The sequence below is a fragment of the Pyrus communis genome, chromosome 16, assembly GCF_963583255.1.
Source record: "Pyrus communis chromosome 16, drPyrComm1.1, whole genome shotgun sequence".
Lineage (NCBI taxonomy): Eukaryota > Viridiplantae > Streptophyta > Magnoliopsida > Rosales > Rosaceae > Pyrus > Pyrus communis.
In genome coordinates this window covers 1,853,765-2,097,557 of record NC_084818.1, presented here as the reverse complement: position 1 = coordinate 2,097,557, position 243,793 = coordinate 1,853,765, and the positions used below count along the sequence as shown (strand labels likewise).

Sequence of the window (243,793 nt, the reverse complement as noted above, 5' to 3'; positions counted from 1 at the left end):
TTGGGGACGGGATATCACATCCTCCCCACCTTACAGAAATTTCGCCCCTGAATTTTCCATAAGCCCAACTACAAGGACTACCACACCACTATTCGAACTCGTATTGACAACCACGTCATCAACATCGAATAAGGACCTTGCCCTTCTCTTCGACACCAAGAACTTAACCAACTTCACTTTCGATACTTCAAGAATCCAAAAATACGAATCCAAGAAGTATCCCCCCACTAGTGCTTTTGTCAATCAAATCCAACATGAGGATTTCAAGACAACCACTTCACCACGAAACTAAATTTCTACCTCATCGACTAACTCACTGAGGAAACTTTAGCCACCAGATTCAAAAGAACACAACATTCTCAGACAAAACACTTAGAATAAGAAGACAACGAAACTGATACGAATTGAATCACCACAATCAATGTAAATGATTCGAACGAACAGTCAACATAACTACCCAATTCATATCCCATAGGCTAGACGTACTAGTCTTTCCCTCCAAGGTTCACAAATCTAAGGAAACTCTAAATTTGACACCACTGATAGGGCAAGCATCAGCGTCTGCTGAAAATTCAAAGGTCCGAGTACCAAGGCTCTAATACCATAAAAGTCGTCACGTGTCGATCCTGGACGTATGTAGGGATCGGGGCTTAACACAAAAAATTCATGGGAAGAGAAATCCGAACTTAAGACTCTTCTAACACAAAAAAAAAAACAAAAAAAAAACAAAAAAAAACAAGAGATGGTTGCTACTTCATGAGTTTGTGTGATATAGTCGAAACTAAAACGGCTAACAACGTAGTTAAGTTCTAAAACTTCCATTTTTCGATTAATGACATGTGTAGTTATTATTATATTTGCAAAAATATCAATGAAATTCATTGAAAAAAAAAGTTTATATTTCATCATAAAATAATTAACTGATAATATGAAAAGTAACTCAATTACCTATAAACATATGTAAAATATTTTTTTTTTCTTGATGTGAGATTCATGATTTCAAAAAATCTCGAGTGCGGGATTACAAGAATTACTCGGTCACTAAAAGTCCACCATGAAAAAGCATAGTTGACCAACATCTTACCTCTTCCAAGCATGAGGGATCAGTTTTGTAATTTTCAATGTGTTCAAGATAGTTGGTGATTAGAGGTTGAAACTTAAAAGGGGTGGTGGCGTAGTGACTGGGATTAGTGGTCAAATACTTTTCGTTCTAATTAAGAAATTGAATTAAACATGACCAGACGAAAACAAGAATCAAGCTAAATATTTAATTAAAATTCGGATCAAATTGTATGATTATATTTTTAATGAAAAGATGCTCAAAATTTAAATTTAATTAGCTTTGTATTTAAGCCAAATGAACAAGTTTAGATAGGGATTCTTTTCTGACTTTTTTTTTTCTCTTTGTTTTTTTGTCTTCCGATTATGAGAATGAGACTCAGAGCGAAATGGATAAAGGAAAACCTAAGAAACATGGAAAGATACTCTAAGAAAATGTATAGAGTAACTAGAGGTAACGAAAGATTTGACACAAAACCGAGCGCAGCGGCGATATATGATTCATATACCGACTCCCACTTAATGAGATAAGGCGTTATTTTTGTTGGTTTTTTGTTTTTCATTCTCCTTTTTGGGTGGGGGGAATAATTGAAGACTTTAGCATTATTGTAAAACAAATGTAAGAAAAGGAAAAAAAATGTGGACCTTATTGATAATTTATCAGCATCCTATGTGAGGTAATAGGAGAAGTATTTTATACCATATTGGTAGAAATTAAAGTTGTATGTGTCAATTGATTTATCTTTAAAATAAATGAGTTCAGCAAGTTTTACGTGGGAGTCTTCAGTACTCCAGATTACTAGGTAATTTGGTTTTATCTCTACTAATTAATGAAATTATATTTGTTAACTAAAAAATGATGAAAAAATAATTTAGTCTTCTATTACACAAAAAAATGATAGGCAATAATATAATTTCACAGGTCTAAATTTTACTGTTTTTTATTGAAATCTCACATAGAAGTGATGTTAAAATATCTCTAATATTTTATAATAAAAAAATAAAAATAAAAACCAAAAACAAAAATCTCACACTCCTCGACGTTCTCTCTCTCTATCTCTCTCTCTCTCTCTCTCTCTCTCTCTCTCTCTCTCTCTCTCCCCTTCTCATTTTCTAAAAAAATGTGTTCATACACACAAAGTATGTATGCATATGCTAGTATCTATTAGATTAACAAGTAAGCAAACATAATATTTCTTTTTCTTTTTCAATTTAATCATTGATCGTTCATTTTTTCGTACTACTGACTACTGAGTAATATGGACTATTGAAGAAAAATTTTACATTTGTTGGAGCAAATATGTTTTTTGTTCTGCATTCAAGTTTATATCTTTTCTCTTGGCAATTTCGACAGCAGTCAATAATTAAATTAGAATATTTTTAAGGGAATTGTTATTAGCATTCCAAAAATCTCATTCTACACTTCAAACTTTTTATATTAGGAAAGAAAAATACAATTGTAAGGAGTGTAAAATGAGATTTTTAGAATGTCAATAACACTTCTCATTTTTAATTGTTATTTATATAGTCATAAATAGTTATTGTGGTAGGATTTTACTATATGTGGTGAGACCTTGAGTATGTTGCAACCACTGATGCTTTGATGGACGTATATTAAAATTGGGTACCAACAAATTTATGGTGAACGTCTCCCTCCTCTTTATTCACTAAAATCCACATTGTCAGTTATGCAATCAATATGTCTATGGACAATATGATGGAACCTATTACTAATTTTTATTCTTCATTTTTTCCAGATAATATTTGTTCATAATCGTTCATTATCTTTATTATCACCTAAAGATCATATTTACAAACAAATATTCATTTTAGAGATCGTTTAGTCATCCATACGTGTTAAACCTATGAACAGTTTTGATAACAAATAGCATCCTCATGATGAACCGTCCATTTATTTTATGCATATGAATGACTAAAAAATCTCCAAATTGAATAACTTTTTAGCATATATGATCTTTAAATAATGTTAAAGAGAATGAATTGAATTCAAAATAATAATCGTATTAGACTTCGGCTATTATTAAAGTAAATGCTTTAATTAACTGAGTTACAAACTCATCTCAAATGAACGATATTTATTCAAGAACTTTGAGAATACACTAACGAACGATGTTGATAAGACACGAATCTCGACATGACTGATAAACAACACAAAAAAGGCAAAACTAATAGGGAAAAAAAATACTCAAACAATTAAAAATGAACATTGGCAAAATTTGCATAATATGCATCCAAATCCATGCATCTCAAAATAACTAAACTCTAAACCTAATTCATATGTCTAAATCATGACCACAACCTTAAATTGAATCAGTGTCGCGATAATCTTATATTATAAAACACTGCATGATGTCCTTGTCCAAGGACATATCCTTTGAGAATATAATGCTTCATTTGTTTTTTTATTTTTATTTTTATTTTTTTAATATTTTATATTTTGCGAAAGAGTGGGTGGGTTTAGGAAAGCATGAAATGAAGATAGCAATCTTCATGTTAAAGAAATTAGATTTGCAGTATAGTAGCGCATATATATATATATATATATATATATATAATGGGATAGGATCCTCTCCAGATCGCATCCATTCACATCTTCCGAATCCTTCTTCATTAAAATCCAATTCGGTGTCGTGGCTTCGCCGGAGCTGGTTATCGGCAAAAGCGTCAACGTCTTCGAAGTCGGCAACGTCGTAGTAGTCGTTGACGCCGTACTTCAACTCGTTGTTTTGAAATTGTGCCATTTGTTACTGCAAAAAAACTCACAGATTAACTGAAAATCCACAGCAAACATTGAATCGAAACCCATGGTGAGAGAAAATAGCGAGGGAATTACCTAGAATTGGGGGAAGAATTCAGCTGGGCGGGTGAGATCCTGACGATCCAAATGGATTGGACCCGGGAAAAAACATTATCTCTCCTCTGTGAGAGCTTTCTCTCCGCCGTGAGAGTCTTCTCTCCGCCGTGAGAGTGTTCTCTCCGCTGTGAGAGCTTTCCTCAGTGAGCGTAATCTCTCCTCTTGGTGAGAGTCTGATCGAGAAACCCAAAAAATTTCTCCCCTGGTGCGACTGTCGAGAGTTCCTGCCTCTGTGCGTGGGGTTACAGGTTAGTTTTCGATCTGTGTTTTGTGCTTGTTAGGTCGAGCTCTGGGGCTTGGATCTACTGGGTGGTGGGCAAATGAATCTCTGAAGCAGGAAGGTTGGTGGAGATAGGGCCCAGGGTGACGGATCGGGATTGAGGCTCTGCAACCTAGGTCGATCTATCCCACGAGGGCTGCAGGGGATGCTGCGCTGATCTGTGTGGGGGGTGTGCTTCTGTCATCTTGGAGTTAAGGGGTCTGTGCGGTTTGGGGCTTCAGTTGGGGTGAATCGAACTGTGTTTTGCGATTGTTAGGTCGAGCTCTGGGGCTTGGATCTACTGGGCGATGGGGAAATGGGTCTCTGAAGCAGGAAGGTTGGTGGAGATAGGGCCAGGGTGACGGATCGAGATTGGGCTTTGCAACCTAGGCCGATCTACCCCACGAGGGCTGCAGGGGATGCTGCGCTGATCTGTGTGGGGGGTGTGCTTCTGTCAATTTGGAGTTAAGGGGTCTGTGCGGTTTGGGGCTTCAATTTGTGGTGAGTTGTAGATGTGGTGGTGGACTTCTATTGTTCTGGTAGAAAGTAGGGGGGTTGCTGCAAGGGCATAGGGTGACGGTAAGGGATGGGGCTTCTCAATTTTAGGGTGTTCCTCTATTAGAAGGGGACTGGGGTGGGTTGGGGTTTATCTAATCAGGACGATTCTCTCTTCGGGGGGGTGATGGGGTGGGCGCTGTGATTGGGTTGGGGGTTCTCAAGGCTGTCAGTCAGGGTCAAGGGGCTGGTCTGTGGGTGGAAAGGGGAGGGGTTTCACATTTTGACAATTTCTGTATCGAAGGTGGTGGGGATTGCTGGGGTGGTTATAGTGGGGGTAAGAAATCCGATCCACTTAGGTTGGGAGGGGGCTTTAGCGACCGGGAGGAATGGTGTACCAGCATTAAGCTTGGTCGAAAGGTTGTATTCATGAGGATAAACGATGAGTTGACTAATTGGCCGACTCGAAGAAAGGAATCAGTTGGTACACTGGGTGGCTCCTAAGTGTGGTATACGGGTGTTTACAGACAGTAAAGGCTCTCTACATTTCAGGCTGGGAGAGTGGGGCAGCGGTGCTACAGAGTGATGGCGACTAGTGGGGTGGATGAACTGGTAGTTCAACTGAACCAAACACTGGAGTTATCAAATATGGAGCAGGGAGTTAAATTGGTTGGGAAAGTATTTACGCAGAAACCAGTGAACAAATGGGGAGTCAGGAATATTCTTAGAGCGGCTTGGGAAGAGTTGGGTGAGGCGGAAATAAAATGGGTAAAGGAGAATGTTTTTATTATCTCAGTCAAAGATGAAAATGTGGCTTCAAAGATCATTGAGCAGGTCCCCTGGGCAGTGATGAAAAAGGTGTTCTCGGTCGTGAAATGGCCTCCGGAGTTCGCCTTAGAGGAGCTGGAGTTGAATGCTGTTCCATTTTGGACTCAAATAAGGGGAATTCCACTGGGCTTAGTCTCTGTTGAGAACGTACAGCGTGTAATCAAAGAGGCTGGGAAATTTATAGCCTTGGAGGATCCCGGACATGCTCGTGGATTTGTACGAGTAAGAATCTTAGTTGATACGGAGAAGCCATTATTTAAGGGATGCTGGATTCGAAGGGAGTCAAATAAGGAAACCTGGGTGGAATTTCGGTATGAACGGCTTCAAGATTTCTGCTACAGGTGTGGACGGATTGGGCATATCAATACAGAATGCTCTGTTGAGATGTCTGGAGAAGGGGAGGTGGCGTATGGAGAGTGGATTAAGGCGCCGCCGATAAGAGAGGTGGTGATACCAAAGAGAGGGGAGTGTGTGGGCAGGGGGGAACGACGGCAGGCCGGGGCGGTGCGCGGACCGGGATTCACGTCTGCACAGAATCAAGGCAGATTACGAATGTCAAACTTACAAAGAATGGAGCATAATCAAACCAGAGAGATTGGGGGAGCATCTAAGAGCCGTGGCACAGGTCAAAAAAAATGGCGTAGAAGAATGCGGGTGGAGGGAGATGATTCTTCCTCCTGCTCTGAAATGGAAAGCATCAAAACAGTGGGTGGAGGACAATCAGGCGATGTCCAGGGGGCAGTGATACTCTGTCTGCCCAGGGTGATGACCCACTATGGGGCCGCAAAAGAAGTGGGGAAGTACAGGATTTGGTGATAACTCAAGTTCCACAGAAGAAACTAAAGGGCCCAGTTATGGAGGAGAACTGCCAAGGTGGGGCGGCAGAGATAGGAAGGAGTTTAAATAGCAAGAATGGAGGGCAAATGTTGGAAAGCGCGAACCTATCGACGGAGGAGAATAAGGAAGAAATAAGTGAGAATACTGGAGGACAGGATGCAATGGAAGGGGGGTCGGACTTCGATAAAGGTAGGATGGTGACTCGGAAGGCGGGCAAGTGGGCTCGGGGCGGTGGCGGCTGGCCTTCAACAGCCGCAGGCCAGCCATGAGTTATTTCTTCTGGAACTGTCGTGGGCTAGGGTCGGACACGACAGTCAGGGCTCTCCATGGGCTTATTCGTAAAAAAAGACCCTCTATGATCTTTTTATCGGAGACTAAGATGAAAGATCATAGAATGTTAGGGGTGAGGAGGAGATTGGGTTATGTTCATGGCTTTGATGTTCCGCCAGTTGGATGTTCTGGAGGATTGAGCTTGTGGTGGGAGGACAATCTGGAGGTTAATATTATATTTTCGTCCAAGCATATTATTGATGCTGTGATGAGAATTAAAGGGCAAACACATTGGAGTCGGATTACGGGTGTGTACGGAACGCCGTATAGAGTTGAGAAAAATCTGTTTTGGGAGTGGATGGTTAACCACTTTACCCCTACGGACATTCCTTGGATTTGTGGCGGGGATTTCAACGAATTCCTGTGGGATCATGAGAAGTCTGGAGGAGTGGAGGTTCTGTACAACAGGCCAAGGTTCCTAGAAGAGTTTCTATCTTCCTCTCAGTTGATGGACTTGGGTTTTAATGGGCCGGCTTTTACGTGGAGAGGGATGAGAAAAGGGGATTGGGTGGAGGAAAGGTTAGACAGGGTTATAGCGAATGAAAAGTGGCAGCAACTCTGGCCGAACTCCCAAGTTATGCATGAAACGGTCTTAGCATCGGACCACTGCCCCGTTATTCTTAATTCTAATATTGAAGGGCAGAAAGGAATGAAGATGTTCAGGTTTGAGGCGTATTGGGTCTCGGAGGAAGAGTGTAAGAATTTGGTGGAGAAGTGCTGGGAGCGGCGGCATAATGGCAGCCCTGTCAATAGGTGGGTGAGTGCTTTAAACGATTGCCGTTATCGTTTAAGCAGGTGGAATCGCACTAAGTTTATGGGGCGAGGTAGCAGGATCCAGGATCTTCTTTCCCAGTTGGATTTGCTCCAGCGGGATTGGGGACCAAACTATGATGAGATAAGGGAGATTTCTAGGCGGATTGATGAGCTAAGACTTCAAGAGGAGAGTTATTGGTGCCAGCGATCGAGGGTAAAATGGTTGAGGGAGGGGGATGCTAACACTCAGTTTTTTCACTCTTCAACCCTTCAGAGGCGGAGGAGAAATAAGATAGTGAAGCTTAGGGATGAGAATGGGAACTGGGTGGAGAGTCCGTCTCAGGTGCGCCAATTGGTGGATAATCACTTCACTTCAGTTTTTAGCTCGGCAGGGGACCGCAATTGGGGGTCGTTGCTAGATTGCATTAATCCCTTGGTTTCGCCAGATATGAATGAGGCGCTAATTGCACCAATCACGGAAGAGGAGATAAAGGTGGCGGCTGGGAGTATGGGAGGGCTAAAGGCTCCTGGCCCCGATGGTTTCCAGGGGATCTTTTATCAGACATACTGGGAGATTGTGATGGAGGGTGTTTCTGCTTTAGTGAGAGATTTGATTCAGGATGAGGCGGGTTCGAGTTTGATAAATCAGACTCATGTGGTGCTGATTCCCAAAGTCCCGAATCCGGAAGTTGTGTCGCAATTCAGGCCGATTAGCCTGTGCAACTACTCGTACAAAATCCTGTCAAAGATTCTTGCTAACCGGTTGAAGGTATTATTACCAAAAATTATCTCTCCTTCTCAGAATGCTTTTGTGGCGGGTAGACAAATTCAGGATTGCATTGGCATAGCACATGAGATGTTTCATTATCTGAAGGGAAGGAAAGCTCGGAATAGATTGGAAATGGGGATTAAACTTGATATGCAGAAGGCGTATGATAGGGTTGAATGGGATTTTTTGAATGCGGTAATGGAAAGAATGGGTTTTTGCAGTAGCTGGAGATCTTTAATTAGTGGCTGTGTTTCGTCTGTGAAGTTCGCTGTTCTCCTAAATGGGCAGGCTGGCAAGTCCTTTGTGCCATCGCGGGGCCTACGTCAGGGGGATCCTCTTTCTCCTTACTTATTTATTTTGGTGGGGGAAGTTCTATCCAAAATGATTCAGGGTGCGGTTGACCAAGGTAGGTTGGATGGTGTTAAGATGGGTGGATCCGGACCCGTGATTTCTCACCTCTTCTTTGCGGATGATACCCTTTTGTTTTTGCGGGCTGATATGAAAAACTGCCGGAATTTGAGAAATCTGCTGGACAATTTTTGTGTGGCGTCGGGGCAGAAGGTAAATTTGGAGAAATCTAATGTATATTTTGGGGCTAACGTTCCGAAGGTGAATGCTGATCAGATGGGGAACGCCCTTGGTATGAAAGTTGTAATCAATCCGGGAACATATTTGGGGGTCCCTGCCATTTGGGGTCGGTCGAAAAAGCGTGGTCTTGCCTATGTGAAAGGAAGAGTAATGGAAAAGCTACAATGGTGGAAACAAAATACTCTTTCCCGGGCCGGTAAAGAGGTTTTAATTAAGGCCGTTATCCAAGCTATCCCGGCATACCCAATGTGCATTTTCAAATTCCCAGCCACTGTTTGTAAGGAATTGGATGCGTTGGTGGCTGGATTCTGGTGGGGATGTAAGGAGGGAGCCCACAAGATTCACTGGGTTTCAAATGAGGTTTTGGGTTTGCCCAAAGATATGGGTGGTTTAGGCTTCAGAAATTTTCAGGAATTTAATGATGCTCTGCTTGCTAAACAGTGCTGGCGGTTAATCACGGAACCGGATTCGTTGTGGGCAAAGGTGATTAAGGCTCGGTATTTTCCACATAGCTCGATCTGGGATGCGAAGAAGGGTGGACGGGCCTCTTGGGCGTGGAGCAGCCTCATCTGTGGCAGGGACGTGATTAGGGAAGGCTCCCATTGGCAGATCTTGGGTGGCCAGGAGGTGCGGGTGTGGCAGGATAGGTGGCTTCCATCCTTGCCCCTTGGACACCCGGTGCCGGTAAGCCAGGTTGCGGTTACTCCCAGTTTAAGGGTCAGTGCACTTATCTGTCCGGAGTCGGGGCGATGGAACATTAGCTTTTTACAGCCTTTCATATCGGGGGAGGCTATGCTGGCTATTAAGGAGACGCCTCTTGGAGATTTAAGTCGTAAAGATAGGCTTATATGGGATATGAGTAAAAATGGTTCTTATTCGGTCAAGTTGGGATACAGATGGTTGCAAGGAAGATCGCTAGCGAGAAGGGATTTGCGTCGGCCTTCTGTTCGTGGGGTTCCCAAAGCGTTCTGGAAGGGGATTTGGAAGCTGGAGGTACCCCCCAAGTTGCGGCATTTCTTGTGGCTTACTGTTCACAATTGTCTTCCTACTCGGTATGCACTGTTCCGACGAAGGTCCTCTCAAACCTCTACTTGTCCTATTTGCTGCTGCCACGATGAAACCATTGAGCACATTTTCCTTTTTTGCTCTTGGGTTGAGCCAATTTGGTTTGGAGGGGCATTGGGCTATAAAATGGATCGTCTTTCTCTCCCTTCTTGGTCGGAATGGATTCAGGGGGTTTTCTCTCCGAATTTATGCAACTCTGGAGATATAATGTGGAGACAATCTTATATTGTTTTTACCTGTTGGTGCATATGGAAAGCTCGCTGTGATTTTGTTTTTAAAGGGGTGCCCATTAACCCGGTAAAGGTCCTGGCTGCTGTCTCGGAGATGGTGAGATCTTCCTATGGTGCAAAGGCAAAGGCTGGGGATAGAGGAGGGGGCGACGGCAGGAGGAACTCGCAGGTTACGAGATGGTGTGCTCCGGCCTACCCTTATGTGAAGATTAATGTGGATGCTAGCTGGTCCAAGGCATCAAAGATGGGTTTTGTTGGAGTGATTGTAAGGGACATGGAGAGTAAGTTTGTGGCTGCTGCGCGGCATCCTATTACTGCTCCTTCTGCTGCAGCAGCGGAAGCTTCTGCGTTGTTGCACGGATGCAAGCTTGGTGCAGAGTTGGGTGTAAGGTATGTAATTCTGGAATCAGACTCCTTGGATGCGATTAAATGTCTTTCTATCTCTCTGTCTATGGGGTGTTGGGAGGCATACCCGGTGTTGGCTCGGGTTAAACAGTTGGGGGGGGGGGGGGATTTCACTGATTGCCGATGGTCTTGGGTGCCACGGTCTGCTAATGGCGTGGCTCACAAGATTGCATCGATTGGTTTTTCGGAGATGAGTGATGTTGTTTGGGTCGTTAGGCCCCCATCTTCGTTGGTCTATGTATTGAACAATGACGGATTACCGTGCCCTCATTAAAGGGGTTTTAGTGGTGCTGGGGATGACGCCTCTACTTGGTGGAGGGGTCGCTGTGGTTATCCCCTGACACTGCTTGGTATTGTTATTATGGTTGCCTCTCTGTAGGCTTATTTATGATATGTTTCTTGGCTTCAAAAAAAAAAAAAAAAAAATGGATTGGACCCAGAGAGGATCATATCCCCTACATATATATATGTATGTATGTATGTATTCTTAAATATGGCAGATTTCAAGTTAAAGCTCCTCTTCAAAGAGTGTATATAGTAGAATTGGAAGGGATAACATTAATAATCACCAATCTACCATGTCTCACTTTATAATTTTGTTCCCACGCAAATATCCATTTTTGGGGTCCCAGATAAATAATTGAGTAATATATGCTTGTGTTACCCAAAATAAAAGTTGGATTATGTAAGAAAATTTTGGATGATGTAATGATGAAGTATGAGTTGATTCTTACATCAATTAGGTAAAATGATATCTCATTCAACAAGCGACATATATTACTCAGGAAAAAAAATGAGAAAAATGTCTAAAATGACTTGTTCCAGAAAACGAATAAGAAAATATTTTGACATGAGCTTTATAATCTACTTATTCACTTGCATTTGAGAGTAAAAACCCAAATACCTTGGGTTGAAAAGAAGTGGTTAACATATATGTTTACATAGAAAACGGTTGAATCTTTATGGTTCGAGAATAGGCTAGAGAATTAGAGCTTATTTGAAAGTGATTTTAAAATGACTGAAAGCGCTTTTAGTAAAAATGTTGTTAGGTTCTAAAAGAACTTAAAATGTTTTTCCATGATTCACTTGAATTTTTACTAAAGATTTGTTTTAAAAATATTTTCACCAAAAAAACTTTCAGCTATTTTAAAAACACTTTTAAACGATTTTCTAAAATAGTTTAATTTTAAGTTCAACAAGCAATACATAAGTTTAGGACTTATCAAACAGGTTATTTATTTGTTTGTAACTCCCCAAAAATATTAATTACACGTACAACATTACTATGCGCTTAATTTGAACATAATTTGTGGCCACGCACATGCAATGGATATTCATGTACCTAATATATAAACTAAATTATTCTAGGTTCGGTTCACCATCATAAAGTTGGAACTACAAGAACTTGGCCAAACCCATCCATGATGGTGGGTCATGAAACCTCATTTCTTTAGCACACTATAATCTATTCGGAAAATTTATATAAGCATAAACCATCATTTCATCAGGTAACAAGTTGTGTGACAATTATAATGTAACAACCAAATTACTAAACTTTTAATTTTTTTAGTGATTTGGAGCAGGAAAATCCATAAAATCTACTATCAATTATGCATTAAGATGTTAAAATAAGTCTTGAATACTTACTAGGGGTACACCTTGGGCGGGTTAGATGGTCAACCCAACCATAACTCAACATTACTAATTCGGTTTGAGTTGGGTTTAGGTACATATTTAAATTGAGCTTGGACTTACTCGTGTTGGATTCGGATTTGCCCAACTTTATTAAGTTCAATCTTGTAAGGCATTATTTTGTAAGATAAATCTCAAATTTTGAACCAAATAACGTCAAAATTATTTAAAATTCAATTTTACATGTCACAATCATTCATATGCAAATGAAAATCAAACAATGAATTTCAAGTATAGCCCTCTTAAACTTGTATATAGCTTATGTATTATGAAGTGTGACACATAATATGTGCATGAACAATTCGAGTTAGAAATCAGGTTAAGTTTGGGTTAACATTGGCTAGTAAAACATCAACCCAATAATTAATCGGGTTGGGTTTGGACCCTTTTTTACTTGATTTTAACTCATCCAATCAAGTTTGAAATCAGATTAAACATGCACAAATTCAGGTTGAACGAACTCAAATTGCACCCTTAATGCTAATTGCATTATGCATACCTTAATTGACTCTTACTATTTAAAATTATTATTCATCTCATTCAAGTATTGTAGCCATATAATTGACATGCCAAAGCATTTAGATATAAGCGATAAAAGAAGAAGAATCGAACTCAAAACTTCAAATGCAAAGATCAAACCAACTCTTAATCACAACCCTTTGTGATTTTATGTTGAAGCTTAAAAGAGTTGGAGCGGCTGTATATTTTAGCAAGAAAGGATCTTTGCCAGATTCTCTCTGTGAGGATCTCGGGATCCTCCAATTACATTTGTTTATCGTGCATCATGAGACCAGTTTTCGTCAGGTACGGTTTATATTCAATTTTAAATAAAAAATTCGCAATGATTTCTTACCGTACTATGTACGATGAACGAATGTAATTTAAAAATCCTTAAAATACTCATAAAGAGAATCCGATCAGAATCTTCACTCTATGTTAGCAATATTTCGTTCTGTTTTTATTAATTAAAAAAGTCTAATTATGTCAGAGCCAAAAAATTCTAATGGTTGGGGGTTGGCGACGTAGACAAAATTCAGGTTAAATCACCACATTCATACGTAAACCCCTGTTCTACAGAAACCGACGCGTGTCCGTAAACCCACCAAGAGTCAACCGGGAATCGTCCGTCACGACAAACCAGCAACCAGAATTTCGAATCCGCGAGCTAGCACAGCGTGACTTCTCCAGTGACGGGGGCGGTCACATAACGCAGCCTCACAGCTCAACACCATTCGCCACACGTGGTCGGGGGGTCGCTTCCGTGGTGTTCTGGATTGCATTCGGGTCTCCGGTCGAAGGCCTTTTGGAATGCTTCGTAACTGTCGTGTCAAATGATCACTGCCGAATAAAGATCATCTTATTCACTCAAACGAAATACACAACCCCCACCTCGCCAGGCAGCGTGTGAGTGCACGCTCCTCAAATTCCTCCTTTACATTTTGGAATGTTTTGTCCATTTTTCATGAATCGAACGACCAGTTTGTGGTAATATCTACTCATAATTTAATGCATTTTTCTTAAAAAAATTGTTAAATTTCAATAAAGACCAAGTATAAAAGTATAAAATAACATTAAGGAAGGGTGACAAACAAATAATTTTAATGACAATAATATGACTTTATGGAATGAAAATTTGGTTAGAATATGAGTAAACATGTCGTCATCTGAGAAATTAGTCATTTACAATAGCCAAGACAGAAATTAGGTAGAAATCGACTGTGGATGACAAATTCGTGGAGGAAATAGAGGAACTACATATAAAATAAAATAAATGACAATAAGAACATAATTAAATATAGTGTGTTGGAGCAGAAATAAATGTAAGTTTATGGATCGTTTAATAACCATTTAATTTTTAGTTTTCATATTTTTGAAAACTGAAATCTTATTTGGTAGCCATTTTAGTTTTCAATTTAAAGAAATAGATATACTAAAAGCTAAAAAGTAAACTTAAGAAAGTAATTTAGAGTTTTTAGTTTTCAGTCTTCATATTTAAATAAAAATTTAAAAAATTACCAAATAAAATTTCAATTTTTGTTCAATTTTAAACAAGACTTCGATTTTCGTTCAGTTTTAAAAAATGAAAGTGAAAACAAAAGCTGAAAATTAAAAACAAAATAATTATCAAACAGCTATTTGACATTTTACATACTCATATGTTATGTTGGTACGTGCATCCACGCTCCCTTCAATCTAGTGCGGGTCCTCTGATTGTAAATTCAAAACGGAAAGTATGAGGTGCGCGTGGAAGAGTATATCTACGCGTAATGAACACCGTCCATCGTCACAGATCGAGCCCCAAAAGAAAATCCAACGGCCGGAATTGGATGGCGTACATACTCACGTGGATGCATTTCGGAATTTCAGATTTAAAAACGAAAAGGGCAGACAACTAAAAAACCAAAAACCAGGACGAAAAGCAACTCACTTTCTCTCTCTAGAGTTGGAATCTGCCCGAGTTGTAATCAATTTCATCGCAATTACAAATGAATTCAAGGCGATAGAGAGAGAGAGAGAGAGAGAGAGAGAGAGAAACCGAAACTGTCTCTTCTTCTCCTTCCATGCGTTTCTTCAAAACCCACCACTTTTAGCCTTTTTCCCTTCCTCGCTCTCAGAAACCCAGACAGGAAACAAAAATGCAATCGAGCGGTTACAACGGCGGAAGAGGCAGCGGCGTTCCTGACTTCTACCCAAACGGGCGATCCATCTCCATCGCCGCAGCCATGAACGGCCACAACCCATCTCAGAACAATCCCTTCCACCGATCCCAGCTCCCCGGCCTGTTCCTCGACCCCACCGCATCCCAGATCGCTCGCCAAACACAATTCCAACCCCAAACCCAAAACCCAGCAGCCGGTCTCATTGGAAAGCGGACGCTCGCGGAGTTCCAAGCCCAGCAGCAGAACCACTACAACCCCCACCAGAATCCGAGCCAAAATCTCTATCTCCGCTCCCTCAAGGCCAGAACTTTCCAGCACTCCTCTCCGATTTCGCCGTTATCTCCGATAGACTTCTCATCTGGGTCATCACTTTCAGGCTCCGAGTCTTCGTTTTCGTCCACCTCGATTTTGCCTCATCAGCGATTCGGGTTGCCTATGCTTCAGCAGCTCCGCCCTCAGCCCATTAACCAGCCAGCACCACAGGCGATGTCGTATGTTAACAATCTGGTTCCCAACAATCCGGTTCAGACCCGAGGTGTGGACTCCGAGAAGATGTTTAGCAACAGGCTGCAAGAGTTGGAGAAACAGCTTCTCGACGATAACGACGAGGACGACGAAGGCGACGCTGTTTCTGTCATTACCAAAACCAACAGCGAGTGGTCCGAGACGATACAGAATCTGATGGGTACGGCAGCTCCGAGTCAGAACCAAAAGCCCGTTTCGCCGTCGCCTACTTCGTCGTCGTCTTCCTCGTCCTCCGTGGCGTCTCCTGCTACCTCCACGTGTTCCAAGCAGTCACTCATGGAAGCCGCGACGGCTATTTCTGATGGGAAATCTGAGGCCGCTATGGAGATCCTCACCCGGATGAATTCGACCCAGGTCGCGAATCCTAGACCCAGTTCAGAACAAAGGCTTCTGGAGTTCATGGGTTTAGCTTTGAAGTCTCGGGTCAACCCGATTGATAACCCGGCTCCGATAGCGGAGCTTTTTAGGCAGGAGCATACCGGGTCGACTCAGTCGCTTTACGAGTTATCTCCGTGTTTCAGACTCGGATTTATGGCCGCTAACCTCGCAATCCTAGAAGAGACCATGACGGACCAATCAGCGACCAGTAAGGTTCATGTGATTGACTTCGACATAGGGCAGGGTGGTCAGTACGTGCTTCTTTTCCACGCGCTCGTCGCGCGTCAGAATGTCAGGCCCGCTGTCGTGAAGATCACCACCGTCGCTGATAATGGCGGGGAGGAGAGGCTGAGAATGGTCCATCAGAAACTGAGTCAAGACGCCCAGCGACTCGGGGTCCGTCTGGAATTCAACGTAGTGAGCCAGAAAATCGGCGACCTGAACCGGGAATCGCTGGGTTGCGAACCGGACGAGCCGATCGCCGTGAATTTCGCTTTCAAACTGTACAGCATGCCGGACGAGAGCGTGTCCATGGACAACCCCCGCGACGAGCTCCTGCGGCGCGTGAAGGGACTGGCGCCGCGTGTGGTGACGCTGGTCGAGCAGGAGCTCAACACCAACACCGCGCCCTTCATGGCGCGCGTAAACGAGTGCTGCGCGTACTACGGAGCCCTGCTGGAGTCGATCGAGGCGACGGTGCCGAGGGAGAACCCGGAGCGAGTCAAGGTGGAGGAGGCGCTGAGTCGGAAGGTAGCGAACTCGGTTGCTTGCGAAGGTAGGGATCGCGTGGAAAGGTGTGAAGTGTTTGGGAAGTGGCGGGCCCGCATGGGGATGGCGGGGTTCGAGTTGAGGCCCATGGGTCCAAACATGACCGAGTCGTTGAAGAATCGACTGGGGTCGGGAAACCGAGTCAACTCGGCGTTCACGGTTAAAGAAGAGAATGGAGGTGTTTGCTTTGGTTGGATAAGCCGCACTCTCACCGTCGCATCCGCTTGGCGTTAACTTCACTCATTTTTCTTTTATTTTTTTATTTTTGTTTTTATTTAATTTTAATTTCTGGCTAATTGTTATAAAAAATACTTTATTTTCTGATTATTATGTAGGCTTTCCTGAGAAAATGGAAAGGGGAAAAATGCTGCCAAAAGGAGAAAAAGGCCCCACCAAAACGAAAATCAAATAAAAATTTGAGGAGTGTTTGGATTCCATGAAAATTCTTGTGCCCACTGCATTTATGATTCTCGTTTTTTTATTTTTTTTCGTAAAAATGAAAAAGCTAATGGTCTCGTCGTCAAGGCAGCCTATTTTTACAAAAATATTTCAGCCTTTTTTTTACCATTGGTACGTGGTTCATCCTTATTAGGTATCGAACTTAGGATGTGCCGTGTATAATACGGGTTTGAAATTTGTTTCCAATCAACGAGCCATCGTATGGTTGTACATTTATGAGTCTCTTTTGGTTTTGGGCATGTGCGAGTTTCGAATTCTGGTGTGGTATATTGTAGTTAATAACTTACATGAAACGAGCATGTCAAGATAATGATATTACAAACTAATTATGCAATCTCAAAAAAGAAACTCAAAACATGAGGCGTCTGAGTTATTGAGGAATGAGTCTGGCCTTGCTACCAAGTACCAACCATGGTGGCTCCACTGGTGTATTTTTCCTTTTGTTTTTATTTTATTGGATATTATGAGTCGGTTTCCTATTGGATACTAGGAGAGCACAAATGTGGTATGGCAAAGAAGTGCTTGATGTGCGTTATTCACCTTGTAATCTAAGATTTTGCTATGCAATTGCTTACGTTGTAAACAATGTTACGTGTGTTTTGTTCATACTATAAAAATCTCTTGGAACTATGTGAATGGTTATTTACCAAACATTTCATTCTTGATTTGTTTAAAATATTTTTTGAACAAATTCTTAATTAAAATGTAAGTAAATCACGGAAAAGCTCTTAACTGTTTTTTTTTTTTTTTTTTTGCAGAAAGCACTTCTAAGTGTTTTTTAAACCAAAAAACATTTATCTTAATACACTTTTAGTCATTTTTACAATACTTCCAAATGAGCCTATATATATTGGTCAAAAATATGTCGCTTGTGAATTGGTTGGGGAGGATTTGAGGATCTTTTGGTATTAAATTAGAAGATGGCATGAAAAGGAGATCATGCATGATTTATAATTATTTATAGTCCAATACGAAATGGTTTAATTGATTTTTAATATCACATGATTTCTATTGTTATTAAAGAAAATAAAAAAATCACTTTTAGGGTATATTGTTTTAATAAAAGGAAAATTAATTAAAAGAGTTTGAAAATTTTGAGTTTTAACGAAAATAACAAAATAAATGGTAAAGTGAATAATACCAAGATTGACTTTTTAATGTAAAAATGTGATTTTTCGTTAAATTAAATATTACGAGGAGCTTTTCTTTAAAATTCTCTTTAATAAATTCATTAAATAAAGAATGGTTTCCAACGGTTATGTCAAATTAAGATTAATTAAGATGTGATTTGTGCGATTAAATGTATTTCGTTTGTGTGTGTATGCATGGGTGGAGCACGAGAAATTTTTGGGTGTTCCGGGTACACCAAAAAAATTTGGTGTACCCTCACTCATAATGGTGGACCCTACCCTCACTTTTTTTTCAATAAAATAATAAAATCAAATTTTTATGAGTGTGGGTACACCAAATTTTTTTGGTGTACCCGGAACACCTAAAAATTTTCCGTGGAGCACAATGCAATTGAGTCTAGTGGCGGAAGTACATTGGAACAAATATAGTTTCAGAATCACTCGGAATTTGAGAAATATACATTTAAAGGTCTTTTGAGAATTCTTCAAAGTCGATATATATTAACATGTGTGATTTGGTTGCCAGCAACAAACCTATTGCGTTTTAAAATGTTTATGGATTCAGTAAATAATATGTCTCTCGTGCCGATTGGGTAGTACCACATCACCTTTTTTATGGTCATGTCATATTTCATCATTCCCTCAAGACTATCTTTCTCAAACTTTTTCTTTAATTTATTTTTACTTCATATTTGAAGAATTTTGTTGCAACTTGCCAATATGTTTCTTCTGCCCCAAAACAATGAGATATTTTTCAGTATCGAGAATACAGTCTGATATACAAAATGTATTAGTATAATTGACTGAAAACTTGAAAAAAAAATTCAACTAATTATATTGTGACACTTATTATGTCGAACCGTGTTAGCATCGCGTGAGAAAAATTCTCCAAAACAAGTGTCTTTTTCATACAAGGTGCTCACTATACACACTTGTTTTTCAGTTGTTGGCAATCCATTTATCGTAAGCTAATATTATAATTATGGGATGTTGATAATTAAATACACATTTATAGTAAGGACGACGAATTGATAAGTTTGGCGATGTCATATATGTATTTGGCAAGCAATCACAAAAGCATTCAAGCAAAATACGGAGAGTGCATGATTTGCTGGCTACTTGCTAGATGATGCTGATGCTGCTACAGATAATTACTCATTTTAACCTAATTAATTTCGGAATGTCGGCAACTTCCTCACTCGAATATTTTTATCTTGTAATGTTGGTTGATTGCGGAGTTGTATAATATATAGGCCACTCTTTACCAACCTTTGCCAAAAAAAAAAAAAAAAAAAAACATTAATAATTGTGAAGAAAGTTGAGATTTTACTATAAAAAGTGACAATTTGGAAAGTAACTTAATTTCTTATAAGCCCTTCTAAGGTTTCTCATTTCACCAATGTGAGACTCTTTTATATTCACATCCTCACACACCATCATCTCACATGTGACGCATTTTTAAGCCTAACACGGGACATAAGGCCATCTCTAACTGAGGGCTGGCCTAGATGACTCGTTTTAGCCCTCTGGCCCTTCAAGATTCTCCAAGATATTAATATTTTAATGAACAGTACAGGGCCATATTTGCCTCCGTCTCCAACTGAGGGCCAGATGGCTTGTTTTAGCCCTACCACAAAAAATCGTATCCAACCAAGGGCCAAACATAATTTATTATTTAAAAACTACAACTTAAATTCAAATCCAACGGCTAAGTGACGTCAGCTAGCCGTTAGTAGCTAACATAGAAGTTGGTAGCCGTTATAGGAAAAAAAATATAATTTAAAAAAAAATATGAAACAAATTTTGTGAAATAGAAGTTATAGGATAAAAATAGAATTTAAAATAAAATAAAGCAATTTTGTGAAATAGAAGTTATAGAAAAAAAAAATGAAACAAATTTTGTAAAATAAAAGTTATAGGAAAAAAAATAGAATTAAAAAAATAATAATAAAACTATAAAAAAAAAATTGTAAATAAAAATAATAATAAAACTATATATAAAAAAAAAAATCAAATGCAACGGCTAGCTGACGTCAGCTAGCCGTTGCATTTGAAATTTTTTCTTAAGCGTTCCTGTCGGTTATAACCGACAGGAAAACTGAATTTTCTGGCCCTCTAGCCCTCTCCGATTCCTTGGTGCCCTCTCAGATTCCACAGCCCTCTGGCCTAGCCCTTGGTTGGAGAAGATTTTCGGCCCTCTGGCCCTCTAAACCCTTCGGTTGGAGATGGCCTAACACGGGGACAACACAAACCAAGTGAAGTGAAGTACATGTGCCCGTTGGGCTTCTCATAGGGGACAACCTCCTCTGATACTATAAAAAAGTTGGAGTTCTATCATAAAACCAATTGACAATTTGGAGAATAACTCAACCTCTTATAAGCCATTGTAAGATTTCTTCTTTCACCGATGTGAGATTCTTCTATCTTCATATTCTCACAAATCATTTAACCGTTTGATTAACATTGTTAAAATTTCAACATTCAAGTAATCAACATAGCTTGTTAATTTGTTTGATGACAGTTGGATTGCCTAAAGATTTCAAATTTAGCCGAGAAATTAAACAATTCAAATAATATACAACACTACAAGATAAGAATGGAACCTGAAAAAGTAAAATGAAAATGCCTCTGGTATTGTATTGTATGGGTAAAAGTAGAAAAAAGAAGAAGAAAATTAATAGCATTCATAAAGAAATAAATATAGGTGTTGGGGGGGGGGGGGGGGAATTGACTTAACATTTTAAATGAAGAAAATTAATGAAAAGTGTTTGAAAATTTTGAATTTTAACGACAAGGATAAAATAAAGGATAAATTGAATAATATAATGGTTAACTTTTTAGTATAAAAATATAATTTTTTGTTAAAATAAATAATATTAGAAATTTTTCGTTAAATTTTTTTTAAAAATGAGGAAGTGAAGAAAATAAAAAAGAGAAATTAGGCTATGTGCCTGCCCACAAAAAAAAGGTAATAATGATATGAGGAGTGTTGGATTTGATGGGTTGAATTATCGCTCACTTGTTGTGTCACCCAAAAGTGAGGTTGAATTAAGACCCTATTCACTGCTATCTCACTGCAAAAAGGAGCCCAGCAGCAGCAGCAGCTCCCCCGAAGTCAAAATATCTTTTTTGTTTGGCAAACATATTATAAATATAAATTCTTTTCCACAAAACATACTTTTCAGGCAATTATTGGACATCAGCCTTTTTTCTTACACAAGGGATAGAGGAAGGTGGGATAACGAGATAAAAGGCTCAAGGCTAAGAGCAAGTCCATTGTATGTGATGGGCCGGTGGACCGGCTGATTTTTTTTTATCCAATTGCTCTAGCTCCTTACTCCGGCTCATGCGGGTGATTGGACTGAGAGGGGTCCGAGTGAGAGGGGCCCCCTAGCTCCTTGCTCCAGCCCATCTGTACCTTGTCGTTGTCTGCTTCTATCAATGTTTGCGAAACAGTTGGGCCTGGAGATTTGAGCCACAACTTGGATGACTCGACGAAAATGTGAGGCTCTTTGGCTTCTTGCTTCATCATCCTTTTCCTCTTCCATCTCATTTTTGCCCACCTGGAAATTGAACATTTCTTCCCCTTGCTTAAACAATTCTTTCTCTTACTCATCGATTTTCCACAACATCCTTGAATAAGACATTGTAAGAATGAAGCAAAAACTATGAATAATGATAGAGATTTTGATTTTGGTGTGTAATTTCTTTGGATGGATAGTGGGTTGTATGGAGAAAAAAAAAAGATTAGGTTGTAGATAATGCCACGTGACATGCCGTCATTCGTTAAAAATCTGATCGAAATCTATCCTTAAAGATTGTAAACAGATTGTGACACGTGGCGCAATTTGATTGGTTAAAAATCTTATTAGAAATCTATCATCAACGATTCTGAAAATGTAAGGACACGTGGCACGACGACATTTGATAAAAATCTTATCGAAATCTATCACCAAAAATTATTTTTTCGGATAATGATATATGGCACAACGAGAAGAATTAAAAATGTTATCCGAAATTACAAATAAAAATATTTTTTATTATTTTATAAAATAAAAAATAATAATATTTTATTATCTATTGCCATGGCTATTCAGTTAGAAGTAGATATGCAAAAGGCAATTACTGTTTATTAAAGGCGAAGTTAGGGTTCATTAGAGGGGATTCAATAGGAAGTTGCCCTGATGGGCCCTTCATACGCTGGAGCTGCTCTAAAGGGATGGAGGAAGACGTGAAAATAATCTCTAAGAAAAAACTTTGAGTACTTAAATCTAATGGAAACCTATGCATAAAATTGAGCACAGTGCCATAGGACTAAAACTATTTTGTTGTTTGGATGGGAACTAGATCCATATTTATATTGGACTTCAACCTTTTGTCAAACAGAAGCTGCCAAGTTTTCTAAGGGGCTTCGGTTGGATGAGTTAGAAACAAGGCGCAATCGGCCTTAAACACAAACTCCTTGGACTTTGACCCTAACTACAAATTCAATAGTGTATCCTCTCGCATCCCATCTTAGACTTGGACCTTAAAAGTTTAAATTCTGAGTTTTTTTTGATAAATTTGGAATGCTGCAGTTTATACCTTACTCGTTTACAGAGAAAGAAGCTTAGCCATGTTGGAATTAGCACTTGTGACCATAGGAGGAGGAAGGAGCTCGAAGAGAAACGTGTCGTATGTATTTCCATCAGTAACTGTTGTTGTATTCTCGCATTATTTCTCGCATTATTTGTATTTGATTGCATATGTTATTGAGTACATATGATTTAAGGTGTTAGCTTTGATTATTGCACTTGTTGAGGCTCCGGCAGGTTTGAGCCACGAGTGAAACCATGGTCACATATTCACCCAGTGGATTCATAGTTACCATGATCTTCCCCTTATGGTAAACCAGGTACCTCACTTGTTTTGTCACGTTATTTGAAGTGCTTCAATTTTCTTTGGAGGAATTTTTTTGTATAAGCTTTGGTCTCGATGAAGTGAAGTCTAATTTTCTTCAGCACAAATGTCACGAGATGGGAGTTGCGAACGAAACCTTTCGTGAGGACTCTTGGGTTTCTATGGCAGGAGGGACATCACATAATCGAAACATATGCTGGTGCTGTTAGGACCTATACGAAAAGGATATGATGAATGACCGGAAGGCATTACAGCCTACAGGCCGGAACCAGCCATAATCTTGGGCAGAAATTTTCTTGTGCCTTCGAAACACAGGTACTTCCAGATGCTTCAACATATCAAAGCCTCATTTATACTGTTCTTTCTGAGGCACTGGAACATAAATTGACCAAAATTTATGCATGCAGTTTACTGATGAAAGTAGACAGAGGCAACATATGTGGCAAGCTTCATGGGCTGTCAGTAAATTGCACCGATACAGGTGAAGCTCTGAAGTTGGAGATCTTTATGCATTGTACAAAAATATGTAGACGTCGTTGTTTTCTTGCTTTGGCGTTTATTCCTCGTCTCCTCCTCGGAGTTTTATAAAACATCTCTATAGTTACCTTCATTACAAGAACTAGTAAGAAAGCCGGGTTAAACAGGGCCTTGCCTATGCTCTCGGTTAGATATGTGTTTTTTTATTGGAAAATTAGTAGAGGCATTGACAATAAGAATGTTTATTTGCAGCAATATTGTGAATGTGAATTCATATGAACTCAAAGTTGCAATCTCCCAGGGCAAATGGGCGAGAGATCCTTGGTCGGCTAGGTATGTGTACTTTGAAAGCTGCAAATGATTCGCACGACAACGAAGAAGAGTTAAAAGCAAAAGAAAAAACCGGGGCAACCATCAGATGCTTTCCTTTTGAGCTGCCGCACGCAAGGGATTAAAAGATGCTTGATGACTGGTAACCCTGCCGAGGAAGGGTTACAGTTGAGTAAATTGACCAAAATCGACACACTCGTTTTTATATTTCATACAACCCTCTTAATTTCCGACCGTCGAGTAAATTGGATTGAAAACGATCAGAGAATAAAGTTTACAGTTGAGTGTGTAAAATGTGAAAAGGGATAGCAGCACCCTTTCTTAAAATACTTGCAGATGTTCTTTCAAAGCAGGTTGCCCGATTCCGTTTTATTTTTTGTCACAAAGTGGAATACAAATACAAATATGGGCACAAACTTTTAAAGCACCAAATTTCAGGGGCTCAGAAGCAAAGTCAAAACTCTAGGAGGACTAGTTGCTTACACCGAAAGTGATCTTAGGGGCTCAGCAGCAAAAGTCAAAACTTTAGGAGGACTAGTTGCTTACGCCGAAAGCGATTTGATGCTTCACCAATGGGGTTGCATATTGTGGAGTTTGGTTTGTTGACTGTGGAGTCCGTCTTGGTGGAAACGATGTGACGCTTCACCAATGGGGTTGCATATTGTGGAGTTTGGTTTGTTTATTGTGGAGTCCGTCTTGGTGGAAGAATTCGTAGCGAGATGGCGAAATCATCATGTGATATTGTTATATGATCGGACGATATGGTAAAGTTGTAGAGTGTAACTGACGCTTGTGAACAGTCATAAGAACATCTTATTTAGGGTCATCATGCATTCCGATCATACCATTGTCTTTTGGTGCCATCCGATGAGCCTTGGCCAAACAATCACGTGATGAGTGTTCAAAACAAAGGACTCTTCGGACGAGTCACTTAGTACTACGGTCTAGTGATATTTCTTTTCACTTGTAAGTGCGAGATCGTATGTTCGATTCTCACTAACGACGAATTTGAATCACATTATTGCTAGTATATTGTGAGACTAAGCACATCCCCTCCCCATACTATCGTTTGTTCAAAGAATAGAAGAAAAAAAGGAACTCTTCGAATGATGAAGTTGATAGATTCAAGTATCGTAATCAGAGATGAAGCTAGAAATTTCTTTTAATGAGGGCAACGCGAAAATCAATTAAGAAAATCTTATTATAGTATGGCTTAGAACCAATATGAAAATAGGGATAATTTCAAATGATAATATATCACAAATTCACAATTCCAATGTTACAAAAATTTCAGTGTTGTAGTGGAAAGTAGCAAAATGATAAGAAAAATATTAATACATAATTACGCAAGAGTGAGATTTTTCAGTTTAAATGACAGAATAAGAGCACTTTTGCTCATATAATATTTGATATGGAGTATACGCAGTATGAAAGTATGTTGGATACTAGGTATATATATTTTTTTTTTAAAATAATGCGTGTGTATTATATAATTGTAGTTTACAACTTAACAAATGAATCACTTGAGTGGAGGCATATGGCCCTAGTGAGCCTTCATTGATCCCGTCCTTGATCGTAATATCATGTGACAGTCCGACACAATTTCTCTTATTTAGTGGGGGCCGCGGTTGGAAGATGCTAGTTGGCTGTTTCCTTTGGACGATAGTGGAAGGAGAATAATTTGTAGACCTTTCGGGGCGAGTGGGGCCCACTGGGCTTGTGCTTGCGGTTGTTGGGGTTCTTTCCGTGGAATAAAAGTTAAAAAATGCGTAGGAGATGTTTAGGAAATTTCCTTCCTCTTTCTAATTTTTATTTTCTCTTTTCTTTTTCTTTTTACCAAATTATACATTTTATTGTGGGATTTGGAGTGGAAAACATGGAGAGATTTAGATGGATTTCACTAGCCAATGAAATCCTTCCATTTGCAAAGGGATTGTGGAATTTAGTAACCAAATGCACATTTCCTCATATTTTAATTAAATGAGATTCTCACTAAGTTTGTTTTCTAAAACAAAGTACGATATTCATTATGTATTGCGTATGCTAATTTGTTTTTGTGTTTTTTTGTTTTTTAAAAGATCAACTTGTGGTTTTACAGTTGTAGTTTGTCTTTTTGGGATCGAGAAGATTTATAGAAGCATTTCAACATTTTATTACCACTATTATGTTATTCATAATAATCGAATCAGAATGTGCCGTATGAAGTTTAAGCCTAAAACTTGTTCCCAACTATTGAGTCATTCCGTGATAGTTGAGTATCGTATTTGTTTATTATTACTTGGAATACTTATAAATTTCAAGCCCTTCAACCGATACCTCAATTTTTACTCCAATTTATAAAAGAAATAATAATATAAAAGGTCACTTATACCTAACCTTTTTTGTAAGACAATTTCATGATACAATAACTAAAATGATGTGACAAACTTTCTTATATCTTAAATGATGTTGGGATTACATATATGGATAGGGAATAGGTCTTATTAGTTTAATTTCAATTCAAACATCTCGATTGTCACGTCAATTAAGTTAAAAAATTGCAATATTTGTGCTATATGATTTTCCTAATTTTTTAACAAATATGCCATCGATTAATTCTTAAAACGGGATTAAGATTCCTAACTTGTTGGTGAGAGTCATGAAATAAGAGAAGAAGTACGAAAATCATTGTAGAAAATGACATTCATCGACTCCTTACACAAAAAGATTTGTACACATTTTAAATGTGTGATTCAGCAATAAGAAAGAATTGCTTGTTTTTACATATAAAGAGCCAAATATTCTTTGGTCAAAAGTAAAAACAAACTTTATTTTTTCCAAGATGAAAAATCGATATAAATTATGGGTGGTTCTGTGCTCATTAAAGTATCGTTTTTCTTTCACTTTATTTTTTTATCTTTTTCTTTTTATAAAAAAGTTAACATACTTTAATTGTGAGTGTTCGAATAAAAAAATATTAAAAAAAAGAAGAAAAAATAATGAGAGACAAGATAATTCGGATCCCTACTCAAAAATCAAAATTCACAAATATCCAAAAGTCAAAATTGCCTTTCATTCCTAAAGAAATTGGAGAGAGGATCTCTTTGTGTCACATCCGTTCATCGTACATTGTACGACAAGTTTTTATCAAGTACCATTTATATTTAATTTTAAATTAAAAAATTTATAATAATTTATGACCGTATAATATATAATAAACGAATATGACAAAAAAAATCCGACGAGAATCCTTTTTTTTTTTAATAAAAAAATTAACATACCTTAATCGCAAGTATTTAAACAAAAAAAAACCAAAGAGTAGAAAAAATGAGAGATGAGAGAATTCGGATCCCTGCTCATAAATCAAAATTCACAAATATCCAAAAGTCAAAATTGCCTTCAATTCCTAGAGAAATTGGCCCCATTATTTGACTATTGACTTCGAGATTTGTGTTTCGATTTTGATTTTTCTTTATTCCCATTTTCTTTTGAAATTTCAAGAAATTCAAGGGTATTTTGGGAAACAAAAGGTAAGACGGAGGGCAGTCTCGGCATAAGAACCACCATAAATACGTGGTGTGAGAGTGCTCTCCCATCTGTGTTCTCCCATCCAAACAAGAAAGAAGAAGTAGGGCGAAATTTGATAAAAAAAAGAAAAGAAAGGGGAATTAATCGGCGGCGGCGAGGTGCAGCAACTGTTCTCCGAGGGACCGATAATCGGCGGCCCGTATTTAACGATCAAGATCGGGACTGAAACTGGTCTTCTCTGATTGAAATCTAGAAGAAGAAGAAATCGGATTCGAAAACCGTTTTTTGAATCGCTTTCCTTCGGCGAGGTTATGAAGGATTTGGATGTTGTGAAGTGACGGAATCTCTTCGTTGTTGGTCGATTGGATTCGTTTTGAGACCACCGCGGCGGCGGAGGCGGCGGCGGATTTGTTGAGAGTTTGAAGGAATCAGGTATTGAAAACCCTAAAAGCTTTTGATAATTTGCGTTTCGCCATTTTTTATGGTTAAATTTTATCTTTATCATCAATCAATCATCAATCATCATCTTCAAGGACTGCGAAGCGAAACGATGAGGAGGCTTCTGATCGGCTCTGGATTTGTGAAAATCGCCGATTTATTGGGCTCTGTAGTCACTGTATTTGATAAGGAACTAGTCCGATTACAGATCTTGAAGGACTGCAGATTTTTCTTCAAGTTGTCCTGCTGGACTGGACTGGATGTCATGGAGCTTGGTCCTGATGGGCTCTTAGGATTTTATAACCATAGGTAGAGGCATAGGGCCGAGATCTCTGAGTCTTCTGATGTCGATTTCGATCGACTGTGGCTGCCAAATCTTGGTATTTGGATTGAAAGTTTTCGCCGTCAGCAGTAGAGGAATAAACTAGTTGGGCTTTTCCCCGGGAGCCATGCTTTTGCTGTGGTTGATAAAATTGTTGATAGGGAATCTGAACAAAAGTATAGCCTTTAGTTTTATATGGCTGGATCTGTGATGGGTTATGGGTGATCTGCCTGTAGCAGAATCCCCCTGTCCTTAGAACTTCACCATTCCATTACTGATTCATCTTTTCTGTGCCAATCGGTATCGATCGAAGAAACCTTCACCGGATATGGAAGAACTTTGTTTCTACTATGCAAAAGTTTTGTGGGTCTGTCGTAAATCTTAGTTCTTTCGAGGCCCAGAGACTGCCTGCTCTTGTTGCTGGTGATAATGAGCAAGACAATTTGAATTTCTTGTTAGGAAAAAAAAACTTTTGTGCTGAATCTCTTTTTTGGGCACATTAAACTCAGTCTACTAGTTTGAATGATTGATGTTAGAAGAAATATTTTTGTTGTCCTAGTGCTTTATGGTTACAAAAAGAAGCCTGATTTCGAGTATTAGCGACTTGCTAATGTTCAATTCGACATTCTGAACCAACGGAGTTTTTGCAGTCCTCCAAAACTAGTTAACACGATCTGCCTCAAGGTAATGGCCTCTGGAGGTTGTGCTGGCAGTCTAGTTATCAGCTTTTGGCTCAATAACATTGTTATAGATTTTGAGACTTGATTTGTTTATCTGCTTTTGTTTCAATGATTATCGTTGTTTTTTGTTTATGGTCTATTTTCCATGCTGATCTTCGTCTTTGCTGATTTCAGGTTTGTTAGGCAGAAAACTCTTCAAAAACGTATTTCCTTTGGAGGGTTCTAAGAAAAAATCTTACAGAGTCCTCATCAGAAACCAAATCATTGTAAGAATCTAAGATTTCTGATGGTTTTTACTTTATAGTTTCTACAGTTTAGTTTGTATTTATATTGTCATAATCTAAGCTAATATTTGATTTTGATTGGCACGGTAATTTATTGAAACATCTCAGTTATTACATCCTGCACCTTCTTACCATGTATGGCGAAGCTTTTTGGCACTTATAGACCGAGTAGTTATATTTATGTCCTTTTCTGGTTTGCAGACTAATTTCTGTGCTTGCACTGGGGGTATACCCACCTCTTTGGTGCAAAGTGGAAAGAAAGTAAGGACTGCACCTTGCAGAACTTGTGGTGGCAGACACACAGTTGATGGGAGTACATCTCTCTGTCAAAGCATGATGAATACAGTACGTGTGGAACTTACAAAATCTATTAGTCCTGACTTGAACTGGAAGGTTTCAAAGGGTTATCGGAGTTCATCAAGGCGGTCAAGGAAACCTGTTGACAAAAACCAAAAATTGGGTGCAGAGCTAGCAGAGAAAAGTGCTAGAAGTGCATCAGAAGCAACAGTTTCTGAATCAGAGAAGGTTAATACTTCGTGATTTTTCCTTTGTTGTTTGTATGTCCCATTCTTTCTAATAAGAGTGCATATCTGATTAATACTTCATGATTTTTACTTTTGTTTGTACCAATCTTTCTAATAAGAGTGCTTATCTGAGAAGTCTTTTCATGTTGCTGATATAATTGTCTGTTTTGCAGGGTGTGGCTGTATGTGGAAGACGATTGGGTGACAAAATTGAGCATGTACCAATTAAGAAACGGAGACTTATGGTCCGGTCTCCATCACCCCCTCCACACCTTGAAGACAACAAACCACTATTGGATGGCCGTCATTCTTCAGGTCATAAGTCTTGTGCAAAATCAGTTGGCAAAAAGCATCCCACAAGGAGTGATACGTCTACCCTGACTAGGGTCAGCCATAATATAGCCGGTAGCGGTGTTATTGAGAATTTGAATGAGATGACAAATCAAAAGCCTGGTGACGTGGATGACTTCTCTGGTATTGAGATATTGGCAGCTGCTGCCTGCAACAACAGCATAAATGATGATATCAATCATGTTGTAAAGAATCAAGTGGGTGAAGATTCATCTCGGGATGCAAAAGATGCATCAACTTCTGCAAGGCCCTTGGAGCAAACCACCATTGCGTCAACTTCTTCAACAGTCATGAGAACTGCTTCAGAATTTTCAGAAGCAAGAGATGCATCAGTCTCTGCAATCTTGGAAGAAAGTAGTGCGTCATTGGAAACGGTACATTCACTCCCTAAAGATGTACGACGAGAAGATAAAGTAGGGAGCTCCTCTTTCGAGGCTGAGGGGATTAATACCACCAAAGCACACGACGAAGCAGAAGCAAGATCCAGTTCCTCAAAAGATGTTAGGTTCCACTGGGACCTAAATGTTGGTATGGATGCTTGGGAGGAACCTTCTGATATGGTGATTGCTGATCCTCAAACAACTGCTGCAGATGATATCTCCATGGATAATAAGCAGGGTGCAAATTTCCAGGCTTCAGAAGGTAATGAGATACCAAAGGAGGAAGATGCAAAGAATGACATTGCAAGCACAGTGAAGAAGCCCATGTCTGACAATGAGGAACAGGGATTGAAAGCGTGCCCTGAATTTGAGTTGAGTTATGGTAAATGTGTTTCTACTGATAATGCTTTGGGATCTTCAAAAGATTCTGGTAGCGGTGCAAAAGCTTCCCCTCAGGATGCCAGTGTGGATGCATGCATTGATCCTTCTCCTTGCCCTGAGTTTGAGTTGAGTTATGGTAAATGTGTTTCTACTGATAATGCTTTGGGATCTTCAAAAGATTCTGGTAGCGGTGCAAAAGCTTCCTCTGAGGATGCCAGTGTGGATGCATGCATTGATTGTTCTCCTTGTGACATCGCAGCCACATGCCCTGTGTCTGAGGAGACCGACAAAACACTGATTTCCAGCTTTCCTGTTAAGCATACGACAGGAGATACTGCTTCTGGTGAACTACTGGGTGAAACTGTCTGTTCAGAGAGTGTTAAGGTTGAAAACCCTGCTTTAGCTTGTGTGCCAGAGGGGGCACCTTGTGAGATTGAAAGCACTGTTCTGGATGAAGATGGCAAGTGCTCTGGTGCAACATCTAGCGCCCATGATGATCCAGAATCTCCAGAAGAGACGAAGGGTGAAGAAAGCTGTCACTCACTCTCACCCCTTCTCCTTGATGTCAAGCCTGTAGCTAAAGCAGAAGATGTGGCTATTCACCATTCCAAACTTGATGTCAAGCCTGTGGCTAAAACAGAGGATGTGGCTGTTCACCATTCCAAACTTGATGTCAAGCCTGTAGCTAAAACAGAGGATGTGGCTGTTCACCATTCCAAACTTGATGTCAAGCCTGTAGCTAAAACAGAGGATGTGGCTGTTCACCATTCCAAACTTGATGTCAAGCCTGTAGCTAAAACAGAGGATGTGGCTACTCACCATTCCAAACATGATTCTAATGATAAATCTGCATCTGTTGGAGAAGGCCGATCTCTGGTGGCTGTAATTGCAAAGGAGCCAGTAGAAGCTGCATCAGGTGCATCTGTTGGGGAAGGCCAATCTCTGGTGACTGTAATTGCAAAGGAGCCAGTAGAAGCAGCCTCTGACACTCATACCGTTGATTCTCTGCCAAATGATTGTTCTGCGGAAGTAGTGCATAAACCTTCGGGGGATCCCATGATGAATCCAGCAGCTGCTGCTGGGTCCTTTCTTGAGCAATGCGACTATGGTGAAGGTACCTCACGTAGCTTGGGTAGAGCCACTAACGATCCTTCCAGTGATGATTATGACTTGAATACTCGTCAAGATGATAATGATCACATGGTTGGCGAGGGAAACACTCTGGAACCTGCAGCTGGTTACGACTCTCAGTATGAAGATGGGGAGCTGAGGGAGTCATATGTACCATATTGGGAGGAGAATGAAATTGATGACGTAGAAGTTGAATGTGTTGACTACGGTTCTGATACATGTGACAGTGAAGCTGATGATGACTCTGTATCAGGGAAAGTTGGAATGGGACTTGAATGCAGAGAAACTGAATTATTTGGGGAGTCGAGGAAAATTAACAGTAACATGAAGCTTGTGAGAGGATTGAGTCCAGGATCTGATAATACGTGTGAGAAAAACGAACATGCTTTGAGACAATGTTCCGTTGGCTCGAAGACGAAAACTTCTGGATCTGATCAATTGCCTGGTGATTCTGAAGCTTCTTCAAACAGAACTGCGGAAGCAATTGAGGGGTGCACAGTAAGGAGACATGCTGTTAATAGCTTCGATTGTCATGATGCTAAACATTCTCCTGCCAACGTGGTTGGATCAATGGCATCTGACTCCTCAAATAAGATGGGTACTCAATGTGCAAGAAGGAGGAGGTAAACTCTATTGATTTTTTATTCTCTTGAATGCAACTTTGGTTTTTCTATCTTGGTTACTAATTATTCGTTTGCTTCAGGTTGGGCAACTTTGATTCTATTCGCTCCGAGGAAGCTGGTTCCGATCAATCCATGGGAAGGGAAAAGTCTGATTCACGTATGCAGGGTAAAAGTTTCGGAGATGTGGTTAAATCTTCAGGGAGTTATTGGGATTCCAAGGGCCGCGAATCACCCACTTATCGTGGTTCCTTTGGTTCTGGACGCTCTAGACCAAGAATTGTTGTTGAGAACCATGGTTATGAGATGGAATCAGACGACACATTTTCAGAAGCAGCAGGAGTTCACAACCGTGTTCGCAGGCCAGCTATAACTTTTTCATCAAATCGTTCGTATCATCCCGCGTTTAGAAGATCATCACCATCTGAAAGGAATAATGCACACAATATGCATAGGGGAATGATACCTATGAGAGATACAAGTCCTGATAGACGAAGGTTTAGACGATATCCACAAGGGGTTAACAGAGGCATCAGGGAGGAGTACCACAGGCCCATGCCCGATGATCCCAACGAATGCTCTTATAATGTGCCACGACGAATGCCCAGGAGAGAAGAAAGCACTTCACCCCCTGGCAGAGGACCTATATATTATAGTAGACCCTATCAGAAGCCCCAGTCTCGATGCAGAAGTCGCTCTCCTCTTGGATGGGGTTTACCGAGAGAACGGAATGATATTTCAAGACATCGTGGTAGCAGGTCTCCTGATTATAGGTTTGATTCTAATATGGAGCTGAGGGTGCCTTTCCAAAGGCAAAATTTCGGAGGCAAGTATGATGTAGGGTTCGTGTCCCCACCAAAGCGTCGGTTTTCCCCACAACAGAATTCCAGATGGTTTGATGATTCACATAGAAGTGTAGATCATAATATCAGGGGCGGGAGATTTGCTGGAAGACGGTTCCAGCCAGGACAGAGGTTTGACTCAGAGCGTTCATCTCGGAGATTGAATCCAGATGGTTACTCTGAGCCCGTGATGCGTCCTGCAAGATACTCTGAGTTGTCCAGTGGTGGTAGGGAGTGTAGATACGAAGGTAGTGATGATGATAGAAGGAAACCTGATGGAAGATATGAGATCGTTCATCGTGTGAGGCGTTTTGATTCAGATGGTGGTGTGCGTCAGTACCGTTATGATGAAGAAGATCGTTTTGCATCTCACAACACGCAGAACTACGATGAATCTGACAATAGGGCAGCCGAGAGACGGCCTCGAGAAGCTTACGTAGGAGTAGCAGCGAAGAGGAGAGTAAATTAAGGTTCCAATGCTGACTCCGTATTAGAACTCCGGCTTCTGGTGCAGCTCAACTCATTTAACCTGAAACATGCGTTATTCGCGAGGAGAAATCTTCCATCACCCTTGCCGGTATTTCATCAAATCGATGTGTTACTCTGGCGGATAGAGTTCTTCCGATTTTTTTTTATCCGGTGATAGTTAAGTCGAAATATTCGTGCTCTTCCCGGCGGCAGCTGGCGCTGCTTGTGGAAGCTACTCTTACCGTTCTGATTGCGCCTAGACAAAATTCTTTTTAGGTTAGGGCCTAATGTTACTTTCCTTCACCTTGAATTTATTTTCCTTTATTTTTCTTTTAGGCATATTTAAATGACTAGTGAAGAATCTCAAGCTTTTTTGTTTCAAGGCTTCTCTCGTTTCCTATTGCTGTTTGCTTTTCTCTCTTTACTTTCTCTTCAATAATAATTTTCCTTTGCCTTTTTCGAACCAATTAATTTTCGTATACATGCATTAATATTACTATGACGGTATTTCAAATTAATGTTTGGATGCAATGACGTACGCGCGTAGGTCAAGTCCTCAATCACCCATGACAACATTTTCCTTTTCTTGTATTTGAGGTTTACCTCGTGAAAGCTCATGGAATGGTAATGTTGGTTGTAGGCCAAGCCAGATGAACAGATTGCAGCCACTTCTTGCCTCATATTTCTTGGGCCACTAACAAGAACCCCAATACTTGAACCTTCACGCTCAAATCGTATCCCTACAAAAATAATCAAATGTTAAATCCCTAATCTTTCTCCGGTGAGGAAGGCTTTCGAGTTCTTGCTCAGCAACGGAAAACCGCCCACTTGGAGAAGCAGTCGTTGGAGTTGGTGTGTCCAGGAGTTGAATCTGCCCCATCTCCTTGAGGCTATGTTTCTTGTTCCATAAGAAAACTACTGTTGCAGATGCTATAGAAAAGGCATAAAAATAGCAAGGCAGATCTAGCTGAGTCGGAAAATATCATGTTTGGAGTCGGGGTCAATTGGGTTTATGCAACTATCATGTCGTGCCTGCACTGGCATGTCATTTTCACCATGTTAGTCAAGTTAGCGCACACATTTGGCATACTAAATATTGGGGAAATGGTTTACAATGTGAGCACTTTAGCATGTTGCTTGAGGCGGGTCCCAACAGTCCTTCGACTGAGACCTCTGGGCGGGTGGCGGGCAGAGAGGATGACAATTCCTGATACAATTTCTCAGACCAATTTCCTTCTCTTTTGATCACAACACTCAACTTGTTGGGATCAAATTTGGTACTAGAAGTAACACTAAAAGGATGCTATTGCAGCTTTGAAATGCCGGGCACATTTACAAACACCATGATTGTTGGAGAATAATTGAGTTCTGTGGGAAAGCTCGATGTAGTATTTATTTAGAGCTCATTTGGCGCCTAGGATTGATCATCTTTGTTTTCTCACCTGGACTCTTGGAGAAGTTCAACTCAACAGCCTCACACGGGCTGAAACCATGCGAATTCTACGCTGACATTGCAAGAACGCAAGAACCTATCAATCAGGAAGCGGTAAAAGCCCGGCAGCATTATGCAAGCGTAGGAGAAACCCACGTGAAACACGATGAAGACAAGGAAGACAATGTACAGATGATGAGTGTATAAGAAGAGCTCAAAGATCTTGCAAAACGCCTTTCTTGTTCCATTCAACATCTACACCAGCAATTGCTTCATAGTGAGAATGGCTCATTTCTAAATAGTGTTTTGAAGCTTCGGAAATTTAATTACCTCTGAAATTTGGTTTGTGCTCCCCCAATAGAAACATAAACCGTGCGCCGTAAAGAGCATCATGGCAAGATGCCCTAGACAGATATGGTACTTGAAGCTTGCCTCTGATGCGAGGACAATGATCCGCACAATGGAAGATCCTCTGCCCACAGGGAAAAAGAGAAAGGCTAGACAAATGCTCCCAACTATCCCTAGTGTTAATGCAACACTTCCCAACTTTGATTCCCACAGGCCAAAAAACAGTACATAAATAACAGTTACAAGGTTTGAGGGGTTCTCTGATATGTGAGTGAGTAGCTAGGTTGGTGCATGTAAATATATGAGTACTCCATTATTATATACCTCATTGTTTTTCTGCAAATGATCAAGTGCCATGGCTGATGGCTACATAGTAATTAACATTAATTGTACAATTAGAGCATATGTAGATTCCATATTATGATAAATCTAGTACTAATTTATTTCCACCCACCCAAAACAAAAAACATACAAATCCATAAACATTTTACATTTACACATCTTTAAAGACGACATGAGAGGTGCTGAAAGCAAATCTTTCAGCAAATCTCTTGAACGACAATTATTTGAGCGTTATAATACAAGCTGAATTATATTACACTACGGTAGCTCAGGCATGCATCACCAGTTGAAGCTAATGGACTCGAAGTGCAAATTATCTGCCGAACGAGATGAACAGATTTTGGCAACATCATGTCTCATCTTCCTTGGCCCACACACCAACACTCCAATATCAGATCCCTCGAACGCCAACAGAATTTCTGGGTTGCAAACAGAAACAGTAATTAATCACTTATCCAAAAATGTGTTACTACAAGAAATAAACGTGACAATGGTCGTTAATACTAGAGAGATAATTAATTAACGTACTCTTGAGATCAGGCCTTGTTCCATAATGCACCTGTGTGGCTTGAGAAATTAGGGTTTCAGGATGATATGGAAGGCCTTCAAGTTCTATTTCATGAGTTGGCGCTTCCCCATTTTGGATTTGCTTCCCTTCCAAGGCATTTAGTTGTCTCTTGCACCAAAGAACAGTTAAACTAGATACCAGCAAAATACAAGAACAGGCCAAAAACATGTACCAGAGACAGATAAAAGACTGGTGATAAATTTCACCAGTGTTGTGGTCAATCGGGTAAATGTAGAAACGAGTGGTAAGTCCCAAAGTAACGAGAAACAAGGCGAATGAGGACGAGATTGTTGCACCAAGCCACAGCCAACTGCTTGGACCTAAAACCCTAGAAATGGGTGAGTCCAACGGGTCGGCCTTAAACGACACTGTTTGGATGGGCTTCCAAGCCAATGCCGGCTGCTGTTCTGTCTCTCTGGTGACATAGGCTTCAATTTTCAAATCTACACGGGAAAAATCGAAAGGGGTTGAAGAAATAGGAAGCAAGAGTTGTAGCATGGACAGATCATCTGTGTTCTTGAAGGCACATAGGAGCCGTACACGTGGCAAATGGGAATCGGGTTTGGTGGTTTGGAAAATAATTTCACGGATTATGGAAATGAGAGAAGTGATTCCACTGCCTCCACTGAACATCACCAGAGCCTCGTGCCTTAGAAAATGAGATGAAATGGGGCCATAAGGTCCCTCGACAGAAGCTTGGATATGATCCACATTTGAAGACAGTTGCTTGTAGAGTTTTTGAGACCAACTTCCTTCACTCTTGATGACAACACTGAGATTGTGTGGCTCCATGTTAGGGTTTGAAGTCACTGTAAATGGGTGCCATTGCAACTTGGATATGCTTGGCACGTTTATAAACAAGATGCTAGTGGGATTATAATCCAATCCTGAAACAAACAAAAAAATAAAATAAAAACAAGGTTACTAATTCACGTTTTATAATATAAGTGTGGATGGACATTCATATTTTCAAACGTTAGGATATAGTATTAATAAACCAATACCTAACACATGACACTGATAAGTACAAGCGCGACATATTTAATGGTGGCTAAAGATAAATGCATAACTAATTCATATGGTATAATATGAGTGAGCGATATAGTTAATATTTTCTAAACCTAGCTAGGGGTATAAGAGTTGATATTTTCTAAACCTAGCGTATAAATGAATAAATAAATAAAAATACATTAGAAGTCTAAATGCGACATATTTAATGGGTGCGTAAAGTGAACCACATTACTAATCCACGCATTAGAATATGGATTAGCAACAAAGTTGATACTTTCCAACACGTGCATGAGCGCAACGTATTTAATGACGACTAGAGCAAAATTAGTTACCTTGGGTCTTGGCGAAGTTTAGCTCAATGGTATCACATGGTAAAATGCGAGCTGAGACTACCCCGGCTCGTTGGTACGACTGTAAAAATCTCAAGTATCGATCGACGATGAAGAGGAAGATGCCGGGGAGGATTGTGCAGAAGCAGGAAGCACCAACATGCAGTACGTAGAAGAAGATGTAGAGTGCGTAGAGATGGTGTGTGTAGAAAAAAAGTTCAAACATTTTACGCCTAACGCGAGGAATGCTTGTGATCCACATGGCCATTGCAAATACAATTGCAATCTCCCCGGCTACATTTGCCACGTAGATTTTGCTCCACTCAAGAAGCTGCAATTAATTCATGTCCAGCACATATTAAAGGGTTGACCACATCCTCATAATTAGGTAATTTTGTAGTAAATTAGTTGGATAGGGAGTGCTAGTATTGGAGAAATTTTTCAGTGTATCTAAACAGCAGTCTGGTACACTAAATGTAATAATACAAATGGTTATAAACATAAAAAAATAAATTTCCAACCAATTGTATTATGACATTACGAAAAAAATTTCCTTGTACTGGTAGTTGTTGTACTATACAAACTTAAGTGAGTGGCTGCAACGTACACTTTCCAGTATATGAGAAGTTAATCATGCTGATGATTATTTGAAGTTTTGACTACTTGAATATATATATATATATATATATAGCTGTGATCATAAAATTTATATGGTGAATTTATACATATATAAATATTATATTCGAAAGAAGCAAGATATATAAGTGCATTTTTTTCATAGGGAACACAAGTCATATGCAGTTCTACTAATTTAAGAAATTATATACATAACTAAAAAATAAATCATCATGCATGAAGTCATTTGGTTAGGATATATATATAATCATCATGAACTGAATAAGGGGGTGTAGAAATCACGTATGAAAAAAATTCAAACAGATATATATCTTCCCTAATTCCTTTCCCCCTTGTCTACATATATATTTTTTCATATGATGATTCCTGCCAATCAGCCTACGACACCAAGCTGTAGACATGTATCGAATCGAGTTTAGTTTGAACCACACACTTCTTTTTCTTCCCTTTTGAAATTAAGATATAAAAGAAGAAGAAACAAGACATTAAAAATTCTCATCTCACAACTAGAAAACAAGACATCATTTTCATGAATCGCATGGATAATACAACCAAATTACGCTAAGAGCTATTAGCTATATACAAGAGGTAATATTAGGACTGAATGAATTGATTAAATATATATAAAAACAAAAAAAAAGAAAAAGAAAAGATGATTAAGTTATTTAATTACCAGAACCATCTTATTAGTCATGGCCCAGTAGGTGACGAACCCTAGGGCATGTGCAGCAAAGAGGATCATCGAGAGATGGCCGAGCCAAATATGATACTTAATACTTGACTCAGATGTGAGCCCGAAGAGAGGTAAAATCGAAGATCCTCGAGTTACAGGGAAGAAGAGAAGTGCCCAGCAAATGTTCCCAATGTAACCCAATCTCCATGACACACTTCCAAACTTCGCTTCCCACCTGTCGTGAAATTAATCTTAATTAACATGAATTTAATTGACTAAAATCAAGAAAAAAAAAAAAATCAATTGATCGTAATTCTTTTAAAAAGCATTTAAGAAAGGATATATATATATATATATATATATATATGTATGTATGTATGTATGGATATGTATATATATGCTTACACTTTCTCGCCTGCTGGCACATGCATATGGAGGTAGCCGAAGCTGACATACAAGTAATTGGCAAGAGACCAGACCAAGAGAGCAACAAACATGAGTCCAAAAGCAAGCTCCATTGGAGTGACAATTCCCAGAGGAGCCTGCACAACCACCGGACGTCTCCAAAAGGCTAATCGATTTGTAATGATGCCGGTAGTGGTAGTACTGCACCAGTCAACGATGATCGATGAGCATATTAACGAAATTATAAAATGTTAATTTTTATAGAAGTTGTATTATAGCTAGTATTAAACCTTGTGGAGGATGATGAACTAGTTGATTTCTTTTCGAGATGGAGATAAACACAGCTCAAAGCTGCTATTAACATCATTGGGAATGAGAAAAGCAGAAGATTAACCCCTGTAAATTAGTATGACACAACACAAGGTTATATTATAAGCATAATATCAACCTTAATTAAATTGATTAAGCAAGCAAGTGTAATTAAGGAAGAAATTAACAAAACCTTGCTCTCCAAAATATGTAGATTTGAGCTTGCTTTGTAAGTTGGGTGTCCAGCCATTTTCGTAGGTTTTTGTAGGCAGCACAATCCACATCATAAGCCATCCAAGAAACACCACAAGAAAAATCAACCTTAAAATTAACACTACTATCTGACTGCTCATCCTTCCGTTTGAGAGGAGTGTCAGTGAGAAGCTTAGCTATTTGGAAAAATACAACCTTCTGCTGTGCAACTAAAGCAATTTATAGGCGAGAGTCGTACATAGGGGTTGAGGAGAGAGGCATTTGTCATGCCCATTTACAACTCCTTGGTAAACGTTACCTAACGATATTAGATGACATTACTCACATTCCAAAAAAGTCATCATACACTAGGTGTAGGTAAGTTTCGCTCACCTTGTGTTGTTATTGTAAACATTTTTGTTTCCCATGTGGAGCAATAAGCAGCCCATGGTTGCTGTAAATAGGATAGGGAATGTATAAATAAGTATGGTGCGGACCTACAAAACCAGAAAAATGCGGTAAGACTAAAATGTTTCATTTTTTTATAAGAGGATATTCTGAACCGTTGTAATTTATAGAAACTGGGGATTTTGAACTTAAGAAAAAGTTGTGTTGTTATTTTTTTTTATTTTTTATTCTGAAACCAAACAATCCTTCTTGGCCAAAATATGTGGAATCAGTTTTTGTTTTAATGAATGTGAGGGAACCAATGTAGATAGTAATAGCTCGTTTATTAATCCGTAATTAGATTTAGGGAATTGAATTGAGGGGAAACAAAATAATTAGATTCATGTTAAAATTATTTACTAAACTAGCTGGAATCGGAGTAAGAATGATATTGGTTTCATATAACTTGTTTACTAGTTCACATGAATCGGAATTAAAACTAGCTAGATTACTAAACTGTCCTTGTTAAAATAAATCATTCTTGTACTAATTAATAAAATTTAGGTTTATATAGATAAATATATATATAAACTTAAATTTATATATATATATATAATTTATTTGTATAAACATATTTATCCATATTTGTTCAAAAGAAATTTTTATATTTATCCATATAATAACAGTATCCAGATAAAATTCATCAATTATCTCTTCTTCCCGATCTCCTTCCAGCTACTCATCCCCTTTAATCTTTTCTTCCCCCAACCTGCACAGCCCTCCCACGCCTCCCCCTTTTTTTTTCACAGCCCTACCACGCCTTCCCTCTTTTCTTTCCCAGCTCTTCCCATCAGCTCCCATTTCACAGGTCCTCCACGCCTCCCCCTTTCCTCCATATCATCATCTTCTTCCCCAACCCCAACAACTTCCCTCCCACCGCCTCCCAAATTGATGGATTTGGAGAAGACGAATTGAGGGCAATTTTGGAACAGAAGTCTGATTACCGGAGGACATCAATGTTCCCAACTATCCCTAGTGTTAGTGCAACACTTCCCAACTTTGTTTCCCACCGGCCATAAATCAGTACATAAATAATAGTTACAAGGTTTTGAGGGATTCTGTGGTGTGTGCGAGAGTAGCTAGGTAGGTGCATGCAAATATATGAATATTCCATTATTATATAGCTCATTGTTTTTCTGCAAATGATCAAGTGTTATGGCTGACGGCTACATAGTAATTAACATTAATTATACGATTCGAGCATGCATATATATATATATATATATTATGATACATCAATTACTAATTTATTTACACCCACCTAAAAAAAAAAAAAAAAAAAAAAAAACTAATTATAAACATTTTACATTTACACATCTTTAAAGATGACATGAGAGGTGCTGAAAGTAAATCTCACGAACGACCATCATTGAGCGTTATAATACTGCAGGTTGAATTACATTACGTACACAACGGTGGTTCATGCTAAAACAAGCATGCATGCATCATCACCAGTTGAAGCCAATGGACTCGAAGTGCAAATTCATGCATGCATCATCACCAGTTGAAGCTAATGGACTCAAAGTGCAAATTATCTACCAAACTAGATGAACAGATTTTGGCAACATCATGTCTCATCTTCCTTGGCCCACACACGAACACTCCAATATCAGATCCCTCAGCCTCCAACAGAATTTCTGGGTTGCAAACAAAAACAATAATTAATCACTTGTCCAAAAATGTTTTACTACAAGAAAATAAACATGGAAATGGTCGTTAATACTAGAGAGGTAATTACTTAATTAACTTACTCTTAAGATCAGGCCTTGATCCGTAATGCACCTGTGTGGCTTGAGCAATTAGAGTTTCAGGATGATGTGGAAAGCCTTCAAGTTCTACGTCATGAGTTGGCACTTCCATATTTTGGAATTGCTTCCCTTCCAAGGCATTCTTTTGTCTCTTGCACCAAAGAAAAGTTACACTAGATACCAGGAGAATACAAGAACACACTAAAAACATGTACCAGAGACAGGTAAAAGAGTAGTGATAACTTTCACCAGTGTTGTGGTCAATCGGGTAAATGTAGAAACGAGTGGTAAGTCCCAAAGTAACGAGAAACACGACGAATGAGGACGAGACTATTGCACCAAGCCACAGCCAACTACTTGGCTCTAAAACCCTAGAAATGGGTGAGTCCAACGGGTCAGTCTTAAATGATACAGTTTGGATGGGCTTCCAAGCCAATCCCGGCGGCTGTTCTGTCTCTCCGGTGACATAGGCTTCAATTTTCAAATCTACGTGGGAAAAATCAAAAGGGGTTGAAGAAATAGGAAGCAAGAGTTGTAGCATGGAGAGATCATCTGTGTTCTTGAAGGCACATATGAGCCGTACACGTGGCAAATGGGAATCGGGTTTGGTGGTTTGGAAAATAATTTCACGGATTATGGAAATGAGAGGAGTGATTCCACTGCCTCCACTGAGCATCACCAAAGCCTCGTGCCTTGGAAAATGAGATGAAATGGGGCCATAAGGTCCTTCGACAGCAGCTTGGATATGATCCACATTTGAAGACAGTTGTTTGTAGAGTTTTTGAGACCAACTTCCTTCAATCTTAATGACAACGCTGAGATTGTGTGGCTCCATATTAGGGTTTGAAGTCACTGTAAATGGGTGCCATTGCAGCTTGGATATGCTTGGCACGTTTATAAACAAGATGCTAGTGGGATTATAATCCAATCCTGAACAACAAAATAAAAAATAAAAACAAGGTTACTAATTCACGTTTTATAATATAAGTGGATAGACATTCATATTTTCAAACATTAGGATATAGTATTAATAAACCAATACCTAACACATGATAGTGGCACGTACCAGTGCAACATATTTGATGGTTAGAGATAAATGCATTATTATATCATCCATTATAATATGAGTGAGCTGTATAGTTAATATTTTCCAAACCTAGCTGGGGTATAATAGCTGATATTTTCTAAACCTAGCGTATAATATAATCAGATAGATATATACACAATATGTGAGAAGTATAAATGCGACATATATATTTAATGGTGCTTAAAGCTAATCACGTTATTGATCCATGAGTTATAATATGGGTTAACAACAAATTTGATATTTTCCAACATGTGCCATGAGCTCAACGTATTTAATAATGACGACTAGAGCAAAATTAGTTACCTTGGGTCTTGGCGAAGTTGAGCTCAATGGTACCACATGGTAAAATGCGAGCTGAGACTAACCCAGCTCGTTGGTACGACTGTAAAAATCTCAAGTATCGATCCACGATGAAGAGGAAGATGCCGGGGAGGATCATGCAGAAGTAGGAAGCACCGACATGCAGTACGTAGAAGAAGATGTAGAGTGTGTAGAGATGGTGGGTGTAGAAGAAAAGTTCAAACATTTTACGCCTAACGCGAGGAATGCTTGTGATCCACATGGCCATTGCCAACACAATTGCAATCTCCCCAGCTACATTTGATACGTAGGTTTTGCTCCACTCAAGCAGCTGCAATTAATTAATGTCCAACACACTTTAAAGGGTTGACCACAACAGCTTAATTAGGTAATTTTGTAGTAAATTAGCTGGACAGAGAGTGCTAGTACTGGTAGTTCTTGTACTATACAAACGTATGTGAGTGGCTGCAATATATGTATGCTTGCCTGTATATTACATAGCAACCCTTCCATTTTCTAATCATTTCGATACCATGCGGATTGATCAACCCGCATTTGGTGATATTTCTCTTCCTTGTTAAGATGGGATCAATTAAATTAATAATGGTGTGTGGAAGAAAAAAAATGAGTGTGTAAATAGTACTACCCGTTTAGGGTGGTGCTATCCACATTATTGTCATGTTTATTGATGATGAAAACTAATTTTAGTATTACAGCCATTTGTATATGGAGTTAATCATGTTATTGAATCAATCTAGATGAAGTTGCATTCACATGTATATCCGATTGATTAGGTGAATATATAGCAGTATTCATAAAATTTATATGATGAATATACGTTAATCGAAAGAAGTGAGATGTATGCATTCCTTCATGTTGGTACACAAGTCAAAAGCAATGGCTAATTAACATATTGGGTTGTTAATGAGTATCCATTAAACCCTATTTAGTTTGATTTCACCTTACACCATCATCATCACTAGCAATCTCACTCATATATTATGGTGTATCAAATTAAACAGGTCTTAACGGATACTCATTAACAACACAATGAATTAATTTGCCACCTCTATGCAATACTACTTAAAGGAAAATATATACATAATAAAAAATAAATCATGATGCATGAAGTCATTTGGTTAGGAATATATCATCACCATGAACTGAATAAGGTTGTAGAAATCTCGCATGAGAAAAATGCCAAAAATATATATATCTTCCCTAATTCATGTCCTTGTTATCTATATATGTCCATATGATGATTCCTGCCAACCAGCCTACAATACCTAGATATCGACATGATGTCGAATTTAAGTTGAACCACTCAATTCTTTCAATTTCTTCCTTTTTGAAATTAAGATAGGAAACAATAAATATACAAAGATTTTTCAAGCTCTAGATATTCCACTGTATACTACAAAACAAGAAGAAATACATAAAGCAACATAATTCTACACATTCTCTTCTCACAACTAGAAAACAAGACAATCGTTTTCATGAATCGCATGCGTAATACAACCAAATTAAGCTAAAAGATATTAGCTATATACAAGATCAATTAAGACAATGAATTAATTAAAGATAAAAAAAGATGATTGAATTAGTTAATCACCAGAACCATCTGATTAGTCATGGCCCAGTAGATGACGAACCCTAGGGTATGTGCAGCAAAGAGGATCATCGAGAGATGGCCGAGCCAAATATGATACTTAATACTTGACTCAGATGTGAGCCCGAAGAGAGGTAAAATCGAAGATCCTCGAGTTACAGGGAAGAAGAGAAGTGCCCAGCAAATGTTCCCAATGTAACCTAATCTCAACGACACACTTCGAAACTTCGTTTCCCACCTGTCATATAATTAGTCTTAATTAACATGAATTCAATTGACTAAAATCAACAGAGAAAAAATTTAATTGATCATCATCATTCTTTTAAAAATCATGTAAGAAAGGATATATATGTATATGCTTACACTTTCTCGCCAGGAAAATGCATATGGAGGTGGCCGAAGCTGACATATAAGTAATTGGCAAGAGACCAGACCAAGAGTGCAACAAACATGAGTCCAAAAGCAAGATCCATTGCAGTGACAATTCCCAGAGGAGCCTTCACAATTACCGGACGTCTCCAAAAGGCTAATCGTTTTGTAATGACGCCGGTAGTGGTAGTACTGCACCAGTCAAGATCGATGAGCATATCAGGGATGATCGATGAGCATATTAACGAAATTATCAGTGGTTATAAATGTTAGATATTATATGCTTGAGGTAGTTAGTTAAGGTTGTTTAGAATATGTGTAGAGATTATGACAAGTGTCAAGATCTTGGGAGTATTGTAATAGCTTAGTACTTAAGCAATGTAACTAGATATATACAGAAAGATAACTGTATAGAAGTTTTAACAATTGATGAAATATACGAAGATGAAACTTTCTCTCTGTCCAAGACTTTTCTGCACTTCTTTCTGCACTTCTTCTGTTTACATGGTATCAGAGCCTGAGAAGCTTTGTGCTTGAAGGTTTTGATCTTGGTTCTTTTGCTTCCGCTCCTCTATCTCCATTGCTGATCATTTCTCTTCTTCTTGGGATCTTGATCGTTCTCTCCTTCCTCGACTGGGTGCATTTTCGTGTCTGCACACCAACTGTTTGTTCTAAGTTCTTAGAGAAACTTTCATCTGGGTTTTCTCTTGTTTTGTGCTACAATGGTGACTTCTGATCAGCTGAAGATTCTTCAGTCCCCTATCACGTCTCTTATATCAACAATTTCTTCTTCTGTTACTGTTAAACTTGATGATTCCAATTATCTCACTTGGAATTTTCAGATCGAATTGCTACTTGAAGGTCATGGTCTCATGGGTTTTGTGGATGGGTCGCATTCCTGTCCTGCTCGGTCTGTTGTAACTAGTTCTGCTGATTCCTCTATTTCTGCTGAAACTGATGCGTTCAAGATTTGGAAAATGCATGATCGGGCGCTGATGCAATTGATTACAGCGACCTTATCTCCGTCTGCTGTTTCGTGTGCAATCGGGAGTGCTAGTGCTTCTGACTTGTGGATTCGTCTCAAGGAACAGTTTTCGATTGTTACTCGGACTACTATTTTTCAGATGAAGTCAGAATTGCAAAACATTAAGAAGGGCACTGATTCGATCTCAATGTATTTGCAAAGGATTAAAGAAGCTCGTGATCATCTTGCTACTGCTGGGGTTCACTTCGATGATGATGATATTGTCATCTTAACCTTGAATGGTCTCTCCTCTGAGTATAATACCCTGCGATCCATTATTAGGGGTCGAGAGAATGTTATTTCCATGAAAGACCTGAGATCTCAGCTGCTTGCTGAGGAAGCAATGGTTGAAAATGTGCCTGTTACTCCTTTCCTGTCTGCGATGGTTGCTAGGAATAATAGCACTGACTCACGGTCTTGTGGTGAATCTTCCAAGGCTGAGACCTCCTTCCATGGTCATTCATATGGAGGCTCCTCTGGGTTTCGCTCTAACTACAACAAGACCAAAAACAAAGGGAAATTCCAATTTGGTTCTCAGAATCGGTTTGGGAACTCTAAGCCTAACTATGGGAACTATACTGTGAATCATGCTCCGGGTATTCTTGGTACATCTCCACCAAGACAACAGAGTTTTTCTGGTGTTTCTTGCCAGATATGTGGGAAGTTTGGCCACCTGGCTCCCAATTGCCGATTCCGGAATTCTGAAGCTGCCAATGCAAATGCTGAGGGGTGTCAAATCTGTGGGAAGAAGAATCACAGTGCTAAATATTGTCATTTTAGGAACTCCAATGTGTCATCTTCCACTCCTACAGCTATGCATGTTACCAATACTCAGTCTAGTGACCCGAATACTTCTCCTCAACAGTTCTGGCTCACTGATTCAGGAGCATCCTCACATATGACTACTGATATTAGTAACCTGTCCCTGGCTTCTCCATATCCCACTAATGAAACAATTCAGACTGCAAGTGGTGCAGGTTTATCAATATCTCATATTGGCTCTTCCACACTACACACTCCATTAAAACCATTGCAGCTTAATTCGATTCTATATGTTCCTAGCTTGTCTCAGAATCTATTATCTGTACATAGATTATGTCTGGACAATAATTGTTGGCTGATCTATGATGCGTTTTGTTTTTGGATCCAGGACAAGGCCACAGGGAGGATTCTCTTCCAAGGACGTTGCAGTAATGGATTGTATCCCATTCCTCTTCCGGCTAGGAGTAATGCTGTACCTCCAAAGTCTCATGTTGCATATCTTGGACGTCAAGTCTCTTCTAGCCTTTGGCATCATAGATTAGGTCATCCCTCCAATTCTGTAGTCTCGGTCATGTTAAAGAAATGTAATCTGTCTGTATTACCTGATTCTTTGTCTGTGCTTTGTCGTACATGTCTGGAAGGCAAGTTTTGCAAACTGCCCTTTGCTCATTCTGTGTCTAAGTCAATTCACCCCTTTCAAGTTGTTCATAGTGATGTATGGGGTCCATCTCCTTGTAAGTCTGTCGATGGCTTTAGGTATTATGTGACATTCATTGATGAATGCACAAGACACTGTTGGTTGTTTCCCATTCTCAATAAAAGTGAAGTTTTCTCCATCTTTGTTGGTTTTTATAACTATGTTTCGAATCATTTTGCCACTTCAATTAAAACTTTACAGAGTGATGGTGGGGGTGAATACCTTAGTAAATCTTTCCAACAATTTCTGGTGTCTAACGGAGTGCAACATCAATTGTCCTGTCCCTATACCCCTGAGCAAAATGGCTTAGCCGAGAGGAAACATAGACATATAATTGAAACAGCTCTTACCTTGTTACAAACAGCTGCCTTACCTCCACTTTTTTGGTCCTTTGCATGTCAAACTGCTGTATACCTTATCAATAGAATGCCATCACCTACTCTTCACAATCAGTCCCCTTTTGAGCTATTGTTTAATGCTGTTCCCGATATTCATCATCTCAGAATTTTTGGGTGTTCAGTTTTCCCATTGTTAAAACCATACAACAGTACCAAGTTACAACCCAAAACTATCAAATGTATTTTCTTAGGCTATGCTTCCAAATACAAGGGGTTTATTTGTTATGACTTTCTCCATGCTAAATTTTACATTTCCAGACATGTGATATTTGATGAGTCTGAGTTTCCATATTCCAGCTTCTCTTTGCACAGTCCTGTTCCTATCACTACTCCTTCTACACCGGTATGTGTCTCCTCATCTCCCTCTATATCCATTAATCAACAAAATCATGTAGTTCCCTTTCCAGTCTGTCATCCCACGTCTTTGTCTCGCTCAGATCATCATAGCAGCTCCCCTGATGCTTAGAATATGTGTAGAGATTATGACAAGTGTCAAGGCAGATATGGTCCATTCCAAACCCTGTTCCACACCTTGTTTACCATATAATCGGTTACTCAAGGATGATGGTCATCCTTTCACTAATCCTTCTTTATATCGCAGTATTGTAGGTGCTCTTCAGTACCTTACTTTCACTCGACCTGATATCGCTTTCTCCGTTCATCAGGTGTGTCAGTTTATGCACTGTCCTATGGATTCCCATTATGCTGCTGTGAAACGTATTCTCAGATATCTGAAATGTACTGCGGACCTTGGTATTCAGTTCACACACGGGGAGTTGGATCTACATGCATTTAGTGATGCTGACTGGGCTGGCGATCCCAATGACCGGCGATCCACAACTGGTTCAGTGGTGTATTTAGGGCCTAATCCTATTTCTTGGTCTTCGAAGAAACAAAATACAGTCTCTAGGTCCTCAACCGAAGCTGAATATCGGGCTCTTTCCAGCACTACTTCTGAAATTGATTGGATCCGACAGCTTCTTCATTTTATGAAGGTTGATGTCCCTTGTCCGACTACATTGTTTTGTGATAATATGTCTGCCATAGCGCTTGCTTATAATCCGGTTATGCATCAGCGGACAAAACATATTGAGATCGATGTCCACTTTGTGCGTGAAAGGGTTGCAAACAACCTTCTGCAGGTGCATTTTGTTTCTTCAAATGAGCAGTTTGCGGATGTCCTCACCAAGGGATTGTCTACTCCTTTATTTCAAACGCACTGTTACAATCTCAGACTTGGCAAGCCTCATCCTGAGATTGAGGGAGGATGTTAGATATTATATGCTTGAGGTAGTTAGTTAAGGTTGTTTAGAATATGTGTAGAGATTATGACAAGTGTCAAGATCTTGGGAGTATTGTAATAGCTTAGTACTTAAGCAATGTAACTAGATATATACAGAAAGATAACTGTATAGAAGTTTTAACAATTGATGAAATATACGAAGATGAAACTTTCTCTCTGTCCAAGACTTTTCTGCACTTCTTTCTGCACTTCTTCTGTTTACAATAAATTGTATAGAAGTTGTATTATAGTATTAAACCTTGTGGAGGAGGACGACCTAGTTGATTTCTTTTGGAGATGGAGATAAACATAGCTCAAAGCTGCTATTAACATCATTGGGAATGAGAAGAGCAGAAGATTAACCCCTGTAAATTATTACATGACACAACACAAGGTTATGTTATAAACTTATAAGCATAATATCAACCTTAATTAAATTGATTAAGCAAGCAAATGTAATTAAGGAAGAAAAAAAACCTTGCTCTCCAAAATATGTAGAATTGATCTTGCTTTGTAAGTTGGGTTTCCAGTCATTTTTGTAGGTTTTTGTAGGCAGCACAATCCAAATCATAAGCCATCCAAGAAACACCACAAGGAAAATCAACCTTAAAATTAACACCACTATCTGACTGCTCATCCTTCCGTTTGAGAGGAGTATCAGTGATAAGCTTAGCTATTCGGAAAAATACAACCTTCTGCTGTGCAACTAAAGCAATTTATAGGCGAGAGTCGTACATAGGGTTGAGGAGAGAGGCATTTTTCATTCCCATTTACAACTCATTAGTAAACGCCTTATGTAACGATATCAGGTAGCATTATTCACACTCTAAAAAAGTCATCATACGCTACTTTTAATTTGCCAATTCAATGTACAATGAACTAATGAGTGGACTTTGAAATACCTACAAATTAATTCAAGTGATATGTAAGTATATTAGGAATGCACATTGGGATTAACATGAGAAAAATTATCAGATAAATTCAAGTGAATCGTGAAGAGTGCATAATGACGTAATGAAATTTTATTACACGAGAGCAAGTATCAGTTAACTTCAAGTGTCTTATGAAGAACTCACATCAACTTTTAAAGTGAATAGCAGTCAGTTCCCACTCGAATCCAATAATTCAATAACTCTCCATATGAAATGATTTTAGACTCTAGCCTCGAAAAGGTCTGTCGTGAACATAATTATTTAATTTTTGGCAACCAATTTATTTCTCTTTACTTATAAATGAGAAGTCTTAGTTCTAATTTCCGGATACTCAAAATCAATTTGATAAATTGATTCGCATATTTAAATTTCAATTATACCTTGGTTGCTGTACTTGCATGACCATATGGAATGTGGCTAAATTAGCAAGAAGAGTAGACTTTTTAGGGCGTAATGAAAGAACAGTTGACCAATGGCTGAATTCGAGGAGTGTAGTAATAGTTGACATAAACAGAAGATCAGTACATTAATCATGTTTTGTATGTGATATTATAAATAGATAAAAGTATAATAACGTCACTAGATTGGTAATACTAAGCAGAAATGTGATTGTTGCATCGAATAATTATTGTTGTAATCCATGTTTAATTAATGGTCAGAATTCTTTATCCATGTTCTCCGTGCTTATTGCAAAAACTACTTTGATGGTCAACATTCATTATTAATTAATTAATTATTCCTAAGCTCAAAGATTTCCGTTTGGATACAACTACCAAGCCTTATCCTACTAAGTGAGGTCGGCTGCATAAATCTTAGAACATCATTGTGCTCGGTTGGAATATATTATCTTCATTTTCTACAAGTGTCTGAGGACTATCATTCCAAAACCAATGCCAAGAAATGTTGCAATGGCAACTCCAAAAATGCCTGCAAGGATTGCAGGAACAACCAAAGAATCCCATCCTTTGGTCCCGGCCATTCCGCCTGCTGTCGTTGGCCCTCCGATATTGGCGTTGGACGCCAAAAGTAACAGTTTTAAATCTAAGCGAAATAGTTTTCCCAATCCAAGCACCACGGCAAGATGGACGGTGACTTGAACTAGAGCAAAGAAAAAGATACTAGGCGCGGTGTTAATGACATTCCATATGCTCCCGCTAGCCCCCAACACTGCGAAGAATACCTGTTGCGAAGCACGCCCCATGTAAAAGCATATCGTATCAAAACGCATACCAGAACTGAATGTAGATCAACAGAGAAATGATTTAGCTAGGTAGTTTGATAGAAAGATAGAAAGAATTATTTGCAGTTACCTGCATCAAAAGCAAAGCAACGGTATCCCCAGCAGGTGCAAGGTAAGCGAAATGTGTCGGGAGAAGAGTTGCTAATATGACAACAGTGGCTGTTATCATTGGCAAGCTGCCTCCTGGAATTCCACACAATCCTGTAAGATATGTGGAAGCCTTGCATATCACAAACGATGTAGCAAGAGCAGTGGCAGTTTCTACAACTGGCAGCTTTCTGTCGTAATTGGATTCCGTTTGCATTGAAACATCTGCCAATTAGAAATATATGCAAAGATTATTTAAAGCTGGCATGCCTTTAGATAATAACTGGGAACGAAAAATTATCATCAGCCAAAGAAGTTCGACTAGATTATTTGCAGGATGAGAAATTCATACCATCAGTTGATGTTGAGGCCTCGGGAGGTATTTTAGAGGCCAAAGCAAACAACACCATGAAATACAGAGCACAAATAACATTGTCTACTGCTACTCCTGCAGCCACGACTGATGGAGAAACACCAAGAGCCTCTGAAATCGCAACATAATTAACAGCTACAGCAATAAACCAAAAAGAAGGGAAGAGAAAGAAAATGTTTTAGTCATAACTATATAAACTCATACGGTTAAACACACCGATTCAGAAGCACCAAAACTAAAGCTTCAAAAGACAAACGTAGAATCATGTGTTCAGTTGTAGGATGCATAACATGTTCGTTTAATGGACATGATAACATGGACAGAAAGGAAGGCTACTTTTTCTTGTGTATTGGTTATATAAAAGTTATAGCAACATGGCCACAATGTTAGCTCCAAGTATACCAAGATCCAAGAACCCTTGATTTCCTTTCCCTTAAAATGCCCATAAGCGAACATATGCAGCTTGAGTGTTCAAATTATAACGGGCCATACTGACGATGATGAGATTGCTACTTAGAGATCAAGAAACGTATTACAATCATACGATCTGTTTACTGAATATCCATAAACATAAGCTGACATCTCCAAAGACACTTACATCCACCAATATAGCTACCCATGAGAGCAGAAGCTATTTTCCAATTATCTGGACCAAGTGATCGCATGGGCACCATTTGAAATGCCACGAGAGTTCCAACCATAGTCGCAACTGTTACATACATGAAGTTACAAATAATCAGTATGAAGCTTCAATGCCACTAGCTCATACAAAAAAACTGGTCAAAACTCAAAATAAAGCCTATCAAACATATTGATCCCGTTTAGAATCACAAGCAAGAAAATATTACCTGATCCAAGCACGAAAGCTAAGAGCAAAGTCCCTGTGGACCGCATCACACTGCGCAAGTCAGCTCTATATAATAGCAATGGAATAGATAATGGTAGAAGGAACTCCAAGACAATGGAATATGCAGGCGCTTCAAAGGGAATTATGCCAAAATTACTTGCTGCAAGCCCAACCAAAGTGCTCACAAGGGCAGCACTCACCATTCCACCAATCTTCGTCTTCTCGGACCTTGAAATTCAATCCACAAATACACACTCACTCAATGTAAGCTCAAATCAAGTCATTCATTATTAGCAAAAATCTCATTCCCTAGCATCAACACAGAATAAAAATTTCTCTTTTCGAATCTCGGGTGTCCAATAAGAACATGGGCATGTTTGGTTTGACTGCAATTATGATTTCCAGACAGTGAATTAGCCAAAGCTCAAATCTTTTTCTTTCGATCGATGAAATTTTCCCCCAACCAAACGGACATAAGTAACTAGCAAGTGTGAATAGGCATCAAAATAAATTATAATGTATATTCTCTGGTGTCAAATAAGAACATGGGCATGTTTGGATTGATTAGAAGTATGAATTCCATGCAGTGAATTACCAAAAGCTCAAATCTTTTTCTCTTCGATCGATGACCTTCTTTTCTCGGCAACCAAACAGTAACTAAAATGAGAGAAAAAGACTGAAAGGGGTATTAGCATTACCAGAGGCCAAAAGCACCGGTGGCGAACAGGGCGGTCCATAAGCCCCAATGGTCATCGGTAGCGACGATAGGCTGCCTGAGCTGTGACGTAATTACCCTTGTCGCTTGGACGCATTTGCGGCTCCGAGGACGAGTCAACGGCAAGAGAAGCGTCCCATTAACGGCGTGAGACGGAAAGGGGTTGGGTTTGACTCGTTTGACTGGTGAGAGTGATGGAGTGGGAGTGGCGGGAAGGTGGAGTAATGGCCATGTGACGGGGAGAGAAGCCATTAACGTTTCGGGACGGAGGTTTCAGTGCGGGAGCTCTTCTGAGCCTCCGGTCTATTTGGTACTTTTTGCAATTAATGATGACGTGGCAGATTGTGAGCTGATGAACAATGCACGTGTGGATCACTTCTAATCATTATTGGTTGCCCACTGAATATTCAAGACCGCTTCTTTAAATGCAAGTGCTTTTGCTTCCTTAAAAACATCTACTAAAAATAAATTCAGCAATGCTTTAAATTTTCTTGTCAAACATGCGCTCGGTTTTATGTTAATTCTTTCGTTAGCTCTCAGTATTTTATTTCTTTTTTTAAAGTTTCCTTCTAAGTTTTCTTAAGTCTTCCGTTACACCTTTTATCCTTACCTCTGTCTTATATTCATATCTTCTAACTGAAACATTTGTATTCTTCTGTTCACATCTCCAAATCATCTTAACCAACTTTCTGTTATCTTATCTTCAATTAAGACCACTCCTACTTTACCTCGAACATCGTTATCTTTAATCCTATCATTTCTCATGAACCCGCACTTCCAACGAAACATTCTCATCTCCACTATACTTATTTTTTACACGTATTATTTTTTGACCGCCCAACATTCTGTGCCACAAAGCATTGTTGGTCTTATTGTCATCCTATAAAAAAGTCCATTGAGCTTTAGTGGCAGACTACGATCCCTCAACACACCATATATACAGTGACTAGGATTCCGTTGGTTTATTACATACATATATATTGCAGTACCAGACATGGTGGTGAGTTATCTACAAATCTTCCAACTTACCCCTATTGTCTGCCTTGTTCACATTGTTACAGATTTGAAACATTTCTGCTAATCATCAATGGAAAGTTTCACATTACATGTATTTTAGAACCGCAACCCCAAATCCAATGCCGATGAAAGTTGCGATCGCAATGCCAAAAATGCCGACAAGAATACCAGGAACAATCATAGACGGCCACTCTTTGGCCGTGGCCATTCCGCATGCTGTTGTAGGGCCTCCAACATTGGCATTTGACGCTATAAGCAACTGCTTTAGGTCAAACCCCAATAGCTTTCCCATTCCGAGGATCACAGCAAGATGAACAGCGACCTGGATTAAAGCAAATAAGAAGATACTAGGAGCGGTGTTAATCACACTCCATATGTTCCCGCTTGCTCCCACGACTGTAAAAAATACCTGTTTGCCAAAAAAGAGTCAGTTCGTATAAGACACCCGCCCGCTAGACCTACATTAGAGAAGACGAGAATGTTCCTTGCCTGCATTAGGATCATAGCCATAGCCTCACCAGTTGGTGCGAGATACGCAAACTGTCTGGGAAACACAGTCGCCAGAATAACAACAATGGCTGTCACAGCTGGAAGGATACCTCCTTGAATTCCATAATATTTCGTGACGTAATGTCCAGCCTTGCAGATGGCTAAGGACACGGCAAGGGACGTAGCAGTTTGTATGAGAGGAAGCTTGTTTGCAGGCTCAGAGTCTGCACCCTTTGCAATGCCTGCCAATTAGATTTCGAGTATCTGTTACTGGCCACAAGTTCAAATGCATCCATTCAAAATAAGAAAGCTTAACCAACAACAAATCCACCTTGATATCCACAATTATGCCATAACAAGGTAGAAATTTACATACCATCATCAGATACAGGAGGCTCAGGAGGTACTCTAGAAGCCAACGCAAACAATGTTGAAAAATATACAGCACAAATGACATTATCTGCAGCTAGGCCGGCCGCTAAAATTGACGGAGAGACCCCAAGAGCATCAGATATGGCAACATAATTGACAGCTACATAAAAAAAAATTGCAAATACTTAGTCAGCAAAACCAAATAGGCTCCAATTTGTTCGTGTGAGGGCGTAAATCTATAACGTTGTAAGTACATTACCTCCACCGATATGTCTGCCCATGAGTGCAGCTGCTATTTTCCAACTGTTTGAACCAAGAGATCGCATTGGCACCAATAGATACGCCACCACTGTTCCAACTGTTGTTGCAACTATGGTACACACAAAGGGGCAAGAAATCAAAACCAAGAGGAAGCAAAGACCAAAATCAAAAACCCACATCAAGTTGAGCACATATTCTTATGCCTGCATATATTCGTGTACTAACAACTTCTATGTCATGAAATAATTGTAGAATCGTTCATATTATCAATCGCTCTGTAAAGATCCTCACCAGAAAAAGTCAATTAAAAGTTTAAAACTAAGACTCCTTAGTCATAACTGCATAAAAACAGATGAACGAAATTGGTAAACACATTATGAACCGTCTATGTATTTGCTACAATAGAATGACTAAAAGATCTTAGTTTTAATTCATTTTTGTCGAGTAGCCAAGCATTGTTCTTTAGAATATAAGTAACTTCCTTTCTTAACTAATTAGTTCAATTTACAATTTCCACAATGCAAAGCATCAAAATTTAAAAAGGAAGAACCAAATAATTAAACAAGTACACAAGTATTAGAAAGGCCATGACTTTCCAAGTACCTGATCCAACCAAGAAGGCCAAGAGAAGTGCGCCGGTTGATTTGACCACGCGGCGCAAATCCGCCCTGTACAGAAGCAACGGAACAGCCAGCGGGAGCAGGAACTCCAACACAATCGAATACGCGGGCGAATTCGAAGAAATGATTCCCAAACTGCTGGCTGCAAGTCCGATCAATATGCTCATCAACGCCCCACTCAATGCGCTCCCAATCTTCGTGTTCTTCTCTGACCTTTAACAACAAAAATTACATAAAAGGACTCAAATTTTCGAGCTCAACTGAGCTGAAATTTCCCTTGCTTGGGAAGGACGAGAGAGAGAGAGGGTGTTGTGGGGATTACCAGATACCGAAAGCGCCGGTGGCGAAGAGAACCGTCCAGATGCCCCATTGGTCATGAGCAGAGATGAGAGGGGCGTTCACATTGAGCTGGAAACCGGCCTTGGCAGTCACAGATCGGTCCCAATTGGGAGGATTCGGAGGGGAGAGAAAGCTCTGATTTGTGCCGATGACGGTGGCGCCCGGGGAGGAGGCACGCACACTCAGGCTCAAGTTTTGGCGGGAAGGGAAATGTGACAGTTGGAGCGTCGGCAACGGCGGACGAGAGGCGGGCGAAACGGTGAGTTTCAATGCCATGGACATCGTCTCTCTCTCTCTCTCTCTCTCTCTCTCTCTCTCTCTCTCTCAGCTGAGAGAGATTCGTTCTTGTGGCTGAGATTCAAAAAGTTGTTGACATTGGGAGTGGACTCTGGGGGAGCGAGTCACTGAGTTAACTAGCATGATCATCTAAATTTAATAATATTAAGTAATAATTACCTTTTTCGGAAAAGAAAGAGAAAACATATCTATTTAGGAAAGAATTTTTTTTTTTTTTTTAAATAAGAATTTGTTGTGGGAGTCACTCTACATCGAAAGATACTAGCAGCATATTTTGTAAGTTCTAATTCATAGATTATTTTTGTAAAAATTCAATTCAATTTGAAACTATTTGCATATTTAATTATCACGATGAAATTCACTTATTCTTATAGAATAATGTGTTCGTCAATTTCTTTAAACTCCATTAAATGTCTCAAATATTTCTTATTTAACTAATATTTTGCAAGGATGATCTAAGAGGTGCAACTTGAAAAAATAGACGCTCGAATTGTTAAAGTTCGATGTGATGTGTGTTCCACAACTAATCCCTACTTTTATTTTAAAAAAAATGAAAATCTCCTCTTAATAACCTCCTCTATATATCGGATCCTTTTCCTAAAAATCCTGCAATCGTGTCCATTCATCGTACATCGTGCGATCAAAAATCATTTAAATTTTAAAATTCAAATATAAATAGTACCTAACGAAAACTTAGCGCATGATGTACGATAAACGAACATGATTGCGAAATTCCTAGAATCCCTGAGAAAATAATCCGACGAGAACCCTTTTCCACACACGTACTCAATACACACACATGAAAAGCCACATGATAAGCCGATGATCGTTGAAAGCTGTGATAGTACAATCATCGTGACTTATTCAGGTGTCCATACACATGTAACAAGGCATTTGTAGGTGTCCATACTTATTTACGTGTATGTACCCTAGAAACACCACAGATCGATAGCCTTTATAAAACGGCCTCAACAAAAAGCACTGCTGAATCAACAAAATAATTCCAGAAGCTGGATAGTTTTGTACCTGTTAATATTGTGTTATTACATCTCATGTTTCATAAATCCCGAAACAGAATCAACTGTGTTATCACTATTGTGTTCAACTGGACCAAGTTTAGGAAGATTACAACTTGAAATCGAGCAGATTTTAGCGTCCTAGTTTGTTACCTTCTGTTGATGGACGTGTCGGCTTCTTGCTTCTGCTTCTTGGCGCTGTAGCCCTCCTCCTCCAGAGCCTTCAATTTGTTCTTGATTGCTGCTATTTTGGAGCTCCTGCTTGTCAATCCTGAGCTAGTGCCAGAAACGCTTGTTTTGGTTGCCTCGCCCACTCCTTTGGAAGAATTGTCTGCTGGTTCTACCAAGTACTTGTCACTGGAAACACGGACAACCAGTGGACGTCCACATGCTAGTCTGCCATGCATCTTCTCCTTGGCCAATCTTGCTTCCTGCATGCTCACTTTAACGGTGGAGATCAGGAATTGCTTGAAAACATAACAGAGAGAAACAAGCGACTGACTTACCTCTTTGTTGCTATACTGAATGAAAGCAAAACCCCGTGGCTCTCCGCGCTTTCGGCCACGAGTGTGCCACAGAAAGTCCTCAGTTATAATCTTCCCAAACGGAGAAAACATCTTAATTAGAGCAGCCCTGGAAAATGCAAGAGTGGGATAAATAGTAAGTCTCACAGCCTCACAGATACTAGACTAGAGCAACAAAGATTCAACTCCAAAGGTTTACTTACTCCGTTATTCTCAGATCAAGGTTACCAATGTAGATTCTACTTTCACTCTTTTCATCGGAAGAACCATTAGGATCCTGCATTAGTTATCACCACCCAATTCAGTATTCCGTAACACTAGCTAACATCAAATATGAAACAGGTCACAAATTTAATCCAGCGGGTAGATCATATTGTATAGCATCTTTATACTAACGGTTTTCAATAGTGGAACAATAAGTAATCACTTTTTTCTCTTATTACTTTGGAAAGGAATCATGTTCAAGGAGACTCCAGTGAAAATGCTTTGTTGGGGCCATACAAAAGTGCCAAAGCGAGAACCTTCGTTACGCAGATATAGAAATCCTATCACCTTGGAAGCGGATGCGACTATAAGGTCTAATGGCCTATAATTCAGGTCCAATGTTCATACAGAAGACAACCAAATCAAGGGCCATTTTCGAAGTTACCAATCACCATAAGCAGCCCCAAGCAAGGACCACACAGAAACATGTCTCCCCCACCAACCCACATAAACATACACAATCAGCAAGACACGTCAAATAGCATGTACCGCGCGAAAATAAAAGCGTCAGATTGCATTTGATCATGCTTGCAAGAGTTTAAAGAAACAGTCTTTTTCAATTCATCAAATTACCCCCTTCTCTTTCCCTCCCTCCATCCCTCTCAACGTTCGATTTCCAACTCTAACACCTACCTATACTAAAGAACCCGGCAATGCGATAACCGAACGGCAGAAAAGCAATCATATGGTGCATATCTTAACATAAAAAGATTGGAAAATAAATTTACCATTACAGTGAAAGGGGATATGATGAAAGTCCAACTTCAAGTTCCAGGCTTCCAGCACACAACAAGCATATAAGAACCTTCCGAAATTAACAAGAGCAACTCTTTGTGCACCTGCAAGGCCGCAAGTAAATAAATTTCAAAAACAGTAAGAGCCCCCTTTAGTTGGATGCACTGACCTGAGGCGAAACCCTAAATAAGGGAAGCTAAATTATGCATTGATCTGAGACGAAACCCTAATTACAGCATCTGGAAATTGAAAAGATTGAAACTTTTAGAGAGAAATTGGTACCTGCGTGAATTATCCAAAGCAATCAAGCCGCCCGTCACAGAGAGAGTCGAAGGTTAGCGAGATAGGATGCGCAGCAGCCAGCAGGGAAACTTTGATGCTCCGGCTAATAGCAAAGGCAAAATATATTAAACGACATCGTTTATGGTTGTTTTTCATTTTGCTCCCTTTTGTTTCTTTTTGTTTTCTTTCTTTTTGCAAGTTCTTTTAACACAATTTTTATTAGAAGAGAATAAGAATTGGCAGTGGCTTGGTTAAGCGAACTCACCAGGGCCGTAGCAAAAGCGAGTTTTTATAGGGCAATTGTTACTGCTTATGGATTCGAATTTAGGTGATATATCCATGATCAAGATAAAGCTTGAGTGAAACTAAGTGAATGTTCAAATCGCCTGATGTTGAGTAATCAATGGATGAGTTGTGGTTAGGGGTGAAATGCCGCTCCAACCCATAGCTAGTTGGTTCTTCCCGAAATGCATTGAGGCGCAACAGTTGACTGGACCTTTAGGGGTATTTTGGTGCAAGCTATGAGAACGATATCAAATTGAGGCTAACTTTAAATACTATATATAATCTCAAAATAACAGGAGTCAAAGTTGGCAAGTATATTTCTAATGTAACAAGAAAAACTAGTTAGATGATGTGAAACTCTATTAAAACAGTCTCTACTGATGACTGACATCATCTAAGGAGCAATAATTGTATTGTTGTGATGATATATAATAATTAACAATATTAAGCAAGTTTCTTTCTCTATAAATTAGTGACAGTTTGTAAAGCAAGGCCAAATTTTAATGTTATATTTGAGAGAAGTGTCAGTTTATGAATTGCAAATTTGCAATGTCCATAAGAAAACGACATCCACCCACACATACCACCTCCATTCACCACCATTGAGCTGGCATGCATCAATGCTTTTCGGTGCTTGCCGCTTAAATTCAACGTTCTTATTAGCACTGAAAAGCGACAAAATCTACGGTGTGGTCGAGTGTATACACATTTCTTCTTATAATGCATATTTGTTAACTTTATGATTCACTTGATGAATGAGACAGGAAGATGAGTGTATACATTTGGAAACATTTTAAATTGCGTTACAAGCCAATTTTGTCCTCAAAAATAGCTTATACAGTGAAAACAATTTTAAAATAACCACAGGATGCCCTGGTAGTTGAGACAAATTTCAGCCTCATATTTTACACTGCAGTTCAATTCTTGATGCTGGTACCGAAATGCCTCAGTGGGTATTTTGACTCCCGAAACAATAAGCTAATCTTTGGTTTTTATTTTATTTTTTTTTATTTTTTAACATATATTTGAAGAAAGTACAGATTCATTGAATGCCTTTGAATGGCAAACAGTTAACAGGTACTTGGTACTGTCATGCGAATTGGGGGTTGGACGTTGGATAAATTTATTTTTTTGAGGGAAGTTGGATAATTGAATAAAAAAGATAAATGTGAGGGGCCGGCTGTTTTTTATGTTTAATATCACATTACTAGAAAGAATTCTTGGATTGTGCAAAATCTTGAGCGTAACCAGAACACATCAAACTCTTTATCGATAACATACAAATATATGCATATCACATGATAACATACAAATACATGCATATCACATCAAACTCTTTCTCTGCCCTCCTAGTTCTCATACACTCTTATCCTCTCATATTTTGTGCGGTTACGGTTAAGTCACGTTAATATTTTATATTAATTTTTTTTATAGAGATAATAAGACAAAAAACAATAGTGACATAAAATGTTGATGTGGCGTAACCGTAACTGCACAAATAGGAGGAGATGGGAGTGTATGAGAATTGGGAGGGTAGAGAAGCCAGGTCCCATCAGGATTCCCCCTAGATTCTGGAAGTCTATATAATTCATGTACCTACTTTGGCCAGTCAAAAGAAAAGAACATATCTTTGTGTCGAAAAGAGATCTTCTCCAGATCTTTTCCTCCAAATGCTAGGGATTAAAAGATCCAGACCTTTAAGATTTGATCAAACGATCAAAAATCATTATAGTTTTTAAAAGTTTTTACTAAATTCTTTGTTTTTAGCCGTTAAATCAAATTTTAAAGGTTCAAATCACTTGATTTCTGGGCTTTGGAGGGAAAGATCAGGAGATGATCTCTTTCCCCTTGTGTCCACCATATAAAAAAGAGAGAGAGGATTCGTCGGATCCTCTTTGTGAGGATTCTGGGAATCTTTCAAGCACATCCGTTCATCATATATCATGCGGTTAATTTTCGACAGGTACCCTTTATTTTCAATCTTAAATAAAAAAAGTTACAATAATTTTTGACCGCACGATATATAATAAATAAATATAATTTGAAGATTCCTCAGATCCCCACTCATAAAAAGGATCCAATAAAATCTTGAATAATATAAAAAAAATTCAAACAGAACACCCTCCATTAATTTCACACTTCCACTTAGTCAGAATCCACTGTGCCTCTGTTCCTCCAACTCCTCCTCACTCTCTCATGAGCTCCAACCACCTTCCATGGACACCATGAACTTCCATTTTCTCCCTCTAACCATCTTCTCTCTCCTCCACTTCTCAGCCTCCTTCACTCCCTTAGACAACTACCTTCTCAACTGCGGCTCCTCTACCAACGCCTCCGTCTTCAACCGGGTCTTCTCAGCGGACCCGTACAAACCCGGACCGGGCTCCATTTCGCTCGCCGACCAAAACCCACCTCCCAATTCACCCGTTCTCTACCGCACAGCCAGAGTTTTCACCAGGGCTTCGAGCTACACCTTCAGCATCAAGAAATCAGGGATCCACTTGGTACGTTTTCACTTCTCGCCGTTTGTAGCTCAGGGTTTTGATTTGAAAGCTGCAAACTTTAGCGTTTCCGTTAATGGGTTTTCTCTGTTGAGAGAATTACATGTTAGGGAATCTGTGATTAGAGAATTTGTTATAAAAATTGATGCAAATGTTGTTGAAATTGTGTTTGCGCCTGTGGGTAATTCTGGGTTTTGCTATGTAAATGCCATTGAAGTTTTTACAGCTCCTGAGGATCTTCTTGTTGATTACGGTGCTAAATTGGTTGGTGCGAATGTTGTCGAATACAAGAATCTGTCTTCGCAAGTTTTAGAGACCCTTTATAGGATTAATGTTGGAGGTTCGAAATTGACACCTTTTAATGATACTTTGTGGAGGGATTGGGTCCCTGATGTCGATTATCTTGTTCTGGAATCCGCTGCGAAGCGTGCTTCCACCACGGATACTCCGAATTATCAGAGGGGCGGTGCAACTCGAGAGATTGCGCCGGATAATGTATATATGACTGCCCAGGAGATGAATACGGATAAGGCAATTACGGGTGCAAGGTTTAATCTTACATGGAAATTTCCAGTGGATACGAATTCCGGGCATTTGGTTAGGTTGCACTTCTGTGACATTGTTAGTCCTGCACTTAACTTGTTGTACTTTAATGTGTATATCAACGGGTATGCTGCGTACAGAGATGTTGATCTGTCAGTGATGGCAGCCAATGTGCTTGCATCTCCTGTCTATATTGATTTTGTTGTGGATTCGGATGGTTCTGGGATTATAGAAATCAGCGTTGGTCCTTCTGATCTGAGTAGTTCCGTTAGGATTAATGCTATATTGAATGGGGCAGAGATCATGAGAATGGTGAATGTTTCCAATTTATGGGCTGGAACTGGGCGTAAGAAGAGGAGTATATGGATTTTGGTGGGCACAGTTGTTGGAGGCTTTGTTATTCTTTGTTTTGGAATTGGTGCATTTCTGCTTGCTTTGAAACGCAGAAAGAGGAAACTGAAACCCCGCCCTGCAGAAAGTACGGTTTGGACACCTTTACGCGTATATGGAGGTAGTTCACACAGTAGAATGTCAGAAAGGACTGCACTTGCATCTTCTGCCGCAAATGGATATCATTGCTTGAAAATTCCTTTTGCTGAATTACAATTGGCGACAAACAATTTCGATAAAAGTCTAATTGTAGGCTCTGGTGGTTTTGGCATGGTTTATAAAGGGGTCCTGAAGGACAACACAAAGGTTGCCGTGAAGAGAGGTGTGCCTGGATCTAGGCAGGGCCTTCCAGAATTCCAGACTGAAATAACGGTTTTGTCCCAAATTCGCCACCACCATCTTGTATCACTTGTCGGATATTGTGAAGAACAATCTGAAATGATACTAGTTTATGAATACATGGAAAAGGGGCCGTTAAAGAAACATTTGTATGGTTCGGGGATCCCACCTTTGTCCTGGAAGCAACGACTTGAAATTTGCATTGGATCAGCAAGAGGTCTTCACTACCTTCATACAGGTTTTGCTCACGGAATCATCCACCGTGACATTAAATCAACTAACATTTTGCTTGACGAGAATTATGTGCCTAAGGTGGCCGATTTTGGTCTCTCAAGATCAGGTCCGTGTCTCAGTGAAACTCATGTAAGTACCGCTGTTAAAGGTAGTTTTGGGTATCTTGATCCAGAGTATTTCCGGAGGCAGCAGCTTACTGATAAGTCAGATGTGTATTCATTTGGGGTTGTGCTCTTTGAGGTTCTTTGCGCTAGACCTGCTGTGGATCCCTCAGTTGACAGGGAGCAGGTGAATCTAGGTGAATGGGCATTGGAATGGCAGAAGAAGGGCATGCTTGAGAAAATTATTGACCGCCACCTTGTTGGGAAGATCAAACCAAGCTCTTTGAAAAAGTTTGGAGAAACGGCAGAGAAATGTTTGGCTGATTATGGTGCCGATAGGCCAACCATTGGTGATGTATTGTGGAATTTAGAATACGCGCTTCAGCTTCAGGAATCTCGACCGCGTGGAGAACAGCCTCAAGACTGCGACATCAATGAGCCTCCGACAACTAACATTGTTCCTGGAGATCCCTCAACCAATGTAAGAACAGAGGAAAATGGCGGTAATGGCAGTTCGGAGATTAACACAAGCTTAGTTTTCTCTCAATTGATGACCAACGATGGCAGATAGCTTTCGAGCTTGTGCCAATATACGATCAATATACCATACAAGAATTTTAAAGATCTCCACCTTAGAACTACCACTGTGACAAATCGTACAGGTATGTTTTTAAGGTTTTACGTGCTTCCACTCTATTTTTTTCTCTATTTTCTTACCACGATCATATATGCAACTCATTTTCCTAAACCCTAAACCCTAAACCGTTAATCCAATATTTTTGTTTCCATGTTATTGTTGTATCATGTTTGTAAGTGAAGGAATTATAGAAGCTGCTCATGTTTGGTGTATGAAATTTAAGAAATATTGTATTTGTTTGCTTTTTTGGTGTTTTTTCCAAGTACCAAACCTATGCATGGCAAACAGGTCGTGTTCATGTCATACCCGTTATATTAGCGAGTTGTGTCATGTGAAACTCGTTACCTTAACGGGGTTTTATCAGGTGATCCGATAACGACCTAATTCATTAACAAGTTGTGTTGTTTCGTTTCTGGTTAACAGGTCATGCAAAAAATTGTTATGTCTAATATCTAAATCATATCTTGTAGGATTCTTAAAGGGTCACCTGATAACAACCCGACTCATAAACATGTTCTTAATAGGTGATCTCATAACGACCCAAATCGCTAACGGGTTGATTCAAAACATATTATTTTCGTATCGATTCGTGTTAGTTAACGGGTCGGGCATTAAATTTACCTCACAAATCTTCGAAGTTTTGTTGATTGAATCTAATATTTACACCCAAAATACAGATCAAATCATAGGTGGCTAATTGCATATCTTCCAAAAAATAAAATTTCTAGTTGGCTATCTAGCTGTTATGCACTACAATGACTTCAATGATGCATGCATAGATTTGCTTAAGCAAGTACCAATTGCCAGTGTGATAGTGGGAGGAGGTTGTCTCTCCACTCAAAGTTATCCTACCTAAATCATTATTTTAGTCACCGACCTCAAGTTAACAAGGTTCCTCGCTTCGCGAAGGTCGGGAGGCACATCTATTGTATGACCTTACCCTTACAAAGAGACTGGTTCTACGACTTAAACCCGTGACCTCTTGGTTACAAAGAAGCAACCTTTTTGTTGCACAAAGATTCGCCCTCATCATTTTATTGTACATTTTATTGCGTGAAAATCAGGTCATACTCAACCAAGTATCGAACTTAGTTATCGGGTTGGCATCATTCATGTTGCGTATGTAAGCTCTTGTGACAATAAATGTCAAACGAATCACTCAACTAAGTATCGAACTTGATTATCATTTTGTAACATTCACATGAACTGGATATGATATCTCATTCAACAAAGCATATACAACTACTAAAAGCTATAGGGTTCGTTTGGATGCACTTTTAAAATGATTGGAAACGTTTTTGTTGAAAATATTTTTGAAACAAATTCTTAATAAAAATGCAAATAAATACTAAAAAAGTACTTAAAATACTTCCGAGAAGAATTGGTCGTGTAGAGAGTTTGATCAGTATTAGCATTGCCATCAGACTCTAATTCTGTACAAGAGGCATTTGGACAAAAAACACAAGGATATGGATGGTCCATGAGAATATTGATGACCCCAACTAAATTGGGATGGGCGAGCTGGGCGTTCGAGCCATGAAATAGATTTCAAATTGGACTTTGAAGTTGATAGGTCAAAGTCGTGCAACTATTTTGTATATAAAAATAGTTTGATATTATAATTATTTTTGTTTACGGCCCAATCACAATTGTCTGTAATGATTATAATTTTTTGATAAAATAATCAAGCTTGTTTGGAAGTCCATTTGAAATGATTAAAAAAAATTTTAGTAAAAAATTTTTAAACTAATTATTAGTAAAAATCCAAATGAATTCTAGAAAAAAAGCACATATATGATGCTTCTTAAAAAAAACAGTTAAAATACTTTTAGATCCCAAAATCAATTTCATCAAAAGCTGTTTCATTCATTTTTAAAACATTTTCAAACGAGCATAATGATTGAATCGAGATATCGTCACTGAATTAATCAAACTCAAATCCTAACTAGCTATTGACAAAGTCCCTAAAATACAAGAATAAGATCCATCAAACAAAGAACAATAAAAGACACAATGAGGAATTCTTACGAAACGACGTCGGATGCCCAATTGTGTCGCAAAGCCGAAAAGATCTCATATCACGGACGTGTGGCGGGCTTTTCTTGCGGCACGCGAACACTCGTTCGAACAAGACGAGGGCAGGTCGGTCATTTGACAAAAAGCGGTCGGTGTCATAACCTTTAATAGTTGCGTGGCGTGGCACGTGGGCCCACTTATCCACATCGCGCTAATCGTAACCGCAGTGGCGGACAGGACAGCTGTGCTAATGGGATGTCAGTTCCGTAATTTCGCTCGACTTCCGGGGTCTGTTCCGTGTCGGAATTTTACCCCTCGGCCCGCGAAAATTACATTACGAACCCGATTTCTGAGATTTTGTTAAACGTACCCACACAGACACAGACGCTGACTTTCTCTCTCTAAAGTTTGAAGAAATTGAACCAGTTTAGAGCGAGAAAGGAAGAGAAAAGAAAGAGGAAGAGAAAAGCAATTGAGCAATTCGTGACGAGAAAGTATTCATATTGTAATCGCCGAGGCAGCGAAAAGTGGTTGGCTTTTTGTTCGAATTGAAGCGGATTGTTTCATTTCTGAGAGGATTTGGATTAGGATTAGGGTTTGTGGTTTGAATTGGGAGGAGGAGGGAGGGGCGATTTTGGATTTGGGATTTGGGGTTTTTGGTGAAGAATTTGGGGGAAGATGGCGGAGGTGGTGCTGCATATATACGATGTGACGAATAGTGGATCGGACAAGACGAATAGCACCATTCTGCAGATCAACAAGATCTTCAAGGATGGTATCGGCCTCGGTGGCATCTTCCACAGCGCCGTTCAGGTTCCTCCTTCCTCCTCCTCGTCTCTCTCTCTGTGTCTTCCTCTTGTGTACTCGCGGTTGCATGTATAAGTATGTAATCTGAAAGTGGACGTGTAATTGGTAGTTGGAGTGATGTGAATTTGGGGGACATTTAGGGCTTTAATCTGAAAGTAGACATGTAATTGCTAGTTGAAGTTAATAATTTTCTTGATTGATTGTAAACCTTCGATTTGAGTTTGATCTGAATACTGAAAAGTTTCAATTTTCGCTATGTTAGTTCGGATTTTCGGTATATAAGTGCCGAGGTGTTGTTGAGTTTACCTTTATGATTTGCGTTTGCGGTTTATAATTTTCAGTAAACTGCTTTATGTTGCCTCAATAGATGTTTCACGATACGATGCCTTTATGTTGAATTTTCGTTGCCAGTCAAGAAACTCTGATGATTCTTATATGGAGAATGACTAGAGTTTGGCTCTCTGTTTTATTACGTAAAGACGGTTAAAAGTTGCAATGTAACGGCTTGTATTTCTGTTCGTAATTGTTTATGCTCTATTGGACAGGTTTATGGAGATGATGAATGGTCATTTGGGTTCTGTGAACAAGGATCTGGTGTGTTTAGTTGCCCTTCTGGGAAAAATCCAATGTACACATATCGTGAAAGCATCGTTCTTGGGACAACGCATTGTTCGATCTTCAAGGTTAACCAAATCTTGAGGGAACTCAGTAGAGAGTGGCCAGGGTATTCGTATGACCTGTTATCAAAAAATTGCAATCACTTTTGTGATGAGTTATGTGAAAGGCTTGGGGTGCCAAGGCTTCCAGGTAACTTTGTGAGATCGTAGGGTTTACCGGCTATACTAAAGATTTATTTTCTATGCAACTGGGCGTTTACTTGACCAACCATAAGTACAATGGCCAGTGATTTGTTCTTGTTTCGGTCAGTTCGCTGATATATGGTTGTGCATTTATGATCTTCGTGTTTAAGTTGTGCATTTATGATCTTCCGTGTTCTGTACTGTGCCTCTGAATTTGAAAATGTAGTCTTGTAAATAGATATATGGCATGTATTCTTATAGCTTCTTTTACAGGTTGGGTTAATCGTTTTGCCCATGCTGGTGATGCTGCTATGGAAGTCGCAGGAAACACGGCAGAACGGGTGAGTTATTTTATGCAGAACGTGCATAGAAACTAGAAAGGGAAAATTACAGCAAGTTTCACATTTACATATTTACATGGACATTTCATCTTTAATGGGAAAGGGAAAATGCATCAAATTAATCTTACACATATCCACTTTGAAGCTACCTGCCTGTTTCTTTGTTTTCTTCTTTGCCTTGGACTCGACTTTGATGATACTTTGCCCGGAGATGTGGCTAACCGTACATGCTCGGATTGAATTTTCCTGGAATCTAGTTTCGCCTCTGTACTTCTTCGTGTTTGACCTTCCACTCATTGTTGGTTTCCTTTAAAGTTATTTTCATTATTGCATGAAATGTTGCTTTTGGTTGCTTCGGTGCATACAAGTCTAATAGTTTTCTTGGGTCGTTGCAGTTTAGAGAAGCGAAGACACAGATTGTTTCAGCTAGCAAAGTAGCATATCGTTTCCTTGTGGGTGTTACAAGCAATGCCATAGCTTCTCCCGCATCTCCTGAAAATTCAGACAGAGGTACTCCTAGATTTCAGGCCGCATGGTTTAAGAATCTAATCACAACGGGAGCAAAGCCTTCTAGTAGTTCAGATTTCGAGAATAAGGAAGAGGATGTACTTCGGCAGAACCAGCAACCGGATGCAGAGCCGCCGCTGCAGCATAATTCTCGAACATGGCAAAGTACGTAATTTCCGAGCACACTTTGCCAATGTGTACTAGTCAAATCCCAGCAAAGGTCAATGAGTCCTGCGTCGTGTACCAATGAAGAAAATTCTTTTGTTTGTTGAACAGAAGTATGCCCCATTCATGCCCCCAAAGAACTGGATTACATTCAATAGATTGCCCAGCTTGTAGTTGGTTTCATTACGTTACGCGATTTGTTATGTTATTCAAGGTAACGTCTTAGCAACGAAGAAACTTGTCCAACTTGACGGTAGAAGATGAATTTATCATTCAGAAAATGCATCCCTTTCCGTCTTCAGAAAATAGTAAAATTCGGAAGTACAACTCTGAACTATTCGAGTTATTCAATTCAATCTAATCTTGAACGCTAAATGAGCGCCAAACTTGATCACAATGTTTAATGGCCTGTTTGGTGAGCCGGGTGGTATTGAATTTGGAGGAGATTGGTTAGGCGGGACTTGTAACCTGTGTATATAAATAGGTTAAATAACTTATTTTATTGTGAATTCCTTACTCATCTCGTTCAGCTATGTTCATTTCAAATTTTGACACAATAATCAACAAACTGGACTCAAGTCTATTTAATCGGTCACATATCCTATTCAAATTATCCACCAAACAGGCCCCAAGTGGGAAAATCAAGATAACTTTTGATTGTGGTAAAACTAGGAGGATCCTCGCCGGATCCTCTTTGTGAGGACTTTCCAATCATATATGTTTATTGTATATCGTACGGTTAAAAATCATTGTAAATTTTTTATTTAAAATTGAATATAAACTGTACCTGATAAAAACTGACCACACGATGTACAATGAACAGATGTAATTGGAAGACCCCACAAGGATCCTCTCTCGCAGTAAAGTTGGGATAAGGTTTAACTAATAATTCCATACCACGGAAGATGCAAACATTATTGAAACCACGTTAGTTTGATACAATCCACAAAAAAAGAACAGAAAGATGAGTCAGCTGATGCCTCAAGGTCATGAAATGTTACTGCACGTAAAATACATAGCAGCCCCTCGAAGAGAAAAAGAAGCAGAAAACGCAAGAGCATGAGACTGCAACATTCTTCAACGCGAAATTATATACAGAACATTGTCACCGAAATACAGCCGAGGGCTCTTCCAGTAGCATAACAGCTTGACTGAAACGTCCATCTAACGTCTTAGCATTCCGTCGAGCACAATTGTGCCTTCATGTGCATCCTCTGCAATCCGTAGAGATGAAACAGCCTGCGCCGCAATGAGCCCAGCAGCAAATCCGCTGGTACCCCAACGTCCATCGTCAGAAAATAATTTTGCGTAATCTCTTTCATAAGGTCCAGATGAGAGCGACCATTCACTGTTCCCTAAGCCACCCAAGTTGTATCCCGATCTGTAAGCACCAGACACCCACCCAATCCTTTCGAGTGAACACTTTGCAGAGTCTTGATAAGGAAAGCATGTCCTCCTTCCACCCACAAATACGTTGATGTCGCCAGGACAATCCCAATGATTGAACACTTGATCTTTGTTCAGAACAATCTCACATGTTTCGTCTGAGTCTTCTTCACCAAGAAGGACACGCAACGCAACAGCCTCCGCAATTGCAGCACCTTCTTCATCAAGCCTCTGTTGCTCTTCTTTCTTCTTCTGTTTTTTCTTTTCTAGTTCAGAAATGATGGCTGCCGAAGTAGCAAGGGCTTTCTCCAAACGCCTCTTCTTTTTCTCAGCCTGTTTTTGACGATCCAACTCGTCCTTCACCTGCTTTTTCTTAACTTTTCTCACAACCGGTTGCAATTTATTACACTCCATGCTATCCATTCAACCAACAACCTCCAAAAAGTTGCCTTTGTTTAACTTGTTTTGAGAATTCCTCTAAAGTGTATACATTTCCCTATAACTGTGTTCCCTTACTTTTCTATATTACTAAATAAAATTAATTACTTTTCTTGCTGAAAACTAATATAATTACTATAATCCTAATAACTACACCCACTCAGGTCTATAGGAGTACCTCATTTTGCGAACGATGCAATCCCATACGGAAACAACAGGAGACAACAGAAGGGAAAACTGATATGCACTCACAGAGCCACCCCTCGGCATCATTCTTCCTAGTTTCCCACAACCCTTGCATTTACCCATCTTGAGCATACAGAAAAACTGATCATCCAATACCAACTGTGGAAGCAATAACGAAAATCTGTTCCAAATAGCTCACATGGCCTTTCTCTGCTGAAAAATAGCAAAGAGAGTTACAAGTTAAACCAAAACTTAAAGTAACGATATAAATAAGCATATAAGACACACTTAACAGCAACTATAAGACAACACGAGTAACACTGCAATCCGCCAAGAGTCCAATTGAAGAGACTTCAGAAAGGAGTTCAACTCAAATTTCAGTAACCTATCCTCAGCCTAGTTGGGAATCAGAAAACCACTGCTTCCCAAGTCATTATTCAAAGAAACAATAAACAAGAAAACACCTCCGAATCATGAACATTAACAGCATGGTGCGCCATTGGAAAGGAATAAAATGGACGCTCGAAAGGCAGAACACACATGCTACCAAACGCAAGCAACATAAATCTTGGGCGCATCCCCTACTATGCCTAACCCCAACTATCATCATAATTAAAAGTGAAGTCAAGCTTCCCAAATAACTGAAAATTGGATCCAAATAACGTCGTCATAAACCTCGCAAGCTAGATCAAAAATCCCAAGAAACATTGAGTTAATGATAAAGCTCCAATCATTTCAATTAATGGTAAATATATCCATCCGATACTTGTTAGTGACAAAACTCTGGACCAAGAGTAGATAAAAAGCTCACAAAATCAAGAGATACCAATTGAGTCAACTCAGCTTCGATTATGAATTACAAAACAACACCAATCCAATTAATCCAATCTTAATCGTATAGGTGAGATGATGAAATAACACAAAAACCGACGAACAAACCCTCTCACTCAATTTAATAACCAGAAATTCAACTTCAACTCAATTTTCCCATCAGCCAAACAGATTCTAGTATCCAATTCATTCAAATCCAATCTTAACCAAACAGATCCGTACAAAAAATAAACACAGCTCCAACAGCTCATCACAAATCCGTACATATAACAGCGTGATCTAATCAGTTCGTATACAGTAGCATCAAATTCAAACACCAATCAATCCAGATCCAATCACAGACTAATCTAAACAGATAAATCGAAACAAAAACCAATAATTAAGTCCAAATTCAAACACGCGAAATCAAAGACGAACAGAGGGAGAGAGGGAGAGAGAGAGAGAGAGCAGACCAGATTGAAATCACAGGTGAAGGAAAGGGCCTCGAGCTCGGAATCTCATCCGCGGAGTGAAGAAATCGGGAAAAACTCGGACGAATTCGGATCCGGAGAGAAAAACAGAGGAGGAAGAAACCGGGAGTCGGTGGTTGTTTTGTAAGAAAAACGGAAGTGATAATTTGACAACCAACCGACCAGAGAGAGAGAGAGAGAGAGTGAAAAGGGTAATCGTGTAATTTACAGATGGGCCGGGGACACGTGGCGGGAAGACGGGAGGTGGGGAAGCTGATCTGAAAGGGTAAACAATATCTAGAATCTATGACTTTTCTTTGGCCTTTCGGGATTACGTTGGGCCCGTTGGATACTTTTTCCGATGATTTAATCGTATCTGTTCATTGTACATTGAAAGGTTAGAAATTATTGTAAATTTTTTTATTTAAAATTGAATATAAACAGTATCTAATAAAAATTGACCTCATAATATACGATGAACAGATGTGATTGAATAATTTCTGGAATTCTCGTAAAGAAGATCCACGAGGATCCTCTCTCTAGGTTCGGAGGCAATCCATGGCGTCTCTTGCTTTCCGTCAAAGTGTTTCTATTGGTTTGTTTATTAGACGGTCAGGATTGTAGATCTGAAGACACTTGTTTTTGGATCGGACGGTTTAGATTAAGTACAGGAATAAGAAGGTGGGAGTGTGATGTAGACTGTAGAGTGGGTAATGGGCCGACCTGGGTCTCTACATTGGGCATATTCCTCGGAATAAGGTGGGTCTGTGATGTTGAGTGGTAGGGACTATTGTTGTTTATTGGTGATGAAATTTTAATAATGGTCCATCAACTTTAATCTAATTGAAGCAATAGTCCATCAACTAAAAATTTATGATATTTGATCCCTTAATTTATCTAAACATGTAGCTATGGTCCTTTTCGTCAACTCCGTTAAAACTTCCGTCAAAATGAATTATGTGCCACTCACATAAGGCAGAATCAAGAAGCAACTATAGAAAACCAAATCAAAAAAATTGTAAGAATGGTCCCTAACTTTAACCCAATAAGAGAAATGATTACTCAACTTTAACTCAATTGGAACTACAATCACTCAACTTTAATCCATTTGTAACAATAATCCTTTCAACATGAGTCATTTTGATAGAATTTTAATGGAGTCAACGAAAATGATCATAACTGCACGTTTTGATAGGTAAAGAAACCAATGGTCATGAATTTTTAGTTACGAAATCATTGCTCCAATTAAGTTGAAGTTAAGAAGCTATTGTTACAATTTTCTCAACTATAAACAACAAAATCATAAATAATATAAATCACATTAGTTGTTACAATTTATACTGTTTGATTTAAAACCCATTTTTTAGCATGTGATTCGGTCTTAAACCAGAACCATTTCAAGGCCGTAAAAACCAAACCGTTCAGTGCGGTTTACTCCAATACGATTTCGATTTTCGATTCCGCCAACCTCCTATTTCCCTGTTGAAGCGTTCACTCACAGTCACAACTCCTCCTTCCTCTTGTTTTGATGATCCCACCTGATCTAATCCAAGGGTCACAAAAGCCGCAATGGTCTCTCTTCAACTCCTCCCCCCCATCCTCCACCCCAAGCCCTCCTCCTCCACCTCCTCCTTCCTCACCGCCGCAAACCCACTAAACGCCTTTAAACCCAAAACCCAAAGACCCAATCTTTCTTCTCCCTTCACAGTCCGCGCCGTCCTCCAATACAACAGGAAGCCCCAGTTGTCCGGCGACACGCCCCGCGTCGTCGTCATCACCTCCGGAAAAGGAGGCGTCGGCAAGACCACCACCACCGCCAATGTCGGCCTCTCCCTCGCCCGCCTCGGCTTCTCTGTTGTCGCCATCGACGCCGACGTCGGCCTCCGCAACCTCGACCTCCTCCTCGGCCTCGAGAACCGCGTCAACTACACCGTCGTCGAGGTCCTCAACGGCGACTGCCGCCTCGACCAGGCCCTCGTCAGGGACAAGCGCTGGTCCAACTTCGAATTGCTCTGTATCTCGAAGCCCCGGTCCAAATTGCCGATGGGGTTCGGCGGCAAGGCCCTGGTCTGGGTAGTGGACGCCTTGAAAGCCAGGCAAGAGGGCTGCCCGGACTTCATTCTCATCGATTGCCCAGCAGGGATCGATGCCGGATTCATCACAGCCATTACGCCGGCCAATGAGGCCGTTCTGGTGACCACGCCGGACATCACGAGCTTGAGAGACGCTGACAGGGTCATTGGGCTGCTGGAGTGTGACGGAATAAGGGATATTAAGATGATGGTGAACCGGGTTCGGACGGACATGATCAAAGGGGAAGACATGATGTCGGTGCTGGATGTGCAGGAGATGTTGGGACTGGCATTGTTGGGGATGATTCCGGAGGATACGGAGGTCATCAGAAGCACCAACAGAGGGTACCCTCTGGTTTTGAACAGGCCGCCCACATTGGCAGGGCTGGCTTTCGAGCAGGCGGCCTGGAGGCTCGTTGAGCAGGACAGTATGCAGGCTGTCATGGTGGAGGAAGAGCCCAAAAAGCGCGGGTTTTTCTCGTTTTTCGGAGGGTAGGAAGTGCTCCAATTTCGAAGCTTGCAAGCATTGTTATGCTTGTGCTTTTATCTGCGGATGATTGTTCAGTAGTAGAGGGAAAAGTGAGTGAAGCTGTGTACAGGGTAAGTCAGTTCAATTCTCTGATTGTGTTTTTGTTAGTGATAGCTTAAAGTTTAGATTTCTAGTCTTTCTATGTTTTTAGGGAATGCTAAGGATTAATGTGATGTATTTACTTGATTGAGAAACAAGGAAAATTGGTACCTGTCTTTCGAATTTTCCGGATTGAGAAGTTCGTGTTTGATCTTTATCTTTTGATGAATTTTGCATTGAAGAACTCTTTTCCTTTCCATCCTTTGCTATATACGCATTGCAGTTTGCTCGGAAACGAATGCTTAGCTTGCAAACCGGTCACTTTTGTCAAATGGCTTTCCTTGACGTAGTTAACGGGGTTAATACACCTTCCACCTCCGGTTTGGGGAAGTTCGGCTCAGCGACTGTCACTGAAGCATCAAACACTTAATCTTCAAACTTGATGATGAAGCGACGAATTCACTTGTAATCTCCTTCTCAATTCATAGAGCAGCTTTGGGCCGACGGTAGTTATATTACCTGAAAAAATCGGATAATTATTTGCTTTGTCCCTTTTTATATGAACCAGAATGATCTGAAATTAGTGAGATTAGTTTCATCAAGATTTGAGTACCTGCTCCAAGTGTAAAAACTACGATTTCCCGATGAGGGTTCTTGCATATTTGAGATGCTAACTTCTCTACAACATCGTCCTGCATATTCAACAATCCTGAAGTCATCCAGTTACCCGAATCCTTCCTAGAGAACCATTTGAAGCACTAATGGGTTTTTATTCGATCCTGGTATGCGATTTTTTATCGTTTACAGTCATGTTCGGCATGCGATTTCAGACATAATTGTATCTAAAAGAACTTAAAACTTGAGTATTACCAGAGAAGGGAAGTATTCAGATGGCGGGCCAATTATCGTAGCAGCTAACTCCCTTCCGCCAACATTCTCGACATCTTTCTCTCTAGCGGCATACACCTGACATCGTACTTCCAACCAATTAGCCCTTTGGCTATAAGCTATAAGGTAATCCAAAGACTCTGCTAAGACAACTTACCTCTGTGACTACGACTTGATCTGCATCGCGGAGAGCATTGGCGAAGTCATCCTTCAGTGCTGTTAAACGGCTGCAAACGTATTATCAGTCAGTTTAGCACAAATCATACAAATCATGCTAGCGATAAAAGACTCTGCGCATTGTTCTCGTCTTGAGTGAATACCTGTAAGTATGAGGCTGGAACACGACCAAAAGAGACTTGACAGGGAACCTCTGGCGTGCAGCTTGAATAACTGCACTAACTTCTGTTGGATGATGAGCATAATCGTCATATATGTGGCATCCGCACACGGTGCCAATCATCTCAAAACGTCTTGAAATGCCTATGAAATTGTTTAAGTGCAACCTCACAAGATTGATTGTATTGTTGATTTGACATTGGTCACTGAATAATGCTATCACAGTGGCAACAACCTGCACAATACAGCACAATTAAAAGCGACAATAAGTTAAACATTACAGGACATGTAGTTCATCAAGGTTCTAAAAGACACTAGGCGCTAGTTTGGTCAGCAAGTTGAGGCCTAGCGCCTAGGCAGACTAGGCGGATTTAAGTAAATCTATTATTTTTCGTGTAAATAAGTGTTTGTTTATACTTAAATCATATATAATTTCATCATAAAGTAAACAAGAATGACATATATATTATGAAGTATTGGAACGTAATGAAAACATGGGGAACAAGCATATAATGTATGTTCATTTAAGTATTCACTAAGTCTCTTACAATTTATTGAAAAAAATAAAATGCAAAATGAAAGTTATCTATTTTCTATCTAGTAAGTCGCAACCTAGGTAGGTGCCTAAGCGGGTCTGGGCGGGTTAGGTGGGTGCCTTGGTGGTCTAGGCGGGCGCCTCAGCAAATCTAGGCGCCCTTTCTTAATTTTCAAATGCCTAGGCATTAATCGGGACGGTGGCCAGCCGCCTAGCGCCTAGGCGGGGTCTAGACAGTGCTAGGCAGGGATTTTTAGAACAGTCATTTATATCAATAGACGAAAACCCGCCTTTAAAAATATCGAGATGCAAATGATGGTTATAAATTATAATACAACACAGAAATGTGATGAGGAAAATTATACTCAGAACAGTATGTCACTCACTGCCAACGAATTAAGGACGTTATGAACTCCTGGAATCTGTAGACTGATGTCTGCCACAGGGTGCCCGCAATGACACTGCAGGGGAAAGAGTGATTAACCAGGGAAAAGAAATTCAGTTAAGTTTCATACACCATTTTTTTTCCAAAAGAAGCTGAATAATGTAGGGCAACAGGGGAGCATCCCGGCATGATAAGAAACCATATTTACATACCAGTGTATAATCACTACCACCCCTTAAATTTGGCCTGATTGATGATGCATGCCATTCATTAGAACTTGCGGTTCCATAAGTTGTTATGTTGTAGCTATCAGAACATTTCCAGCTATCGGATCCAATTGCTCGCTTTCCATCAGTCAGCAATGAACATGCACCTTGACTGTTGCAAACGGGGAACATTTACAAAGAGTATACTACCAAATAAATTTACATCTGTAAGAATGGTGAGCAAAAAATACAATAGACATGTATATTGAATAACTAATGCATGCAACTGCTACCAAAGGACCAAACCAAAAATCTACACACAATGAACCATAAAGTTTTAAATCGAATTGCATACAAAGTAAGAGTTACACAACCATAGGTTCAATACGAAAATCAAGAGCAGCTCGAGTAATATGCTGGATGACTTAGGAAACTGTCATTTCTTTCATGGTATATGGGAAATGGTATGTGGACTAAAGCTTCTATAATGCCTGCCACTTGAACTTTCTGCTGCACCAGAAATGCAATATGCTGTCAAAATAGTCGAGCAATGTACCTATCCCCACATAAAATGAGATGTCCGCCCACCCTGATACGGTTCAGGAATTTCCTGAAAGTAGCTTTAACCGCCTCCTCGTTTGGAAATATATCAACATGCTCCCAATCCAAATTTGTTACAACGGCTATAGAAGGTGATAATCCCAGGAAACAGCAATCGTATTCATCAGCCTACTACAAACATGAAATATGTAAGTAATCTTTATGAGCAATTGAACATGAAATCGATCTATTCCTGTCGATTAAGTATGAAGTAGTACAGGTTATCTAAACATCATTTATTCCTATCAATAATAGGTTCCTATTCATTGTTACAGAACCATGAACGGAAATTTAAATATTAGATATCTTCAGTCTTTTGTTCATGCATGCTTTACCATTTACTACCTCCCTTGTTTGGCCTAAACAGAATAACGTATTCCATTAAAATTTTATAGCATATCAACCTTTAATCCTAGATTTCAAATCAAAATTTTCAACCTCAACAGGAAAAGTATACCTCCAGGACAAAATTACGACCATCACCAAAGATAATGTTTCCTCCTGAGAACTGCAAAAGACAGTTTGAATCATTTCCAACATATAATTTAAGAAAGCCAATTCCAATTACAAATGAAACCACAATCAAACTCTTTATTGTAAAAGCTAATTCACAAGAAAGTAAAAAACTATGATTTAACATATTGCATCTGCTAAGCTCGTATTTTCTCCAAAGCTGTATAGAGAAGTAAAAGAATTGAAAATGATACCTGCGGCACATGTGCTCCAACTACTGCGGTAAGACTATCACCCATGGCGTCTAGAACATAAGCAAGCATACTTGCAGTTGTACTCTTTCCTGTAAGTATTAATACTTATCATTATTATGCAATAATAGAAATGAAGACAAGGCAATAGTATCTTAGATTTCTCCACATTTAAGAAGACATTCTGTAAACTGATTTTGTAAATAATGTGCAGATAGCATAACAATGATTGGTGAAGATAATAGCACAGAAATATTCTTACCATGGCTACCGCTTACAGCAATGAGATTATAGCCCTCTGTCAGCTTTCCTAACCACTGGTCTCGCTTGTACCTGTAGAAGAAAGAGGTTAAGATATGAAATCAAGCAAAACAGTGAATGCAGCATACTTAGATAAGCAAACACTACGGGCTTGTTTGGAAGTGCTTATAAAATGACTAAAAGTGCTTTTGGTGAAATGTTTTTGAAACCAATCCTTAGTAAAAAACTAAGTGGATTGTGTAGAACCACTTTAAGTGCTTCCTGCAAGAAGCATATCTAGTGCTTCTTCAAAATAGCACTTAAAAGTGCTTTTGGAACCCAAAATCTATTTCACGAAAAGCGCTTCAGTCATTCTAAAAGCACTTCCAAACGAGCCCTAAACCGCTAAAGTTACATACATAATAGCCTACTTGGTTATCTGTCAACATAGGAAGATTAGGAACGGAATAGACAGTTGCGCACAACCTACAACTTAGCCTATAGTAACTGCTAACAATTTGTAATTCCTACTACTGCTAACTTGGTAAGAATATTTCAGTGTTTATAACATTACACACCAAAAGAAGTTCCAAATGCTTCAAATGCTAAGGTGAACAAAGATATACTCACACGGGTACTCCGACGGACTTTGCATACAAAATCTCAGCATTGTTTTGGGGAATAGCACTTGAAACAACAATGGCATCAGGTAATCTCGGGGCCCCGTTCCTTTGCAAATTGGTCACCGAATGGCCTATATGCAAAAATGCCCCTGCTTCCTGCAGCCCATCCATGAAGCTACTCCACACAATATCCGAGCCACTAACCTCATAACCCTACGAAAACAAAAACAACTCTCAAAATTCAAGAAACCCAAAAATGGTCCAGTTTTTCAGAAGTCTAATGACATTCTAATACTTCCACAAAATTTCCACCATTTTCTCGCCAACCAAACAGAGAACTAGGGTTTCAATCAAGCATCACCTGTTTGAGTGCAAGCATGGCCAGCGCAGACAACCCGCAACCTCCAATCCCCACAAAGTGAATCCAACCCTTTTCGTTTCTCAAACCATCGGATTCTCGATCGCTCTCGTCCGTGAACGCCGGCGAGATTGAGATGCTGCCGCTGTTGTTTTTACTCGATGCTTGCACGGATTTCGCAATGCGATTGTGTTTGCACTGGGCCGAGCTCTCCCTCACAAATATCTGGAAGTCGATCTTCAGTTTTCCGATGATATTTGCCGGAAAATGGAGGCGTTTGGACGTTGACATTGCCGGGAACTCCATTCGTGTGATAGCACTGTGATACAGTGCTTTTCCCGGGAAAGTGACGGCTTTGAAGTTGGATCGTGAAGAAATGGAAACGGATAGTTTAAAATTACAAAATGGGCTTTGTTAGGCCCATCATATTGACCCATTAACGCCCAATACCTTTTAATTACTTGAGTTGATATCCAAAAGGCCCAATTCATGTTTTTCTATTTTGTTTCTTTAATTTCAAATAATGTTTTTATTTTCTATGATTTTAAATTTTTGCATAACTGCATACCTTTTATTTTCTATTTTTTTTTTTAATTTTGTTTTAAAAAAGACTAGCTGGTGGCTTCGCTACGACAGTCTACCGTTTGAGGCCGGAAATCATCACAAATGCATTTTAACCTCCCTTGGCTACTATTGTGATTCAACTTTATAATGATATTCCCCACTTTAGTATAATGTCAATGTTATTGATCAATAACACCATAAAATGAAGAATAATTCAATTTGTTTCCTCATCCACCCATACTTGTAACCACACGTGGCATGCTTAGAATGCAATTATGCAATATGGCACGTTCCAGTTTGATTCGCAGCATTAGTGAATTATACAATAGTGATAAAATAAAAAGACTAAAATATCTTATAAATTTTTCTAACTTTTGAAAAAATAAACTCTCGCGATGAAACTCCCACCTGAACCTTTTCAAGAGAAAGATAACTGAAGGCGGTGGGTGACCAACTGACCAATGTACCCAATAAGCACCGCCTAACTTGGCTTGTCAATTAAATTTAGTTAGACGGTTGAGAAAATCCGCAGCCCTTGGCCACATGAAACCAATATATGAAATTATGAATACAAAGATAAGATAAAGAATACTAAAAAGAATTAGAACTTTTCAAAGAAGCACCAATCATATGAGATCAACTGAGTAATTGATAGCTGTTGTTTCCTACCGTCAAAGGAGGAAGAGGACTTACATCAAACGAAGACGTTACAATTAAAATTACTGGTCATTTTGAGGGGACGACATACTCTTTGTATGGTTTTGGTAGTACTGGACAAGCAAGTCATCGATCTAAATCAGGCGTGGCTACCGTTCCAAGGCTTTTATGTCGTTGGTCAGAGGTTATTTAAGATAGGAGAATGAGGTTAAAGCCGACTTTTGCCTAAAGCGAGTAGCAGACTCTTGTTTTAGTACACGTATAATCGCGCTTCTAGACTATCTTTTGGTGGTCTTTATTGTATAAATTGAAATGCTATCGAACCCCGAGCATCTTCTTTTTTATCTGAAAATGGAAAAAGGAGTTCACTTATGACTCCAAAATCGATCCACGAGGCAGACTGCCCTTCTTACTTGGTTTGAGCTATATTATGGGCTAATAACGATACTCAAAAGATCTGGTATTTCAAACAACACATTCATAAGTTCATAACACTTAACTAATAGTTTGGATAATCCAAATTCAACTCGAATCAATTGCAAATTCAATTTATTCAAACTTGAATGCAAAAGTGGAGCACAATATTATAATTAATTTGGCTAAATTCGTGTTTATCATGTTAAACATAAATTGAGTTTACTTCAACTTAATCAAGTTAATCAAATGTCGCAAAAAGATGAAATATATTAGATTGGATTTTAGATTCACGTCTCAACCAGTTGTATGACTAACACTACATCATTGGTATGAACACGTTTTTTTGAACAACAAATAGTTTCTCCCTCAATTAGAAGTCAACTATATAGTAATCCAATATTCAAATTATTGGGGTCTTACATCATCATTGTGAAACATTCTTATCCCATATTATTATACTTTTTCCTTTTTTAAGGGATTAGGTCAATATCAAATATGACCTATTTGGTGGGCTGAATGAAATAGAATTGGATGGGTAGAGACATGTAAGATAAAATTTGTAACCCATGCATAAAGATGTATTAGATAGCTTATTTTATTGTGAATTTATAACATATCATGTCAAGTCTTAACTATCTCATATTTTTGACACAAAAAACAAGGGACTTGACTCAAGTCCATTTTAATTGATCACGACCTATCCAACCAGCCACCAAACATGCCCATAAGATAATGGAGTTCAAATCTTCTGCACCTGTTTTGTGCATGGCCTTTCTGTGACTCCTATTATTTATAGACATATTTTACGTTTATGAAAACATAGTTAATGAGGATTAAGTTTATGGGCACATATCAATCAATAATCAAGCCACAACCATTTCGTTGTGTCCTAGTGATTATGAAAAATTTCAAAACTATATTCTATACAGCACATCTTGAGTTCTTATCATAATAAAACCACTAAAAAAACATACACAAAATAAGTACAGAAAATTTAAACGCAAAATCACGGGCTATTAAGAAAAGCAATGGTGATGTCGGAAGCAATATACAATATGCTCGACAGATAAAAGTTTCTTTTATCTTATTTCCGACCTCTGTCGAGAAGTTGGGTTAAGTAGAAAGTAGGTCCCCACTTTTGCTTTTTTCTGTCAAATTTGACAGGTATTGGTACACTTCAATTTAAACACTCCCATTGACGGCCAAAACCAACAAGGAAAGTGGAGCTCTTAATCTCTTGGAAATGAAAAATTGGATTGGAAATTGGAAAAGATCATACGTGTTAATTGTAAAGGTAAGTGCACGAGCCACTAAGGTTGCGTTTTAATATTGCGGTCTAGGGTTTCAATGCATGTTGCATATTCCTGCTTTTTATATCTCTTTCGTCACTTGATGATTGAGAAAAATAAAAACAAAATTGTCAACGATCACATAGTCGTTGAGCTAAGGACCAAACTCTAGTTATTATCGTTATACATATAATTCTTTTCTGCATCTCTCATCACGTAACAGGTAACAAGAGAGAGATATGTGATAATTTCGTGGAAGTTTCTTCTCAAAGATGGGGCATTTGGGACGATGGCACGACCCTCCACACGTCGAGCAATGGAGCAATGGCATGACGAAACAAAATGGGCGAAACGCGGTAACTTCATGAGGCAACAGCGCACACACACGACACGATATGGAAATTAGGTCAAATTATATGCATGGTTGGGTTGAGTCAGCACCACGATACACACAGTTTGGGGTATGACCTCTATACAATACGTGGCTTCAGAATATTGGATGTGAATCTGAATAGCTATACTTTATTTCATGTCACAAACTTTTGAATAATTGAATCGCACATAAACCCTATTCGTTCGAAGTGGACGGTGATCAAAATTCAAAACTTTTCAGATTCAAGGAGTCATGTATATAATCATACTTGTTATTTATCTATGGGACCCTTTATCTATTTATGGCGGACGATATTGCTTACTCGACCAGTGAAGATTGTATTTCGGCACCAAATTGGTCTCAAGATCATTTGAACTTTAAGAAATATATATGTGCAGGTTTTTCGATGATCATTTGAATGTTTGGTATGAGTTTTTTTACAATGAATAAACTGAAGAAAAAAACTACGCACTTCTTATTCTATTTCTATTAAAAAAAGCATAAAAATTTAACAATAAGACTAACCAATGTTCGAATACTGAATCCGTCACCAAATTCAACTAGATCAAGTTGAGAGGAATGGTTCAATCCAGGGCACAATGTGATTAAAGAAAAATACTATGAACGCGACCTTATCAAATTTTTTATCTGAGATTATATTGTGGTGGAGTATTGTATACAAACTTTTGACGCGTAGGACTGCGAGGCAAATTTTCGAACTACCAAACACAAGCTCCTCGATCCTTCGTCTTCGATCAACATAAACTAAACCTAAATCTTGACTTTTTCGGTTGTCAATCTAGTTACTTAACGGATAAATAGGTTTAGAGGAAAACAAAGTGCCCTCCAACTAAAATAAATATAATGGCTTCGAAGAAAAAGTAACCAATCAACCCCTCATTTGTAAAAATGTAATCACTTACGTTTACTGTAGAGCGACATCATAGTAAATGACGAAATGTTTTGAAAAATTCAAAATAAACGTAGATTCGAAATTTTTTTTTTCTTATAAGTTGTATATGAAAACAAAGTGCCCTCCAACTAAAATAAATATAATGGATTCGAAGAAAAAGTAACCAATCAACCCCTCATTTGTAAAAATGTAATCACTTACGTTTACTGTGGAGCGACAACATAGTAAATGACGAAATGCTTTGAAAAATTAGAAATAAACGTAGATTCGAAATTTTTTTTTTCTTATAAGTTGTATATGGACGTGTTATCGTCAACCAATATGTGAACGTTCATTGTTGTACAGTTAAGCTCCTCCCATCATGTTTCATGCATAAAATGTATAAATTAAATTTAAAAGAGTCCTACCAAACATTCTCTCTTAATTGCCCTTACAAATGTAAGTTTTATCAAGTCTTCCCTAATATTGGTCCTCCTCAGGCTTCATCGTGTTCCATGCGCCGTCAAAAGTAACATTTTAAAATAAAGTCGGTGAAAGTGATAGCATTAGGCCATGGGTGCTATAATCCATGAACAAACTTTTATCTTTTGATCTAATGAAAAATGATCGTTACCATCCTCACTACTCATTTAATTTGGGTAACAATCCTCTTAAGATATATGTCCTCCGGACCTGCCGACCAAGTTATCTTGACCGTCATATTCAAATCTTGCAGTTGGAGATCTTTCTTTCATTTCCTCTTTCTTTCCCTTCCTCTTCTTAAGTGTTGATTTCCCCTTCTCTTCCTCTTCGACAGAGATGAACCTTTGGGTCATACATATTGGGAATTCATCGACTTCTCTGACGCTGATTCTGAGAAAAACCCAGTGATTCTGAACAAACGGATAAAAATGGGCATGTTGAACTGTCATCATCGGTGGTAGGGAGAGAAAGACAGGCATGTTGGTCGCAACAGCGAGGGTTAGGCCATCTCCAACCGAAGGAGGACCAAAGGGTCATGTTTAGCCCTATAGTCTTGCAAGAAATTATATTTTAATGAATAATGTCAATCATATTTTATAGCATCTCTAATTGAGGGGGTCAAAAGGGTCATAGGTCAAACATAACCTTTTGACAAAAAACCTCATCTCCAACCGAAGAGGCCAAAAGATTATAGGCCAAACATAACCCTCTCAATAATTTATTATTTTAATTGAATTAATATGGTTAATTAAATTAAACTACCATATTAAAATAAAATTTTCGAATATATTTTAAGTGCCACTTGCCACAATAACAAAGAAAGCATGGTATTGTTGCACTTGCCACAAAGTCAAGCTCGACATTGTGACGCTGGAAGGCTGGCTGCAAATGGCTAGCTTGTTGGCCTGATTTGGGGGTTTTGGCCTAGTAGGACCCACAAACCATTCGGCCTAACCCTCAATTGGAGACAGTTTTCGTGTCATTCCAAGCTATTTTTAGCCCATAACCCTTTGGCCGAGTAGATGACCTTACAAGGTTTGCGCTGATTGCGAGTGGAAAGATCCTTACCCGAGAATCCGGCGTTAATTGGTCGTAAGAGGATCCTTTCCAACTCAATTTAGGTTTTAAGGTTTAAATTTAATGACAAAATGGTGATCGCTCGTCATGCTATGTAAGTGGAACAAAATATAAATCCCCATACAAAATACCTCCTCTTTCTTCATTGCAAAGACTCTGGCTGCCCAGAAAATTGGCAAAAACATGCATACACATGCATGTAACACAAAATTGATCACAAAAAACCCCATTTAATTTAATTTATCTCTATCACTTTTTCTACACTGAAAATTTTGATCTAGTTACAAGCCCTTGTATGCTTTGATTCTTCTATTGATCTCCTTGTCCAACTCTTCTAGTCCTCCCACTTCTTCGAGTTCCTGCGACCGCAAATCACACGATATGTAAAAAGCAGACTTGAAATTAGCCAAGTTAGATAAATCATTTTGTTTCTTCCTCTGCACTCAAGTTCGAGATTAAAATTTCGCTTGCTTGAAAAAAAAAAATCCCACAATTAAAACAACATTTTCAAGGCAGAAAAAATTGATGACTAACCTTAGGTCCAAGAAACAACCCATATGGGACACCGTCGAATTTCTCTGAGTGGTGGAGCTGAGGCCAAAACATCCAAATCAAAACCAAATCTTTGACGGTTAGATTCAGTTGAACAGAAATTCATACTTAAATGCCTAATCTTGTTTCTAATCAATAATTATGGAGCTAATTAATATGATAAGTATTATATTATAGTGTCTGTTTGTTTGGTAATGGAATGAGATCCTCTCCGGATTTTATTGTCGGATTCCAAAGACCAGGCAATCCAGACTACTTAAATTGAATCCGATGGTACTCATTAACTCATTTAGTCATTCCGCTGATTCACCTAACACAAATCAACAGTTCTAATCTCTTTTTAACACAAACCAAAGGTTCAAATTTCGTCATTCTTAAGCTCCGGAGAAGATTCAAATTATGTGGTGATAGTTTACCTGATGAGCTGCAGCAACCTTTCTCAAATACGGCACGTTGGCTATGGGCCCCACTGGGAATCTTTTATGCACAAGACCATCGTGGACAAACATATACGCCATGCCAAACACCGTAATTCCAAGGCCCTATTATTCCAAGTCAATATATCAACAACAAAAATTAGATAAATTAATTAATTAATTATGATTAAAGTCGTTAATTAAACAGTAAACACAGATGTTCATAAACATACTGAAAGTGAAAGGGACTTACAGCACCAAAACAAAGACCAGGAACAAGGCCTTTGTGGAAGAAACCGTAATTAAGGAGGGCGATTGCCGGAACCGCGTTGATTATCGCAAACACATCGTTGAGCTCGAACGGACCTTCTCTAGGCCGGTGGTGCGACTGCAATTAACGTTCATCCCGCGAGTTAAATTAGTTTAAAGTAGAATATCGCTCGTATTAAGTAAAAATCCAATCTTGGCATGTTCCTCTCATTAATTGCTGGGTTTCTAACGAATGAAAAGCAGCAAAAAATCAAAACTCAAGATTTTATTGGCATCGAAGAGAGAACAACCTCGTGCATATGCCATAAGGAAGCGTGCCAGAGAGCTTTATGTGCCCATCTTGCCCAAAACTCCATTCCCACCTACAAACATAAAAAAAAACCCAATTCCTCTTTCATACACAATTTGGGACTTGCTTTTGTACGAAGCACTTGTGCTTTTTGATTAAAAGTACTTTTGATGCAAGTGATTTCCATCGGAAATCTAAATGCTTTCACATGTGAAGCTTTTGATTGTCAGAAAACGCTTTCGATTCTAACAGAAGCAGTCCCGAACAAGCACAAAAATAGTATGGAATATTGCTTTTGCTAAAAAAGAAGTGGTGAGTGAACTTACAGCAGCACCAACAGATAGAGCAAATGTACCCAGCATTTCAGACATAGGCACATTCCCACCCTACAAACAAAAACACCCAACTCAAAAGTTCAATCAAATAAATAATAATAATAATAATCTGTGATTTTTTTGTGGGTTTTTGAGAGCTGAGAAAAGCTTGGAAATATAAAAATTTACCTCCATTTGCCAGTAAAATCTGTAGTAAACGGCCATGACAGCCATGGAAGTAATCCCAAAGCTGGACATCACGGCAGCGACAAGGTAAGTGAACCTCTCCGATTTCTTCCTCGACAGCCTCTCCGCCACGCGAACCGATGGAATTATGATTGGGATCTGAGAATCATCGGCTTCCGGGGCTTTTCCGGCGGAATTGTCGAGGTGGGTTATCTGTTTTTGGTCCTCCATCACTACATAGACGGTGAAACAGAGTTTCCGGCGAGTCCTGTGGAGTGCTGACTTCTGGTGGCGGAGATTTGGGAAGAAGACGGTGGCGGGGTTGGGTTTTGGGAGGAGGTGGGAGGACTGGATTAGGCGGAAGGGGGTGGGAGTTGTGGCGGCGAAGAGTCCGACCGCCATGGAAGTATACTTGTTGGTGAGGTTGAAAGTTCAGATAGAGAAAGAGGTTGAGTTGAAGGTGGGTGGAGTTGGAGTGAACAAAGACCACACCTTTCTGTCCCTCAAAATCTCATGAGAGGCAGACCAAAACTCCTTTAATACTACTCGGATGGACAAACGCACAAAAACTTAAAAAATTAATGCCATTGATTTGTCAACAAAATTACAGCAAAGCCATTCATACAATCCGGACCCTCCTCTCCTCTTATTTAAAGGAAAGGGATCCTCCCACATATCTCTTCTATCAAGTCTTCTCTATCAAACAATTCGAATCTTTAAAATTTAATTTAATGACTAAAATTATTATAACTTTTAAAGTGAATCTTTATTTATAACCGTTGGATCAAATTTCAAGAATCCAGATTAGTTGATGACGAGAACTTGATGGAAGGGATACGAAAATGATCCCTTTTCTTATTTAAATATTTCGTTAGATGGCTTTTGAGGTAAACTAGTCTAGCAAATTGTCACAACTTTTCAAATCGATTCCTCAGATTTAGAATTCATAATAATGGTTATTATCCATCGTCAATTATTTTAGTCATTTTATGAAAAACCTTCGTTAAACTGAAGAAATTATCGGTTCAAGGTTGACAAAATGCTCTCAATTTAATGGAGATTTCTCATAGAAGAATTGAAATGATTGACAATCATAGAAGAATTGAAATGAACAATCTCATGAACTATTTCAATCGATTTTAAATTTCAGAGACTAAAATGAGGAGTTATACTAATCTCATAGATCATTTTAAATATAAAAAAAACCTTTGTTAGATATTGATAGAAAACGGCACAATACAAGATCATTTGAGAAGTGCATTTTGATAACTGAAAAATCTTTTAGAGAAAATATTTTTAAATTCTAAAAACACGTAAAATGTTTTCTTAATAAAATACCAATTATGTGCTTCGTAAAAAAAATTACTTCTCAGTATCTTTTTAAGATTAACTTTCAGTTTTACTAAAAATTAATTTTAAAAACGTTTTCAATTATTTAAAATTACTTTTTAAACGAGCCTATATTAATTAACCCATAAAAAACAATACGTGACAATAATTTCATCGGAAGGATTGCGAAGGAGACGACAGCGAATCACAACATGTTGCAACAAACGACACCTGGACTTGGCTTTTTTCGGGTACCAGTTTACTAGCTGTCATATATCGCCACGTAGCAGTTTACGTATTCACTCACTAACGAGTCCAAAACTTTTCGGGATGTTTAATTGGCGGGAACGGCTCCACATGTAGGTAGGTGTCGTGGCAAATTCTTGATCCCGAAGACCAACCTAGGATCCTCTTCGGATCCGAGAATTATAAAGATTCATGAATCGTGTTTGTTTATTGTATATTGTGCAATCAGTTTTTGTTAATTATTATTTATATTTATTTTTAAATAAAAATATTTAAAATGATTTCTGATCATATGATGTACGATAAACGGATACGATTCACGAATCTCCGAAATCCTTACAAAAAGGATTCAACGAGAATCCAAACTCCAGAAGACCGAAACGTAGTACAATCTGTGGGTCATTCCGGTTTGAACCGGGGTTTAGTAATGGACAGTTAATAATGGTAGTCAACGGTCTTTAATTTGTTTTGTCCATAATGTTACGAGGAAACAAATAAAAGTGCATGATATTTTTGGTTGAAAAAGAAACTTTGTTTATGAAGCCCTAACCAAAGAATTAATCCCAACGAGTTGAGCCCAAAAAGCCCAAAGAGAATTGGCTTTCAAGTATTTCAGTTGGTAAACAGTGATATTCACCCTCTCGTTTTTTATTATGCATATTTTTACTTGTTTTTGTTCATTAATTATTAATGATTTGTTTAATTCAAGAGAATTATTATTAGCACTCCAAAAATCTCATTCTACACTCCAAACTTTCTATATTAAGAAATAAAAATACACTTGTAAGGAGTGTAGAATAAGATTTTTTGAATGCCAATAACACTTCCCTAATTCAATGGTGGAAAAGAATTCATAAGGAAAAAAGGAGAATGCGAAGATGTGGGTTCTTGTCTTGACGCTTGAACTCGCACTGAAAACGAAAGGGGAACAAACAGAGATAGATCCACCTTAGGGCAAGGTGTGTCAGCTAACCCAACTCAGCTTAGAAAATCCTTCATGGAAGAGTTGGGTCTTGCTCTTTGAAAATATAAGATGTCCTTGAAAGTTGTCGTCTAGATGCTCGACGAATTGACTCTATGAACACGGGGTAGGATAGCTGCTAACCTCATGCCTTTGTATGCGTTTCTACGGGCAAATGTCAATACGCTCACTAGGCATATGTTATCGTTGTCGTTTGTCGACATGCTCACTCAAAAACTATTGACATAAGTCGACATATTCACTTGAAAGTTATTAGCATCTGTTGACAAGCATGCAATATAACTTTGCAAATGCTATCAGGCCCACAAAAACTCAATGATATACCGATTTACATGCCACACCGTCCAGATAATATTTCTTGGATACGTTACTAGGTGCAAGGGGATGCCCAACTTGTGGCTGCCCGCTTCTTTGAAGTACGACGCCAAACCGTCTCACGGATCGAACACCCGTCGTGTGCATGTGCTTGGTTGCTTTGCTTTGTGCGGTAAGTTTTGTATGTCAATTGGATTTGTCTTCCTAACAGATTAGGAATTAGACCCATACTCATAAGGAAAGCTGAACTTTCCTTGCACGTAATGGTTTAATTTGTTTACATAATTGGAGGTAATTACCTCTAATTCCAGGTGGTAATTAATTCGTATCAGCTCTTTATTCTTTATTAGCCTCTTGCTACATGCTTACATGTCTAGCAATTGGCTCTTTTTTATTATTTTTCTCCTTTTTTAACTTATTTTAGATGTTAATTTTTTATTAAACTAAATTTTGAAAAATAATGAACGTAACCATCCATAGTCTTATTATGTAGGTTTTTTTGTGATTTTTTATTTTTATTTTTAAAATCTTAATAAAAGAAGGGTGAGTTGGATATTATGAAAGTTTCACCATTTTTTCCTTCTCCTTTTATATATAGAGGTTTAGATATCCTACCATGTACAGGAGTCCACTGCACCCCTATAAATAAACTTCCCTATCCTCCTTCCTAAGCTCTCCAACATTATTCTACAATTCCTCAATCTTCGACAATGGTGTCCTCAAAATTTCATGTAAGTTCTCTTCTTTTCCACAAATTATTTCAATTCTTTTTTGTTGGTGTATTAATTTGCTTGTTTTCTGGGGTTAAAACTTCAATTTTTAGTGGTGTCATTTTCATTTGTCAAATTTGAAAGTGACGTCTCAGTGTTTCAACACCGATATTGCTCCCAATCTATCCATTTGTTGGCCCAACCTGAACTATTCTAAAAAACTAATGTGTAATTAGGAATGAAACCATGTATGATATATTGTAATTTGTTTTTATCAATTTTTCCAATAGGGAATTTTCAAAATTTTTTGAAATCATTCCGATTTTTTAAGTTCAATATTATATTTTAGTCTAATCTAAATTACTGAGATGAGGACGCTCTTGCCACCGGTCTAGTTTGTTACATACTTTGTTTAGAAGGCTAATTTTGCTACATATTTTATTGACAAATTTATGTTGTTTTTAACAATTACAGGTTGCTTCTGCGATAATTGTTGTGTTGGGATTACTCATCCTAACAGCGGCAGAATGTCGAAAACCGATTTCGAACACGGTCAAGTACTCAGCCATTAACTGTAGAAAGCACAGTGCTCTTTTGACTGACTTTGGAGCCGTTGGCGACGGAGAAACTTCCAACACAAAGGCCTTCAAGGCGGCCGTTGGTCATCTAAGCCAGTTGGCATATGACGGCGGAGCGCAGCTTATTGTGCCACCGGGGAGGTGGCTTACCGGGAGCTTCAACCTTACCAGCCACTTCACTCTCTTCCTCCATAAGGATGCCGTTATTCTTGCAACTCAGGTTTGAATGTCTTGTCTTTGTTTTGTATGATATTTCTCCAGTTGTTTTTCTTTCGGTATACATATTTTGGGTTTGTTTGACATAAGTAAGGTTCTAAACGGCGCTAGTCGGAAGGCAGATAGAGTTTTGCACCTAGGTTTTAAAAAGAGTTTCACGCTAATCGCGTGACCGGTAGATATTGATTATATATTTCTCATATTAAACACAGGATGAGTCAGAGTGGCCTCATCTTCCGGCACTGCCTTCATACGGGAAAGGCAGAGATGGCCCCGGTGAAAGGTTTAGCAGTCTCATCTTCGGAACAAACCTCACCGACGTCGTAATTACCGGTCACAACGGCACCATCGACGGCCAAGGCGCTTCCTGGTGGGCAAAGTTCAAACGAGGTCTTTTGAACAGCACCCGACCATACGTGATCGAGCTCATGTACTCTGATCAGATCCAAATTTCTAATCTCACTTTGGTCAACTCTCCTTCGTGGTTTGTCCATCCCATATACAGCAGGTAATTTGACCCTTTTTTTTTTTTTTTTTTTTTTAAACTAACGCACGACAGCCGCATCAACATGTGGTAGTGTTACGTCACAATGATGGAAGCTCTCAAAAATTTCTCGCACTACACACACACATATATATATATATATATATATATATATATATATATATATATATTGTATGTGGATCCATGGCATTATTGTTTTGACACAAGTTTTTGTGAGGTTCACTTTGTAATGTATTTCAACAATCTGAATCATCTTCTATCAAAGATTATATCTACCGTCTACCTAAAATCACTGAAATCTAAAAATATGTCACCGATGTATTAAGGTTTAAGAGTTTCTTTGTAGAATTGTATGCGTCCACTTCTTTTTGCTAGACATGAATGTTTTAATCATTTAGATTTGTCTAATTTTGTGCATAGATGATTTATGAATTATGTTTAAAAGAGAGACATGGTTCGGATGGTTAAAATATATTACAGAGTAGACTCTCAAAAATTTGTGTCAAAAGTTGTATGAAAAAAGTGATGTCACATACCTGTTCTCATTAGGTATATTTATCAGTTTTACCAAGGAGTATTTGGTTAAGACTCCCTTAATCTTGTTCTAATTTTGCAGCAATATAACAATCCAAGGGCTCACAATCCTTGCACCAATTGAGGTTCCCAACACCGATGGGATTAATCCAGGTTTGTTATTTTTGCTGCCAGTTAATTTGTTCTTGTTGTTGCTCATTAGTGCTTAATTGGGAAATGAACATGATTAAAGGGTGACCCCAAGCCAATAAGGCACATTGTTTTGCAAGGGTTGGGAGAAACGTTTATCGTACGCAGTTTTATCTTGGTTTGCAAAGAAACTGTTTCCACAACTTGAACCCATGAGCTTTCGGTTAATTAAGTATAAATCTCTATATATGCTTCCTTCAGATTCTTGTTCACAAATTATAATTGAAGACTGCTACATAGTCTCTGGAGATGACTGCATTGCAGTAAAGAGTGGATTTGATGAATACGGAATCAAAGTCGGAATCCCAACGGAGCACCTTGTGATCAGAAGGCTCACTTGCATTTCACCTTCCAGTGCCACCATTGCCCTCGGCAGTGAAATGTCCGGTGGAATCCGCGACGTTAGAGGTGAGGACATCACGGCCATTGATACTGAATCAAGTGTGAGGATCAAAACTGCCGTCGGAAGGGGAGGTTATGTCAAAGACATTTATGTGAGAAGAATGACCTTGAAGACAATGAAGTATGTTTTTTGGATGACCGGCTCTTATGGATCGCACCCTGACCCCGGCTTTGATCCAAAAGCGTTGCCTGAGATTACAAACATCAACTACAAGCAGGTTGTGGCAGAAAATGTTACTATTTCCGCAAGGCTGGACGGAATCCATGATGATCCTTTCAAGGGAATTTGTATTTCGAACGTGACCATCACACTGGCTGAGAAGGCGAAGAAATTGCAATGGAACTGCACTGATGTCGAGGGAATCACAAGCAATGTGACCCCAAAGGCGTGTGATTTGTTGCCCGAGCAGAAAGAAGCGGTTGATTGTGCTTTCCCTGAGGATAGGCTCGCGATCGAGGATGTTGAGTTGGTGACTTGCTCTGCAAGCACCCCCTTCTTCTGAGTGTGTTAGATAGGAATTGTTATATGTTTAAGAACATTGCAGTATGAATTTTAATAAATGTAAAAAAAATTTCGTTATTTCTATTTCCGTAGGCTATGTATGCTCCATCGTTTCACTAATTAATTACCGCAAGCAGTCTTAATTGGTGGAAAACTAAGTAAATTAACAATCTCAACTGCATAAAATAAATGTACAAGAAATCTTCGTTCTATGATGATTTTCGATTATTCCATTTACCTTATGGATGAACGTACCTGATCGATGAATGTTATGTATGGTGAGGAATCTCATGAGATTTTCAGGATTATTCGTTTAACTTCAACGGATTTTCTTGTGCCGGTTTTGCAGATGCTTTGTTCTTGCAGAAGCTTTCTTCTCGGCAAATAGAACGAGAAGAAGTTTGTCTCTTAAGCCATTGGTCCTTTTCGTTGCAGAGAAAGAAAAAATAAACACATTATATTCAGAAGTTAGGCAGAAATTAAATTCCGAATCTACGAATTTGGGCTAATTGAAGGGAAATACCTGTTCTTGAATCGCAGAGCATCAAGTCACGCAGCTCAAGCATGTGAATAACTTCTCCCATTTGAGGCCTATGTTCTGAATCGGGATCAACACAACGAAGAGCAACCAAAAGCACCCTTTTGAGTTCCTTCAAAGATGGCTTCTCCGGCATTTTAGGGTCAACCGCGCAAGCAATTTTCTGTCCCGCAACCATGGACTTTAACCAGTCAACCACATATGGCTGCAAGCGAATAGTCATTATTTAAGTATCACATATTGAACCGAAAAAACAAACCCTTACATGTTTCGAAATTAAGAACTTATACATACTTGGGGTTGACTGCGATCTATAGGGCTCCTCCCCGTTATGATCTCCATGACGAGTACTCCAAAGCTATAAATATCGGACTTCTCAGTGAAATCACCGGTAGAAGCATATTCCGGAGCAATGTAACTGAACTTCCATGCAATTCTAGAACGATAATAAAATCATTGACTGATATTGATAATGTTCCAATAGCGAACATCAGCAGGCATATATGCATACAGATTTTTCCGCGAGCAAAGAAACTAACCCTAATGATTCCATTATAGTGATTCCCCACTCGGGATTGTAGAGCTTAGCTAGGCCAAAATTCGAGACCTTAGGATCCCATTGGTGATCAAGCAGCACATTGCTAGATATTAGGCTTCTGTGTAGGATTTTCGGTTCTATATCCTCGTGCAGGTAGGCCAATCTGCAGAAACACAGTCACTTCAAATTATATAACCACAAATTTGTCTAATCAGATAAAATTAGATACGCAGGATCTCACCCTTTTGCGATTCCTTGGATTATTTTCAACCGAATGCTCCACGTTAGAGGGCTGACTAGTTTCGAGCATTCGTGAAGCCAGTGGTGCAGACTTCTATTATCTACATACTCAAGCACAAGCAACCTGGTATAAGAAAAATCAAATCATTGGCTGCCTTTCGAAAATCTAAAATTGTGCAATGACGAAAAATTTGCATACCTGTAGGCTCTTTCGATGTGGTATCCAAGCAACTTGACAAGATTTTTGTGCCTCACGAACCCAATTGCCTCCATTTGTGCTATGAAGTCCTCGACTTGAAATCTGTTCATTTATGCATAACATTTTAGCATTCACTATAATTGCCGAAAATATATGGATTCGATAGACTTGAGTACCTGTCACTCACTAGCCTTTTCACTGCCACGCGCGTATTATCGAACAGAATGCCATGATAAACAATTCCATAGTCCCCATTGCCAATCAGATTTTGTTTCGAAAATCCATTCGTTGCAACCTCAAGCTCCTTGAGACTAAACTTTTTGCCCCTCCACACATCCTTAACCATTTGTGAATACATAGAAACGGGTCCCAACTCCATCGAACTACTATTTTGGATTCTCCCACTAGCCTGAGGAGATGCCAACTGATCGGAAAACACACGCCCGTGCTGCTGCAGCTTCCCGCTGTTCATCTCAATATCAGACATGTTACGCGAAAGCAGCCTCCGGTCCAGGGATGAATTACAATAACCATCGTGTGTAGTTTTGGAAACAATGGGATTCGGGAGACGGAAGTTGGATTTGGAGGATTTTCGTCGACGGTAATGGATGACGCAGAGCAGAGAGATGATGAGGGTGACAACTGTGAATAGAGCTATGAAGATTACAAGCAAAACCCATGATTTGACACCGAAAAATGAGGTCGGCTTCAAGAGCCTTTTCTTGAGAGACAAGGCACTGGAGGACATGTTCATAGAGAGAGAGAGAGCAAATGGAGATGGAGCTTAGTAAAAAGCAGTAAAGAGGGATTTGACACAGGAAGTTGGGTTCATCCAAATCACTTGGGTAAAATTCAAATATTTTCAGGTACCAACTAACCAGCGGGAGCAGCGAGAAAAATCTGTAAGGATTTGGTGTGGAAGACCAGATTTTCTTCACAACAAATCAACCAATCGTCTTCGGCCACTTCAACGGTGCCCTTTTTTTTTTTTCTTTTTTTTTTTTTGAACAAAACGATATTAGCTACACTTAGTAAGAGGGGTAAGCTTAGCCTCACAATGGACTAGCAATAATGTAGTTCATCAAATTCACCTTTGACGAGAATCGAACCTAAGACCTTTCACTTACAAGTAAAGAGAAATACCACTAGACCGTAGTACTAAGTGACAACAATGCCCATTTCTATTTGGCTTAAATGTCATACTGGTGTTTGTCTTTCATCCCAATTGATCAATTTAGTTCCCATGTTTTTAACTTAGCCAAATCGATCCTCATGTTTGTCTTTGTTAATCAATCTTAAACAATCTATATTAAAGGACCGTTAAAATTGATACATGTGTCTTGCATTTGAGAGGACAAAAATGTAAAGCCATAACCCCATCATTGCAAGGACAAAAATGTAATGCCATGAACCCCATCAACTCCGTCTTGCGTGGTCCTTCAAATCCTTTGTTTATTTTCCAAGAGAATTGTAATCCTAAAAGCTATCGTGCAACTAATTTGCAGTCCAACATATAGATGTCTGCAATACTATAGGCATGAAAATATTTTGAGGCATCGTCGTCGATTATCTGATTTCGCTTGCATTTAATGGATCTACAATCAAATTATATTTTTGTCTCAATTATAATGATCTTTCAACAGATTGACTAACGGTAAACACGAAGAACAATTTAGCCAAATTGAAAACACTGAACCAAATCGATGGTTTTTTTTCTTTTTCTGAATTTCGCTCTTCTCGAAATTTCTCCAAATCAATCTGTATTCCGGCACCACCCACCCCGTTTTAGTTCCATCCGATGAGTCCTTGGACGGACAACCATGTGATCCGGCGTCCAGAACAAAGAACTCCCCTCATTGATAGTTTGATACTTCCCCGCCACACCAATAAATCGACACGGATACTTTTCTTTTTGTCCAAATTTTGCTTCTTTCTCTACTTTCACGTTTATTTGTGACCAAATTCATGATATGATTAAGCGTTTTTACAATCACAAAACTGTTAGAATTAGAATTCCAATACCACAAATTGGACAACAGTAGCCGAGTATCTTCAAAGATTGAATGGCCTCCGCATGCAAAGCCGCTCAATGGCCCCGTCTTTGAACTGTTTCTTCATCGGATGTAGCTTGATCTCGTAAAGCTTTGGCCATAGTTTTCCGGTCACTGCCAACACACGACAAGTATCAATAGAAGTGACCATACAACACAATTCTATCCTACTAAAAGAGTAAATATCAATTCTCCCTAACAATGGCGATCACTTCCAGTTCGACATACCAAATATACGGTTTTTGTCACTGTCCCATGCAATGCCGTTTAGAACATCTATACCCTGTATAAGGATGTCAAATTGCTAATGAGTAAATTATTAGTTTGAGATGTATGGTTTTGAAAAAGAACGAGCTGTGCATATCCAAGCCTCTCCTCGAGAACTATGATGCTGCCTCACTTTCAAGGAAGCCATACAGAACATACGTTGTATACCAATTGACATTTAAAAAAAAAGAAAACCGTGAAAACATAAACGGAGAACTTATTGTTTTTGGTTCAAGGGCTTACATGATTCCCAGAAGCTAGTAAGCCATCCCTGTAAGTGATAATATAACATATAAGCCATTAAATGAGATTCCCAAGAAAAAGGAACAGAACATGATACGTCTCATAATTAGACTACAAACTAATGATTAAATAAAGGAAAATGAATGAACAGAAAAACCTTAATTGTGGAAGGACGATCCATCCAAGCACCCTACCATCTTGATGCGAGATTCTAGCTATGCAATCTGTCTACATACGTGAGATCACAAAACTTTAAGAAGCCAATACAAGGCAGAATAAAGCATTCTAATATGCATTTTTATTTCCATCTGCGCATCAGAACTGATCATTTCTATTGTCCACATGTAGAGAGATACCGCTAACTGCTCTAAGGAAGTCACGTCATGTCATATGCCAATGCTCCATTGACATGGATTTATATGTGCTGATGAAAAGACTGACCTGATATACATTTGCCCAAACTTCGCCGTTTATAAACTCTAACTCGTTGAGGTTGTGCACTTCTTGATCTTTATATTTGACCATATGTCTGTCCGTAACTGCATGAGATATGACACAACTATTATTATAAATAAAAAAACACAATCATCAAGAAAATTGTCCTACCGCTAATTTGGTGGAGATAAAAACATCAGATACGGGCTAACAATGAAACAATTATTTATACAGGAAAAATCAAAGAAACCTTTTAATGTTTGAGGGTCAATCTTGTACAACACTGAACTGCCATCACTTCCAAACAACACTTTTCCATCAGTAGCCAGTCCCCAGCCATCTTTCATCTGATGCGTGAACTTCTCAAACTGCGTCGAGCAAAACGTCAAGCAAGTTATTAAGGATTAAGACCTACATTTCACTGGAATATCAATTCTCAATTGAAGGTCAGAATTACTAGAATTGATTGATGCTGATCAATTTAGCATCCGACAAATTGAATACGTAAGCACTGAACCTAAAACTTCAAATACTGCAGATGCAGAATCGTATAATGAAACTATGCAACGATAAAAGTATTTTCAAAAGGAATAAAGGAAAAGCACAAACTTTGGTTAAATTTTTTCGGTCATATATGAAACCAATTTTCCTCAACCAAGTTACTTGGAATAGCCTACAAAAGAACATATAAATGACTAGATCAGCACTCTTGGACTCCTTGGAGGTCAATCATATCATAAAAATACTTATCGAACGATTAAAACACAATGTCCGCTTTCACTTCACTATTAAATAAATCAACGGAAAAACGCAAGTAACATGATTTTCTTTTCAGACCTTTCACCAAGGAGAGTTAATCCCTCCCCAAAGTAAGAAGGGTCCATCTTCTGAAGTGCTTCAACCTGTATGTATCAAAAACAAAACCAGATTTACACATAAATAATCTCGATTTAAGCAATGTCACAACCAAGCTTCGAATTAAATCGATTTCCCAGCAATTACAGATAACCTGACCAGAAATTTTCATCTGTCACTTCCAACAAAATTTCCTACCCATTTAACTACAAATCAAGAAGATCAATTGAAAGTCTTTACCTTTCCGGTTCGAATTGCAACCTTGCGCACTGATGACTGAAACAATTGAAAGAAAAGATGAATCCAAATCACATAAGCAAAATGCAAGTCAAATTTAACACCATCAACCAAACAGGGAGCAAACTCACCTTCCCGTAAAGCCCAGTCGACTCGAACAAGGTATCATTTCCAGCATAAAGTAGCCCCTGAAGAACAAGCAATCCAACAAAAACCCTAAAATTCCAAAAATTGAAAACCAATTCCAAATCCAAAATCTAAAAATTAAGCATCGACGATTACCTGGGTGAAGGCGTCGGGATCGTGAGGGAACTCATGGACGACCTCGATCGAGTAAATTCCAGGGGAGACGTCGGCGTAGCTGACGGTGGTCCACATGTTCGACGAAATGCCGAGGAGAATAAGAACGCCGAGCATGAGAAAAGCGGCGAGGATCAGAGATGTTTTCCTGTAGTTTGGAAGCGACCGCCGAGAGGCCGCCATGGGCGCGTTACTGTATGGCCTGCGGTCGGACCGCTTATTGTTATTCAGCTTCTTCCTAAGCGAACCGGTGGCCATGAACCGGTGGATCAGAAAGGGGGTTTGAGGTAAAAGGCTGCGCTCGAGTGGTTTGCAGGTGGAAACGGCATGCTTGCGGTAACACGCGCCGAGGTTGGTGTCATTGTCTTGACCGTTGAGCTTACACGCGCCGAAATATTTATTAGGCCAAATTTGTAGACTAATGAGAAAAAAAAAAGTAATGTTAGAGAGACAAAATTTATAGACTAATTTTTCAAATTAAACGACATGAAAGTTGATGATTGGATTATAAGTTAAGTGTTGATAGACGTGCTCATTCTAATTGGTGACACATTATTTAATTTACAAATTTAGTCTCCCTAACATTGTTTTAAAAATCCTCGCCTAGGCTAGACGACTGGCCACCGCTTCAATTAATGTCTAAACGTTTGAAAATTAAGAAAATGCACCTAGACCTATTGAGGCAACCGCCTAGACTTGTTGAGGCGCCCTCACAGACCCGCCTAAGGACCTGCCTAAGTTGCGACCACTTAGACAGAAAACAAATAACTTTCATTTTGCATTTTATTTTTTCAATAAAATTATAAGAGAATTGTTGAATACTTAAATGAACACACATTTTATGTTTGTTCCCCATATTTTCAGTATGTTCCAATACTTCATAATATATATGACATTCTATTTTGTAGTTTATGATGAAATTATATATTTTAAGTATAAACAGACATTTATTTATATGAAATATAATATATTTACTTAAATCCGCCTAGTCCGCCTAAGCGCTTACCTAACTGCATAAGCACTAGGCCCCAGCTCGCCGCCCGATTAGCGTCTAGCGTCTTTTAGAACCTTATTACCCATCGAAAAATAGCTCTCGTGGTAAAAAATTAAGATTAAAACATTCATCAAGTCCATTGAAAATTATGGTCAAAATTAAAATGTTTCGTTCAAATTTTGTTAAATCTCAGTCAATATTATGTCCGTAAGCCTTATGTGTGAGATTAACTTTGTAATTTAAGTATCGTCTTATATCGTGAAAACAGTCGTTTCCTGTTTCTTTATTGTAAATTTTGATTAACTATGAGCTGAGAACAGTTTAATCAAATTATCATCCCCTTTCCCTTCCAATGAAACTCAAAACCTAATGCCCCTTATTTGTTTACATCAACGAGGGTTCAACAATTGAAAAAAAAATCATGAGATGACAAAATTAATCTCATACTTAAGGCTCACATGCATGCTATTAACGAAAATTTTAAATTTTATTAACTAACAGACGTTATCACAAAAGTTTCAATCTTAATTCTCTTCCCATAAGCACTATCTTCTGAAACCCTCTGCCACAACAACCAAATACCCAATTCAACATATCTATTATTTTTGGTAGTTTGGAATACTAATTTTAATGAATGAATAAAATCGGGTTAAGAAGTCGGGTCGAAAATGTCAGGGTTAAGGCCGGCTACAGATTTTACGAGTGGGTAGGCCCGTTTAGCCCTAGGAGGAGCCGGAGAGCCCGCGATGACGTCATATAAAAGCGGTTTTTCTTGGATAGGAACGTTCCTGAGCAGTCTACGAAACATAACGAGGCAGAACATTCTCGATTCACATTCCCCCAAATAAAACCAACCCCAAACGACGCCGTAAAACCATCAAATCCCAACATTCTCACTGAAACGGCAGCGTTTTGGACCCCAACATACGCGGGAGATTATACAAGTCGAGAAAAGAGTAGAAGCATCCGGAACCAGAGCCCTCTTCGTTATAAGAACCTCCTCAGTCCCTCCCACAACCATCAGATAATCGCAATCCTCGATCTCTCTCGTGCTCTCTTTCAGTTGCGACGTTTCGAATTTTCTCCCAAACAAGCTCGAATTTTCTCTCGTTTTCTTGCATTTTCTCGGAAAACTCGATCAATGGCGGACGTTCAGATGCACGACGCTGAGACCTTCGCCTTCCAGGCCGAGATCAACCAGCTTCTGAGCTTGATCATCAACACTTTCTACAGCAACAAGGAGATCTTCCTTCGTGAGCTCATCAGCAATTCATCTGATGTGAGTCTCTCCTCTCCGTTTCTTGCATGTTTTCGTTTCGGTTCTCTGTATAAATTTGTACGATTTTGTTCCCCAATTTTCCGATAAATCGTTGTGTTTGCGTTTAAAACCCTGATTTTTGAAGTATAATATGTTCTGATTGATTTTTGTTTTTCTCTTAGGCTTTGGACAAAATTCGTTTCGAGAGCCTCACAGACAAAAGCAAGCTCGATGCTCAGCCGGAGCTTTTTATCAGGCTGGTTCCTGACAAGGCTAACAAGACCCTCTCAATCATCGACAGTGGTATTGGCATGACCAAAGCAGGTATGTATTTCTGTAAATTGCACTTCTTTACTCCTCTTATCGATCTGTTTGGCTTCCGAGAAAATCCATTAGCATGTACCCTTTGATTAGTAAAATTGTGCATTCTCCTTAAGCTGGCTCCCCTGTATTATCTGTAGACGCTTACAATTGTTCAAAAATCAAAACTTTGGTTATGGAATGCATGACTTATTCGTGGTGTTTTGTTAATTACGTAGTCATCATTTATGATTATGTTAATAAGCTGTGAATCTGATTGCAATTGGTTTCTGTAGATTTGGTGAACAACTTGGGTACAATTGCAAGGTCAGGAACCAAAGAATTCATGGAGGCATTGCAAGCCGGAGCCGATGTGAGCATGATTGGGCAGTTTGGTGTCGGTTTCTACTCGGCCTATCTCGTTGCCGAGAAGGTCATTGTGACCACGAAGCACAATGACGACGAGCAGTACATCTGGGAGTCGCAGGCTGGTGGTTCCTTCACTGTCACAAGGGATGTCAATGGCGAACCGCTCGGCAGGGGCACCAAGATCACCCTCTTCCTCAAGGAGGATCAGGTAAAGAATCGAGCCAATGTATAAATCTTTAATTATATGATTAAGAAGAAGAACTGGGTATTAATTCGTTGCTGTGATTGTGATCAGTTGGAGTATTTGGAAGAGAGGAGGATCAAGGATCTTGTGAAGAAGCACTCTGAGTTCATCAGCTATCCAATCTATCTCTGGACCGAGAAGACTACCGAGAAGGAGATCAGTGACGATGAAGACGAAGAGACCAAGAAGGAAGAGGAAGGAGATGTTGAGGAGGTTGATGAGGACAAGGAGAAGACATCAAAGAAGAAGAAGATCAAGGAGGTTTCTCACGAGTGGGAGCTCATCAACAAGCAGAAACCCATCTGGCTCCGAAAGCCCGAAGAAATCACCAAGGAGGAGTACGCTGCCTTCTACAAGAGCTTGACCAATGACTGGGAGGAACACCTTGCTGTCAAGCATTTCTCAGTCGAAGGCCAGCTCGAATTCAAGGCGATCCTCTTTGTTCCGAAGAGGGCTCCTTTCGATCTTTTTGACACTAGGAAGAAGATGAACAACATCAAGCTCTATGTCAGGAGGGTGTTCATCATGGACAATTGCGAGGAGCTGATTCCCGAGTACCTCGGATTCGTGAAGGGTGTCGTCGATTCGGATGATTTGCCGCTCAACATCTCTCGTGAGATGCTGCAACAGAACAAGATTTTGAAGGTGATCAGGAAGAACCTTGTGAAGAAATGCATTGAGATGTTCAATGAGATTGCTGAGAACAAAGAGGATTACGCCAAGTTCTACGAAGCCTTCTCCAAGAATTTGAAATTGGGCATCCACGAGGACAGCCAGAACAGAGCCAAATTGGCCGATCTCCTCCGCTACCACTCGACCAAGAGCGGTGACGAGCTGACAAGCCTGAAGGACTATGTGACCAGAATGAAGGAGGGTCAGAAGGACATTTACTACATCACCGGTGAATCGCAGAAGGCGGTGGAGAACTCTCCGTTCTTGGAGCGCTTGAAGAAGAAGGGCTACGAAGTTCTTTTCATGGTGGATGCCATTGACGAATACGCCGTCGGGCAATTGAAGGAATACGACGGCAAGAAGCTGGTGTCCGCCACCAAAGAGGGTCTCAAACTCGATGATGAGACAGAGGAAGAGAAGAAGGCGAAAGAGGAGAAGAGGAAGTCATTTGAGAACCTCTGCAAGACAATGAAGGACATTCTGGGAGACAGGGTCGAGAAGGTGGTGGTTTCCGACAGGATTGTCGATTCGCCCTGCTGCTTGGTGACCGGAGAATACGGGTGGACGGCCAACATGGAGAGGATCATGAAGGCGCAGGCGCTGCGGGACAACAGCATGAGCTCCTACATGTCGAGCAAGAAGACGATGGAGATCAACCCGGACAACGGAATCATGGAGGAGCTGAGGAAGAGGGCGGAGGCCGACAAGAATGACAAGTCTGTGAAGGACCTCGTGCTGCTGCTGTTCGAGACTGCTCTGCTGACCTCCGGCTTCAGCCTGGATGACCCCAACACTTTCGCGGCGAGAATTCACCGGATGTTGAAGCTGGGGCTGAGCATTGAGGAGGAGGAGACCGCCGGCGAGGATGTTGACATGCCTGCTCTGGAGGAGGACGGTGCCGAGGAGAGCAAGATGGAGGAGGTGGACTAAGCCAGTTTCTGCGTCTTGGAGTCAATTGGGATGAGATCTGAGTTCGTGGATATTTCGGGTATTTTGGTTTAAGTAATTGTTGATAGGTGTCGCGGTCTTATTGGAGGAAGTTGTCCCCTTGGTGTATCAATGTTGTAGTGTCTTAATTTTGTGTTGTCAGTTTTCGGTCCGTGTCAAAACGTGATAGTGGTTAATTCTGGAACTCAATGATGTTAATATAATTTTGAGTTTCTCATACTTTGTGTGTTCTTTTCTTTTTCACTTGTATAGTTATCTATTGTCCTTTTTAACTTTAGGATAAAAATCAACTTGGGTTGGGTTTAGGTTGAGTTCGTATTTCAACTTATTACAAGGGTGACATGAGTTGGCGAAGTTAGGTTTGGATGGAGTTTTTATTTCATTTCGACCAGCTCAAAAAAACTAAAATAGGTTTTTAGGTCTTAGGAACTCGGGATTCGGTTGAGAAAGTTATAGAATTAATTTTTAATAAAAATGCAAGTGAATTTTAAAAAAATATTTAAAAATCTTACGTAAAAAGCACATTTATTGTAAAAAATACTTAAAATGTTTTTAAAATCTAATAATAATTTCACCAAAATGACTTCATTCATTTTAAAAATCTTTTCAAACAAACGGTTTAAAATTGGATTGAGTTGGGAGCAACTGAGTTCCACACTCCTGGAATGCGCATTTAACCGGCTTAATCTAATGTAATATGCGACATGTCGTACTCTAATTTTGGGCCCAAGCAAGATGTCCAATTATCATGTTGTCGTTTGTTTATGCCTTGGACTGATATTAAAAGCCCACATGAGTTTGATAGTAGGCTTAAACTTTGGACAGAATAGGCGAGGCCCAGGAAACGCTTGCTTGGGGCACACGTTTTCTCTCCTCGGGGGTGGAGGGTGGGGATGTAATTTCCATGAAACGTCATGTTCTACCAGTCAACTACTCGATTTGAACTTTTACAGTCCTTTTGGTACAGCCTGTCACCTTCCGGCTACCTCTTCAGTGTACGATTTTCAATTATGCAGTGATGGTTTCCCCTGCGGAACGGCTCCACTCCGGATTCTTTGTGAGATTTTCTAATCATATCCGTTCATCGTATATTGTGCGATCAGTTTTCGTTAGGTACTGTTTATATTTCATTTTTAATAAAAAATTTACAATAACTTCTGATTGTACGATATACAGTGAATAAATATAATTGGATGATCTTCGGAATTCAGAGAGGATGCTTATTCTCCCCTGCGCAACCACGTTTCGTCTTATTTATTTGACCGGGGAACAATAAGTTGCAGGTCCCCATCAACCCTCCCAAAAATGGCAAATGCCTTCATACTTTCTATCACTCCAATTAAGGTAAAAACTCTATGGTTAGTATTGTTTAAACAAAAATATTCGTTAAGTTCTTTTTTTTTTTTTTTTTTTTTAATATTTTATTTTATAACTTCCATATGGCCAAAATTATGTAGTTTGGTTGCAAAGTTGCAAGAGTGAAGGAAAGGCAACTCGAATAAGGAAACAATCGGTAACAAGTAGTTCTGGAATAAAAAGAGAGTACGAGTGAGCACACGATTTCATGTAAATTTCTTATTGCATTCAATTTTTCCCAAAGAAATTTGTTTCTAAAAAAAAATGAAACCATCGATAAATGAAATTATTATGTTTTCGGATTGATCAAGAAAATATTTGATGGTTGTTTGATTAGACAAGCTTTCACATAAATTAAGTATCATTTGTGGTCAGGTTGAGTCATCACACATGAAAATTTTACGTTTTGTGAAAAATGTCGTACAGATAACGTAGTTAGGATTTTCTCCCACTAAACTTGGCCAATATTTTTTTGTTTATTTTTCGATGGAGCCGGCCAAATCGGAGTTTCGGACAAGGACATGTTTGGGCGCTGCAATGCTCCTCAAGGGGCCAACTAATGGGGTCTTGCCATGTCACCAAAAGTCAAATACCCATATAGGTCAAACAGATTTAACTCGGGCAAGTTCGGCGTTGCTGTCCCACGTGGCAAACCCCCGTCAAAGCTACACTATCGTACGCCCTCACCCGCTCCGCAGCGGATTATTCTCCCGCAAAACTTGTATGCATATTTCCCCTATTGGCGATAGCTCTGCATAGAGGCAACACAAACCAGGTAGTGCTCATCATACTCTTCTCTCTCAAGAATTTTCTCACACTTCCTCGTCCTCCAAACACGCATTTTGCCAAACCCTAAGATATTTTCCCGGAAAATTTTGCACACGAAGAGTTTCAATCTTCACTGGAAGCTCTGATTTCGTCAGCATTGTCAAAGTTTTGCTTTCTTTTTCTTTTTCTTTTATTTATTTATTTATTTATAATCATTTCCTTAATTTTCTAGTAATTTTTTGCTTCTTATTTCTCTGTCCGTACAGAGAAACACAGAGTATTGAAGATTTTGCATATTTTTGCATCTTGATCTTTGAAGGTTTGTGGAGGAGGGAGAAAATCTGCAGTTGATTTGAAGCGACTGCTTAAAATGCCGGATTTTCCCAGGAAAATGAGGTCGGAAACTGACGACCAAGGTCGACTTCCGCACTCAGAATCGGACGCACAAGACCTCGCCAAGTAATCTAATCTCGCTTTTCAAGTATACTTTGCATTATTATAATCTGTTGATCTGATCTTCCTAATAAAATATTCAACATGCTACTTTTGCTGTTATAATATTATTTACTGTTTGGATACCGAGAAAATGAAGTGAATTAAACCTGCTCAAATTTCTGTTTGGTTACCGAGAAAATATTCTCCGAGACTAGTTTTGTTTTTGTGATTTTACTTTTACTGAAGTCACTAAACCTGCTTAAATGCTGTGATATTAGCCTAATTAGCTGATAACTTGTTTATTATTTTCTGAATTTTATTCAGACATTCAAGGATTACTTATAGTAGGGATATTTTGTTCTCTCTGGCAAATGTGGATGCAAGCATAAAACTTCCGAGTGGGATCGAATCTTCGATTTTAAGGTACAATACTTAATGCTTGGTAGTTTACATATTTTTCGAAATTATTCTGTGTATATAGCTATTGGTTCTTGCTCTTATGCTTTTACTTTGATGATTGTCCTGGAACAGTGAACTTTATTCTGTGTGTCCTCGTTCGTCACAACCTTCTCGTGATTCAGGTGTGTAGTTTATGGTTTTCTAACGCTGTCTTTAACCTTCCGCATTTTGCGAACTATTCCTCTGCATTTGGAGAGTGCTCTTGCATTTTGATTCTGTTTATTATGAGCGTCCATGTGAAAGATGGCATGACAACGTACATAAATGACATGTTTGTTGCAAGACTCAGAATATCGTGGACTTCTTGGAGACGGGCACGAACTGGGGGTGTATGGACGCTTTCCTGGGGATTCTGTTTCCATGTTGCAAAACAGTCCTCATCTACTCCATAAGAGCAAAGAACCATATCGTCCTCGACAACTCTATAAGGTCCGATTGATAACTTTCTTATTCTATTTCAAACTACGGCATTAGCCAAGCCTGTATGATGTCTTTAAGTAGTTCTCATTAGCCTTTTTTGGTCCTTATATATTTGCATGGATTTAGGTGTTGCTAAAGACATCTACTTAACAGTTTTAATTTATAACCTTTCAGGCAGTGAATCGTTCGAAGACAAACCCTTGGAATTCCTACAATGATGAGACTTTTGGTTCTTCCGAGTGTCTAAGTCAGAAGGAAGAAGAGGAGGGAAACATTACAAGAGGTGCGACGATCTTGTGCTATTGCATTCAAAAATACCGAAGTTTTGGGTTGTAGTTATGTAGCGCTTTCTTGCCTTTTTAGTTTGCTTCTTCAATAGATTATGAAGAAGTTTCCTAATGCAAATGTAAATGAAGAAGTTTCTCAATGCAAATGTAAACTACTGACTATCAGTTTTGTTTGGTGGCAGAAGCACAGGAAAAAGCCGTCCAAGAGAAGCAAACTCAAAATTCAAACGAGCATGACGAAACTTCCAAATTTGGCTTGCCTCTTGAGGATTCTGCTAACAGTACGAGAAACAAATGTGAAACATCTGAGGAACATGTAGTATCCCCTGCTTCAGCTGTCAATTCTTCCAACAGTGCATCTCAACAAACTCCTGTATCTGTACAAGAATTATCCCCAGGTCTCCTGGCCATATCCGTTGACGAGGATACTGAAGCAAAATTCTTAATTGATTTGATCATACCAGAGGTACGCGTGATGATTAACTAACTTATTAGTCTAAATTTGAACATCATTTTTCTGTCTCACCCCTTTGTAAATGTCATGCCCGCAGCATTCTGATCTGACCACAATTCACCCCGAGGACCCTGAAATATGTTCTAAATTTGTTCACCGGTTTCATGTTACAGGTAGAGTTGCAAATGTTGATTGTTCTTTAGTAGCTTAATATTTGTGGAACTTATGGTTTCAACTGAACATTTTGACCTCTGTCCATTAAATTTTAACTTGCACTAGCTGCTGAAATACAGAGAGAAGCTAATGTTTTTTTTTTTTTTTTTGCATTTCTCCAGAGAAAACGCCTAGCTGTGGCATCTCTTGCTGTGAACGGTCTGAATTTATAGCTCATGAAGTTTTGGAGGACCTGACTCAAGAACCATCATATGGTACAGGTTCCAGAGAGGGATTGCAATCAACTGATGCATCTTCTTTCATTCAACAAGGTCCTGTTGAAAGGTCAGGAAAGAATGGCATTTCAGAACCGGGCAATTTGCCACTTCCAATTGCAGATAACTTTGTCTTTCCATCAACCACTGAAGAATATGGACTCATTTCCATGGATGGGGAAGACAGCTTGTCCTCAAGCTCTGGTGAACAAAGTAAGAGCAGGGAAACTCAGTTAGTCTCTGACGATTTTGTAGAAAAATTCAGATTGGGTGTTCAATTTGACCCGGGATCAGAATCCATAGCTCATGGAGTGTCAAAGGACTTGACCCGAGAACCATCATATGGTACAGTTTCTGGGAAGGGATTTCAATCAACTGATGCAACTTCTTTAATTCAGCAAAGCTCTTTAGAAAGGTCGGCAAGGAATGATGTTTCAGAACCATGCAAGTTCCCACTTCCTATTGACGAATATGCACTCATTTGGCTGGATTGTGAAAACATGCTGTTTTCAAGCTCTGGTGAGCAAAGTAAGAGCAGGGAAAATCAGTTGGTCTCTAATGATTTGCTCGAAAACATGAGATCCGGTGTTCCATTTGACCCAGGGTTGATACACAATCCTGTCAGCTGCATTGATGATACGGAAAGTTTTCCCATTGAGCTTCTTTTGCCCAATGAGGACAGCCTAATTACAGCGGATGACTTCAAGTTTACACCCGAAAAGGACAATAACACAATTGAAGGAAGTCCAGTCAAAGCTGATGGGGTAAACTCAAGTTCACCGTTTGCTATTTCTACGAATCTAACAGGCTTGAATATTTTCAAAGATGGAAAATCTACTCAACTGAGTTCTGAAGATTCCACTTCCTTCTGTAATTCGTATAATGTTGTCACTGGCTTGGGGACTTACTGTCACAGTCAAGAACTACAGGCATGCAGAAGTCCTGCAACATTTCCTCGGGTACGAACCATACAATCAAGACAGACGAAACAAACATCTTTTTGTCCATTAGATTCTCAACCAGCCCAAGCTCGCAAGGCCTCCGTCCCATCCCACCATCCTTTCTCTACTAATATACTCCCCAGCACTGTCCATCACTCCCTTGCAAAACAACACCAGCAACTGCAGCAGATGCACGGTCCAGGAAGGATTCCACAACACCAACTTCGCGGGTGTCCCAGAGGTGCAATGACTCATTTTCCTTGTGATCAATCTCGTTACTTGCAGGAGTTCGGCCCTACTCAAGATTTTCCTTTGAACTACCAGTCACCAAGTCACGGAACTTTCGAAATGCCAGATCTAGGTACGATGTTGGAAGTTAGTTAATCTGATATTTTGGCATCGAATCTCTTTCGAGCTTTCTACCCGCTGTCATAATTCGGAAAAGTATGATCTAATAGTAATATTTGTTTCCGTTGCTTTTGGTGTTTTCAGGGTTTCGTGTCCATGGGAGCACCGATGATCTGACTTTCAATACCCCTCTGGATGAAACTCAGCGCAAGGCGGGGACAGGCTTCTACCTTGGCCGGCCATACTCGGACAACCTATGAGAAACAAAGCAGTTAACGAACATCTTTACGGCATCAGCTTATACGTTGATTCTACCAATCTGTAGATGATGCGACTGTAAATATTTCGGTGTCCACTTTAAGTTTGACCATTAGTTTCTACTGAAATATGACTCTGTACAAGGAAAGCAACGACACATAAAAGGCGAAAATAGAACAGCAGCTTAAGAAGCTTAAACAAAAGGGGGAGAAAAGTTATCTTTACGATTCTGGCTAGATTTTGTTCGTTAAAATTTTATGTTAGGTACTTGCTTTGCTGTATTCTGTTGTGAAAACTATTTCAAGTTGAACCGAAAACTGCCGGAGAATGGTTCGAGAGCCAGATGAATGACTAGGGATCGCGCCCAAGCCACAAGGGCTTCTGGTGCGATTATTGTACACAAAAAACCGAGATTATAGCATACAGCAATTCGGACGTATCCAATTTCAAGAGGAATATATAAAGGCATGCAAATACCGCGCCAACATCGCATAATCTACAACGAAAACTTGAATACAACAGGATGTACAAAATAACATTCACCTAACTTGAACTAACTACCGAAACCCATTACTTATACCTTGATGTATACAACCACAGAAAAATGCCATATCAAGTGACATGTTATGTGGTCGACGAGCTCACTACGCTTACAACGCAGTATCACGAAGAGTCAATACCTAGATGAAACCTGACGCTTTCTAATAGTTGCCGTTTCATCTGCTGGATGCCAAAACCAGTTGGGCAAAGATCAGATTTGAAATTCAAGCACTGCCAACGGGATGAGAAGAAAGCTTCCAAGTTCCAGAACTACCACTTAAGCAACTTTCTCATGTTGATTGTCACGACGGCTTTTAGTTTCATCACTGAGATTCCCTGTATCCGCATCCATCTTGTAGGATGAAAGCAACTGTCTCTGGATCCAATTTAAAAGTTCATCAATATACTTGCTGAGATCAACAACTAAATAAACTATAGCTTGTTATGATCAATCTTCCTCCAAAAGTAAAAGCAAAGCTAAGAATAAATCAGAGGTTAGTGGAACGGAAATTTACATGATCCTCGAAATCAGGATTGGTCAAATTCATGGACAGGTTTCGCATCAACAGTAATACCTGAAGAGGAGCCAAAGAAAAATAATAAGATCACAAGCCAATTACAATTACAAAAGAAAATTGTAAATCTATACGAGGCAGCAACCAAACACTACATACAAACATATAGACTACAGTCAAAACTTAAAAGTGATTGCACACGAGGTCAGAAAGGAGAAATGAAGTACCGTTTCAACATCTATCGGATCCATCTTCTTCAGATTCTGCATATGACCTGTAACATTGGGGTCAAAGACACTGCCAATGAATCCGTATACTTGAGTAAAGTCGGGAAGAACTGCATAAAACAAATAAGTGTCATATTCATGGAAAAACACTTTTTTCTAGCAATAAATTTGTAATCCATATCTCAGGCCACGGCACACAGCAAACAAAACGGGTGACATACAAATTCAAAAGTTGCAACTGTGCATTGCTAATAAAAATCCAGATTCATTACTGGTTCCAACTGTGACAAGCCGTTAGACATGTAGACTTATCCAGAGAAGAGAGTACATAAATAGTGCAATTCCTTGTCTATGACACATACAAAAATGCAGACCAAGGCCATGACGACAAAGATGTGAACTTTTCCGGTGAAGGAAACATACGCATAGCTGTGTTTATCTCCTAAAAGTTTGATATACTGAGCACCCAATTACATGTTGAAACAGAAAATCTGTGCGCACATACAAGAATGAAATTCCATGTTCTTGCCACAATATATCCCACTTCAAGGTGACAGAGTTCAAATTCAATATCAAAGAATTAGAATCATTATGTTACTAAAGTTGTCGGGTGAGAAAAAACTGCAAACAGGAAGACTGAAGCCTCACCTCTCAATGCATGGCTATGGTTCACTTGATCTGTTGTTCCACCAACTGGTTGAGCTTTAAGGGTGCTTTCTGTGGTGCTGCAACTGTTGTTCGGCACAGTTGCTGGCCCCGAAACACCTACCACATGAAAAAGGAATCATCAAATTTGTGAACGACAACATTAATGTACACTGAGATCAAGTCATTGTGACGAATTAACTTATTTAATAGTTGCACCTTTGGACTCAGGAGATGGATTGGCTGATTGCACAGAACCATTAGTCCAAGAAGGGGCTACAGGGCCAGGGATGGGACTCATAAGCATTGATGATGAATCTGGCCCTTGATTAAACCCAGATTCAAGTAAAGCAGACGAAGATAGACATGACCCAGATACTGGCGGAAGTGCCAAAGCTGGAAAACATAGCACATATGAGCAAGGGTTGTACAGACTTTGTCATATGAAAAACAGGATACACAAAACAGAAACTATTCACACCATTTTTTGAAGCTTTTTGAGGATACGGATGAGCAGCTTTCCTTTTTGGCCTAGGGGGAGGTAGATGCTCGCTTGTCCCATTCTTTTGAACCTTCAGAAAATACTTCTGTGCATGACTACGTATCTGCGAAAAGAATCCTTCTTATGAGTAAGGGAGTTCATTATTTCCTAATTGATGAATTTGTAGACATAAGACTAAACCAAAAGCATAAGTTGGTGATAATCGAAACTCAAGCAGTCTTCCTCTTTGCATAGGAAACTATAGAACGGATCAAGAAAAGTAACCTGTATGACTGTCTTTGACCCAATGAAAGCTTCAATCTTTTTCCAATCGCGATCGAAGCTGAATACAACAGAGGGAACATTAACAAAATTAGGGAATAACCCAAAAATTTATACCAAATTGAGCTTAAACTCAAATGGGCTGAGCATCATATCAAATAATAATACAATTTATTGTTGAGAAAATCAATTGCCACCAAAATCCTACTCTTTTTCCACTAAAGTCCTACACTTTCTCAACAACCAAACAAGTCCTTACAAACCTCAAAAACACAAACAAAATTTATACCATTTCTTTCCCCACATTTTAAACCCAATTCAAAACTAAATTCCTACTCTTTTTCCACATTCCTGAAACTTCTCGTTTTTTCTTCCTTTCCTAAATTTTCTCATCAACCAAACAAATCTTACAAATTTCAACACACAAAATCTACACCATTTTTTTCCCCACATTTCAACACCCAATTCGTAAAATTCTATCCCCCTAAATTCGTATGTAACATATACAGAATTGAAGAATTAAGAGAATTGTGAAGCTAATTAAACAAAAAAATAATTAAAGAAATTATGAAATTAAGAGAATTTAAATTTACAGCTGGAGGGCTTCGAGGAACTTGTCGTGCTCCGGTTCGCTCCAGCTCTCTCTGGACTTGGTAATAGTGTACGGCTTCCGAATCTTCTTGCTGAGATCCTCCGCCGAAGACGAGGTCGTTGACGCCGTCGCAGTGACCGGGGCGAACGGCCCGAGTCCTGGCAACGCCATGCCGTTTACGTCCGGATCCAAGTACAAGCCCTCTGGCAGGTTCGGGTTTTTGGATACCATAAATTGCGGAATAGTCGGATTCGGGTTCTTTTGATGAAAGAAGCCGCGGCTCTTCTGGAGGCGGCGGAAATTTTATATAAGGACTCGGGGATTGTTGGATGCGGCGGAGATTTAGGTGGGTGTGCAGGTCCCCAATAGTAGCTCGCCACGTTTACGGTCGTGAGATTGACGGATTGGTTCTTTCCATTTTTAGGAAAATTTGGGAAATAAGATTAAAAAAAAAAAATTATTAATAATGAGAAAGAGAAGGTGTAAAACTATTATAATAATTTAAGAAAAAAAGTGTTATGAATCGTGAAGGCATGAGAAATTTAATAACTTAACCTGAATAATCATTATCGTAAACGCAACCAACATGTTCAATAGTTCATAAGAAACAAAATTAAAATTAAAGATGTCGGAGACTTCATTAGAAAAAAGAGAAAATGAGAGAGGAGATGTGGCGCGGAAAAGGGATCGGTAAGAAGGGGGGGGGGGGGGATGAAAGAGAAGAAACAGAGTGGTGAAGGGAAAGGATGAGGGCAAAGGGAAGAAGGGAGGGGGGCTAGAAGGAAGGAGGAAATGGGCTGCCACCAACTCCAATCTGGAGCAAGGAGTTGTTGCCTGTGATCCCTCTTGAGACATCTCGAGGAATGCTGGAAGCTAAAATTCCGCTTAAAATTTTCTTGAGACAACACTTGGACAAAATACATATTCAAACTCCCCTGCAATCATTAAAATTTTAAGAGTAAAAATAGGATTAAAAGTCTTAAACATGAACAACTTTGGCTATTTATCAAAAGCGACCAACAAATTAAGTGCAATGGGTGTTCCAAGTAGGGAAAGATGATATGATTTAGCAAATTAACATGTGAACAAAATGTTTAAGTTGAGTGACCCAATTAAGGTACATACCGAATTAGTGATCAACTACGAGAACATGAGATGAGTAGACTTCCTCACCCAAAAGGAGAAGGAAACCATGTTGAATATGGATGATCATGATTTGATTGGTTTATACACAATTTTTCTCACCCAATGCTCTCCCCTTTTTTTTTTTTTTTTTTTGAATTAAACGAATCAAATAAAACGACGTGCATAAGATGAAGAATGATGTACATAAATCACTCTTGGGAAGAGCTACAATGACACATCCCAACTTGAGTTTAGTAGACTTTAAAATCCTTGACGTCGAGGCGTAAAGGCATAATATTCCCTCATTAGTATAGGGGAGATTCCTAATTTTGTAATTAACACTTTTTGTTGTGGTACATTGTGTACTATCAGACATTTAGTTGCTCTAATTTCTCGTACATACATTTACTAAAGGTTCATCACACTCATTGGACATTGAGCACTCTACTATATTTTATACTATTTTTTAATTTATTCATACTTTTTACCCATCACTTTCATATTATAATTTCATCATCTTTAAAATTGACCGACACACCTTAATTTCGGAGTCTATCATGTCATCGTAATCGGGCTGTTCATAAAACTTTGTTCCCATCCACAAAAGTTAATTTAATTTTGGTTGTTTGTGGTAACAGTGGACTTGTGTGAACCAGGAACCAGTGCATCACCTCTCAATTTTTACCAACCAAACCTTAAAAGGTTAACAGAAGATTGTGGATTGTCGAGAAAAGATTTGATTTGATTAGGGTTTGCAAAATAGGGACTCCAATGAAGCAGACACATGGTCTTTGGACCGGGAGCTCAGGGTTTTGCGTGAAATATCATGTGGCCGAGTTTGTGGCCACTCATTCAAGTTAATACATAGAGAGCAAATGGACCATAGATTTTTAGGAAAACTAATAAAAATGAATTGAAATTTCCGAGTTTTAATGTTAAAAATAAAATAAAGAGTAATGTGAATAGTACCAGGATTGACTTTTTAGTGTAAAAATATAATTTTTTCTTAAAGTTAACAGTACTGAAAACTTTTCGTTAAGGTTCTCTAGATTTTTCCATATATTTTAGACAGCCAACCCCACCACATCTTGCTTTCCACGCCATTTTGTTTCTTAATTTTTAGAATTTTTGTTTTAATAGTCCGGAGAATCAACGGTTTGATCTTGTATTTAGAAATAAAAATAAAAAAGAACTTTAACGAAAAGTTATTGGTATTGTTCAATTCAACGAAAATCTATATGTTTACACTAAAAAGTCAATCCTGATACAATTCACTTTACCCTTTATTTTGTTCTTATCGTTAATTATGTCACATCCCGACCCGGGGTCCACCACATCCTAGACCTGCTCCATAGCACAATATTGTTCACTTTGGACCCCGACCACGCCCTTACGGTTTTGTTTCTGGGAACTCAGACAAGAACTTCCCGATGGGTCACCCACCATGGGAGTGCTCTCGCGCGCTATTCGCTTAACTTCAGAGTTCCCATGGAACCTGAAGCCAGTGAGCTCCCAAAAAGTTTCGTGCTAGGTAGAGATGAGAATATACATATAAGACTTACATGATTCACTCTCCTGGACGATATGAGATGTTATAGATTAGGTCTTGCATATAACTTATACCTCTTCATTTTTTTGTTGGAATTGGCATACGAAATGAAGTATGATGTTTACATTATTAAGTGTCCTTATATCTCTTTTATCAAATGAATTTTTTTTTTTTTTTCCTTTCTATTAAGTGTCTTTGCCGACTACGTTGTATTTTTCAAAAACTCCAAGGTTGGTGTAGATATCTAAAAGAAAAGAAGGCAAAATCTCAAGCGCACGAATCGGCTATTATTTTTTACTTAAGAGATTGATAAATGTAACTTGACTATTAGCACGTCGAAAATCTTCGTAAACGAAAATTAAATGGAAAGAAAACATAAATATAAGGATAATCACAGGGGTGTGTGAGAAATGTTTGAGTCCAGGGAGAAGTTTGATAGGTTTTATCAAGAAGTGGAATGTGCTTTATGAACACAAAGATGCCATGAATTATATTAGAAAGAGATGAAATATAAAAAAGAGGAGATGAGTGTACAGAGAAAGAAAAAAAAAATTGATTAAGTAAAAGGGCAATTTTGAAATATTCAAAAAATTATTTTAGGTGTCCAAAGAAAGGTGAAGAAAAATTTGAGTGTCCAAATTATATGGGTGTTGAAAAACAGAAGTTAGGTGTAAACAGAATTTTTCAAAATTCTTACGTGCAACTACTTGTATACGCATACGGATCTTCGGACTCCGAATTTAAGCCTGTCGTATATCAAATAATAACTTTTTATATCCTGCTCAAATTAAGCATGTTACTAGCTTCGATTAATGCAGTGAGAATCTTAAAACTAGAGGATATGGTATATATACCAGATGCAGAGATGCAGAAGTAGTAACCCTGCAAAAGATATAGGCTATCTAGCGGACACTATACCTTCCACCCGTGTGACACTAACCCTTAATCAAATTATTTAAGAAATAAAAGAAACATTAAAATTACCGTTCACACCATGACCGTGATGCATCCCTACCAGAAAGAGAGTTTTTATTTGTCTAATAGCTGACGGGACCACATACAAGGACGGAAGAAAATGCAATGCAGGGGCCTTGTTTATGTGTGTGAGATCCTAAAAAAGTTACAATTAGCCTTGTTGTAAGTAGAGACTTTTGAGCACATGAGCACGTGATCCGAAGGGAAGACTCTTAAAAAAGTAGAATTTGCTTTGTCGTAAAGAGAGACTCTTGTGTATGGGCTTTTTTTTTAATGCGTGTGTAACTGCATGGTCACATGATCTGACGGGTAGACAAAAAAAAAATTTGAATTTGTCTTGTCACAAAAAGAGACTCTTGAGTACGAACTCTTTTTATGTGTATGTAACTGCAAGGCCACATGAATCAAAGAGTAGACACTATAAAAGTTAGAATTTGTCTTGTCGCAATGAAAGACTCTTGAGTACGGGCAACAACCCCTCACAATGAGTGTGGAACTTCGTATCACAGGGTCGACTCTCATTGTGACGATTCTGTTTGAACGGTGACTCGTGCATCTGGTCCGACCCAAAAAAAAGTACTATTTGTTGGTCTTGACTTTCCAATTAATGCACGTATTGTGTGTTTGTTTAGTATTTTTAACTCTATTTTACTTCTCGTTTTAATTTTTTGATATTTATTTGTAGTTTGATTTCTTTGTTAGAGGTGCCCTTAAGAAGAGCACATAAATATTAAAAAAATAAAAAAGACGTGTGGGAGGAAAAGTAATTTTAAAGGACTAACTATATATATATTTTACACTTTCAAGGCTTGAAAGGTGGCCGTGGGGGATATGGAGACCTACCATCGACGACGACCCACAAGAAACTAGAGTCGTTCCAAAAATTTGTTCATTAAACCAACGATCAGAATTAATGTTGGTTACTTCGCGGAAGGAACCAGCAAACACTATGATTGCAGATACTTTTCAAAAACCATTGAACTTTTCAAAATGTGTTCGAGGCCATTACGGTGTCGTTTGGCAGCGGGAGATTACTGATAACATAGTTCTTAGGCCTCGTTTGGTTTTAAAATAACTTAAACCGTTTTAGATGAAAATATTTTTAAAACTAATCCCTTGTAAAAATTCAAGTAAATTTTAGAAAAATATTTTAAGTTTTGTAAACCAAAAATTAATTTCACAAAAAGTAAGTTCAGTCATTTCAAAAATACTTCTAAACAAACTCTTAAGCTTCTAGTATTTGGTTACACGATGATGTTGTAAAGAATATCAAAATTTAATTAATTTTCGCTTGCAGCCGAAATTAGAACATGATTTTGATGACCGTAGACTGTACTTTTCGTGGCTTGACTCTTGACTAGTTGCCTGTTGACTCAGTTCCTTCTTTGTAAGTTCTTCTTCTCTTTCCAACCTTCAATTATTCAGTATAAATTGCAGTCCCCCAAGGACTCTTCACTTCAGCAAGACACTTTCAACGTCTCTCTTCCTCTTAATTACTAATATAATCTCGTTTTATTTTCTTAATTTCTTGGATTCTGCTGAGATATTTGAAGTGTTTGATTCAACTTCTTGCTGTCAGATCACTCAAGCTCCACAGAAAAATGACGGTAATTAGGGTTTCTCTTTCTGCAGACAACTTTTTAATGTGATTTTTTACATAAAAGATGTGCATGCATGAGTGATGATGCTACTGTTGGGTAAACCCAAAACTTACTTTTGGAAAATCTTGTCTACCCTTCACTTTTTATTTTTATTTTTTATTTTATACTAATTTGTCACTTGGTTCTGATTTTGATCGTTGCTTATTTTTTCTGACAGAAAGTAGTGTTGAAATTGGAATTATACGGCGACAAGTGTAAGAAGAGAGCCATGAAGGCCGTCTCGGGGCTTGAAGGTATAAATTCCATGGCCATATTACTCTCTTTTTCACTCCCATTTCAGCAGTTTCGAATTAGCAGACGTAGGCGTAGTCAAGTTAGTAAGAGCACTCAAGTTCGAATCCGCATCTATTGAGTAACGAACTAATTTAATTTTGTTACTGGAATTTTCTGCTCGCAGGGCTTGATTCAATTTCTCTGGATATGAAGGACAAGAAGTTGACGGCCACAGGGGACATAGATCCAGTGGATTTGGTGGAGAGATTGAGGAAGCTTTGCCGGACTGAGATAGTCTCAGTCGGACCGGCAAAGGAGGAGGAGAAGAAGAAGAAAGAGGAGGAGAAGAAGAAAGATCCAAAGGACCAAATGATTGAGCTTATGAAGGCCTACCCAGGACTTTATCCTCCAATGCCTGCATATTACTTCGTAAGAAGTTCAGAAGAGGATCCCAATGCTTGTGTCATTTGCTAAATGGTTGGCAAAATTTAGTTGATACGGTGTTTTTTCAAGAAGATAAATCATATGTACAGTGGGTGAACTTGGGATAAAACTTTGGTTAAAATAGTGTGGTTGGTCTTGAATTTTCTATAATCTGGAAGTGTTTGTGGTATTTTTGATGTGCTACTCTGTATATCTTTTATATAGTATTTACTCGGATAATCGGTGAATAATAATCAGCTATCTTAGCAATTTCATTAATATTTAATATTTGAGAATAAAATGATTTCGATGCTATAATTTTTTAGTGCACTATTCGCATTTTAATCCCTCGTTATACTCGATTATAAACTTGAAAATTTTCATATCCTTTTTGATAGATCTCAATGAATACATAAAAGTTGAGTATTATGATCGGTAAACAAAAATTTTAAATTGAATGATGTTTTACACCGCAACAATTAATTGTGGAAACGATGAGGAAGAGAAAGAAATGCAATTTGATGTCCATCTCAACTATAAATCTCAACTTTAACTCAATTCAATTAGAACAATAGTTTCTCAACTAAAAATTTTTGAGCATTAATCGCTTAACTCATCAAACATGCAGATTGCAGTTATAATCATTTTCGTGAACTTCATCAGATTTTCATAAAAAAGAATTGTGATGAAATGATCATTACTGCACTTGGGTTAGCTTGAGTAACCTTTGTTTTAACTTTTAATTGGGCTAAAGGCCTACCAAGAACGATGACCCACGAGAAATTAGAAACGTTCCAAAGAACTGTTCAGCAAAATGCCAACGACTCAAAATTAACATTGGCTTCTTCCCGGAGGAAGGAAACAAACACAACGATTGCAAATACTTTTCAAAAACCCAAAAACCATTGAAATTTTCATAAAGCGTTCGAAGCCATTACGGTGTCGTTTGGCAGTGGGAGATGATAACAATGTTTCTTGACTTTGTTTAGAAATACTTTTAAAATGATTGAAAATTCTTTAAGTGGAAATATTTTTTAAACAAATCTCTCGTAAAAATTCAAGTAAATCTTAAATAAAATATTTTAAATGCTTCCTGTAAGAAGTACATGTCTAGTATTTCTTCCAAAAAATGCTTAAAGTGCTTTTAAAACTCAAAATGAATTTCACAAAAAGCGGTTTCATTCATTTCAAAAGTATTTCCATACGAACAATTAAACTTTTAATATTTGATTACATGATGATGTAAAGAATATTAAAATTTAATTAATTTTCTCTTGCAGCCAAAATTAGCACATGATTTTGTTGACCGTAGACTGAACTTCTTGCGTCTTGACTCTTGACTAGTTGCGTTGACTTAGTTCCTTCCTTGTAAGTTCTTCTTCCCTTTCCTACCTTAAATTATTCAGTATAAATTACAGTCCCCCAAGGACTCTTCACTTCACCAAGACACTTTCAACGTCTCTCTTCCCCTTAATTACTTCTACCATAATATAATCTCCTTTTATTTTCTTAATTTCTTGAGTACACGCTCTTTTTATGTGTATATAACTGCATAGACACATGATCTGATGGGTAGATTCTAAAAATGTTAGAATCTACCTTGTCGCAAAAAGAGATTCTTGAGTACAGGCAACAATTGCTAATAGTAAATGTGGAACTACATATCACAAGGTCAACTCTCATGGTGAGAAGCTACCCTACAAGTCAGTTTTCGTATCCAAGAATTTCTCCATAGTTGGAGTCGTATATTGTACCAAACCAAAGTTCCAACCCAAGCCTTTTTCTACAGTGTTTCACTTGACATGGTCTGAAATAACGCGTGGAGATCGTAGAAATAAAGAAAAGGTGGCTGTGGGGGATATGGAGACTTACCAACGACGACGACCCACAAGAAACTAGAAACGTACCAAAAAACTATTCATCAAGCCGACGACTCGGAATTAATGTTGGTTCCAACAAACAGTATGGTTGCAGATACTTTTCAAAAACCATTGAACTTTTCCGAAAGTGTTCGAAGCCATTACGGTGTTGTTTGGCAACGGGAGATTCCTGATAACACAGTTCTTAGGTTTTGTTTGGAAGTGGTTTTAAAATGATTAAAAATGTTTTGGATGAAAGTGTTTTTGAAACCAAGTTCTTGTAAAAATCCAAGTAGGTCCTAGAAAAACACTTTAAGTTTTGGAAACCAAAAATTAATTTCACAGAAAAACGAGTTCAATCATTTCAAAAACACCTTCAAACGAGCTCTTAAGCTTCTAATATTTGGTTACATGATGATGTAAATAATATTAAATTTAATTAATTTTCACTTGGTTCTGATCGTGAGAGGACAAAGAGAGACTCTTGAGTCTTGCGTGTGGACTTTTTTTTAAGTGTGTAATTGCATGGTCACGTGATCCGATAGATAAATTCCAAAAGAAATTAAAATTTGTCTTGTCACAAAGAGAGACTCTTGAGTATGGGCAACAATGACTCACAATAAAGGTCAAACTACATATCACACAATCGACTCTAATTGTGAAAAGTTGCGCTATGATTCAATTATTCGTATCCAAGAATTTCTCCATTGTTGAATTCCTCCATGCTTGGAGTCATATATAGTGACAATATTGTACCAAACCAAATTCCCAACTCAAGTCTCCCTCTACAGTTTCTCACTTGACATAATCTGAAATAACGCTTGGAGATCGTAGAGATAAAGAAAAGGTGTCTGTGGGGATGCGGAAGACCTAACAACAACGATGACCCGCGAGAAATTAGAACCGTTCCAAAAAATTGTTCATGCAAATCTAACGACTCAGAATTAACATTGGCTGCTTCCCGAATTAGGAAACAAACACTATGATTGCACATACTTTTCAAAGACCATTAAACTTTTCAAAAACCATTAAACTTTTCAAAAAGTGTTTGCAGCCATTACGGTGTCGCTTGGCAATGAGAGATTACTAATAACACCGTTTCTTAGGTCTCATTTAGAAGTGATTTTAAAATAACTGAAAGCATTTTAGGTAGAAATATTTTTGAAACCAACTTCTTGTAAAAATCCAAGTGAATCTGTTTGGACCCAAAATTACATCATCGACATTTTAGACCGTCGAATGATAAAATGGTTGAAATGATCTTTAGTTATTATTGAGAAATAATATTGTGATTTTAATCATGACATTATCTATTAGTAATATATTAAATTATTTAAACCTAATATTTGAACCTATATTAAATTATTTAAACCTAATATTTATCATATACGTATAAATGGTATATGCTTTTTGATGTTGGCCACATGAAATGCATCAGTTGGAGATTATATTGGATGGATTTGATAAATGTGCTATGGATAAAACATCAACGATGGGATTATATTTCATTTTATTATGTATGCATGGGATAAAGGGTACTGAAAGAGTTTTGATGATGAGGTAAGAAGCTTAGGTGGGCTAGGCTTCTGATGTGATGTGATAAGCCTAGATAGGCTTTTATTTTGTTAGAAAAGTCAGCCATCCGGAAGATATGGATGCTATTAATAGAGAGTCGCAGCCAACATTTAGGCACCTTTAATTCAACACACAAGTTACCCTGTGCAAACCTCTTAATCATCTTGAGATTTTTATTTTCTTTTTCTGCCAACGTATTTTCAGTTTGGATGAATAGCACTGCTTTGGTTATTTTTTCAAGTCTCGGACAAAGATTTTCGAGTTCTTGCTAGTAGAGGTCATCTCATCAGCCTTCTCGGCGAAGTGAGATGTTATAGGGTACTACATTCGGCACATTGAAAGCTGAATTTGATATTTGAACTTCGCAAAACTAGCAGCCTTGTCTTCAGGCTCTAGAACCCGAATGTCAATACGTGTTACTTCCTGGGCCGCAATCATGAGATCAAGAAGTCAGCAGCACGCCCAATGCCATATCAACATATTTTACTCCCCGGTCGAGCTCGGCCGATGAGTTGGCACGCTCCGCACATAACAGAATGACGTAGTTAGCTTATTAATTACTTGGTATGCGTGCCACGTAGGTTTGGTAGTTTTTAGGATCAACAGAATCCTATAAAAACATTTTAAATGTTTTCAATAAGAATCACATATCTGGTGTTTCTTCAAAAAAAAACACTTAAAATGCTTCTAAAATTAATTTCACAATAAACAACTTTAATTATTTTAAAATCACTAATAAGCTCTTAAATCTTATAGTATTTGATTGCATGATGACGATGATGCAAATAATATTAAAATTGAGTTACTTTTCTCTTGCAGCCGAAATTAGCACATGATTTTGTTGACCGTAGACTGAACTTCTTGCATCTAGACTATTGACTAGTTGCGTTGACTCAGCTCCTTCCTTCGTAAGTTCCTCTTCTCTTTCCTACCTTCAATTATTCAGTATAAATTGCAGTCCCCCAAGGACTCCTTACTTCACCAAGACACTTTCAACGTCTCTCTCCCTCTTAATTACTTCTACCATAATATAATCTCCTTTTATTTTCTTAATCTTTTGGATTCTGCTGAAATATTTAAAGTTTTGGATTCAACTTCTTGCTGTCAGATCTGTCGAGCTCCACAGAAAAATGAAGGTAATTAGGGTTCACTTTCTGCAGACAACTTTTTATGTGATTTTTTTACATAAAAGATATGCTTTCATGACTGATGATGCTACTTTTGGATAAACCCAAAACTTAATTTTTCTAAAATCTTGGATACCCATACTTTTTTTACACTAATTTGTCACTTGGTTCTGAATTTTGACCTTGCTTATTTTTTTTGTGACTATAATTTTTTGTGAGTCTAAATTCTAATATCTTGTTTCATTACAGAAAGTAGTGTTGAAATTGGAATTATACGACGAGAAGGGTAAGAAGAAAGCCATGAGGGCCGTCTCGGGGCTTGAAGGTATAAATTCCACGGCCATATTATTCTCTTTTTCACTCCCATTTCAATAGTCTCGAATTAGAAGACCTAGGTGTAGCCAAGTTAGTTAAAGCAATTTGCTGGTCTGCACTCACGTTCGAATCCATGTCTATTTGAGTGACGAACTAATTTAATTTTGTGACCGGAATTTTCTGTTTGCAGGGCTTGATTCAATTTCTATAGATATGAAGGACAAGAAACTGACGGTCACAGGGGACATAGATCCAGTGGATTTGGTGGGAAGATTGAAGAAGCTTTGCCGGACAGAGATAGTCTCGGTCGGACCGGCAAAGGAGGAGAAGAAGAAAGAGGAGCCAAAGAAGGAGGAGACGAAGAAGAAAGATCCAAAGGACGAAATGGCTGAGCTTATCAAGGCCTACCAAGCTCATTATCCACCAATGCCTGCATATTATTACGTAAAAAGTTCAGAAGAGGATCCCAATGCATGTGTCATTTGCTAAATGGTTGGCAAAATTTAGTTGATGTGTTTATCAAGAAGAGAAATCTAATGTACAGTGCGTAAAATTGGGATAAAACTTTGGTTAAAAAACTGTGGTTGGTCTTCCAAAACAATAAAAAAAAAAATTGTGGTGGGTCTTGAATTTTATATGATCTAGAAGTCTTTGTGGTATTTTTGATGAGCTATTTTGTATTTTTATTTTCATATAGTATTTACTTGGATAATCAGTGAATAAAAATCAACTGTATTAGCAGCTTCATTAATATTTGAGCATAAAGTGATTTCGATGCACTCTTTTTTTAGTGCACTATTTTTGTTTTAATCACTCGTTATATTTGATTGTGAACTTGAAAACTTTCATGTCATTTTTAATAGATCTCAATGAACATATCAAAATAAAAGTCCAGTATTATGATCGAGAAACAAAAATTTTAAATTGAATGATTTTTTGACACAAATGATTTGACAACAAGTGAGTGAGATAATTAATTGTAGAAAGGATTGGGAAGAGAAGTGCAACCCGATGTCTATCTCAACTATATATTAAACTTAATAGTTTACAATTAATATATAATTTCCATGACTCACTTGAAATATAAATTGACCTTGCTCTGAATTAATTCAAATAAAACGACAAGGAAGGAGTGGCTTTTAGCCTTTAAATAACAAGGCCGATCTGCTACTCAAGTTGGGATCTATAGCTACAATTAAGAGAAAATTGTAGCTATAGAATTGCAGCTATAGAATTGTAGCTATAGATCTCAGCTTTAACTCAATTCAATTATAGCAATGGTCTTTCAACTAAAATTCTTGAGCATTGGTCGCTTAATTCATCAAAACGTTCAGCTATGGTCATTTTCATAAATTCCATCATATTTTCGTCAAGAAAGTTATGGTGGAAGGACCATTATTGCACTTGAGTTAGAGTTGAGGGATCTTTGCTTTAATTGGATGCAAGTTGAGGGACCATTGCTACAATTTTTTCATTTGGTTTACAGTATTTGCCTCTTGATTCAGCCTCACGTGTGTGGCTTGTGATTCAGTTTGGCTGAAATTTTGGAATTAACAAAAATGACCATAGTTGCACGTTTCGATATATAAGTTAATGTACCAATAGCCACATATTTTTAAATGAGATAACATTACTCTTATTGATTAATTATATAAAATGCGATGAAGAATTCCATATGTGCAAACAAATACAATAAAAAAATGTCTCAATCAGCAGAGAAATTAGGATTCTACGATGGATTGGTATAATAAGTAGACGTATCACATTAGGCTTCCTGTTGATTAATTAAACTGCTAATACCATATTCGTTGATTAATCTAATGATCTCTACCACATCAACATAGAACATAAAACGTCGTCGTCGGTTGGTAAAATGCTTCCATCATGTGATAGTCGGCACTAATTAAGCATTATTTGTGCGGTATGTATTGTTACCAAGTTTTCTAATACAGCTTGGTTACTGTTTTCTGAGTTTGTTTTGTCTAATTAAGTTGTGTATTTTGTTTTACTTCTTCTAGCTAGCAGATTGAACCACGGAATAAGAAAATAGAAAACATAATACTTAATTAATTAGAGCATATAATATGATTGCTGATTAGTTAGACAATTTAGAAGCATTTTATAACTTTATAATATATGCTCAAGAGATGACAATTATCCATATGTACTGTTAGACCTCATATCTTAAACACCTACTTGTATTACAAGTTGCAGTGTCATCAACTCATATTTTAATAGCATAGTAGCGTAAGTTAATACATCTACGAACTTAATGCTAGATAGATCATTTACTTAAATCATATTTAGATTTAAAAAATAAATATAACCATCAACCACCACATTATTAAAATTTTAAATAAAGAACCAAAATATGATTTAAAAAGATAGTCTTCCTGGTATTTTTCAACTTAATTAGGTTTTAAACTTATCCAAGGGTGATGCTAGAGACTATCTACTTAAATCTATTTTGTAGACCACATGATGCGGCAGTGGTTGAATTAATCGTTTAAATCATTAAAGAATGTATTCAACAATCAACCGTTACTTCATGTGATCTACAAAATATAATCTAAAAACATGATTTACTAACATTTTCCTTAATCCAATGGTTTAATATTTTTCATGATTAATGTGCAAGTATCGACATGTATTATTAATTCATTTATATTATCGTACGCATAAGTTTATTTAATAATAATGTACATAAATTTATGATATATTAATCATATCATTTATTTATTTTATAACATGTGAATCAATATAGCACCATGCGATTGATGCACTTAAAATTTTACACAACCGGATTAAGGGGAGAACAAAAACTAACTAATGGTGCTTGAAGTTACCGTGAAACTATCAATTTACATAGGCCAAAATTAACCCATCATTTATTACTATTATTACTCTCATCTTCCACCCTCCACATCTCAACCCAATTGCTTTGAGCTTCTTCCAATCCAAGAACTGAACCCTTTTTCTCTGCATCCCAACTTGTAGACAATGCCCCATACGCAATCCCAAGAGCCGAAGCCCCAAAAGTCAACAAGGTCGTCAAGAATGGTAGCCAAAGTGGTACATCCCACAAGTGCTTCTCCTTAACCGCATCAAAAACTTTCAAAAACGCAAAGCCAGTGGCTAAAGGCAGGCCCACAGCGGCGATAATTCTCACTAGCATCCTCTCGAAAACGACCTGTGGAACTTCCTCGTCGCTGTCGTTGTTATCATTTTTGCCTGAGTTTTTGCTTGTAGGCGTTTCCTTTGTCGTGGCTGGTGGCGCACTGCCAAAGCCTTTTGCATTTGCATGTGTTTTGTACGTACTTCTTTTAAGGTGGCCTAGGTTCTGCAAGGTTGTGGGGTGGAAGGTTAGGGTTTTGGGCTTCCATGGCAAAGAGCTTGGAAGATAGAGAGATGGTTGGGACGAAAAAATAAGAGTTTTCATGGCTTATGCAAGGTTACTTCATTATAACGCCAAGTCAAGTTGTATGGTCTTATTGCTAAAAACCTTATCCCAAATGGATGGTGGTGACATGGTCTCTAGAGATATTTTGTGCCTTTATCTCATTGTGATTTATCTTTCCTATCACCAAATTAACCTAGCTAGGGTAATTTGTTCTGCACTGAACAAGCAAAACTCTCTAAATCCAATAATAAAGTGAGAAAGGAACCAACTTGGTAAATTAGAACTTGACCTACTTATTGTGCTCTTGCAAATTAATGACGCACACTAAGTATCGTTTTATAACTATTTCGTTTTTAGGGTTAGTTTTATTTTTTATACTTGAGATATATGAAAAAATGTAAAGGGAAATGATGGATGAAGAAAAATGATGTGAGGAAGGGGAAGAATGTGAAAAATTCTCAAAAATGAAACCACTTAAAATGATTTTTGTTTTCTTTTAGCCAACATGGTCTCTGACATTGGCATAACTTCACATTTTTATCCCTGAAATTGAAAATCAATAGAGGTGGTCCCTGAGTTTGTTCGCTGTAAATTATTTTGGTCATTCGTGAAAAATTTGTCAACACCATCGTTAAATTGTCACGTGAGAGACCATGTACAAGCATATTTTAAGTATATTTTTGTCAAACCAATTGTTTTTAGCCAAAATGGTTATTGAGATTGACATAACTCCTCACTTTGTCATTGACAATGAAAAATAGATAGAAGTGATTCTTGAGTTTGTCCATCGTAAATAACATCGTAAATAATTTTGGTCATTTTGTGAAAAATCTATCAATATCCTCGTTAAATTGTCACGTGAGCGATCGTGTGACCACCTTTTTAAGGATATTTTTGTCTAACCACCCTCTCCACTTAATGAGAATATTAAAAAAAAATTCACAAAATGAATTAAATAGTTTTATTAACAAAATTTGTCACTATCCTCGTTAAGTGGAGAGGTTGGTTTCTCAAACACACCCTTAAAAAAGTCGACTGTTGTCGCTCAAGTGATAATTTAACAAGGATATTGACAAAATTTTCATGGAATGACCAAAATGATTTACGATAGACAAACTCAGGGACCACTTTTATCAATTTTTCATTGTCAAGGACCAAAGTAAGAAATTATGACAATTTCAGAGACCATTTTTAGCTAAAAAGGGGTTGGTTTGACAAAAATACCCTTAAAAAGGTCATCACGTTGGACAAACTCAAAGATCACTTCTATCGTTTTCAATTTTAAGCCAAAGTATAAGTTATACTAATCTCAATGATTAATTATTTTGGCTACAAAACCTTTATTAGTTTATAGTTTCATTTTGTATATCATTTTATATACATTTCTTCGGCATTTTCCCCCCGCCATTCCTCCACCGTTCTTCATCATCTTTTCCAGATGTTTCTAGTTGGTCTTGTAAGTATCCTCATGTATGTCCAAATTATTATTCTATATGTATCATGCCTGTTTGTCCCGTTGTACTTTTCTTTCAACATTACAAAAAGAAACTGATCAACCTACTTAAATTACGATGTCAATCCATAATACGTCTGATTACAATGCTTGATTAGATAAATCCAAATTAAGCATTGTCAAAACTCGAAGGGAAGATGGAGCTAAGGATGGATGAACCTTTGAAGATGCGACAATCTTAATACGCTGTAGGGCACGTAGCTAGCCTCTAAACGGTGAACATCAAAGGAAAAAAATATTCAGGTTGACCTACTCAAATATTAGGTTTAGCACACCTAGTATCAAATTAGTAGGTAATTACATATTTTAGTGGTTAATTAATCTCTGATTGGGGATCCCTAAAAAATGTACAGCATGTCTATGGAGCTCAATATTCGAAAGTTTTATGGAAGTACGCACGCTGAGTGATTTGTTCCTAATAGTTAGTGTACGTGTTTTGATATATACGTGACTTATCTCTCTAAAGTAATACTTTATATTAGAATAAGTCAAAAAAATTTCGGTTCCAACTTGGGACCAGTTATATGTAATGGAATAAACTCTACAATATAATCAGTTATAATTTTTCTTGGTCCAATCTTAAGAAAACACCCCTCTACATGAGTACAAAAATATTCAAGAAATAAAACAATCGGCACTAAGGAATTTTAATTAGGAAATACACTATTCATTCAGGATAAATAAGTCAATAAATAATATTTTTTTTAACTACGCCTCTATTAGTAATAACCTCCTAAAGTTATAAAATTAATTTGATTCCAACTACATAACTTCGGAGATATTATAACTTTAAGAATAATGTTAGGGAGAATAAATTTGTAGACAAAATTTACAAGCTAAATTACGTTTCATCAATAGGAATGAACACGTTTATCAATGCTCAAGTAATAATCGAATTATCAACTTCTAATTTATTTAGTTTACAAAATTTAATTTTCCTAACATTACCCTAACTTGAAAGAGGTTTTACTTACATTGAAATAGAATACATGCACTATTAAGAGAAAAGCGAGTTTATGCTGCCCCTTTCAGTGTCTACTATTCCCACTTTGAATAAAACAATGAAAAAAGTACTTTTTGATGCTTATATATAGCAAGCTTCCTAGTTTGTCTTCATATCTTGTAGTACTATAGGAAGGAAATGTCTACCTTGAGATGTTTTGTGATATATGCAGTATTAATGTTGTTTCTGCTTTTTTATTTTAGGTTTGATTCTCATTCTCTCAATCCTGAGGTCAACTCGATTTGAAAATTATTGGTCAAAACAACCAAGGAAGAAATATATAATATCGGATTCAAAAATGAAGAGGCAAACAGAATCCATGTACGCAAGCCAAAGCGCGAACGTATAAGCAAAACTCCAATCGAGTCAAAGCGGTTATCTCCTGGAGGTCCTGATCCACGTCATCACTAGCTTTATCATTCAACCAAAGGGAGAGAAGCTTCCTTACCAAGTATCATTACCTTGTTCTTATTTCTCTCCTCACGTGAGACTAGAATATGAAAGTATTTTCTTTTAATCATAAGGTGTGTATTTGAACTTCAACAATATATAGAAGTGGCTGCTACTCCTATAAAATGTGTATTAAATAAAATGGTATGAACAACGTTATTCATTAAGATCAATTTCTCGTTGATCATATCCAATTTTGAAGTTGTTGCACCTCTTCTCATTCTGTAGAGAAACTGGTCAAGCAATAACTTGCAAAGCAATTTTTTTTTATAAATTTTTAATAATATTAAGAGGAGGAGGAGAATTCAAAACTATCACCATAATTTAGATGGAGGTGAATTTCATATCGGGACGTAGCATGGATATAATCCTAATATTCTGTCCATTAGGATATTGAATTACATGCAAGACATTGCTTTCTCACTAACGTAACCAAAACAAAGACAACCTGAACAAAGTCTAAATCAGGCCTAATATGTGATCGAAATCAGACAGGTAATTTACGAATGTTTTGCCTTCGTGCAAATCTTCTAGAATAGTTCGAAGTTTATTTTTGGGCCGTCAACAAATTAAAAAGATAATTTCTTCTTCGCATTTATGTTTCAAAGTTCAAACTGAGAGTGATTTACAATTTTGCACGCAGCCGAGGACGGGATCAAATTTGTTTGGTAAGATCTGTCGTTAATTGCGTTGAATTAATTTTAATTTTAGATATTAAGCAACTGTTGTGTTAGTAAGTGCACGTTGTTTCTTATATTTTATCAAGTACGTAATAACTTAATTAATTTGGTTTAATCAATTAAAATTAAGATGGTCTTCAAAAACATGCAAAAGGAAGCATAAACAAATGCAAACAATAATTTAACAAAGTTTATCGTTTAACAAAAAAAATTGCAAACAATAAAGCTTGATTAATTGTGAAAATGTAAATGTATCAGGTACTTTTTCGTACTGTTGCATGTTATTACAGGTTAAGCATAATAACTTAAAAGAAAGTTTAGTTACGTTCGGTTCCATAACTAATTTATTTTAATTAACTATTACCTTTTAAACTTTGTGGTCACTGGGATTTTGCAGCTTCTCATCATTCGATTTTCTTGAAGCCTGCCAAGATAAAAAATTTCATATAAACAAAACGAACCTATTTATGTTACAAAATTATAGTCATATTACGTCACGTTTAGTGCCTAAAATTAGATTGGATATATTAACTCACTATATGCGAGGATGGTCAGCTGCGAATCAGGCCTGCAGATGCATGCGGGGAAGGTCTTATGATAGGTTGTTGAGTGTATGGATGAATGGGAGACCCGGGTGCAGAAGTGCTGTATGAAGACAGTAGAGACGGCTCTGGATTTCTCCAATAAATCTGAGACGCAGATTTGCTTAGAGTTTTTGAGGCTGATGATCGTCTTGAATATGGTTGGAGGTCGATTTTGATTCTGTGGTACAAAAAAGAAAAACCAAAGCAAGTAGTCAAGATCAAATATAATTAATACTAATTAAAGTATTAAGAGTCATTCGGGTTAAGGGTTTCGCTCTAATTTTTGGAACAGACGTGGAGTTTGCGTAGAAAACAAGAAAAATGTCATCACTCACTTGTTGTGAACATCGACGTATTCATCTGTTTCATCCTGTATATCTGCCTGGAAGACAGAATAAATAGACTGGTTAGTTTAATTTTCAAATGTATATTGCCATAAAAAATAAAAAAAACAGTTCATCAATTTATTTACTAACTTGGATACCTGCAACAGTTCCTCCATGACATCTTCCATTGTTATGATGCCGATTACCTCCTCGTCCCTTTGAAGAGATTCTAAACTCTCAGATGATACATTTTGCGTGCGCAATCCTTGCCTATGTTTCGTATTTACGGTTTCAGTTGAATATAGAGGTGATGGTATGTCCGCAGAAATGCTCAGACGCTCTTTTTGTTCATGCAAAAAATTTAATCCTGTAGAATCGCACTTAACAATCATGAATTCTACTAGTCTAAAAACATATTTTTTGCCCAAAAACCTTATTTTCAGTATAATTTAAATTACCTCTACCCTCAGCTAGTGTTGAATGTGATCTTGAATTAGTATCCTTGTTACTCATCACCACAGCAACCATATGACTATGACCTTTATGGAACTGCTGCAGTACATCGTACAAAGGCGAATTATCATAGACCCTGTTACAGATTATGTACAGCATTACAATTTACATTAAACATATGCGCTTTTCGGCAAATTAGTTTCGTGGAAACAGTAGTTGGTTTTGCCCAAAACTTGTGTTAGCATGAAGCCAATTGCTAGATTCCATAAGGGAACAGTCATAGCCTACCTTGGAATCCTTCTGATAGTCAAGTATTTAATTGGCGTTTCGTCCTCAGGGCGGCTGAAGATCAAATTCTTCAACTAGTACATTACGAAAAATGTGACATTAGTTACACGTGGATGAAAGGTAGCTTTAAGGAAATAGTAAACGGTGAGGCCTGCTAAGTGCTAAGTGCTTACCAGAATGATGCCGATAATGTTTGTCGGGGTTCCAGAGTAGATAGGTATACGACTGTGACCTTTGCTAGTTATTAAACCAAGGGTATGGCTAAAGATCCATGGACAAAACACATCAAAATGACATAGTACTCGAACGTAATTAAACATGATTTAATTTTGGTATGAACAGATTCAACTGACCATCGTAACTTACATGTCGAGTTTTGAATTGATGTCAAGGGAGAAAGTTTGAGATATGGGAGTCATTGCATCTTTAGCAGTCTTGGAAGTCAAATCCAGAGCACCAGCAATAATCGTTGTTTCATGATGCGATAACTCTCCACCTTTCCCAGCCTAGTGATGAACACGATCACAGTATTTCGACTTTTGTCACTGTCTGCATAGACCGTTAATATTTAACAAGAATCTCTAGCAAATTTACCTCATTGGCATGCAGATCCACCAATGTTTTTAGCTCCGCTCGTTTTAAAAGCACCGAATGCCCTTTGCCAAGGAGGCAATCCAGCAGCTGCCATGGTCAAATTTCCAAACATGAAAAAGTCTTAATTTGCGCTGATTATGCTTACCACAAAAGAGTTGAGTTACGTGAAGCCAGTGGAACTGAACATTGATCTAAGTTATGTCATGAACGTGTATTTTACCTTACTGAAAGGGTACGATAGGGGGAGGAAAACCACAAGAAGCAATCGGACCAAGTGAGACATTTTCGCGCCGAGACTTAGTCCATATCGAGAACATACAGCTTGAGGAATGATCTAAGAGAAAAGGTGAACGATAAACGATCTTAAGACAACGATAACGTATTGTCAACATTTAAAGTGCATTAGGCCAAGACAAAAACCAAGTGAATGGCTTAAAACAAAATTTTTACCTCCGTAAATACGAGAACAAGGGTGCCTGACACAAGAATCGCAGCCCAAACGGGAAGAATCGAGTCCAGGAAAATGGGAAGCGCCTTGTAGAACAATACATTAGTTAACAGGTCAAGTAATTTAGTACATCAGAACATAAAAACAGCACAAATGACGCATGTCATAGCGGCGTACCTCCATTGCCAGTGATTTGCCTATGAGGAGAGTACATAAAAGTAGATGTTCGTTCTTAACAAGCGGCAGAATCTTCGCTGCAAATTTAGCGAGCTGATTAAGCTAGTAATTAATTTTCACAATAATGTAACGAAACTCACCGTAGCTAGCAACCTGCATTCTTCTGTTCTTGAGGCTGACCGGACTTAATGAGGACTTCAAGATCGACTTGGCTGAAGGAGAGAAGTCCTAAGGCAAGGCCTGATGCAATACCGGCAAATGCCACAAGGACCAAAGATATGACCATAAACACCCAGAAATCGGTCTGACAACATAATACGTCATCGTCTTTCATGGTAGTATAGCAAGTACTAATACTCCAACAGTGAACTACAATGTATTTATCAAACAGAAGGGTTGGCTTTATACACTTTTGATTGAACGAACACGCGAAGGCTATCCTTTTTATCGATTGTGCGAGTTACTGCAGCATGAAGAACAAAACCACGAAACAAATAGTGTCAAGTTTTGTGAATTTTGGACAAAGATAATCAGAACACGTAGGAGATGTGAAATATATACAGGTACAGTCTTCTGTCCAAATCCAAGTCCCTACTGCCGAACACCTCTAAATCTATAGATTCATCAAAAATAGGATAATTAATCTGGTAAGTAAAAACAAAACAAAAAAGACGGAGATCAATACCGAATTTTAATTGAAAACAAAACCAAAATACAAAGAGTAAAAAACGGAACCTAAGTCATCAAAACTTGCATGTTTGGTGGGTTGGATGAGATTGGGTTTTAAAGATAGAATTGGATTGATAGGGACTTGTAAGACAAGACTTGCAACTCATGTATAAGAATAAGTTAGTTAACCACAATATTGTGGATTTGTAACCCATCGTGTTCGATCATGTTTATCCTACATTTTAACATAACAAACAACATACTAAACTCAAATCCGTTTTGATTGATCACAACATGTCCATCCAACCCAACAAACAGAGCCTCATTGGATTGTGACAATGTGGAAAGCCAATTAAAGCATGCATATATATATATATATATGGAATGAACATACGTAAATTAACTGAGGAAGCTCTTATCTTGTACCAACTTCAATACGTATACATCCAATCGCCAAAAGAAACTCCGTTTGGTTCTATTTGTTGAGCACCAAAGGCAAAAATTCGACTACTTGATGGAAAAAAAAAAATAGAAAACTTCATTTTAATTCTTAAAAAAGATGAGTTTTAGATTATAAACATGTGTAAGATTAAAATCCAATTTTAGTCCCTAGCACATTTAATCATATCATTTATTAGTTATATTTTGTTGTTTTATTTATCTTTTTATTTTTATTTTAATGTATTAATTACATTTAAATTTAAGTTTTATTTCATTCATCATAATATATTTTAATGTCTACATTTAGGTAACTAATTTTTTTATAATATATATTCCGATAACAATTTTGTATGTTCTTCATTTAGGTACATTAATACGTTTAAATATTTTGGTATATCCATCGGTACAAACATGTAGTTACATTGATTCAATATAGTGCATTTCGTTACTTACACTTTTATACACACATTTGAGTATTGACTTTTAGGTACATTAATTTAATATATTATATTTCGGTAAACACGTTTAGGTACATACATTTTAGGTATTGACATTTAGGTACGTACATTTTGGTATATACATTTCGGTACGTACATTTCTGTACATATATTTTGATATTGACATTTAGGTACGTACATTTTGGTACATACATTTAGGTTCATTATAATATATTTCGGTGCAATCATGTAGGTACAAATATTTCGGTACAAAAAAGTCAATTTTATATATTTTGGCACAATCATTTCTGTACCCTTATGTATTTATATATTTTTGTATCACAAATTTCTTTTAATATTTTCTCATTTACGTTCATTTCTAATTAAAAAAACTAAATATGTGCATATTAATAAAATTAAATTTAAATATGGAGAGATTAAATAAAAATACACATTAAATAACAAAAATTGAATGTAAATTTTCATAAAAGTACACTCAAGGGATTAACTTGAATATTTAATCTAGCACCAGGTTTTTTTTTTAATTTTAATCTTTTGCAAGGATTAATGTTCAAAACCCTAAATTGTGAAGGGGTGACACAATCATTTATATTGCACCTAAAAGCATGAAACTCTGTGTATTTTGTTCTTATTTGACCTCACACTGTCCACACTCAATGTCAGTTCATATGTTTAATATCAAACCAACAATATTCATAAAAAACAACTTGGTGAATCAAACAACCAAAATGTAGAGAAATATTACATATCATATCAACATAATTTGTTTTTTATAGGGGTTTTTTGAAACTTGGTGTAGAAGTCAGCAACGCGTATCGTTACCACCTAACCTCATTCACCCAACCGAGCTTGGTTGCAAATTGACACACCATCATCAACAAAAAAACGTAAGTAACTCGTAGATCTCCTCGGTTTAATCCGTCTAATTTTTTGGGTCAACAAAACAATCAACAACTCTTTCTCATTTGGTTTATGTTCCTCGCCTGTAATAACTTGACTTAAAACTACGTTGGATTTTGCAGTGGTATCAAAAGCTATTTCCAATGAAGGAAACCTCAATTCAACAAGCATTAGTGAACAATTGTAGGGAATTTGACATCAAACAATAAATGAATTTTTTGTATTTCTTGAGTTGTATAATCATATCTTGTATTTACAGGCTCCGAAACGTTTAAAAATACATTTGGCAAAACAACCGATAAGTATTTTTCTAAAATTTACTTGCATTTTTATTAAAAATTAATTCTAAAAATATTTTCATCAAAAACACTTTTAATCATTTTAAATTCTTAAAAAAATTAGAATTACGGTTGCACCAATCGTGCGTACAGAGAATCGCAGCCCAAACTCCAAGGAAAAAGCAAACCTCATCCTTCCAGAATCTCCAGAGAGTGATATATTTTGTGGATCTCACACTTGCAGTTGCATTAACTACGACCAACTCGAAAACGATGATGATGATCGAGTCAGCCATGGCCGTACAATTCAACTCCGCCGCCACAAACCTCTGCTCCTCCACCTCCATGCCCTGTAACCCCCTCCTCTCTCTGCCGCCTACTTTAACAGCTCAACTTTCTCTTCACATCTCTTCCCTGCGTTCTCTGTTCCGAAGCACGACGCTTCTAATTTAATTTCTTTTGTTTATTGCAGCCTATCGTCCGACGTGGAGCTCAGACGAACTGACCGGAGCCGTACGCTGCCGCCTTTCTTGCTCCGGCGGGTTCGCTGCGCCGTGGTACGCAAATTAGTTTATTTTTTATTATCCAGCAGCTGAGCTTTTTCTAGCTGAATAAACCAATTTGAATTTCTAGGTTTCGAAAATGCGTAAATCGGATAAGAATGTGATACAGGACTCGAATTCCACGGTCAAAGAATGGTTCGGTTGCAAAAAGGAGAAATTTGGTAAAGAATGGGATTCAGGCATCTGCCCGGCAGTTAGGGCCCGGTTCGGAGCCTGTGAAGCCGAATGAGAGGCCGGAATACCACCCATTTGAGGAAATTGCCGAGTCCACATTAGAGGCTAGTGGAACTGATAGACTTACAGCTGCAGAATCTGCTAGAACCCTCATTGAGGTAGTACATTGTATTCGATTGTTGATAAGTAGGCGAAAGTTCGAATCTTTGGGTACTAAATTGGACTTGCTCACTTGTTGATGCTCCCCATTTTCATATCGAGGTTCTGCGATGCTAATGTTGCCCATAGTATGCCATTTTCAGGTTAACAGCAAAGCAACACTCTTGTTTTCGAGTTTGATCAATGACGAGGTTCACGAAAATATTTTATGTCCGGATTTGCCTTATGTAACTGATGAACATGGAAGTAAGTCAAAGTGTGTGACTTTCACATCGTACATTGGACTTGGCAATTTTTCTTTTCCTTTCAAAGTAAAGATTTTAACCCGCTCTAGCATGTTGCAGATATCTACTTTCAAGTGAAGGATAGTGAAGACACTTTTCGTTCCCTAACTTCAGAGAATAACTTTGTGGTATGCAATTTTCATGGACAAATAAATCGATGGCCATTGGTAGAGATGATTGCATTCTATCAGCAATTCTATGTTCTGGACTTTTCCTTACGCATTTGTGGGTTATTATAATGATGCAGCAAGTTATTATTGGGTTAGATACTATGGAAATGATCAATGAGATGGAGTTACCAGAAATTGATTTTGAAATGGATGGGATTGAAGATGAAGGTAGTGAAGATGATGATGATGATGACGATGACGATGACGAGGAGGACGATGATGAAGAAGACGGTGACTATGATTCGGTCTGTTTTGTGTTTTCATTTGTTTAGATGTGGATGCATGGATGTTGTTAGACATTTCTAATTATCTAATAGGTTCATGTTTAGGATTGGGTTGCTGTTCTTGAAGATGAAGACGAAGATGATCTGGATGATTCTGACAACTGGGCAAAATTGCAGACTATGCGTTACTCTCACCCAATGAATTTTGCCAAGAAGCTAAGTGAGGTAATTGCCCATTGTAATTTTCTTACCCTACAATGGAGTGATGTAGAGGTAATTGAAAAAATTAACTTGCGTGTTTTGTTTGTAACAGTGGGGAATTCTTGAGTTTTTCATTTGCTTACTTGTAGTACCTCTTTTTCATTTGAAGCGTCTAGCTGCAATTGTATCCCATTTCATGGTCTTTCATGAAGCTGTCATTTCCGTTTCTCATATTTCCGCTTTTGTTTTTACTTTTCAGGTTGCTTCTGATGATCCTATAGATTGGGCAGAGCAGGCTCCAGTTAGTTTGGCTATTCAGGGCCTTATAAGGCCTGCACTTATAGAAGAACATTCTGTTATCCAAAAGCATCTGTCTGATCACCAGTCTTGTAATGATGGCGTAGATGAAGTTGGGAGGACTGTAGAAGATGATTTAGAAGATCCTGTTAGGATTAATGGCCATAAACCAGGAATTTCAAAGGATAGTCCAGCCTCGGAAGAGGAATTGGAGAATAAGAAAGATGAAACACCGGGAAACAGGACTACATTTTACAAACTGGGGATGGTTAAGATTCAGCTGTTTTCATCCCATGGAAGTCAGGTTCGTGTAAGGAAGGATTTACTCTTATTTTGTCATCCAAGTTGATGCTAGCTCTTTTTTAACGGTTAATCTTTTGTTCTAATTCTCCACAGACTGTTGTTGAAGTAGAAGACTTTGTAAAAGCTCAACCCGATGCCATTGCACACTCAGCAGCTAAAATTATATCTCGTCTGAAAGCTGATGGAGAAAAGACCACGCAAGCTCTGAAGTCCTTATGTTGGAGACTAAAGGGTCTTCAAGTGGAGGTACCACTTCTTTTTTTTGCCGACATATTCAAACTTGTTAAACAAGTTTCCAAATCTGTTTCCAAGACGTGGCTGTAGGTTTTGCACTCCTTTTTTCTTTTTTTTTTACAATTTTGAACAACTTCAAAACTTATGTTCTCCGGAAAGGTTGATTTTTTAGATTGTATACCCAACTTCTGTGATATATGAGGTCGTCTTCAACATCCATAAGGGCTAGAATGTGATTTCGTAGAATGAGAAAGTCTATTTTACATATCTATCCCAATCTTGTGAAATCCGTCTTTGATGATGTTGTTGCAATTCAATGTAGTCTTATAGATGATTAATCTTTGTTAATTATATTGCAGGAGGCAGTACTTATTGGTGTAGATTCCCTTGGATTTGACTTAAGGGTTTGCTCAGGAACACAAGTCCAGACATTGAGATTCGCACTTAACACACGGGTAAGCCAAGTATCTTTAATCCATGGCGTTTAACGTTCCATCTATCTTCCAAATATTATTGAACCATCTCTGAACTCTGAAGCACAATAAAATGTAGTTGCACATTCCTCTGTTACTCTTTCGGAACCATGAAATACAATATGCTTGTGCTGAAAAGTAGCGTTGCCTTTGGTTTGGTTACCTCGTCTACCGTGTGGTTTCAGGCAACTTCTGAGTACAGTGCTGAGAGACAACTCAATGATCTGCTATTCCCAAGGATGCAGCAGAAACCACAAACAGTGAAACAAACTTAGCAAATTGAAGGGTAACGTCATCAACACCTTCAAGTGCCATCATTTGGTTTGATTCTAGCTCGTTTCTTCAATGATGCCTCTCGGCATAGGTTTCGATATATGACAGGAGGGGTTCCAACCAGGTCATTGTATTGTTAATTGAGATTAAGGAATTATGAAATTTCATTATTTGCAAAGCTTGGTGATTCTTTGCCTTGTAAATCATTTTTGTTTTGATCAACTGATTAATAGGTCTCGTTGCCCTTGTTTTAGGACAGGGATCCCAGCCGGATCTCCCCCACCAAGTCCTAAGGATCCGGAGATCCCTTGAAATTTGATCTAACGGCTACAATTATTATTACTTTTAGAAGGTCTCCTGTTTATTACCATTTGATCAAATTTCAATGGTCCGGATCTCCGGATCCTTAGGATTTGGTGGGGTAAGATCTGGCTGGGATCTCTGCCCCTTGTTTTAACCCATTGGATCATAACCTCAGGTTAAATATATATAAATATATATATATATATATATATATATATGTGTGTGTGTGTGTGTGTGTGTGTGTGTGTGTGTGTGTTAAGTTAAGTTGTTGCCTATAAATGCACAAACGCTACATGTAGAAACTGGGGACGGATCCACACTGAAGACACTTTAAGTGATCCGCTTCGAGGCCGGGCAACAATTTGCAATCTTCAAATTATATGTTTACGGTATGTCTTTCTTGTAAATGTGAGTTAATTTTAAAAGGGCATGTAAAGATTGTGTAGATATTAGGAGTTCTTTACTAGGAAGGATATATGTTTGTTTCCTTTATTGTTTCATTATGGAACAAGGATTGTATGTATATATATTTGATTATGTAATAATTCGAGTCGTAAAATTCTATTTGGTATCACTAAATTTTAAACAGTAAATAAGAGGTTGGAGGTTCAATTCTCGCCAAAGGTAAATTTGAATTACATTATTGTTAATTCATTATAAGGTTAAACCTACTATTTTTCTAGGGAATTGTTATTAGCACTCCAAAAATCTCAAACTTTCTATAATTAGAATTAGCATTTCAAAAATCTCAATCTTTCTATAATTAGAAGGAAAAATACACTTATAAAAATTGTAGAATGAGATTTTTGAAATGCTAATAACAGTTTATTTTTTCTATTAGTATTATTAATATCGTTTGCTAAAAAAGAATACAAAAGTTTTGGTACACGTAGCTCTGGTTCTATTGAATTGTGGTTTCAAGTGGGTCCCGCTACCCATATTTCCCTATTATTTTGAAGGTCGTCATTTATTATTAGAAATATTGATAACCTTTTTAATCGGTTTTATCTTTATCTAATCATTCAAATGAACCTGTCATCCCAAATCTTCTTGGGAAAATCCTATACCTATTCGTTGCGGAAGTAGGAGTGCATGAACCCTAAATCCTATTCTTTTAGGGAATTGTACATTAAAACTGTACTTATAAATAGAGGGAAAATGAAGGTTTTATCAGTTAATTAGATTATACTCAAGGCCTCTAGCAATCAATAGACATTCCTTCACGATTCTCGTAAAGCAAAAAGTCTTGTTGGCTTGCGGTCTATCTTTATCGATTGGCTCCGGCATACAACTTGCCATCTTGAAATTAGGGGTCTGGGTATGTTTCTCTCAAAAAATATTTTAGGGAATTGTTATTGGCAGTCCAAAAATCTCATTCTACACTCCAAACTTTCTATATTTGGAAAAAAAAAAAAAATACACTTGTGAGGAGTATAGAATGAGAGTTTTGAAATGCCAATAACACTTTATATATTTTATTGTGTTCTTTGTGTTGCTTAGCTCCTTTTTTTTTTTTTTTTTAATTAATTTATTTTGTTGTTTGTGTTAGTGTTCTTCTCTCGCAAATCGTATTCGTTTGAATATAATTTTCCAATTCCAAATAATCTAAAGTGTGAGCCTCTCTCGTTGCATCATGTTGAATCGTTGGTAGTATTGCAAATCTCGGACTAGCTCGTAATTTAATTATTTTTTTCTTTTAGGTTTTTGTAGATTGGGCAAACTTGCCTGCAGAGGTTGTGGGTTTAATTTCAGAGAGATTGACATTAGACAGAGACCACTTCCTATTTGGTATGGTGTGTAAGTCATGGCATCGTAAAACGAAGGATAATGCAATACGCTTTTCTACCATGTCGACTCGTCATCGTGCTCCAATGCTCTTGTTTTCTACCGGCAACAACTGTGTGTGGAGGTTATGGTCCTTGATTTACAGCTAAAATTATCAAAAAAATGATTTTGTGGATCATCAAAAGGATGGTTAATAGCTGTGGAAGAGGATTTTACGATAACCTTAATCAATCCGGTGTTTAGGGTTAAAGGCAGGAAAGTGAAAGAAAATTCAGTCATCTGTCTTCCTCCGTTCAACCCTCCAAGCTGGGAATACATATGGATTTTGAGGCCTAACTATGGTGTTTACAAGGCTACAATTACAGCTGATCGAACTAGATGCAGACAATTGCGTTGTGTTGGTCATAGTTTTTCATTGTGACAGGAACACAAGTGGTATACCATATGTTTTAATAGGAAGTGGTACTGGTCACACTGAAAAATCTCTCATATATGAAGATTGTTGTCAGTTGGCTTTTACTAGACTCAAAAAAGACAAAATGTGGACTTACATCGAAGACCTGAGGTTCGTACTTTTCGAAGTTGTTCCGGTTAAAAACAATTCTATGCTATTGGTGGTGATGAGCCGCAACTTTTAGACCATCTCCAACAGAAGATTCAAAGGGTTAGAGAGCCGAAAAACGCTTGAAAGTCGTCTTAAACCGAGAACTAAATCAAAGCGCTCGTGGGCTCCACGAAATCTGAAATGACCAAAGAGCAAACTGGCTGGCTAGCCCAATTTCAATTTTTTTTTTTTTTTTTGTTCTTTTCCATTAGCCCAGCCCTTTTTTATTTTTTTGGTTCTTTTCCATTGCCCAGCCCACTTTAGGATTTAGGGCTTAATTTTTTATTTATGGTCCCAGTCCACTTTTTCTTTTTATGCCCAGCAGCGTTTTATTTTTTTGGACTTTTTTTTTTTTTTTTCTTCTTCTAATTTTTTCCTACATTATTTCTCACATATTTTTCACTATTCCATACTATCTTACCTCATTTTATTTCAATTTTTCACATTCCATACTATAGCCCTTCATCGGTTGGAGACGGTTTTTTGTGACAGGGCTAAAACGAGCTCTATGACCCTTTGGCCCTCGGTTGGAGACGGTAAATTAAAGAGGCCCTTTAGCCAGCCTTTGGTTAGAAATGACCTTATCTTTTGACATTACTGCTGGTTCCATTTCGGATATAAAATTTATTACTACAAAGAGAGTAGACGAATGTTTTACGACGCTATATCTCGTGAGTGTAAACAATGAGGAGTTGTTAATGGCTGTTAGGTATATTGATTACGACTGTGATCGTGAAAAACGTGTGACAGAAAAATTTGAAATTTTCAAGTTGTATTCTTTGAAGCGCGAGTGGATTGAGAAAAAAAAAGCTTAGGTGATGTCTTTTTCGGAGACAACTCTTCCGTTGCGGTTCTGGCTTCTAATATTCCCGGGTGCCGATGGAATTGCATATACTTCACCCATGATTATGATCGTCACACAACAATTAATTTTGGTGGCCGTGAACCTGATGATTTAGGTGCGTATGATCTCGAAAGCAGAATCGTTGATTCGCAGCGGCCTTTCACTTTCAGCAAAAGCTTGCTACGAAGATGGTGAGCAACAGTATTCATCACGCGCATTAGCAGGTTTTGTGTTACATATAAGAAAAAAAAAAGCATAGGGCAAGTTCCAGACAAAATACAGACGTACGGACCATATCAAGTACTATCAATTGTGTATAAGCAGCGAGTTATTTACAAAGTGACTGTAGAAGATTATCAAACTTTTCTGATGCAGGCTACAAGGTAACACCTGATACATTTCCAATGGTCGCAACAGATTCTACAAATGCATCCAAAGCTGGAAACGGAGATTTGCCCAGGAATTATGTTGCTGAAGCACCACTTGTGCAACCATTCAATGCATATTCTTGGGGCCAACTGTAACATTTTCCAAGACCGCGGTTTACCTGTATCAAGAAAGCATGTGACATAGTTAAAATGCACTAATGTCATTATGCTTATGGTTATCTCACATCTGTAAGCATCGAGAGTATGGAACGGTTTTGGAGTCCCAATTACCTCGGTGTCAAAATGCAGTGCCTTTATACAATCAAGATCTGGTTTGCATAAAAGAAGCTTTTCACAACCAACATCCAAATTGCAGATCAAGGATGCCATGAACATCTCCTCCTCACACTGCTTTTAAATAACATAGCGTTGATTATACGATCAAAACATTATGTAGTCAACGCATAAAATCAAAACAGCACTAACAAAGCTCCAGGTTGCAACTGTTATATTAATGGGAAGGGTGGTAATACCATCTTGCTGGCTTTGAAACGCCCAGTAGGCAGAAGCACTGAATTCTTCCCTGTCCTTGATGATAAAGCTAAACGAAGGCAACGATTTCGGGTATATACAGCAGTGTCCACAAATAGTTTACTAGGGGAGTCAGAGGAGCTTGAATGTTTTCTAATAAATAAGTTTCCAAATCTTCCATCTCTCTCCTTTGCACTTGAAATCCGTGAGCATGTCTGATAATATGTCATCACAGTGATAACAGTTGGTATTTCTACAGGGAATATAAAAAGGAAAAATCGTAGTAAATGCAGCAGATTTCTGTTCATCACAATAAAAATAAGCTATAGGTAATGAAATAAATTCCCATTTTTAAATTTAATCGAGCAAAAGACATCCTAAGAAGCAACGTACAAATATTCAGCAAGTCATAATTAAATGACAACTCAAACTTACTAGTCAGTAGTAGCAAAAGGTTTCTGCGATATTCAGCAAGTCATACCTCAGTGCCAAATGCACCTGCATGAGGGTTGTCCTTAAAAGCAGTCTTTTCTATGCGAATGATTAGGTGACGAGAGAAATTTTCTGCACGAAAGTACCATAAGTGACATCAGCCTCCATGAAAAAGAAATCAAAACCCATATATGGTGTCTATATTTAGACTCCATGAAAATTTAAATGCACATAGACATCAGGCTCACATATAAGGGAAGGAGTAATAATTGTGACCCACCTTCATTAGAGGAATCAAGCTCCAATATCCAACCAAAAAGAGATTGTAGATAACCCAAATATAATCAGAGAGAAATCAGTTTATGTGACACTTGGCAACCAATATTTTCTTTCCTTAAATAAATTAACTAATAGTAAATAAAATATAACTAATTAGATATAATTGCTAGATAATGTGTCATATTTCAAAACCATTAAATTGTTAAGAGTGGTCGAATATGACAATACGAATAAATGCACAAGCGCCAAATGTAGAGACTTGGAATCCCTGTATACGGGGCACTCAACCAAACAAGCTACAAATTAAGAATAGGAACTCTATCGGGATATCATCCTATGGTGAAATCATTCAAACAAAAACAAGTGACAATTAAGAGTAGCAACTCAATGGGGAATTCATTCAAACACAAACAAGTCCCAACAGTAGAATACAACCCCATGCAGCATTACTACAAACAGTTAGCAATCTTAAAAAGTAGTAACACTATGTTAGGCATTTTATCAATGGTTCAGAGCCTTAACCACATTACAGTATTGTTTCCATGAAATCATTTGACGTAGTTGGCCTTCTTGCATCCCTGATTCACAAAAACCCATACAATTTGAGTATTAATTTTTATAACTAAAAAATAATAAGGGATAAAATAAAATTAATTAATTTTGCTCAATATGGGTCGGGTATGTTTGCTTTTACGGTACAATACCTGGATAGCCAAATGGTCGGTGAAGTCGGACTTAGTCTTGAAGCAGCACCTGCAGCTCGAGCTTTTGCTGCAGTCCTGGTGGTTGTCCTGCTGATGAACTTGAAAGGCTTTCTTGGTGCCAAATCTTCTAAAGCATAGGCGGCATACCAAATTTTCAAACGCTTTGGCACTAATAAAGCCTTTCAAGTTCATCAGAAGCACAGACTGCGACAAATGCTTGAGCAGTAAGTGCTGCTTCAAGACTAAGTCCCGCTTCACAGACCATTTGGCTATCCAGGTACCGTAAAAGCAAACATACCCGACCCATACTAAACAAAATTAATTAATTTTATTTTATCCCTTATTATTTTTTAATTATAAAAATTAATACTCAAATTGTATGGGTTTTTGTGAATATGCAAGAAGGCCAAGTACGTCAAATGATTTCATGGAAACAGTACTGTAATGTGGTTAAGGCTTTGAACCATTTATAAAATGCCTAACATAGTGTTACTACTTTTTAAAATTGCTGACTGTTTGTAGTAATGCCGCATGGGGTGGTAATCTAGGGTTGTGACTTGTTTGCGTTTGAATGAATTCCTCATTGAGTTGCTACTCTTAATTGTCACTTGTTTGTGTTTGAATGATTTCCCCATAAGATTATTTCCCGATAGTGTTCCTATTCTTAATTTGTAGCTTGTTTGGTTGAGTTCCCCATATATAGGGATTCCGAGTCTCTACATTTGGCGCTTGCGCATTTATTCGTATTGTCATATTCGACCACTCTTAACAATTTAACGGTTTTGAAATATGACAAATTATCTAGCAATTATATCTAATTAGTTATATTTTATTTTCTATTAGTTAGTTTATTGAAGGAAAGAAAAATCTTGATTGCCAAGTATCACATAAACTGATCTCTCTCTGATTATATTTGGGTTATCCACAATATCTTTTTGGTTTGAATCATCTAAGTTCTAACTTCACTGTAACAGTATTGCCAACACTTAGTATCAGGGAAGAAATAGGCGATTGAGTAAGAGCTAATTGTGCATGAGTCACCATGTCAACAAATAACAATCTTTGCTTCAACTGGAAGGAATCAAGAATCGCAAACAAGAACCACAACAATTGATCAGCAAGTAGCAGAAATCTTCAACAAACACACCAACAACCAACGAGAAACAAACAATTGGCTAGTAGAAACTAACAATCAACGCCTCAATCCATAACAAGATTCACAAAATGAAGTCAAGAAATCAAGAAACTAAACAGATACCTTCAACCAGAGCGACGAACTTCAACAACATCGACGAACGAGTGGAAAAACACAGACAGACTCAAGAATCCCCAAAATTCTAGGGTTTGAGTAACCAACCGACTTCCAGCGATCCAGAGAACACTACCGGAACAAGAACGAAGAAAAGCGGAAGCACCGGGATCGTCAGGCGACGGCGTCAGCCATTGCCGGCGATGATACCATGATAACAATGCTACTGTATATAATGCAGAGAAGCAATGGAGGTGAAAACCAGGAAGATCTACAGAGAGAAAGAAGAGAGGGAAACTTCTGTTTTTCATTACTACAATTATGACCAACTTGTCTTATAAATACAACACAGCTATAACTAACCCTAAGAGCCTCCAATACAATTGTGACACATGGCTATATCCTAACATCAAGTTCATCAGAAGGACAGACATTAGGACTGCGGCAAATGCTCGAACTGCGGGTGCTGCAAGACTAAGTCCAGCTTCATCGACCATTTGGCTACAAAGGTACCGTACCGTAGAAGCAAACATACCCGACCCATATTGAACAAAATTAATTAATTTTAATTTATTTCTTTTTTTTAATTATAAAAATTAATACTCAAATTGTATGGGTTTTTGTGAATCAGGGATGCAAGAAGGCCAAGTACGTCAAATGATTTCATGGAAACAGTACTATAATGTGGTTAAGGCTTCGAACCATTGATAAAATGCGTGTTACTACTTTTTAAGATTGCTAACTGGATGTAGGAATGCCTTACGAGGTGGTATTCTACAATTGTGACTGTTTGCGTATGAATTCCCCATTGAGTTGCTACTCGTAGTTGTCACTTGTTTATGTTTTAATGATTTCTCCATAGCATGATTTCCTGATAGGGTTCTTATTCTTAATTTGTAGCTTGTTTGGTTGAGTGCCTCATATATAGGGATTTCGAGTCTTGTGCATTTATTCGTATTGTCATATTCTAGCACTCTTAATAATTTAATAGTTTTGAAATATAACACATTATCTAGCAATTATATCAAATTAGTGATATTTTATTTTATATTAGTTAGTTTATTCAAGGAAAGAAAAATCTTGGTTGCCAAGTGTCACATAAACTGATCACTCTTTGTCATGTTATGTTAATGAGGTAAATGCACATGCGCTAATTGTAGATGATGGGGATCCATAAGTGACGCGCTCCAACGAAGGGCAACACTTTTCATGGGTTTGGGTAATGTCTCTCTCAAAATTGTGTAATGAAATTAATTCTCTCTTCGAAATCAACCGTGGTGATTTCCTAGCTTTTATAGTACCGTGTAACAAACGGGGCCATAACCCATAACGACCACATGTAGGAATGGTCGTTAATTCTGTCTTCCACGACGAAATGCTGCAGAACCAAATATCCGGAAGGATCGCCAGGCAATGTACTAGACCTCGAATCAGTTGACATGCGCTAATTCAGCTTGGGATGCAGTCCTTTCCACAGCCATCCACCAGTCTTCATCATCAGAATCGATGTTTTCCTATTCGTCGAAGAAACTCAGACAAATCAGATTTCAGGAAAACGAGAAGATTGGTTCCATCCATTTCACTGCACCCAGTGAGCAAAACTAAACAGAAAAGAGACAAACAGTAGGATAAACTAGGACAGATGTTCAGAAAATGTAGCCTCACCATATTACTGATCCCTAAAGAATTTTGCTTATTCTCAACATCATCTGCAACTCTAATGGCTTCACGCCACCATGAATCTGTAACGCAGCTGCTTCTCATTTTCTCATCACCATAGAGAACAGATTCAGGATCATTTTTATTTTCATACACCATGTCAGGGATGATTTCCCATGGAATTGGTCGCGAGGCAGAACGATAACCTGTCGCCATCATATGCAAGTTGAAAGTGATCGCTTATTGATTAAAGGAGATTAAAAATAGGTAAATATTTACAGAAATTGAAATTTTTTTTGCACCTCTGCAGTCAGGATCATGACATTTCTGATAATAAGAAGCCCTTCTGAGGTCGGCAACGTATATCACTAACCAATAGAACCATCACGCGCATTAGCAGGTTCTGTGTTACATATAAGAAAAAAAGCGTAGGGCAAGTTCCAGACAATACTTTCACGTGTGTATAAGCAGACAGGAATCAGAGTCATGAATTAAGATACCAACAACATATTAGATTTACCGTGATTGCTTTTATGCTGTCTGCCAATTCGCTCACAGTATCTATTTCTTGACATGCTGTAGACCATGAATGCAAACTCTGAGAGCCAATACCAGCTCCGAATTTTACCTAGAGAAGCAGCAAGTTATTTACAAAGTGACTGCAGAAAATTATCAAACTTTTCTGATGCAGGCTACAAGGTACCACCTGATACATTTCCAATGGTGGCAACAGATTCTACAAATGCATCCAAAGTTGGAAATGGAGATTTGCCCAGGAAGTATGTTGCTGAAGCACCACTTGTGCAACCATTCAATGCATATTCTTGGGGCCAACTGTAACATTTTCCAAGACCGCGGTTCACCTGTATCAAGAAAGCATTTGATATAGTTAAAATGCACTAATGTCATTATGCTTATGGTTATCTCATATCTGTAAGCATCAAGAGTATGGAACGGTTTTGGAATCCCAATTACCTCGGTGTCAAAATGCAGAGTCTTTATACAATCAAGATCTGGTTTGCATACTAGAAGCTTTTCACAATCAACATCCAAATTGCAGATCAAGGATGCCATGAACATCTCCTCCTCACACTGCTTTTAAATAACATAGCGTTGATTATACGATCAAAACATTATGTAGTCAACGCATAAAATCAAAACATCACTAGCAAAGCTCCAGTTTGCAACTGTTATATTAATCGGAAGGGTGGCAATACCATCTTGTTGGCTTTGAAACGCCCAGTAGGCAGAAGCACTGAATTCTTCCCTGCCTTTGATGACAGAGCTAAACGAAAGCAACGATTTCGGGTATATACTGCAGTGTCCACAAATAGTTTACTAGGGGAGTCAAAGGAGCTTGAATCTTTTCTGATAAATAAGTTTTCAAATCTTCCATCTCTCTCCTTTGCACTTGAAATCCGTGAGCATATCTGATAATATGTCATCACAGTGACAATAGTTGATATTTCTACAGGGAACATAAAATGGAAAAATCGAAGTAAATGCAGCAGATTTCTGTTCATCACAATAAAAAGAAGCTATAGGTAATGAAATAAATTCCCATTTTTAAATTTAATTGAGCAAAAGACATCCTAAGAAACAACGTACAAATATCATAATGAAATGATACCTCAGTGACAAATGCACCTGTATGTGAGTTGTCCTTAAAAGCAGTCTTTTCTATGCGAATGATTAGGTGACGAGAGAACTTTGCTGCACGAAAGTATAACCATAAGTGACAATCAACTTCAAGAACCTCGCCATGAAATTATATACAATAGATGACGTTATGAAACAGAATCAAAACCCATATATGGTATCTATATTTAGACTCGATGAAAATTTAAATGCACATAGACATCAGCCTCGTATATGAGGGAAGGAGTAATAATTGTGACCCACCTTCATTAGAGGAATCAAGCTCCAATATCCATTCCTTGTTTCCGATAATAGAATACTTTTCAAGCAGGGCTTCAAAAATGGCTGATATCAAGAGATCAACCATTTCATCCCCATTTCTGTCTGCATTGTCCCTTCTACTGAATTCCAAGTCAAAATAAAGGTGACACGGCAAACCCTGAAAGCAACACATTCCAATTATAGGAACCACAATCTAGAACAGAAACCAATTTTCTGCACACGGTACCCATTTATTGCATCTATTAAATAAATGGAAGGAAAATTGGTCACCTCCTGGATCACTTCATAGTGGTGACGGAACTTGGGATTCATATTTTTATACCTGAAAAAGGAAACGAAAGCAGTACAAATATAAAAAATATAATACCTCATACGGTGAAAAAGTATAAAAAATCAAAAAGGACAAGGTAACCTTCTCCAAAAATCGTTATAGGTTGAAACGAGGAACCTTCTCTGCCCACTATAATGATCTTGATAACTAAATACATGAACATTCTCATGCCCTTTGGCAAACTGCATTGCTTCATCCTGCCTTGGAAACGTAGTCCATACTTCCTTCCTAAATGAACCAAAAACAAGGGTCAAGTCACATTGTAAACGAGTATCACAAGAGAAAAGAACCTTCTTAAAGCATGACAGTGTGGACAAAGAAATACACAAATACCTTGAAGTCAACCTTTTTTGTGCAGCGAGATCAATACGTATTTCACGTAGCAGTCGCAGAAACGACCTTGATGGTTTTTTGGGGGGCACACCGTGTGGAGATCCATAGAATACAACTGGGGAAAACTCCTTTTGACGATTAAACTTGTTTGGTTTAACACTTGTGGGACCAGACTGAATCCGAAAATCAGCAGGACAAAAATCAAAGTACTGAGTCATCAACTGATAAACACAGTTAAAGAACATTTCAACTACCAACGAAATAAAAGGTCAAGCTTCATTCAACCAAGGAACAATTTCCACACAACAAGACACATGGATGGGAAAATTCGAACTTAGAACCAATCAAGAATTTAGCATGAATTCAAGTTACTTGGACACAAAAACCATTACGTGCGAATGCTTCATCAAACATATGGTTGATTAATTTGCAGCCTTTATAAAGCACAAAACGAAACCAATTTTCATTGTACATAGGTACCTTGTCGGAGGAAAGTTGTAATTCTGATGTATTTTTCTTTGTGTTCTCTGCTGAGCCTGGAGAGGAGACTTCCGGAGTTTTACTCCTCCGCTTCAAATCGCTTTTGCTTCTCTTCCTTTCCCTCAATGCGGATTCTGGTCAGACAAGAAAATAACAAATCTTGTAAATATCAGTTAACAACTCAATGAATCAAGAAACCTCTACAAAATGCATTCCACAAGCAATAAAAAGAAAATTGAATCTCATACTTCCAATTCGAAACCCTAATTTAACCTCCCAAATGAAAGACATTGTTAATCTAGTAAAAGATTTGATTTTCTTCGTTTTTGATTTTGAATTCTCAGTAGCCAAACAGGGCGGAGGAGAGAGAAAGAGAGGGAGCTTACGCGGAGGAGAGATGCCGCATTTGAAGCACTCGAACAACCGATCGACGTCGTCCATCGTCAGTCGTCCGTCGTCACTGCTCACTCCAAAACGACCCCGTACAGAGAGCTTATTTCGTTTCTAAGCGGCAATTTGAATTTTCCAAGGGAAACCTGAGAATCCCGTTTTGATTCCACAACGTTTTCTTTCCCTCCACTTTCTCGTTTCCGCCACGTCAGTTGGTAAAGTGCATCATTATTTTTTAAGGAAAAAATTGTAGAAATAGTCGCTCAACTTTAATTCGAACTAATTGTTTCTTAACTAAAATTTACGATTATTGGTCCTTAATTCATCAAAATAAGCAGTTATAATATTTTTCAGCAATTCCGTCAAAATTGAAGGATCATTTATCTAATTAGCTTAAAATTAAGGAATCATTTTTCTAATTGAGATAAAGTTGAGAAGATATTGCTATAACTTTTCTTATTTGGTTGACAATAATTCGAAATTGTTGTTGCAGAAAGATTGTCACTTTCTTCTCAAATTTATATTTTTCAACGATGTTTTCAGGTATGTGCTCAAAAGGGTCCAAGACCCAGATACCCAAGTGTCTGGAAAGCCAATAAACGGATCGGAACCGTTTCCAAATCCCTCAAACTTGTTGAATCTGTAAGCTTTTATATTTCTTTGATTTTTTTTTCTTCTCCATTTCCATATTTGTGCTTGGTTTCCGAGAAATAATTGTAATAATAATTAATTTTTGTAGATTAAGGGATTGTCAAGTGTGAAAGAGGAAGTTGATGGAGCCCTTGATTCTTTGATTGCTTGGGAATTAGAATTCCCTTTAATTACAGTGAAGAAGGCACTCAAGTCCCTTGAGAATCAAAAGGAGTGGAAGAGGATAATTCAGGTTTGATTTTTCTCCTTCCTTGAAAATGTTCAATATGTAACGTAGACATGAGTTAGGCCTATTGGTCATGTTAGTGTACCCGCCCTCTTGCGTCTGAGTCCAAATTACCTTTGATAGTTTAGAATATGGCAATGCTAAAGAAAAATGCTCAATGTATAACGTAAACATGAGTTAGGCCGGTAGGTCATGTTAGTATGCCCGCCCTCTTGTGCATGAGTCCAAATTACCTTTGATAGTTTATAATATGGCAATGCTAAAGAAAAATGCTCGATGTATAATGTAGACGTTAGTTAGGCCAGTTGGTGAGGGCAAGGTCTCCACTCTCTTGCACCCCGAGTTCGAATTCCTTTTGGTAGTTTATGGATGGGCCCTAACTTTTGAAATCTAAGACATGACATGTGTGTTTTGTAGGTGTCGAAGTGGATGCTGAGCAAAGGGCAAGGAAGAACAATGGGGACCTATTTCACACTGTTAACTGCTTTGGCAGAGGATGGGAGGATTGAAGAAGCTGAAGAGTTGTGGACGAAGTTGTTCTCGCAGTACTTGGAAAGCATGCCTCGCGTGTTCTTCGACAAAATGATTTCGATTTACTACCAACACGGCTTGCACGGTAAGATGTTTGAGGTATTGTAGTCCTACCACGTTTTCGTAAACAGATTTATGAACATATCGATTCTTAAGTCAATCTATGAGCCGTGCATCTTGTAATACTGCATATACTTGGTGCAAATCTGAAACTCCCGGAACTTTGATTGACAAACGGATTCGTTCTCATATCCCGAAAGGCCGAATGTCATGCTAGCTTGTATATTGGATCCTCGTTTTTCATGCAGCAAGGAGTTTTAACTTGTCGAAACTTTCTCTTGTTGCAGATATTTGCTGACATGGAGGAGCTCGGGGTCCAACCAAATGTTTCGATTGTTACAAAGGTTGGAAATGTCTTTAAGGAGCTAGATATGCTAGACAAGTACAATAAGTTGAAGAAGAAATATCCACCTCCGAAATGGGAGTATCGGTACATCAACGGAAAACGTGTTAAAGTCCGAGCAAACTATCAGAACAGGTCTGATGATGCTGCAAAAATGCTAAGTGAGGGGAAGGAAACAGTCCGCGACTCGGAAGAAATGTTGGAACCCGAATCAAATCCAAACGAACACATTGTTGAAGACGAGGAAGTGAACCGGAACTCAGATGAATTACCGGAGGAAGGTGAAAAAAGCTCCGATGAACTGAGTGTTCAATCTTGAAACTCTTTTTTACCAGTTAGATGAAGCTAAAGCAAGTTTACGAAGTTTTAATCGTCCCTAACCTCATTTCTCATCAGTGTAGGATTCGCGATTTGAGTCCTTCGACCATATCAATATACACATTGTCTTTTAAGTGGCTCAAATCCGCCGGTTAAATGACCTTAGCTTTATTCAAAATTGTAGTGAAGGAAGTTTTATAATTGTATTAGGTGTACGTAAGTTTATAAGTTTTGTAAATTCATGTACTCTAGAATTTGCCTGTGCCTTACAATACGTCATAAAACCGCATTGCTAATAATAGCGTTACTGGATTGAAACGTCACGTAGCAATGAATCGTTTCATGTAACTCTCAATAATGAGGTTAATTTATGGAAAAAAATTTAAAAGGTTTATAATTTTAAATAACTGAAAGGGGTCAAATTGGTTTAGAACCCACGTTTTGTAGTATCAAAATTACTCTGTCAAATAAAAGATGGAAAGATGGGTAACTATCACCTGTGGCTGTTTCAATCCTTTCACCAAATAAATGATAAACGAATAAAACCAGGTAGAAAACTACGTGAAGTTCTGTTTGTTTTAGTCGTCCTCCGAACCTGAACCATCTGAGCCGGAGCCTTGTTTATCGACAGTGCCATTTGTAGCAGGGCCTTTCTTTTTTGTGTCGTGTTGTTCATCCGCCTCATCTTCACTGTACTCGCTCTCATAATCGTCATCATATTCATCATCTTCATTCTCTTCCTCCTCTTCAATGCCATCCTCCGTAATTGGTCCCTCTTCTGCCACAGAACCTCCCCGGGTACCAGCCCGTGTGCGCTTCAAAATCTTCATCTTCAAGTTTGTCTTTCTATCACAACCAATCCAAGAGTCGCATAGGCAGTAGCATGTCAAATTGTAATTCCCCTCCCCTGGCGCTGGTAACTTTCCTGTTATCAGTCTAGACCCACTCTTCACCTTCCCGACTGCTTCTTTGACAGCAGCACTAGTCTCTTTCATAGTTGCTCCCGAACCCTCCTTTGTGTCCTCGATTGCCTTGGAAGCTGCAGTAATGGCTGCAGCTTCATCCATGAAATTTACCTTCTGCCAAAACCAAACGTAATTGGAGACGCTGTCTGCAAGCAAAAACCAGAAGTTTTCTTCCTTGTGAAACGGGAAGTACGGGGCGTGGGGAAGGGCACCAATCAGTCCGTTGGCACGCTTTAGTGTGACCCAAGCATGAACCGTGACAATGTCACCCTCTTGTATACCATCTTCACCTTCAGTCTCACATTTAACTTCAAATGATATCGAAGGCATAGTCTGCAATACCATTTCAACATCCTGGACTTCAGCGGATGAGAATCCAGCTGTTTGAGAAAGTACCTCAGCACGATCTTCCACGGACATGTCCTGAAGCTCCTGAAACACTCTCAGCTTCTACGAGCAAAAGAAGAAGAATTAAAGCTAAGATCAAACAGAAAAAAAAAATACTATCAGGAGAAGAAAATAGATCAGCAAAAGAAGTGAAAGAAATAAACTTGACTAATTATAACAGAATGAAGATTTTCTGCTCATTCAGTAACGAAAAGAGGGATTTCACAGAACATTTTCAATTTTAACTATCTCATGTAGCAATACAGTACTATATCCTGCTCCCTGCAGCTAGGCAAGAGACGGATCATAAGTTCTATTCCAGCATGGCATTGTCCAAACAAAGACTGTTTACCTTGCGGGCTATCTTTTTTACAACCGCCTCACTAAAATGCGGCAGCTGCAGAAAGGGGGCAATGCCTTCACTGGATCCTCCAATTGCCTTCCTTGCACTAAGAGGAACAGCCTGCATTATGATCACAAAATAACATTAACTTCAAAATGAGTACCAATTCATAAGATACAATAATAAATGTCATAGCTATGTGCTTAATTTAATTGCAAACATAGTAAGCGTTTTGACAGGGCAGACAACAAAAGCCAAAGGATGCACATATTTGCAAAAAACAAAAGAAAAGAGAAAATTATTTACTTCCATATATTTGTACAACAAAACTTAATTAACAAGAAAGCTTAAATCAATATGCAACCAGCTTTCAGAAATTAGCCCTTGCGTGATACTTCAGAACAAGATTTGTGTGCGAGGAACAGACGGCATGGTAACTTATGCATAAGCCCACACAGTGTGATTGTATGAGAGAAATCTTAGATCTTTGCAAAATTAGGATTTCGCATGATTAGTGTATTTGTAAGATCTACACGCTTGACAAAAGTGGATAATGGACTATCACCTGAATGATACACTGAGAAAGTTCAACGACACCAATAGCAGGCCTCAGCCATCCCTGCCCCTGAGCATTGCGTGGCATAACTGCCATCTGCAAAATAGAATAAAACATAAGTAAAACTAGCACAACATGGCTTCCAATTTTGGTACAAATGTCATGAGATATGCTAGCACATTAATTGATCAACTGTTCTCCAGAAATACTAGTAGGAAGTAACCAACTTCTGTACCCCTTCTAAATCTGTCGGTTAATTTTTAAGTACAGTATTGGAACAATTCTAAACACAAATATGAGTGAAGCAGTGCAGGATTAAGGAAAATCTGTAACTTCTAAGAAGCATAAGCACTTGTTTTCAAGTTTGCTAATAGAATGTAAGATAAGACAGGAAAATGTAGAAATCACCTTCATCAATTCTTCAAGGAGGCGAGGGGCAAGTTCCAGAACACGTCTAAAATCACCTTGCAAAGATGGAGATAAGGATGCTGACTCACGAGTTAACTGTGCTTGAATCAACAATTCTGTCTGCGTAGAAAGTGGCATAAAGGTAAGCATATATCAAGGACTGGGACAAACTTTGCTGATCATTTAATCTAGTATTGGAGCACAAAATACCTTTACAAGGGCTGGATGCTGTTTCCAAAACTTTGCCTGCTCTTGCTTGATATTCTTAAGGTCCAGATTCAACTCACTCCTGACCAGCATAAAAAGCTTCTGAAGGGGTTCATTGTCAGTTCTGCGAACTGGAATTTCCGTATATTCAGCAGCCTTTATGAAGACATCCATTACTTTGCTGTATAATTATGTCATAAGATCAGTAAAAAATATTAACAAACAATACAGCTTAATGTACACCCGATCCATCAAAACATCAAAAAATATTGCCCCAAGCATCTGCTTATGTTACTATTCTACTTCAGACTTGCAAGCAGCTGCTATTTAGAAGCAAACAAGAAATAATAAACATATAAAGGCTAATCTCGACATTTCTGGTACTCAGCGTACTCTACTTGATTACCTGGGAGCCAGAGAAGGCTTCATGAAGTAATAGTAAGTGGATAATGTGTGATGCATGACATAGTTGCCGGTATATTTTGCCGATCTTGAAAGATATATGACAGCTATCACCAATGGCAATAGAATACAAATACCAACAATCCAGAGTAGGAGTATTCCACCAGATGCCCCATCGATGTGTAGCAGGAATTGAGGAAGAGCTATGCCCATTTGAAACCCCTATTTGAAAAAAGAGTTGGTTCAATTTCAAAGCAAAATTTGTTCTACTTCATATGATTTTGGCAAGGAAACACTAAATGAAAGTTGCTATCCGTTTTCCTTGAATGAGATTGGCAGATTGCACATTACCTGCCTGCCATCTGGATGGCCATATTTTTCAAAATTCTCACGAGATACTGGATCCGTCAGAGCCTGATAAGCCTTTGATATGAACTCCACAAAGTAATTGTGGGCCTCTAGAAAAAAGAATACAAATCAAAATTTTACTGTATGCTTCATAAAGGCCCCATCTTTCCTGGTAGTTTTAGGTTAAAATGATAGGCATGCATAAACTGAAAACTAAAACACCATCAACCTGGATCTGGATTTTTATCTGGATGGTACTGTATGGAGAGTCTCCTATATGCCTTCTTTATTTCTGAATCAGAAGCTCCAGGTTCCAGTCCAAGAATACTGAATGGCTCGAAAACTTGAATCTGGGTTATTATAAAAGATTCTCAGGACAAGTTAAATAAACTGAAAAGGCATGGAAATGAAAAACATGGGCAGGAAGACCATACGATAACAGCTTTCATTAATGCCTCAAAATGGCTAAAAATGTTTACCTCGCGGCTCATATTTTTGATGTAATAAACCAGGACTATCATGATAACCCAGAGAAGTATTAATGTCAAGTTACTCCATGTTGAGAAGTTTGAAATCTGCAAATGAATGATAATGAATACATCCAGACCCTCGTTAGTCGTTAGATGGTTTAAAACAAATATTGGTATTCTTCTTGCAGTATTGAAGAACAGATCTTAGCAACAATTGAAGGAACTAACCCGCTTAAAAATTGACTTGCGGTACTTTCCTGACCGAGCGCACTCAGAGCACTGACAGTGGATGCTCTTTGTTTTCTTGGATGCAGCACGACATAACTTCGTAATTGTATAAGGCACTAGGGGCAGTGCCATTATGGTCAAAATGAAAATTGGGAACAACGCACTATTCTCTTCCGAAGCAGCCATGGCGACCTCCCTACTCCCTAGACTACTCCTATGTGCGTATTACGCCTGCAGAATAAATTTTTGATAGAACCAATCAGTTCACAAGGACCAGAGCCGTGACCAATGTGGCATCACGAATTTCAAAACATCTCCAATGCAACGACATTAGGATTCACGATTATACCGCTGAAAACATCATTCGCAGCAATTTCATTTCCATATCGGAATTTATAAAAACCCGAATCAAACTCAAAATTAGGACATTATATGACTATGGCCAATCGGAATCACCGAATCTCGGTGACACAGCCAAATTATGAGATACACACACACACACACACACACATATATATATATATATATATAACAAACTGCAGCCAATAATTGTGAAGTCCATCAAGTCAATGACTGAGATAGCGAGCTCACACTCAGTACAGCCAATTGAATACTGATAGCTACCCGTACAATTAAATCAAAATAAATTATCAAAATAAAAAAATAAAAAAAAAAAATTTAAAAACGCATGCTCACCTCAATCAAAATTCGATGAACTGAATTTCCATTTAAAAATATCGAAATGAAAAATTATATCAGAAATATAAATATATATATATATATATGTATAGCTTGCCTGATAAAATCGGAGGTCGAGATCTGATTCGGAGGCTCTCTGTCCGTACAATGGCGCGATTACAGAGACGGAGAGAGAAGGGAGGTGAGAGCGTACCTCAGATGGGAGGAGAGAGGGGGAGAGCTTCGTTTTGGGTTTTATTTGGTGACGTCTGATCCGTTCTAATGGGCCGTAGCCCAGGCCCAGAATGTTTACACGACCTGTCGTTGTGGAAAATATAATTCCAACGACATCCAAAGCAGATATCTCTCTGCGTCTCTCTCCCGAGCCTCATCCTCTTCCTTCTTATACACAGACAAAAACACTTCGACAAATCCATGGCCTCACCGTCCGAACCACCACACACCAATCAGCAACTCGGACGCACCGTAACCCACCTGGTCCACTCCACCGCATCCAATCTCCTCTCCATCTTCGCCTCCCCCAAGACGACCCCGTCGCCGTCCACGACCCCGCCGGCAATCCGCGTCGGGCTCCTCCTCCCAAACTCGCCGAAACCTCTCGCTTTCCAGCCCGACTCCAATACCTCCGCCATGAAGGGCGTGGCGTCGTCGCCCGAGTCGACCTCCGGGTTCCCGTCAACGGTCAGGATTGCAGGGCTGAACTCGAACATCAAGGGCGGCGGTGGGCCGGCGTTTGTGGGCCAGGTCTTCAGTATGTGCGACCTCTCCGGGACTGGTCTCATGGCTGTCTCCACCCACTTCGACATCCCCTTTATTTCCAAAAGGTAACTTGTTTTTCAACTTTTACAACAATGGTATTTCATATCATGCATAAAGATATCGAATTCAGTTCAATTTTTGATGAAGATGCTGTGTTTGATTTGAGATTATTAAAATTGAGGAAATTTTTAGTGTGTTTGAGATTTTTTCAGCTGAATTTTGTTTAATTTTCATGGCATTTACTCGTAGAACTCCTGAGTGGCTGAAGAAGATGTTTAAATCAATTACTAATAGTGAGAGAAACGGCCCCGTGTTTCGATTTTTCATGGATTTAGGCGATGCGGGTAAGGATTCTGCATAAACAACTGGTTGGTTTTATTGGTTATTTGGTCAAATTTATTTCTATCTCGGGGTGACCTGCATTCTGACTGAGATTGTGTTGTTAGTTACGTATGTGAAACGGCTGAATATACCGAGTGGCGTGGTGGGTGCTTGTCGTCTTGATTTAGCATATGAACACTTCAAGGTAATCCCAGCTTGTACAGTATGTAAGATAGATATGAGAGTTGCAAGTTTTCACATTGGCTTAATTACCCATCTTGCACTAAGCTCACATGGGTTTAGCTTCATTCTGGTCTGTTATGAAGCAATGGGTAGAAATCGTGCGCCTTTGTTGTGTTTTGGATTGTGTCAAATTATAGATTTATCGATACTTATATTGCTTTTCATACTCTTTTTTGTCAGTAATTTCTGTGGTGCGTTACGCTCCTCTTGGATTAATGAGTGAGTTGTTCACTATGTCTTATGCAGGAAAAGCCCCACTTGTTCCAGTTTGTTCCAAATGAAAAACAGGTAGGATATAACAAGTGACAACCGTCTTCCCTAACATTGTATAGCATTTCTCAAAATGTTCTGCTCCCACAGGTCAAGGCAGCTAACAAACTTCTCAAGACAATGCCGCAGAGTGGCAAATGCAAAAGGGTTGACGGAGTTCCAGTTTTTGGTGCTCAAAACTTGGATATTGCAATAGCAAGCTCAGATGGGATCAAATGGTGTGTTCTAATGTTTTGTGCTTGCTTCTACCTTTAGGATTTTGATAGATATTTATTTCCTGTTCGTTTAGCATTATATGAATGATTTCCGATTATCTGAGCTGTTCTTTTTTAGCAAGTTCTGTGCTACAGTCAGATCTTGATTTTCAATGAAAAAAGTTTCTTCAATGTCTGTAGTATATGGCAATACTGTTTTGTTTTATTTTGTGGTATAAAACTTTGCAATTTTTATTGCCCTTATTCACCTTTACGCTATGGAAATACTGGGCACCTATTTGATTTTTCAACTGAAGGCTGGTTTTTTTTTTGCAAGATTACTTGTAATTTATACGAGTCAAGTTTGTTTTTTGGTGAGTTTTAAGTAGAATAGCTGATGCTCTATTATTATCCTTTGTTCCAACAGGTATACTCCCTACTTTTTTGATAAAAACATGCTTGATAACATTCTTGAGGAATCTGTTGATCAGCATTTCCATTCTTTAATTCAAACTCGGCACATGCATCGGCGACACGATGTGATTGATGACAACATACCAGCAGAAGTAATTGAAGAGATGGGAGATAACTTATGGGAGCCTCCAGAGGTATGAAATCTCATATCAAGTATTATTTTGATGGAGCAAGTAGTTTGGTGGTGAGACATGTACAAGATTTTAAGATGAAGAATCGAGAATTGGGTTCGCATCGTCAACGATAAGCTTAGAATTATTACTCATTCCTCTGACATAACTGCACATGTAGGTGTATAAGTTGTGAAGTTAAAACAATCCCAGTTCACCTTCGTCCTGTTCTCACGTATGTGTATTTTGTTCGTTGCAACATCTGTTTCTTGACAGGTTCAGGAAGTAATGGATGAAATGGGGAATCCTGGAATACCTTTGAGTGTCATTTCTAAAGCCGCTGAAATGCAGCTCCTCAATGCTGTTGATAAAGTACTTCTGGGTAATAGGTGGGTACGGAAAGCAACTGGCATTCAACCCAAATTCCCTTATATGGTTGACTCTTTCGAGAGAAGGTACATTAGAATTTAGCAATTGCTTTCTCGAGATATCAAATACCTTTTTTTTCAAATTAAACATTCTTTGAATTTTAACTTGGGTGCTTCTGGATGCTAATAAACTGGCTTGTTCTCTCTTTTAGGCTTTTTCTAACAAAATCATGTTCATTCTGTTGCAGGAGTGCAGCCTCTTTCCTCAGAGCTTCTCAGCCAGCCAGATACCTTGGCAATGGCGAAGCAGTAGATGATACTGAAGATTCTCTAGATTGTAGCACTTCAGAGATTAAATTAAAGGATGATATTCACACCAATAAAGGAAACAAAATAAAACTCCAGTTTCCTTTCGGAGATTGGTTTAGTCGTCTGTGGTCGAAACAAAGGGACCAAAATGAAGAGCTGTCAAACGAACGCATCGAGCAGAGCTCACTACAAAATCCAAACCTTCCTAAGATTACTATGGTTGGCATTTCAACTGGTGAGGCAGGGCCGATGAGTCAAGCAAATTTAAAGAAGACGATGGAGGATTTAACAAAAGAGTTGGAGCAGACGGATTCAGGAAATGGTTTTGGTAGCGATACAAGTAATGAGTTAAGATTTGAAGATAGAGATCCGCTATTTGTGGCAAATGTAGGTGATTATTATTCTGGCATGGCAAAGACGGGTTCATCTAGATGGGTTCGTGGAGGAAACAATTAGGGGGCCTCGCTATGAAACCATTTTTGTGTTCTCTTCAGGTACGATAGAGAATATACTATGATACTGCCTCTCCCACCATCAAAAGAAGATACATTGTTCGCGTGCCATGTATTTCTTTTGATGATGGGATGCTGATTTCTCTAAACTTCTCGTGCATTTTCGATGTAGCATGTATTTCACGATATGTGATCCGACCATTGTTGTAGAAAGGGTAAAAGAGCGTATGTGTAACGGAATGGATAAGAAATTTTTTCGCCTTGAGTGAACTAGGTACTGTAATAGACTTTTTTTGGGAATTTTAATGAAACGCTTCTGGTACTGGTATTGGTATTGTTCACTTTTAACGTTAAGGACATTTTTACCTTGAAAAGTCACTCCTGATGCTATTCATTTACACATTTATTGTCTTTTTCATTAAAACTAAAGTTTTTTAGAACTTTTCGTTAGTTTTCTGTTACTAGTATTGTTCACTTTTAACGTTAAGGACATTTTTACCTTGAAAAGTCACTCCTGATATTGTTTATTTACCCATTTATTTTGTTATTTTCATTAAAACTAAAGTATTTAAGAATTTTTCGTTAGTTTTTTTTTTTTATTCGGATGTGAATCGGGTTTCCATGGATGAGTCCTTTTGTTTCTATTTTTTCTGTTATCTTCTAGCAATTTTACTTTGTAAAGGCAAATGAGGTAATCAATCATAGGCGACGAGAAAGTTTAACATATACAACAAATGACAAATGTGGTGGTGGTCGTCGTGGTGGTGGAGATGGTTCCCTCGGTGCTTTGGTGTGTGTGTGCCTCTACAATCTGCACCTACCTCCTAGTGTGTGACACATTTTTCCCACACCATAAAGTGGTTTCTAATGACCTCTTTTCTCAAGAACTAGAGATTTTTTAGGATGTCAGAATTACGATCCGGTGTATCAAGTATTATAATACAAGTGGTTGGATATTTGAAAAAAAAAAAAAATCAACTAATATTATGACACTTGGTGTACTAGGTCGTGTTCTTGACATGCTAAAAAATTTCTCCTCAAAAACCACCAATGATGTTGCTCAAAGCCAAGCCACCGTAGTCACCCAAACTCGAGTGATTGTTAGTCATTAATGTATGTGTGTTCGATCATGAATCAATGACTCAGAGTTTCAAGAACGACTGATGATTCACTAATCGAAAAATGATGGTTGAAAGTCTTGAGGTTCAAACACAAGTGAATGATTGTCAGTTATTGATGTATGTGTATCCGATCAGGAATCAATGGCTTGGAGTCTCACAAGTGATTGATGATCCACTAATCGAAAAATGATGGTTGAGAGTATTGAGAATCCTCCCTCCTCCACAATCCAAAAGTCAACCCGCTTGAGAACTTGTTGGACCAAACCTAAAAGTCATCCTGCTCTCCCCAACATATATAATCCATTCATAAGCTTTCAAGTTCCAAGTTCCCACCAAACAAAAAGGATATGAAAGAACTATATCAATCACAAATTCTTATTCGCTAACTAGATTTGATCCTTACATTAAAACGGAAAGGAAATGGTAGTGGTGGTCTCAAATCACATTTTTTTCAATTAAAGGATTGTTTTGCATACGTAAGTTAGGTCAGTGTTTGTTATTTACACCTAAGTTCGAATTATCTCCATTTATAGAGGTTTTAGAATATTGCATCATAAAAATAAATTGGTAAGGGGCCGTTTGCCAACCCTTTCAATTTTAGTTTTTAACTTTTACTTTTTGAAAACTTAAATTTTATTTGGTAACTATTTTTAGTTTAAAAAAAATGAAAACTAAAAACTAAAAAGTGAAAACTCAAGGCCATATTTTGAAAACTCAAATAGTTTTCAGTGTTCAATTTTTTTGAAAACTAAAGTTAGTTACCAAACAAAATTTTAGTTTTTAAAAAATTGAAGGAAAATAAATTAAAAACAAAACAATTATAAAACGGTCCCTAAAGTTTTGTTATGCACCTTCTGCTTAATATTTTGGAAGATTGGTGTATGAAAAGCTGCTGCTTGCTGGAGGAAGTTATGTGTGCTTCATGGAATTGATTAGGGAGAACTAGCTAGTTGGAAAATTTTTTTTTGGGTAAAGTACAAAAAACTACCTCAATTATTGGTGTCACGACACTTTCATACCTCATCTTTTAAAATTGACAATATCATACCTCATCTTACGAATTTGTGTCAATGTTATACCTTCCGTTAGCTTGGCCGTTTATTTCTCAGTTAAATGCTGACGTGACTTAATCCGGGACCCATTTTTTATTCAAAAATTATTAAAAACAAAAAAAAATCATTTAATATTATTTAAATATTAAAATAATAAAAAAAACATAAAAAATTAATAATAAAAACCTCTCCTTTCGTCCATCCCCCCTCTCTCTCTCTCTTCCCCATCTTCCTGCAACCCAAAAAAAAGAAGAAGGAGAAAGAAGAAGAAGAAGAGAAAAAAACAAAAAAAAAGCAAAAAAAAAAAAACACCCGAAGGGCCTCGTGCTAGGTAGAGATGAGAATATACATATAAGGCTTACAAGATCCACTCCCCTGGACGATGTGTGATGTTACAAATTATATCCGCTTACTTTTTAAAAAGAATTAAATTTGATTCACGTGAATAAAGATAATGTATATTTGTGATGAAAATTTGAGTTATGGTAGCTTTATGTTAGTTGCCTCATAGACGTTGCAAAGAGTCATCATATACCTTTACCTTTATGTAATATCTAATCGTTGATTTTCAAGACAACTCAGTAATTTGAACAATGAAAAAAAAAATTAGTAAGAAAAAACTACATTACTTGAATTGTTTTATTTTAATGTTTAAGAGATTCCCACATTATAAATAAATTAGGATGATTTTCTTATTTTATCTTTCATCGAAGTCTAAGATATTCCACATTCTGAAGGGTATGATTAATCTCCAATGAAGCTCGGAAAAGTTAAAAGCATTTCAGCCCATCTTTCACAACAATCAAATGACACACGTGCCTTTAAATTTTACAACCAGAAAATCACTCGTGTTTTTCTACGATGATTTTGTTATTCTGTAATCCATATTTTCAAAACATTAAAATTAAACCCAGCCTTGACGGCCAAAGATTCCTCAATCCAACTCACACCAGCACATCAAATTCAAATAATATAAATGGGACATGAGACAAAAACTTGGTATATAGGAGAAGAGACAAGCTCAAATGAGAGGAACGTTGTCATTTACCTTTCTGTCCCTATTCCCTAGCAGTGGATTTATGCTTTATGCAGGACCCCACCACCCGTGGGACCAGATTCCAGAATTAGGATCGTTGGTAAGCTGTGCTTGATGAACGATTAGGATTTTCTCATCCCCACGTGCGGATCACGCGTTATGGGCTTTTGCACTTGGCTTCTTTTTTTTTCTTTTTTGGGTTTATCTAATTGTGCTTTTTAATTAATTATAAAGTGCAAAAAGCCAAAATGTGTGAGATTTTTTGTATCATTTTAAAGGTAACATAATAATGTTAAAAAAAACAAAGTGCAGAATTACTGTTTTTTTCCATTACAAATAATTTACATTCACGAACGTTTGCAGAAATATATTTTAGATAAACCCTTCGAAAAATTATAATTACGTTCTAGAACAATACTCTTTTCTAATTACTTTTTCACCTGAGGTCACAATATGATATTTTCTTGTCGATTTCACCGTGTCATAAGTTTTGGTTCATGAGAGGATTTTTTTCTTTTTCTTGACTAATGGACTGAAGAAATTTAAATTTTAAATTAACGTCATTCTAAGATTTGAAGATCAAAACTTCATCTATAAAAGTAGAAATTGAGTATTAGACCAAACGGTAATCCACACAATTCGTACTGATATCAAGTTCTATTGCATAAGTTATGATAAATACCAAAAAAAAGTAGAAATTGGTAACAAAATGTCTGAATAGAAAAGGTCGGTCATGCAAGTGATTTGTAGATTAAGCAGTTAAGAGAACACACGAAGTTCTAGGTTCAATTCTCTTTCTCTCAATATTGCTTTTATAAAAATGTGGGTCCGAAAATTTTGGAACCGAATTATGTTTCTTCCATTATTTTTGCAAATTCTCTATCTTAACCGTTGTTGATTCTTTCTACTAAGTCGTCAAGTTAGTTTAAGATCAATTCATCTTAGGTTTTTAACTAAAATAGTCCATGAGGTTGGCATAATTCTTCATTCTAATCCTTGATATTGAAAACCAGTAGAAGTGGTCCATAAGTTTGTCTACCGTAAATCAATTTGATCATTTCGCGATAAATCTATTAATATCCTCGTTAAGTGGAGGTTTTGGTTTGACAAAAATACCTTTAAAAAGGTGGTCACGCGGCCGTTCACATAACAATTTAACAAGGATATTGACGATTTTTTTTTTACAGAATAACCAAAATGATTTATGTTGGATAAACTCATGGACCAATTCTATCGATTTCATTAACTGTCATTGACTCTTTAAATGAAACATAAACAGTTTTGTTTGTCATGTTCTGTTCTTTCCTTTTTCATACTTTTATCAAATTCGTACGGAGTTGAACCTGGATGCAACAAGGCGGCCGACACAATGCCCTGCCCCAACTAACTAAACCCATTTTGTTCTTTCCGTTTTCATACTTTTCATCAAACACGTGCACAATTGAACTTGAATGCAACAAGGCGGCAGACACATGCAACGTCTTGCCAACTGACTTAACCCATTATGTTCTTTCCTTTTTCATACTTTTCATCAGACACGTACACGGTTGAACTTGAATGCAAGAAGGCGACAAACACAATGCCTTGCCAACTGGTTTACCCATTTGCAACTCTATCCTATAGGTAAAAATACCTAAATGCTATTTTGATTAGAAAAAGAAAAGAAAAATGACCTATGACCCAACTATTGTCACACCATGTATCAATTTAAGTGTTTCTCACTAATATTAACAACTGTAATGAGTGTGTTACATTAATGCCACAAGTGAGAACCAGCTCAATTTCATATGAAAGAGTTGTTTTAAAAAAACAATTTATCAAGCCTCCCTCTTACCTAATGACAAATACTATACACATTTAAACTATGGTTTCATATAATATATGAATATATACACAATTTGGTAATATAAAAATGGAGAATAGTTTAACTCAATTTTCCATGACATAATCCGAAATTAATGGCAAACATGCATGTTGACAATGTGGCAGCATTGCTGTTGTCTTGTACCTCTTTACCAAACCTCAAACGTTTTTGATCATATGCCTTTCAAAAGGGATCGAGCTGCTGGGCGTGCGTTATGCAGAGATAAAACCCAGCACTCCATATACCCTCCAGTTGTAGGGCACGCTAGGGCTGTGGTGCACAGACCGTGTGCTCGCATGGTGGTTTCTAACGCTCACACACGACGGTTTCACACTTCGACAGCCAATCAGATTTCGACTAGGACCGGCATATGTACCAACTGTCAGTGCCCTTGCCACCGTGTCCGGCCCCGTCTTTGACATTTTAACAAAAGTCAATCAAAAGCCACGGTTCAAATGCATCAAAACCACTATCTTTTTACTTTTCAATTTTTTTTTGGGGTTTTTCTCTCTCTTTTTGGGTTAAATTAGTACTAAATTTCAGTATAAATAATTAAACAATTTACCAAGTCAGTGCGCCATTTCCTCTCACTAGCTACAATCTTTCTTTGTCCATGTCTGTGCCTGTATCTGTGTCTATGTCTCTCTTCCTCCAAGTCAGCGCCGTCCTTTGAACCTCTCCTTCCTTTTAGCTGCAACCACAAACCATCACAAAACACCGCAGCCGCTGCCGTTCTGAAAATGGCAGATGATTGGGATCTTTACGCCGTGGTAAGGGGTTGCAAATCAACCGCCCAAATCACCACAAACACAACCATCACCGCCGCCACCACCGCGATCGTACCCACAACCCCTATCCATACACCGTCGGATGAATTCGCAGACGACCCTTTTTGGGATTTGTTGATCAGTTCCGACGAGTTAACTGATCCGTTGTTCTCTTTTCCCGATCTAGACGATCCCAAAGACAATGATTTGCAAGAGCAGCAACAGTCCTTTATCCCCAACCCCACCACCACCAACAACAACAAGAACAACAATCCTAGCACTAACAACACCACCCGTGGACCTAATAATATTATTCCAATTTCCCCCACTATTTCTGACTTTGGAGGATCAAGTGGTAGTGGCCAACATCACCTCCAACAACATCAACAGCAACATCATGCACAACTCCAACAACAACAGCTGCGGCAGCAGCAGAACCAGCAACATCATTTGATGCCTGATCATTTCACCCGGGGAATACCGGCTCCTGCTTTTCGAGGAATCTATGGCCAACAACAACCGCAAATGATGCAGCGGGGGTATCAAATTCTTCAACCCCAGCAGCCCCAAAATCAGCAGGGATTTATGAGGCCCGGGTCCATGAATCCCACTTATCCTCTTCCTCGGCTACCAATTACCATGCCATTGCACACCCCTCGCTCTCAAAGAAGAAGGTATATATACTCAAAATTTGCTATTGAGAAATGATTTACGCACGCCTTTTCTTTTTCTAATTTTTTTTACCTTTTTTAACTTTTAAATTGAATAAATTAAATGATAATTATGAGATAAAAATAAAAATTAGTGTTGAGAAAGAAAAATAAGTGCACATAAATCGATTTTAATTCATCTTTGTTCTTGTTTTTGCATTTTTCACATGATGTGAACTACATGAATTGATTCACAGGAGAACCCAGCAAAATAAAAAGGTGTGTGAAGTGAAAGCTGAGGATCTCACGGCCGATTTATGGGCGTGGCGGAAGTACGGCCAAAAACCTATCAAGGGTTCTCCCCATCCAAGGTATGTAATTAGGTTAATTTTCCACACTCAATTTATCCTTCCCTTTTCTTTGCGATTTTCTCTCTGAATCATGATTCTTTGCAGGAACTATTACCGATGTAGCACCTCAAAAGGGTGTGCGGCGAGGAAGCATGTGGAGCGGAGCACGACAGATCCCAACATCTTCACAGTCACATACTCCGGCGACCACACTCACGCTCGCCCGACTCATCGGAACTCGCTTGCCGGTACCTCCAGGAACAAGCAGTCAGCTGCGTCTAAGAGTCAAAAGCAGCCAATCAACAACGATTCTGGTTGGGCAGCTGTTCCCAACCCCTCGTCTCCCACCACCGGACAACCCTTGACAGTCCAAGCTGAGGCTGTAGCCAATAAGGTCAATTCTGACAATTCACTCGACAAAGAAAATGAGGAATTTGATGATGACGATGAGGAGATGGATGAGACCGAGTACGGGGATGAGGACGAGGATGATGATGTTGTGATCCCGGACATGGACTTGTCGGATGAGATATTCATGGGGCAGAAGGAACTAGGTAGTACTAGTTCTAGTGGAAGTGGAAGTTCTTCTCTGGTGGGTGCTTCCGGTGATAATTTTTCGGATAATGTGCAATCGAGTTTGGGGTATTCTTGGACTGATGCTAATTGCTCCTCCGCTGCCGGAGCAACCGTTGGCGGTGGTTGCTAGTAGCCAACAAGTAGGGAGGGTGCATAGGGTTTTTATTTAACCTTTTATTATTGTGTTAGTTCTATGAGAGATAGAGAAAAAGAGTGAGAGGAAGGGTTCTTATTTATTAGATTGTATAGAAGAGACAGATAAAAGAGTCTCTTCCTTCTTCCTCATAGAGTTTCAGCTGTATTTCTCTCTTCTTTTCAATTGAACATGAAGAGTTTCTGTTTTTCGCTAATGATTACTTCTGGTGTTTAATATTTAATGAGAAAAAAAAAATCTTATCTATAACGATTAACGAATTTATCAATTTTCATCATAATCATGTCAAAGTAAAATTAATTCCCGTACAGAAATACAACTAGTCATATCGTTATTAGACGTTTATAACTGATTTACCGACTTCAAAATCTCAGACACGCGTTTCGTTTTAATAGAAAGAAAACTATTTATAACACTTACCGACGTTGTCATATTCATGTAAATTCATCCACGTGGTAAGATACGATCGTAACATAATCATTAAATTAACATGATACTTAGAAATACGCATTTCATTTCTATAACTGATAATATGTCGACAAGTTCATTTATATAGGTAGATATAATCAATTATATCATCATTAAACGATGTTTATATAACAGTAAGGGTGGTAATTTGGTAGGGGGTAAAAAAAAAATATTAGCCATGAGTTTCGTGTGTTCTGAAAAACTAGTTTAACAAATGTGATTAAGGATGACAAAACCCTCATCTCTTATTGATGATGTAATGAATATTTATATGTAACCATGGATCATGAGGTGCTATGAGTTTGATACTTGTTGCATTTGTATATTTAACGTGTATGCACTTTGTCTTGAACAATTTCTTCCACCACATTCATGACATGATATATAATAAACATTTAACTAATTGCATAAGAAATATAAAAAATATTAATATAATGAGTAAGTTATTATTAGTAATTTAAAATTTTCAGGAAAAAAAGACAGTACAATAAATAACAAGTTTTGTTAAAGAAAAACACAAACTAGAGTTATGTTTTAGCGATCTATAGCTCAATTGGGAAGTGATATTAATTGAAAGCACTTTTAAAATGTTTTTGGGTTTCAAGTGTTTTTTCACGATTAACTTGCATTTTTATTAAGAATTGATTTCAAAACTATTTTCTCTAAAAACGTTTCCAAACATTTAAGAGTACTTTTGAAACGATATTTTTATATCTCTATTAATTAATGAAACTCTTTTTGTCAACCAAAAGAAGGTGAAAAGACTATTTAATCTTCTATCACACAAAAAAATGATGGGCAATAATGTAATTTAACAAGTCCAAATTTTACTGTTTTTTATTGAAACTTCACCTACAGATGATGTTAAAATATTTCCAATATTTAAAATTTAAAAAAAAAAAAAAAAAAAACCTCCCACTCCCCCCTCCCCACGTTCTCTCTCTCTCTCTCTCTCCCTAGCTCTCTCATTCTCGTTTTTCTAAAAAAATGTGCTCATACACATAAAATATGTAGGCAAACGCTAGTATTATATTAAAGATACCCTTTTTTGTTAAGTGATAATTTTTTTGCTTTTTTTCTTCTTCATATAGATAACGACATTAAAAATTTTAATGTAAAGAGTCGGACTAAACCATCACAATAAGTCATCAATAATTGATATCAAACTCACTATTCATGAAAGATGAAGTTAATACTTCTCACTTACAAGTGATAAAAAATCGTTTACTAAATTATTTGAAATTTAAGGTTATTATTGTAATTACCTACAATCCATTTTTGTTTTTGGTATCTTTATTTTTCTCTCCCTTTTATGTTATGGTATTTATGACAATATCCAACAAAAAGACATCCTATTAACTAAAGCTTCAATACTTTCTTAAGAAGAGGTGAAAAATCTGATTGGATAATAAGTCAATATATATTGTTTTTTAGACCACATTTATTACTATCGATACGGTTATTTTTTTAATTTCGATGCATGCATGCATGGAGGCCACTTGTATCAGTGAAGTGGTCAGTAACGTCTAATTTTTAAGGTAACAATTTTAGTTGGGAAAATGTTTGTACTTTTAGAAGTTGTTTATATCCTTTGACAAACCATGGTGTAAGATATGTTATCCCCATGGTTTAATTAGTCAGACCGTGAACCGCTCCGGTTTAGTGTCCTTTGTCACAATACAAACGCTATTCTCTTTTTGTATGTTCACATAAGAGGACAAAATTCGGGTGGCTTATTGGCAAAGTAATCTCTTTGGATATTTAAGGATTAGATTAGGTCAAATATATTTTACTTAGGGTTTTGTCTTTAACTGTAATTAGAAAATATTATTGAATATTTTATGTGGAAAAGAAAACATCCAGGAAAGTGATTAGAGCTTGTTTGAAAGCGTTTTTGAAATGGCTGAAATTGTTTAAAAAAGGGCATAGATAACAAAACAAAGAGAAGTTTTTCCTCGAAACATGAGGATAGGATCGGTGAAAGCGCTTTTAGTATATAAAAAAAAAATTAGAATCAATTATTAATAAAAATGCAAGTGAATTCTGAAATAACACTTCAAGTGCTTTTGGAATAAAAATTCATTTTCTCTACACTCGTTTTTTAAAAGCACCTTCAAACGAGTCTTTAGCCTCTTACACTCCTTTGTTTCTTAAACTCCTCTATTTAAATCTAATCGTTAATTCTGTTTAATTTATTCATTCCGATGCTGAGAAATAAAGAGATTGTGTGAGAACAAAAAATAAGTGTGTGAAAATCAATTTCCGACATATAAATATCTACAAGTGAATTATAAATTAATGATTGAGCATCAATCCTATATCATAAGCAATGGGGTGTGGTTGCAGAAAAATACAAGGAATTTTAATGGTGAAGAAAGTTGCTGGTTTATTATAAAAATAAGGGATGTAGTACTATACTTATTAAATTAATAATTAATAATTTAGTATGAGGGACCATGTCTATACACAAAGATTTGAAACTGAGCCTCCTGAGCAAAGAACATGGGCCGTTGAATTTTGATTAATCGGCTACAATTATTATAACTTTTAGAGGAGCTCCCTGTTTATAGTCGTTGGATCAAAATCCAACTGTCCATGTTCTTTGCTCAGGAGGCTCAACCCCTAAGCTTAGGACAGGATCCAAATCCCTATAACAAAACGAATAAATTATAAAAAAATAAAAATAAAATAACAAGAGTTCTTGTTTATTATTTGTTTTGTATCTCTTAAATCTTAATAAATAAGAGATGCGGTACTATACTTATTAAATTAATAATTTATATGTGATGAATTATTATTGTGGTTAGAACTTCCTCTTTGATGCGCTGTGTTTCAAATTTAAACTTTTTTCACTTTAATTGTAAATTAATATAAAATATTGTTTGTATTAAAAAAAAAAAACTCGCTCGACCATTGGTATTTGGGCTCAGGCCCAAAGTCTACTGCAGCCCTTGATTGCTTTTACATGATTGGGCTCATGACGACGTGGGAACAACAAATTACTTGAAACCCGAATTCTGAAACCATATCCGTTTCCCAAAACGGGTTTTTTACAGCGTGCGAGTGAGAGCTACTAGAGAAGAAGAACCAATCCGACTCGGAGCTTTCAAATCGCAGAGAGAGAGAGAGAGAGAGAGAGAGAGAGAGGATTCGAAAACATGTTCCTGCGAGCGATCGGACGGCCATTGTTGGCCAGGGTGAAGCAGACGACGGGGATTGTAGGGCTGGACGTGGTCCCCAATGCGAGGGAGGTCCTAATCGAGCTCTACTCCAAAACCCTAAAGGAGGTCCAGGCCGTCCCCGAGGACGAAGGCTACCGCAAGGCCGTCGAGAGCTTCACGCGCCACCGCCTCAACGTCTGCAGCGAAGAGGAGGACTGGGAGGCCATCGAGAAGAAGCTCGGCTGCGGCCAGGTCGAGGAGCTCATCGAGGAGGCGCGCGACGAGCTCACTCTCATCGGCAAGATGATCGGTCAGTATAATATGTTATTTTTATTGCTGGTTTTGGTAATTGATTTATTTAGTTTTTTCTCGTTTTTGAAAGAAATGAAATTGAAAATGGTTATTTGTGTTTTGGGATTGACATTGGCCATGAAAATTGGAATTTAGCTCAGAAATGTGGTTTTATTTTGGGAAATTGAGTGCTTGTTTGTGATTTCGACATTTTTTCTTAGTTTGGTTGATGAGAAATTGAAAAGTAATCGAATTGGCTGTGTAGTTTTGTTTTGTGATGGTAACTTAATAAGTTGTTCATTTCTAGTAGTGGAAATTAGGGGAAAAGTGAGCGTAAGTTCATAAATTTTTTAGCAGTCGGGTTTTTTGTTTACTACGTCATGAAACGAAAGGTGGGTACTTGATTTTATCAGTTCCGAAGAAACTATGATTGCCCCAGAATGCTGGTAATGCATATCATATGAGGTGGTTAAAGAAGAAAAAAGAGGGTGGCAGGGGGCGGGTGGTGGTTGCGGTTAATGGACACAATTGAATCCAAGTTCAAGTGGAACATATCATAAGCAAATCTGTTTTCTTCACTTTGAAGCATTTCAAACTCTCGTTCAATGTCCAAAGTAGGAATCTTTGTTTGTGTGAACTGTGAACTATGGTTTTTACTAGCCATTGTGTACTTGCATGCTTCAGTTAATGCTGATTTTTTGGTTCTTCCGTCTCAGAGTTTTATCATTCTGATGATCAGACTGATGTCTTTCTGTTGCCTTTGTATGAAGTTCTTTTTTGACCTGACATTTTGAAATACGATATACAATGGATTGTTTGTAATAGTTTGCGTTCTGTATTGACTTGCATTGCAGAGTGGGATCCATGGGGTGTTCCTGATGATTACGAATGTGAGGTGATCGAGAACGATGCTCCAGTTCCCAAACATGTTCCTCTGCACCGACCTGGTCCTCTTCCTGAGGAGTTTTACAAAACGCTGGAAGGACTTACTACAAACCAACCAAAGTTGGATGAGGCTAAAGTCACCTCTATTGGTTCAGAAGCAAAGGAGTAAACCATCCATCGGCATATGCTTCTAGGTACTCTGGATTCCAGATTTGAATTGAAGTCTTTTTTCTTGTATTCTCTCCTGTTTATTGCTGGTGACAATGCCTGTTTGCTGGGCTGTATAAATTTTAATCATGGGAGGAACGCTTGAATTTTTCGATTTCTGCACTTGATACCATTTTGATGTTGTTTACTTAAGTTCCGTCCTTGATTCCCCATTGAGAATGAATAATGTAACACAGTTTTAGCTCTTCGAGTATTGGCATTGGGATTGTTCGTGGTTCTGGCGTTATGAACGATCTCTGGTTCTTGATTTGGATCACACAATTGCATAGTTATAAACTCTTTGTTGTGGCTTTCTGAATTCTTGTAATTTTACATATTAAAACAACCATAAAGCTCCTCTGCTGCATATACGTATATACTTAGATGCGCGTATGGAGGCGTTACACGGTGTATTGAGAAGACCGAATGCCACAGCTAACTTCTCACTATGACATGATGAATCTTCATAGTCCGATATGGGTATCCTCTCTTCTTCAACTCCCTAAACCCCACCCCCCCCCCCCCCCCCCCCCCCCCCCCCCCCACCCCCCCCTCTTTAATCCCCTCTCTCTCATTGCCTGTCGTGTACTTTTGGCTAAATCCGGCTGACCAGAATCATCATACAAGCTTGCAAGCAGCACGTACAATGCTGGATCAGACGGGTCAAGCTCCATCCCTCGCCTTGCTGTATATTCCCCGGGAGCAATGTTTTTATCTCCGTAAACGCTCTCATACCATCTTCTATGAGGTCAGAAAACATTTCGTGTACACATCAACACCTGCACCTCCGGCACAAGTATCATCCTCCAAGCACTGATCACCTGTGAATGAATCCAAGCTCGACCACATACGTATAGATTCGAGTCCTGTAATCCAACTCTCCCAACGATGAGCATGATTTAGGGCACTGGAGAGCGTAAATTTGTTGGGGGCACTGCCCGGAAACAATCATCGAATCGAAGAATTCGAGCGAGACGTGATAGTGTCCGTTCCTGACATAAGCAGACAGCACGCCAGTGCCAATACTCAAGCGAGACGTGATAGTGTCGTCGTCAGGACGCGGTTTGGTTATTGCACTGCGGGCACAGATGCCCCCTGGCAGGGACTCTGAGTTGCACGCGGAAAGAACGCGGAGGCAACTTTCTTTGAAACAGTTGATTTCATTTGTGTTGACAACGAGCCTGGTGACTTCTGCTAGAGACATCAAAGTTCAGAACCTTCTGGTGTAGTTGAGTTTGAGGGAGGAAAAGACTAAACAGCACGTGACGGTTTGACTGTCACACTTGGTAGAAAACTAACGGTATTATATAGGAGAAATTTTTGAACGTGACAAAAACACAACCGGTATACCAGGTGTCATAATAATCAGGCTACGCTACTTGCCACCTCGGTTGCCAACATGGCATTTGCTGAATTTTAGTATATTGGGATAATGATCGGTGCAGGTCAATGGTCGTTGTTGTTGAATTTAGTCATGGACAAAGGGAAGCTTCCTTTCTCAAAGATTGGGTTGCTGGTATATGAATATGGAAGCTACCACGAAAACTTTTATCTGAAAAATTATGTTCCTTTTTGCTTTGCTTTATATAATACGTGAAAACCTTGCATGGATATATTTTTATAATAAGGGTGTGCTATGCGCAACGACACAATATAACATGAGACATTAATTTTAACAATATACCAATTCATACCAAACGTTTTTTTTATTATCGTATATAACACTTTACTTAAGTGACGAAAAATAATTCTATTTATATACTTTGGTTCTTATTAGATGCCCACCTGCCCAAATAAAGAGTTGACTTGTCTAATAGTATAGATTGTATTCATTTGAGCTCATCCTGGGATTGGGAGTAAATAAAAGTAGATGGAAACATGGAAGCTGCTAAGAAAAGTACAAGAAGTTGCCTTCCTTGTTTGGTTTTTCTTGGAAAAATACTTTCCCACCGGAAGCAACAAAAAGATAACGAATTTGTTTGGTGCCAATGAAACCAAAATATAACAACTGTATCAAAACACCATAGGAGTTCAATTGGAGAAATAAACTCTTCATCAATCCACTTGTCGCGCTACATCTAATTTTTTGTTGTGAATCTTGTTTGATACTCTTTTCTCATTGCAAAGTCACTAATTTAACCAAGGAGCTTCTATTTAGGCCTTTGTATAGAGATGATATTACACGAGGTGGAGCCAGCGTTAGGTCGGATGTGATTAAAATATAGAGAATCTCATACTAATTTCGAATATAAATTTTTCTTGTAGACTAGATTTGGCTAAATTAGCTAGAGTAATATGCTCCACCTTCTTAGCCAAATTCAAATCTCCCTGTCTATTTTTCAAAGGTAAACTGCCGCTTGACTCCATAAATTCTTAGTCTATTACCCCAGTTGAAATTGACATTCTAAATTAATTTTTGGTAAATTAACTCCCTAAACCATTTGAAATCAGTTAGTTAACCCTCACCGTACGGTTCGATAAAAAATTCGTCAACTTTGTTAGAAAGTACTTGCACAACTTTACTCTCAAGAATAAATCACACGCCAGTATTTAACGACAAAGTATATGAATTTCATTAAAATCTAACGATAATGGATTAATTGGTTAATTTCAAATAATTAAAACCAAAGAAAGTAAATCAAGAGGTCAGTTTCAAGCTAGTAATAATTCAAGGGTTAAACGGCCCTTTTTTTTGTTTTTTTCAACGGAGTCAAAGACTTCATCAAAGTCTCCCTGGAACGTTCACAGATTCTTCTTCTTAAAAAAAAAAAATATATATATATATATAGACACACACACACACACTCATATATCTATATATATATATGTATGTATTGGTGGGAACTACATAGGGCCGAAGCCCAAAGGCCCAAAACACCACACTATTTGCGTCGACTTCGATAAGTGTTTTCCTCTTATTTGCCACCGCAAATCAATCTTACTTTCGCTACATTTTTTTCTAGATCCTTCCATCTCCAACTCTCAGTCCACGGCGACGGTTGCTCCGCCTATGGCTTCCGATCTCGAACAGCGTGCCAAGGAGGCGTTCATGGACGACCACTTCGAGTTGGCCGTCGACCTCTACACCCAGGCCATCGCTCTCAACCCCCAGAGCGCCGAGCTCTACTCCGACCGCGCCCAGGCCAACATCAAAGCCGGCAATCTCACTGGTACCCTCTTTTCCTCTTGTAATTTCGTGAATACCCTTTTCTTTTTTTCTTGTTTGGTTCCCAAGAAAGCCCGAGAAAATACTCGATTGGATTTTCTAATCCTCTTTATCTGTTGTGGGTTTTTCTTGTTATCAGAGGCTGTTGCGGATGCGAACAAGGCAATTGAGTTCGACACGTCATTGTACAAAGCGTATTTTCGAAAAGGGTGAGCTCACCGATATCCCGTAATTATATTTGTTGTTTTTGAGCACCTTTTTGTATTGGATACTGAAAAGAGTGTAACTTTTAATTGAAATTTTAGGTCTGTAATCTAATGGGGTGTTAAATTTTGCCTAAATCTTGCAACCATCAGCTCTGAAAATCTATAAAGGTCATGCTGATCCTCCGTTATCGTTGTGGATCTTTCGCCTTTTGCGAAAGGGAAAGGCTTATAATGCTAATTCTAAGTGTTTCGAAACTTTTGAGTTTTGTTTTTGGCCAAAACCTTGGAGGGCTCATTTCTAGGGTATTGTGTAGTCCGTTCATGAAACTCGTTATGTATTGCATGTAGGGTTTTATAAGTTATGTTCTGCACTGGGAACATGTTATTGCTAATGTCACTGATTGTTTTACAATTTTTGTTCTTTGCTGTTGATGGCTACAGAATTGCCTGCATCAAGCTCGAGGAATATGAGACTGCAAAGGCGGCCCTGGAAACCGGTGCTCCTATGGCCCCGCAGGAGACAAGATTTGCTAGTTTGATAAAAGAGTGCGATGAAAAAATTGCAGGTGCGTTGTTTGATTGTTACAAGTTTGCACCTTTTTAGGGATTCATGTAATGGCGGGCCTTTCTCACAGTTAGATGTTTAGCTTTCTTATACAATGGATTGTTTTCCTGGTAACAGGGGCATCTGAGGAAATCATTATAATAGAAATTACTCGTTCTCATGTAGTTGATCATCTTTGTCTTATTTATACTGTTTCATGTCCAATCAGAGGAAACTGGTGTTCTACCAACGCATTCGGTGGAGGAAAACATTACAGAGAATGTTATACCTGCAAAAGATGTTGAGCCTGTGAGTCAACCTTCCAATCAGGTGACCGTAGCAACTGTCAAACCAAAATACAGGTTAGTCGAGATCAATATAATTTCTGTTGCCGGAAGTTTTTTAGTTTCATATTTTTAAGGAGCATCACCAAAACATTCTGTTTGCAGTTTCTTGTTATTCCTTTTCATCTTTTTGTACTGTCTGTATTGAATCTCCGAGATATCTATGCATGCTTGGGTAATACCCTCATATTTGCTTTTATCTATTGTATCCTTACTCCTTAGTCACTGAGATGCATGATTTGGTGGAAATTTTTTATGTAGGCATGAATTCTACCAGAAGCCAGAAGAAGTGGTTGTGACTATATTCGCCAAGGGCATACCTGCCAAAGATGTACATGTTGACTTTGGTGAACAAATAGTATGATTCTTATTGATTCAATGCTTCTTTTTATTATTTGTTCTCAGTGATCTCATAGTTGTCTAGAACTTACATAGTAAAAAGGTTTTCTGGGTATTGTCAATTGTGTACAAGTTTTACGGCTGATGAATCACTTTTATTGGTTGTTTCCAGCTAAGTGTTAGCATCGATGTTGCTGGTGAAGATACATATCATTTTCAACCTCGCTTATTTGGAAAGGTATTGCACCAATTCTATGTGGCTGATTTTATATAAGCATTATAGAAGGCTTACTTTTTCAAATGTAAAATAACTGTGAGCTTTGGTGGTTGCGAACAGATAATACCTGAAAAATGCAGGTTCGACATTCTCTCCACCAAAGTTGAAATTCGCCTGGCTAAAGCTGAACCAATACATTGGACATCTCTTGAATTCAGCAAGGACAGCCTTGTTCCAGTAAGGGTCAGTGGCCCAGGTATGTTAATATGTTTGCAACCCTCTGATTCTAAAACTAGATTAGAAATTAGCTACTAAAAAGTGTTAACTGCCAACAGTTGTTGGAGCGACAAGACCATCCTACCCATCCTCAAAACCAAAAAAGGACTGGGATAAGCTTGAGGCTCAAGTAAAGAAGGAGGTTTGCTCGTAACCCAGTTAGTTGATTTGACATTATACTTGCATGTTTCACTTCACGATACTTACTCCAATGCGTTGTGATTCCAGGAAAAAGAAGAGAAGCTTGATGGTGATGCAGCTCTGAACAAATTTTTCCAGGACATATACAAGGATGCGGATGAGGACACAAGAAGGGCCATGAGAAAATCTTTTGTAAGGCATTTTCGTATCTTGTATTTTGATATCCAGTAAAATTCATAATTCCGATCACCATGAAAGATTCTGGTGGAACCACCAGTCTTGGGATTAAAATCAGCTTACGTTATATTGACTTGCATATTGCATCGTTGTGTTTGTACTGCACAGGTGGAGTCAAACGGGACAGTGCTTTCGACAAACTGGAAAGAAGTGGGAAACAAAAAGGTTGAGGGAAGTGCTCCCGACGGCATGGAGATGAAGAAATGGGAGTTCTAGACAGTTGCTGAATTCTTGTACTAGTTGGAACTTGGATGATATGCTTTTTTTGCTTGTAACCTATTTGGTGTTTGATTTTGTTGGTTGGACAGACAACGATTAGTTTCCAATTAGTCTTTGGCACTACTCTGGCTGTGTGGATGATGACTCTCTTTTGAAATCTGCCAGAATTGCTTTTCTCTCCTGTGTTTTGCTTGTGCGTTGTACTATCGAAACCGATCCTGTCTGGACGAATTTGAAGTGTTTAATACTTAATTACTTTGTTCTTGCCTTGATCATATTCCGGTTTTGCCAAGTTTGGCTTTAACTCGTGCGGCCGGCGAGTCCTCGGTATGACGATGTGCGAAAGAGTGGTGTTATTCACGCTCCTTTTATATCTCTTCATCTAGGGTTTTTATCACGGTTGGTTCTTGAAATTAGCTGGTAAAGAAAAATGGGTAAAGTGATTCAAACTTGGGTGTTGAGCGAGAGCGAAGAGCATTATGCTTTAGCTAACTTGTCTAAGTGATGATGCACCTAAACTTTTGATTTATCAAAAAAGAAAACTATTCATTGTGTATATTCTCTTTTGATACGATCAATCAAGGGTTAACATAAACAAGCAGTAGTAATTAACGTTTTATCGTAGTGGAGGACAACAACAATACTATGCATTCTGGTACGAATTCGATTTGCACCGATCCTCTCTCCGTGACATTAATAATTTAATTCACTAACGCTATCGTTTGTAAAAGAAAACGTAAACAAGCAATACATAGTTACAAAAAATTAAACTGAAGTTAAACTCTAAAGCATAGCATAAAACACAGCGTTCGACCCTCACGGACGAAAACGCTGCGTTTCACGATCTGATGGTTCCTGCTACCTGTAAGTTCTGTAGTATCACTATCGTCCCCTCTAAAATCTGATCATTTTTTCTGTTTCTTTGGTCTGCGAGTGCGACGGCGAGTTCGGAAAATACGATCAATCAGTCCGAGCGGATTCCGATTTCGAAATTTGAAATCCGGCGAAGCAGGAATATCACCGAGAAATGCAATTCTTCGGAGGAACGGAGATAAGCCCGTCGCTGCCGGCGTCGACGGCGTCGGGGAACAACGGGCACATGATGTACGTATTCAACCGCAACGGCGTCTGCCTGCTCTACCGCGAGTGGAATCGGCCGCTCCACACCCTGAACCAGCAGCAGGATCACAAGCTGATGTTCGGGCTCCTCTTCTCCCTCAAGTCCCTCACCGCCAAGATGGACCCCACCACGCCAGACAAGGCCAACCTCGGCGTCCCTCAGCTCCCCGGCCAGGGCTGCTCCTTCCACAGCTTCCGCACCAACACCTACAAGCTCTCTTTCATGGAGTCCCCTTCTGGCATTAAGGTTTTTTTTTTCTTCTTCTCAATTTTATTAGAAAAGTTTATCAATTTTTTCAAATCATTGGCATTCGGATCTAGAAATTGAGAAATATGGGTTTGGATTTTGATTGGAATTAAAGGTTTTGCTGATTCTGGTGGCAATTTGCTCGTAGTAGATCTACCCCATTTAGCAATTTAGATTCTTGAACTTGAATTTGTGCTTAGCTTCGCAATTAGCAATTTCGATATGCGTCGTTGATTATGCCGAACCTAGTAATCTTATGATAATTCTTACTGCAAGTTTAATGTGCTAGAAAAAGCTTTTTAATTGATGTGCTTTGGTTACTGTTTCTGGTGTGCAGATTATATTGGTTACACATCCTAGAACTGGTGACTTGAGGGAGTCTTTGAAGTACATTTATAACTTGTATGTCGAGTATGTTGTGAAGAACCCGCTCTACACTCCCGGAACTCCGATCAGGTAACTGACTCTGTTCTCGTCATTATAACATAGTGAGCAACAATCTTCAGTTCTCACACGGAGAAGTTTTATGTGATAGGTCATAGATAATTATTCGTGTTATCACAGTGAGAAGTTTCATAGATAGCAATCCCTATTCCCTGCTACATGAATATAAATTAAACCTTTTTCATGTTTTCTTATCACGCTGATGCATCGCGTTGGGTTGGTCAAGTAAAAAATTTAGAAAGATGCAACTAATGATGAAGAAAATGTGTCCTTAAATATTCTGTTGCGTGTATGTGCAACATGTCTATTTGAATTCTTTTGGTGGCTTAGGCATTGTAGATACTTCATTTATTCCTGACTAGTTGACGTCTTGATACTAAAACAATTTATTTTTCCGTCACACCACTAGAAAGGCTTGTAGTATCTTGCGATTGCTTTTTTTAAGTGATTTCAATACTGGTTTCAACTGTTCTGTCACTGTGTGGTTATATACTTCATAAGGTTTTCACACAATCGGAAAAAGGTCTTTGAGTTGCAGAGTAATTGAGTAATTTTCCTTGTAGGTGTGAGCTATTCAACACAACTCTTGACCAATACGTCAGGAGCATTTCATAGAAGGAAAAGGGAAGTGCATTGGAAAATTTCACCTATATGTGTTGTGCTTGGATACTAAATCATGTCTAGGCTTCTTTGCTGCCCACATTTACTCTTACCCTGGACTGAAGCCGATGTACATTTGGGTTCATTCAGAACGTAGGTTATTGAATCTACCATGTAGTGGATATTTTCTGCAACTTGATTCTAAAAGTTTTACAATGAGATACGAGCGTACTTTTTCATCCGTGTGGACTTGATGTGTTCAGTGTCATCATGTAGTGTCCTATTTGGTTATGACAAATTCATTTAATGCTTGGAAGCATGATTTGTTAATTGTCAGCAGTTACCGATTAATTTGTTTGGTTTTTCTTATCAATTTTAGTGTCTCTATGCCTCTTGCCGTAGGCTTCAATTAGTCTATCGGAATACAACTCTGTAGTTTCCTATTGTTTTTTCGGATATCATGTATGTTGCGAACCAGTGTTTGACCTTTGTAGAAGATGCGGAATTGCGATGATACTGTTATTAGTGATGAAACCGTAATCTTTTGGTATATTGTTAGTGTCTCCGGAGATGATTAGAAATATTATTCCCTTTCCTTTTGAGGTTTGCAGCTAACAAATTTATAAGATTAAGGATCCACAGGGCTACAACTTCCTTTACCCATCGCCACCAATTGGCCGCTTGGTGGCCATGGTGGAACCAGGCAAGCTAGATCGACTCCATCTCGGCACCATCTCTTTCCCTTCCTCACCTCTTCTCCCAACCACGAAACACACCATTATCAGCGGGGATTGTCGCTGCACAGAATGGTTGAGCTAAACTTCATTTGGTGATCCTTGCTGGTATGACTGACTTTTTGCTAGCAAATTACCAAGTTTTTCTTATAGGTACCCCTATTATTTTGACCAAATTTTATTTCTTGGTGAAGATGAAATGATTGAAATGGAAAAGATTGATTTATGGAGCAAATAATTATTCGCAGCCGCATTGGGAGAGTTTAATTGCTGTTCCATATCGTATAAGGGTTTTGTAATTCAGTTGATTAAGAGCATTTGCTATTGCTCCCGTGTTTTCGAGTTCGCTTCCTCCCGTCCTCAAAAAATGTCATTGGTGTTTGGTAACGATTGGAATAGAAAAGGGAAACGACTATGACAAGATACAAGCGGGTATATTTCCGTGTTCCTACCGAAAATTAATGGCAATTGATATGTGACAAATGAGTTTTATTAGCAACTTACAGCGTTCGAGGTTCAAATCCTTCCTCTTCTCATCAATTTAGTGTAGTAATATCGCTTGTACTAAAAAAAATGGTGAGCTTAGTGTGCCACGTTTTGGTGTGGGAAACAGATGCCGAAAAAAAAAAATGCAACAAGGTGCAAAACTCAGTAATGTGCAAGGGTACCACCAATCCAATAACTTCAATTTCACAAGTGAATGACCAAAAGAACATAAGAAAGAAAGCAAGTGGAAACTGAAAGCTATGAATGTTCTAATACATTGGCATCTACAAACTTCTGCAGCAAGGGAAACAAAATCCGGCTGTTGGGGAGCGGGGCCGAGTGGCGTCCTCGGTCAAGTTTTGCTTCCAAATTCCGATTCTAGACCGCCTCTCCGATCCTTCCTTCTTCTCCGTCGTCCTTTCGGAGTTGGAACCAAGGAGACTTTCAAGTGATGTTAACATATTCCTTCTTCCGTTGTCCGATTAGGCTTCTAAATGAAAGCACATGTACATGTACATGAATATTTTTGAGTGACAACATAGTTTACCGACCACCACTTGACTGACTCAAAACTCACAAGCATAGATGGCTTATTGATTGGATAGAAACTTGAAGGGATAGCAAAATTAGACGTTTCTCGCTTGTTTTTATACGGAAGAACAGAAAACCCATGTGATGTCTTTGTTTTTGTTGTTTGAAATTGTTGAATTGTATTACAAAGTGGCCCACATGTAGCTTGTGATAGGAAAATAGTGAAGTTCGCACTAGTGGTTTATTTTTCATGATAAATTGATAAATTTGATGTAACTGAGGGACTGAGAAGCATGTTTTGTTAAATATATGTTAAGTTGCCGGTGATGGATTGTTTTGATAGGACTTTTCTCTTCATGTAGGTTCTCATTTTGTGATTTTTGAAGAAACATACGACAAATAATGAGGTGTACGTTGAGCATACATCATAGTTATAATGGGCAGTAAAAATGCTCTCGATCATTTGATTTTCTGACAAACAATAATTATGTGACTTGGGGACCATGAACAATCATATTGTGAAATATTGGCCACAACGCAGGTGGCAACAAATATTGCTAATGGTAGTACTAATGTAATTTTCACTTGCAATGAAGTGGTCACGCCGCCTATCCCGTTGGGAGTGTCACGAGCATACATCATAGTTATTGTAGGAGTTGGATGCGCTCTAATATCAACGCATACATACTCCTCATTTCTCCATGTGTCCTCCACCAAAATAACAAATTGGAATTTCTCACGAATTGTACTTCGTTTTGAATTTTTTCATTAGAAACTGCTTACTCCAAAAACAGGGTTACATTGAAGTAAATTCAAACATAGAATTCAATTTCTCTTCCAATATTAAATAGTGTTCAAACCCTCACTCACCTCCAACCGTGATCTAAGGGTGACAATGCTTGCCTGTGTGCAGTTGGTGGCTGGTGGCAAGAGTTAGATGCACTCTAAAATTTTCAGATGCATACTCCTCAGTCAACTTAGTCCATTCACCAATATCACTCATATGATTAGATGGAATTAGATACTCTCCGAGGTAATGCTTTGGGATCTTACTGATCGAACAACATGGGTAGTTGGATTTTGATCAAAAGGCTACAAATATGAAGTCTCTCTAAAAAATTTAATAATTCTAATCGTTGGATCAAAATCCGATAACCCATGTTGTCCGGTAAGTAGGATCCCGAGGCATTGCACGGAGAGGATCCAATTCCTGGTTAGATATCCTCATGAATTGTAATTTTCTTTTAAATATTTGCATTAGAAACTGTTTGACGTTGAAACCAAATCTCTCTTTCAAAATTAAATAGTATTTGAACTCTCTCTTTCCAACATTATTAGAATAGAATATAACTTCTAATAAAAAAACTGTTAGTGAAATATTTTTTTTTAAGTACATTGATATTTTTACACTAGAGGAAAGAGAAGTTCGGTTAAGTTATATAATGGGCAGCCTAATTTGGTATTGAATTTGCCATCCACGAGATTCGAACCTAAAAACTCTTACTTCTAAATGAAAAAGAATATCACAAGCACAATTCAAATTTGGTAATACTCAAAAACTGAAACTGTTAGTGAATTTTATATCATAAGCACAATTCAAATTGCATTCCCTGGTAGGATTAGTTTTTTAAGTGGAAAAAAGACAATTCATAATTTCATATGGGACGAGATCCTCTTTGAATCCTCACAGTTTAGCTGTTTATCGTTTATCGTGCGATCAATTTTTGTTAGATACTATTTATGTTTAATTTTATATAAAAAAATTTAAAATATTTTTTTATCACACGATATATGATGAATAACTAAAATATGAGGATTCCTAAAATCCGCACAATTTGAATCCGAATTCCATTCATACAGACATAAGCCAAGTTACCCCGTAATTTAAAATTCTAAAAATAAATAAAACATTTATGATAATTACAAAAATGTATCCACTTGTCATCTTGATTTTCCAATAATAAAAAATTGAAAGATAATAATTTTTTATTTCTTATTTTTATCAACAAAAAATGATGAGTGATAAGGAAGAACCGTAGAAAGTATATAAGAACAGTTGTGATCAGGGAGCGCAGCTGCAAAACCCTCACAGAGACCGAGAGCAATGGAGGAAGTAGCTATCGTTTTGTATCCATCACCGCCGATTGGCCACTTGGTCTCCATGGTAGAGCTAGGCAAGCTCATACTCACCCACCACCCTTCTCTGCGCATCCACATCCTCATCACCACCCCGCCCTACCGCGCCGACGACACCGCCTCATACATCACCTCCGTCTCCGCCACCATCCCTTCCCTCATCTTCCACCACCTCCCCACCATCTCTCTCCCTCCCTCCCTCGCCTCCTCCCCCAACCACGAAACCCTAACCTTCGAAGTCCTACGCCTCAACAACCCTTACGTCCACCAAGCCCTCCTCTCCATCTCCCACAACTTCTCCATCAAAGCTTTTGTCATGGACTTCTTCTGCGCTCTCGGGCTCTCCGTTGCCACCGACCTGAGCATCCCCAGCTACTTCTTCTACACATCCGGCGCCGCCACCCTCGCCGGCTTCCTTTACTTCCCCACCACTCACAACAATACTGACAAAAGCCTCAAAGACCTAAATACCCTTATCAACATTCCAGGAGTCCCGCCGATTCCTTCCTCCGATATGCCGAAACCGATTCTTGAACGAAACGACAAGGCGTACGAACATTTCCTAGAAAACTCAAAGCAGTTCCCCAAATCCGCTGGGATTATCATAAACACGTTCGAATCTCTCGAACCTAGAGCTCTCAAAGCAATATCGGATGGTCTGTGCTTGCCCGAGGACGTTCCCACGCCGCCGATCTATCCCATTGGACCGCTGATTGTTTCCCACGGCGGTGGAGGCCGCGAGGTCGAGTGTTTGAAATGGCTGGACTCACAGCCAAGTGGAAGCGTGGTGTTCCTCTGTTTTGGGAGCTTGGGATTGTTTTCAAAGGAGCAGTTGAAGGAAATTGCAATGGGTTTGGAGAATAGTGGGCAGAGATTTTTGTGGGTGGTCCGTAATCCGCCAGCCCAAAATCAAATTGGGGTAGCCATTACGGACCAGTCCGATCCAGAATTGAAATCTTTGCTTTCCGATGGATTCTTGGATCGGACCAAAGACCGCGGTCTTGTGGTCAAGACGTGGGCCCCGCAAGTGGCGGCGTTGAATCACGACTCGGTGGGTGGGTTTGTGAGTCATTGCGGATGGAACTCGGTGTTGGAATCGGTGTGTGCTGGGGTGCCGATGGTGGCTTGGCCACTCTACGCCGAGCAGAGATTCAACCGGGTGGTTTTGGTGGAGGAGATTAAAATTGCATTGCCAATGAACGAGTCGGAAGACGGGTTTGTGAGTGCGGCAGAGGTGGAGAAGCGAGTTATTGAGTTAATGGACTCGTCCGAGGGCGAGTCGATTAGGAAGCGTACGAAGGCTTTTCAGAACGAAGCCCATGCAGCGTTGGATGAGGGCGGGTCGTCTCGGGTTGCATTGACTGAACTACTTGAACTATGGAGCCAAACCGGTTAGAGTCCGACCGGGTTTATGACTTTGTAATTCCGGCCATGATTTTCTTCTTGTTCAATTTTATTAACGGAATCTTCAATTACAAATTATCAATAAGATTCATGTCAATAATTACAACGATTAATAGTATTTCCGACAATGATTTTCCATTTTTTTAAGTTAATTTGATCTGCAACATGTTATTTTAATTGTGTTAGATGAATTCTCAAAAGAATCAAGCTTCGTTGATGAAAGAAGAGTCGCAAGTACGATTGAAAACCAATAACAAATGAACACGTATCTGAATAATTAAAATAAAAAATAAAAAATAATTTTTTTTTATTTATAATTGAATTTCAGCCGAACTTGTTGCTATTCTTTTAACAGCAAAGTTTGGTTTTTCTTAAAAACAAAGGCATTCATTTTAATGCCTCTCAGTCCACAAAGGAAGATTCATATTGTTCTGTCACCACATATCTTAAAATGACGTAAGCCATTGCGTCAACAAATTCCTCGATGGCAGACATCTATAATTGGAAATTTTACGTTTGGGACATATTTTGGTGTCGTTTTGCCAAACTAGTCAAAATAAGTATGATTTAAAAATTAGAATAAATCTCAGTTTACTACTTTCAAGTTTCGTGGTTTTCAACATTTAGTACATGAAATTTTTTTCATCCAGAGTCATACCTAAAGTCTTAATTTTGAGAGACAGTCTCATACATCCGTTAGTTTGACTGTTAAGTCTCCCGTTAACTAATTACATGACGCCTATGTAGACGATGACTGAGCGTCACGTGCCTTTAAAAAAATTAAAAAATTAATTTATATATATATATATATATATATATATATATATAACCAGCACCCAGAACCTTAGAACGCCTTCGTCTTCCCCACCCAAACCCCTTCGTCATCATCTAGCCCTCCTCCACCCAAGCCTCCGCCGCCACCAGACATCCTGATCTGCTCAGTGTGGTCCGATAACCTCGAGTTCGAGACGATTAACCTTTGATTTCCATGGACATCGAATTCTCGGGCATCGTGGTTCGACCCAACTCCAACGATCCCAATTTCTACCATCGCGAGCTCGCCGCGCACTACCTCATGCTCAAGGCCAACGTCGACGGCCTCAATCTGATTAGGTCGGCCTCACCCTCTCGAACGATAGCAGAAATCTGCCGGATTTGGGGACCAAGAATCTGTACATATGGGAATTCAATTTCCGGGACTTCGACGTCGCGTGGGACGCCCACGCGCATGACTCGGTCGAGTTACTTCTTAACGGTTACACTAATATGTACGAGACTGTCACAAAATTAACACTTTAGGTATGATTCTAGGACGAAAAAAAAAATCATGTACCAAATGTTGAAAACCACGAAACTTGAGGGTAGTAAACTGAGATTTACCCTAAAAACTATTTACAACGGTTTACTGAATATTTAATTAGCTTTATATAACGTTGTTCCGGCACCGATAGACATGAAGGTTATTCTTTTTGCATGGACCTACCTAGTATATATGTTTTCTTGCCCATTCTGCAGAAGATAAAAAGAAAATGAAAAATCTCCGGTAATGGTCTTATAATAACGTGCATTATTGAAACATAGTTGTAGGATTGTGGTGTACGTACGTCCACTATCCGCGAAGCATATGCCAAATAACCTTATCATGTATCATTATTGTGCTTTGTTTCCTACCTTAGCGATATTTGAGAGTTCGTTTGGATGTGTTTTTAAAATGACTAAAAACGTTTTTCATGAGAGTACTTTTGAAACTAATCTTAATACAAATGTGAGCAAATCTTGAAAAATAATTTTTTAAGTGTTTCCTGCAAGAAGCACCAAAAAGCACTTGAAGTGCTTTTGGAACTCAAATACACTTTCACCAACAGTATTTTTAGTCATTTTAAAAGCACCTTCAAACGAGCCCTTAAATTGTTCAAATTTCTAAATGAATTTGAACAATAGTGTACAAAATCAGGAACAATCCTCTCACTAAATGACCTACTCCATATCTGCTACTCACATATTACGTACATTTATTGGGTACAGATTATAAGAAAAAATAAAAACAAAAGGGAGCTGCAAATATTGACTTAGTTATAAGAGACAAGATGAAAGACCTAGATACACTTATCTCGTACGTCTCTTCTGATACACTTATCTCGTACGTCTCAAAATTCTACGTGAGACTGTAAGAGCTTTCTATAAAAACTCTACCAGTTTCCATAAGAGAGATATGAGAAGATCATCAAGAAGCAATTAGAACAACTTGGAATACTCACAAAATCAACACAAATCTCATACACACACACACGCACTAGCCAGTGATTTCACTGTCGGTTGAGAATTTTGAGATCCAGAATAACTGAGAAACTTGTAATGCCAGTTCTGGAAGCAATGATTTTGACCTGATTTGCTGATCTCCATATATATATATATATATATATATATATATATATATGCAAGAATATGCACCAAGCACATTGCATGTAACCAGAATAAATTAGATGTATCACGATCAATCTCTTCATCTTCTATATATGAAAAGTTAGAACAAGCTCACCCGAAAAATACTCCAAAGTATCAATGGAGGCTATAGTTTTATACCCATCACCGGCAATAGGCCACTTGGTCACCATGGTGGAGCTTGGCAAACTCATACTTACAACTCGCCCTCCAAATTCTATATCCATCCACATTCTCATCACCACTCCCCCATATAGGGTGGATGATACTGCTTCGTATATCGCCTCCGTCTCTTTCGATTCCATTATCTTCCACCATCTCCCCGCCATCTCACTCCCTCCCTGCGCCACTTCCTCAGTTCCCGCACACGAAACCTTAATCTGTGACGTCCTCCGCCTCAGCAACCCTAATGTCCATAATTCTCTCCTTTCCATCATCGACAAAAACTACAAGATTCAATCCTTTGTCATGGACATCTTCTGCTCTCCTGCGCTTTCTGTCGTCACCAAACTCAACATCCCCGGTTATTTCCTCTTCACCTCTGGCGCAGCCTGCCTCGCCTGTGCCCTCTACCTTCCCACCATTCACAAAACCATAGACAAAAGCATAAAAGACTTAAATACCCTTCCCACCATCCCGGGATCACCACCTATCCGATCTTCAGATATGCCGAAGCCCCTTCGAGATCGTAACAATATAGTTTACGACTCCTTTGTCGAAAACTCAATCGAGTTGACCAAATCAGCCGGCATTATAGTAAACACCTTCGAACGGCTCGAGCCGAGAGCCGTTAAAGAAATATCAGACGGACTGTGTGTGCCGGATGGCCCCACGCCGCCATGTCTACTGCATCGGACCGCTGATAGTAGGCGTTGCGTACAACCAAAGAGCTGCAGGAATGCACACAGGAGATGATAACGTGTCCAAGTGTCTGACGTGGCTGGACTCGCAGCCACTTGGCAGCGTGGTGTTTCTATGTTTTGGAAGCCTAGGGTTGTTCAGTAAAGAGCAGCTGAAGGAAATAGCGTTAGGGTTGGAGAGGAGTGGGCATAGGTTTTTGTGGGTGGTGCGAAATCCTCCTAATTCTCAAAACGGTCAAACCGTTGACCTTACGGTTCAAGCCGGACCGGATTTGGAATCTTTGCTTCCGGATGGATTTTTGGGTCGGATCAAAGACGTCTTGTGGTGAAGATGTGGGCACCACAAGTGGCGGTGTTGAACCATGACTCGGTAGGAGGGTTTGTTACTCACTGCGGGTGGAACTCGGTGTTGGAGGCGGTGTGCGCGGGGGTGCCGATGGTTGCTTGGCCGCTGTATGCGGAGCAAGGTTTAATAGGGTTGTGCTGGTGGAGGAAATCAAGATTGCTTTGCCGATGGACGATTCGAAAGACGGGTTTGTGAGTGCAGCTGAGGTGGAGAAACGAGTTACTGAATTGATGAACTCGGACTCGATGGAAGGTAATTCCATCAGGGCGAGGGCCAAGGATATACAAATTGAAGCACGTGCTGCATTGAGTGAGAGCGGGACGTCTAGGGTTGCATTAACTAGACTCCTAAAGTCGTGGAACCAATCATAGGAGATTCTTTTTTTCGTTTTGAAAATCACAAAAATATTAGGGCAAAAAATATTATTCTTACAATCTATTTGTAGAAAGATAGACTCACATGCGTTGGCGGGCACTATTTCCATTAAAGATGATACAAATTATTGTATAAATAAATGGTAAGTGTAGTATTACGTATAAAATGGAGCTAGCCATACGTTAAGAGATTATGTACATATTTCATGAAACAACAAAGCAAGTTGAGGACTAGAAGATCGTAGCTCAATTCTGATAGATTACATCAATTTTTGCAAGCCGAAATTAATGTCATCTTCCATTCAGTACTTGGACGGAAAGTTTCGAACCGAAAATGCAGTTGGATGCTTGCAAAACTAATGTCATCTTCCATTCAGTGCTTGGAGGGTAAAGTGTGGAAAGGAAAGTGCAGTTGGATGTTGTACGTATTTTCCAAAAGAATGGTATAGTTGGTTGATAATTTATATCAAACGCCTCTATACATACCAAAGCAACTCCCTATCGATTTCACTACTTTCTCTCTTGCCATCCAAAAATCTCTCATTCCTCAGTGTAAAAATATGGCGGATGTAATTTTTTTTTATTAATAAGGAAGATAATGGATTAGACGAGTTAAGCTACGCATAAAGTTTGATCGTCGGACTACAATAGTAGAAACCTTACTCTCTAAACCCGCACAATGCAGAAAGAAATAACCAAGCCCCAGGATTAGCCGTCAACTACAAGTAAGCTACTTTCTTCCCGCTCAGAGCGAAGAGAAAGGGCTAACTCCTTGATAAAACCACCCCCCGTCACAATCTTCGTTTCCATCGGGCCAACCACCACGGTCGCCACCACAAAACTTGTCACACACTCCAACACTCAACTAACAACATACGTACTTGGCAAATAAAAATTAAAAAAAAAAATTTATTAAAAAAAAAAAACTAACAACATACTTAGAATCAGTTTCCGCCACCCACACTTCCTTCAACTTCCACCACACCCTTCCTTCCAAACCTGTCCTCGATCCGTCCAATGTCGCTTTCGAGATCACGCGACTTCACATCCCCAACATCCGCGAAGCCCTCCAAACCCTTTCCCAAACAACCAACTCCAAAGCCTTCACCATCGACATGTTCTGCGACGCTGCGCTTGGCGTTGCCAGAGACCTCAACGTCTCAATCTTTTGCTTCTACACCTCCGCCGCCAATACCCTTGCCGTGTTCTTCACCGAAACAAGTCAACTGATTTTCCTAACTGCCCATTCCCATCTCCGGCATACCGCAATTCCCAGTTTCGGCATGGCCCACAACACTATTCTACCGTAGTGCTAGGCTCTATAAGAGCTTCATAGACACCGGGACCCATATCGCACAATCCGACGGGATCATCGTCAACACACCCCGCTAATTTTCTGCACCGGACCGTTGATTCAGTCAAATAAGCAAGGAGGTGGTGAGCATGCGTGCCTGCGCTGGCTAGACGCGCAGCCTAAGCAGAGCGTTGTGTTCTTGTGTTTCGGAAGCATGGGCGTGTTTTCCACCGAGCAGTTGGCCACTATGGCGGAGAGTTTGGAGAGGAGCGGCCATAGATTTCTGTGGGTGGTGCGGAATCCCACGCAGAATGACCAGCCCGAGCGGAGTTTGGATGAGATTTTGCCGAACGGTTTTCTGGAAAGGACGAAGGACAGGGGACTAGTGGTGTGGAAGTGGGCTCCGCAGATGGATGTGCTGAGTCATGACTCGGTAGGTTGGTTCGTTACTCACTGCGGGTGGAACTCGGTGTTGGAGTTGCTGAGCGCTGGGGTGCCGATGGCGGGGTGGCCTCTGTACGCGGAGCAAGAGATGACCAGGGTTTTTTTTTGGATGCGATGAGGGTGGCGGTGGGGGTGAAGGAATCGGAGAACGGGTTTGTGAGTGCGGAGGAGTTCGAGAAGCGAGTGAGGAAGTTGATGGACTCGGAGTCGGAGATGAAGAAAGTTGAACAATACTTAGCTACTCAAAGATGAGTAGGAATTCCTGCTCAAAACTCTTAGTGTTTTAATCATAAAGTTTTGTGCTTACGATCAGAACCGTTCATATTATGAATCACACTATAAAGATCATCTGTACAAAAAATAAATTCAAAATAGATCGTTTCGTCAATTTATTGTAGCACATATATAGGCACTTTCGTAATGATTTTACCAGTACCGTTCATTTATTTTTAAACAGTTTGATGACTAAATGATCTTAGTTTTAATTAATTTTTTATAGAGGTGATCTTTATATGGTGATTTATAATATGAACGGTTATGTTTATAAACACGAAGTTCTATAAATTGACAACGAACAATTTTGAGTAGGAGTTTCTACTCATCATTAAGTAGCCAAGTATTGTTCAAGAAAGTTAAGATTTCATCATAAAATCAATTGGCAATATGAAAAGTAACCAAACTTACTTATAAGTTTATACAAGTTACCTCTTCCAACATTGCATGAATTGTGTAAGCTAGTTCAAATGTATGGTGTAAAACTACTATTGGATAATCATAAACTAAGTTCTCGGGATAATGAGCCTTGTAATTAACATTCTTGCTTATGAGGAAGTCAAATTTGGGATGTGTTCCAATGCTACGACATAACTCAACAAAGTATCGCCTAAATAATTAAGTAATGAAGCATCTATCACTTAATCAAGAAAAGATAAAATAGTAAAATATCACCATACAAAGAACTAAGGACGCATTTGTTTACCCTCATTAAGTTTCATTGAATTGGCTTAATTAGGATTACTGGTTCATGTTTAATACGAGTAAAGACTAACTTTAGTGAGACTAGTTAAATCAAACTCATGTCAACTAAATGCTTCACAAGATGGAGAAATTTTTAATTGTGACGGGAACACAAGTGGTACACCACATGTTTTAATAGAAGTGGTGAGAAATTTTATTTTTTAAGTTATTAACTTTTTAGCATGCATATCCCATCATTTCTATAATGACATGTGATGTACCACCCTGTGTACCAGTCACATTGAAAAATCTCTCCACAAGATAGTCTTAGTGGGACCCACGAAAAATAGAGGATTTATATTCCTGTCTCAACGAGAAAATTTTCATTGTGACCGAAACACGGAGGGTACACCACGTGTTTTTATATAAATGGTGAGAAATTTTATTTTTTAAGTTATTAACTTTTTAACACACATATCTCACTATTTGTATAATGACACGTGGTGTACCATCACGTATATTGGACACACAAAAAAATTTCTCCATCTCAACACCTGCATTGCTGCACGCCTACATGCCCCGCCAATCTCCATCAACCCGCGACCCTAGTCACCAAAATTTTCCTTCTCCTTCTTACATGAGTAACATCAACCCCCTTCTCCAGTCACCAAATCAGAAACAGCTCTCATCGATCTCTATCGTCCCAGAACCTAACCCATTTTTTGCTTCAAATTGATTTTTCTCCCTTCGTGAGACCTAACGAACCCACAACCATAAGCCAGATTTCCTTCTCAAACGAACCCATGCGACCTGCTTTCTCATCTTTATCATCTGACGCCTGCATCGCAACCTCTGCACTAAGCCCACTCTCCTAAATTTTCTATCACTTTTTGCCCTCATGATTTTGGGTTTGAAGATTTGCAGGCAATCATGGAGTTTGTGAGAGGAAGTGAGGGAGAGAGATAGGAGATTTTGGGTGTACGAGATCTCATTTTGAGATTAACAGAAGAAAAATGGTGGTGGTGGCGTTTTTTTTTTTTCCTGAACAAGAAATATTTTCTACACTAAGAGTTGGAGGAATGGGATAAGCCTCACAATGGATGAGCCACAATAATGTGGTTCAAATTCGCCTTTGGTGAGAATCGATTGAACCTGAAACTTCAGATATAAGTGAAGAGGAATACCACTAGATCGTAGTACTAAGTGGTGGAGGGAGGGGTTTGAAAAATTAATATAATATTTCTTTTATTTTGTGTGTTTAAGATAAAAGTTAATTAAAATGATATAAAATGTAAATTTAAGTTCCAAAAATATTTTAGTCAATAGCTTAGTTCTACACTGCACCAAATACTTCATTATTCTTATACAGCTTAATCCTTGCTAAGTTAATCCAGCTTAGTCAAGCTAGTCAAGTTCGAAATAATCCGGTACAAAATGCCAACACGAACTGCTCAGTAACCCTTCCTTATTGGAAGAAAATGTATACACATATGGAGTAAATGTATTTTGATTAGGGTCAGTGGCAACCTTTTCTTCTTTCCCTCTACAACCTTTTTTCTTTCCTTTTTGTTTATTTCCCCTGCTTTTCTTCCTACGAATTCCATAGCCTTTTCACCACTGACTATCACTAATCTTTCCATGCACTCAAATCCACTCATCGAACTCTCAAATCCTTTCATTCATCCATACACCCATCTACATGTCTTTCTTCCGGATTCCACTGATTCCATCTCTATTCAAACCTTTAACCAATTTTGATCGTGAACTATTGTGGTCACCAACTGAGAAGGTATGTAGAGTTCTAGTGTTCACTCCGGCTTGGGTGGCCACACCACTTCATTCTCTTTATCTGCCTTTTCTTACATTGTTGCTTGTGGTAATCCCACAGGCTTCTTTGCTTTGGTGGTCTTGTTTGACGAGATGTTATCATTTCGAAGTCGGAATCCATCTTCTTTCCACCTCTGAGGTGATGGTTCTTGGTAATAGTTGGTGGTGGTGGTTCGAGATCGTTAGGGTGTGCTGCTGTGATGGTGATTTCGACAGAAGAGCTGGAAGAAAACATTTAGGTTTAGGTTTTCTGTTTTTTTGTTGTGAGCCAAACTTTGTTTTGGGCTTTAGGTTACTTTTGAGGTCCATATTTTTGTTTGTGGATATTGTACTTGGACCTCTAGTTTTTTAATATGTTTGTTTTGCTTATGAAGTAACCTTTGATCCAAAAAAAGAGAAGGCCTAATCGGATAAATAGTCCCCGTGATCATAAGGTATTTGGAAGGTAGCCCTGTGGTAAAAAAAATTCGGATTTAAACCCTTGTGGTCTAAGTCTGTTAGGATTTATACCCAAAATTGAAACTTCCGTCATTACTCCGTTAGTATTATGCACGTGAGTGTCACATGTGAGGATAAGATGGTCATTTTTCCTCTAACCCTCATCTCCCAACGCTCACCATTTTTTCTTCTCTGTGTTCACAGAGACGCTGAGCCCCAGAGAACGGCCATCACCAGACCACCACCACAACCGTGTCACTCTCTCTTCTTTTCTCCCTCAACGCTTAACTCCCCAGTTTTCTCTAACCTCTCATATTCTATGTACAACAACATAGATGGACTAAACCCTAAACAACCTCGCAGTTTTCAGATGAAAATCTGTCAATTCCTGGTCATATTGGACAAGACTTGGACCACAGATCACTTCCCCTTCATCCTGAGGTTCGGATTCAAACATGGAAGACTTGAATCTGCCTCGATTTCGTGAGAAACCAAAAGCCCAGTTTCGGGTTGACAACCTCAGGCCGTTTTTACGCCATTATCTGGCCACGACTTGGTGTAAAAAAGGTATATTTCTACTCTTTGATCTGTGATCTTCGTTTTGAGATAAATTTCATGTGTTTTGGTAGGGATTTTAGTGTGAACAGAGCAGAAAATTTTCCAGCTGGCTGGTGCCCATTTTCTGGGGCGAGTTGGGAGAAAAATGAGAGTTTGAAGGAGAGAGATTGGGATGTGGGGCTCAAAAATTATTTGTTTATAATGAAACGGGGGATGAAATGACCATCTTATCCTCACGTGTGACACTTACGTGCATAATACTAACGGAGGAATGACGGAAGTTTCAATTTTGGTTATAAATCCTAATAGACTTAGACCACAAGGGTTTAAATCCGAATATTAGTGTACACCCATCATAATATGGAACCATGCACTCATTTTAGTGTACACCCATCATAATATGGAACCATGCACTCTCATTCACATTATCTGAATTTTTTTCTTGAAGAATTCATTCAATTTGGAGATTATTTGTCGTCCACATGCATGTGTTGACAAATTGACAATTCATCGTGAATACATTAGTTTGTTACTTTAATTGTTGACTTGTTTGACACGTGATGACTAAACATTCTCTAAACTAAATGAATTTTAAAACAAATGATCTTTTATATGATTATGATGATGATGATAAAGAGAATGAATGTTTTGATTAGGATATTTGTACAACAAAATGATGCCGCGTCGTTATTAAAGAATGAATGGTTCTTTACATATAAGGAGCCAAGTGGTAGCCGAGTTTGGTATCGAGAGCTTGTAACTAAGTGTGACATTAAAGTGATTGGTTGTATGAAGTTGTTAGTTTGGTACTAGATCTCACGAGTCACACCCTATCCACAATGGGTAGATAGCTAATATACATTAACATCAAAAAACGTGATAAACTTTATAGGCTCAACATTCTTGTTTCACCTTATCGATATTGTCCCAACTAAACTACCAATTGTTACGTGTAATATTTTATCGTAAAAGGAGAAGCGCAACCTAGTAACCTAGCGGATGAAAATCTTCAGTTGAATCCAAAACAACCTGTCGTATCAAACTGCTATAGTATTTCTTAGTCCATGGATCAGTAAAGTACCCAGTCGTATCAAACTGTTGTAGTATTATTGCTTAGTCCATAGATAAGTAAAGTACATGTTTTTTCAGACTGATTATTAGCAGTTCGGCTATGTGCATTTTCTTTAACCTTGATCTCATTTTTGGTATTGTTGATCATTTTATTAAAGTGTTCAATTATCAGCCAGAACTTAAACTTTAAGTTTCTGGTTTTAGATTAGTTAACCACTTATATTTTGATACTTGAAATTTAAAATCAAAACTCTTAAAATTTTGATCTATACTCTAAATTAAACAACCCTTTGTGTCATTTAGAATATTAGAATCTTTCAATAATTAAGTGGAGTACTTCAATTGTGATGTGTGCATGGAATTGCAAAAAGCTACAACAGGCCAACAATTGCAAAGACAAGACGACGAGAATGGGTTGAGCTGGGTCACGGGATAACGTCAAGAAACCAAACTAAGAGAAACCCGTGACCGTGGACATTGCACTGAAGGCAAACAAACAAACAAACTCTCCTTGTCTTTCTTTTCAACTTCTTCGTGACTACTTCAACTTCACCACCCGACAACAAAATCTTCTCTCTCTTGATCGATGTCATCAGAATATATTTGTTTAAGGCTGAGCCGATCTTGGATTCTTCGCTCACAATCTCAATGCATTGCGCATCGTTTTGCTTCCTGAAGGGACCCGTGATTACATATTGTTCTAACTTCCATCTACCGTTCTACACCACAACCTACTCCCTGACCAATCAATCACCGTCTACTACGTCGTCATCATTTCACTCGATTCAGTACGTACGGCTCCCCGATGTATTTCATCTGCTTTGCATGTGGTGTGCTTGATTTAGATCTCAATGATCAATTCAAACAATGATGACAATGATATGTTAAGTTCTATCATCTATGTACTACTGTCACGCTCTTGAGGATATAATTTTACCAAGTCTAAATTTATAGAACGACAGTTCAATAACCAAATTTTTTAATAGTGAATTGCAGGTAGCTCCAATGATTAAAAGCGTTGAATTTATAATTTATATGCTAGATTTTGTGATCGAATTCTCTACTCAGTATGGCTTATATCAAAAGAACTCGAAGAAAAGCCCTAATTTTTTCTCTGAACATAGAATTGCAAATAGAGGACATGCAAAAATGAACAAACAAATATTCACTTTCAACCTATTTCATTTAGTATTTATCGACATCAACAATATACTTTAATTGCTAAAAGGAGCAACGTGCCTTTTAATTTCGTCATACATATATGGAGGAGGATATTTCAGTAGCCAGCTTCAGTTTTTTGGGAAATCAAGCAAATAAATTTCATGAACACAAACATACTAATTTATTGTACCTTATTCATATTTGACTTTAGTTGACTACTTCTTTGATCTGGAAACCCTTCTGATCAAAACCATCAAACAAAGCACACGATAGAACACGAAAAACCCTAGCAGGATGTAGATATTAGTCCACCTCTGCCCTTCATGCAGCCCTCTCTTCTGCAACACGTCGCCTCCCGTCACCATGCAAACTTTACTATCACTGTTACTCTCTTGGTACCATATCAAACACGTTGACACAAGGCAACCGTACTCGTTGATCAGAAGGGCATCCAGGGCATATTTGTACATGGAGAAGAAGTGCATGAAGAGCCAGTACTTGGGCATGTTACCTTGGGAGATGAAGTAGCCGGAGAAGAGAAAAAACCCGCCCAAAAATATCGTCACGAGCGAAGTCCCGGCGATGTAGTTGGGAGCCAGAGAGCTCAAGAACAAGACGAATGAATTCGCCATTAGAACAATGATCCATATGACCAGAACAAAATAAGCAAACGCCTGCCAAGAACCACACAGACCCACCAAGAAGTAGACCGAAACGGAGTATATGATCGCAATGGCAAGCAAGTAGGGCAAGAAAACGAGAGTGTTGGCGATGAGGTATGAGGAGAGCCGGTAGATTCCGCCGGAGGTTTCTCGGAGGAGGATCGGCCTTTCGTTGATGAAGATTGGTAGGGCTTCGGTGGTGGAGGAGAGGAGGAATGTAAGAGTGAAGGCGAAGAGGCCAAACCGCTTTTCGATTCCTTGCTTGTCGAATCCAATGTTGATGTAAATAGTTCCCAAAACAAGACCTACAAGAAGTGCTTCAAGAGTGTTTGTTAAAAGGAGCTGCCTTGTTCTGTAGATGATTTTCCAAAACCGGTTGTATAGAGCCAATATCTCTTGAATTCTAGAGCTTTTGTATCTAATGACTGGCCTAAATGGCTGCTTTTCATGATCAATAGGATCATTAGGAGGTGATGATGTGGTTTTTGTAGATGTGATGGGAGGGAGGTGGTTGAGAATTTCCATGGTATATTCCAAGGCATTGAGTTGTGGAGGGACAGTGAAGCCATTAGAGAGCAGAAAAACTTCGAGAGAGGAAAGGGTTCCGTGGTGGACAACTGACCCTTTTGATAGCAAGAGAATCCTATCAACGGTGGAGAGGATTTTGAAGCTGGGTTGGTGGATTGATAAAATCACAGTGCGGTGACGCGACGTGCAGATGGATTTTAGGGTTTGGATTACGTTGAAAGCAGAGGTGCTGTCGAGACCTGAGGTGGGCTCGTCGAGAAGGAGGACAGAAGGGTCGTGGAGAAGGCTGAGGCCTATGGAGACACGCCTGCGTTCGCCGCCCGATAGGCCTTGGCCGAGGCGGGTGTTGGACAAATGTGTGAGCCGGAGCTCGGTAAGAAGAGAGGAGACAATGGCGGCAATGTTTGAAGGGTTAGGGTTAGGGACGAGGAGGCTTGCGGCAAAAGCAAAGGTTTCGAAAACAGTGAGGAGGGGAAGGCATGCGTCGTGCTGAGGGACATAGGCTGAGAGCTTGCGGAATGAGGAAGCGCTGATGGGGAAAGAGTTGAGGAGGAGAGCGCCGCTTGTGGGTGATCTTCGGGCGGCTAAGATGTCAAGGAGGGTTGATTTTCCGGCGCCGCTAGGGCCCACAATGGCGAGGATTTCGGAGGGGTAGGCGGTGAGGGAGATGTCTTTGAGGATGTAGGTGGGGGTGGGGAAGGTGCATTGCTTGAAGAGGAGGTGAAATGGGGAGAAGGTGGTGGCGGCTGTGATTGATTTGGTGTAGGATATGGAAGAGGCTGTTAGTTCGTAAGTTTTGGAGGGTGGTTGGGTTGGTGGTGCATCTGATTCCATGGAGTTTTAGGTGGTGGGTTGGACACGGAGAAGAAAGAGAAGTTGGAATATTACTTGAAGAAGTGAGGAAGAGAGAGGGATGCATGTATACAGTTGAAAATTATTGTGTGCTGATGGTATTTGGTTTCTTTGAGTTTGGCATGCATGTAATGTTGGTGGAGTACTATGAATTGAAAGGCCAAAACTAATTAAATAGGTTGGGGATTGTAGATGTGTACGAAATCAAGTTGGCTAGTTAAGGTAGTATATATCTTTCTTCCGCATTATTCTGCATTAAGTTTTTTTTTTTTTTTTTTTTTTTGTCAATTAAATTAATCAAATTAAATTATAATTTCGCTTGTATAAAAGAATTAGGTAATTTTTTTCGTCCTTCAACTTCTCAGTTTATTATGATGATTGAAGTTTTATTCTTATAATTGATATTGAACTGAAACTAGGAAACATGCATGGAATTTGCTTTTCTATTTAACTAAATAAGAAAAAAGAAAGGGTAAAATATAAAGAAAAGTGCAAGTAAAAGAAATTTCAATAGTAGTAGTGGAAGTAGAGTTGGCAAAGTGGCCAATATGTTGCATGAAGAAGCATGTGAGCAAATCCATTTTTTTGTATCTCACTCCAAATTCACGAGCCTACATCTGTGCTCTCTATCTGTCATATGCTTTTGTTTGATAGTATAGTTGAGGCTTGGAAAAAGCATTTCAATAGGCTACCTTCACTTGACGACATGCTTTTGTATTAAATAACTGCACGTCCGTGAGTCCTACCACCCTACATGCATGATGGAATGATATGCACTTGCATAAAATATACTAGCACACACACACACAAAATGTGTGAGAAAATTTTTTATTTTTATTTTTGAAATATAAGGAGAGAGGAAATGAGTGATAAAGAACGTGGGAGTAGGAAGTTTTTTTACTTTTTTTATTTAGATATGTTAGGATTACATGTATGTGATGTTTTGAAGAAAAAAAACAGCAAAATTTGGTTGTGTGAAATTACATTTCTGCCCCATATTTCTTATTCATATTCTATTTTAATTAGAGGGTTAAACTGGTAATTTCATAAGATTTTGGTTGACAATAAGTGTTTTATTAATTAGTAAAAATAAATAATGCTTTGCATTCTCCCACTCAAGAAATGGGCTCATTCCCAACTTGTAAATAATATATTTTTATTGTTAAAATTTTATAATCGGAACTGTTAAATCTCTTAATCTTCATTTAAATATTTTATATATAAAAAATCATTCGAATTGGACATCATTTAGTCATCCAAATATATCAAACAAATCAATGGTTATAAATATGCTACTTGGTACCTACACCATTGATTTGTTTTGATACATTTGAATGACTAAACAAGCTCTGGTTTGATTTTTTATTTTTTTTTGTAAGAATGATCTTCTAATGGTGATTAAGAGATTGAGCGGTTCCGATTACAAAAATTTTTATGGTAAAATAGATTCTTTGTAAGAGGTGGAATAAACTCATCCCTCCAAGAGGGGGATTACAAGTATTATTCGTCCATAATATATAGTTATTAGTTTCCTTCATGCGTGAGGCTTGATATTATTTCTTTTTTTGTCAGTTGGAGCCAGGCTTGTTAATGAGCCAATATTACACAGTATGTGTATATGATAGGAAGCCATAGGTAGGGTTGATGATCAAAGGCAAACTAAGCAGAAGTAGTACCAAGATTATTAATTATAGATAAACTATAAGAATTGAATTGATTAAAGAATAAGAAAACGACACAACGTGACAAAAAGAAAGTATCCAGCGAAAACGTTTTGACAAAAAAAATTGATAACCATAAAGCTAAATAAAATAAAATTTTCAAAATATAATGATTGAATACCATGAAAGATAATAAACTCTAGTATTCTAAAAGATGCTTATATAGTCACTCAGTACTACGGTCGAGTAGTATTTCTTTTCACTTGGAAGTAAGAGGTCTCAAGTTCGAATCTCGTGAATGGCGAATTTAATACCAAATTAAGTTGCCTATTGTGTGGTTTTACCGAACTCCTCTTCCTCTTAATATAAAAAATATCGATATACTAAAAAAAATTGCTTATATAAGCCTTCTTGGCCCTAGACTTTGTAGGAGTACAAACACAAAACGAATTAGAAAAATCACATAATAGAGAAAAGTATATTCTAAAATCTTAAAATAATGATAAAACATTGGTAAACAATGAAATTCGACTGAAAATGCCTATACAGCAAGGCGAAGCGCCAAGGCTTACTTATGATGTCGTTTTCTTCAAACCGGATCAAGGTCTTGGGTCTAAATCTGCAAAGTTTGAAATTTTGTGTCGGATTTGTTATAACCAATCAAATATCAATTACACAATATAGAATAATTACACGGTTTATTTCGAATTAAAATTTTATTATATACACAATATACCAGAATATGAACAATTAATAAAACTGCATATAAAATCACAACAATAATCACTGATTTGTTTATGGAAGATAGAGGCTTGCAGTAGCAATATTCTAAGACAGAAATTCGTCCCAATACCAGTTCAGTAGTTCATGGACATCTATCTTGCAGGATACAACTATCTAACCCAAGCTCTTGCACTCAAACTTGGATTCTTGATGAATTTACTATGTGTTTCTTTGTGAAGGATCAAAGAGAGAGCAATGGAATTGTTTCTTCATTTCTGATATCACAGCCATATATATAATGATGTTTTGAACAATTATGGCCGTTCATTCTTATCCTTTCAGAATGGATGTAATTGTTTTTGTAAACAGTCTTATCCTTTCGGAAGAAAACTGAATGCTAAAATCAAAAACGTAAAAATCGTACTTGTATTTTAAGTCCATCCGAGCCCCAAGGCTCATCTTTGACATGTAATACACCCAAACCTTCCAAGTCCAAGACTCAAGGTTCATGGCTTTGGCCCAATTCCTTTCAAACAATAAGTGAGTGAACTCACTTCTAAAGGGGAATTAGCTAAAGTGTATGGGCGATGTGGGACAATAGTCCCTCACAAGTTCCAACAATACCCCACATTTTTCTATTCAAACTCTAGCAATACCCATATTTGAATAGAAAATAAGATACTAACTAAATTTGTAACGTCTTTCCAGAGAACTAAGGTATGATACGCATCGGGATATGTCTTTTGGACTTGAACCTTCTCTAGTGAGTACTTATCGGATTTACCTAATGAAGTAGCGAATTTAATATCTTGAACTGGTCATTCTTTGTAGTAAATCGAAATAATAAGTATCACACATATCACATCTTGACACACTTCAAATTCATATGGTTGTGTTCATTTTGGTCTTGAACATGTCCTGATTTCATGAGACCCTTAGAGAATTGTGGTCATATCAATTCTTAAAGATGCGACCCCACATCAATCTCATATAGGTAATGCTAATCAAGAATATCATTTTCTATTCATCTTAACCAGAAGATATTGGCATTACTAAGAATAGTTATTCACCCTCTTCATCTTACAGGCAACACATTGTTTTGCATCATAAGAATGAGTAAGGATTGTGTATTTCTTACCTTGAATTTTCCTTAACTAGTTTGCTTATTGAACCTAGACCATGGGATCTCCAATTAGTTAGGGTACGTTTCTGTTGACCCTAATAATTACAAGACCTACGTGGCGCGCAGGCCGAGCAACTAGTAAGCTAACTACGTCCTTCGGTTGAATGCGGGGCGTGCCAACTCGTCGGCCGAGCTCGGCCGAGGAGTACAATTTGTTGATATCGCTTGGAGCGCGTCGTTGACTTCTGTATCTTGCGATTGCGACCGAGGAAGGAACGCTCTCGGTCTCTGAGTTCTACAGCCTGAAGACAAGGCTGCCAATTCTGCGGAGTTCAATAATCGTCGGAGCCCGATTCGGTCACTGTGATTATATTCGTGAGAGTATAAGCACGTCGAATCGAGACCAAGGTGTATGGGCACAGGTACTCGAACGTGATATATGTCTTGATGGTAAACGTAGTTCGGCCGTCGGAATGCCGAACCCTGAAACTCACCTGTGAGTATCCAATCATAAAACCACTCGGCAACCAGTACGCCGAGCAATGTAATTCGTAACACCTAACTATGCCGAGAAAGCTTAGTAAGGTGACCTCTGCCAACAAAGGTTCGAAAACCTTCCTCGACCGAGACTTGGATAGATAATCGGTCGGCCTCGACGCAGTGCTGTTTATCCAAACTGAAGATGCTTCTTGGTCGGCTGATCCTGCGGCAGCAGTGCTGTTTATCCAAACTGAAGGTGCTCGCCGGTTGCTTCCACAGTGCTGTTTATCCAAACTGAAGGTGTGTCGGCAGGAAAAAGAAAAGGAAAAATCTCAAGGTGATTGAGAGGTTTTGCGCAGGGCAATTGTATGCTGAGTTGACGGTCCTTTTCTGTTGCATGATTTCTTGTATTTATAGTCCCCCATTCCTTGAATCTGACTCCGATTTGGATCGGGAGTCCTTTTCCCAATTCGCCTCTTCCTCGAACAATCCTACTCCTACTGGGATTCTGAATTTTCCTTCTTTTCGGGACTTCATTCCTTGCTGGTCGAGAATCCTAATTGCATCAGGTTTCCTCGACCTTTCTATTTATCCGGATTACCTCTGATGGGATTTGGCCGACCCTGCCAGCTGGCCCGGGCCTTATTATTCGGCCCATAGTATTTATCATCTCCTTGGGCCGAGCACATCCTGCTGCTCGGCCCAGCAATAATATTTCGGGCCCAAACATTGCCCCCTCGCTTCTGAGGTCGCCGACTGTTAGCTCTTGGTCGGGCCTCGACCTTGAAGAAGCGAAAACGTTTATTGCTTTTTTGAACTTAATGACCGTTATTCCTGTGCATTTATGAAGCATGATTGCACTTTTCTTGCTGCCCCCAAAGCGTGGCCACGTGTCGATTCTCCGCCGCTCTTAAAACTTTCAATCGTGGGCCTCGAAACCGTGCGCTAACTGAAACGTCTCATCCTTATTAATGCCTTAAAACTGGCGTCGCACGCAATCGTGCGTCCTGGATTTTCGAATCCTCGATCCCCTCTTCGCAGTTTCCCAAAATATCCGAAATGATTGAGCCTTTCCCGGTTAAATTTCCCCCCAATTTGAACCAGTGCCTTTTGAATCCCAGACGTTTGATATTCATCCTGAAAGGCCTATAAATACCCATATTTCTGCCATTTGCCTTTTACGCTTTCAGAAATTCTAAAATCTCAAATTCCTCATCCTTGTTCGTTCAAATCAAACCTTCCAGTTCTTCTGCAATACCTTCTTTTTCCAGAAACATCACTTCTCCACAAATGGCCTCCTTCATTTCAAAGTTCTCTGATGAGATCAACAAGTGCAAAGATTTCGTCGACCGGAGCGCCGTCAAGACGCTACGATTTGAAGAAGACATGACCACGACCCACCAAATTCTGGGTCCCCTTTTCAGAGACACAGTGCCGTCGTCTGTCACTAACCTGCTCAAGGAACAGTGCCTAACACCCCTGCTGCAGGGGTTCGACTGGTCGAAATGGACTCTGGCGCGGCCTCAGGGAGCCTGGCCGTCGACTACTGCGGCTTGGGCTGCCTGGGTCGACCGGATGAGCACATTCTTCTCCAAGGAATGGAAGGCTTTGGGTATTTATGATGCCATCATCCTGTCGACCATGGAGGTCGCCATGGATAAGGAGCTGCTTATGGCGGCCCTGAGTCTATGGTGTTCGGCCACCAACACCATGATCCTGCCTTTCGGCCCACTCGGCCCCACCATCCTTGACGTCTCGGCCATCCTTGGGACTTCCCCGACCGGCCTTCCTATTGACGCTGCCCTTTCCGGATACCCTTCTCCTCTCGACCTGAAGGCACTATTCGACGAAAGGGCCGTCGAGACGCTAAGCCGGGACGACCGGGAGCCCTCAAGGGAAGAAGTTCAGAAGCTGCACAAGAATTTCTTCAACTATAACACGCTCATTCTTCACTTCGCCGGCCGAGGCGAAGAAGGTCTTAGGAAGGGAGAGCACGAGGCCTTCCTCTTCTACTGGTACAACAAATTCATCTGTTGTACCAGGTCAAATAAATGCCTGGTGGAGAATATGCCGGTGGCCCAGGCACTGGCTAATGGTCGCTTGCTGGCGCTCAGTCCAGCCATCCTTGCCAACCTCTACCGCTGCCTGGCCGAGGCGACCATTGGCAAGATCGACCCGCACCAGAACGGACCCCTCTGGGTGTTCCAACTCTGGTTGCAGGTCTACTTCTCCACCCTTCGACCGGAGGTTCCTGCCTTCCAGCGAACGGCCGCCCTCGGCCTTCAACTGGCCTCTCGACCAGCGCCACCTCACCGGGCAGCCGAGGTTTTCAAACACTTCCTCAGCCTCGACGTCCTCTCGGATGACGAGTTCTTGGTGTGTCGGCGCCAGGAGTACCCATCCTCGCTTAGACTCCCTACGGCAGCATGGGCCGAATCTGAGGATGCGGGCATCCGCCAGCGCTGGGGGTCGTTTGTCTTGGCTCGCGACCTTCCTCTTGGTTGCGATGCTCGCCGAGCCAGCTGGGAGGTTTATCACCCTCATTTTCTCGCCCGGCAGCTCGGCTATCTTCAAGGCTGTCCAGTCCCCCTGCTCGCCTCTCGGTCGCTCCTAAGTCGGGGACGTCTTACTGGTTCCTCTGAAAGGGAATGCAAGACGTCAGACCAGGAGTTCCAGGAGAAGTGCAAGAAATTTCAGCTTCGGCCGACGGTTCCTGAGTCTTTCGGAACTGACACCTTCGGGGATTGGTGGGAGGAATATACCGGAGACTTCTTCGGCGCCCCGGCCGAAGATCTGGTAAAGAAAATCTTCGGCGATCGGCCCAGATCAGCATCCTCGACTCACCCTAAGGAGTCGGCCCAAGGTAGTATTTCCGTTTCTTTCCTCCTTTTGTTTTATCTTTCGTCCCTGTTATTAATTACTTTGCTCCAGGGGGTCGTGGGTCGAAGGCGGTCGAAGTAGTCGCTGCGGTGCCAAAGGCGAAGAAGCTAGTGCCCAAGAAGGCAATCCTTGTCACCAAGCGATCGGTGCCTTCCAAGCGCCCCCACCGAGAGGCCGAGCCTGCGGAGGAGACCCCTCGCCCTTCTAAACGTGTCAAGAAATTGGCGAAGAAGGGCGACCGGGAAATTCATGTCGTTCCCAGTGATACTACTGGGACGCCTGCTCCCGCCGGCTCTCCATCTGTGCCGGCAGCCGCGGCCTCCCCAACCTCGAATCCTCCAGCCGTTTCCCCGGCAGATCCAGACGCCGCACCCGCTTTAGCTTCGGAGTCGGTCGCGGCACCTGAGGCACCCTTGTCTCCACCGGTCGTTTTGGAGGTATAATTCTGTTTTCACTTGCTTCCTTAGGTTTCTGATCGTAATGCTAACTGTTCTCTTTTTGTTCAGGATGTCGAGAGCGAGAGTGACGAAGTCCCGCTGCAACGCCGCCGTCGACCAGTCAACTCTCCTCCTGTCCATCCTCCTCCAGTAGTCGAGGTGACCGCTCGACCACGTCCTACTGCGGCGGAACTTGGCAAGAGACCCATGGTCGATCCTGAGGCCACGGCTGAGTCACCGATCCACCCGCAGGACGAAGACCCTCCCATTCCTCCACAGGAAGTCTCTTCGGCCTTTGTAAGTATTGTTTCTTTTGTGTTTTGAGTTTTTGTGACATTGTTTTTGAAACGATATTAAATGTCAGGTGCCTGAACATTCATTTCACCGGCAATTTTACGCGCCGAGGGGCGTTGTCTATATTTCCTGGCCGCCGTCGTGGCCATCAAATGTAGATAAACTCCATCGGCCGCGTGAATTGCGTAGCGGTCTAAGGCACTGGGCTCGGCCATTAAGCTCCCTGGGTTCGAGCAATGACCCAGAGGGCATGGCCGAAGTCTCCTCTCAGCAGGTCTAAAACAATCCCCTTTTTCTTTATGCACCATATCACGCCTTACTTTCCCTCACATTTTCCTTTTATGCGCACAGCCATCGTGGGAAGTGGAACTTGACGCTCTGCTTCAAAGCACGACCGGGGAGGTCGGCTCCTCTGCAGCTCCGGCCGAATCGGCAGAAGACACGCCCGCCGAAGTCTTCGTGAAGCTGCACGAAGTCCTATCTCTGACTGCTTCCCAAGCTCTCCGGAGCAAGGGCCTTGACTCTGTTGGGGAGTGTCTTAATGACCTTGCCAGCGGTGGTCACCTGAGCCCGGAGGGCATCTCTTTCCTGACCGACCTCCTGGAGCGGACTCGGCAACACTTTCTTATCTTTGAGCGTGCCCTACAGGCCGAGGACGATTTGAAGGTGGCCAAGGTTGCGCATGAGGCTGGCCGAGTAGAGATGGAGGCTTTCAAAGCAAAGAAAGCAAAGCTGACCGAGTTTGATCTCCAGATCTCTGACCTCCAGCGTCAGATTTCTGACCTTCAACGTCAAAGGTCGGCTGCTGCTTCCGAGCTTGAGAAGGATTTTGAGGCTAACAAGGCTCGGCTGACGGCCTTCGCTGCCGGCGCACGACGTATCCAGCAACTGCAGTGCAACAAGAAAACGCGGCAGGCTGAGATAATTTTGAGCGAGGCGAAGTGGCTGGAGCTGAAAGCTGCCCTTGAGACTTACCTCCCCTCGACCCCTTAGGAGTTCATCATTGTATTTGTACTTGTAATGATTTTCTGTTATCAATACAATGGTCGTTTTGCTATACAATGGTCGTCTTGCTCTCAATACAATGGTCTTACTCTTGCATTTCCCATGTAATTGGATAGTACTTCTTTAAAAACTTTCCATTAATCGGTAATTTGTGAACTGAACCCGTCCGATCTCTTAGATGATATGCCCCCTTGCCGAGGACTTTGTGAACGATGAATGGCCCTTCCCAATTTGGCGACCATTTGCCAAATCTGGGGTCTTTTATTCCAACAGGCAACACAGTTTGCCAAACCAGTTCTCCCTCGCCGAACGTTTTTTGTCTTACACGCTGATTATATGCTCGCTCGGCAATTTTCTTTTGTGCTATCAACAAGTTACCCGCGTCGATTCGACTTTCTTCCAAGTCTTCTAACTCTTGTCGCATCGCTTGACTATATTCAATACTGCACAAATCATTCTGCTCAATTACTCGCAACGAGCTTATACTCAATTCGACTGGTAACATAGCGTCGTGTCCATAAGTCAACGCGTAGGGAGTGGTTCCAGTAGCCGACCGGGGTGAAGTTCGGTATGCCCATAATGCTTCATTTAACTTCAAATGCCACAACCCTGGTTTCTCTTTTACCATTTTTTCAAGGATGCCGATCAACACTTTATTGCTTGCCTCGGCCTGCCCGTTTGCCTGTGGGTAATACGGCGTAGATTGCTCCAGTCGGATATTCAAACTTGCCGCGTATTCCCTAAACCTATCGGCCGTAAATATAGTGCCATTATCAGTTATGATCGTTTCTGGCACGCCGAATCTGGTCACAATATTCTCTTCTACGAAGTTGCATACTTCTTTAGCAGTTAATTCGGCGTATGACCTTGCCTCGACCCACTTGGTGAAATAGTCAGTTGCTACCATTATCCACGCGTGTTTCGCTGCCCCTGATGATGGCGTGATTTTGCCAATTACGTCCATTGCCCAACCCCTGAACGGCCAAGGTTTAGTGACCGAGTGTAGTAATTCGGCCGGGGCTCTCTGTACAGGTCCATGAATTTGGCATGGGACGCATCTCCGTGCATATTCGATACAATCTTTTAATATATTGGGCCAGAAATAACCGTGTCGTCGGAGCAACCAACGCATCTTTCGTCCGGACTGATGTGCCCCACAAATTCCTTCATGTACCTCGGCCATTACTTGGGTGGCCTCTTGTGGGCCGAGGCACAATAGTAGTAACCCGTCCTCGCCCTTGCGGTATAACTCATTTTGGTACGACATGTAATTCGTGGCGTGGACCTTCGTTCTTCGGTCATGTTTCCCATTGGGGTTATCGAGGTATCGTAACATCGTCCTTCTCCAATCATCTGGTTCTACTTCGACAGCACATATTTCCACGGGATCTCCTCGTTCTAGTAAGGATGGGAGAGACATTACCCTTGTGCGTATTACGTGTGCGCGCTGGAGAGTTTGCCGATTAATCAAGGCTGGGTATGAGCGCAGACTTGTGACTGCAATTCGGCCTAGCTTGCCCCCTTTGAGTTGTGCTCCGGAGGCGATCTGGGCGAGTTCGTCGGCGTCTGTGTTGTGGATGCGTGAAATGTGTTCAAATGTGATCCGTTCGAACGACTCGGCCAGGTAGGTGGCGACCATGTGATAGGGCGCTAAAGTACAACTCATGCAACGAAACAGGCCGTTTATCTGGTTAATCACCAGTTCGGAATCACCGAGGACGAGAACGCGGGAGGCCCGTAGATCGTGTAAAACGTGGAGGCCGATAATGAGGGCTTCATATTCGGCCTGATTATTGGTGCAGCTGAAATCCAACTTGAGGGAAAAATACCATCGGCAGTGGTCAGGCGATTGAATTGCAATTCCCACACCCGCCGAGGTCGAAGTGCTGGAACCATCAAAATGCATAGTCCAATGACTATCACGCGTGGTGATGAAACCGATATCGACGTTGTCTCCCTCAGAACCATAAGGAGAAGGGTGTTGGGCCAAGAAATCGGCGAGAGCTTGCCCCTTGACGGCCTTTTGGGGTACATACTGAAGACTGAACTCGGATAACGCGAGCGTCCATTTCCCGATGCGGCCTTTGACAATAGGCCGAGTGAGCATGTACCGAATTACGTCTGTTTGGGCGATGACCTGCGTTACTGATGGGAGCATGTAATGCCGAAGCTTGGACGCAGCAAAAAACAAAGCTAAGCACAGTTTTTCGACAGGGGAGTAATTGAGCTCTGGTGAATTCAGATTTCGGCTAAGATAAAAGATCGCTTGTTCACGCCCTCCATTGTTGTCTTGAGCGAGGAGACAACCAATGGATTCAGTAGCTGCCGAAATGTATAATTTCAAGGGTTTGTTGCGACATGGTGGAACGAGCACGGGTGGGGTTGAAAGAGCCACCTTGATTTGTGTAAATGCCATTTGATGTTCTTCGCGCCATTCAAATTTGTCGGTATCCTTAAGTTTCAAGAGCGTAGAGAATGCCTTCATCTTACCCGCCGAATTGGCGATGAAGCGACGGAGGAAATTTATCTGCCCGAGTAACGACTGGAGCTGCTTCTTTGTCGTTGGTGGTGGGGCCCTAATGATGGCGCGTGCTTTATTTTTGTCGACTTCGATACCGCGGTGGTGCACTAAAAATCCTAGGAAATTACCGGCCGAAACACCGAAAGCACACTTGGCCGGGTTCATCTTGAGCTTGTTCTTGCGCATGCGAAGGAACGCTTGCCTCAGGTCGTCCAGATGTGTTTGACGACGTTTGGATTTCACGACCACATCATCGATATAAACTTCGACGATTGTACCGATTAAGTCGTGGAAGATCATATTCATGGCTCGTTGGTATGTGGCGCCGGCATTCTTGAGGCCGAAAGGCATGACGACCCATTCATAAGTACCAAGTGCCCCCGGGCATCGGAAAGCCGTCTTGTGGACGTCAGCTTCGGCGATGAAAATCTGGTTATAACCCGCATGACCGTCCATAAAAGAGAGCAGTTCATGATTAGCTGCGGCATCAATTAATAAATCTGAAATCGGCATTGTATACTCGTCCTTGGGAGTAGCCAGATTTAGATTACGGAAATCGATGCAAATGCGAAGGGCACCGCTTTTCTTTAACACGGGGACGATATTGGCCAACCATTCGACATACCGTGCGGTCCTAATAAATCCGGCTTTCAAAAGCCGAACTAATTCTTCCTTAATGCCGAGCTGTACTTCGTTCGAAAATCGTCGAGGAGGCTGTCGAAAAGGTTTACACCCCTCCTTGATGCGTAGCTCATGCTCTACAAGGTTTCGGTCGAGGCCGGGCATTTCATGATAGCTCCACGCAAAGCAATCTTTAAATTCGTGGAGTAACTTCCGTAGTTCGACCTTCATGGACGGTGGGAGTAACGCGCTAATAAACAATGTTCGAGGATCCGCGGCCGTGCCTACGTTAACTTCCTCCAACGGGTCCTTGACTTGAGGCCGATGGTCTTCGAGTTCGGCCGGCGCAGCCTGAACTTTATCGAAAGAAAGAACGGGGCCGTTATCTGCTTCGGCCAGAAATTCGATTAAATTGACGCCCGAGTGCGGTTGCTTGGTAATGGCGTACCAATGGGCCAGCAGACGTTCCATTGTAGATGAAACCGCGGCCTGACGCCTTTCTTGCGTGGTGTGCTCAATCATCGGCGTTGGTGACTAGATCTGCCAAGCCAAGTCTCGCCGAATCCTGTTGGACAGTCTCGGCGCCGACCTCAATTACTTTCTGTACCGAAATTCTCGTCGGCCGCCCATCCTCGTTAAGGCCTTGGAGGGTGATGTAGCCGACGTGATCATCGTAATAGCGAGCCTGAATCATGTTGGTTTCAAATGGCTGGTTATCGGCTGGGTGGACCACGACCGATTTGCCATCCCAAAAGATGAGGACCTGGTAGAGTGATGACGGAATGCAACTGGTTTGGTGGATCCAGTCGCGACCAAGTAATGCGTTATAATCGGTCTTGGAATCAATGACAAAGAAAGCTGTCATATGTTGACGACCGGCAATGCTAACTTCCAACGGAAGTACGCCTTTGGTCTGAGACTTGTCACCGACGAAGCTGCTCATAGTAATCCCTGACGGAATGAGTTCACTATCAGAACGGCGTAAAGCCTTCATGACGGAGATTGGCATAATGTTGACTGTGGCACCGCAGTCGACGAACACCTTAGAAATGGGGAATCCTTCGATATGAGCCGTGACATACAACGGCTTCAGGTGTTGGAGATTAACCGAAGGGGAGCGGGGAAATAGCTCGGCCAAAGCTGCCGTAAGGTTGTCCCCGCTTCGGTTTTCTCTATCGTCGTCGTTTGCGACGAAGTCTACTTGCGTTGCTTCCTCGGTAACTACGTCCCCGTCCAAGAAATTCGACTGGTGGGTACCTGGCTGGAATTCGGCTGGTAGGACGTGGACCATACTGATCTCCATATGTTCGAGGACCGAGGGACCCATTGGCTCGTGGTCATCGTCGTCTGCAGAACTAGCCTCAGTAGTAGTTGGCGGAACATCCTGAATTAAACTTTTGAGTTCCTCGGTAAGAGCCGGTATCTGAGAAGTAGGAACCAAATCGAATGTGGGTGGGCGATTTCCTTCGACAATGTTGACTGCCGAAGATTCATGTTGATCCTTGGTTACACGGGCTCGTTCTTCATAGGCAATACGGGCGTTCCTCGTGTCTAGATACGTATCCAACCGTGCTATCCGTTGTTCCTCGTCGGCCGTGAGGCCGAAAAGCGATACAGCCGAGAAAACTTCGAAATGATAACGTAAATGCTGGAGGTCTTCAAGCGAGAAGGGTAATTCGGCGGTGTCGATATCTGTATAAGGATCGACCTCAAAACCCAGGACCCGAGCCTCCCGTATATGTTGAAACCGAGCTTTAATGGCTGGATCAGAAGTTTTCTGGATAATTTGCTCGGCATCAGGACAAGTCAGCGCTAAGTCGAGGGCTTCCTGACATGCCTTGGGGAGTCCGTACAAATCATTTGCGGAGTATTTCTTATGAAATTCTCGCATGTATTCCATGGATGCACCGAGGAATGGAGGGTGTAAGTTGCGCCGTATTTTGATAAACGGCTCGCGCGGTGGTAACGGAGACAGTTTCCTTTCGGCCTCTTGTGTAAAGTACTCTAGACGAGCTCTCGTTTCCCCAGGCCGGAGAAGGATCTTAATACGTTTCTCAGCCTCCTCAATGGTGGTTTCGAAATTAGCATCCGCTGCTTTCTTGCCTTCGGCTAACTCGGTCATGATAGTCGGGGTTGGCCGTTCGCTACTATCTTCCACGGCCTTTTTTGGTTGCCATTTGTTGGCCGGGCTGGCCTGCGCTTCTCGTCGCCGAGCCATGCAATCTATCCGTTGACGACGACGTTTTTGGGATTTGGACAGCGCCGTATACAAACCTGTCGGAGAATTGTAACTGTACCAGCGTTGATCCGATGTCCTTGGTGGTTTGAAAGTTTTGCGATCAACTGGCGAGCCCGAACTGTTGGCATTGCGCGAATAATAATCCTCATTGTAGAAGGGTGCGGCGAAGTCAAGACGCCGCCTGACCGAGGTCTGTTCTTTCGGCTTTACTTGTGGGCCGAGTCGGTCGAACACTTGACGTCGTGGACCTAATCCCTTTGATGACGCCGTAGGGGCCGTTGGTGGGGTTGAAGATTTCTTCCCAGGTTCAACTGTTATTTTACAATGGTCACATAAAACCTTCGATCCACAAGTTTCGTCGGAATTTGACCTCGTCATCGGCTCATCGGCGGGTCGCACCGATTGTTCCGTTGGTGGTGCATTTGAAAATATATCAAGCTTTAGTCTTGTTTGACCATTCCCTTTACGGATATGCTGCACCGGGACATATTCGGCCTTCCCTTTGTTTCTGGGAAGGTGAGCATCCACCATACCAATCGTTGTGGAAGGGAAAGGATTAACATCGACCGCCATCTTTTCCGGAAATTTCAACTTTCCTTTTTCGATCCAACTTTGAATTGTGTCCCGGAACACAACACAATTATTGGTTGCATGCTTATTAGAATTATGATATTTGCAGTATATCTTTCCTTTTAATTCATCGGCCTTAGGGATAGTATGTCCCGGCCGAAGCTTGATGATTTTTGCTGCCAATAATTGATCGAAAATTGCATCAGCCTTGGTGATATCAAAAGTGTATACTTTTGATGACTTACTCGTTTCCTCGGTGGCCAAACGGGTTTTGGCGTCTTTGGTATTTACTTGCGCCAAGGCCTTGCAAACATAGGGTTTGTCTATTATTATCTCGGCCGCATCCACACTAACATACTGAGGGTCTTCACTTTCGGCCGATGCATAGCTCACCGTGGGGTTCTTATACAACGTCCCCCGGGATGGTGACTTGGATATCTTTTCTTCTCGGAGCAGATACTCATATTGTTCGACGTGTTGAGCAAGTTCGTACATATCTCGAATATTTGCCCCCAGAAACTTCTTTTTGTACTCCACGTCTAATCCGTTAAGGGCGATCCTGACGAACTCCACCTCCGGGAGTGGTACTCGGCACCAATTCCTGGCCGACTTAAACCTTGTTAGGTATTCCATTGGAGATTCGTCAGATGCTTGAGCCATCCTGGCCAACGACGATACGGACATCTCCATCCCTGGCCGATAAAATTGTTCATGGAACTTTTCGACCAACTCTTCCCAACTTTGCACGGAGTTGGGTGGAAGATTAATGTACCAGGCGAAAGCTGAGCCTGTCAGTGAAAAGTTAAACAACCGTAGTTTGTAGAAATCGCTATTGACGTCCCCACACTGCGCTGTGAACCGAGCCACATGTTCTAGTGAGGATAAAGATGATTCTCCGGCGAAGAGGCTGAAATCGGGGATCTTAAATCCTCGTGGGTATTCAAACCTTTCTACATAAGCTGGGTATGGATGGATAAACTTTGGAAACTTCGGCCCTTTCTTCAGGGCCGAGTCAATCATTCTCTGGACTTCGGTGATGTTTACGGAAGCGGCTTCTTCTCCCTGGCTTGGTCCCTCGGCTCTATTTCCTGGTCCTCTTCTTTCCAAGAGGACTGGTTGTGGCCGAGCGGACCCTCTCTCGGCTGGGATGGGCAAATTCGTCGGGAGCTGCCGAGGCTGGCCGACCTGGCCATCTTCGAAGGCTTTACTAACCAGTAGTTCAAGCATTCTGGTCTGTGTATCGCTGTTACTACGTATTGCGTCTAGCAAATCATTCATCTTCTGACCAATCGACTGCTCGACCTGACGATATTGTTCATCTAGTCGTCTCCGAAGGAATGTCCTAGTTGGTGGATCGGAACCTTCCCCACCATCGTCATCACAATCTTCCACAATCCCTTCCATGAACATCCCAGCTGTTTGATTCGGGACTGCGGGGTTGTAAGGTTGCCCGCCGAGACAGACCTCATTCTCTCGGCGTATTACACTTGTGGCCTCGGGCGGCGCAATTATGATCGGATTTTTTGTAGAGTGCAAATCCTGCCCAAGGCCTTGCACTGGCAAGTCAGTCGTTGACTTTCCCATGGTTGTTTTCTGCTTCGTAGACCGTGTCTCAATGGTCATGAACTCCGAAGGTTTAGCACAAATGGTCCCACTGGGCGTGCCAAAATGTTGACCCTAATAATTACAAGACCTACGTGGCGCGCAGGCCGAGCAACTAGTAAGCTAACTACGTCCTTCGGTTGAATGCGGGGCGTGCCAACTCGTCGGCCGAGCTCGGCCGAGGAGTACAATTTGTTGATATCGCTTGGAGCGCGTCGTTGACTTCTGTATCTTGCGATTGCGACCGAGGAAGGAACGCTCTCGGTCTCTGAGTTCTACAGCCTGAAGACAAGGCTGCCAATTCTGCGGAGTTCAATAATCGTCGGAGCCCGATTCGGTCACTGTGATTATATTCGTGAGAGTATAAGCACGTCGAATCGAGACCAAGGTGTATGGGCACAGGTACTCGAACGTGATATATGTCTTGATGGTAAACGTAGTTCGGCCGTCGGAATGCCGAACCCTGAAACTCACCTGTGAGTATCCAATCATAAAACCACTCGGCAACCAGTACGCCGAGCAATGTAATTCGTAACACCTAACTATGCCGAGAAAGCTTAGTAAGGTGACCTCTGCCAACAAAGGTTCGAAAACCTTCCTCGACCGAGACTTGGATAGATAATCGGTCGGCCTCGACGCAGTGCTGTTTATCCAAACTGAAGATGCTTCTTGGTCGGCTGATCCTGCGGCAGCAGTGCTGTTTATCCAAACTGAAGGTGCTCGCCGGTTGCTTCCACAGTGCTGTTTATCCAAACTGAAGGTGTGTCGGCAGGAAAAAGAAAAGGAAAAATCTCAAGGTGATTGAGAGGTTTTGCGCAGGGCAATTGTATGCTGAGTTGACGGTCCTTTTCTGTTGCATGATTTCTTGTATTTATAGTCCCCCATTCCTTGAATCTGACTCCGATTTGGATCGGGAGTCCTTTTCCCAATTCGCCTCTTCCTCGAACAATCCTACTCCTACTGGGATTCTGAATTTTCCTTCTTTTCGGGACTTCATTCCTTGCTGGTCGAGAATCCTAATTGCATCAGGTTTCCTCGACCTTTCTATTTATCCGGATTACCTCTGATGGGATTTGGCCGACCCTGCCAGCTGGCCCGGGCCTTATTATTCGGCCCATAGTATTTATCATCTCCTTGGGCCGAGCACATCCTGCTGCTCGGCCCAGCAATAATATTTCGGGCCCAAACAGTTTCTGTCAAGTTATAACTCATTGAGTTGGCCTTAAACTCATTCCCCTCGATGTAAATGCCGCTTGATCCTTGGGTAAGCCTTTAGTCAAATGATCGGTAATGTTCTCATTAGATTTAATATAGTAAATGGAAATAGTTCCATTCTTGAGTAGCTGTCTAATAGTTCTATGTCATCGCCTTATATGTCTCGACTTCCCATTATATTCAGCGTGTTTTGCTCGACCTTGTGCAGCAATGTTGTCACAATGTATACATATTGTAGTCACAGGCTTGGGCCATATTGGAATATCTTCTAGAAAAATTTTAAGCCATTCAACTGCATCAACAACTGCATCTAAGGCTATAAATTTTGATTCCATTGTCGAACGTGCCACGTTTGCTTAGACGATTTCCATGACACAGTTGCTTCACCAAGTGTAAATACATATCCACTTGTGGATTTACTGTCTGTACTCCTTGAAATCCAATTTGCATCACTATATCCTTCTAATACTGAGGGATATTGAGTGTAATGCAAACCATAGTTCATTGTATGCTTTAAGTATCTTAATACCCTTATTAAAGCATTCCAATGATCTCTTCCAAGATTACTTGAATACCTGCTTAATCGGCTTATTGAATAAGTGAGATCAATCTTGTACAATTCATAATGTACATCAAGCAACCTATAACTTGGGTATACTCCAATTAAAATACGTTATCTTCTTCATTTTTAGTAAGTTTATGAATGAGATCAAATGGAGTTACGGCAAATTTATAATCATAATGTCCAAACCTTCTTAGAATATTTTCAACATAATGTGATTGAGTTAGAACATATCCATCTGAATTCCTTAGAATTCGAAGTCCAAGAATCACATCAGCTATTCCCATATTGTTCATATCAAAGCTAGAATTTAGCATTTTCTTTGTGGAATTATTCACATATTTGTTTGTTCCCATTATGAGCATGTCATCAACATATAGACATACAATAACACATGCATTTTTCATTTGCTTAACATAAATGCATTTATCACTTTCATTGATTACAAATCCATTTATGATCATAATATGATCGAATTTTTCATGCCATTGAACTTGTTTAAGTCCATATAATGACTTAATCAATTTGCAAACTTTCTTTTCTTGACCTTTGACAATGAAACCTTCAGGTTGTTCCATATATATTTCTTCATCTAATTCATCATTTAAAAATTCAGTCTTGACATCCATTTGATGTATTTCAAGATTGTAAACAGACGTTATAGCTATTAACAACCTTATAGATGTTATTCTAGTTATTGGTCAATAAGTGTCAAAGTAGTCAAGTCCTTTTTGACGATACCCTTTGGCAACTAGACAAGCTTTATACTTGTCTATGGTATCATCCGGTATGAATTTCTTCTTGAAAATCCTTTTGTGTCCTATTGATTTATTTTCCGGAGGCAAATTAACCAATTCCCATGTATTATTTTGCATAATGGATTCCATTTCACTTTGAATAACTTCTTTCCAATAAGGTGCTTCAGAGGATTCTAATGTAGCCTTATAAGTTTGAGGCTCATCTTCGGTTAGATAAGTGAGGAAATCAGGACCAACATCCTTTGCAAATTTTGCTCTTTTACTATTTCGTGGTTCCAAACTTGGCTTTGGATTCTAGAAGTTGAAGCTTGATTATCGTTATTATTTCTCGTAGTATCATCATGTACTCTTTTATTCAAAACATATGACCTATCTTTTTAAGGTTTCCTCAAAGAACTTAGCTTCTGCATATTCAAGTATTGTATTTACATGAATGTTTGCAATTTCAGATTTATGAACCAAAAATCTCTATGCTGAACTATTATTGGTGTGACCAATAAATATACAATCCACTGTTTTTAGTCCAAGTTTTTGTCACTTCGGAATAGACACTTGAACTTTCGCAAGACAACCCCACACTTTCAAAGTTTTATATGTAGGTAACCTACCTTTCCAGATTTCATAAGGAGATTGATTAGTCTTCTTATGTGGAATTCGGTTCAATATTGTGTTGGCAGCAAGGAGTGCCTCACCTTATAAATTATGTGGTGCACCAGAATCGTTTAACATGGAATTAATCATATCTTTCAATGTTCAATTTTTGTTCAATTTTTTCGTTCAGCCATTCCGTATTGTTGAGGAGTATATGGTGCTGTCGTTTGTTATTCCATGTTTCGAAAAAAAATTTGCAAAGTCATTAGATTCGTATTCACCACCTCTATCCGACCTTAAGACTTTTATTATTTTGTCTAGTTGATTTTTGACTTCGGCTTTAAATGTCTTAAACACATTTAAAGCTTCATCTTTGCTATGAATCAAATAAACATAACAATACTTGCTGCAATCATCAATGAAAGAAATATAGTAGTTCTTTCCTCCATGAATTGGTGTGGACTTCAAATCACAAAGATCACTACCAAGTATTGCATTGGATTTTTCCACTGATTTATATGAATATCTTGCATATTTGGATTCTGTGCATATCGCACATTTGGATACTTTGTTCATGGAACATATGGGCAATAGGCCTCAGTTAATCATTTTTTGAAGAGAACAAAAATTAACATGTCCTAATCTTGCGTGCCATAATGTAGAGGACTCAATCAAGTAAGCAGAAGAAGCACTAGGCTTGTTATTATTATTAATAACATCAAAAGAAAGTACATTCAATTTGAAGAGCCCCTCAGCCAGGTAGCTCTTTCCCACATACACCTCACCCTTGGTGATTACAAACTTATGAGATTCAAAGACTAATTTGAAACCTTTGTTACTCAGAAGCAATCCAGAAATCAAATTCTTGCGAATATCAAGAACATGCAAAACATTAATGAGTGAAAGCTTTTTTCCAAAAGTGAGTTTGTGCGTCACTTTTCCCTTCCCTACCAGGACAAATGCAGTTGCATTTGCCATGTACAGATTTTCTCCACCATCAATTGGTTGGTAAGAAACAAATAAATTCCGATTAGCACAAACATGCCTTGTTGCTCATGTATTAACCCACCAGTCATTGGAATTAGTAAATAAATTGACCTCAAATACAATAACAACAAACTTGCTTTATGAAATGTTTGCTTGATTGGAATTCTCAGTATTCTGATCCTTTTTGTGGTGATAATTCTTTGCCCTATGACCTATCTTTCCACAAACCCAGCAACCTCCTTTGATTTTCTTGAAGGTTTTCCCTTTCGTAACAATCAATGCTTTCTTTGCAGTATCATTGCCTTTGTTTTTCTGTTGGTGTTTTGCCTTGTGTGAGTCTCATCCTTCCACAATATTGGCTTTTGCCTCCAGCGATGAGGCATCATACTTCTCATTTTTGCGATGATCCTCTTCCACACGCAGTTTGAGAATCAATTGATCCATGTTCATGTCTTCAGTTAGATGCTTCAGATAAATCTTAAAGTCATTCCAATTTGAAGGCAGTTTCTTTATAATAGAGCCAACCACAAAACCTTCTTTTTTACCAAGATTCTTTTCATCTAACTCATTAACAATCATTTGGAGCTCTTCAACTTGCTTGACAACAGACTTGTTGTCATTCATCTCTAATTCAGAAATTTTCTGATCACAAACTTCTTGGAACTAGCCACTTCAGACGTATTATTTGTCCAGAGACTCCCACATATATTTAGCCATCTTATATGATGAATAAACATCATACAGAGAGTCATCTAAAGCATTTAGAATGTAGTTCCTGCATAGAAATTCACTGTGAGTACAGGCTTCTATAGCCTGCAGAATTTCGATAGGAATATCTCATTCTTCTGGTGTTTTAGGGGCCTCAAAAGTAATGACGTGACTCAAGTTCAGAGTTGTCAAGTAGAACATCTTTTGTTGCCAACGTTTAAAATCAACTCCTTTGAATTTCTTAGGTTTCTCAACGTGTTGCTTAAAGACACCAACATTTGATTGATCCATCAAATAGAATTTTCTGTCTTAGATTGTTATAACCAATCAAATATCAAATATCAATTATACAATATATAATAATTGCACATTTTATTTCGAATTACAATTTCACTATATACACAATATACTAGAATATGAATAATTAATAAAACTGCATATAAAATCACAACAATAATCATTGACTTGTTTATGGAAGACAAAGGCTTGCAGTAGCAATCTCCTAAGACAAAAATCCGCACCTATATGTCACATCCCGGCCCGGGGCGGATCACTTCCCGGGCCCGCTCCACCACCGTAGCACGATATTGTCCGCTTTGGGCTTACCATTCCCTCACGGTTTTGTTTTTGGGAACTCACGAGCAACTTCCCAGTGGGTCACCCATCATGGGATTGCTCTAGCCCTCTTCTCGCTTAACTTCGGAGTTCCTACGGAACCCGAAGCCAGTGAGCTCCCAAAAGGCCTCGTGCTAAATAGGGATGAGAATATACATTTAAGGATCACTCCCCTGGGCGATGTGGGATGTTACAATCCACCCCCCTTAGGGGCCCGACGTCCTCGTCGGCACACTTCCGGCCAAGGATTGGCTTTGATACCAATTGTCACATCTCGGCCCTGGCGGGACCACTTCCCGGGCCCGACTCCACTACCGTAGCACGATATTGTCCGCTTTGGGCTTACCATTCCCTCACGGTTTTGTTTTTGGGAACTCATGAGCAACTTCCCAGTGGGTCACACATCATGGGATTGCTCTAGTCTCATTCTCGCTTAACTTCGGAGTTCCTACGGAACCCGAAGCCAATGAGCTCCCAAAAGGCCTCGTGCTAGGTAAAGATGGGAATATACATATAAGGATCACTCCCCTGGGTGATGTGGGATGTTACAATCCACCCCCCTTAGGGGCCCGACGTCCTCGTCGGCACACACGCGACCAGGGTTAGGCTCTGATACCAAATTGTCACATCCCGGCCCGAGGCGGATCACTTCCCGGGCCCACTCCACCACCGTAGCACGATATTGTCCGCTTTGGGCTTACTATTCCCTCACGGTTTTGTTTTTGGGAACTCACGAGCAACTTCCCAGTGGGTCACCCATCATGGGATTACTCTAGCCCCCTTCTCGCTTAACTTTGGAGTTCCTACGGAACCCGAAGCCAATGAGCTCCCAAAAGGCCTCGTGCAAGGTAGGGATGAGAATATACATTTAAGGATCACTCCCCTGGGCGATGTGGGATGTTACACTACACTTGTGCAGTAGTTCATGGACGTCTATCTTGTACTTGTGTTTTTCGTCCATCTGAGCTCCAAGGCCAAGGCCCATCTTTGACATTTAATATATACACCCAAACCTTCCAAGTCCAAGGCCCAAGGTCCATGGCTTTGACCCAATTCATTTCAAACAATAAGTGAGTGAACTCGTTTATAAGGGGGAATTAGGTAAAGTGTATGGGCGATGTGGGACAATAGTCCCTCATAAGTTCCAACAGGATTTGCGCCTTTTAGTTTGATATATTTACTCTGTCATCTAATCTATATCATATTACCCTACTACAATGAGAGAACAGACAGTACCCAAAATGATGTTTAATAACTTTTCTTTTGTCAATATGTGATGATAGGGGAGAGAATCAAACCTAAAACTTCAGATAAAAAACTATACTCATAACAACTTAAACTACAATTAAAAAAAAAACGATAAAACCACTTAAACTACACGATTCTTGCCCCCTTTTATATTTACGTAGAGTAGTGATAATTTTCTTTTATGCGTGTTGTAAGGTAGGAAAACTGTAACGCACTTATTGATCCAATAGTGCCAGCCCCAAAACAAAAAACTTTGATGCGGTGATCAGGATTATAAGCCCATTTTCCAAATAGTGAGAAGAGAATGACATGGGCCTAAAACCTGCTCAAGAATAATTTATTATATATTTCTTCTGAACAAAGTCGAGCACTTGCAGATTTCACTCTGGTATAAAGATTGATCGACCGGCAAATAAGACACCGCAGAAGACAGCGCATTGTGCCCCACCCCCATCCACACATCCCCCCCCCCAAAAGAGGTCAGTTGTGTTGAGAATTCATGGAAATATGCAAGGTCTTACAGTTTTTATAATTTAATCTTTTGTTGTATCCATATTTTATAGTTAATACAAACAAGGGGAAACCCTAATCTCCCCAAGCTAGCGCCCCACTCACCCCCCCAACGTCCTTCCATTTTCTTTTTCTCTTTATTTGACTGGACTCGTAGGACTAAGAATATTTGGATTAATTTGGACCATCCTCGTAATACGCATCTTTAATTGATGATTCATTTGTCACATTATTGGTTAGGAATTAAGAAAGTCTCTCAATGTCATTAAGAAACATGATTAACACTAATCATATTTTACCAGAAAGAGAAAGCACATGGGATCTTCAAGTTCAACGAAGAAAGCATCACATGGGATCTTTAAATTAATTAAAATTGTTTTCAAATCACCAAAAACGTTTGTGTGTTTGATATAAAAAATCAAAGGTGTTTCACTTGAAGTGCTTCATAAAAGAAGTACTATCTATACATGTGGTTTTGTTTAGGAAACACTTCCAAGTTTTTTTTTTTTTTTTAAATGCTTACATTTTTATTAAAAGTTTCGATGTGCTTATCATAGAAGTGCTTATGAACAAAAGTGTTAGTTTAAAGAAGGATCTTCGAGGCCTTAATTATTGTAATAATATGATATGACCATCCTACATAATTTATGCTTTACTTCGTAATATTAACATTCAACAATAATCTTAAAAAAATATCGGAAAATGATGAATGATATTCTTCATAATTGAAAAGATCAATCACGTCTTTCTCTGTATTTGCAAAAATCAATCTACATTTATTCACACATTTTGGATCTCAAGGAACAAGGAGCCTATGATGGTATATAATAATATTGTTACATTGTTTCCCAGATAATTTATATCAAGAAGCTTTGGATGGAATCGAATATTACTTTCATGGTGGGGACCAATTCGCCGCCGTGGAAGACCAGCCACCCAAAGGCCAATTAAGTTAAATCATCACACTGTGGTAACAATAAACAATGACTGAAAATAACAACTAGGGTTTGGTATTATATGTTATGATAGTATTTGATATACGCATCCTTGGTGCGCCTGGAAATTAAGTCCTTGTTCGAAATATTCTGATATAGTTGTTTAATCCTTCAGTTAGCTAGCATGGCCAGGGTGATACCTCTACTATATATACACTACAAGTTCCCTGAATTAAATATTTTCCAGTTGACGATTTGATGGATTTTGGTTCAAAAGAGAACTGAGCTGTTTTGCATCGTTGGATGAATATAATAATCCATCCTAGAATTATTTTCATATATCTGTAACTGGCAAGAGAGTTTATATCAAACATGAGTTTAATCATGATATAAATTGAGTTTTAACTTTAATCACCCAGTTCATCCTAAATTTTGTATTACTTTTATCTGTTTAGGTCATAAATAAAAATAAGGCATATGTTATGGGACCAATTAGTTTTATTTACGCAAAGTTGCATGACTCCGGCCCACCAACTTTGAAGCCTAATTAAGGATCATATCCTAGGACTAGGACAACCACCTCACTCCACTCTAACCCGTCTGAGGGTTCGAACAGGTTCCTCCTTGATGCGCTTCTGCCATGCAGACTGTCAAATCTAGGAATATGTTGCCTACTTAAATGTCGATGCACACTTCACCCTACACACTGATGTCGCCACATCAATCGTGCGAAACTCCACTAGACATAACACTTACCAGGAATTACTGTCATTATCCGCCAATAAATGATCTATCCCGGCTCCAGCTCAGCAATAAGATCGATGTCCTTCTCTACTGTATAAATAGAACCAGAGGTCTTCAAGCTTAGGGCCTTTGTTAAAATCAATCTCTATGATTATACAAAACCTTGAGTAATTCTTCAGTCAATCCAACTGCTTTTTAGCAAACTCTTAGCTCTTCAGCTACAATCTCATAACTTTCTTTCGATGCAAACACTGATTGGACCCCTGAGATCTTAAATTTTTATAGCTCTCCCAGCCCGTGTTATGATTCAGTTTACTCGCACCTTTCACAAGCACTTAAAACACAAACAATGTCTGTTGACAGCCGCTAACAGTGACACGCCTATTCTCTCTTTCTCTCGAGCCATCCTGTGGCAACAAAGTCGAAAGCAACACTTAGAGCAAATACGCGTTAAACCCAGTCTAGATCTCCGTCCATGTTTTGACACCAACATCATCATAATCATTACGTGATTGTTTTTAGAGTCGAATACAAATAGAGCTTCCAAAGTATTCTTAAGATCCTAGCTGCATGTATATATGTATATATATGAATCTCTTTGTTTTCCCAGTATCACGGGAAGCTTGTCACCCCCTCAAACTGCGAATATTTTAAACTTGAGCGACGCAACTTCGTCCTAGTATTACATGCCTTCTGCGTGAAATATTCCATATCACAATATGTGACATTTCAAACTCATCTCTCTGACTCTCTACCTCACTCTGAGCTCAACACACCCTGTCATTCGACTTAGTCGCCCAATAGGAATTAGGTTAGGTAATTACTATACACTTTTTCACTCACAAGTCACACCATACCTCCTATATAAAACCTTAGTTCTGAGTTGTGAACTAAACAATTTTCTATAGTTATCTCATAATTTATATTTATTTTTCAATATACCATAATTAAAATCATCATGACTCATCTACTTTATTTATTTATTTTATTGTTATTAAAAACATAAATAAAAAAAATACTCATTTCTTATAAGTAATTATTATATACCGAGTTTCAAACATTCGAAGCTTGTATAAATTTGTCTTACAAAAGTTTAGTTTATTCCAAATAACGTCTAAACATTTTTAGAACAAATTCAAATAAAAAAACCCGTTAGGGCGAACTCAGCTGGAAAAGGGATTATGTAAGGCCCGTCCAACATCCAAAATATGGAAATATAGCAAAAAAACCCTACAAGGTCCACAGCCCTATTATAAATACACTTTCCTTCTTGCACCAAATTTACAACACCTTCAAACCAAACCAACAACAAAAAGAAAGCCTCTACTACCCAATCTCAGTCCAAACCAGATCCAGAATCATTACAACATGACCGGAACCGACGATTCGCACCGAAAGCGAAACAGGTGCTTGCTTTACATAGCCGCCGGGATCATAGTCCAAACCGTCATCATAGTCCTCTTTGTGGTTTTCGTCCTACGAGTCAAAACTCCCAAAGTCCGTTTAGACTCGGTTGCAGTCGACACACTCGTGGTAAACTCCAGCACCTCCTCTCCTTCCTTCAACGTTCAAATCAACGCCGTCGTCGCGGTCAAAAACAACAACTTTGGACACTACAAGTTCGAGAGCAGCAATGCAACTTTCTCGTACGAAGGCACCGAAGTCGGCGAGGGAACCATAGACAAGGAAAAGGCTAAGGCTAAGAAAACAAGGAGGATTAATGTTGTAGTCTCGTTGAGTTCGAACAAGGTTTCGAGCCACTCTCGGTTGAGTAGCGATCTGACTTCTGGGAATTTGACTTTCACAGCGTACGCTAAGTTGGATGGGAAGGTTCATCTGTTGAACATTATCAAGAAGAAGAAGTCTGCTGACATGAACTGCACCGTAAATCTTGATACTAAGGCCAAATTGGTCCACGTCTTGACTTGCAAGTGATCAAATTATTAAGTCGTTGATTATTTTTTTTCTTCTTCTTCTCTTTTTATTGGGTTTTCTTGGGAATTATTTTTCGTTTCATTTTTATGGGTTTGAAGTTTGGTAGTTGTTGAATATTAATTTGTATTCTTAGTTTTTCATATGGAGGGAAATATTATAAGTATGTTGAAGGCTGTGCGAGTTTTCATCTTTTGCATATTCTTTGTACAATATTGGTTTAAATTTTTGAGATCTCTACACTATTTGCTTGCAACGAATTATTCATTAACTTTTCGAACAAAAAAAGAAAAGAATTATTCCATTAACTAACTTCAAATTTGTTCAATTAAAAATTAGGGCAACTGTATCTGCATTTCTATTCTCCCTGCGTTTTTTAACTACTTTTTAACTTTTAGGTCTCAAGCAAATTTGTGGTCTCACCATTAAACTCAAAATTGAATCATTTATCTTGGTGTTTAAATAAATTTAATGTAGATAATACACAAATTTTCAAGTGGATGAGATCGGCTGAGTGGTCTTCGTTGGAGATGGGATTGCGTGTGTTTATAGATTGAACCATATTCAAGCTAAGGGAAATGGTTGAATTTTCCAATGATGTGAACGGAAGAAAATATTCTCACTTATATGCCTACCTGGCACATTGACCTCTTTTTCTTAACTTCGTTATGAGGATTTTTGCCTTTACTTCATTTTCCTTCACCTTAAAGCATTCAAGCATTCGGACGCATTCTCGAAGGCTTATGTATGGTAAATGATTACCGCAACGACGGAAAACAATAACATTTGTGCACTATGGTGTGAGCTCAACCCTCACTTATCTCATTCCCGCTAACATTTAACAATTTAACCAATGACACAATCATTTTATCAAAAAAAATTTATATATTTATATATATGAATAAAAAGAAATAGCAAGTTGGAGCTTGAAATTGATTGGATGACGTTGACAGTAACGAGAGCATGAATTATTTAGGTTTGTGCCTGCCAGCTTGAATTCAACCAGCCAAATGAAATGAAAATCATGTTAACCACATTAGCATGTAATGTCGGGCTGATGGCCCACTGGTAGTGATTGCCTACGAATATTGTCGCATCTGCATATATCATGATCATATTTAAGAAGGAGATGATGACTTTTCTATTCAAATTTCGGTTGAAGAAAATAATTAGGGTAAAAAGTTGCGTGAATTTGATAAAGTACTGTATTTACTGTGTGTACTTTTGATAACCGAACAAACCTGGATTTCTTGGCTGTTTATAAAAAAGCACTGATCTAATTTTGCAGGCCTGTATACTTACGTTGAGTGGATATAGATTTCAGTCTACTATTGTAATGTTATGTAAAGAAAGAAATTTACATATAACATTGCGCTATTGGGTCGCATAAATAAAATAATTGAGAAATTGATCATATTTTAAAGTTTTTTAATTAAAATAGTCCATGAGATTGGCATAACTCCTTATTTTGATCTCTAATAATAAAAATTGATATAAATAGTCCATGAGTTTATCCACTGTAAATCATTTTGGTCATTCATTGAAAAAACTGTCAATATCCTCATTAAGTGGAGAGGTTAGTTTGACAAAAATACCCTTAAATAGGTGATCACGGGTCGTTCATGTGACAATTTAACAAGCATATTGACAAATTTTTCTCAGAATGATCAAAATGATTTGTAGTAGACAAACTCAATGACCTCTTTTACAATTATCATTATCAGGGACTAAAGTGAGAAATTATGTCAATCTCAGACTATTTTAACTAAAAATCCTAATTTTAACCGTAAAAGGCATTCATATTATAAAAGTACCCACAAAAATAGGAAGGCTTATTTGGAGCGGAATAAAAGGATAAAGCCCTTATGTAGCCTGATTATCTGCCTTACCAGCTTTAGATGAAGAGGAAAATTCGACAGTATTCGATTGACATATATTTCTCAATTAGATTGAGAAGGAGATGATTTGTGATCAATTTCAGCTGAAAAAAGTAGATGATCTATGCCAGACCTTGCTTGCCCATCACCGCAAGCATCTTCTTAAAGCTCTTGCTTCATCAACACAAAGGGAGGAGTCAAGTTGATAGAGCAATTGACACACCCCGACCGAGATCGGAGCGTGCTGGCCGTCACACAAAGGTGACGTAGCCATGTGCACGTGCGGAAGCTAATAAGTAGTAATATAAAAGTACGAATAATTAAAAACTAGCATACAAGTACTAAAATGAGTGCTAGTTAGTGCGATACAAATTCAGAGCAGGTCTATAGCAGTCCAAATAAAACGACAACAATAGTACGCCCGAAGGCGACCCTACGATGTGGAGTGTCTGTCAGAACGCCGAAAAGCTCACAAGGGAAACCACCGCAACGGCTAAGCAACTAGAACCTGGAGGGGCGCAAAACAAAAGCGTGAGTGGGCAAAAACAATTCTTTCTAAAACCATTTACAAAATACTTTCTAACCCCTCGCCGTAAAACCTGTATACTTCCCAGAAAATAAACATATATACGTATGTGTAAACATGCAAAACATGCTCAAGGGTATACCAATCATGCTCAAGATATGCCATGCCACAATCTCAAAGTGATATGCAAGTGCCCAGGTATAACCATATCAATATCATGTAATCTGGCAGCCGGAGTCACCTAACGTGACCTGTACGGCTGCATCTAGAGCTCAAATCTCATCTCAATATCTAAACCTGCCCACGAGTCGGAACCACCTAAAGTGGTCTGTACGACAAGCCTGGGTGTAACATATATATACGCTCTAGTGCTACGATCACGTGAAGGCTGTGCGAATAATCGCGGGTCACCTACGAGTCGGAACCACCTATTGTGGTCTGTACGACAGGCCTATGCACCTAGCTTGGATCCAAGCTGAGCGTATGGTGCGGGAGGTGAACAACACGTGAAGGACTGTGCCCTACTCTGGGCGGGAGCACTAACACCGGGGGTGCAGGTTATGAGCTCTCTAAGCATCTTTAACCACTAATTAATGCAATCGTTAATTAACGCTTACCTGGCACTTACCTATGCCTCCACAGCACCCACATATAAATATGTATATGCATGCCACTACTAATAAATGTGATGATGCATAAACGATAATAATAATATGCATGGCATAAGGCAAATGACCCTTTTTAAATCAATTTCTGGGAATATAAATGTATATAGGTATGTACGGAAAACAAAAGCCCACTCACTGGTATGTAGAAGGGTCGTAGCCCCCCTGCCTCGCGTGTGCACGCTCGTCCTCTGGGTACGTGTCACCTAAATGCGAAACAACTATAAAAACGTTAACTTTAAAGCACATAACCCGTTTCTCGTAATAACTTCTCATACATTGCTCAAAATGGACAAATGAATATACCCACGTGCTCTACACAACCTCAGGGTCACGACCATATTTTTAGAAAAATTTTTGGACCCCGCACGCGCCCCCACGCGCCAGCACAGGCACGGACCTACGCGCCCCCCACGCGCGGCCACGTGCCAGGCACACTGACGGTGTCAACAGACGCCGTCAGGAATATTCCGTTAAACTGACGGAATATTCCGTCAAACCTAACCGGATTCCGTCACTGCCGTTAGGAATATTCCGTCAAACTTGACGGAATATTCCCCTTTCTTCTCCGGCCTACCCTCGCCGGACTCCGGTCGCCGGAAACTGGGAAAAACTTTAAACTAACTATTCTCCTTCGTTTCTCAACCGTTTTCTATGATTCTTGGACCAAAAGAAAGCCCTAAACTAGTAGAATCACGTTGGACCACTTTTAAAGGCTAAAAGTTACGCGATCATACCTGTCTCAAAACTCAAAAACCGGCCAACTTCGAACTAGGCCTTCCCGACGTCCAAATTCGTCCAACGAGCTACTCCGACGCTCCTTAGGACCTCACCAACACACCTACAAGCTTCAAATGTCCAAAAACTAAGTAAATTAATGTTGCATGAACAGTGCTCAAAACGGACCTCGCGATATCGACGTGAAAACGTCGAAGTTCTTACCTGAAAATGCTATGGTCGTGCTCCCCCTGTCCTCACGAGTTGAATGGTGTCCTTGGTTTCCTCGATCCGTGATGGTTTGGGTGGTTTTGGTGTTTGTCCGTACGTATGGTGATAACGGGAAGGAAGAGAGAGACACGGGGGAGAGAGACAGAGGGAGGGGAAGAGTGACTGTGTGTGTGAGTGTGTGTGTGTGTGGTCCAACACATGCCACACCACACAAAACAACCCACAACGTGACAAAAACAACCTAAGGGCAAAAAGGTAATTTCACACGTGCGTTTAATAATCCCGGGACGGGATGTCACAGCAATCATATCTGGGACCCTAACCTTTCCCACGGCTTCAATTTGATTGCTTGAATTGGATTTAAATTCCAACCTGTTCGCTCTAACAGAAAATTACAAACAGAGAAAAGAATATGCACTAATGGATTGATTGTCTATAGAAACTTTTCTAAATACTAAGAATACAAATCATGTGGTTTACCATCCACGCATTATATTTTAAGTGAAAAATAACACCTAATGATTTTATAACTATTTTTATTCTAAATATATTCCAAGTCTCTACATTTAACATCAGGGCACGTACCCGCATTTAACAAAATCATGACCAATTTGATTGATCTAGTGGCACTGACACTGTGATACATATAACAGTGCGTATAAAGATGAAAATACGACGTTGAACTTGACCATTTAAGAACACGACATGTTTCAATACCATGATCTTTTCAACGCGTCACAGTTGAATTGATCATATCTAATTAGCCGCCTTTGGGATATTTCTTATAGAGCTTGTGTATGTCACTCACTTTTTCTCTTATAAATATCGTTGAACTTTCCTTCTGTTGAAAGACTCGAAGCATACTTTTCCTACTTCCAGAACCGGTAATTTACAAGTCAAACGCTCTATTAAGCTACCTAATTAGGAGAAATAATAATTACAGTAAAATAAGAAATAATATTACGTTAACTTTTTGGCCACCATCATGCAAAATATTTTGATTAATTAGCTTGAGGTCGATCTGCGATGTCATTAGGCTGCTGACATTCTCTTACGATTATAATTTATATGCTTATTAATAAAATAAAATTTGATTTTGTAAGTGGTGGATTGTGTTAGTTGACATAACCTTCTTCAATTCAATAGTTTACCTTAAAGTAGAAATATCATTCGTAAAATAGTATGAGCCTCCATCCGCGTTTGTGACAAGAAAGAGGAACTTTTCTGATCCCATTTGCAAAATAAGTGCTCTTAATCCTCCTATCACATATCTATAAATACTTGCTTATCAAAACCACCACCATTATCAATCTTCCACTCACCAATCGAAAGAAATATACAAACTGAGAAAATACAATGGCAGCTGAGAAAGAAGCAACATCTCCCCCGGCACCCCCAGCAAACGGCTACACTCGGAGCGACCAAGAATCCGCCGTCGCAGCAGACCCCGCCGAGCTGAAAAGAAACAAGCGCATGAGGTGCCTACTATACGTTGTTGTCTTTGCTGTGTTTCAAGTTGTAGTTATCACAGTCTTTGCACTCACCGTCATGAAAATAAAAACCCCTAAGTACCGAGTTCGATCAGCCTCACTCAGTGAGTTCGAAGTTGGCAGTGTAACGAGCCCTTCATTTAACCTTGTAATGGATGTTCAGTTTGGTGTGAAGAACACCAACTTTGGACACTTCAAGTACGAGGATGGAATTGTTGAGTTCGATTACAGGGGAACAAAAATTGGGCAGACTGATGTGTACGAGGCCCGTGCCAGGGCTCGATCGACTAAAAAGGTGGACGCCTCTCTGTACTTAAGTTCGAATGAGTTGAAGGGTAATTCTCAATTAGCGAGTGATATTAGCTCGGGGATTATTCCGGTTACGTCCACTTCTAGATTGGAGGGGAAGATACATTTGATGAAGGTGATCAAGAAGAAGAGGTCTGCTCAGATGAATTGCACCATGGAAATCGTTCTTGCTACGCAGTCGGTGCAAAATATTGTCTGCAAGTGATACTTCATACGTATACTGTTTAATTCATTTTTCATTTTTAGATTGTTTTGTGAGATATGAGACATTTTGCAGCTATACAATGTAGTCCGTTATTAATTTTCCTATCTAATATTATTTGTTTGTGATTAGTGATTTGAAAGTGGTTTGAAGTGTTAATAATATTGAATTGAATTGCACATTGTTATGATTGATGGTTTCAAAATCTTATAGCTTGTCATTAACCATTATGATTAGCCTTTTTAGTTAAAATGATCTCTACAATTGACATAACTACTTATTTTGGTCCCTGACATGTAAAATCGATAGAAATGATCCATGAGTTTATCTATCACCTCATTTTATCATTTTGTGAAAAGTTTCCATTAAATTGAAAGTATTTTTGTCAATTCAACCCCTTCACTTTCGTGAAAAAAAATCCTCAGTTTAACAGATGATTTTATGGAATGATCAAAATAATTGATGGTGGACAAACTGAATAACCACTTCTATTGATTTTAAATCTCAAATACCAAAATAAGGAGTTATATCAATCTCAAAAATTATTTTGGTTAAAAAAAACTTTCTGATTATGCCCTTGTTTAAATTTTGGTTTGAAGTAGACCCAGGAAGTAGCCCAAATAAAAGATTTCGGCCTAATTATACCCCTCCACTGGGCTGTAATGATTTTTACGGACCTTTCGAAAAACATAGAAAAATGATTGTCCGGGCCTTAACAGTTTGGGTTGTCAGGTACATAACTCGCCGTTATTTTCATTCTCGACTTCAAGTGTTAATGGTTGTTGGGGTAAATTCTGAGTAATCCAGCTTTATATTTAATAGAAAATAGTTTTTTTTTTTTTTTTTAATTCAATCTTGACCATTCATTTTTAATAAAACTTTGCTTGTGCTTAGCTTGTTTATTGGAAGGAGTTATTATTCTTTCTGCAAATCACAATTTGATACGTACAAACGGTCTAACGTATGAGCCGGTACTTTGACATTGTGGATAGTGTTAACATATTGTTTAAACAGGACATGGATCCTCTCCGGATCCATTGGTCCTAATCCATCAAGTCACATCATTCGGACCATTGAAATTTAATCCAACAGCTATAAACGGGGGCTTACTTTAAAAGTTATAATAACTTTAACCGTTAGATCAAATTTTAATGGTCCGGATGATGTGACTTGATGGATTAGGACCAATGGATCCGGAGAGAATCCATGTCCGTTTAAAACGTTCCAGAAAGCTTGGCCGATGATTGAGACAGATCCAATGAACTGCAGCAAAAGAAATCTAATTCGAATCCTAATGTTTCCTAAGAATGTTGTTTTACCCTAAAAGAAAGCTAAAGTTGGAAAATGAGCTCACGTGACATGATCATGGACACGGATGCTAATGACCTAACGCAATAGTTTGTCGTGTTCATCATTTTTGTATCATATCTATTATCTTAACGGTTCGTTCGTACTAAATTCGTTATCTTAACTGGTTTTTAACTGGCGAGCCGATAACGATCCGATTTATTAGTAGGTCGTGTCAGGTTAATGGGTCATGCAAGAAGTTATCATGTATAATGTCTAGATCTAGCAAACAATATCTTATCTGGTTCTTAACGAGTAACCCGATAACGACTTGACTTGTTAACGGGTGATTTAATAACGACCTGACTCGTCAATAGGTTGACACGAAATTAGTTATTTTTATGTCGCTGTGTGTCAGGTTAACGAATTGTACAAGAAATTACCAAAAAGTAATAGATACTAATATTGTCCCAGAAGTTTATATATTATCACCAGACTCGATATCCGTGGAGGAAACACAGCAAATCCAATTGTCCTCGGTTGAAAATATGGTGTCGGGTGTGTGTTTGTGTGGTGTTTCTTGGTGCATTGCATTCATCTGCATATATATAATTTATCACATTTCTTATATGAAACACTTCAACTGAATCACGTCTTTCTGCTGCTCCAACTTTGTGCAAATGCAGTGAACAGTAGCATTTGCCTCGATTTATCAACTCTTTTTTTGTCCTAATTTAGGCACTTAGGAGTTAGGAGTTAATATATTGTTTAAAAATATGAAGCCCACCTAAAATGCTAACCATAATATACCATCCCTACAATCTTGTCTCGGAGAATTTGGAATACTTGTGCTTGTAAGAGTACCAAGAAACACAATCTAAAAATCGATTTTGTGGTGTTTTGTATTGTGTTCACATTACGTCGAGCATTTGTCAACCATAATTCAATAAATTTATAAGAATTGTGTGTGTAGTTTGCACGTAGGTACATGGCACTTACTATTGCGAATAAGTGCAAAATCATCTTTAATGGAGTATGCAAATGAATAGTCAAATCTATTTGATGAGTCACGTAGGCAAAAACATGCTCCAATGACGTAGTCAATTGGGTAGGCAAAATTTGCCTAGACCCAATTATAGGCAGATGAGGCCTTGTCACTATTTTATGTGGAGAAAGGAAAAAAAAAAAAAGACACATCAACCTTTATAGTACAATTTGGCCTATTTTCTTTGCCTAAACCATTAGAAATGCACTTACAAAACCATCTGTACTCAAGGCTGTCTCTAAAATTTTGGAGGCATTGTGTGAAATTTATAAAATGATCCCTCCTTAAAATAATTTTTTAAAAGGATAGGATAATGTATTAACGCTACTTTATATCATGTCGAAAAAAAGAAGAACTTTAGGATTTATCCTCCCTTGCATATGCATATTCATTTAGTGGAACGAATTGGGTGAGTTGAAGACAACTCAACATAGTTACTTTTGGTCTAATTGAAACTGGTATTAGAAAGTAGGGTACCTCTAAAGGACTACATGAAACTGAGGGACGTGAAGATGGTAGTGTCTCAAATCTACAACAATTTCTCATTTCTTTTATTACATGATATCGCATGGTTGGTATGGAACACTGACAACTTCATGTTCTCGTTTCATGTAAGTCAGTATCACCAACTTGTGACTAGATAATGGTCTCAACTGTGAAGTTGAAACCTATTGGTGCCCGAGATATGTGGTTTCCTCTTTATTTTTTGTCATATTTTCTTCTTTGGCATGTCTGCAATGTGGTTCACCGTGATTGCATTCGTGTCTCAAATGGAATTTTGGGGCCACAAATTTTGGTGTCTTTCTTGGCATTTCTTGCTCATCATAATTATGTGTTTGAACTGCAGTGCAAGTGCATGCCTTGCTCCTTTCGATTTACTGATATGATTTTTATATAAATTTGAGGGTTTGATATAATTTGGATCATGAATTCTAATATTAAATTCTATAGTCCTCAGTTTTAGACTCAAAATCTGGACGTTGAGAAGCTCTTAGAGTTAGCTGAAGTGGGACAAAGAGAGGGGTAATATGTTAGGATTATGAGAGGTTTAGAGTTTGACTTCTCTTTATATAACCGCGACAGGTAAAACTACTAGTAGAGCTTAGGAAAGAAGAAAAAATTTCGGGTTTGTTATAATTTCGATCATGAATTCTAATAATAAATTATGTAGTCCTCAATTTTAGACTCAAAATCTACACGTAGAGAAGCTCTTAGAGCTAGCTGAAGTGGTGCAGAGAGCGGGATATTACGTAAGGATTATAGGAGGTTTAGAGTTCGACTCCTTTCAATATAACTGGGACAGATAAAACTACAGGCAGAACTTAAGAAGAATACAGTAAAATGCATGTAAAACTTCGGAAAGTGATGGAAGAATTTGTAATTAAAAAAGACGATCCCAAATTAACAAGACTCTTCGTTTTGCGAGAGTCGGAAATTAACTGTCAATTATACACAGTTTACTCCTACTTTACAAAAGGACTATTTTTCACGACTTGAATTCTTAATTTTTTAATTGCAAAAAATTAACTTTTTTTATCGCGCCAAAGGTCTCTCTCCCCTCTTGCTGCTGCAACAATCAGTCAAAAGTTGAATTGAATCTCTCCTCTCCATCCAACCCAGCTACCATACCCAGATGGGATGGGTGGCCAGAGAGACTGGGGGAGAGAGTGTCAGCATCTGCCACCTTCTGAACGCTTTTCTTTTGTTCGCTTTGAAACGAAATCAGATTTTAATAAAAGCCAAATAAAATGCTTCTTTTGCAATTCAAAAGCACTTTATATTTATAAAAAGAAAAAATGCTGTAGGAATCGAATTAACCAAATTTTCCCCAGGTTGGTTGTGATCATAAATCTTCATTTCTTTTTTTTTTTTTTTTTTGAAGAACTAAATCTTCATTTCTTTGGCTCTCGTATTTCATTGCTTCTAAACTTTCGAACGTGAGACAATTAATTCACACCCTTCACATGCTCATACACTCTTGTTTCTTAAACTTTTAGCTTTTTTTAGTGACGTGTAGCATATGAGGCTGCTAAGCTTCCTTAGTTTGTTTCATAAAGAAAGTCAAGATTTCATCCAATACAATTTACTTATTAGCCTCATTTCATAACTTACACATGTGCGACAATTCTTTACATCATTTTGGACCCATTAATATCGAGATTTTATGAATGACAGAAACAAATCGAACGTCCGTTCAATAGCCAGACTATTACAGGCAACAACCAAAATTAACTTCCAACTACTAGTTTTTATGAGGAATTAAAAAACAAGCATCTGATTCCATCCAATACAACTTACTTACAGATCTCATTTCATAACTTACACACGTACAACAATTCTTTACGTATCACTTTGGACCCATTAATATCGAGACTTTATGAATGACATAGCAACAAAACGAACGTCCGTTCAATAGCCAGACTATTACAGGCAACAACCAAAATTAACTTCCAACCGCCAGTTTTTATGAGGAATTAAAAAACAAGCATCTAATTTTTCTTAAAAGAAAAAAAAAAAAAAAATCAAGCATCTGATTCCATCCCGTCAATTTCTCCTGGTAAGTGAAATCCCCAGACAAAAGGGAAGGGATCTCTCCGAATCCCTTCCCCCCAAGCCTTATGATCCACAAATTCAGATATTTAAAATTTTATCCATCGATTACAAATAAAAAATTTCATTAAAAATTATAATAATTTTCCCTGTTAATTAAATTTCAAAAATTAGATGAAAGGTATCGATCCCTTTCCAAAACTAAAAAACCAAATGATGCCAACTTGTCGAGTCAAATCAAAATCTCAGAGAACCCAGAAAATAATGTCACACATCTTTCAGATTAAACACATTTTCTCTCATCAAACATTCATTTCAAAAGCAACATGATGCTGTTTCAGAGCAGAAACCCTAAACCAAAAAAGATCCCCAAAATCTCAGATTTCTTTTTGTTTTTCTTCAGTTTTTTCATCATGACACCACTTTACAAGGCAACAACAGGTGAACCCCATATGCTGTGCTCACCGGTCATCATAGCTAAAACCCTAGAAGCTAAAATACCAAAAACAACCCTAACCCAACCTTATATTTTCCTTTTCATTTCTTCCGTTGTTTTTACGGAAGCAGAGAGAACAGAGCGATAAGGTTCCTCTGTTTTCCCGCGTTTTATCGATTAAAATCCAACAAAGGTTCAGATTTCGGCACCGTACCCATCCTCGATCGAGTTTCTTGCTGATTTGTCGTGGGATTCACTTGCAAACCGTGACAACAGAGAACAATCTGCAAAATACGTTCAAATTTCTGTAAATTTTTAAATTTTGAAATTTCACTTGATTTGTTCAACAAAACAAAGTGATTTCCACCTGTAGAATATGATTTCGTAGAGGAGGAATCACTGGTTGATCGCGACAACGAAGACAAGGAATCTGAAACCAAATTAAACAGTCGAAATTAATTAATGAACATCATTAATTTTAGTAAAATACGAATGAAATTTTGAAACCTTTAAAACTCTGTACCTCTAGAGTTGAACGATCTCTTGCAATGCAGAATGGCGCTCTGAATCCCATCGTTGTGCAGCAGCAAGGAATCGTCCCTCCGTTGCACCGGCGGCGCCACCATCGCCGTGGCCGACTTGCTTTTCCCCAAGTTCTTAGAGACAACTCTAAATCCCGCCGGAAAGTTCCCCTGTTTGTCCTTTTTGGGCGAACACATAGAGAATATCGGCATCGCGGGCGACGCCGTCGGTGAGTCTACAGAAGGTTTCACCTTCTCAGTAGAGCTCCTGGAAACCTTCGAGTACAGAGGTTTGATCAGATTAAGGTACTTCTGCAAAACATCCTTGCAAAATCTCTCTGTTTTCTGGTTTTCCATCCTCGGATTCTGCAATCCGATTCCGCTTCTTCTGGAGCTGTTTTCACGGGTGAGCTTGGTTGGGTTTTGAGCCTCTTCTCCGGCGAGCTGTTTCGCAATTACTACTTTAGTTTTCTGCTTGTGGGACTCCATCGAAACCTC

At 39.0% G+C, this 243,793-nt stretch overlaps 37 protein-coding genes, 1 long non-coding RNA gene and 5 pseudogenes across 46 annotated transcripts in view; 23 read left to right on the top strand and 20 right to left on the bottom strand.

Annotated features, from left to right (window-relative positions):
• Window positions 1-3,138: 3,138 nt before the first annotated feature.
• On the bottom strand, window positions 3,139-3,977 carry LOC137719570 (uncharacterized). Its single transcript, XR_011066411.1, has 2 exons — window positions 3,914-3,977; window positions 3,139-3,827 (listed from the first exon to the last, which is right to left on the bottom strand). It is a non-coding gene; the product is annotated as an uncharacterized lncRNA (long non-coding RNA).
• Window positions 3,978-5,273: 1,296 nt separating this feature from the next.
• Window positions 5,274-6,332, top strand: LOC137721090 (uncharacterized). Its single transcript, XM_068460206.1, has one exon. The coding sequence runs from the start codon at window positions 5,274-5,276 to the stop codon at window positions 6,330-6,332; it is 1,059 nt and encodes a 352-aa protein (XP_068316307.1).
• An 8,253-nt stretch (window positions 6,333-14,585) lies between these two features.
• On the top strand, window positions 14,586-16,837 carry LOC137720064 (scarecrow-like protein 8). Its single transcript, XM_068459071.1, has one exon. The coding sequence runs from the start codon at window positions 14,822-14,824 to the stop codon at window positions 16,748-16,750; it is 1,929 nt and encodes a 642-aa protein (XP_068315172.1). The 5' UTR covers window positions 14,586-14,821; the 3' UTR covers window positions 16,751-16,837.
• A 10,567-nt stretch (window positions 16,838-27,404) lies between these two features.
• LOC137721249 (uncharacterized) lies at window positions 27,405-34,121 on the top strand. 3 transcript variants are annotated; one of them, XM_068460352.1, is made up of 6 exons: window positions 27,405-27,750; window positions 27,852-28,762; window positions 28,933-29,024; window positions 29,244-29,567; window positions 29,740-32,432; window positions 32,513-34,121. In XM_068460352.1, the coding sequence occupies exons 4-6, from the start codon at window positions 29,376-29,378 to the stop codon at window positions 33,738-33,740; spliced, it is 4,113 nt and encodes a 1,370-aa protein (XP_068316453.1). In that variant the 5' UTR covers window positions 27,405-27,750; window positions 27,852-28,762; window positions 28,933-29,024; window positions 29,244-29,375; the 3' UTR covers window positions 33,741-34,121. The 3 variants fall into 3 exon arrangements, with proteins under 3 accessions (XP_068316453.1, XP_068316451.1, XP_068316452.1); XM_068460350.1 differs by lacking the exon at window positions 27,852-28,762; XM_068460351.1 differs by having other exon boundaries at window positions 27,405-28,762.
• A 1,010-nt stretch (window positions 34,122-35,131) lies between these two features.
• On the bottom strand, window positions 35,132-35,876 carry LOC137721087 (ferric reduction oxidase 3, mitochondrial-like; annotated as a pseudogene).
• Window positions 35,789-40,145, bottom strand: LOC137721251 (ferric reduction oxidase 4-like). The gene is made up of 7 exons (XM_068460353.1): window positions 39,986-40,145; window positions 39,774-39,879; window positions 39,484-39,684; window positions 39,079-39,313; window positions 37,773-38,100; window positions 36,390-37,316; window positions 35,789-36,280 (listed from the first exon to the last, which is right to left on the bottom strand). Exons 1-7 carry the CDS (start codon window positions 40,143-40,145, stop codon window positions 36,141-36,143), a joined length of 2,097 nt encoding a protein of 698 aa, XP_068316454.1. The 3' UTR covers window positions 35,789-36,140.
• Window positions 40,146-41,902: 1,757 nt separating this feature from the next.
• LOC137721481 (ferric reduction oxidase 4-like) lies at window positions 41,903-50,344 on the bottom strand. Its single transcript, XM_068460574.1, has 7 exons — window positions 50,185-50,344; window positions 49,967-50,072; window positions 45,539-45,736; window positions 45,179-45,413; window positions 43,570-43,897; window positions 42,183-43,109; window positions 41,903-42,068 (listed from the first exon to the last, which is right to left on the bottom strand). Exons 1-7 carry the CDS (start codon window positions 50,342-50,344, stop codon window positions 41,929-41,931), a joined length of 2,094 nt encoding a protein of 697 aa, XP_068316675.1. The 3' UTR covers window positions 41,903-41,928.
• A 903-nt stretch (window positions 50,345-51,247) lies between these two features.
• On the bottom strand, window positions 51,248-54,268 carry LOC137721286 (uncharacterized). Of its 2 annotated transcripts, XM_068460392.1 has the most exons (7): window positions 54,049-54,268; window positions 53,885-53,987; window positions 53,188-53,414; window positions 52,938-53,048; window positions 52,319-52,474; window positions 51,950-52,191; window positions 51,248-51,819 (listed from the first exon to the last, which is right to left on the bottom strand). In XM_068460392.1, the coding sequence occupies exons 1-7, from the start codon at window positions 54,131-54,133 to the stop codon at window positions 51,496-51,498; spliced, it is 1,248 nt and encodes a 415-aa protein (XP_068316493.1). In that variant the 5' UTR covers window positions 54,134-54,268; the 3' UTR covers window positions 51,248-51,495. The 2 variants fall into 2 exon arrangements, with proteins under 2 accessions (XP_068316493.1, XP_068316492.1); XM_068460391.1 differs by having other exon boundaries at window positions 53,885-54,260.
• Window positions 54,269-54,826: 558 nt separating this feature from the next.
• Window positions 54,827-57,352, bottom strand: LOC137720096 (uncharacterized). The gene is made up of 6 exons (XM_068459108.1): window positions 56,983-57,352; window positions 56,644-56,873; window positions 56,039-56,149; window positions 55,784-55,939; window positions 55,408-55,649; window positions 54,827-55,327 (listed from the first exon to the last, which is right to left on the bottom strand). Exons 1-6 carry the CDS (start codon window positions 57,279-57,281, stop codon window positions 55,004-55,006), a joined length of 1,362 nt encoding a protein of 453 aa, XP_068315209.1. The 5' UTR covers window positions 57,282-57,352; the 3' UTR covers window positions 54,827-55,003.
• A 933-nt stretch (window positions 57,353-58,285) lies between these two features.
• On the bottom strand, window positions 58,286-60,523 carry LOC137720293 (uncharacterized). 3 transcript variants are annotated; one of them, XM_068459343.1, is made up of 6 exons: window positions 60,383-60,523; window positions 60,118-60,220; window positions 59,829-60,017; window positions 59,040-59,113; window positions 58,819-58,945; window positions 58,286-58,743 (listed from the first exon to the last, which is right to left on the bottom strand). In XM_068459343.1, the coding sequence occupies exons 3-6, from the start codon at window positions 59,829-59,831 to the stop codon at window positions 58,462-58,464; spliced, it is 486 nt and encodes a 161-aa protein (XP_068315444.1). In that variant the 5' UTR covers window positions 59,832-60,017; window positions 60,118-60,220; window positions 60,383-60,523; the 3' UTR covers window positions 58,286-58,461. The 3 variants fall into 3 exon arrangements, with proteins under 3 accessions (XP_068315444.1, XP_068315442.1, XP_068315443.1); XM_068459341.1 differs by having other exon boundaries at window positions 59,829-59,939; window positions 60,383-60,522; XM_068459342.1 differs by lacking the exon at window positions 60,383-60,523 and having other exon boundaries at window positions 59,829-59,939; window positions 60,118-60,256.
• A 2,017-nt stretch (window positions 60,524-62,540) lies between these two features.
• LOC137720287 (probable receptor-like protein kinase At5g24010) lies at window positions 62,541-65,402 on the top strand. Its single transcript, XM_068459335.1, has one exon. The coding sequence runs from the start codon at window positions 62,619-62,621 to the stop codon at window positions 65,079-65,081; it is 2,463 nt and encodes an 820-aa protein (XP_068315436.1). The 5' UTR covers window positions 62,541-62,618; the 3' UTR covers window positions 65,082-65,402.
• Window positions 65,403-67,546: 2,144 nt separating this feature from the next.
• Window positions 67,547-69,969, top strand: LOC137720290 (deSI-like protein At4g17486). The gene is made up of 4 exons (XM_068459338.1): window positions 67,547-67,976; window positions 68,516-68,777; window positions 69,044-69,111; window positions 69,507-69,969. Exons 1-4 carry the CDS (start codon window positions 67,842-67,844, stop codon window positions 69,789-69,791), a joined length of 750 nt encoding a protein of 249 aa, XP_068315439.1. The 5' UTR covers window positions 67,547-67,841; the 3' UTR covers window positions 69,792-69,969.
• A 675-nt stretch (window positions 69,970-70,644) lies between these two features.
• On the bottom strand, window positions 70,645-73,253 carry LOC137720291 (uncharacterized). Of its 2 annotated transcripts, none has more exons than XM_068459339.1 (2): window positions 73,077-73,253; window positions 70,645-72,006 (listed from the first exon to the last, which is right to left on the bottom strand). In XM_068459339.1, exon 2 carries the CDS (start codon window positions 71,590-71,592, stop codon window positions 70,948-70,950), a length of 645 nt encoding a protein of 214 aa, XP_068315440.1. In that variant the 5' UTR covers window positions 71,593-72,006; window positions 73,077-73,253; the 3' UTR covers window positions 70,645-70,947. The 2 variants fall into 2 exon arrangements, with proteins under 2 accessions (XP_068315440.1, XP_068315441.1); XM_068459340.1 differs by having other exon boundaries at window positions 70,645-72,003.
• A 1,099-nt stretch (window positions 73,254-74,352) lies between these two features.
• LOC137720289 (septum site-determining protein minD homolog, chloroplastic-like) lies at window positions 74,353-76,116 on the top strand. 2 transcript variants are annotated; one of them, XR_011066487.1, is made up of 2 exons: window positions 74,353-75,745; window positions 75,997-76,116. XR_011066487.1 is itself a non-coding variant. In XM_068459337.1 (1 exon), exon 1 carries the CDS (start codon window positions 74,643-74,645, stop codon window positions 75,639-75,641), a length of 999 nt encoding a protein of 332 aa, XP_068315438.1. In that variant the 5' UTR covers window positions 74,353-74,642; the 3' UTR covers window positions 75,642-75,936. The 2 variants fall into 2 exon arrangements, 1 of the variants encoding a protein (XP_068315438.1); XM_068459337.1 differs by lacking the exon at window positions 75,997-76,116 and having other exon boundaries at window positions 74,353-75,936.
• LOC137720288 (uncharacterized) lies at window positions 76,100-80,933 on the bottom strand. Its single transcript, XM_068459336.1, has 13 exons — window positions 80,592-80,933; window positions 80,238-80,443; window positions 79,630-79,700; window positions 79,371-79,459; window positions 79,121-79,171; window positions 78,620-78,792; window positions 78,070-78,235; window positions 77,859-77,933; window positions 76,922-77,172; window positions 76,759-76,828; window positions 76,584-76,679; window positions 76,327-76,405; window positions 76,100-76,232 (listed from the first exon to the last, which is right to left on the bottom strand). The coding sequence occupies exons 1-13, from the start codon at window positions 80,892-80,894 to the stop codon at window positions 76,147-76,149; spliced, it is 1,716 nt and encodes a 571-aa protein (XP_068315437.1). The 5' UTR covers window positions 80,895-80,933; the 3' UTR covers window positions 76,100-76,146.
• A 5,495-nt stretch (window positions 80,934-86,428) lies between these two features.
• LOC137720357 (beta-carotene hydroxylase 2, chloroplastic) lies at window positions 86,429-88,885 on the bottom strand. Its single transcript, XM_068459417.1, has 7 exons — window positions 88,371-88,885; window positions 88,194-88,253; window positions 87,869-87,940; window positions 87,562-87,696; window positions 87,309-87,434; window positions 86,875-86,931; window positions 86,429-86,699 (listed from the first exon to the last, which is right to left on the bottom strand). Exons 1-7 carry the CDS (start codon window positions 88,767-88,769, stop codon window positions 86,622-86,624), a joined length of 927 nt encoding a protein of 308 aa, XP_068315518.1. The 5' UTR covers window positions 88,770-88,885; the 3' UTR covers window positions 86,429-86,621.
• Window positions 88,886-91,872: 2,987 nt separating this feature from the next.
• Window positions 91,873-94,999, top strand: LOC137721236 (probable polygalacturonase). The gene is made up of 5 exons (XM_068460336.1): window positions 91,873-91,970; window positions 92,424-92,747; window positions 92,956-93,251; window positions 93,865-93,935; window positions 94,173-94,999. The coding sequence occupies exons 1-5, from the start codon at window positions 91,950-91,952 to the stop codon at window positions 94,874-94,876; spliced, it is 1,416 nt and encodes a 471-aa protein (XP_068316437.1). The 5' UTR covers window positions 91,873-91,949; the 3' UTR covers window positions 94,877-94,999.
• Window positions 95,000-95,354: 355 nt separating this feature from the next.
• Window positions 95,355-96,877, bottom strand: LOC137721086 (probable serine/threonine-protein kinase At1g01540; annotated as a pseudogene).
• Window positions 96,878-98,294: 1,417 nt separating this feature from the next.
• LOC137720571 (glutaminyl-peptide cyclotransferase) lies at window positions 98,295-101,122 on the bottom strand. Its single transcript, XM_068459654.1, has 11 exons — window positions 100,761-101,122; window positions 100,610-100,666; window positions 100,482-100,517; window positions 100,224-100,288; window positions 99,996-100,059; window positions 99,637-99,754; window positions 99,393-99,490; window positions 99,109-99,179; window positions 98,952-98,979; window positions 98,670-98,724; window positions 98,295-98,555 (listed from the first exon to the last, which is right to left on the bottom strand). The coding sequence occupies exons 1-11, from the start codon at window positions 101,034-101,036 to the stop codon at window positions 98,443-98,445; spliced, it is 981 nt and encodes a 326-aa protein (XP_068315755.1). The 5' UTR covers window positions 101,037-101,122; the 3' UTR covers window positions 98,295-98,442.
• A 1,642-nt stretch (window positions 101,123-102,764) lies between these two features.
• Window positions 102,765-105,782, top strand: LOC137720763 (heat shock protein 83-like). The gene is made up of 4 exons (XM_068459878.1): window positions 102,765-103,051; window positions 103,213-103,354; window positions 103,627-103,907; window positions 103,995-105,782. Exons 1-4 carry the CDS (start codon window positions 102,914-102,916, stop codon window positions 105,543-105,545), a joined length of 2,112 nt encoding a protein of 703 aa, XP_068315979.1. The 5' UTR covers window positions 102,765-102,913; the 3' UTR covers window positions 105,546-105,782.
• A 1,908-nt stretch (window positions 105,783-107,690) lies between these two features.
• Window positions 107,691-111,974, top strand: LOC137720511 (uncharacterized). The gene is made up of 10 exons (XM_068459590.1): window positions 107,691-107,852; window positions 108,007-108,146; window positions 108,447-108,545; window positions 108,654-108,703; window positions 108,871-109,010; window positions 109,176-109,284; window positions 109,471-109,754; window positions 109,840-109,915; window positions 110,078-111,472; window positions 111,604-111,974. Exons 2-10 carry the CDS (start codon window positions 108,058-108,060, stop codon window positions 111,717-111,719), a joined length of 2,358 nt encoding a protein of 785 aa, XP_068315691.1. The 5' UTR covers window positions 107,691-107,852; window positions 108,007-108,057; the 3' UTR covers window positions 111,720-111,974.
• Window positions 111,975-112,117: 143 nt separating this feature from the next.
• LOC137720512 (protein REVEILLE 6-like) lies at window positions 112,118-115,293 on the bottom strand. Of its 2 annotated transcripts, XM_068459592.1 has the most exons (9): window positions 115,001-115,293; window positions 114,411-114,468; window positions 114,126-114,249; window positions 113,974-114,040; window positions 113,864-113,940; window positions 113,648-113,764; window positions 113,000-113,109; window positions 112,773-112,832; window positions 112,118-112,633 (listed from the first exon to the last, which is right to left on the bottom strand). In XM_068459592.1, exons 1-9 carry the CDS (start codon window positions 115,228-115,230, stop codon window positions 112,535-112,537), a joined length of 942 nt encoding a protein of 313 aa, XP_068315693.1. In that variant the 5' UTR covers window positions 115,231-115,293; the 3' UTR covers window positions 112,118-112,534. The 2 variants fall into 2 exon arrangements, with proteins under 2 accessions (XP_068315693.1, XP_068315692.1); XM_068459591.1 differs by having other exon boundaries at window positions 113,864-114,040; window positions 115,001-115,292.
• Window positions 115,294-120,099: 4,806 nt separating this feature from the next.
• On the top strand, window positions 120,100-121,261 carry LOC137720514 (heavy metal-associated isoprenylated plant protein 39-like). Its single transcript, XM_068459593.1, has 3 exons — window positions 120,100-120,255; window positions 120,467-120,542; window positions 120,707-121,261. The coding sequence occupies exons 1-3, from the start codon at window positions 120,250-120,252 to the stop codon at window positions 120,994-120,996; spliced, it is 372 nt and encodes a 123-aa protein (XP_068315694.1). The 5' UTR covers window positions 120,100-120,249; the 3' UTR covers window positions 120,997-121,261.
• A 4,087-nt stretch (window positions 121,262-125,348) lies between these two features.
• Window positions 125,349-126,609, top strand: LOC137721064 (heavy metal-associated isoprenylated plant protein 39-like). The gene is made up of 3 exons (XM_068460186.1): window positions 125,349-125,515; window positions 125,756-125,831; window positions 126,012-126,609. Exons 1-3 carry the CDS (start codon window positions 125,510-125,512, stop codon window positions 126,308-126,310), a joined length of 381 nt encoding a protein of 126 aa, XP_068316287.1. The 5' UTR covers window positions 125,349-125,509; the 3' UTR covers window positions 126,311-126,609.
• A 1,919-nt stretch (window positions 126,610-128,528) lies between these two features.
• Window positions 128,529-129,282, bottom strand: LOC137721529 (uncharacterized protein PAM68-like). The gene has a single exon (XM_068460622.1). It carries the CDS (start codon window positions 129,258-129,260, stop codon window positions 128,706-128,708), a length of 555 nt encoding a protein of 184 aa, XP_068316723.1. The 5' UTR covers window positions 129,261-129,282; the 3' UTR covers window positions 128,529-128,705.
• A 3,952-nt stretch (window positions 129,283-133,234) lies between these two features.
• On the bottom strand, window positions 133,235-136,071 carry LOC137721473 (DUF21 domain-containing protein At5g52790-like; annotated as a pseudogene).
• A 2,608-nt stretch (window positions 136,072-138,679) lies between these two features.
• LOC137720858 (uncharacterized protein At3g49140-like) lies at window positions 138,680-142,064 on the top strand. The gene is made up of 11 exons (XM_068459970.1): window positions 138,680-138,835; window positions 138,956-139,040; window positions 139,156-139,378; window positions 139,523-139,625; window positions 139,724-139,791; window positions 139,911-140,078; window positions 140,163-140,282; window positions 140,518-140,859; window positions 140,952-141,104; window positions 141,452-141,547; window positions 141,751-142,064. Exons 1-11 carry the CDS (start codon window positions 138,757-138,759, stop codon window positions 141,838-141,840), a joined length of 1,527 nt encoding a protein of 508 aa, XP_068316071.1. The 5' UTR covers window positions 138,680-138,756; the 3' UTR covers window positions 141,841-142,064.
• A 3,516-nt stretch (window positions 142,065-145,580) lies between these two features.
• On the bottom strand, window positions 145,581-146,567 carry LOC137719416 (uncharacterized). The gene is made up of 3 exons (XM_068458456.1): window positions 146,276-146,567; window positions 146,034-146,150; window positions 145,581-145,921 (listed from the first exon to the last, which is right to left on the bottom strand). Exons 1-3 carry the CDS (start codon window positions 146,501-146,503, stop codon window positions 145,838-145,840), a joined length of 429 nt encoding a protein of 142 aa, XP_068314557.1. The 5' UTR covers window positions 146,504-146,567; the 3' UTR covers window positions 145,581-145,837.
• A 3,641-nt stretch (window positions 146,568-150,208) lies between these two features.
• LOC137721559 (uncharacterized) lies at window positions 150,209-154,190 on the bottom strand. The gene is made up of 14 exons (XM_068460655.1): window positions 154,047-154,190; window positions 153,661-153,794; window positions 153,181-153,353; window positions 152,929-153,075; window positions 152,787-152,838; window positions 152,499-152,673; window positions 152,227-152,309; window positions 151,814-152,026; window positions 151,572-151,691; window positions 151,303-151,459; window positions 151,117-151,224; window positions 150,899-150,964; window positions 150,603-150,802; window positions 150,209-150,451 (listed from the first exon to the last, which is right to left on the bottom strand). Exons 1-14 carry the CDS (start codon window positions 154,099-154,101, stop codon window positions 150,368-150,370), a joined length of 1,767 nt encoding a protein of 588 aa, XP_068316756.1. The 5' UTR covers window positions 154,102-154,190; the 3' UTR covers window positions 150,209-150,367.
• A 406-nt stretch (window positions 154,191-154,596) lies between these two features.
• On the top strand, window positions 154,597-156,462 carry LOC137721084 (pentatricopeptide repeat-containing protein At4g21190-like; the record flags this gene model as incomplete). Its single annotated transcript, XM_068460203.1, has 4 exons — window positions 154,597-154,692; window positions 154,790-154,933; window positions 155,345-155,557; window positions 155,806-156,462. Coding segments are annotated over 4 exons (828 nt in total), but the record flags the coding sequence as incomplete, so codon positions are not given.
• Window positions 156,463-156,560: 98 nt separating this feature from the next.
• Window positions 156,561-161,419, bottom strand: LOC137720047 (dnaJ protein ERDJ2A-like). The gene is made up of 11 exons (XM_068459048.1): window positions 161,290-161,419; window positions 160,494-160,724; window positions 160,275-160,370; window positions 160,025-160,145; window positions 159,799-159,905; window positions 159,452-159,669; window positions 159,049-159,226; window positions 158,839-158,958; window positions 158,440-158,526; window positions 157,884-157,994; window positions 156,561-157,594 (listed from the first exon to the last, which is right to left on the bottom strand). The coding sequence occupies exons 2-11, from the start codon at window positions 160,677-160,679 to the stop codon at window positions 156,758-156,760; spliced, it is 2,061 nt and encodes a 686-aa protein (XP_068315149.1). The 5' UTR covers window positions 160,680-160,724; window positions 161,290-161,419; the 3' UTR covers window positions 156,561-156,757.
• Window positions 161,420-161,533: 114 nt separating this feature from the next.
• LOC137720048 (uncharacterized) lies at window positions 161,534-165,011 on the top strand. Its single transcript, XM_068459049.1, has 8 exons — window positions 161,534-162,016; window positions 162,201-162,295; window positions 162,398-162,477; window positions 162,762-162,803; window positions 162,876-163,003; window positions 163,407-163,587; window positions 163,840-164,018; window positions 164,180-165,011. Exons 1-8 carry the CDS (start codon window positions 161,607-161,609, stop codon window positions 164,694-164,696), a joined length of 1,632 nt encoding a protein of 543 aa, XP_068315150.1. The 5' UTR covers window positions 161,534-161,606; the 3' UTR covers window positions 164,697-165,011.
• A 5,368-nt stretch (window positions 165,012-170,379) lies between these two features.
• Window positions 170,380-172,461, top strand: LOC137719544 (probable WRKY transcription factor 27). The gene is made up of 3 exons (XM_068458583.1): window positions 170,380-171,206; window positions 171,440-171,553; window positions 171,638-172,461. The coding sequence occupies exons 1-3, from the start codon at window positions 170,506-170,508 to the stop codon at window positions 172,236-172,238; spliced, it is 1,416 nt and encodes a 471-aa protein (XP_068314684.1). The 5' UTR covers window positions 170,380-170,505; the 3' UTR covers window positions 172,239-172,461.
• A 3,362-nt stretch (window positions 172,462-175,823) lies between these two features.
• LOC137720736 (probable NADH dehydrogenase [ubiquinone] 1 alpha subcomplex subunit 5, mitochondrial) lies at window positions 175,824-177,397 on the top strand. Its single transcript, XM_068459852.1, has 2 exons — window positions 175,824-176,201; window positions 177,037-177,397. The coding sequence occupies exons 1-2, from the start codon at window positions 175,889-175,891 to the stop codon at window positions 177,234-177,236; spliced, it is 513 nt and encodes a 170-aa protein (XP_068315953.1). The 5' UTR covers window positions 175,824-175,888; the 3' UTR covers window positions 177,237-177,397.
• Window positions 177,398-180,117: 2,720 nt separating this feature from the next.
• Window positions 180,118-183,235, top strand: LOC137719952 (protein SGT1 homolog). The gene is made up of 10 exons (XM_068458930.1): window positions 180,118-180,444; window positions 180,580-180,649; window positions 181,088-181,212; window positions 181,420-181,552; window positions 181,796-181,892; window positions 182,046-182,111; window positions 182,211-182,346; window positions 182,426-182,508; window positions 182,595-182,699; window positions 182,853-183,235. The coding sequence occupies exons 1-10, from the start codon at window positions 180,285-180,287 to the stop codon at window positions 182,958-182,960; spliced, it is 1,083 nt and encodes a 360-aa protein (XP_068315031.1). The 5' UTR covers window positions 180,118-180,284; the 3' UTR covers window positions 182,961-183,235.
• Window positions 183,236-183,842: 607 nt separating this feature from the next.
• LOC137719954 (uncharacterized) lies at window positions 183,843-185,724 on the top strand. The gene is made up of 3 exons (XM_068458931.1): window positions 183,843-184,329; window positions 184,667-184,785; window positions 185,337-185,724. The coding sequence occupies exons 1-3, from the start codon at window positions 183,991-183,993 to the stop codon at window positions 185,386-185,388; spliced, it is 510 nt and encodes a 169-aa protein (XP_068315032.1). The 5' UTR covers window positions 183,843-183,990; the 3' UTR covers window positions 185,389-185,724.
• Window positions 185,725-189,139: 3,415 nt separating this feature from the next.
• On the top strand, window positions 189,140-190,802 carry LOC137719973 (UDP-glycosyltransferase 88A1-like). Its single transcript, XM_068458954.1, has one exon. The coding sequence runs from the start codon at window positions 189,229-189,231 to the stop codon at window positions 190,654-190,656; it is 1,428 nt and encodes a 475-aa protein (XP_068315055.1). The 5' UTR covers window positions 189,140-189,228; the 3' UTR covers window positions 190,657-190,802.
• Window positions 190,803-193,162: 2,360 nt separating this feature from the next.
• Window positions 193,163-194,683, top strand: LOC137719377 (UDP-glycosyltransferase 88A1-like; annotated as a pseudogene).
• Window positions 194,684-195,045: 362 nt separating this feature from the next.
• LOC137721083 (anthocyanidin 5,3-O-glucosyltransferase-like) lies at window positions 195,046-196,830 on the top strand (annotated as a pseudogene).
• Window positions 196,831-201,861: 5,031 nt separating this feature from the next.
• Window positions 201,862-204,603, bottom strand: LOC137720823 (ABC transporter G family member 4-like). The gene is made up of 2 exons (XM_068459930.1): window positions 202,627-204,603; window positions 201,862-202,091 (listed from the first exon to the last, which is right to left on the bottom strand). Exon 1 carries the CDS (start codon window positions 204,458-204,460, stop codon window positions 202,652-202,654), a length of 1,809 nt encoding a protein of 602 aa, XP_068316031.1. The 5' UTR covers window positions 204,461-204,603; the 3' UTR covers window positions 201,862-202,091; window positions 202,627-202,651.
• Window positions 204,604-230,875: 26,272 nt separating this feature from the next.
• Window positions 230,876-231,442, top strand: LOC137721080 (late embryogenesis abundant protein At1g64065-like). The gene has a single exon (XM_068460201.1). The coding sequence runs from the start codon at window positions 230,876-230,878 to the stop codon at window positions 231,440-231,442; it is 567 nt and encodes a 188-aa protein (XP_068316302.1).
• Window positions 231,443-236,811: 5,369 nt separating this feature from the next.
• On the top strand, window positions 236,812-237,459 carry LOC137721079 (late embryogenesis abundant protein At1g64065-like). The gene has a single exon (XM_068460200.1). It carries the CDS (start codon window positions 236,812-236,814, stop codon window positions 237,457-237,459), a length of 648 nt encoding a protein of 215 aa, XP_068316301.1.
• Window positions 237,460-242,605: 5,146 nt separating this feature from the next.
• Window positions 242,606-243,793, bottom strand: part of LOC137720874 (membrane-associated kinase regulator 5) — a 1,721-nt gene continuing 533 nt past the window's right edge. Inside the window, exons 1-3 of the mRNA XM_068459985.1 lie at window positions 243,298-243,793; window positions 243,142-243,204; window positions 242,606-243,058 (exon numbers count right to left, since the gene is read on the bottom strand). The exon at window positions 243,298-243,793 is cut by the window's right edge and continues 533 nt beyond it. Coding sequence (XP_068316086.1) covers window positions 242,970-243,058; window positions 243,142-243,204; window positions 243,298-243,793 — 648 coding nt within the window. The 3' untranslated portion in view covers window positions 242,606-242,969. The remainder of the gene's footprint in view (window positions 243,059-243,141; window positions 243,205-243,297) is intronic.

Bases quoted from the DNA above. Each gene is read 5' to 3' on its own strand.
- LOC137721090 (XM_068460206.1), top strand. From the start codon at position 5,274: ATGGCGACTAGTGGGGTGGATGAACTGGTAGTTCAACTGAACCAAACA.
- LOC137720064 (XM_068459071.1), top strand. From the start codon at position 14,822: ATGCAATCGAGCGGTTACAACGGCGGAAGAGGCAGCGGCGTTCCTGAC.
- LOC137721249 (XM_068460350.1), top strand. From the start codon at position 29,376: ATGATGAATACAGTACGTGTGGAACTTACAAAATCTATTAGTCCTGAC. The intron at 29,568-29,739 runs GTTAATACTTCG...TCTGTTTTGCAG, and splicing joins CAGTTTCTGAATCAGAGAAG to GGTGTGGCTGTATGTGGAAG. The intron at 32,433-32,512 runs GTAAACTCTATT...CGTTTGCTTCAG, and splicing joins CAATGTGCAAGAAGGAGGAG to GTTGGGCAACTTTGATTCTA.
- LOC137721251 (XM_068460353.1), bottom strand. From the start codon at position 40,145: ATGAGCAGTCAGATAGTAGTGTTAATTTTAAGGTTGATTTTTCTTGTG. The intron at 39,685-39,773 runs GTTTAATACTAG...TGACTGGTGCAG, and splicing joins AGTTCATCATCCTCCACAAG to TACTACCACTACCGGCATCA. The intron at 38,101-39,078 runs GTAATTAAATAA...AATTAATTGCAG, and splicing joins TGACTAATAAGATGGTTCTG to CTTCTTGAGTGGAGCAAAAT.
- LOC137721481 (XM_068460574.1), bottom strand. From the start codon at position 50,344: ATGAGCAGTCAGATAGTGGTGTTAATTTTAAGGTTGATTTTCCTTGTG. The intron at 45,414-45,538 runs GTAAGCATATAC...ATTATATGACAG, and splicing joins CATTTTCCTGGCGAGAAAGT to GTGGGAAACGAAGTTTCGAA. The intron at 43,898-45,178 runs GTGATTAACTAA...AATTAATTGCAG, and splicing joins TGACTAATCAGATGGTTCTG to CTGCTTGAGTGGAGCAAAAC.
- LOC137721286 (XM_068460391.1), bottom strand. From the start codon at position 54,153: ATGGCTTCTCTCCCCGTCACATGGCCATTACTCCACCTTCCCGCCACT. The intron at 52,475-52,937 runs GTAAGTGTCTTT...TTATTGCTGTAG, and splicing joins GGGTAGCTATATTGGTGGAT to CTGTTAATTATGTTGCGATT. The intron at 51,820-51,949 runs GTAACTGCAAAT...GCTTCGCAACAG, and splicing joins TTGCTTTGCTTTTGATGCAG to GTATTCTTCGCAGTGTTGGG.
- LOC137720096 (XM_068459108.1), bottom strand. From the start codon at position 57,281: ATGTCCATGGCATTGAAACTCACCGTTTCGCCCGCCTCTCGTCCGCCG. The intron at 56,150-56,643 runs GTACTTGGAAAG...TGTGTACCATAG, and splicing joins GGCCTTCTTGGTTGGATCAG to TTGCAACAACAGTTGGAACA. The intron at 55,650-55,783 runs GTATGTAAATTT...TCTAATTGGCAG, and splicing joins GCCTCCTGTATCTGATGATG to GCATTGCAAAGGGTGCAGAC.
- LOC137720293 (XM_068459343.1), bottom strand. The intron at 58,946-59,039 runs GTAAGTAAACCT...TGCATTTTCCAG, and splicing joins CTTGATCTGAGAATAACGGA to GGCTGCTCTAATTAAGATGT. The intron at 58,744-58,818 runs GTAAGTCAGTCG...GTGAGCATGCAG, and splicing joins TTCAGTATAGCAACAAAGAG to GAAGCAAGATTGGCCAAGGA.
- LOC137720287 (XM_068459335.1), top strand. From the start codon at position 62,619: ATGGACACCATGAACTTCCATTTTCTCCCTCTAACCATCTTCTCTCTC.
- LOC137720290 (XM_068459338.1), top strand. From the start codon at position 67,842: ATGGCGGAGGTGGTGCTGCATATATACGATGTGACGAATAGTGGATCG. The intron at 67,977-68,515 runs GTTCCTCCTTCC...TCTATTGGACAG, and splicing joins TCTTCCACAGCGCCGTTCAG to GTTTATGGAGATGATGAATG. The intron at 69,112-69,506 runs GTGAGTTATTTT...GGGTCGTTGCAG, and splicing joins CAGGAAACACGGCAGAACGG to TTTAGAGAAGCGAAGACACA.
- LOC137720291 (XM_068459339.1), bottom strand. From the start codon at position 71,592: ATGGATAGCATGGAGTGTAATAAATTGCAACCGGTTGTGAGAAAAGTT.
- LOC137720289 (XM_068459337.1), top strand. From the start codon at position 74,643: ATGGTCTCTCTTCAACTCCTCCCCCCCATCCTCCACCCCAAGCCCTCC.
- LOC137720288 (XM_068459336.1), bottom strand. From the start codon at position 80,894: ATGGAGTTCCCGGCAATGTCAACGTCCAAACGCCTCCATTTTCCGGCA. The intron at 79,460-79,629 runs GTAAGAATATTT...TAATACTTACAG, and splicing joins TGCTGTAAGCGGTAGCCATG to GAAAGAGTACAACTGCAAGT. The intron at 77,173-77,858 runs GTGAGTGACATA...TGTATTGTGCAG, and splicing joins ACGTCCTTAATTCGTTGGCA to GTTGTTGCCACTGTGATAGC.
- LOC137720357 (XM_068459417.1), bottom strand. From the start codon at position 88,769: ATGGCGGTCGGACTCTTCGCCGCCACAACTCCCACCCCCTTCCGCCTA. The intron at 88,254-88,370 runs GTAAATTTTTAT...TTTTGTTTGTAG, and splicing joins GATTTTACTGGCAAATGGAG to GGTGGGAATGTGCCTATGTC. The intron at 86,700-86,874 runs GTTAGTCATCAA...TTGCGGTCGCAG, and splicing joins GGTTGTTTCTTGGACCTAAG to GAACTCGAAGAAGTGGGAGG.
- LOC137721236 (XM_068460336.1), top strand. From the start codon at position 91,950: ATGGTGTCCTCAAAATTTCAT. The intron at 92,748-92,955 runs GTTTGAATGTCT...TATTAAACACAG, and splicing joins CCGTTATTCTTGCAACTCAG to GATGAGTCAGAGTGGCCTCA. The intron at 93,936-94,172 runs GTTTGTTATTTT...TGCTTCCTTCAG, and splicing joins CACCGATGGGATTAATCCAG to ATTCTTGTTCACAAATTATA.
- LOC137720571 (XM_068459654.1), bottom strand. From the start codon at position 101,036: ATGGCCACCGGTTCGCTTAGGAAGAAGCTGAATAACAATAAGCGGTCC. The intron at 100,518-100,609 runs GTGAGTTTGCTC...CAATTGTTTCAG, and splicing joins CGACTGGGCTTTACGGGAAG to TCATCAGTGCGCAAGGTTGC. The intron at 98,556-98,669 runs GTATGTCGAACT...GTGTGTTGGCAG, and splicing joins TGACAAAAACCGTATATTTG to TGACCGGAAAACTATGGCCA.
- LOC137720763 (XM_068459878.1), top strand. From the start codon at position 102,914: ATGGCGGACGTTCAGATGCACGACGCTGAGACCTTCGCCTTCCAGGCC. The intron at 103,052-103,212 runs GTGAGTCTCTCC...TTTTTCTCTTAG, and splicing joins TCATCAGCAATTCATCTGAT to GCTTTGGACAAAATTCGTTT. The intron at 103,908-103,994 runs GTAAAGAATCGA...GATTGTGATCAG, and splicing joins TCTTCCTCAAGGAGGATCAG to TTGGAGTATTTGGAAGAGAG.
- LOC137720511 (XM_068459590.1), top strand. From the start codon at position 108,058: ATGCCGGATTTTCCCAGGAAAATGAGGTCGGAAACTGACGACCAAGGT. The intron at 108,546-108,653 runs GTACAATACTTA...GTCCTGGAACAG, and splicing joins ATCGAATCTTCGATTTTAAG to TGAACTTTATTCTGTGTGTC. The intron at 111,473-111,603 runs GTACGATGTTGG...TGGTGTTTTCAG, and splicing joins TTTCGAAATGCCAGATCTAG to GGTTTCGTGTCCATGGGAGC.
- LOC137720512 (XM_068459591.1), bottom strand. From the start codon at position 115,230: ATGGTATCCAAAAACCCGAACCTGCCAGAGGGCTTGTACTTGGATCCG. The intron at 114,469-115,000 runs GTAAATTTAAAT...TGTTGTATTCAG, and splicing joins TTCCTCGAAGCCCTCCAGCT to CTTCGATCGCGATTGGAAAA. The intron at 112,833-112,999 runs GTACTTCATTTC...GCTCCTCTTCAG, and splicing joins ATCCGATAGATGTTGAAACG to GTATTACTGTTGATGCGAAA.
- LOC137720514 (XM_068459593.1), top strand. The intron at 120,543-120,706 runs GTATAAATTCCA...TTCTGCTCGCAG, and splicing joins GGCCGTCTCGGGGCTTGAAG to GGCTTGATTCAATTTCTCTG.
- LOC137721064 (XM_068460186.1), top strand. The intron at 125,832-126,011 runs GTATAAATTCCA...TTCTGTTTGCAG, and splicing joins GGCCGTCTCGGGGCTTGAAG to GGCTTGATTCAATTTCTATA.
- LOC137721529 (XM_068460622.1), bottom strand. From the start codon at position 129,260: ATGAAAACTCTTATTTTTTCGTCCCAACCATCTCTCTATCTTCCAAGC.
- LOC137720858 (XM_068459970.1), top strand. From the start codon at position 138,757: ATGATGATGATCGAGTCAGCCATGGCCGTACAATTCAACTCCGCCGCC. The intron at 139,041-139,155 runs GTACGCAAATTA...AATGTGATACAG, and splicing joins GGCGGGTTCGCTGCGCCGTG to GACTCGAATTCCACGGTCAA. The intron at 139,626-139,723 runs GTAAGTCAAAGT...AGCATGTTGCAG, and splicing joins TGTAACTGATGAACATGGAA to ATATCTACTTTCAAGTGAAG.
- LOC137719416 (XM_068458456.1), bottom strand. From the start codon at position 146,503: ATGACATATTATCAGACATGCTCACGGATTTCAAGTGCAAAGGAGAGA. The intron at 146,151-146,275 runs GTATTACCACCC...ATTTAAAAGCAG, and splicing joins GTTTCAAAGCCAGCAAGATG to TGTGAGGAGGAGATGTTCAT. The intron at 145,922-146,033 runs GTAATTGGGACT...TTCTTGATACAG, and splicing joins CACTGCATTTTGACACCGAG to GTAAACCGCGGTCTTGGAAA.
- LOC137721559 (XM_068460655.1), bottom strand. From the start codon at position 154,101: ATGGACGACGTCGATCGGTTGTTCGAGTGCTTCAAATGCGGCATCTCT. The intron at 152,310-152,498 runs GTGGGTCACAAT...ACTTTCGTGCAG, and splicing joins GCTTGATTCCTCTAATGAAG to CAAAGTTCTCTCGTCACCTA. The intron at 150,452-150,602 runs GTGAGGCTACAT...TTCGACGAATAG, and splicing joins CTTTAGGGATCAGTAATATG to GAAAACATCGATTCTGATGA.
- LOC137720047 (XM_068459048.1), bottom strand. From the start codon at position 160,679: ATGGCTGCTTCGGAAGAGAATAGTGCGTTGTTCCCAATTTTCATTTTG. The intron at 160,371-160,493 runs GTTAGTTCCTTC...ATTCATTTGCAG, and splicing joins GCAAGTCAATTTTTAAGCGG to ATTTCAAACTTCTCAACATG. The intron at 158,527-158,838 runs GTGATTTCTACA...TCTATTTTGCAG, and splicing joins TCCTTGAAGAATTGATGAAG to ATGGCAGTTATGCCACGCAA.
- LOC137720048 (XM_068459049.1), top strand. From the start codon at position 161,607: ATGGCCTCACCGTCCGAACCACCACACACCAATCAGCAACTCGGACGC. The intron at 162,478-162,761 runs GTAATCCCAGCT...TGTCTTATGCAG, and splicing joins TAGCATATGAACACTTCAAG to GAAAAGCCCCACTTGTTCCA. The intron at 163,588-163,839 runs GTATGAAATCTC...GTTTCTTGACAG, and splicing joins ACTTATGGGAGCCTCCAGAG to GTTCAGGAAGTAATGGATGA.
- LOC137719544 (XM_068458583.1), top strand. From the start codon at position 170,506: ATGGCAGATGATTGGGATCTTTACGCCGTGGTAAGGGGTTGCAAATCA. The intron at 171,207-171,439 runs GTATATATACTC...ATTGATTCACAG, and splicing joins CCTCGCTCTCAAAGAAGAAG to GAGAACCCAGCAAAATAAAA. The intron at 171,554-171,637 runs GTATGTAATTAG...GATTCTTTGCAG, and splicing joins AAGGGTTCTCCCCATCCAAG to GAACTATTACCGATGTAGCA.
- LOC137720736 (XM_068459852.1), top strand. From the start codon at position 175,889: ATGTTCCTGCGAGCGATCGGACGGCCATTGTTGGCCAGGGTGAAGCAG. The intron at 176,202-177,036 runs GTCAGTATAATA...CTTGCATTGCAG, and splicing joins TCTCATCGGCAAGATGATCG to AGTGGGATCCATGGGGTGTT.
- LOC137719952 (XM_068458930.1), top strand. From the start codon at position 180,285: ATGGCTTCCGATCTCGAACAGCGTGCCAAGGAGGCGTTCATGGACGAC. The intron at 182,347-182,425 runs GTATGTTAATAT...AACTGCCAACAG, and splicing joins AGTAAGGGTCAGTGGCCCAG to TTGTTGGAGCGACAAGACCA. The intron at 182,700-182,852 runs GTAAGGCATTTT...TGTACTGCACAG, and splicing joins GGGCCATGAGAAAATCTTTT to GTGGAGTCAAACGGGACAGT.
- LOC137719954 (XM_068458931.1), top strand. From the start codon at position 183,991: ATGCAATTCTTCGGAGGAACGGAGATAAGCCCGTCGCTGCCGGCGTCG. The intron at 184,330-184,666 runs GTTTTTTTTTTC...TCTGGTGTGCAG, and splicing joins AGTCCCCTTCTGGCATTAAG to ATTATATTGGTTACACATCC. The intron at 184,786-185,336 runs GTAACTGACTCT...TTTTCCTTGTAG, and splicing joins ACTCCCGGAACTCCGATCAG to GTGTGAGCTATTCAACACAA.
- LOC137719973 (XM_068458954.1), top strand. From the start codon at position 189,229: ATGGAGGAAGTAGCTATCGTTTTGTATCCATCACCGCCGATTGGCCAC.
- LOC137720823 (XM_068459930.1), bottom strand. From the start codon at position 204,460: ATGGAATCAGATGCACCACCAACCCAACCACCCTCCAAAACTTACGAA.
- LOC137721080 (XM_068460201.1), top strand. From the start codon at position 230,876: ATGACCGGAACCGACGATTCGCACCGAAAGCGAAACAGGTGCTTGCTT.
- LOC137721079 (XM_068460200.1), top strand. From the start codon at position 236,812: ATGGCAGCTGAGAAAGAAGCAACATCTCCCCCGGCACCCCCAGCAAAC.